The sequence below is a fragment of the Bos javanicus genome, chromosome 22, assembly GCF_032452875.1.
Source record: "Bos javanicus breed banteng chromosome 22, ARS-OSU_banteng_1.0, whole genome shotgun sequence".
In the NCBI taxonomy this organism is placed as follows: domain Eukaryota; kingdom Metazoa; phylum Chordata; class Mammalia; order Artiodactyla; family Bovidae; genus Bos; species Bos javanicus.
In genome coordinates, this window is record NC_083889.1 from 54954607 (window position 1) to 55240995 (window position 286389).

At 49.9% G+C, this 286389-nt stretch overlaps 2 protein-coding genes across 4 annotated transcripts; both read left to right on the forward strand.

Moving 5' to 3' along the window:
- The first annotated feature begins 1413 nt into the window (after nt 1–1413).
- On the forward strand, nt 1414–126618 carry SLC6A11 (solute carrier family 6 member 11). The gene is made up of 14 exons (XM_061397088.1): nt 1414–1717; nt 4599–4733; nt 4855–4995; nt 8312–8402; nt 28151–28283; nt 63446–63580; nt 94952–95055; nt 103272–103396; nt 113505–113617; nt 116321–116458; nt 118945–119047; nt 119770–119870; nt 120683–120853; nt 124214–126618. The coding sequence occupies exons 1-14, from the start codon at nt 1468–1470 to the stop codon at nt 124364–124366; spliced, it is 1893 nt and encodes a 630-aa protein (XP_061253072.1). The 5' UTR covers nt 1414–1467; the 3' UTR covers nt 124367–126618.
- A 50663-nt stretch (nt 126619–177281) lies between these two features.
- Nucleotides 177282–217132, forward strand: SLC6A1 (solute carrier family 6 member 1). 3 transcript variants are annotated; one of them, XM_061397089.1, is made up of 16 exons: nt 177282–177433; nt 200303–200365; nt 201079–201408; nt 202031–202162; nt 202688–202788; nt 203532–203641; nt 204077–204209; nt 205169–205303; nt 205746–205849; nt 206149–206273; nt 207139–207251; nt 207604–207735; nt 209210–209312; nt 211041–211141; nt 212008–212175; nt 214738–217132. In XM_061397089.1, exons 3-16 carry the CDS (start codon nt 201171–201173, stop codon nt 214840–214842), a joined length of 1800 nt encoding a protein of 599 aa, XP_061253073.1. In that variant the 5' UTR covers nt 177282–177433; nt 200303–200365; nt 201079–201170; the 3' UTR covers nt 214843–217132. The 3 variants fall into 3 exon arrangements, with proteins under 3 accessions (XP_061253073.1, XP_061253077.1, XP_061253076.1); XM_061397093.1 differs by lacking the exon at nt 177282–177433 and adding an exon at nt 190279–198552; XM_061397092.1 differs by lacking the exon at nt 177282–177433 and having other exon boundaries at nt 199551–200365.
- The last annotated feature ends 69257 nt before the right edge of the window (nt 217133–286389 follow it).

The window sequence follows — 286389 nt, forward strand, 5'->3', positions numbered from 1 at the left end:
TTTTCTGTGGGAGATAGAGGTGGGGAGAGACTCAAGCAGTTGTACACCATAATGAAGGAGAAGCTGAGGCCACGAGACAGGGAGGCTCTTCTCCAAAGCCCCAGAGAGAGCTCCAAGGGATGGATGGAGGGCTAAGTGGGTGGTGTTACAGACAGCTCACGTGGCTGGACTTCTTCAGGGCTGTGAAATCACAGAGCGAGGGTCTGACTATCTCTGTGGCCCCTTACAAACCTTACCTCCTTTTGCTTTTTTTCTTCCTTCCTCTGGCCTTTCCTTCTTCTCTCCACAAATACTTAGCGAGCACCTACTATGTGCAGGCTCTTGTATTAGGTTCTATGCTTTTTATAATAAACAAGGTAGGGTACATCACCCTCTCAGTTAAGTGGAAAGACAGATATTAAACAAGATGATACATAACCATATGTGACTACATAGTGTAGGATAATGTTCATAAAGCACTTCCAATACTTATAAGCATTTTCGTATTAACTCCACACACACATTTGTAACAAAAGCACTATTTGCAATATTGGTATTCCTATTTGCAAACCAGGAAACTGAGGCACAGAAATGTCAGATGACTTCTTCACACGACTAAAAAGACTAAGATAGATGGCGGTTCAAATTAGATTTGCCCATTTCCACAGGCAAATCTAACTGCCACACTGTCCTGAGTCACTGTGTTTAGAACGGTGGGCGCCAGGATGGACAAGATCTGGAGGCGTCACTAGCCTAGGGGAGCTCACAGTCTGAGCGCTGGGAAGAAAGTTCCTTTTCTTTCCCAGAAGTTCATTTTCTCCCTTCTTTCACATTGTGGTCCCTGCCAACATTACTAGCACCACCTGGGCGCACACGTTCCAACAAACGCAAAAGCTCCAGTCCTGCCCCACCCACTAGATCAGGGTCTGCAGTTTAACACGACACGCAGGCGCTCAGACTGCAGAAGCCTGTTCTACAGCCGCTCCTCTTATTAGAGGTGAGAAACTGAGACCCAGAAATTCGGAGATCACAGAGTGGTGAAACTTCAGGGCTTGGTGTCTAGAGCCCAGCCTAGGCCTGAATGCACGCTTCCACTCTTTTAAAGAGGCCAGTGGGTAGGACCCGGGGAGGGAGGGAGCGCGCGCAAGGTGCTCGGCGCGCGCAAGGTGCTCGGCGCGCGCAAGGTGCTCGGCGCGCGCAAGGTGCTCGGCGCGCGCAAGGTGCTCGGCGCGCGCAAGGTGCTCGGCGCGCGCAAGGTGCTCGCGGGCTCCCGGGCCCGGCCTAGCCGGGCTGAGGCGACGCGGGCGCCCGGCGGGGCCCGGCCGCCGCGTCCCCGTCCCCGTCCCCGCGCTGGCCCGGCCCGGCCCGGCCCCTCAGCTCCACCCCCTGCCTCCCCCTCCCGCCCGCTCGCGCCTCCTGAAAAGCCAGCCCGCCCGGGGCGGCGGCGCAGAGCCGGGCCCGGCGCACGAGGAGGCAGCCAGCGCGGCCATGACGGCGGAGAAGGCGCTGCCTCTGGGCAACGGGAAGGCTGCCGAGGAGGCGCGGGAGTCTGAGGTGCTGAGTGGCGGCGGCGGCGGCGGCGGGGGCGCGGTGTCCGCGCGCGACAAGCGCGACAAGGCGGTCCACGAGCGCGGCCACTGGAATAACAAGGTGGAGTTCGTGCTGAGCGTGGCGGGGGAGATCATCGGGCTGGGCAACGTGTGGCGCTTCCCTTACCTGTGCTACAAGAACGGCGGAGGTGAGGCGGCGCGCGCGCGGCCCTGAGGAGGACGGGGTGGGAGAAGCCGGCCCTGTGGGGGCGGGGAGCCGGGCCCCCTCCCGCGCCTGCGTGTGGCGGGACCCCGGTCTCGCGGGGACGCCGGCCGGCCGCCCGGCCCGGGGCCACCTGGCGCGAGCTCGGTGCGCATGCCCGCGCCCCCCGCTTCGCACCTGAGCGCGCCACCTGCTAGCACGCGGGCACTCGTCCGCCGGGTGTGTGTTCTGTCCCCGGGGGCGTGAGGTGTAGACCGAGGCCGGGAGCCCTTGGCGGGAGTTCGGGGGCAGGAGGCAGTCCCTTGGAGCCTCAGCTTTCCTGACTGGAAACGCGCGTGAAGGAAAGGGGACTTCGGTCATCCGAGCAGCTTCGGGGTTCTGAGGGCTTCCCGAAATGCCAGCCTCTGGACTCAACTTACCTCATCTCGTTTCACAGTCGTCTTTGTAGGCAGGGGTATATACCCCGTTTTTCAGGGCAGGAAACTGAGGGACAGAGAAGTCGCCCACTCCCCAAGGGGTAAAGGTGGGGTTCCGACACCAAAGGCCTGGTTTAAAAAGTGAGATTGGACGCACAACTGGGAGAACTTTTTTAGGTGAGGACCGTTGCCGTTTGGTTTCCCTTCCTTTCATTTGCCCCTAGGGCCCTTTCTAGGACTGTCTGGTGGGAAGATGGGCACCGAACAGCTTCTTGGGTCTCAGAACAGTTAGCAACAGTATTGACTTGCTCTTTAGAAGGTGCTTAGAGCTTGCCGGGGTCAGGGAAACGAAGGTGACCAGAGAGTCGTTTCTAGTGACAGCATGTCCGAGGCTGCGTGGTGGAGACGGAGCAGTTAAGTCCTCAGATCTCCCAGCTCCAAGAAGGGCGTGCCGGGGGTGGGCGGGGGGGCTCCAGACCTGAGGAGCCCCCACCTGTCATATCAACAAGACAGCTGGCAGGGCCATGGCAAGGGACCCTGTGAAACCTCGAGGGGCACAGTTTCTGCAGAGAAAAGCCCATGTCTGTGTTTTCCTCCTTCTCTTTGCTGGGTCCCTTCAGCGGATCCCCAGAGCCCAGCAAAGGTGGCTCAGAGGTTTGGCAGGGACCACACTGTCGGGCTTTACGGGGCAGGACTTCCTGTGCGGGCAGCTGCAGGGAGAGAGAAGGGGACTGCTTGGCCAGGGCCCTTTTCTTTGGAGACATTCATCCTGAAGGCACAGGCTGCTCCAAGCCTGCTCTGCACTGGTAATGAAGTGGCCGCCGGTGTCGGTGGCTTGGCACCGGGAGAGAGGGAGTGGCCTCAGAGACCCGGAACGTGCCCTGAGCCCTCAGCTGGGAACCTGCCTCTCCTCTTTGCACATTCAGCCTGTGTAAGCTGCTGTGTCTGCTTAGACGCCTGTGGAAACCCTTTAGGATCGTCCCAGGCAAGAGTTGTTTAAACCTCTCCCTTTTGTTTTTTTTAAGCAGGAAATTGTTATACCAAAACCAGAAACGCATTCTTAAAATCAGAACATTGTATAAGCTGCATTAATTACAAACTCTCAGATTTTTTTTAAAAAAGGTTGTAGTGAGTACAGTTTAAAAATGAGTCATTTTTTTTTTTTTACTCTAACTCGACAAGAATCTCCGCTGGGTGTACAGCTATCCTGGTTTAATTATCTTAAGGATTACTACCTTTGTGAGTAGAGAGGCCACAAGGCTTTCAGAAAGTGTCATTTTATTTTAAATTACAGCATGTTAGGGAAACTTCTGTGGCTTGTCTTAATCACTTAGATTCAGCAAACATACCCTTTTATCTTCTTTCAGGCACTTTTTGCTTTCTAATATAGTTGGGGTATCTGCTTATCAACTGTTTAACTTTCTTAAAAAAAAAATCTACACAGCTCTACTCTTAAGTTGCAACAATACTTTAGTATTTCTTTCCCAATGTGAAACTTTGTAAAAATAGAAAAGCTAAGACCCTTTCACAACCTGGCAAATATTGTCCTATTACCAGGATTGATCAAAATCATTGCTGTTAATCCTGGGTTAAAGGGACTTCATTTAGCAAAAAGCAATTTCAGTGAAAGCCTTCATTCGCAAGATCAGATGGCGGGGAATAGCTTGTGTTTTCAGGCTTTGTTATTAGACAGGAGAGAGAGAATGAGGGATTTGGGGAAATCCCTTTCTGCTTGTAATGGCTCATGTTCACCTCAGTTATTTAATTTGTTTCACAGAAAGGCCCAGGCGGTGGGTATTGTGTTTCAAAACAGGAGCACTAAAGCTTACGGTGGTCTTTTCTCCAGGCTGATTCAAAGCCAGCTCTCTGGCTGTATTCTTGCTATGAACTCCTCGTATCTCAGCTCCATACCTGGGGCTCACGTACAGGGACCTGTTACTGCTCATTGTATATCTCCTTGAGAATGCCTATCTTTATAAAGATTTTTTGCAGTTTACTTCCAAAGTAAAAAGAAGAGGCCCCCTCCCCTGGCCAGTTGAGGTTACTTTGTAATATAAAAGGAGGATGCAGCAGCATTCAGGGAGGGAATAGATTTGACTTGTGCTGGAGGGTCGAATGCGTAAATGAAAGAGTCAAGCATATTACACAGTTTCTTAAACTTTATCATCTTAACTGTACAACCATTCTGTGAGATAAGTGGTGCAGTTCTTACGTATTAAAGCCTTATTTTACAGGTGAAGAAGTTGAGGCTGGAAGATGTGACATGGACTTACTCAAGGGAGTAGGTGGCAGAGAGTCCAAACCCAGGCTCCCATCGTCTGACTCTGGTCCTCATAGCAGGAACTTGAACTCAAGCTCAGAGCATATGCTGTCTTGCCTCGAACAGGTTATTCAAGGGCTGAAGTGGCGGAGGCAACTTTAACTTCATTCCTTTCCTTTGCATCTTTGCAGGGGCATTCCTGATTCCCTATGTGGTGTTTTTTATATGCTGTGGGATTCCTGTTTTTTTCCTGGAAACAGCTCTGGGACAGTTTACGAGTGAAGGTGGCATTACATGTTGGAGGAAAGTGTGCCCTTTATTTGAAGGTACGTGCTGAGTTAATCAGAAAATAAAAGAATGCCTGGGTATTGTCAGGCTGTGAAGGGCAGCTTTTTTTTAACAAGTTGGAGAGGGACTCAGATCACTGCCTTTTCTTTGTTCTTTCAGGCATTGGTTATGCAACGCAGGTGATTGAGGCCCATCTAAACGTGTACTACATTATCATCCTGGCATGGGCCATTTTCTACCTGAGCAACTGCTTCGCCACTGAGCTCCCCTGGGCCACCTGTGGGCACGAGTGGAACACAGGTATGGCCTCCCTGGAGGCTGTCTCTGCTGGTCTTACTGGGCGAGCTGGGATTGGTGGTGTGTCACGTGTCTTGCTGTGAGTTCAGATTCCACTGAAGCTGGGGGTCATTTCTGTACCTGGTCTGCATACTCGCATGAACTGAGCACTAGCCCAGGGACTGGCACAAGGAGAAGAACTGTGGCTTTCTTACCTTGCTTTGCCAAATATAGAGGCTGCGTCCCTTGAGCACACAGTAAGGATGCAAGTATAAAGTGCTAAACTGAGATCCAGGGGTTCAGGCTGCGATTCCAGCCCTGTCTCTGAGTGTCAGATTTTCCTCTGTAAAATGAAGGGGTTAGACTAGATCAGGGGTTGCAGACAGGGCTATCAGCCAATTAGGCTTTAAATCAGTGACCAGCCCATTTCAAAAATGTATTTGTTGTATTTGTATTTTCAAAAGTTGAAAAATCAGAAGGCTGGGGATGAAAATCCAGATTCCCAGCTTCTCTTGAAAAGCTAAAAAGATCTGGCAACAGCAGAGCCACATTCCCACAATCATACTTGGCAGCAGTGGCTGCAGCTGAGAAACGGCTGTTGTCTGTGGGTGAAGCATCTGTCCTCAAGCTGGCCACAGTCCCCACCCAGCTCATATGGCTCATTTATTCTACCTGTCCACCCCAGGTAGACACTTGAATTCACCACCCGCCTCCTTCCTTCAATGGGTAACTTTTGAGATTACTTTGGATTCTAATATACTGTTTACTTATCAATTTGTCAACCTGTCAGGACTGAGTCTTACAATCTAGGGAAGACAAATACTTCTAAACCCCTATGTATGGAGACTGCTCTGTACAGACATCACTAATCGACTGTAGAACTCTTTCCTTTTGAATCTAGTTTTGGCCTTCGAGCTCTGCTCAGTACTGCTGTAGACAGTCACTGCCTTTACATACCTGCTCTAATCTATTCACCATCTATGTTGTAACCTTTGGTTAGGTTGTCCCTATAAGTGGCCAGTCATCCTGAAAGCTGAGATACAGTAGACAGGTCAGGATGTTGGTCACTGGCAGAAGGAACAGCAGTCATTAGACCAAGAAAATGCTGTGAACTAGTTTTTATCCCTGCAAAACTTTACCTTGTTTCCCAACCCAGCACATTTTTTGGGGGGGGGGTTGCAGGGAGTCTCATTTTCTCTCCCTGGTTCTTAACCTTTCTTTGCCCAGGAGCATAATCAAGATGTTTATCAAACTAAAATTCAAGGACATATTCTTGGAGGCCTGCAAGTTGTCCATGATAAATTAATTGTGCAAATTTATTTTGAGGGTACTCTAAAAATAGGTGCATGTTCTAATCATCTGTACATTCACCTTATAAATGAGGATGGTTGGGGATCTCAATGCCTGACTTTGTCCACCTTGACAATTTAAGATGCATTCTTGGTGAATAGGATGGATGATGGTGGCCAAGGGAAAAAGAGATTTAATTCATAAATGGTCGTTGATACTAAGTCCAGACAAAAATGCAAACTTAGGAACAAAGATTCTGCAAACGCATGACCAGAGAAAAATGGAGATAGAACTGAATCTCAAATAACACATGGAAAAATAAGCAAGTTTAGCTCCATAGACCTTGCCTCCTACCTGTCAGGTCCATTTTTCGGTTGGGAAGTCAATTTAATCTCACAAGATGGCATTATCGTGCATACCTGTTTTATGCTATCAATTTGAATTGTGTTGGTTCAGTAGGATAGTTGGTGTTTAACTTGTAAAATCTGGCTTTGTAGTTGTCTGAATACTTGAATCACAAAGGCTTTATAACTCATTGCTTATTTGTAAAGGATTAAATATTATTTTAGTAAAAATGCCTTGTCAACTTTGGTTGTCCGAGAAATTTTTTTACTCTAGAAAAAAAAGTTGAGAGATACTGTATTAGAGAATCTGATTAAAGCCAAGGGCTCCTTGCTCTAGAAAAAGGCACAAGGGCACATTCAGGTATTTTGCTTATAACTTTAGGTTCCCAGACTTCTCTTAGGACTGACTGTGGACCCCACAGACCATCTCCTTTCCTGGTATGGTTAGCACTTGTCCAGAGAAGTGGGAAGGGAGCAGACACTTGGGGGGCTTTTCCCCCAGTGGGCTGCAAAGCTTTCTTCCACTGGTTTGCACTCCCCTTTCTCTGAAGGCATGTCAACACTTGTAGTGTGTAAAGTATCATGTACAGGAGGGCTTCACGCTCCAGCGATTATAGACGTAGTTGGAGGGTTTGTGCATACATGAGCAGAGTGAAGGGCCAGCATGAAGCTAAATGCAGGCTTCAGGCTGGTCACTGTGCTGGGTGCAGGGGCTTTGAAGTGAGTGGGTGCACATGACGCTGTCCTCGGGGAGCTCACAGCAGGGTGACTAAGGCGGGTCTATGAACAGGGAGGTGCAGTAAAGAGACCTGGATCCCATGGTGGCAGATAGAACCAGGCAGTAACCATGGCAAAGGAGTGGAGCCTTGGCTGGACTGCTTTCTTCCCCTAACTGGCTGGTGAGTTGTGAGCAGGGAGAAGGTATGGGCAGGGGTCCCTTGACTACTTCTGACCCTTGATTCGTCCTCTTCAAAATAAAGGGAGTTGGAGAAGGAGGTTTCTTGGAGGACCTTTAAGTTCTAACTGCCTTAGAATTCAAGAGAGGGACATCACAGAAGGCTTTCTGGAGGAGAGGATAATAGGCTGATCTGGGCTCAAAGGACGGACACTCATGTTTTTACCTTGAGATTCAAATCCCCCTTGGTCATCAAGTCTCATGAAATGAGAAGAGATATTCAATAAATCCTTTCTTAGATTGAATGAGTGAGGGAATGATGAAGGAACCAGGGATTCTTTACACATTCGGATATTGTTTCATCCAATTGTCAGGTCTTTCTGAAGCAGCTGTGGCTTTAGCCTGAGTCTCACCTGCGTTACTGGCCCAGGGACACCATGGCTGATGCCCGTTTTTAACCCTCACGTTCCTGCCAGGGTGGAAAAGGTAGATGCCATGAACAAGCCTTAGGCAGGGAAGTGGAAAAGGTGAAAGATTCAGGAGGAAAGAATTGGACAGGGCGTACTAATGGGAAATAGAGGGAGGAGGTGCCCTACCCCCAAAACTTCTTTTCTGGTTGGAATCAAGCCAAGCCTCCCTGTTAAACTGTTTGTACATGATTGATTTTCCCCACAGCGCTCTGTGAGGCATATTTACCTGGAGCGGCTGGGTAAAAACCACCTGGTTGCACAATCCGCTCTGAATGTTGTCTAAGCGCCAGCCCTCGCAGAGGGTAATTTTCTTGTGTTTCTTGTCCTGTTTCCCGCTGCAGAGAACTGCGTGGAGTTCCAGAAATTGAATGCAACCAACCACAGCCATGTGTCCCTGCAGAACGCCACCTCTCCTGTCATGGAGTTTTGGGAGTAAGTGGAAACACCTTGTCTCCTTCAGCCTTTGGGTCTCTGCCCTGGTTGCTGCTACCCCACCCCTGAAAAAAGCCTGACCCTGCCTCCAGCCTCCAGCCTCGAACTTCCTGGCTTCTGTGGGCATTTCTTTAGAAGCCAGAATGGAGATCTTGAGAGGTTTTCCAAAGGGGCACAGCTGAGAAAAATGCTTTCTTGTTCTTTGTTGACATGTCAGCATGCCTGGTTACTTACTATGGCAAGAAGTGCTTGGTAAAATGATGGGCAGTTTAAAAATTCATTTTTAGCAAAAGAGAAGGTTTGGACTGTTTGCAGTAAACCAAGTCAAGAGTATATTTAGCCTGGAAAGCAGAAGTCTCCTGGGGGGACAGGCAGGCTTTCATTCAGTAGGGGCAAGGTCACGGGGAAAGGACGCAGATCAACTTCAACAGGGAGAGGTGGTAAAGAAACAAGCACTTACGGAAGAGTGCAGTCCCACAGTGTTGGCTGCAAGTGCTTCACAGGTTGTGAGCCCTCATGCCTGGGAGTGTTTGACCAACAGAAGGCTGTTGATGGTTTTGGGGACAGCGCCTGAATCCACTGACTTTATAGGCAGTAGTTGTGTGGGTGGGCATTTTCCCAGAGAAGGGCATTTGTCATCAGTGTTCCAAAGGGATGTGTAGCCCTTGGAGTTGCAGGGCTGCCATATATGGTTGTATAAGTTGTTCACTGCACGACCCTAGAGGGCATCATTTACACTGTGTATGTGCAGAATTGTGCAGTGCCCCAGGAATGGAAGAAAAGTTTCCTCTATGGGTTGAAGACTGGATAAAGGCTCACTGAGGCTTTTCAGTTTGAAAAGGTCTGACTTCATTGAAGAACCTCCCCTACCCTAGTGCTGATGAATAATAGTGTAGAGGAGCAGTGGTTTTATGAGTGATTTTTTTAAAAAATTTAGCCAGATACCATTCTTAGTGTGTGGCTTTTCTTCACTATTTATGTATAGTATACAGAAGTTTCAACTATATTGAATTCAAAGCTGCCAGTATTTTTCTTTCTGGTTTGCACAGTGAGTGTCTTATTTAAGATATAGTTCCCTACCTCAAAGTTGCAAAACAAACAAACAAAATATATATATATTTCTGGGTTTTCTTCCAAGAGTTTTAAAGTTTTTTTTCACATTCAGGAATATAATCTACCTGGAATATTATTTTGTATAAGATACGAAGTAGGAATCCAGTTTTATTTTTTATATAAATAACCAATTTCTCCAGCAGTATTTGCTGAATCATTCATTCTTTCCTTACTGATTTGTAATGCCATCTTCCATATAAAGTTTTTAAAAGCATAGATCTATTTGAGGGCACCGTGATCTCTTCATCTATTTTGCTGACTGTGTGTCAGTGCTATACCTAAAGTTTAATTTTAAGCCTTGAACCCACAACACAGGTCCCTCGCTTTGCTGTTTTCCAAAATTACTTTAGTCTTCCAGATGAACTTTAGAATAAGCTTGTCAAGTTAAAAAAAAAATAACGATAAAGAACAGAACAACTCTGTGGGGGCTTTGGCTGGGAGGATAACGGATTTATAGGTTAATCTGAGAAAACTGACACCGTGGTGATTGAGCCTCTCTGTTCATGAACATGGTATAGCCCTCAGTGTATTTAGGTCGTTTAAAATGCCTGATGAAGTAGTGCTCCCTAATGTGGTTGGCAAAGAAGCACCGCATGGTTGGAAATGCAAACTTTCCAGCCCTGTCCAGACCCACTGTTGTTGTTCAGTTTCTCAGTCATGTCTGATTCTTCACGACCCCATGGATCGTAGCATGCCCGGCTTCCCCCCTTCACTATCTCCCGGAGATTGCTCAGACTCATACCCATTGAGTCGGTGATGCTCTATTTGACTATGACCTACTGAGTCAGTCACATTGATCATCCGTGTGACACTGTGCCGGAGTGGAGGCTGCTTTGTGTGTGGGGGGGGTGGGAGGGGCGCCACCTGGCCTTTTCCAGCCCCAGTGGACTGTAGTTTCCTATAGGCATGTTTTGGACCTGCACATTTGAGGACAGCAAAAGATGGTCTCTGTGGTCCCTCAGAGAACAGAACCCAAAGTCCTACACTGGACGAGGTCTCTGTGTAACTTACGCTGTTTTGTACCATTCATTTCCTTTGTAATGTATATGGGAAACCTGGATTAAGTTCTTATTTGTGCAGCATGTTTGTCTGAATTCCCCAGGAGGCTGTCATGAAGCAGCGCCTTTTCTGGTTTTGCTCCCCACTGCTGGTATATGGAAGACCCTCAGTGAATATTTACCAAATGTAAAGGTACATGGGAGGAAGGCGAGCAGACAGTATTTTCTAGAAAATAGTACATGAGGAGAGTCAAAGTGGGCTCTGGCAAGTACTCATCTTATCCCTAAGCTCCTCAGAACAGCACTGACTGCTTCGAGGATCCCTTTGTAATATCCATGTGTGCATGCATACTTGATCGGTTCAATCATGTCCAGTTCTTTGCAACACTATGGACTGTAGCCCACCAGGCTCTCTGTTCATGGGATTCTCCAGGCAAGAATACTGGAGTGGGTTGCTGTGCCCTCCTCCAGGGAATCTTCCCGACCTAGGGATTAAACCTGAGTCTCTTGCATCTCCTGCATTGGCAGGCAAGTTCTTTAGCACTGAGCCACCTGGGAAGCCCATAATATCTATGTTACCCACTCATTTGGACACCAAGTGGTGGGAGGGGACAGTTAGTCTGTGTCCTCACAAGTAACTGGGCCTTTTTGCCTGCTACTCGGTCATTCAAGATGAAAGTCAACGGCAGAATGAGCCCATGGTTCCAGTTTTCTACTCTGATTGTATTTGTATCATCTATGTTGTGCATTTCTCCGGTGGCTCAGACGGTAAAGCATCTGCCTACAATGAGGGAGACCCGGGTTCGATCCCTGGGTCGGGAAGATCTTCTGAAGAAGGAAATGGCAACCCGCTCCAGTACTCTTGCCTGGAAAATCCTGTGGATGGAGGAGCCTGGTGGGCTACAGTCCATGGGGTCGCAAAGAGTTGGACACTTCTGAGTGACTAAACTTTCACTTTTCACACAGTGTTGAATTCTACATCCAATTCTGGTGTGACACTCCTTCCTTCCTTCATAAGATGTTTGTATCAGACAGCTCTAATTCATCTTTTCCCCAGAGGTGAACTTGGAACATAGACACTCTGTGAGATGTTTGTAGCATCCTGTGAAAAACTGTTTGGGGCCACATAAACTTGAGAAGGGCTGAAAGCTGTGCCCTCCAATAAGAATATCCATTACCTTTGATTAGCTCAAATTCCCAAACGTATTTTCCCGTGCAGTCGTTTGGAATCTTTCCCCTCATCCCCCTGCCCTCCCCAACCCCGGAATGCTAGCATTCCACTAAACACAGCCTGGCAAATGCCATGCTAGGAGGAAGTTCTTCCTTGAACTCAGCCAAAGATTGGCTTCTGGGGCTTTAGAGGAAATATGCCTGATTCCTTCCCTGTGTGACAACGCTTCAAGTATTGGATCAGGTGTCCTCGAAAGTGTGTCTTTCCTGGTTCTCTTTGCTGTTTCCTCGTGTGTCTGATTCCTGTCTACACTGTGCTCTTAGTGTCCTGTCCCTGCTGCCTCTAACCCCAGGGGTCTCATTCAGGGCCACACGGCTTGGTCAGAATAGACTACCTCAGCTGGGTGCTTCTTCATTCATTCAGCAAACACCTGAGCTCCTGGTGCATGTGAGAAGGAAACTGGCATAGCTGGGAGTGGTGGAAGTAGAAGATGCGGTCCTAGCCCTCTAGAAACGGAGGAGAGACAAGCCTGTGGATCTCATAAAATCAGTTATAAGCTGCTACTTCCCTGCCCATGGCTGGCCCTGCCTTTACCCTGACCTTGGGCTTCTGACATCTTGAAGGTTCATTTCCCCTTTCAGGGAATAATTAAAATGACTGTCTTAGCCACTGAGAACAGCTCAGGCTCTGGGTCAGTCCCGGGTTCTGGGTCGGGCAGGGGGCCTGTGGGGCAGGGGCGGCTTGTCTTCCTGATGTCAGATTTCAAAATCAAGCCACCCTGGTTTCCCTTAGTAACTCATTATGCGTCTGGCACCTGTGCATTTATCTCAATGTGTTTGCTATTCTGCATTTTAAGCCCGTGTGCCCTGTAGGGATTGAGTGCTATAAGAGTGTTACCAGCATTGTGGCATCAGATGGACTGTGTTCTTTTTCACTTTATTTTCTAGGCACTGTCATCTCTCTTGTCCATGGTTTTGCAAGCAAGTGCATGTTCGCCATGCGTACAATTGAAAGTGCTTTTGCATGGCATCCGTTCAGCTCACATTTGTTGTGAGCATATTGTGTGCTAAGCCTGCATTAAGCGCTAAGGGTAATTTCTTCTCTATCTTTATTCAGAAGGATGCAGTCTTGTCTTTTTGGTTTCTCTACTGGAGGAGGTTTTAAAAATTTGTGTATTTTTAAATCACGTGGCCACTTGATTTTCATTTGGACACAGAATTTGGGCTCAGAGTTGCTAAAGTGACATTCTTAATTCTTTCTGTGGTTCTAGGGTTGTCCCTGCCTCCCTCACAGCCTCATCTCCCCTTCTGCCCACTCCCCTTCTCTGGACTGGTGCCCTTGGTATGTCCTGGGCCTGCTCTAGGCTCAGTCTCAGGCTTTTGTAGAGAAGAGTCCCTTTGCTTAGAAGATTCCTCACCAGTTCCTCGAGTATCTGGCTTTTTCTTATCATCAAGTCTTAATTCAAATGTCATTCAGTAAGCTCTCCCAGCCCATCCAGCTGAGTCAGTACCCTAGTCCTTCTCTACCCCATCTATCTGTTTTATTGTCGACATAGTACTTATTTGAAATCCTTGTGCCTTTATTTACTAGTTTATTCTCTTTCTGTCTCTGTTAGACTGAAAGCCCCATGCCAGCAAGGACTGTCCTGTTTTGTTCCCTGTTGTCCTGCCAGCACATTCTAAGTGCTCAATAAATATTTATTAACATGCATGGGTGGAAGAGTGGATGAATGAGTGAATGAGTTTCTTAACCCTGTGGAGGTCAGTGTCGTCTTACTTCACTTTTGCCCTGTGCATTGAAGAGTGTACATTCCCAGGTTCAGAAACGTCATTCATCTCTTAGATCAGCTCCCCTTTATAGAAGTGGGTTCTCTGGTGAACACTTGATTTCCTTATTGCCAAAGTCACCTGTGCTTTCTTGTAGAAAAATGTAGGAAGTATGTCTGAGTAGAAGAAGGAAAAAACTGCATACAATGAGATTTTATTTTCCATGATGCTAAAGCAGGGAGGAGTTACTTGCCTAAGTCTGTTTTTCAGACTTGCTGGTATCCACCAGACCCTCCCTGGATAACCATCCCTGAAGCACGAACCAGGCCTCCCCCGACAGAGCAGAGAGCAGTGCTTCTTCACTCTCGTTGCTGCTGGCAATTGTCTGCCCCGGCTTGTCAACACCAGGGGTCCCTGCTTGCCCAGAGCCCCCGGGGCCCTAGAAGGACCAGTAAATAGATGAGGAGGTCTGAACACAATGCTGAGAGCAGAAGCTCAGGGTGGAGGCTCTGCTTATATATCCAGGTGCTGAAATGTTCCAGAGAAGTGTAGTGATAAGATGCGAGGATGCAGACAGAGACCTAGGCTTTAAAGCCAGACAGCAAGAATTTAAATACTGTTGCTTCCACTTACCAGCTTTGGGCTCACTGCTTGAATCTGTTTGCAGCTCATTTTCTTTGTCTGGAAAATGAGAGGAGGAGGGGGAGGAGGAGGAAGAACAGTTGGGCTTAGTAACTGCGGAAGAGCTGTGATCTATAAAATATTACTCATTCTTGAACATTAGAGTAAAGATACTTGTATATAAAATCTGCTATGAGGAGATTTGTTTTCACAAATAGTGGGTGTCTCACACTGAGTCATGGGAAGCAGGGATTTACTGAACTGCAAGAGTTGTGTCTGAGGTTCCTTTTACATTCTGATGCGTGCAGGAAGAGAAAGGAGGTCACGGTTAGTTACTAAGCACTTGCTGTGTACCCTGGCCCCAAGCATGGCCCTCCAGGCCCATCGCTTCATTTACTCCACCCGCCCATGGGAGAGATGGTTAGGCATCACTGGACAGATTCTCATCTCAGGGGATTCTGAGGCAGGAAGAGGTTAAGGGGCTCATCCAGAGTGCCTTTCTTGGAGAGCAAGAGCTGGAGCTGGGCTGAGAGCCGGCCTCTCTGATCCCTGCTGTGTCCCTCCACCCTTCCTTGCATGTTCCTCTTGCCCGTGACTGAAACGCCATCGGCTGCCTGTTTTATCTCGGGGCAGAATCCCACTGGCCTGTCCCTCCGCTCTGCAGTCCTGAGGCACTGGGTTCTCAAAGGGAGAGTTTTGCGGCAGATCGTAGTTGTTCAGTCACTAAGTCGTGTTTGAGCCTTGGCGACCCCATGGACTGCAGCACGCCAGGCCTCCCTGTCCTTCATTATCTCCTGGAGTTTCCTCAGACTCATGTCCATTGATTCAGTGATGCCATCCAACCATCTCATCCTCTGTTGCCGGCTTCTCCTGCCCTCAATCTTTCCCAGCATCAGGGTCTTTTCCAACGAGTTGGCTCTTCACATCAGGTGGCCAAAGTATTGGAGCTTCAGCATGAGCATCAGTCCTTCCAATGAAATCTTCAGGGTTGATTTCCTTTAGGATTGGCTGGTTTGATCTCCTTGCATTCCATGGGACTCTCAAGAGACTTCTCCAGCCCCACAGCTCTATGTAATTGATGGAGGGAGGGAGGGATGAATGAGGAGGGACTTAAGTCTCCAGCGCCCAGTACAACAAAAACACAGAAAACCAGTTGGCTTATGTCTTCTTGGATTTCAAGAGGCACCTTTAGGAAATGACTTGAACCTTGCTTTTAGCAGAACACTGGTTTCCAGCTGAGCCAGATGTTGTGTGTGAGGCGAGCAGGCTCTGATCTGCTGTGATGACAGATGGAGATTGAGGCTGGCCCCCCAGTGTGTATTGTGGCCCCGCAGCTGGTGGCACAAGGGGTTCATGAGTGGCTTTAATTCAGGCTCAGGCAGAGAGTCACACAGAAGGGCCTGCTCCCAAATTTTAGTGCATTATCTCAATTCCATATTCTGATAAAGCCAAGAGAAAGTGTTTGAAACTCTCCAGATTTTACATACACACACACACACACACACACACACACACACATACACTCTCAGCTCCATGCTTTCCCTGGAAGACCTGGAAGATTAGGAAGAAGCCCCAGAGCTGGAACCTGACTCTCCTGCTCACTCATGGGGACCCTGGCGTGCAATTCTGAACTTGAGCTTCCTCCCTGGAGAAACAGGTGTGCCCCGCCACCCTTCCAGGTGCAGGCGCAGTCAGCATACAGCGACGGAGGTGGGGCGGGGGCCAGTGGTCCATCAACAGTCGTAGCTCCTCTCACCCCTGTGTCTTACCCATCCTCAGCCTGTCCCCGCTTCCACCCCACAGCTCAGGTGGTTCAGGTGACATTTAAAGAATGGAGGCCTCCAGGTGGGATACTCTGGACCAGCGGGTGTGGGGGGAGGACGGGGGGGAAGACGCCCCATACACACACACTCCCATGCCGGATCTCTCATCCAGGACTTTTCCCATGTCATGTGTGTTTCCTGCCCACCGCCCCCTCTGAAGCAGACAGTGAGTCTCTGCCAACCTTAACACAGAATGTGATGTCAGACCCTCTCTGAGCCTTTGACCACTTGTAATACAGAGCTGCTATACTCGGGGAGGTGTGGAAGGCTTGGCAAGCACTTTGGAGCTATGCTGAGTCCTGCCAAGGGGGAGAAGGGCAGGAACCCCAGGGCGCTGGGACCCCAGCCTCGGGGCAGTGAGACCCTTTCCGTTGCATGGGATCCCTGCGTATAGATGCCTCTTCTTATTGCCTCCTGTGTTGCTGATCTTACCCTTCAGCCATGCGGGACTAGAATAGGTGTTGAGCTTGGGGTCAGGAGATGGGGGTGCAAGGCCAGGCTCTGCCACTCACTGCCTGTGGTCCGTGGCAAGGTCCACACCTTCCTGGAGCCTGAGTCTGCTCTGGGCAGTGGGTGTGACACAGGATAACCTGCACACTGTTATCTCTGCCAGAGCGTGTTCTGCACACTCTGGACGTATTGCTTTGGAAAGGCAGAAGCATGGTGGGGCACTGCCTTTAAATGACTTGGTGGTGTATTTACATACCGTAAACTGTGCCCCTTTTAGGTGTATAACTTGAGTAAACTTGCCAAACGTGAAGTTGTCACCACAAGACTGTTTTGGACTGTGTTCATCATCCTAACAAGATCTCTCATGCCCATTTATAGTTCATCTCAGCCCCACTGCCAGGCAACTGCTCACCTGCTGTCTGTTTCTTTAATTCATGTAGTCTGGATATCACATACTCAGTGGAGTCATACAATGTGAGGTCCTTGCTCAATGCCCTCTTTCACTTAGCAAAATGTTTCCAGGCTTCATTCATGTTCCAGCATGTGTCACCGCTTTATTCTTTTTTGTGGCTAATATTCCATTTAATTAATTAATTAATTTAGTTTCGTTTGTCTGACTGTGAGTTGATGGACATTTGGGTAGTTTTCAGTTTGGGGCTATTTTTGAATAACCTAGTTTACTTCAGTCACTCAGTCGTGTCTGGCTCTTTGCAACCCCATGGACTGCAGCACGCCAGGCTCCCCTGTCCACCACCAACTCCCAGAGGTTGCTCAAACTAATGTCCTTAGAGTCAGTGATGCCATCTGACCATCTCATCCTCTGTCATCCCCTTCTCCTCCTGCCTTCAGTCTTTCCCAGCATCAGGGTCTTTTCCAATGAGTCAGTTCTTCGCAACAGGTGGCCAGATTATTGGAGCTTCAGCTTCAGCATCAGTCCTTTCAATGAATATTCAGGACTGATTTCCTTTAGGATTGACTGTTTTGATCTCCTTGCGGTCCAAGGGACTCTCAACACCACAGTTCAAAAGCATCAATTCTTTGGCACTCAGCTCTCTTTATAGTCCAACTCTCACAGTCATTCATCACTGCTGGAAAAACCATAGCTTTGACTAGATGGACCTTTGTCAGCAAAGTACTATCTCTGCTTTTTAATATGCTGTCTAGGTTGGGCATGGTTTTCTTTCATGGCTGCAGTCACCATCTTCAGTGATTTTGGAGCCCAAGAAAATAAAGTTTGTTACTCTTTTCATTATTTCCCCAGCTATTTGCCATGAAGTGGTGGGACTGGATGCCATGATCTTAGGTTTTTGAATGTTGAGTTTTAAGCCAGCTTTTTCACTCTCCTCTTTCACTTTCATCAAGAGGCTCTTTAGTTCCTCTTCACCTTCTGCCATAAAGTGTGGTTTCATCTGCGTATCTGAGGTTATTGCTGTTTCTCCTGGCAATCTTGATTCCAGCTTGTGCTTCATCCAGCATGGCATTTTGCATGAGTACTCTGTATGTAAGTTAAATAAGCAGGGTGACAATATATAGCTTTGACATACTCCTTTCCCAATTTGGAACCAGTCTGTTGTTCCTTGTTTGGTTCTAACTGTTGCTTCTTGAACTGCATACAGATTTCTCAAGAGGCAGGAAAGGTGGTCTGGTATTTCTATTTCTTGAAGAATTTTCCACAGTATGTTGTGATCCTCACAGTCAAAGGCTTTGGTGTAATCAATAAAGCAGAAATTTATGTTTTTCTGGAGCTCTTGCTTTTTCAATGATCCAGTGGATGTTGGCAATTTGATCTCTGGTTCCTCTGCCTTTTCTAAAACCAGCTTGAACATCTGGAAGTTCATGGTTCAGGTACTATTAAAGCTTGGCTTGGAGAATTTTGAGCATTACTTTGCTGGAGTGTGAGATGAGTGCAATTGTTTGGTAGTTTGAACATTCTTTGGCATTGTCTTTCTTTGGGATTGGGATGGAAACTGATATTTTCCAGTCCTGTGGCCACTGCTGAGTTTTCTAATTTTGCTGGCATATTGAGTGCAGCACTTTAACAGCAACATCTTTTAGGATTTGAAATAGCTCAACTGGAATTCCATCACCTCCACTAGCTTTGTTCGTAGAGATGCTTCCTAAGGCCCACTTGCCTTCACATTCCAGGATGTCTGGCTCTAGGTGAGTGATCACACCATCATGATTATCTGGGTCATGAAGATCTTTTTTGTATAGTTCTTCTGTGTATTCTTGCCACCTCTTCTTAATATCTTCTGCTTCTGTTAGGTCCATACCGTTTCTGTCCTTTATTGTGCCCATCTTTGCATGAAATGTTCCCTTGGTATCTCTGATTTTCTTGAGGAGATCTCTAGTCTTCCGCATTCTGTTGTTTCCCTCTATTTCTTTGCACTGATTGCTGAGGAAGGCTCTCTCATCTCTCCTTGCTATTGGAACTCTGCATTCAGATGGGGTTTGAAGAACCTAGGGGTTTTGCAAAGGCTGAGTTTTATGTTCACCTTTTTAACAAACTGTCAGACTTTCCCAATGTGGCTGAACTATTTTACACTCCTGCCAGAAATATATGAGTTCCATTTGTCCGTATTCCTTTTTTTTTTTTCTTTTTTAGCAGATGCTCTTGATTTATTCAGATTGGCTAGGAATATACTTTTTATGGGTCTATCTTAAGGAGTTACTCCAAATATTATTTTTTATACTAATTAACAAGAAAGTGACGAGATAGAAAAAATTATACTCAAAGAATAGTACATTTTTAGAAGTCAAAGTTCAACAAAAATTCTTGGATATGTATGAGTGATATTATGATTTCAATATGTTGACAGAAAAGACTGTACATTTTTGGTGGGACGAGTACACATTTTGATTTCTCTGGTCCCAGTGTGATTGCTTGCCTTGGTGTAATTTTTTTTTAATTTATTCATTTTAATTGGAGGCTAATTACTTTAAAATATTGTGGTGGTTTTTGCCATACATCGACATGAATGAACCACGGTGTACCTGTGTCCCCCCCCCCGCCCCCGTCCTGAATCCCCCCTCCCACCTCCTCCCTATCCCATCCCTCTGGGTTGTCCCAGTACACTGACTTTGAGTGCCCTGTTTCATGCATCGAACTTGGACTGGTCATCTATTTCACATATGTTCTTGAAGATACTTATTATTGTCTATCTTTTTGATTAAGCCATTCTCGTTGGTGCACCCTTGTGGGCATGAAGTAGCATCTCATTTTGGTCTTAATTTGCACTTTAATGAAGAATAGTTCTAAGTAAGTTTGGGAAACAATGGGTTAGACAGAGCTATTGTTAGTTGCTCAGTCACATACAACTTTTTTTGACCCCATGGACTATACCCTGCCAAGCTCCTCTGTCCATGGAATTCTCCAGGCAAGAATACAGGACTGGGTAGCCATTCCCTTCTCCAGAGGATCTTCCTGACCCAGGGATTGAACACTGTCTCCTGCATTGCAGGCAAATTCCTTACCATCTGAGCCACCAGGGAAGCCCAGACAGACAGAGCTATAGAGATGCCTTTATTGCAGGACTTCTCAGAGCCTTTAATATTCTAATGAGCACTGGGACTCTCTAAAGAGGGCCATTCCTCATTGAGGTCCCTGTATGACCTCAGGGTACCATACAGGATTAGTGTTCTTTGGGAAGCGTTAGCCTAGGACAGAGGTCAGAAAACCATGGACCAAACCCATCTGCTGCCTGTTTTTGTAAATAAAGTTTTATTGGAAGACAGCCACAGCATTTGTTTACAAATTGTCTCTGGCTGCTTTCACACAGCAAGGGTAGAGTTGAATAGTTGGAACAGAGACCATGCACCTTGTGAAGCCTAAATCTGTACTGTCTGGCATTTGATATAGAAACAGTTTGTGCATCAGGCATTTCTAGGTCAGAGGTCAACATAGATGGTCACTGCATCTTCAGGGTTAAGGAGGTTCTCGGTTTGGTTCAGGTACAGACCAAGGAAGCACTTGGTAAGGTTTTGTATTATTTGAGCTGGTGCTTGAAGGACAGGCACAATTGTGAAGGCACGTAAGAACTAAGAGAGACATTCCTGGCAGAAAGAACTGTGGGATGGATCCTGGGCAATGGAGAAGTGTAGGATGTGTTCAGGACTGGAGGGGACTTCCACACGATCTGGGAGGATTTCTGCAGCCACAGAAGAAATTGGTGCGGGAACTCCACACGTTACAGACCAGCTTCATTGCCTTGTTGTCGACCCTGAGTGACACATTTCTGGTCCATCTTCCCAAGACAGGGCTGTGGGTCCGAGCTCTGTCTCTCAAGTTGAGCACTTGTGGCTTCAGCCTCTGCCTTTCTGGGCACATTGCTTCCCTAAGCCACGGTTTTCCCATCTGTAAACTGGGAATCGTGGTTGCACTGACCTCAGTGAGCAGGAAGGAAATGCCAACTGTCCCTGTCCTTGTCTTCACCTGTCTCCTCCCAGAGGGCAAGTCATCTGCCTTCCTCATCACCGCAGCCCCTGTTCTTAGGGCACTGAGCAGCCCGCAGGTAACACTCGGTCATTCTCCCGAGGGAATGCGTGATGCGGAGGCCTGAGTTTCCTGCCAGGAGGGTCCTTGCTCTGAGTCCCCAGCTCAGTTTGGTGCCTCCACCGAGGGCCCTGCAGGAGCAGACCCCTGACACGGGGAGAGTTGATGGCCCGCACTGGGCCAGGGAGGTGAGAGCAGGACCCCGAGGGGGCAGGGAAGACGCCTTTGTTTGGGTGATCAGCTGTTTTTTTGTTTGTTTGTTGCTTTGGGAGACTGGAGAGGAGGCCCGAGCAAGGCTATTTATAGCTCGGCCCCTCAGGGCCAGTATTTAGGGCGGTCTCCACATCCCCGGCAGCGCTCCCATCCATGACAGGTTAAAGAAAGGTGATGTGTATACCGGCTACATGCTGGACATTAGGATGAGGCCCCCCCCCACCAGCTGGGGGCCTATTCCCACACCGCCTGCCCCCGAGCTCTCTGCCGTGGTGGGAGAGGGACCTGCTCCACCTCTGCTTCCTCAGGTCAAACCGCTCTCGGGTCTGGAAGCTGGTGTTTGGAAGGGAAGTGCCGGGGGTGGGACTCCCCTCCAGACTCAGCCCCTCTGTGTGTAAGGGGCGGGGAGGGGGGCATGGAGAGGGCAATGAGGGTGTTGCAGGATCAGATCTAGATACTTCCTTGAGACCATGGAGGACAGAGGAGAAGCCTTGAGCAGAAGGCCTCCTCTTTCTGGGGCCAGCTTCTGCCAAGGCTGTGGGCATCATCATCTGAACCCTGTTTTGGGTCCCAATCTGGGTCAGTTGCTTGGCCTTTCTGGACCTCAGTTGCCCCACTTGTAGAATGGGTATAAGAATGTCCTCAGGGTGGTTATGTTGCCGTGAGGACTGAATGTGTGAGATATGAGGACTCTCGTGTGGCACCCGCCACAGTCACCTCTGCCACCAGCTCCTTCTTGTTCCTTCCTCCGAGAATCTCTTAACAAGGATGGTTTGCTTTTAAGCTCACCTGTTGGATTCCCCAACTCTTTCCCTCCTCTTCCCACAGAAATGATGTCTCCACCTGTGGACTTTGCTCCTGTTGCCCATCTCAGAGACTTCTACCCACTCTTTCCTCCCTTGTCCCCCATTCCATCCTGTATTTGAGACTTTTCCCTCCCTCCTGACTCTTTCCCAGTCGTGCCAACCTGAAAATAAAACAAATGTAAGACAGCCCTGGTACCCTGTGGCCAAGAACTACCAGCCTCCGACCCCATCAGAGCAGCTTCCCCAAAGAGCCGTCTCAGCAGGTCTCACCTCCCCACATGCACCGCTATCTGAAGCCTGCCCCACCAGGGCTGAGCAGCTCTCCTTGCTTCCCCTACCTCCCAGGCTCCGAACCCCACAGCGCTGTCCCTCTCACCAGGCTGTCGGAAAGCCCTTTCCTTCTGCCTGCAGACACCGCCTTCTCCAGGGATGCCCAGCCCTTCTCTGTCCTCTGAAAGGGCTCCTCCGTCGTCTTCTCTGCCTGTAAATGATGGGGCTCTGGGTGCCCCTCCTGCTCATTTCTCCACCTCTGCCCAGTTGACCTCATGCTCTCCCCGAACACTTGATGGCCAAGGGCTCAGGTCTGACCTCCTCCCTGCATCTCTGTTGTGAGCTTTTACAGCCAGAGACTCAGCTGCCTCCGGCCCTTGCAGCCTCCTGGGGGTTCCACGGGCATCTCAAAATCGCCTTAACTAAAAGACTGACTGACTCTCCACCTCCTCCTCTTCTACCCTACTTAATGGTTCACTCCTGCTCAGCTAACGACTCCCCCTGCCACCCCCGTGTATCCATTCAGGTACACACCTGGTGTCAGCCTGGACCTCCCACTTCCCTGCTACCTGCCACTCCCAGGGAGCCACCTGGTGTCCCTGCTGCTCCTCAGCCCGCCTTTTCCCCTCCAGGGTCATTTCCCTACCTTAGTCCAGCCCTTCCTTCTTTATTGTCCTAGTTAATGCAAAAGTTTCCACACTGGGCACCTTGCTCCATTCCACACCTACCGTCCAATCTTCCCACTGCAACCAAAGAGAGCTTTCCAAAACATGCACCTGACGGAGCCTTGCCCCTTTGTGAGGTTCTCCCAGGCTTCCATCACCCTCAGGAGGAGGCGCCTGCCCCTCAGCAAGGCTCACCTGCTCATCACTCCAGCCTTGTCCTCGCCCTTGCTTCTCACCCCGCTGCCTGCTGCACACTGAGCCCTTCTTTGGCCTCCGGGAGCCCTGGTTCCAGCCTCCCGGCTTTTGCCTTTGGTGGCCTTTCTGCCCCCAATGCCTCCCTCTTCTTTGTTAACTGTCCTCCTGCCCCCTGGGACCTCCCCACCCCACCCCCACATCCTGACACTGGCTGGACTTGCAGTGAGGGTCCCCTGCTGCTCCCTGTCCTCACCCTCTCCACACTCTGCTCTGTTCACCAGGCTGTCTTCCCCAGTGGACCGTGAGCCCCTGAAGGGCACCAAGTGTAGCACAGTACCCAACACTGAAGACACCTTCATAAGCGTCACTTGAATAAATTGATAAATTCATGAAGGACGCGTGCCGGGTACTGCTTTTCCCCAGCACATGAAGACACGTGAAGTAGCTTTGGGGTACATGCCTTTGATTTGTAAAGACAGGAAGGGTGATTTTCGTGTCATGGGGGAGTCTAAGGAGCAGGCACCACAGGTGAATGTCTGGGCCCTGGAGCCAGGATCCCTGGGTTCAGATCCCGACCCTGTCACTTGCTCTCAGTGACTTTGGGCAAGTTACCTGATCGCCTGGCACGCCAGTTTCCCCATCTTTGAAATGATGATAACAACTGTACCTTCATCAAGGATTGTTAGGAGGGTAAGATGAGTTCCTGCTTGAAAACCAAGAGAGACACAGACCTAGGGAGCAGACTTGTGGATATGGCGGTGGGGAGGAGGAGACGGTGGGACAAATGGAGAGATTAGCATTGAAACAGAGACATTACTGTGTGTAAACGTAGATGACGGTGGAAATTTGCTACATGATGCAGGAAGCTCAAATCCCACCTAGAGGGGTGGGATGGGGTGGGAGGTGGGTGGGAGCTTCAGGAGGGAGGGAACACGTGTATACCTATGGCTGATTCATGTTGATGTATGGCAGGAGCCAACGCAATATTGTAAGGCAATTATCCTCCGATTGAAAATAAATAAATGTTAAAAAAAAAGACTAAGAAAAAAATACAACAACAAAGAGAAAACCTATGGAGAGGGGTGATGTCCCTTCCCCAGGGTCACACAGCTGGTCGGGAGCAGAGCTCGGTTTCAAGCCCAGGCATTTCTGTATGTGATGAGGGCTGAAGAAGCAGAGACATTACACCTCCAAGTGCTGGGTTAGGGTTAGGAAATCTCCAGGCATAGTCTTAATGGCCTGAAAAAAAATGCCACATGAAGAACCTGCTTTCCTGCCTGTCTCACAGTAGGTGCACAGTATAACCCAGGTCAATGAATGCCTCCAAAGGGCCCCATGCAGTCTGCAGCATCTCCTGCTCCCCAAACGGTGTCGGGAGGTCTGTTCCCGGGTCCTTTTTGGCCAGGGTGTTGGCAGCAGACTCTTCTTTATTCAGACCGTTCTTCTGTCCCAGCACTTCATGGGGGAGGGTCATTAAGAAAGTTTTTTTTTTTCTTTCCCCAGGAAGAGCTGTGCCTTCTCCAAGTCTCCGGAGTTGAGTGTCCCAGCCCCCAGGCTCTCAAAGGCTGCCCTTGTGGGTTTGAAAACAACCCCACAGCCCTGCAGGCTGAGAACCTGGCCCCCCGAGCCTCCTTTCTTTAGAAACTCAAGGTCCAATGCTAGTTAGAGTCAGCGCTGGTAAAACCTAAAGAAAATAGTTTGAGGATGTTTTCAAATAGTGTCTGGTGGAACAAAAGAGCCATTCATCCTGCGTAGCTTTTAGTAATGTGCTTCCCATTCTGGAAACTAGATTGTTCAATTAAGCGAGAGGGCGCTGAAGCCGGCTGCATGACTCGAAAGTGTGCAGCCTCCAAAATGTGGCTGAGGGGGCCTGCGCCAGCTCGCTCCTGGCAGGTCTAACCCCTACTTTGTCCCCGGGTCCCCGCGCTGTTTCCAGTTTCAGATGCTCCGTTCAGAAAAACCACGACATCAGTCAGAGGGCGTGTGTGTGCGTGCGGCCCTGCTAGATCTGAGTCCTCGGCACCCCGGACATCTCCCTCTGCCTCGGCCACTTTCTCTTATGCTCCGGGTTGTCCTTTCCCATTCACCGGCTGATGGATGTTCTGGAAGCTTTCAGGGGCCGGGGATGGGGAGATCGTATGCAGTATGTCAGGTGGGAGTATGCATCCTCGGCTACGAGGCTCTCAGTCTGGAGACAAGGAAGTCGGTGAGCACCCTGAAGTTCCTGCAGAATTTTGGGGGTGAGCGGGCACAGCAGTGTATTGCTGTGTTCTGGGGAGACAGTGCATCCCTTCAGTAACTTCTCAGAGGACCCCAGCTCCCTCTTCAAATAGTGATAGTGGTAGTGAAAGTCGCCCAGTCATGTCCGACTCTTCGCGACCTCGTGGATTGTAGCCCGTCATTCTCCTCTGTCCATGGGATTCTCCAGGCAAGAATACTGGAGTGGGTTGCCATTTCCTTCTCCAGGGGATCTTCCCGACCCAGGGATCAAACCTGGGTCTCCTGCATTACAGGCGGATTCTTTACTGTCTAAGGCATTAGAGAAGCCCCCCTCCCTTCATGTTCTCTCTCTCTCAAAAAAAAAAAGCCTTGTTGTTTCTAAGTTATTCCTTCATTACCAGAAAATTCTACTTCTGCAGTGATACCCAAGCCTTGCCCTGCACTAGCAATCCTTGGGAAAATGTAGCAAAATGCAAGCTTCCTCAGAACCATTCCATAAGGATTCAGACCTGATGGGTCCAGGATGGGACCCAGGAATTTTTCCATTTTCAGCAGGCATCCCACAAGGATCATGCTCTGGATCTTGCTGCTCGGTTATAAGAATGTGCTCTGTTGCTCAGTTGTATCTGACTTTTTGTGACCCCATGGACCATAGCCCGCCAGGCTCCTCGGTCCATAGGATTTCCCAGGCAAGAATACTAGAGTGGGTTGCCATTTCTTTATCCAGGATGTTATAAGAATAGAAGTTTCACTTAATACAGCCCTTCACTTTAAAGTGAATTAAAGCCAAAGACTGCTAAGACATGAGAAACAAATAAAGTAACCTTTATAACAAAGCAGCTGTCTCCTTTCTTTCTCAAACAGGTGGTCCTTCTTTTTGCCCAACTCCTCCTAGTACAGGGCAAGAGCTGCACATGCATACTTCTTTGTCCTCAGGATAATTGTAGTGCCTGGCACCTAGTATGTGCTCAATAAATGTGTATTTAAGTAGATATTCCCCTTTCTGGCTATCAGTCTAGTGAGAGCTGGTTTTCTTCAGAGTAAATCCCCGACTGCACGCAGCCCAATTTTGTCTGGGGGCCTGCCTGATTTCTCCAGCAGGGTTTGGGGCTGGAGGGAGCCTGCAGACCAGGGCTAATTGTTGTCATTGAGTAATTAATGCAGAATCAGGCCCCGAGTGGATTCCCAGGGAGATAGACACTGAGGGAGGCTTTCATGCTTGGTGGGATGGGAGCTGCTTTTCTCAGAGGACGTTCCCAGAGTGCCCAGGCGACTGGCGTGGTCCGGTGGGGGTGGCTTGGCAGCTGAAATGGGGTTCGTGGAGCAAGTGTGGAGGGGGCTGGTGTTGATGCCATGGTTCTGGACAATATGGAGCGTGGAGAGTCTGACTCTGGAGAAACACAAGCCCCAGGATCTGCTGTGAAAGACAGGCCCGTGTCAGCTCTGAAGGATGGGTGGGTTCCAAGCGAGGCTGTGGCTGGATGCATCCTGTGGCCTGGGCCCCCTGGACACCCCTGCCCCTTGGCCCGCTGTTCCGGGCTCCCAGTGGTGCTTCCTCTGTATATCTGTCTGCCCTGCTTTTCCCTTCTGCTCTCTGGGCCCCCACGTTCCCTGAGTACTCCATGCTCTGTTTTCTGGCCATTGCTCGTGCTTGTCCCTGGACCTGAAGCTATCTCTACCCACTCCCTCTTCTGGCTAAACTCGATCATCCTTCAAATTCTAGCTCAAATGTCACTTCTTCCACAAAGCTTTCTCTGAGCCCCGTGGCAGTCAGGATAGTCTGGGTTGTGCTGCAGTAATGAAGATCTTAGTAGCCTGAAGAAATTGAGTTCTGGTTTTTTTGAATGAATGATTATTTAAATTCCACAGTGCTTTACAACTTAGAAAAGTTTCACACACACGACTTTATATATTCCCGTGTGTGTTAGTCGCTCAGTCATATCTGACTCTTTTGCAATCCCAGGGACTGTGTATCCCTCCAGGCTCCTCTGTCCTGAGTTTCCCAGGTAAGAGTCCTGGAGTGGGTAGCCAATCCCTTCTGCAAGGGATCTTCTCAACCCAGGGATCGAACCTGTGTCTCCTGCATTGCAGGAAGACTCTTTACCATCTGAGCCACCAAGGAAGTCCTGTAATAACCCTGTAATAATTTTTTTAAAGAAGCTCCTATCCTATATTTCCTCTTGCCCTACCTTCCTTCTCCCCACTGGTAACCACTAGTTTGTTCTCTGTATCTGTGAGTCTGCTGCTCTTTGGTTTTATTTACTAGTTTGCTGTATTTTTAGATTCCTCGTACAAGTAACATCATCCAGCACTTGTCTTTCAGCAGAATTTCTTGCTCACATAGTGGCTCTGACCTAGGGTGGCCGGAAGGCTCACGTATCCTTTCATGAACTTGAGCTTCTAGAGGGCCGCTTGGAAACATGCTTCTGTTAGGACAGCAACACTCGTGTGAAGGAACAGGGCAGACCACACCGCCTGGCTCTGAATGCCGCTGTCTGAAGGGCCTTGTGTGCCACTGGCCACAGCAGGTCCTCTGGCCAGAGCTGAGCTCAGCAGGAACATGTCGTCACCCCTCGCCCCTCAGGGAGGGACCTGGAGTGTTTATGGATGGTCCTGCCATCTCCCGGGATCCCTGAAGTAGGTTCAGTGCTTCCCCTGGATGTCCTCCACATAGCTCTTACTGTACTGTCCCATATGCCATCTCCGAACCCCCAGCCGGTCCCCTTCCCCCCTCAGGGTGAATCCAGGATGGCTGGGGCTGGGTCTCATTCCTTTCTGAGACCCCCACACCGGCCCTGGGATGACCCAGAGAAGACGCTTGGTGAACGGTGGGCGCATGGCTGAGTGACCTGCCCCTGCCGCTTCTACAGCACTAGCCCCTGCCCACGGTGGGGTCCATGTGGGCCATCTCCAGCCCCCATGACTCTGGGCCCTCCGTTCTGCAGGCGCCGGGTCCTGGCCATCTCGGATGGGATCGAGCACATTGGGGACCTTCGCTGGGAGCTGGCCTTGTGTCTGCTGGCGGCCTGGACCATCTGTTACTTCTGCATCTGGAAGGGCACCAAGTCCACGGGAAAGGTAAGAGATGGATCTTCAGCTCGCTGCAGGAGGGGAGGGGGCGAGTGGTCCTCGTACAAGCTCACAGGTGACCCAGAGAGCGCCAGGGGCATCACAGTACGAAGGCCAGCTCCTGAATTGGGAGCTAGGAGGAGCACTGTGCAGTGCTCTGGAGTCTAGAGTTGAAATCCCCTGTCCACCAGCTGTTTGCCACACACCTCGAGGTTGCTCACGTCCCCCTTCTGTGCCTTGGTTTGCTCACCTGTGAAATAGCAGAGCCTCATCCTGCTTTCTTCCTGGGTTGAGAGTCATATACAGAAAGGAAAGTTGAAGTGCTCTGGACACCAGGGAGTGCTGAACTACGACCATGGGGGATTCTGTGATGAGGACCTGGGCTCCAGGCGTGTGCTCGGCAGGCGGCACGGGCCGTCTCCACCGATGGACCTGGAGATCTCACCCGCCTGCGGTCCGTGAGGGCCAGGGCAGCCGCCTCCACCCGTCGGTGCTGTCTGTACCATGTGGCCTCCAGTGCCTCGTTGTTGTTTGTTTGTTTTCTAGTCGATCAGTCGTACCTGACCCTTTGCGACTCCATGGATGTAGCCCACCAGGCTCCTCTGTCCGTAGGATTTCCCAGGCAAGAATACTGGAGTAGGTTACTATTCCCTTTTCCAGGGCATCTTCCTGACCCAGGGATCAAACCCGCATCTCCTGCATTGCAGGTGGTTTCTTTACGGCTGAGCCACCCGGGACCATAGGAGAAGAAAGATGGGAGCAGACAGCAAGCTCTGAGCTGCCCTGGCCCGAAAGTCACAGTGGCTCTTCCACTCCCAACCCGCTGGCCAGAGCCTGAGACACGGCCTCACCAGCTGCCAGGGAGGCTTAGACGCGAGGGGAGCAGAGGGATGTCTGATGACTGCAGCCGTGTGTGCCACCAGGGTCACAGGTGCAGCTCATGGCCAAGTCCAGCCCACTCGTGTATGTTATTAAAAAAAAAAAAAGAAGAAGGGGAGGAGAAATCGTTACCAAGATGTAGAAACCAGGTAATTTCATTTGAAATATATGAAAACAGGATTCCATTGTCCCTTGGAAAGTTGGAAGACTGAGCACCACTGGGCTTGTGTATCTGCCTGGCAGCCTTGGGCTGAGCTGAGCAGCAGCCACCTGCTTCTATGGGTACTCGGTTGGCCACAGTCCACAGTCCTGTGGCTGAGTGTCAATGCCATGAACAGCATTAGTTGCTCACTCATGTCTGACTCTGTGTGAACCCATAGGTTATAGTCCACGAGGCTCTTCTGTCCATAGAATTCTCCAGGCAAGAATACTGGAGTAGGTAGTCATTCCCTTCTCCAGAGGATCTTCCCGACCCAGGGATCAAACCCAGGTGTCCCATACTGCAGGCAGATTCTTTACCGTCTGAGCCACCATTGGCTTCCTCATTTGTGGGAAAAAGGAAGATAGGGCTTTTTTTAAATGCCTGTGTCACCCTGACTGTGTCATAGTCCCTGACTGCCGGCTTCTGGTAGGCAGTTGCTCGTAAGCTTTACTCTTAAGTCATTGGTGGAGGCAATGCATGGAGACAAAACCTCTGAGGAAGTAAGAATGACTCTGGGATCTTTTGCAAAAGATGGTCCCCTCAGCTCCCAGGGTGGTAGGTGGGATGAAGAACCCACTGCTAAAATGTGGGAGGTGGGCAGACCTGAGTGAGAGGACTTAGAAGAAAACAGAAGAGACGTCAACAAGCCTCATGTTATGAGCTATCAGGAGGCTGAGAACATACTAGAAAGTAATCATGAATGTGCCTCAGGGACCAGAAAGTAGGACAGAGACTCTCGTGTCCCTTCAGACGAGATGATTTTGCCGATCTTTGCTTCCTCTGGTTTGTGTCTTAAAGACAATAAGATTTTTTTCTGTTTTTCCAAAATATAAAAATCATTGTATTATCAGTCTACTATTTTAGACTACATGCATCCTGCTCCCATGCACCACTCCCTTCCCCCCCACCCCCAGCCACTGCCTTTTTTGGCTAAAAAAGAGGAGACAGACTGCAGGAGGTGAGAACCAGGGTCTAAAACCAGGGTCCACATCCTAGGTCTGTCTCTCACTGACTGAGACCTGGGGTGAATCACTTACCTTCTCTGAGCCTGTTTCCTCTTTGGCCAAACAGGGATTGATAAGTGAGCTCGTCTCACGGGGTGGTTGCAAGACTGAAATGCATGGCTGCACATTTTAATGCTTAGCAGAATGGAGACCTGATCGTAGTGTGAGAAGCAGATGGTGATTTTTAAAAATCTTGTTGTCAAACTTATTCATCCAAGAAATAGTTTCCGAGTATCTGCTTGATACCTGGCATTATTCAATGGGTATCTAAGATGAAAAAAAACAGCCTCTACCCTCTGCAAATGACCTGTGTGACAGTGCTTCGTGAACCATCTGAAACAGGGAGGAGAGCTGTCATGCTTGGTGCTCTTGTTGCTTCTACTACGATGACCAGCTTTTCGGGTGTTTGTGCGGGGCCAGTGGGGCCTGGCTGGGTGGCGGTTGTTCAAGGCTGTGGGGAGGACAGTGCAGATGAGGTTTTGATGTGTGCACATGTGTGGGCTTGTGTGGCTTTGGGCTCTTGGGCCTGGGCATGGGCCATGGTGGGAGGAAGCTCAGTCCCAAGACAGGACCGCTTACCACTGGCGGAACCATCAAGCCTGTGTGTCGGAGAATCCTAAGGCAGGGACCCAGTATCAAGGAAGGACCAGCAGGCTACATGCTGAGAGACTTCAGAAGAGGTTTGGGGGAGGCAGGATGATGGTTACTGAGTGCTTCACAAGCCCATTCCATTCAGAGCTTGAAACAACTTTATTAGACAGAGGGGCCGGCATTATCTCCACTGTACAGACGAGGAAACTGAGGATTTGTGGGGTTATATAAGCCCACAAGGACACTCAAGTGGGGAAGGGAGAGGGGCTGGGATTGACCCTGCGCCTTGGTGACTGCATAGCCCAGGCCTCTGGATGAGTGTACCATCAATCCTATCACGTGTGACCTGAGGACAGTGACAGTTTCCTTACAGGTGGCTTATGAAGAGGCTGTTAAGAGCACATAGTAGGTGCTCCGTGACTGTTGGATGCAGCTAAATGGTTCTATTAAGGGAAATGTTGAAGTCACATGAGCAACTGTTAAGTCCTTTCCTTAAGACTGGGCTTCATGGGCTCTTCTCCATGTCCCATGCCCAAGACCAGGGTGAGTGTCCAGGATGAGATGTGGGTTTCAGGACCTGCAAAGCTCCTTGGAGACTATCTGGTCCATCCACACCCATATTTTATGGATGAGGAAACTGAGGTTCAGAGAGCAGAAGGGACTTGTTCACAGTCACATGGTGAGTAAGTGTCAGGTTAGGACCTGCTCTGGTGGCCCAGCTCCATTTTTGTTCAGTTGCTGAGTCGTGTCCGACTCTTTGTGACCCCATGGACTGCAGCATGCCAGGCTTCCCTGTCCATCACCATCTCCCACAGCTTACTCACACTCATGTCCATCAAGTCGGTGATGCCATCCAACCATCTCATCCTCTGTCACCCACTTCTCCTCCTGCCCTTTGTCTTTCCTTCCCAGCATGAGGGACTTCCCTGGCTGCTTATCAATGACAGGATTCTGGAGGTCACATCTGACAGTTTGAGACTAGGAGACCCAGATCAGCATGTGGGCTCTAGGGTCTGATGCTTTTATTTATTTATTTATTTTAGTGTTTATTATTCACCTCACCTTGGATGTGAGCCCAGTGTCCAAAGGCTTTTCAGATTTTATATAAAAGCAGTTAAAAATAAACGCAGGTCATTTGAATCTTCATGAGTGGGCAGAGGTTGCCCCTGCCACCTGCCTGCAGGACTCTGGCCAGAGTCATCCTCAGGGGTCAGTTCAAGGAAGCGGAAGGGACTCCATCTTCCTGCTATTGTCCAGGCCATGCCCGAGCTGGCATTTCCTCTTCACCCCAAGTTCCAGCCCTCTGTCCATACCTGGGCCTCAGGAGAAATTTCATCAAGTTGAGGAAAAGTTCCTGGCTTCATCCCATCTCCAAGGCAAAAACTGTAACCCCAACTTTAACTCAGTTGAGACCACAACCCTTGCTCAGGAGTGGATGCAGACACTGTAGGCTCAGCCTCTTGGCAGGTGCTTCTGTAAGTGTGGATTTGGGATCAGAGTTTCCCTGGTGGCCCAGATGGTAAAGAATCTGCCTGCAATGCAGGAGACCCGGGTTCAATCCCTGGATCAGGAAGATCCCCTGGTGGAGGGCATGGCAACCCACTCCAGTATTCTTCCCTGGAGAACCCCATGCACAGAGGAGCCTAGTGGGCTACAGTCCATGGGGTCACAAAGAGTCAGACACAGCTGATAGACTAACACTTTGTCTTTTCACTTCACAAATAAGTAGATCCCAGATGAGGCTGTGGCAAGGCTGCAGGTGGAGGTGTGACAGTGCTCTCCGTTGGTCTGCGGGGCGGTATGTGGGCCCCGAGGCTGTGTTGGCATCGGTGTCCCCCACCCCACGAAGGATAATCGCTGCATGTGACCTTCAGCTCCATCTTCTGTACCTTCCTCAGCACTTTCCATCCTTCTGACATCACAGACCCACATTCAGGGTCTCCCAGGGTCTGAGTGAGCAACCTGGACACTCAGAAGAGGCTGCTGTGGCTGGAGAGATGGTCTCCGAGTTCCAGCTTCAGTGCAGAGCCAGTGGTACACGACTGCTGCTTGGTAGACTTTTGTGGAAAGGGTGAATCCTGCCTGTGCGGGGGCTCCCTGCGAGGTGCCAGGATGCACCCGGGGGGATGGTGGACAGTCTTGCCCCCGCAGAGTGTGCAGTCCACACTGGGTGCAGGGGGCAGCGACAGAGGAGCAGTTAGGATTCTGTGTAGTAGTGCTCACATTAAGCAGTAGAGCTAGAGAATCAGGTCCTGTGAACAAGGGGATTCTAATGGCAGAGACCCAGCTCTGGAATGTCAGAATACAGCTTGTCTGAGCTGGGAGGGTTTAAGTCCAAACCCTACTGTACATATAAGGACGTGGAGACCCCAAGAGGTCGCGAAATTTGCCTGAGGCCATCCCGCTTGGAAGGAGCAGAGCTGGAATTCAGTTTTGGGTCTCTGCTTTCCCTAAGCCTGATCCTCGTCTGTTCTGATACCTCCAGCTGGGGGCTCATGTCCAGCTTCAAAGACAACATGTAGATCTGATTTCTGAGCGTGTGGCAAGAGCTTAGGAAGCCATTTATTTTCTTGTCCTGGTTTTAGTTCCACATGGTTATTCATCCCGTCTCTCTAGACGGTATTGAAAATTCCCAGAAGTCTGGATTAACAAAATAAATAAGAACACTTCTCAATTGTAAATTAGTAAATATAGGATTCTGAAACACTTGGTTTCTTTAGGAAAAAACTTCCAAGCTGTTAATAAGTTGTCATCTTCTGGATGATAAACATTTTCAGTCTGGATAATTGAAATCAAGTGGCTAAGACACGGAGACAGCTTTGTGATTTTCCTGTGTTCTTGATTTTTTGTTTTGCTTTTGGAGATTTTCTCTTTTTAGAGCAGTTTTATGTTCACAGCAGAGTGAAGCAGAAAGTACAGGGATTTCTCATCTACTCCCTGCCCCCACACTGTGTTACCTCCCCCATTATCAACAACCCCCACCAGAGTGGTACATTGGTTAAAACTGATGAGCCTACATAGACATATCATATCCTCCCAAAGTCTATAATTTATATTAGGTCTCACTTTTGGTGTTGTACAGTCTGTGAATTTGGGCAAATGTGTGATCCTGGTGGGCTACAGTCCATGGGGTCGTGAAATGTCGCACACGACTGAGCAACCAAGCACACACATAACGCTTAATGCCTAAATCACTCGTGGGCCAGACAGTAAAGAATCTACGCAGTGAAGGAGGCCCTGGTTTGATCCCTGGGTGGGGAAGATCCCCTGGAGAAGGGAATGGCTACCAACTCCAGTATTCTTGCCTGGAGAATTCCATGGACAGAGGAGCCTAGCAGGATACAGTCCGTGGGATTGCAAAGAGTTGTACACGACTGAGCGATTAACACTTTCACTTTCATAATGTATAATGACATGGATCCAATATTAAAGTCTCATATAAAGTAGTTCTACCACCCTAAAAATCTGTGCACTTCCTGTACATCTCCTCCCACTTTCCCCATCCCTGGCAACCACCAAAACCCAATCTTTTAGCTGTCTCCATACTTCTGACTTTTCCAGAATGCCATATCATTGGAATGATACTGTTTGTAGCTTTTTTTAAGATTGACTTCTTTCACTTAGCAAGGTACGTTTAAGTTTCCTCCATGTCTTTTTGTGTCTTGGTAGCTCATGTCTTTTTATCACTGACTAATAATGTCCCGTTGTCTGGATGTGTACCACATTCACCTGTGGATGGACGTCTTGGGTACTTCCACGTTTGACAACTAGGAATAAAGCTGCTATGAACATTTGTGTGTAAGCATTTGTATGGGCTTAGGTTTTCAACTCTTTGGATAAATACCAAGGAGCTTGACTGCTGGTTCTTATGGTAAGAGTATGTTTAATTTTATATGAAACTATGGGACTATCTTCCACAGTGGCTGTACCATCTTACATTCCCACCTTCAGTGTAAGAGAGTCCCTGTTGCTCTGCATCCTTGCCAGCATTTGGTATCATCAGTGTTTTGGATTTGAGCTGTCCTACATCCTGACTGGTATGTGGGGCCTCCCTGGTGGCTCTGTGGTAAAGAATCCACCTGCCAAGCAGGACACTCGGGTTTGATCCCTGATTCAGGAAGACTGCCTGGAAAAGGAAAAGGCAACCCACTCCAGTATTCTTGCCTGGGAAATCCCATGGACAGAGGAGCCTGGCGGGCTACAGTCCATGGGGTCACAAAGAGTCGGACACAACTCAGCAACTAGACAACAACAATAGCTATGTAGTGGTATCTCCTGATTATAGTAACTTGCATTTCCCTGATCACAGGTGGTGTGGAGCATCTTTCCATATGCTTATTTACTATCTGTATTTCTCTTTGGTGAGATGTCCATTGAGGTTTTTGACCCATTTCGTAATTGGTTGTTTTCTTATTGTTGAGCTTTAAGAGCTCTTTGTGCATTTTGGATAACAGTACTTTATCAGATGTGTCTTTTGCAAATATATTCTCCTTGTCTGTGGCTTGCTTTCACATACTTTTGACATTGTCTTTTGCGTAACAGAAATTTTTAATTTAATGGGGTCCAACCTGTCAACTAGCTCCTTCCCAGAGTGTGCTTTTGGTGTTATATTTTATCTAAAAGCCTTTGCCATATGTAAAGTCTAGGTTTTCCCAAGATGACTTTGTTATAGTTGTGTGTTTTGCATTTAGATCTCTGACCCATTTGAGTAAATTTTTGTAAACGGTGTAAGGTGTGTGTCTCGATTCATTTCTGCATATGAATGTCCATTTGTTGAAAAGGCTTTGCTTTTTACTCATTTTTTGTCAACCAGATTCATCTTGCCCATCCCTGCCAACAGGTCCTCTCTATGGTCTCATAGGCCTGAAGCCACTAACTCATTTGCACAACTTCTCCTCTAACATCTCATCTAAGTATTAACCAAGTTTACCTTATAATCACCCTAGAAAACAACCTGTCTTCTCCTTTTTTGTTGTTCATCCGTCCATTCACCCACCCACCTAGACATTTAACAATAGCTCCCCAGGTCCTCCAGAGAGAAAATTGCTCTTAGAACTTCCCATTTGCACAAACATATTGAAAGTGAAAGTCACTCAGGCTTGTCTGACTCTTTGCAGCCCCACGGACTATACAGTCCACGGAATTCTCCAGGCCAGAACACTGGAGTGGGTAGCCTTTCCCTTTTCCAGGGGATCGTCCCAACCCAGGGATCAAACCCAGGTCTCCCGCATTGCAGGAGGATTCTTTACCAACTGAGCTATCAGGGAAGCCCGTTGCTGACATGCGAAATGACACAACCGAAACCCTTTATGCTCTACAAAACAATAATTTAAAATGAATTCCAGGCGTTCTTGTCTTTATTCTGTGTTGTCGCACTACAGCATGGAAACATTAGAGTAGGGTGATCCTAGTACCGGCTCTGCATGCTTGCCGAAGACTGAAAAGACTCGTCTTTACTATGTGCCCTTCCCGTGTGGCTTTGCTAGGCCTTAGCCTGACCCACGGATCAGTCAGCATTGGCCTTTCACAGAATCTGACCCATGACCTGCTTTTGTAAATAAGGTTTTGTTGGAGCACAGCCACATCCATCTTTCTGCGTTGCCGTCAAATTCTTTTGTGCTGGTACAATGGCAGAGCTGAGTAACTGCAACAGAGTGTGTGGACCCACAAAGCCTCAAATGTGCACTATCTGGCCCTTCACAGAAAACGTTCCTGGATCTCTAATCTGTTAAACTAATTCATGAAAACTGTTTGCCACACAAAAAGAAACGAACATCAAAATTGTTGTCACCCGAAGCATGGACCATTTGAGATACTGAAAAGTTACAGTGATGATTTGGGATGGAGAGCTTTTCCAAAGGATCCTTAAAAATCTCACCCCAGCCTTTCCAGCTCCCAAATGTGCTGGGTTTTTGTATCTAAATGCTCACTAGCAGTGAGTGTTACTCATTGACTTTTATTAATCCACTAGGTGCCTTATTGCTCACCTGCTGTGTGCCAGGTATGAGACTGGGGGGCTCTTCAGACTGTGAAGCTGATTGTCAGATGAAGAATGAACAGTTATAGGAATATTGTGGGCAGAATGAAGGCAGGAGATCTCCTTGGGGTGAGGGGGGTAAAGGAAAGCATTACTGAGTGGGGCCCCCATCTGTGATGTCAAAGATGGGAAGGGAGTGTCCAGGTGAGTAGCACAGATGAAATTCTCAAGTGAGGGAAGGACCTGGTGAATTGGAGAGGTGACATAGAACTGGGGCCAGATGGAGTGGATGGTGGCATGTGATAGGGCAGGGCTCAGACCTTGCAGCTGTGCTGAGTGGTCGGGGGTTTTATTTTAAGGGTAGTGGAGAACCACTGGAAGATTTTAAGCAAGGGTGACATGATCTGACTTTCATCCTTAAAAACTGGCTCTGGCTACTCACTGTGAATGGGTGGCGGGGTGGGGTGCAGAACGGAGAGGTTAGGGAACCCAGTTAGTGGGTGTCCAGGGTGGAGGTGCAGTGCACAGAGAGAGGTGGTCCAATCAGAGACACCTTCCAGTGTGGCATCCTTGTTCTGCAGGACCTGATGGTGCACCGGAGTTTGAGATCTTTCTCTTTTTTGACCTTTTTAAAAAATGTATCTGTGGCTGAGCTGGGTCTTCATTGCTGCTCGTGGACTTTCTCTCGTTGTAGAGAGCATGGGCTACACTCTAGTTGCAGGGCGCAGGCTTCTCACTGTGGTGGCTTCTCTTGCTGTGGAACCCAGGCTCTAGAGCACATGGGCTTCAGCAGTTGCTGCACGTGGACTCAGTGGTTGTGGCTTATGGGCTTCGTTGTCCCACAGCATGTGGGATCTTCCTGGACCAGGGATCGAACTGGTGTCCCCTGCATTGCAAGGTGGATTCTTAACCACTGGACCACCAGGGAAGCCCTCTTTTTTGACTTTTGAATGGGGTGACTGGCCCAGCTCTTGCCTGGATGCTTTGCCTTCTGCAGGCAGCCCTCCCTGCCCACCAGATAGTCAGGTGCCCTCTCCTGCTGCCCTCACACCCCCCGGGCTGGCTCCTGTTCTCTGCTGTGTCTCCCTGAGCGTTCCTCCTTCTGTCCTCCTCTGGAGGATGATTTATGGATTTTTCCCCCTTGTTTCCTGGTCTCCAGGAGCAGTGGTTGGGAGGGGAGGGTGCTGCAAAAACAGTTCTGGGCCCCTCCCCACTCCTCCTGCTGCCACTTTAAAGGAAGCTGCAGGATTAGCTGGGATTTTAAGAAGAATCCTGCCTTTTCAGTGCTTTAGGCCACTGTTTTTATCCTTTTCAGAGCTCCAGGACACCAAGGCAGGAGAAAAGAAAACACACACACAGACAGACGCACTCACACAGAAACAGCTGCAAATAGCCTTCAATTGATTTTTTTTTTTCTTTTCCTTCCTTCATTCACCAACAAGTAGAGGAGTTGGAGGTGGTACAAGGACTCTTTTTTTTTTCCCATTTATTAATGTGTAGTTGACTTACAATATTAGTTTCAGGTGTACAACATAGTGGTTCAGTACTTTTATAGATTAAACTCCAGATGGAGTTATTTTGAAACATTGGCTCCACTTCCTATGCTGTACTCACATCCTTGTAACTTATTTATTTTATACCTAGTAGTTTGTACCTCTTAGTTCCCTTCACCTATCTTGCCCTTCTTCCCTCAGCCCTCTCCCCACTGGTAACCACCAATTTTCTATATCTGTGAGTCTGTTTCTGTTTGTTACATCTGTACAAAGACTCTTTTTTTTTTTTTTTAATTTCATGTATTTATTTAATTTGGCTCTGCTGGGTCTTGGTTGCTGTGTGTGGGCTTTCTCTCGTTGCAGTGAGCGGGTCTACCGTTTCATTGTGTCATGCCAACTTCTCATTGTAGTGGCTCCTCTTGTTGCACACAGAAGCTTGGTGGGCTACAGCCCCTGGGGTTGCAAAGAGTCAGACCTGACTTAGCGACTAAACAACAACAGAAATTCTTGTTGCAGAGCACGGGATCTGGGGTGTCTGGACCTCAGTAGTTGCAGTGCGTTGGCTCAGTAGTTGTGCTGCAGGGGGTTAGTTGCACCACAGCATGTGGGATCTTCCCAGACCAGGGATCAAACCATTATCCCCTGTGTTGCAAGGTGGACTCAACCACTGGCCCACCAGGGAAGCCCTGTACAACGACTCTTAAACAGCCTGCCTCCTCTGCATGATGCTAATGGTAAAGAAGATGCTTAAGTGGCACTTTGATCTGGGCCTTGTTCCAAGGCCCTTGCTACATTAACCACTGAGCATTCCCTGGTGACTCAGACGGTAAAGAATCTGCCTGCAATGTGGGAAACCTGGGTTTGGTCCCTGGGGAAGGAAATGGCAACCCACTCAAGTATTCTTGCCTGGAGAATTCCGTGGACAGAGGAGCCTGAAGGGCTACAGTCCATGGAGTCACAAAGAGTCAGACACGACTGAATGACCAACACACACAGATGAGAATGGTACGGTTGATATCCCCATTTTACAGATGAGAAGACAGAGGCTCACAGGGCTTAAGCTGCTTGTGCTAAGATCCTGGGGGAACAGATGCCTCCAGGATCCGGGAGGAGCAGGGTGGGGCCCCTTGGCAGGTAAGGGTGCCTGCTCCAGCCAGCTTACCCCTGACCTGCCAGATGGAGATGCAGGCTGGGGGGTGGGTATCAGTAGCTCCTCCTTGAATGTGTGCCTTTCCCCGCCCCCTCGACCCCACTACCACCAAGGCAGGCCGGAGCTGCCAGCAGGGGAGCCATCAGGAGCCCCACACAGAAAATTTATTCTTCAGGAGCACCCTGTAAAGTGGCTGATGGATTCAATGAGGCGTAAAGCAGCAGCAAAGGGGGCAGGGGGAGTGAAAGGGAAAGATGTGTGAAAGGGAAGAGAACAGGCCCAGGAAAGGAACTGGGCAGCGCTGTCTCTGGGCCCTCAAGTAGCCTTTGTTGCAGCCCGAAGTAAGCGGGGACAGCGTTGGTGGTGGGGCTCTCCCAGCGCCCGGCTGCTGTCTGCATTCAGAGAGGAAACTAGAGCGTTCATGAGATGCATGCAGAGAGCCCCGCGAGGAGATCTCCTGCCCTCCAGCCCCGGGGCCCGAGGACACCCGAAGCCGCTGCCGAGGGTCCTTTGTGCGGCGTTGGGAGCTCTCACACCACTGGTCTGGGGAGAGCCGTCGATTGTCACATGAAGTCAAAAGAGTTTAGCGTCTTGATTCAGCCCTTTCTTTGGCCTTGAATGACAGCGCTTCACCTTTAGCGGGAACCCTGGCAGCGAGGAGGGTTGGAAAGGAGGGAAGCTTTGCGACTGGGTAATACCGTCTTTATTGAAGCACAAAGGCCCCCCCAAAGTCCGAGTGGTTGTTGCTGGGAGGGGTCCTACAGGGCTGGCCGCCTCCTGAGAAAGCCCTCAGCACACAGAGCAGGGCCCGAGGGGACTGGGTGCTGTTAACCCTTCCAGAGCACCCTGGGGAGCCCAGCCCCGCCAGAGCCCATCCACGCACACCCGTGTTGCTGGGAAATGAGCTGCCCTCCTCAGTGGCAGAGGCGAGGAGTCCAGACAGCTTTGAGCTCCACGTGAGACCAGGCATGATGCCACAGATTCAACCAGAAATGGGCAGAGGTATTTGTGGTGTGCTACTTCAATCTTAGTGCCAGGCTGAGCACTGCAGGGGAAGTTATAAAAAATTGCTAGCTGGGACTTCCCTGGTGGTCCAGTGGTTAAGACTCTGTGCTTCCAGTGCTGGGGACACAGGTTTGATCCCTGCTTGGGGACCTAAGATCCCACATGCCACTTGGCATAGCGAAAAAAAAAAAAAGTAAAAAATGAGATAAATAAAAATAAAAGACTTACTCGCCATGTACCCTGCCTTCAAGAATTGGGCAAAGAAGCTGAAGACAGAGCTGGCAATGGAGAATGGAATGAGGCCACGTTTGGAGTCAGGAGTCCTGCCCCACCACGTGCCAGCAGTGTGGGTCAGTGCAGGCCACCACCAACCTTACTGGCCGTTCACGCTACTCCATTTCTCTTGGCCTCAGTTTTCCCTTCTTTCGAGTGTAGTGTAACAGGTGCAGTGACAGGTGGCGGGTACTGTGTTGGTGTCACTAGAACCTTTGAACCACAGCCTGCCTGGGAGGTGCAGGACATGGGGTCAATGTGTCCAGGAGGCTCTGGCCAGGTGACACGTGGGCTGGCTCTGGCAGGTGTGGTGGGAAAAGTGACGGGCAAAGACCCAAAGAGGCATTGGGGGAGCAGAGAGGGAAGGCATGAGCCTGTGCAGAGTGCAGGCTGGGCGGTTAAGCTGAGGCTGGCCTGTTGTGGTAGCAGCAGTCACTCCAGTGTACTTGTCTCCCTCCAGGGGGCCTGCTGCTCCCCCTGCTCTGCACCCCTGTGGCCACCTCTGTCAGTCAGCATTCAGCCAGAGCAGCAGAACCAGGAGATTCCGTACGAAGCCTTGGTGTTGTGAGGGTGGGCCGGGCAAGGCTGGTGTGCAGACGGCAGGCTGCAGCTCTCTGTAGGAGACCGTGGCAGTGACCACAGGCAGTAACCACAGTTTCTCATTAGAGAAACCTCAGTTCTGCTATTAAGGCCTTTCCATCGATTGCATCAGCTTACCCAGGTCAAGTAGAACAATCTCTCTTACTTAAAGTCAACTGATTTTGGACTTTAATACTATCTATAAGACACCTTTGGAAAACTAAGATCATGGCATTCAGTCCCATCACTTCATGGCACATAGATTGGGAAAGAGTAGAAGCTGTGACAGATTTTATTTTCTTGGGCTCCAGAATCACTGCCAATGGTGACTGCACCCATGAAATTAAAAGACGCTTGCTCCTTGGAAGGAAAGCTGTGACAAACCTAGACAGTATATTAAAAAACCAGAGAAATCACTTTGCCAATCAGGGTCCATATAGTCAAAGCTGTGGCTTTTCCAGGAGTCAGGTACAGATGTGAGAGTTGGACCATAAAGAAGGCTGAGCCCTGAAGAATTGGTGCTTTCCAAGTAAGACTTTTGAGAGTCCCTTGGACCGCAAGGAGATCAAACCACTCAATCCTAAAATGGAAATCAGTCCTGAATATTCATTGGAAGGACTGATGCTAATGATGAAGCACCAATACTTTGGCCATGTGATGTGGAGAGGCAACTCATTGGAAAAGACCCTGATGCTAGGAAAGATTAAAGGTAGGAGGAGAAAGGGGTGACAGAGAATGAGATGGTTGGATGGCATCACCAACTCAATGGACATGAGTTTGAGCAGACTCTGGGAAGGACAGGGAAGCCTGGCATGTTGCAGTCCATGGGGTCACAAAGAGTTGCATATGACTGAGAAACTGAACAACAGGCTCTTCCTTCCCTACCACCCTTCTTTCTCCTCCTCCTCCTCCAGGAAACCTTCTGGGGCCCCCCACCCCCATCCTTCTCAACCTCCTCTTCCCTTCACTGATGGCTCTCACCCACAGCAGCTTCCAACTGTCCTGTATTGGCCTCTCATTGTCTCGTGACTGCTGGGCTTGTGGGTCCAGAGACATTTCTTATCCCGTAGGGCAAATATTTACGAAACATTCCTGTGTACCATGTCCTGTACCCAGGACCACAGATATCAACTCTAAACAAGTTTAGAGGCTGGATGTGTAGGCAGAGAAGTAAACAGACAGTTACAAAATGTCCCTGTGCTGGAGATGAATGCAGCCCCAGGAGGCAGTGGGATCCACGCTGGCTGGGGAGGTGCAGATGGTTATTAATTACCCAAAGGCAGAGGAGAAAGGAGATTCTAGGTCAAAGGGCCCAGGTACAAAGGCCGAAAAGCTGGCTTACGTCGTTTCCCCCTCCCTATTTTCTTCTTTCCCTCCTCCTTCCTCCTTGTATATGTTGACAGAGCATCCATTGCACGATGGGCTGTTTAGTTGCTCAGTTGTGTCCGACTCTTTGTAACCCCATGGACAACTACAGTCCATGGGATTTCCCAGGCAAGAATATCGGAGTGGGTTGCCATTTCCTTCTCCAGGGGATCTTCCCAACCCAGGGATTAAACTCAGTTCCCCTGCACTGGCAGGCAGATTCATTACCACTGAGCCACCTGGGAAGCCCTGCATGACCAGGGCCCTTGTGCATTTTTCTGTGCCTAGGGTAACCCACATGGTAGATACTGTGAACCACCGCTTATTGATTCAGTCATCAAACAAATGTGTGTTTGCTCGTCACGTGGTAGGACCTGTTTGATTGAGGTAAAAGTTCTGAAGCCTTTCCTGGCAGTAACACAACCAAGCTCTCTCCCCTGACCTCCCCTGTGGGTTAGGAAACAGCAAAAGGAAAACCCGTCTTGGGGGAGAGGGGTGGAAAATGAAGCAGGGTGAATGGGAGTGTGCGTGGTCCGGGTGCAGCTGTAGGTGCGAGACCCTCTCTGGGGATGAGAAGCAGATGAAGGGCAATTGCAGGTGGGGAGGGGTGCAGGGAGATGGGCAGGGGGCCACAGAAGCTGAGGAATCACATGGCCCAGGTTCTAAATGCGGATCCTTCCCCTAGCTAAGCAAATGACTTTGACTTTACAGAGAGCCAAGCATGTGCCTGATGTTGGGCTCGGCACTTCTGTTCATTGTCTGATTTAACCCCCCAGCAGATGGACAGGGGAGTATCAGCAAGTCCACTTTAAAAGTGAAGTCCTGGAGGGCTAAGTGATGTGCTCGGATGGGTCACATGGCTAGCGGAGACAAGATTTGATCCTACACTTGATCTTAGCCAAAAGGCCGAGAAGCGATCAGAGACAAGATTTTGACCCAGGTCTACAGAGGGTTGCAAAGAGTCAGACACAACTGAGCAATAAAGCACGCACGCTACCTAGGTGGCTCCGCAGCCAGTGTTCTTCCCACTGGTGAATGCAGAGCCTTCGGTAAGTGAGCCTCCACCCGCCCGTCAGCCTGAGTGCGCACCACTCGCCCAGCGCTGTTGGTGGGGGACGGGAGGTGGGGCAGGGGTGGGGGAGAGCAGAGCCAGGTGGACAGAGCTTGCGTCACAGCCCTGCCTCCAGCGTGACCTCTGGTGTGTGCCTTTCTTTGCCTTGGAGCTGCTTCCTCGGCCTTCACCGCAGGGTCGTCGGTGCACACATCCCATTGGGTTGCTCTAGACCTTGAATGAGGCGATGCCTGTAAGTTACCTGCTTGTCACACAGTAAACACACGAATTGCAATTGTTTTTATTTTATGGCTGTGATTTTTATAAACCCATGCTCCAACTTCAAAGAGTTTTCAGTCCAGTGGAGCAGTAAGACTGGATTCATTCACTTGAAGATAACAACAGGATTTTGTAGTATAGATCACAGGGCCCCCAACCTCTAGGCCACGGAATGGTATGTCTTGTCAGATCATCGGCAAAATTAGAAGTAAAGTGCACAATGAATGTAATACACCTGAATCATCCCCAAACCATCCCCCATCCCCACCCTGGTCCATGGGAAAACCGTCTTCCATGAAACCAATCCCTGGTGCCAGAAAAGCTGGGGACCACTGGGTAGATGATGGCCCAGTCAACTGCTGGGATGGAGTTTCAATAAGGAAGTTGCTGTGGACCACAGCATTCTGGAAGGGCCTCCTGGGAGGAGAGGTGAGTGGCACATTGAAAGACAGCCATGTGGAGGGCAGGGCTGTGCCTTCCAGGGGTATGGAGAAGGGATATCAGGGGTGGCCGTGGAGGCTGGGAGGTGATAGGCTGGGCCAGGCTCCAGAGTTGGGCTAGACTAGGTCCTGTGGGCAGTGGGGAGCCATTGAGAGTCTTGTGCATACTTGTGTGTGCTCACTCACTCAGTCGTGTCCGACTCTTTGAAACCCTATGGACTGTGTAGCCCACCAGGCTCCTCTGCCCATGGGATTCTGTCCAGTATTCTCTAGGCAAGAATACTGGACTGGGTAGCCATTTTCCTACTCTAGGGGATCTTCCAGCCCAGGAATCGAACCCGTGTTTCCCACATCTCCTGCATTGCAGGCAGATTCTTTACTGCTGAGCAACTGGGGAAGCCCTTGTGAGTTCTTGAGCAGGGGTGTATTGGAGAGTAGAGGGGTCACCAATAGGCCCTTACATTGCTATCTGTGCTGGGCAGCATCTCTCTTCCTTCCTGATTGACAGCAACTCTCCCCCCAATGGATAATAAACAAGACCCGCCCCCCGCCACCTAGTGAGAACATAGCAGCAGATGGTAACTCACTCTGCAGAAGCCAGACAAGGCTGGTCCTGAATCACAACCAAGCTGTGTCACAGTTTGACTGGCCCAGTCCTCTGGTGGTTATCATATTAACACCAGGAAGCCGGTGCTGACTCCATGCCCGCCCTGGCACCACGGCCTTTATGAGCCCTGTTGATAGACCCAGCACCCCTGTTGATGATGAGGTTTGTGATACTGCCCCCTTACCACCTGGAAATGCAGGTCGTCAATAATCTACCAGCCCAGGTTAAGTCCAAGAAAACCTATAGAATACCCCCTTTATATTAAAGGACGAGCAGAAAGGAAGCAACATATACTAAAACAGCATGTGTTTTGACATGTTAACGCTCAGGTGCAAACATGCCAGACTCAACAGGGGCGGACACCACCCCGGTGTGATTGCATTCGACTATGAGATGGGAGAGCCGAGGTTCCACTGAATGTTGTCGATTCTTTTTCTCTGCAGTTTACGTCTTGAAATAAGAGCTGAGCAATACATTATGATAGAATCATGAATGCCACAACCACAAGTGTGGACTTAGGAAGAGGTGGCACTGGCCACTTGGGTCCCACCAGTGGCACTGCCAGTAGTGACATGGTTTTCTCAAGTGATGGATAACATTTGGTGAAGTCCGAATAAAGAGAGCACAGTCCACTTTCCATTCAAGTGGTAAATTGCATTTCTGGAACATTTAGTTTCTATTAAAATGAGGTGCAATATACTTTGAGGTTATATATAAAACAGAGTTAGATACTAGGCTTAATAATTATAAGCAGGACTTCTCTGGCAGGCCAGTGGTTAAGACTCCGAGTTTCCAATGCAGAGGCGTGCAGATTTGACCCCTAGTTGAGGGACTAAGATCCCACATGCTGTGTGGCATGGCCAAAAAATTATTATAAGCTACACACATGAGTGTCTGGTGGCACATTTGGAAATCCCGAGAAACAGGGCAGTACTGTTGTGGGGGACTGTGCCCATGCATGTAGGATTGCCAGCTTACCTTGGTCATTAAATGCTGACCCTCAGTCTTTATGGTCACCTAAAATAGCCCTTGGGCTTCCCCGATGGCTTGGCAGGTAAAGAATCCACCTCCAATGCAGGAGATGCAAGAGATTCAGTTTCTATCCCTGGGTGGGGAAGATCCCCTGGAGGAGGGCATGCAACCCACTCCACTATTCTTGCCTGGAGAATCCCATGGACAGAGGAGCCTGGAGGGCTACACTCCCTGGGGTCACCAAGAGTCAGACACGACTGAAGCAACTGAGCATGCCCGCAAAACAGCCTTGTATGTCTCATGGTGGCCCTGTAGAGGACAGTACTGCTTTGGTAGCAACTGCCAACTTGTATTAAATTCTTTAAGCTTCACAACCATCCTGTGAAGTCGATGTTTTCATTCCTACTTCCTGGATGTGCACACTGAGGCTTGAAGAAGTGCCGTTACCTGCTTAAAGGCCCCAGAGCTGGGACCAGAGCCATCTTTTGTTTTTCTGCCTCATCAGAGCATTTATTACTGAGTTCGTGTTTTGTGCGACCATGTGCCCTAGGATTACTTCAGCATGCATTTGTTAAACACCTGCTGGATTACAGGCACCCTGGTGAGTCCTAGAGACAGAGAGGCAAATATCTAAGATGTGGTCCCTGTGGATGACGTGGGCTGGTACAGAGAGTGGACGGGATGAGGGTTGTGGCTCAGGAGAGGAACAGAAAGCAGTTCAGAGTGGCCAGTGCACGGGCTTTGAAAGGGTTCAGAGAGAAACAGGCTGGAGTGGCAGGGAGGGGTGGCTTAGGAAGGGCTTGTAGGCAAGCCTCGTAATAAGATGAAAGCGGTGGAATGCCACAAAGGGCTTAACATAGAGGGGGTGTCACGGCCAGGACTGCTTTATAGAAAGACCACTGTGGTTGCAGCGTGGGGAGCGGGTGCACAGGGGCCAAGGTTGGATTCCACATAGTGGTCATTCGGGAGAAGGTGGTGGCAGCTTTGAGAGAAGAGGGGGGTTTGGGGAATATGCAAGCGTGAGAATCCATCCATCCGTTCCTGGTGCCTGAATGAAGAGGGCGTAGGGGGCTGGAGAGGCCCAGGCTGCTTCCTGGCTTGAGTGGCTGTGCTTGGTGGTGGCAGTGGTGGGTCAGGCTAGTGTCAGAGTGGGGAGAGCTGTGGCTGGAGTTGGGGGAGATGTGCCTCTCTTTGGGGACCCAATAGGTTTGTGATGCCTCTGAGGCTGCAAGTAGGAATGTTTGGTGGTGGACAGGAAGCCTGGAGTGCTGCAGAGAGAGGGATGTGGAGGGGAGTCATCAGCTTTCATGTTTAGATTTCTTTACCTGGGACCCAGAGCTGCTTCAAGAAGCCCCCAAACCCCTTGGAATTGTATAAAAATGATGGGGTCATGAGAATAAGCACATTTTGGTAGGGTGTGAGTCCATAGCTATCATCTGATTTTTTAAAGGGCCTGTGTCCCCCAAAAGATGAGAAACTTCTGACATGCCATATTTCACCTGATCTGAGTTGCGCCATTATGGTCACTCAGTTGTGTCCGACTCTTTGCAACCCCATGGACTGTAGCCCGCCAGGCTCTTCTGTCCACGGAATTCTCCAGCCCAGAATACTGGAGTGAGTTGCCATGCCGTTCTCCAGGGGATCTTCCCAACCCAGTGATCAAACTCGAGTTTCCCACCTCGCAGACAGATTCTTTACGGTCTGAGCCTCCAGGGAACCCCTGAGAATACTGGAGTGGGTAGCCACTGCCTTCTCCAGGGGATCTTCCTGACCCCAGGGATCAAATCCAGGTTTCCTACCCTGTAGGCAGATACTTTACCTAAGTCTGAGCCACCAGGGAAGCCCATCTTATATACCAGAAGGTACCTAATGTGTCCAGTTAAGAAGAATGAACATCAGAAGCAGAAACACTACTAGTTAATCTGCTCTACATTGTCTTGACATTGGTTACTCCCTGTGACATGTGAGATACCACACCAGACACCTGTTGCTTTGAGGGTTCTTTATCTCTCCTAAAGGAATCAGCAGGTTCTCCAGTCTGCAGGTGTGTTGTTTGAGGTGCCATAGTAATCAGTTTGCATGTGCTGCAGTAACAGTGTGACCCAGCTTCATCTGCTGGTGGGTATCTTCTCAGATCCATAAAGTACTTGGTTGTTTCTTTTCGAGAAAATGTGTGATTGTTTCTCTATAATGATTTATATTTGCTTTACAGTATCAACTTTCGCCCCCGTCTCTGAAACAGTGTGATCTTTCTAAAAAAGACATTGTAAACCTTCAAACACCAATTGATTTAAATTGATTTAAAATATTTTAACCCAGCGAGCCCGTAACTCAGCCGAAGTGGTGATAATAGGATCAGCTCTGACCCCAGTCCCTTCTACTCAGAGGGGTGGCATCCTGATTTCAGAGATAATAAGGTGCATAGTGCTGCTGCTGCTGCTGCTAAGTCACTTCAGTCGTGTCCGACTCTGTGCGACCCCATAGACGGCAGCCCACCAGGCTCCCCCGTCCCTGGGATTCTCTAGGCAAGAACACTGGAGTGGGTTGCCATTTCCTTCTCCAATGCATGAGAGTGAAAAGTGAAAGTGAAGTCGCTCAGTCGTGTCCGACTCTTTGCAACCCCATGGACTGCACCCCACCAGGCTCCTCCGTCCATGGGATTTTCCAAGCAAGAGTACTGGAGTGGGGTGCCATTGCCTTCTCTGTGAATAGTGCTAAATGCATGCATCTTAGAGCTGATGGAATTAGAGCTCTGGGAACAGGTGGGATACCTAGGGAAAGAATTCAAGAGAAGGATGAAGGGTAAGGTCCATATAGTCAAAGCATAGTTTTTTCAGTAGTCATGTATGAATGTGAGAGTTGGACCTTAAAGAAGGCTGAGCATTGAAGAATTGATGTTTTCCAATTGTGGTGCTGGAGAAGACTCTTGAGAGTCCCTTGGACTGCAAGGAGGTCCAACCAGTCCATCCTAAAGGGAATCAACCCTGAATATTCATTAGAAGGACTGATGCTGAAGCTGAAGCTCCAATACTTTGGCCACCTGATGCGAAGAGCCAACTCACCGGAAAAGATACTGATGCTGGGAAAGATTGAAGGCAGGAGGAGAAGGGGGTGACAGAGGATGAGATGGGTTGGATGGCATCAGTGAATTAAAGGACATGAGTTTGAGCAAACTCCGGGAGATAGTGAAGGACAGGGAAGCCTGGCATGCTGCAGTCCATGGGTCGCAAAGAGTTATACACACTTAGCAACTGAATAACAGCAAAGGATGTGGGACTTTGGGAGCTGAGAGATGAGGGAAATAGAGAAGGGCTAGAAGAGGGGCCTGGAGGGGAGCAGGAGAGGGAGGGCTTCCTGAAGCTGGCCACGCCTGCAGAGGGCTGTGAAGGGCTGCAGGGCAGTGGACCCCAGCTATGTATCTCTCTCCCTTTCAAAGGCTTTATTCATTTGAATTCAGAAACTGGACTCAAAGAGGATGCAGTGAGGTCATCATGTAGGTGACACTGTTATCCAAGAAAGAGATACAGAGGGAGGAACAGATTGGGGGAGAAAGTGACGGTTTTGATTTTGAGCATGTGAGATTGTAGATAGGAAATCCAAGTGGATGTACAGAAAAGGGAGTTGAAAATATGGGTCTTAAACTCAAGAGATACCACTGGGCTGATGAGAGACACTGAAGACCATCAGTGCATCAGTGGCTCCGAAAACCATGTGTGTGTGCTCAGTCACTTCAGTCGTGTCCGGCTCTTTGCGACTCTGTGGACTGTAGCCCACCAGGCTCCTCTATGAGGATTCTCAGGCAAGAATACTGGAGGGGTTGCCATGCCCTCCTCCAGGGCATCTTCCGGACCCAGGGATCGAACCCATGTCTCCTGCATCGCAGGCGGATTCTTTACCACTGAGCTACCAGGGAAGCCCTCCATAGGAGTAGGTAAGAAAAGCCATGGGAGCGTGTAGAGAAAGAACAGACATGAGAGGAGGCTGGTCTTGCAGGAAGCAGCTTAGAAATCTGCAGACCCAGCAGGCAGCTGCCAGAACAACTAGAGGGCAGGGCTAGTTCCCCATCTACCTTTGCATCCACTGTGCCCACTGCAGTGTCTGGCACATAACAGATGCTGCTGATCAAAATTGGCTGACTGGTTGATTAGCTGATAGAAAGAATGTGTGAGAAAATGAACCTGTAAATGACTTTTAAAAAATCACGAGGAAAGGAAGCAGGAAAGCGAAACTTTCTAATGGGGATAAGTGTTTAAGCTGGGAACTGGAAGAAAGACAAAGGCTAAGAAGCTATTAGACTTGACTTAATGGGGGCCTCTGGTGTCCTTGGGGGTGGCCCCTGGGTGGAGAGGTGGGAGATAAGGCACCTGAGGCAAGAACAGGAGGTAATGTAGATTGTTCTTTTAACAAATGAAGTTGTTTTGGGAAGAGCATGTTATGGCTACTGCAGGTGGTCTGGGAGGGACCTGTGTTGCTCTGGACGCTTGAGGAAGGGCCCAGGAGAGCCCCCAGTAAGTGGCCTGTGGGATAGACAGGAGGCAGTCTGTCTCAGTGAACAGGTGATGTTTAAAGGATGCAGGCAGCATCTTGCCTTTCTGGCTAAGATACAGCCCCCAAGCATGGATGCTCTTCTCTCTCCTCCATCACCAAGAGCATGTTGGAGATTGGAGGAAGAGGACACAGAGTGGTTTTTCTGGCCCACCAGCCTCCTTGCACCTGTAGAGCCCTGCCCGGCATTTAAGGGTGTGTTTTCATGGTGCCCTTGGTCGCCATGGCGACAGCAGCCTTCCAGTCCAAGGGAGATGGATGGTGTTTAAATCATTATTAGCCAAGGTACCAATGTGTTTTCCAGGCAGTAAATAATAGCTCCTAATGCTGGTGGAAGCTTGGCTGGGCACTGCATGGAATATTTATGTCATTTGGACTATTCTGGGGATTTGTTTTCATTTTTGTGGTCTTCACGGTGGAGCTATGTAAAAATCAATAGCATTGACTCTCCCACTAATCTTAATTCACCGTGAAATAGGCTTAACACCAGACTCCCCTTCCAATGATTTTTCTTTTTTAGATGTCCTGTGGACAAGGACTTGAATTGGGCTCAGCCGTCTTCATGCGTGTCATTGTTCTTCAAGTCTCTTGCTTGCTCCAGGCCCAGCTTCCCTGTCCCTGTGCAGATCTTGGTTCTTTCTTAGAGGTGCAGTTCTTCTTAGGCTGAAGCTCCCTGGGTGCTCACTCTTCTTGCTGTAAGGAATTTACTCACAGAGCACACTGTAGGTCCAGAGTCCTTGGAGCAACAGGACAGCCCATTCCCCTTTCAAAGCCCAGCTCCAGGAGGACCTCCCTAGGAACACCACTGCTACCTGAGTTGCCTCCACGTGTCCCTAAGCTCCCATTGCCATCCACCGAATGGTCTGTGGTCACGTCTGTCACTGTCTGGGGCTGGCTCATTCACCAGCATAATCTCCGAGGCCAGCCCAGCAGCTGGCACCCAGGGGGGCTTACAAAACAGCTGGTGAATTGAACTGGACAGAAAGCCCTTCACACTCAGATGGAGAGGCTCGGGCAAGAACAGAGCCTGTTTGCACCAAAAGCCCATTGTAGACTCATGGGAGTATGTCCTGTTCTGTTCCGTTCATTCCTGCTGGGTTATTGGGGTTTGAGTGTGCTCATTCACCAACTGTTTACAGCCTTCATGGGCCTCTGCAAGAAGCAGTCAGAACCGCAGAGATACGGCTCAGTACAGGAAAGGCAGGCGCAGGAGAGGGCAGAATGAGGAAAGAGCTCAGTAGAGAGAGGAGGCTCTGAGAGGTGTTGACTAAGGGCCACTGTGCCCGCTGTGGTGGAGATGCTAGTTCCCGAGGGAGGTGGGAACTCAGCCATGTTCCATGGACTTCAGAACCTGCTTTATTATTGTTCCCACTTCACAGAGGAGAATATCAAGCCCTTGAAATACATAGAGCTTGCCCCAGATCAGTCACAGACGTAGACAGAGCCAGAAGTTAGTTTTTGTACTTAGTTTTCCCAGAAAAGTGAAAATGTTGGTGGCTCAGTTGTATCCAATTCTTTCCAACCCCATGGACTCTAACCCGCCAGGCTCCTCTGTCCATGGGATTCTCCAGGTAAGAATACTGGAGTAGGTAGCCATTCCCTTCTCCAGAGGATCTTCCCAACCCAGGGATCAGACCTGGAACTCCCGCATTGCAGTGGCGTCTTTACCATCTGAGCCACCAGGGAATTCACCATGTGGGGGGATGCCCTGATCCCGTACCTGTGTGCCATGTCAGCCAGTGTGCTGCAGACTGGGGAAGGCGCCTTGCCTTCCTGCCTGGGTGGCTTCATGCTGAGTCCTGGAAGACACAGTCACTGAACTGGCCTTGAAGGCTGGCAAGGTTTTGATGAGTTCAGAAGGGGAACAGGACCTTCCAGGTAAAGGGAATGACAGAAGGAGAGGCTTACATGTGGGAAAGTGCAGGGTTTGTTCAAGAAGCACAGGGAGACCTGGTGTGAGATGAGGCTACACTTGAACTCCCTTTGGGTCTAGGTAGTGGCTGAGTGTCAGGCTTTGGAGCTGGGTGGATCTGAACTTGAATCCTACCTTTTTCTAGCTGGGCAACGGTGGGCCAAATACTCAAATCTGGGTGCCTCCATTTCCACCTCTGTAATGATGACACTAGTTTCCATCTTTGAGAATAAGTAATGCGTGTAGTTGTCATTCAGTTGCTCAGTTGTGTCCAACTCTTTGCGACACCATGAACTGCAACACTCTAGGCTTCCCTACCCTTCATTGTCTCCCAAAGTTTGCTTCTATTCATGTCCATTGAGTCAGTGATGCTATCTAACTATCTCATCCTCCGCAACCCCCTTCTCCTTTTGCCTTCAGTCTTTCCCAGCCTAAGGGTCTTTTCCAGTGAGCTGGCTCATCGCATCAGGTGGCCAATGTATTGGAGCTTCAGCATCAGTCCATTGAACATTCAGGACTGATTTTCTTTAGGATGGACTGGTTTGATCTTGCAGTCCAAGAGACTCTCAAGAGTCTTCTCCAGCACCACAGTTCAAAAGCATCAGTTCTTCAGCATTCAGCCTTCTCTCTGGTCCAGCTCTCAGACCCATACATGACTACTAGAAAAACCGAAGCTTTGACTATATAGACCTTCACTGGCAAAGTGATGTCTCTGTGTTTTAATATGCTGTCTATGTTTTTCATAACTTTCTTTCCAAGGAGCGAGCATCTTTTAATTTTATGGCTGTAGTCATCATCTGTGGTGATTTTAAAGTCCAAAAAAATAAAATCTGTCACTGCTTCCACTTTTTCCCCCATCTATTTGCCATGAAGTGATGGGACTGGATGCCATAATCTTAGTTTTCTAAATGTTGTGTTTTAATCGAGCTTTTCCCCTCTCTTCTTTCACCGTCATCAAGAGGTTCTTTAGTTCCTCTTCACTTCCTGCCATTAGAATGTAGAGCCAACAGTAATTATTTTTCCCATCATTGTATCTTTACTCGGTGTCTCCTGATCTTCTCTTTGTCCCCACCCAGCACTTTCCCTCTTGAGCCCTCTGCTTTCAACCAGGATGTCCCTGACTACACAATAATAAAGCCGTGGGATCTCAAGGTCAGAACGGGCCATGGGTGAAGGTGATCTTTTTGGTCCCAACCATCAGCCAGAAGTAAGAGTAACACTATTCACTGGTCTCCTAAGGTGTTAGGTTTTTTGCCCACAATATCCCAACCCTGAAGATGACATTAGATGTTGAGCGAATCCTTCTGTCTTGACCTCACCAGGGCTGGGAATGGCATTTTAGGGTCAGTATCTGAGAAGTCTCTGCAAGTTTCTTACCATAGGCTGCACCCAAGCAGCTTGGCTGCAGAGAACAGCATGTTCCCTTATGGAAATATTGCTACCCTGCTAAAGGACTGTCGGGCTTCCCTGGTGGCTCAGTGGTAAAGAATCTGACTGCAATGCAGGAGACTCTCGTTCAATCCCTGGGTTGGGAAGATCCCCTGAAGAGGAAAATGGCAACCCACTCCAGTATTCTTGCCTGGGAAATTGCATGGGCAGAGGAGCCTGGTGGGCTGTAGTCCATGGCATCGCAAAGAGTTGGACAGGACTGAGGGACTAAAGCACCACCACCAAAAGACTGTTACCTCCTTGAATAGTGAATACCTTCATTCTTTTCTTTTTAAAACATTATTTCCTGTACCTATTTAGGATGTGGTTACTCGAAGCAGAGGGAATGTTGTATTTCTTCATTTACTATTTCTGATAGACTGTTCTAAGAACATCTCTGAAACTGGTGAAGAGGAGAGGTGTGTCTCCGGTGACCTCCCTTTTCCGATGCTCATCCTCCTGGCATCTCGTTCCTGGAGATCGATAGCATCTTAGTGGCGCTTCTGCCAGACTGTTTGGCACCTGCTATAGCATTCTCTCATGGGAATTCAGGTAGGACTCTCTCAGAATCCCAATCTGGGGTAAGTCTGTTGGTGTTCAAAGCAGTGGTTCTCTTAGCATTGAATGTTCAATACTGTGCTTTCCAACCATATGGGATGTGCAGATATACCCCAGACACAGAGGCAAGCATGGCTGGAAGGAAACGGGGACAGGGGCTAGGCTACCACAGTGTTTCCCAGTCTGGGGTAGCTGCTAATGAGTTGCTGCCCAAAGTCAGGCAAGATGGACCCTTGAGGTTGAAGGACAGACAGAGGAGCACAAAGAAGTTGAAAGCAGGATGGTATTGTGTGGCCAGGTTTGAGGCAGAGAGCCCGGCACATGTGGTGGAGAAGGCAGACTTCTCATCACTGACTGACAGCTCTGTTCTGTTTAGTTCAGTCGCTCAGCCATGTCCGACTCTTTGCAACCCCATGACTGCAGCACTCCAGGCTTCCCTGTTCATCACCAATTCCCGGTGCTTGCTCAAACTCATGTCCATCAAGTCCGTGATGCCATCCAATCATCTCATCCTCTGTCGTCCCCTTCTCCTCCTGCCTTCAGTCTTTCCCAGTATCAGGGTCTTTTCCAATGAGTCAGTTCTTCGCAACAGGTGGCCAAAGTACTGGAGCTTCAGCATCAGTCCTTCCAATGAATATTCAGGACTGATTTCCTTTAGGATTGACTGGTTGGATCTCCCTGCAGTCCAAGGGATTATCAAGAGTCTTTTCCAACACCACAGTTCAAAAACATCAATTCTTCAGTGCTCAGCTTTTTTAATAGTCCAACTCTCACATCCATACATGACTACTGGAAAAAATCATAGCTTTGACTAGATAGACCTTTGTTGGCAAAGTAATGTCTCTGCTTTTTATTATGCTGTCTATGCTGGTCATGGCTTTTCTTCCAAGGAGCAAGCGTCTTTTAATTTCATGGCTGCAGTCACCATCTGCAGTGATTTTGGAGCCCAAGAAAATAAAGTTTGTCAGTGTTTCTATTGTTTCCACATCTATTTGCCATGAAGTGATGGGACCAGATGCCATGATCTTCGTTTTTTTAATGTTGAGTTTTAAGCCAGCTTTTTCAGTCTCCTCTTTCACTTTCATCAAGAGGCTCTTTAGTTCCTCTTAGCTTTCTACCATAAGGGTGGTGTCATCTGCATATCTGAGGTTATTGCTGTTTCTCCTGGCAGTCTTGATTCCAGCTTGTGCTTCATCCAGCCTGGCATTTTGCATGATGTACTCTGCATATAAGTTAAATAATCAGGGTGACAATATACAGCCTTGACATACTCCTTTCCCAATTTGGAACCAGTCTGTTGTTCCAGGTCTGGTTCTAACTGTTGCTTCTTGACCTGCATGCAGATTTCTCAGGAGGCAGGTCAGGTGGTCTGGTATTCCCATCTCTTGAAGAATTTTCCACAGTATGTTGTGATCCACACAGTCAAAGGCTTTGCCGTAATCATTAAAGCAGAAGTAGATGTTTTTCGGGAACTCTTGCTTTTTCGATGATCCAATGGATGTTGGCAATTTGATCTCTGGTTCCTCTGCCATTTCTAAATCCAGCTTGAACATCTGAAAGTTCTCAGTTCATGTACTGTTGAAGCCTAGCTTGGAAAATTTTGAGCATTATTTTGCTAGCATGTGAGATGAGTGCAATTGTGTAGTAATTTGAACATTCTTTGGCATTGCCTTTCTTTGGGACGGAATGAAAACTGATCTTTTCCAGTCCTGTGGTCACTGCTGAATTTTCCAAGTTTGCTAGCATATTGAGTACAGAATCTTAACAGCATCTTTCAGGATTTGAAATAGCTCAGCTGGAATTCCATCACATCCACTAGCTTTGTTCATTGTGATGCTTCCTAAGGCCCACTTGGCTTCAGACTCCAGGATTTCTGGCTCTATGTGAGTGATCACACCATTGTGGTTATCTGAATCATTAAGATCTTTTTTTTAATAGTTCTTCTGTGTATTCTTGCCACCTTTTCTTAATGTCTTCTGCTTCTGTTAGGTCCATACCATTTCTGTTCTTTATTGGGCCCACCTTTGCATGAAATGTTCCCTTGGTATCTCTAATTTTCTTGAAGCAATCTCTAGTCTTTCCCATTCTATTGTTTTCCTCTATTTCTTTGCATTGATCACTGAGGAAGGCTTTCTTATCTCTTCTCACTCTGTGACTGGGAACAAAGCAGTTCTCTCTCAAGCGTCTGTTTTTTCTTCATCTGCAAAATGAGGATAGAACTTATTCAAGTGGTATGCAGATCAGTTAGAGATCTTCTGCGACATATCTCAGGCACCGGGTTGGAGCTCAGTCAACTTCAGTGTCTCCCAAGCTGCAGGTAACTAGCTCGAGGAAGGTTCAGCCCAAGTCAGAATCAGGACCCCGGAGAGCTCCCAGGAGTCCTCCTGGTCCTTTGAAAAGGCTTGTGTTCTAGAAAACACTGTAGTTGCTAGGATAGACCTCAGCAATCGTCTGTCTTTCTCAGGGATGTGGGAAGGGCTCTTTCTCCTGGTGGTCTGCAGGGTGATTTTAGTGATGCATGAACCTGGATTAAAGAACATCACATCATGCCCATGTGTCTTAAGGCAAAAGGTGCAGTAAGCTTTTTAGCTATTTTAGTAACTCTGACACTTGCTAGTCTTGCTTTTGAACTGAGAACACAGTGCAGACTCAGAGCCTTTGGCTAGAATTTAATCACATTTTATCTTCATTGCATTTATTTTTGCTTTTACCTTCTGTTTGTGGTAAGAAATAAAGATTTTCAGTTTATGGTGAAAAAAATCACAGTTTTCGTATTATATACTATTTATTTAATGCAAGAGAGCATAAAGATGACACATGTATATAGCAAAAAAAAAAAAAAAATTGGGGAAGATGGTAAGAGTGATTGCACTTTAGATTAGTTTACCCTTGCCTCATTGTCTATGGTTAAATGCCAGTCCAGAGAGGGCGTGTAACTTGCCTACGCTGCCCTGCAAATTGTGTCTTCTGACCCTGTGGTCTTGGGTCCCTGCCTCTACACCACCCTTCCAGCTCAGTGCCTTTTGATTGATGCTTCTAGCTGACTCCATTGAAGGGACAGCCCTTCTGAACTTTCATGGCATTCTCAGTGATGACACAGTTCCCTCCCCGTCATGAAATAAATAGCAGTGTCCTGGAAGTAGGGAGAAAACACCCCACCATTCCAGTATTGGAATGCAAATGAGCAATTAGAGTCAATTAAAACAGGATACAGTATAATTACCACCAATTGTGCTAACCTTTATATTCAGTAGGACTTGACCTGCTGAAAAGAAATTAAACAATAGTTAAAAAAAAAAAAAAAAAAAACCTCTTTGTTAACCCAAGGGTGTGCTTTGGTCAGGAGTCTCCTTTCAGAGGCCCGAGTGGTCTGACAGCTGAGACCACCCCTTCCCCCACGCCCACCTCTCCAGGTCCACACCACTACTGACAGCGGCCAGGAACCGGCCGGCCGAAACAGTACCTTGTCAGTGACCTTATTTTTGTCCGTAACCAGATCCCGTATCATTTAGCATAATGCCTGAGCCCTGCTTGGCTTTTCCAGACGGATCCTAGGGCCTCGGACACAGTGAAACTAAACTCTGCACCTGAACGTCTTAGCCCTCCATCACTGAACTGGTCCATCTTTTAAAGCCATATCTACTGTGGTTTCGTTATTCTTGTGTGTGTGTGTGTGCACACGCGCGTGCTTAGTTGCTCAGTCAGTCGTCTGTGACTCTTTGCGACCCTGTGGACTGTAGCCTGCCAGGTTCCTCTGTCCATGGGATTCTCCAGGCAAGAGCAGTGGAGTGGGGTGCCGTGCCTTCCTCCGGGGCATCTTCCAGACCCAGGAATTGAACCCCCATCTACTGTGTCTCCTGCGTTGCAGCCAGATTCTTTACCTGCTCAGCCATCAGGGAAGCCATGAATGCTCCTTAAAATCCAATGCAACTTTCTGAACCCCATTTTATATGGATCTGGCATTTCCAGTAGACAAAGCACAGGAGCTGTTCTGAAGACCTACATTGAAACTCAGGGTTCAGGTATCAGCCTGCTGATTTGTCTCTCTCACAGATGTTTTTTGAGCTCGTTTTGTGAAACATAGGCTGGCCTGGGCACTGTGGATACAGCAGGGAAAGGAAAAGATGAAACTCCCCTTTTTTTGTGGAACTTGCATTTTAGAAATCTTAAACTGACACGACAGTAAGATAAACAGCTGACAGAGAAGAACTCTAGTGCTGGGAGGATGCAGGCGTGAGTGGGGGTGGATGTGGGTTGGGTGGGGGTTGGGGAGGACAGGGCGCACGGCGTGGTTTCTAGTGAATCAGGCAGCCCCTGACGTGAGACCAAGGAACTTCAAACCCACCGCTGGGGCCACCCTGCCTAACGTGGACAGTAATGGGACCAGGATATCACAGCTGGAAGGCAGGGCCCCTGCCTTTGAGGGGCCCTCAGAGCTGTGGGGAGTCGGGCATACCCAGGACTGACGCCGTGGGTGGCCCAGGAGCTGGGGGTGGATGTTCGGACAAAGGGAGGCATGAAAAGGCAGGGAGGCCTGCAGGAGGCCTGGCCTGCGCCCCAGCAGCGAGGGGCCTGGCACAGCTGAGAGCAAAGTGGCTGTGGGGGGAGGCGGTGGAGACTGGTTGAGCCGCACGGCAAGTGGGGGCTGTGCCAGGACTGGAGCGCGGGGTCCCTGACTCAGAGCCCAGCTCTCGGCTCTGTATCCCACAGCCTGGGTTGTGTGCCTGGGGGTTGGACTCAGGGGAGCAGGAAGACACATGCCAGAGTCTTCTTTGTAAACCTCGGGCCACGGAATGGGGCTGTCACATGGCTGAGAAGAAGGGTGATGGAGGGCCCCGATGACAGGGATGAAGACGGGGCTGTAGTTTCAGAATACAGTTGGAGGTCAGGTTGGCAGGACCTGATGCTACTCCTGGGATGTGGAGGAAGCAGAGGGAAGTGACAAGGCTGACTCCAGCCTGAGCACCAGGGGACAACCTGGAGGGGCCTACACGTCCCGGGGGACCAGATCTGTGCTTGCATCCACATCATCAGCTGGTTCCATACCTTCCCCACCCGACTGGCCTCTCCCGTTCTCCCGAACCTCAGAGACCCAGCTTCAGCCTCACTGACTTGGCCAGGAGAAGGCCAGAGCCCTTCCTGAGACCCTCCAACCTGTCTCTCTAGCCTCTGGCCCTGGTTTTGTGCTGCTGCGGTGGGCTCGTGACCCCAGGTTCTTCATCCATGTGCGCACATCCAGCAGTTGTTTCCTTGAGCACAAGACCTGGTCTCAGCACTCTGGGGGCCAGAACTAAGGATCCGCAGTGGAAGACAAAGGCATGAGTGAAAAGTGGGCTAGAGCAAGGGGAGCAGATAGCAGTCTTGTCCCAGCCGGGAGCGGTGCTGCCTAGAGTCCCTTGCAGAGGGTTTGGGGCTGCATCCGGGCTTAGCTGCGGAGGAAGGTGGTCCATTAGTGATATCTGGCATGGACCCGGGAAAGGTGTGGCCGCGTGTGAGCCATTGACAGGCGTGCTCTCGATGACATGATCTGTATTGTTTGGACAGCCTGTAGCTACTCTTGGGAGAAATTGAAGGTGATGTTCACGTATCTGGGGTGGCTGAGGGGAGAGACAGACTGGGACGGCCTTTTAGGAGAGCTGGGTCAGCACTGCATCTCACCTTCATAGCACTCTCCACTTGCGTCCATTACGTAATGGTGCCCCTGAACCACCTTTTGTACCCTGACTCTGGGCTCTCAAACATTGGCTTACAAAAGGGATTGTTCTCGCCAGTGCCTGCCAGCCAGCGGTTTCCTTCTGGCAGCCTGACTCGTTGTCCACACCGTGGTCTTTGGGCACTGTACCTGAATGTTTTATTTCCCTTATGGTTTTACAAAATGAATGTTGAAAAGGAGGGTGTGGGTACCAGTGGAGGGAGTAGAGTTCTCCTAAATGTCGTGTGGAAGCAGAGCATCCATTTAGGACTCTGAACATTGGAATTGCTTCAGAGTAATGATCAGCCACTTCATAAATCGTGCCCCTGTGCTGACTGTCTGCTCTGTGTACTTCCAGGACACTGCAGACGTGTGTGCGGCCGGGTTATATGTGACACCTAATGACACACCATTGGCCCAGTCCACTCACTACAGACCAGGCAGAGAATAAGCAGAATGTCAAGTCACACCAAGATGGTCCCACAGATTGAAGGACAAATGTCTATGATTTTCCTTTGTTCATACGTTTCACATAGTAACACTTTTTCCCCCCTGATTTAGTGAGCATTGAGAGTTAAACTCCAGAAATATCATTAATCAGGTCCTAGGCATTCTGGATAATTAATCTTCCACCATATAGCAGAAGCAGAAGTGCAAACTATACAATGAAAGCAATAGAGTTTAGCCTTCCCAGCTTCATAGACATAAGCTAGTTGACTAGGGGGCCTTCATTTTGAAGGCAGGAGATTCAAGCTTTAACCTGAAATGCTGAAGATCTACGATAGGTAGATTGTGCTAAGGGAGGTGGAGATTCTATAGCACTCTTAGCTCTCACTCTTAGCAACACTTTTTGCTGATTGGTCTCCAATTTATTATTAATATTACTATTATGTATGTAGTGTGTATACAGCCCTATGACTAGCCCACCAGACTCCTCTGTCCGTGGGATTTTTCAGGCAAGAATACTGTAGGGGGTTGCCATTCCCTTCTCCAGGGTATCTTTCTGACCCAGGGATCAAACCTGTGTCTCCTGTGTGTCTCCTGCATTGGAAGGCCGATTCTTTACCCCTAGTGCAACCTGGAGTGTTTTATTATACTACTAATAATGACTGCCGGTCTCTCGTTATATATTTAACTTGCGTTTACCTTCTCTGGATTACATTTGTGATGGCAAGAGATTGTTCACATTGATTACATGGCGTGTGGATTGAACACGGATGCCAGAATCTGCGGGGCAGGACTGTGGGTGGCCTGAGGGTGGCGTGGTCACCGCAGGCTGGGGACAGTGTCTGGAAGAGGTTATCCAGCCTTCCAGGTTGTCTCAGTGGCGGGACCCATGAACACCACCCCCGGGTGGTTCTTATTTTTTTATTTTTGAGGACTGAGTTAAAATTACCAATCAAATGACTCGACTTCTCTGAGAGTCACATCTCTAAAAATGGGGGAAATAACACTGAATTTGCATTGCTGTCATGAGAGTCACATACACAGCCCAATGGTTGATCACATGACCTTGAAGTCATGACCTTTACCACAGGCCTCCTTCTAAATCCACATCAGCTATTCCTAGCTGGGCCATCCTGAGTTAGCATCTAGGATGCTAGATATCTTCTTCATATCTAGTAAGAGGATAATCATACCTATCTGAAGAATGAATGACTGGCGTGTGGAAGTGGTGAATAAACATAGCCATTTCTGCCGTCATGTGTAAAGTGTCCAGCATGCAGTAGGATTTTACTTCTTCCTTCTTCCTTTTCTCCAAGTTTCCTGTGTCCTGAAACTCCTCTTCATCCTTTATGGGTCAACAGCTGGATCACCTCCCAGAAGAAGCCCTCCCTGCCTGTCCCTGAGGTTAGCTACTCGCTTCTCTGTGCTCCACCATCCTCTGTGTTCCCCCAGTTACACAGTGGATGCTGTATCTACCTACGTACACGTCTGTATTTTCTTTTTTTTACCAGTGGGGAAGCCTCTTGAACAGAAACCCGCATTCTGTGACCACCCCCCACTTAATCCAGAAGTCTAGCTCAGTGCTCCGTTCATAGGAGTGTTGGGGGTGGGTGTGAGTGAGTAGAGGGATGAGTAAGTAAATATTGTAAATAAATGAGTAGCGTGAAGGCCTGAGCCACTGGTAGAAGAAACCCTGCCTTGCAAAGGGGTGAGAGGCTCCAGAGTGATGGAGGGATTAAGATCATACGTAGGTCCTTTACCTGAGGAATCGGAGCCTCTGGGCCATCCAAAAGCTGGTGTGCGTGATCTGTGAACGGAGAGGGGGAGTCTGTCCACAGTTGTCAGGAGAGTCCCTGAAGTGTCTGCGGCCCCCAGAGGTTAACAAGTTGCTGCTCTAAATAGAGGAGCCAAGTGATTGGAGGAGAGGATGTGCAGGAGGACGAACGTGACCAGGAGCGGGCACTGAGTCCTGAGGGCACCCTGGGCAGACAGGAACTCCTGTGATCCATCACGCTGTGGCCATTTCCTTCGAAGCTGCTCCTGCTCAAGGACGCTTGGGGAAGATTCTGTCTGTTTCCCTGCCTCGATTCTTGCACAGAATCCTTGGGCTGCAGGGGCCAATCAGGTTCATCAGTTTCCTCCTTCCAGGTGGACCATGCCAGAGTGATTCCAGGAAAAAAGCGCCCTCACAGCTCCCCAGCCTCCTCTCCCCTTCCCATGCCCTTCTGTTTTATTCTATCTTCTTCTGTCCTGTCTTTGGCTAAGAAAACTTGATTTTCTGTTAAGAGCAGTGATTTTCGAAAACGTGTGTCTTGACCCGTTGGTAAATTGAGATGTGAATTTAAAGGATCATGACCAGTTTTTTTTTCAAATGGAACCATCTGATAGGAAGTCTTAGAGTGCATCACACATGTGAGATGAGCATGAGTCTGCAAAACTTCCTGTCTTGGCTCTTCGTGTGTATGGGTTGTGGTATTGTATGTATGTATTTCTTCGGTGCCAGTCAGAAGAAGATTGGAGAGGACCACTGATCCAGCACCACCCATGGGCTCTCAGGAGATGCTCACTGCAAGATCTGGCCTTGAGGGGAGAACACATGTGTTAGAGCTCTTGCTGCTGCACTGGGCAGCCCTTTGCTGCCAGGGAGAAGTTGGGTGGGGGGGGCTGCTGCATTGCCTATCATCATCACCCCTTCTTGACCCTTGCCCTCCTCTCCTGGCAGGTGGTGTATGTCACCGCGACGTTCCCCTATGTCATGCTGCTGATCCTTCTGATCCGAGGGGTCACGTTGCCTGGGGCCTCCGAAGGCATCAAGTTCTACCTGTACCCCGACCTCTCCCGGCTCTCCGACCCACAGGTAAGAGTTGCTGGCTCCGTTCACAGCCACCTGCCACCTCCACGGAGGCTTCTCCATGGACGCTCAGTGGCCCTATCGAGTAGTTGGAAGGTCTATGGCCTCCTTCTCAGAATAATGCTTCTCAATGCATAAAACAGGGAATCAGATATATTGAAATTTTTCAATCACCAAAACATGAGAAAAGACAGATTTTGTGACACAGTCAAGTAGCAAGCGACAGCACAGCACAGTGTAGCAAGATCCAGCATATGATGAATAATTTCCATGATTTCAAAGCAGTGATGAGTATAAATGGTATTTGGAGATATCTATCCCGTGATATGAAAATATCTGGCGTTTCTACTGCTAACAGGGCTTCCCTAGTGCCTCAGACAGTAGAGAATCTGCCTATAATGCAGGAGACCCAGGTTCATTCCCTAGGTCAGGAAATTCTCCTGTTGAAGGGCATGATAACCCACTCCAGTATTCTTGCCTGGAGGATTCCATGGACAGAGGAGCCTGGCAGGCTATAGTCTTTGGGGTTGCAGAGAGTTGGACACAGCTGAGCGACTAAGCACACGTATGCAGACTGCTGCTTGGACGGTGGTCTAGTGCCTGCATTCATAATGGAAGGAATTGCTCAGTTAGAGGCCAGTAAAAATAAAAATACACTTTTCCCCCCCACCTGAGAACACAGATCTCTGCAGCCGTGGTTCTCTGAGAGAAACTGGGTCTTGGTGATTTTCTTTGCAGGGGGTTTGCTCACAGAAAGAAAATAACCGGTGACCCGTGAGCAAACCCCCCACAAAGAAAATTGCCAAGACCCAGTTTCTCTTAAAAACTGGCCAAGCTGTTAGTTGTCTTTGGAAAGGCATCAGCCATTCTGAATCCTGGGTGGAACTGTTTATGCTGAAGCATCTCCAGGTGGGCAGGGGTGGTGTGTGTGCCTGAGGGTGTTAGATAAGAGATGAAGACAGCATCTTAGGGGATGCTGTCCCCTAACAACCCCCACCACTTGTTAGAAAGCCCTGGGGAGCTTTAAAAAATCCCAATTCCCAGAGCACAACCCAGAGCAATGAAAGCAAACTCTCTGGGCCGGGGGGGGGGGGGTCCCAGGTCTCAGTGTTATTTGAGGGCCCCCTGGCAGCTCCAACATGTGAAATAACATACTCACAGATATCCCAGTGGGTGAGGAGGCGCTCGTTTTTCTGTGAAAACAAACACAGATTACAGAGTAGAGTGTAGAATCTGTGTTCAGCTGATTACAAAGCTTGCAAGAGATGTGTCGAATAAAGAATATAGTCATGACTGAAAGTAGAGAGTTACTTTATTTGGTGGGAATGTTTAGGACTCCAAGCCTGGGAAGACCAGCATCTCAGTAGCTTTGACAAAACTGCTCCAAGGAGACAGGAGGAGAAGTCAAGCTATCTACAAGTTTGCAACAAAGGGAGCAGGTGGTCTGAACAGCAAAGATCACATATCAAGTTAAAGAATTTAGCATTCTATATATGGGAAGATGCAAGCCTCTGGGCTCACTGAATTCATTCCTTTCCTCTGCACCTCAGCTGTTTGGGGACAATCCTGTCCCCTTCTTCACCTTGCTTCTTGCATTCCCCCAGCGCCTCAGCAGTCACCTTGAGGGGTGGCAGCATCTGCTGGGTTGCAGTTTGGGGAGCCCTCATTCACATTTGGAGGCCAGAAATCTCTGATGGCTGTGACATTTCTTGTTTGTTAATATGGCAGGAGATATTTTCATTTCACAGATGTCACGTTTATGGTCTCGGCTGAGGCTGCCCCCTGTTAGGAAGGTAGGGGTGGGAATGTTTGAGGAGGCCTGGTTTGTGCAGCTCAGGTATAGCTCATTACAGTGGATTAAAGCGGATGGTGGCACGGGCCTGTGTGTTCATTTCTGTCTCAGTTTGCCACACCGTGAGGGCCCCGAGGCTCAGACCCCACTAGGCTGCTGACAGCAGCCACCTGAGTTGCAGGCAGAATCCCTAGGAAGAAGGAAATGAGCTCCTGACAGCTGGCCTCTCCAACTCCAACCTCTGATGCCAAGGGCTCAGTTGAAGAAGCAGTTTTGGAAAACAGATTTCCAAAATCACCGGTCTGTGTATTTTTGTTATGTCCACGAATTCTGCCTTCACCCAGGACAGCCATCCTGTTCTGTCCTCTGCTCACTGGCTTCCTTCTCCTGGTCCTCAGGGTCAGCTGGTCCCAAGCATCTCCCAGAGCTTCCAAACCTGGCTGATCCCCGAGACACCTTGGCACACATTGGGATGCATTGTTGCGGGGCTGAGATGGCACATGGGTGTCTATATTATTAACAGGCTTCAGTGACCACCCTGATGATCAGAAAAGTTTGTGAAAACCCGACTGTGATACCTACAGTCTTAGTGTTGTTCAGTTGCTAAGTCGTGTCTGACTCTCTGTGACCCCACAGGCTGCAGCATGCCAGGCTTCCCTGACCTCCACTATCTCCCAGAGTTTACTCAAACTCATGTCCTCTGAGTTGGTGATGCCATCCAGCCATCTCAGCCTCTGCTGCCCCTTCTCCTCCCGCCCTCAGTCTCTCCCGGCCTTGGAGCCCTGCACATGGACACACGTGCACACACAGACACACGCATGCCCACAGGCGAAGAACAAAGGCGAGGCCAGGCGGTTCCCTGTTCAGACCATCTACCCTAATCATCCCAGTTACCTACCAGCTCTTCCTTTAATAAAGCGTCTGGGTCCCCAGCCAGCACTCACCTGCAAGGCTGTTCTGTGGAGCGTGACCACTTAGAGTGATGGAGCTGGGAGTCAGGGCTTGGGTTCTTCCTCTGGTCCTGAGTGACCTTGGACAAGTTCCTTCTCCTTTCTCCCTCTGGGCCTCAGTTCCCCACAGATGACATGAAAGGGTGAATTCACTCAATGGTTTTCAAAACAGACTTGGAGAGCCCTGAGTTTTCTATGAGTGTGGGTTGGCAAACTATGACCTTCTGGTCAAATTCAGCCCTCCGCCCATTTATATAAATAAGGTCTTACTGGAGCATTGGCCATGGTACTGTTATTTTTTTACGTATCGTCTGTGGCTCTCCAAAGGCACGAGTCAAAGATAGAATTGAGTAGTGGAGGCAGAAACCATGTGACTCCCTTTATCAAGGGTCCCAAGACCTCCCACCCTTAACATCCTGCATTCGGTGGAAAGGGGTTAGCAAGATGTAGAAGCTCCTGTTACACAGTAGCTCAATAAATGTTTGCTGAATGAATGTAAGAGCCAGAGCTATTTTGGCTTTTAAAGAAATGTTTTGTTGCTTTAGCAAGAAGTCTAAAAACCTCCAGCTCACCAGATCTGTGAGCTGTAGTAATTGTTGTTTCTCCATCAGTATGGGCCAAGACATGGATATGTTTGCTGTTTGCTGTGTTGTTGTTCAGTCACTAAGTCGCATCCGACTCTTTGTGACCCTGTGGACTGCAGCATGCCAGGTTTCTCTGTCCTGTACTCTCCCTAGAGTTTGCTCAAAGTCATGTCCATCAAGTTGGTGATGCCATCCAACCATCTCAATCCTCTTGTCGTCCCCTTCTCCTCCCACCTTCAGTCTTTCCCAGCATCAGAGTCTTTTCCAATGAGTCAGCTCTTCGCATCAGGTGGCCAAAGTATTGGAGCTTCAGCATCAGTCCTTCCAACAAATCTTCAGGGTTGATTTCCTTTAGGATGGACAGGTTTGATCTCCTTGCTGTCCGAGGGACTCTGGAGAGTCTTCTCCCACACCGCCATGTGTGTAGCTCCACCAAAAAGCAATAGTCATCGCTGATTGTCTGCTGCATAGATAAGGATAGTGACCCCACAGGGAAAGGCAAACAGCACTCCATGTAGCTAGTGTTTTTGAAAGCTGGGTGTGTTGCAGGAAGGGCTCGGCATGGCTGGAAACGGTGATGGGAGCAGCCCTGAACCAGCTCTCTATCTGCCTTGGGGGCTGAAAGGTGGGCAGTGGAGCATACAGGCACGCTGAGTGAATGTGAAGGTTTTGACAGTCCCTCCACCTTTGGAGACGGATGCACCACACAAAGCTTGTCTCCTTGTGCCGAGAGAGGGCAGCCCATGAGCAGGCAGCAGAGTCACAGTGTCCTAGCTAGAGCATCCACTTGGCAGGCAGAGAGACTCAGGTCAGAGAGGCTGGGACACTAGCCTGTGGCCACACAGCAACTGAGCAACCCAAAGAGGACTTAGAGCCCAGAGTCCCTGGGTTCTGGGCAGGTCAACTCCTAAATGAAAGGAGGTAAGTATACCGTACCACCCAGTTACAACTGGGTACATGTTACAGACCATGAAGAAGCCAAGGGCACTATTTTTTTTTTTCATTTCTTAAAACTATTTTAATATCCTCCCCTCCCACCCCAACCCCTCAAATTGGGAAAGGCCAAAACAGTCTGTTGCTGCTGCTGCTGCTGCTAAGTCGCTTCAGTCGTGTCCGACTCTGTTCAACCCCATGGACTGCAGCCTACCAGGCTCCCCCATCCCTGGGATTCTCCAGGCAAGAACACTGGAGTGGATTGCCATTTCCTTCTCCAGTGAATGAAAGTGAAAAGTGAAAGTAAGTTCGCTCAGTCGTGTCCGACTCTAAGCGACCCCATGGACTGTAGCCTACCAGGCTCCTCCGTCCATGGGATTTCCCAGGCAAGAGTAATGGAGTGGGTTGCCATTGCTTTCTCCGCAAAACAGTCTGGATGGGTTTAATTACCAGTTGATACATATTTTTTGTCATTGTTTAAAGTAAATTGACACTGTGGCAATAAGGGATTATCCTTGGAAAAAGTGAAACCCGTGTTGACAAAGTACATCATGGAAGAACTCCGCTTAGTGATTTCACTGGCTACTTACAAGTCTAGAAAAGGTCACCATTCTGCCTGTTCCCTGGGACTTATCCATGCTGTGGAAAGAGGCCTTGCCCACAGGCCTTGCTCACACTGAACCAAGCCCTGAACCCAATATGAGCACATGTGTCAGACACTCAGTGTATAGAATGAGCAAGACCCCCTTCCCTGCAGGGGTCCCACCGTCTGGTGCAAGAGAGCAGAGTCTCCCCTCCTCACCCGAGTTCCTCTCCCTGTGAAAAGAGGGATGTGGGATCAGGCAAGATCACAGCCTCCTCCTTCCTTTCCGTCTGTTGAGGAGAATGGGGCAGCTTGTTACTGATAACCGTCCTTGTGCCAAAGCCAGGGACCGATCAGCCTTGTCTACATCCATCCCAGGGGATGGGGAGTGGCTGCACTCTTGCCATCACTTTCCTGCTCTTGCCCCCAGAGGCTCGCTGGGTGGGGGCTTGGGGGATGCTGATGGCTGAGGCTGCAGGCGTTGGACAGAACCCTCAAGTCGCCTGGTCTCTTCTGCAGCCTGCTGCAGCCAGCCCTGTCCGGGGGCTCCAGTGATAACTGGGGGGCTGCACCTCACTGTCAGGGCGTCACTTTTCTGCAGACATGTTTGGCGTTCCCTAAAGTCTGGGGCCTGTGGTGGGAGGGGCCGTGCCTGTGAGGGTCAACAGGGGAGGGGAGGCAGTGACGCACAGAAGGGGGGTCCCCAGGGTGTCTTCCTGCCCCATGGGGATGCTCTTCTGCCAGCATCCCAGCCAGGGTGACGAGGAGTTCAGATGCAGCCTCTACAGGGTCCGGGATCTCCGTTAATTCCAGATCCGGCCCAGCCCCCCTTCCTTCCCACTTACAAGGGGCTCAGACATGCCTATTTGCTGTGTCATTTACGTTTGCAAAGGGACACAGGGAGCCTGACTGATGCAGAGCTCTGGACACCAGCTCTCGGGGCCTTTAACAAGGGACAGTTCCCTTTGAGGGGCCCTCCTGCCGCTCTGAGCTTGAGCAGGGATTCTCCATGAAAACTGATTGTGGGGCTGGGCGGGGGTGGGGGGGGGGGGGCGGTGTTCACAGCAGTCCCCTTCTCCTCTCTCCTAAGCTAGTGAGGCAGCAGAGAGAACTCCAGAAATGGAAAACAGGTGAAGAGCTGAGTGCTGGGAGCCGGGAGAATGCCTTCGTCATGGGACACTGTGGTGTCGAGAGAGCCACGGATGTGGTCTCCAGGTCTGCAGGGCTGTCGTGTCCCTGAGGGCTTCCCGCCCGCCTGGTTTCAAACCGCCGCTCCCTCCCACCCCCCCGCACATCCCACCCACCTTTCCGGCTCTGACTCCTCTGTGGCACTTGCCAACATTCAGACTTTATTCATTGTGTATCACTGTCCGCCACGCACGACAGTGTAGGGTCCGTGAGGGCGGGGATTGACCTTTTACAGTCACTGTTAGATCTCCAGTGCCTGCAGCACCATACACGCTCAGTAAATCTATTTTGAATGAATGAACGAGGAAAGGAAGGACAGTTCCCACCAGAGTCTGTGTGACTTTGCATTATGGTGACATAGCACGTGCCGTGGTTGGGGGTTCAGAGAGAGGGATTTTTAGTGCAGTGGGAAGGAAATTTGAGACTCTCCTACCATTGAGTTCCTGGGCAGCCTTCCGCCCATCCCTCTCTGAGCTCAGGGCTGTCACCTGTCCACCCAGGTATGAACATGTGCTGCACATGGCAGCCGTGAAGCCAGCACGCCTGGGAGGCAAACACACCTTCAGTTTCAGTGTGGGTCCCTGGCCAGGGCCTGGCACATAGTAGGGCATCGGGCACTCGGCAGTGTTCCTCCTTCTGTGTCCATGCCACTGGCTCTGGCCAGGATGACCCCAGGCCCCACAGCCCAAGGGGGAGGCCTTGAACTCAGAACCGAGCGCCTCTAATCGCAGGTCCAGTAATTAAGTTTCTTGTCAAGCACTTGAAGCGACACAGCAGCTCGCCGCCTTTGTCCCCTGGCAATTTGCATTCCGTGGTCTGTTATAACTTTCTAAACATCTATTTGTCTTCTCTGTCAGCCCTGTGTTCTCTCTCAAGTGTGAAGTGCTTCCACTCCATTTTTCCCCCCCTCAAATTTTTATTTTCTGCCTTTTCAGTCTTTGGGGGAGTGGAGGGGCTCTTGCAGGAAATCACATTTTCCCTGCCCCAGATTTCTGCCACTCTCGTTCTTCTTTGTGTTTCGAGTGTGTGTTTTCAGGGCAGGAACAGAAAGGCCTGTCACAGATCCAAGTCCCGGGGTCTGCTTTCCCAAGTCAGGGACAACCACCCCAAGACAACCTCCTCTCGGAGGGAACTGGAGCCTGCAGCTAAGGGGACTGGGTTGGACGATGCCCAGAGAAAGCCCTCAGAACGCCAAGTCTTCCCCTCTCTCCACCTCACTGGGGGACAAGTCAAGGAAAACAAGACCCTGGTTTAAAACCCTATCTGATGTATATGGAATCTGGAAAGATGGTACCAACGATCTAAGGTGCAGGGCAGCAAAGGAGAAACAGACATAAAGAACAGGCTTTTGGACACGATGGGAGAAGGAGAGGGTGGGATGATTTGAGAGAATGGCACTGAAACATCCATTACCCCATGTACAATCAATAGCCAGTGGGAGTTTGATGTGTGATGCAGGGAACCCAAAGCTGGTGCGCTGTGACAACCTGAGGGATGGGGTGGGGGGGCAGTGGGAGGCGGGGTTTGGGAGGGAGGGGTCACATGTATGCCTATGACTGATTCATGTTGATGTACAGCAAAAGCCATCACAATGTTGTAAGGTAATTATCCTACAATTAAAGTAAATAATTTTTTTTTAAACCTACCTGATGAATCAGTCCTGAATATTCCTTGGAAGGACTGATGCTGAAGCTGAAACTCCAATACTTTGGCCACTTGATGCCAAGAACTTACTCATTGGAAAAGACCCTGATGCTGGGAAAGATTGAAGGCAGGAGGAGAAGGGGATGACAGAGGATGAGATGGTTGGATGGCATCACCGATGTGATGGACATGAGTTTGAGTAGGCTCCGGGAGTTGGTGATGGACAGGGAAGCCTGACGTGCTGCAGTCCATGGGATCGCAAAGAGTCTGACACGACTGAGCGACTGAACTGAACTGAACTGATGAACCTGAGGGATGGGACCATGGAATTGCTGCCACCTGGTGGCAGTATACTCTGATTCCAGGTTCAGACCCAAGGCAAAATGGGTCTCTTAGCTGTTGGACGTTCAAACCAGTATTTACAGAACTGATAGTGACTTAGAGACATTGGATATATTTTGGAAAAGATTGCAAACCTCACTGACATGGGTGCTTGCAAACCTCACTCCTTGGGACTGAAAATCCCCCAAAGTTTTCCTTTCACTTCATTTGATCCTGGGTTAGGGTCATGGTTCCACCACGCAGGTGTGTTTTCCACTCAGAACCAAGCATGGGGAGGCAGAATCAGATCACATGTTGTTCTTATCTTCAAGGGGCTGGTTGACAGTCTCCTCGGAAAGAGACACAGTAAAGTCAGTGATGACAGTGGTGGCGGGCTGTGCGGGGGTTGGGAGGCACCTGGCACAGGTGTGCTCCTTCCAGTCATCAGGCAGACACCTCAGGAACTCGAGGGGTGTTATCAACCTAACCACCATGTGCCTGCCAAGTCACCTCAGCCGCCTCCAGCTCTGTGCAACCCTATGGATGGTGACTGCAGCCATGAAATGAAAAGACGCTTGCTCCTTGGAAGGAAAGCTATGACCAACCTAGACAGCATATTAAAAAGCAGAGGCATTACTTTGTTGACAAAGGTCCCTCTAGTCATGGACTAGATCCATGGTTTTTCCAGTAGTCATGTATGGATGTGAGAGTTGGACCATAAACAAAGCTGAGCGCCGAAGAATTGATGCTTTTGAACTGTGGTGTTGGAGAAGACTCTTGAGAGTCCCTTGGACTGCAAGGAGAGCCAACCAGCCCATCCTAAAGGAGATCAGTCCTGGGTGTTCATTGGAAGGACTGATGCTGAAGCTCCGATACTTTGGCCACCTTATGGAAGAACTGACTCGTTGGAAAAGATCCTGATGCAGGCAAAGATTGAAGGCGGGAGAAGAGGACGACAGAGGATGAGATGGTTGGATGGTATCACTGACTCAATGGACATGAGTTTGCACAAGCTCCTGGAGTTGGTGAAGGACAGGGAAGCCTGGCGTCCTAGAGTCCATGGGGTTGCAAAGAGTTGGACATGACTGAGCAACTGAACAACAACAACAGATGGTCTGTAGCTGCCAGGCTCCTCTGTCCATGGGATTTCCCAGGCAAGGACACTGGAATGGGTTTGTCATTTCCTTCTCCAGGGGATCTTCCAGATCCAGGGATCGAGCCTGCATCTCTTGCATCTCCTGCATAAACAGGAAGATTCTTCACCCCTGAGCCACCAGGGAAGCCCCATGTCCGGTAGTTTTTGACTGAATATTGTGGATAATATGTTGTCAACATTCTGGATTTGTTATCTTCCTGTGAAGAGGAGTTGGTTTTTATTTTAATAGATAATTCAGTTACTGGCTGATCACCTTAAACTTGTATAAGTTCAGATTTGTTTTTTAGTGTGAGTCGGTGGAAATCCCAAGCTGTTTGTCAAGCTCCTCTAACTTAATAGGACTGAGTAGGGCTTAATGGGATTCTCAACTCCATCTCCCCTGTAGATCTTTCCAGGGCTTGGCTTTAGGCTTTTTAAGGATGGCTCTAGAGTAGTGATTACTCTAGAGTGATGGGTCTCAACTAGGGAAGTTTTGCCTCCCAGGAGACACTTGGAAATGTCTGCATTTTTGAAGGTTGCAACTTGATTGTGGGGACGGACGGTTACTGGCATCTAGTGAGTAGAGGCCGGGGATGCTGTTAAATGTTCTACAAGGCACAGGACAGTCTCTGCAACCAAGAATTGTGGGTCGCCAATGTCCATAGTGCCACAGTACAGAAACCCTGCTTTAGGACATGGTTCTTTCCCTAAGGGAAGGTCTTGCTTTGTCTCAGCCAGGTACCAAGGATGAGTGAATGCTTGGTGTTGGCCAGACCTGTCCACTCCGGCAGGGCGGGAGCCCAACCCTCTGACTCTGCTCTCTCTCTGGCCGTGTCTGGCCTCAAGTGTGCTACTGCACTGTCAGCCTCGAGCAGTGCTCCCTGGGGAGCCTTCGTGGTCTCACCCTGGATGTTTTCAGCCCAGCCACAGCCTCTCAGGAACCTCCACATGGACATACGGGGCCCCTGCTCTGCCCAGCTCCCCCTTCCCTGTGCCGGACACTGTAGCATCCAGTTACATCAGCTGCCCTACCCTCTGGCCCTGCCTGTTCAGCGTGACGGGACTCTGTGCTCTGTTTGGGCTCCAGTTCTTGTCCCCAGGCAGAGGGCTCAGCATACCCCTTTTGGCATCGCCCCATCTCTCAGGGATAATAGTCTTGCCCTGAGTGTTATCTACTGCCTGAAAATGGTTCTGTTTTTGTCTGTTCTGATAGCTGCTTATGGCAGGAGGGCCATTCCTCTCCAGTCACTCAGTCAGGACCAGAAGCAGAAGTCTGACTCTCCTGCTTATAAGTCCTAGCAGCTTTTCCTTACACTAGAATTAGAATTCAGACTACTCAACCATGACCGAGGCTAAGGAACCCCTCTATGGCCTGATCCCATCTCCAACATGGCCCTGGACATCCAAGGCTCTTTCCAGAGCATCACAGACCCTGTCTGTCTGGACCACTGTCCCATCAGATATTCCCGTGGCTGGCTCCCTCTCACCCTATAGTCTCTGCTCCACAGTTATATCTGATCAGCTGGGCTCAAACATCCCCACTAAACCTCATGACTTTAACCAAGCCTCTGTATTATTTTATGCATAGGGCAGATGGCAATTGAAGCAATCTCGTGTTCATTTGTTGAAGCTGCACTGTTAACCTCCCTGCACTAGATTGTCAGCTCCATGTAAGCTGAGGATGTTTGTCTTATCCACTGCAACTCCCTGGCACCTGTCAGAGAAATTGGCACGTGTTAGGCTCCCAGTCAATACAGGATGAGTAGGTAGGTGGTTGAATGAGTGGATGGATAGGTAGATGAGTAGGTGAATTGATAGATAGGGGGATGGATGAGTGAGTGAGTGGATGGATGGATGGATGGATGGATGGATGGATCGGTAGATGGGTGAATGCCTGAGTGGGTGGATGGATGGATGCTTGGGTTGGTGAATGGGTAGATAGAGGGATGGACGGATGAGTGGATAGGAGGATGGGTAGGTGGGTGAACGGGTAGATGAGCGTATGGTGTACAGTGATTTAGATAAAGGACTGCAAACGGAGGAGACCAAAATTATTTCCAGTTGGATGTCCCAGAGAAGATTTTATGAAACCATAAAATCTTTTATTTGATCCTTGAAGTATGGGGAAGGGAAGACTATTTGGAGATAAAGCAAAACCCAGAAAGTCTGCATATACGGAGGAAAAGGTAAGTAGTTCATTGTGGCCACGGGATAGATTTTGTGACAGGGAATCACAAGAAATAAGGTTCAGACAGCAGACTGAGGCCCCTTCATTGGGAACACCAGATGTCAAGCCCAGAGAGCTGAAGATTTTACCCAGTGGTCTACAGGGAGCCGTTGAGTGTTTCAGTACAAAGGGTTGACAGTCATGAACAGAGCTGTAACTTCAGAAGATTATGCAGATGAGAGGCTCAGCAGAACTCGGTGACAGAGAGCTTTAGAGTCACAAGGAACTGCATTTGATTGCCTGACCCGCCTTCATCTGCTGTGTGGCCTGGAGCGTCTCTCAGGCTCAGTTCCTCTCTTGTAAGCTTCTTGCGGGCAGAGTCCAATCTTTTACTCGCCTTCTTCCCCCTCATAGATGTGATAAGGGTAGATGAATCAGCACAAGCAAACTTCTCTGGGTACACAGAAGGAGCGAGCAGATAGAGTGAGTTTGGAGATAGGGCAGAAGTGGAGACATGTATCCAGTGACCTTGCCATGGGGGTGGGAGAGCGGCTTTGCTGTGTCAGAGGGGATGTGCGAAGGTCCCTCCTGCTGTGATGTCACAGATTCATGGGCAGTTGTGTGAGTGTGTCTGGCTACCTGCAGCAGCCCACGAGACAGGTATCAGCAAGCATTCAGGATGCACCTCCTGTGTGCAAGGCCTGCCTGTAGGGTAGGAGTATGAGAGATGAATGAATCAGGCAGTGGTTTTGCCCTTGAGATGCCACTGGGAGGGGCCACAGCTGGGGCTGGCGAGAGCAACGGAGGATGAGGCCTCGGCCATAGCAGCACAGGACGGGAACAGCTGTGAGCCCATCTCCTGGGGTCCTTAGGCCACTTTTTTAGAATTCCAGTCTTACGTTTGTTCATCTGGCAGGTATTACTGACACCTATGCCAGGCTTTATGCTGGGTCTTTGCTTTTAAAATGAATTAGCAGAAATGTACAAAGTATCTACTCTTGCCAGACCTTTGCTGGGCTCTAGGGCAGTGGGTGGAGTGGGTAGATGAATGATATATTCTGGGACAGGAGTTTCGTCATTGCTGGAGGGTCTTTGGCCCCCCCTCCAAAGTTAGGTATAAAAATGTGTGCATTAAGCATGTTCTTTTTCAATTAATAAACTTTTTTAAAGCAGGTTTTACAGAATAATTAAGCAGAAACTACAGAGTTCCCATACATCTCCTCTCCCTTGGCCACACTTTTCCCTACTATTAACATCCTATATATATGTGGTGGGCTTCCCAAGTGGCTCATTGGCAAAGAATCCACCTGCAATGCAGGAGACGCAGATTCGATCCCTGGGTTGGGAAGATCCCCCGGAGGAAGGCATGGCAGCCCACTCCAGTATTCTTGCCAGGAGAACCCCATGGACAGAGGAACCTGGCGGGCTACAGGCCATGAGGTCCCCAAAGAGTTGAGACTAAACAACAACAAATGTGTGTAGCCTCTGATTCAGTCCTTGAAAGGTGAGATGGTACATTTGTACAATTGATGAAGCAGTGCTGATACCGTATGATTAGCTCAATAAGCCCGTATTTGACATTCAGGCTCACTCTTTGTGTTGTGCAGGCAGCAGGTTTTAAAAGATGTCATGTATCTGCATTACAGCATCATTGAGGATAGTTTCACTACCTTAAAATTGCTCCACCTGTTCATCCTTCCCCCTTCCTCCCCAAACCCCAGGCAACCTCTGATCCTTTTCCTCTCTCCACAGTTTTGCCTTTTCCAGAATGCTATACATTATGTAGCCTTTTCAGACTGGCTTCTTTCACTTAGTAATATGAATTTAACTTTCCTGTATGTCTTTATGTGTCCTTAAGCTCTTATCTTTTTTATCTCTGACTAATATTCTGTTGTGTGGATAATGCGTAATTTGTTTATTCTTTCACCTATTGGTGGGCATCTTGGGTGCTTCCAATTTTGATCACTGTGAATAAAGCCACAATGAATACCTATGGGCAGGTATTTCATTAGAATCTGTTTCTCTAAAAGAGTCCATTGACTTGCATAGAGATGCGCTGATCTTAAGCTTTCAACCAAAGCTGCGGGTACAGGGTGAGGGTCCCATCAGACTACTTGGATTCCATGGCTCATCTGCTTACTAGCTAGCTGTATGACCACAGGCACATTACTTGGCTTATCTGTGCCTTGATTTTGTCTTCTGTGAAAAGGGTTGTTATGAGGATTAAATGAGATAATACTCATGCATTGTATGCATAGCACTGTGTCCAGCACATGGTAAATGCTCAATAAACGTTGGCTATAATTTTCTGTAAGAGACAAATATGCATTTAATTTTATTTTCTTGATCAAAGCTTCAGGCATTTTTGTGACGCTGCACAGTATGAACCGATTTAACCCATCCTGTTCGCACAGAGTATGCTTTTAAAAGTCTTTAGAGAACAGATACGGCAAGAAGATGAGATACAGATATTAACGTAAGCTATTATGCTAGCTGTCATGGCAGGTGGTGGTGTTGTCGTTCAGCCGCTCAGTCATGTCCAACTCTTTGCAACCCCATGAACTGCAGCATGCCAGGCTTCCCTGTCCTTCACCATCTCCCAGAGTTTGCTCAAACTCACGTCCATTGAATCAGTGATGCCATGCAACCATCTTGTCCTTTCTCATCCCCTTCACCTCCTGCCTTCAATCTTCCCCAGCATCAGGGTCTTTTCTAATGATTCAGCTCTTCACATCAGGTGCCCAAAGTATTTGCAGCTTCAGCTTCGGCATGATATGTGTAGGCAGAACGAACTGACATTTCAAGACAACTGTCTACAACCTTACTGCTCAAAGTGTGGTCCCCAGACCGGCAGTAGCATCAGTCTCATATGGGAGCTTGTTAGAAATGTGGACCCTCAGGCCCCACTGCCAGCCTGCCCCATCAGAGTCTGAGTCTCAGCGGTATCTTCTGCTGGTTTTACAGCGTGAGAGTCTGAGGAGCACTGGTCTAAGAGCATTCCACGTTCAGCATTCTGAGACCTGTCAGACACATCAGTGAGGGGTGTGGTCGGGGAGGCAGAGGTGCTGGGGCCAAACAGGTGAGCAAGGACTTCCTGGGTGTTGGGGTCACCTCCCTGCTCCCACTCATGCTCCAGGGCAGAGGGTGGGAGAGACCTGCACCCGTCTCTCTCAGGGTGATCTGGGAATGGAACGGATCCCTTCAGGGAATGCCCACCCTCTAGATCTATACCATCCAGCACAGTGACCACAAGCCACATCTAACCATTTAAATTTAAAGTAATTGAAATTAAGTGCAAGTCAATATTCAGTTCCTTGGTTTCACATATCAGACTTCAGGTGCTCAATAGCCACCTGGGCCTGGGCCCTCCCTTATTGGACAGAGCAGATACAGAATGTTTCTACCATTGCAGAACATTCTATTGGACATTCATGTTCTACAGGGAAAGAGGCCCAAAAAGCAGAAGAGTCTGTGGAAACTCAAGCTCAGATTGCACCAGGGGCCGAATGAGCCCTGGCTCTCTGAAGGCCTGCTGTCAGCATTGTGGGTTTCTTTCCTCTACCCCTTAGAGTGTGTTAGAAAGTGTTAGCCACTCAGTCGCGTCCGACTCTTTGTGACCCCATGGACTATAGCCCACCAGGCTACTCTGTCCATGGAATTCTCCAGGCAAGAATACTGGAGTGGATTGCCATTTCCTTCTCCAGGAGATCTTCCCAACTCAGGGATTGAACCTGGGTGTCGCACATTGCAGGCAGACTCTTTACCAACTGAGCCACCAGAGAAGACCTCTACCCCTTAGAGGGACCTGGTTATTTCAAGAAGAGTTCAAAGACTGCACGTTGAAGACCAGAACTGCAGCCACCGCTGCCTTGGGCAGAGAGGACTGCAGTGGAGGTCCACCCAGTGACATGTCACGGAAGCTGTAGTAGCTGCATTTGCCATGGCCCCAGGATGGGAAGAGAGAATCTCCCCTCCAGTGCATTGGGAAGACAGAAAATGCAGGAGCCCAGTCAGTCAGAGTGGCTCTTAACTAGCTTTGTCCTCTTTCTCAACAGGAAAATACCATGGGACACAAATTTCTCTCCAGCTTCCACTCTCTCCCTATCCTTGTTATTGTTTTCCACCCCTTTTAAAATTCTGCTTTATTACCATTTAAAGTTGATATTTACTTGAATTTTACAAGGTGTTTACTGATTCCTTTGCTTCCTATTTTCACTCCTTTCTAATGGATTAAATTTCCTTCTTATTGGAGTACATCCTTTAGTAGTTCTTTCAGCAAAGGCTTGTGAAAACCAGGCTCTCTTAGTTCATGAAAAGGATGGTAATTTTAAAGTGTCAGTTTAGACTTGGATGCCCACTTTGCAGGAGCAGTGTGTGATCACACCCATACCTGTTACTTCTAGATCGAGTCCTGACCTGAGGCACAGAGTTTTCTGATACGTCATTCACTACAGGGCAACTCCATTCTGGCTCCTACATTTTACAGTACAACCACTCAGCATCTGGTCATGCCCAGGGCTTGAAATCTTTTTAAAAAATATTTTGTTTTACTGAGGTACAGTCGTTGTACAGTATTATGTAATTTATAGGTGTACAACATAGTGATTTGTGATATAGTGATTTTTAAAGTTTATACTCCATTTATACTTATTACAAAATACTCGCCATATTCCCTGCATATCCTTGTAGCTTATTTTATACATAGGAATTTGTACCTCTTAATCTTCTACCCCTGTGTTTCCTCCCTTCCGTCTCCCCACTGGTAACCATTAGCTTGTTCTCTATGTCTGTGAGTCTGGTTCTTTTTTGGTTATATTCACTAGTTTGTTGTATATTTTAGATTCCACATATAAGTGATATCACATTGTGTTTGTCTTCCTCTGTTTTAGTTATTTCACTAGCATAATATCCTCCAAGTCCATCCATGTTGCTACAAATGGGATTATCTCATTCTTTTATATGACTGAGTAGTATTCCATTGTATAAATGTACCACATCTTCTTTATCCATTCATCTGTTGATGGGCACTTATACTGCTTCCATAGCTCAGCAATTGTAAATAATACTGCTATGAATATATGTATTTTTTCAAATTAGTAGTTTGGTGTTTTTTTTCAGATATATACTCGGGAGTGAAATTGCTGGGTCATATGGTGGTTCTGTATCTAGTTGGTTGGGAAACCTCCCCCAACACTGTTTTCCCACAGTGACTGCACCTGTGGATATGTATACTCTATACCAACAGTATACAAGGGTTCCCTATGCTCTGTATCCTCGCCAACACTTGTTATTTGTGTTCCTTTTGGTGACAGCCATTCCGACAGGTGTGAGGTGGTCGCTCACTGTGGCTTGATCTGCATTTCCCTGATGATTGATGGTGCTGAGCCTCTTTTCATGTGCCTGTTGGTCACCTGTATGTCCTCTTTAGAAACACGTCTATTCTGCCCATTTTTTAATTGGGTTGTTTGTTTTATTTATGTTTTTTTTTATGTTGAGTTGTATGAACTGTTTATATATGTTGGGTGTTAAAACATTATTGGTCATATAATTTGCAAACATCTCCTCCCATTCAGTAGATGGTTTTTTCATTTTGTTGATGATTTCTTTTGCTGTGCATAAGTTTTCAAGTTTAATTAGGTCCCATTTGTTCATTTTTGCTTTTATTTCCTTTACTTTAGGAGACAGAGCCAAAAAAAACAAAAATTTTGCTGTGATTTATGTCAAACAGTGTTCTACCTAATTTTCCTCAAGGAATTTTATGATTTCCAATCTCACTTTTGTATCCTTAATCCATTTTGAGTCTATTTTTGTATATGGTGTTAGAGAATATACTAATTTCATTCTTTTACATTTAGCTGTCCAGTTTTCCCACGGCCAGTTATTGGAAAGTCTGTCTATTCTCCTTTGGGTTTTCTTTCTGGGCCTGAGATTTTAACTGTATCATTGCTGCTGCTGCTGCTGCTGCTGCTGCTGCTGCTGCTAAGTCGCCTCAGTCGTGTCCAACTCTGTGTGACCCCAGAGACGGCAGCCCACAGGGCTCCCCCATCCCTGGGATTCTCCAGGCAAGAACACTGGAGTGGGTTGCCATTTCCTTCTCCAATGTGTGAAAGAGAAAAGTGAAAGTGAAGTCGCTCAGTCGTGTCCAACTCCTAGTGATCCCATGCACTGCAGCCTACCAGGCTCCTCCACCCATGGGATTTTCCAGGCAAGAGTACTGGAGTGGGTTGCCACTATCATTGGGAAGGAATTTAAAAACCCCAGCCACTCAGATATCTGTCTACTTGGATATCCCCATGGGTTACTGAGTCTATTCCTTCTCCTCATCTTTCAGCTTTGATCTCTCTCATTTCTGGCATCTGGGGGAATTCTCTATCTTCCTTTTCAGCCTGGTTATGAACTTTCAGTGTGTATTATATTTCATAAGGATTTGTTTCCTGTAGCTCTCATAAAAAACAAATTTGACCCTTGGCATTTGCTACTCTTCATCTGCTGGCCTTGAACACGACACACCAAAAGTTCAGGCGGGAAACTAAAATTAAAGAAAGTCGCCTTGAGTCATTCATGCTTAATTCAACGGTTCAGTTTTATTCATAAAGTCATACATTTGTGAGGATGATTTCATATTTCATATGATCCATGATTATGTTTTCTGACAGTAAATTTGTTTCCAGCACATGAAGTAAAATCAGATTCACCAAGGTATTTGGCAGAAGTGCCCCATGGGGTCCATTTCTTTGCTGTCTTAACAAGTTTGAGAGTCAGTTTCTAGATTCACCTTCTTCTTTGGTGGACAAGTCTGGGTTTGAGTCGCAGAGCAAGGAGATGACTTACCCCCAGCCATAGCTGGGAGAGACCTGGATGAGGAAATAGAACCTCCAGTTGAAACATCTATTACCCTTCCACCCTTGAGCCTGTTTCCTCAACTATGAAATCAAGAGGTTAGACCAGACGTGGAATGAGGTCCTCACTCACTAGCTTCACGAAGACCTTGAGCGCATCACTGAACCTCTCTGGGCTTCTGTCCTTACAAGCTTGACCCTGTCCACCTCAGCTGATCAGTGAGAGTATCAAGGGGGCTGACTTGGACGATGGCGCCCTGAGGAACACAGGGCTGCCGAGAGGTGTACGTCATTCCTGTCTTGAAGATGCTGGGTCTGCCTCCCCAGACTCCTCCTTGTTGAGGAAGGTGCGTGCTTTGCAAAGGCAACGTAGTCTGATGATTCCTGACCCAGCACAGATAGGGGCAGGGAGAGCAAGGCTTTCTTCTGTCTGTGAGCAGCACGATGATGAGGCTTTGATGCATCTGAGTTTGCTGGGGATTGTGACTTTTGATGCTGAAAACTCACTGGTGTGTGAACCTCATGTTCCGCCTCCCTTCCTTCTCATGTGTAAGCAAGTGCTGAAAAGACCCACAGGGCAAGCGCTGGTCCTGCGGGACATTCACAAAGAGGGCGGACGCTGCTCCCGCTCCGTGCTTAGTGCTTAGAGATGTCTCACATGGTTCAGCTCCTTCCTCTGTGCCTTTGCCTCCCTCTCCTGCCCACCGGAGGCAGTGTTGCCTAGTGGGAAACTCCCAGGCTCAGGATCAGAGATCCAGCTCCATCACTGACCTGGAAGGGCTATTGTCCTTCCTTACTGAAGGACAATATTGTCCTTTCCTACTGAGTTCCCTCAGTCATGAAATGAGGGCATTGAGTAAAATCACTGATTTTCACACCTTTTCATGTTCAGTGACCCTTGACTTTTCTTTCTCCTTTTATGACCCGTTCTCCTGGTTTATTTCATGCTGACAGGAAGTTCCTATTAGTGGTTGTTTGTGTGTGATTAACAAAAGGTGTCAGAGCCTAGAAATTACTCTTTAAAATATCCTCTGTGAAAGTAAAACTGAGATGAGAGATGATTTATCTGTGGGCATGTGATTGTGTTTATGTTATAAATCACCCACGTGTCTTCAAGGTTAGAGATGGTAGCACATTAACAGTTCTCAAGGCCAGCACAGGGAACTCTGTTCAATATTATGTTGACAGCCTGGATGGGAGGGGAGTTTGGGGGAGAATGGATACAGGTATATGTATGGCTGAGTCCCTTTGCTGTCCACCTGCAACAAAGTTAAGTTATGATATTAATTGGCTATACTCCAATACAAAATAAAAAGTTAAAAATAAATCCATCATTTGAAAAAAAAGAATTTTCAAGGCCATGTGAATAAGTGGGGAGGGAGAGTTGGATGAATGTCATTCTAAGCAAGAGTAGTTAACATCCCTAGAGAGATAAGCTAAAATACACCATCCAAGACTACCCATGCCAAACGCGGGCCACAGCTGATCCAACCATACCTCCCCCATTGGGGCTGCCATGCTGCCCAGCACACAGGATGTGCTCACTAAATACCTGCTGTAGAAGGCCTTCATCTTCTTAGTGCTGTGCTGCTGCCTGGGACAGGGGCTACCATGTCATTGTTTATGCCTCGAAATAGGTGACAGCGTAGAGAAGACACAAAAGGAGGCAATAAGTAAAGATCCTCTAAGCAAGATAGATGAGGACAACAAATTACAGACACGGGCTTCTGAGCGCATGCCTCAGAGACAGTGTCAAGTGTATCTGGGAGATCGTGCAGCGAGCGATGGTGGGGAGTTCACCCTTGTGCCGTCTCAGTCACCACTCCTACTCCTCTCTTGAACCCTGGAAACCTGTTGTGCCTCAGCCAGAAAGGAATCATGGCTGACAGTGAGGTTTAAGCCCTGCTCAGATAAATCCAACCCCTTCATCCTCTGTCACCCTTTTTTCCTCCTGCCCTCAGTCTTTCCCAGCATCAGAGTCTTTTCCAACGAGTTGGCTGTTTGCATCAGGTGGCCAAAGTATTGGAGCTTCAGCTTCACCGTTTCATGGACACGAACTTGGGCAAATTCCGGGAGATGGTGAGGGACAGGAAAGCCTGGTGTCCTGCAATCCATGGGGTCACAAAGAGTCAGACACGACTTGGCGACTGAACAACAACAACAGATAAACCCATGAATCACGATGGAAGTGTTTTTAATCTTTGAGGTGAGGTCAAGGAGACTTGTAACTCCCAGGAAGCTGCTAGGTTTTTTGTTCGGGGACTGAACGCTGGCTTTAGCTCTTGAATGTCACCTGGGCAGACAGGGATTTCCTTAGTTCAGCCACAGTACCTTGCTCATGAGGTGTTGGTCACAGAGCACACGTTTTCTCGCAGACGCGGTCCTCCTGGAAGCTATGGACCCATCTCCGCAGTGAACCTGCCAGTCCCCGCTGCGGGGCTGAGAGCATCCCGTCCAGCGTCCTGTTTCTGCCTGCACAGGGAACACCCCACTTCACCCACCACCTAGATTCGGCCTCGACATTTTGCCGTGTTGGCTCCATCCAGTACCTTCCCAAGATTTGTATCCATCGATCCATTTTATTTCCTTGTATACATTTCAAAGTAAGGGTTTCCCTGGTGGCTCAGACGGTAAAGAATCTGCCTGCTGTGTGGGAGACACAGATTCGATCCCTGGGTCGGGAAGATGCCCTGGAGAAGCGAATGAGGACCCACTCCAGGATTCTTGCCTGGAGAATCCTACAGACAGAAGAGCCTGGTGGGCTACAGTCCAAGGGGCCACAAAGAGCCGGACAGGACTGAGCGACTAACACTTTCACTTTCTTTCATTTCAAATTAAGTCGCAGACATCGGCACCCTTGCCCCCCTAAACACTTCAACATCCATATCTTGATTTATTTTTAGCCTGGTCATCCTGGGTTTTGTTGCTCAAGCAGATGCCAGGGGATGTCAGTGAGGGGGGTCTGAGGAGTGAGGACAGTCCTGTGTCAGGTGGCTCTGCCCAGAGCTGAGGCCACTGTCGTGCAGTATCAGTGGGGAGAGAGTGTTGTGGCCACCTCTCTCGTCTCCCGTGAGTCCACATGTGACCTTACCCATCCCTTCAGTTTTCCCGTCCTCCATGACCTTGACCTTGTGTGGTCAGGAAGACAGCCTCCGCGCTCGTGGGTGAGGGGGTGGCTGGCCATACACTGCCAGTCATCCACTCACCCAGTCTTCAGACCTGCTTCTGCATTCTTCCTGGGTGCCCTGGGTTTGCCCTGTTAGTCAGCTTCCCAAGAATCTGGTGTTGTTTAAAGCTGTCACCTCTCCATTCATATGAGCAGGGGAGAGGCGGTGTGGAGCAGATGGCCATGTGACCACAAAGGTTGACTGGGACACAGGGTGGGGTAGGGGCTAAAAGGAGAGTGCGTGAGTGGACAAGGCAGGCCCCCGGATGTCAAGGGCCACATCCGCTGGGATGTGGACGTGGGAGGAGCAGAGACCGGGTAGCAGGCTGGTCGCCCTGCCTGCTCCCTCTTGGCTGACATGGTGAGAGTCTTCAGGGAGATTGAAGGGAGGGGCTTTGGGGTCAACAGATCTGGGTTGTGATCATCCCCCCTACCTGCTGGCTGATCCAGGCCCACTGCTGTAGCCTCTCTGGGTCTTTGTAACTGTCGTTTAGTCACCAAATTGTGTCAGACGCTTTGCGACCCCGTGGACCATAGCCCAAGCCCACCAGGCTTCTCTGTGCATGGGATTCTCCAGGCAAGCATACTGGAGTGGGTTGCCATTTTCTTCTCCAGGGAATCTTTTGGACCCAGGGATAGAACCCGTCTCCTGCTTGACAGGCAGATTCTTTACCGCTGAGCCGCCAGGGAAGCCCTTCCTGGGCTTTAGGTGGAGATAAAAACAGCACCTGGCTCAGAGTGTGGTGAGGACCCAGTGAGATGAGCAGTCAGCTTAGTAAGCCCCCAGCACAGAAGGAGTCTGCCCGGGCTCAGGGGCCTGGCTGTCTGCAGTGGAGATGATGAAGAGAACCGACCACCTTGCTTCTTCGGGAGCAAGGGTGTCTGTATCCCCAGGCAGTGTTCACACAGGGAGGCACGAAGGTTCACACGTGTCCTCGGTGGGTTTCTTTTTTGTTCTCACTCCAGTGCTGCCTGGACGCCATGGCCCCAGGGAAATAGAGGGGCGCCCTGAGGTCTGCAGTCCCTGGGGTGTGTCTGTGGGTCTGGGAGAGGAAGGTGTGGCTGAGAAGGGGGCTGTTGGGGCAGTTCTGAGGCTTTGCCAGAGGGCTGGGTGTCCTGCCCTGGGATGGGGGCCTCTCACACCAGGGGGTGGGTAGGAGCCGGGCCTCTGCACCACCCCCTGACTGGGCCAGGAAGAGCTGACTTTCCTCTGCTTTCCCTCCCGGGACACACACCTGCTTAGCCCCCAGACCCTTCGAAGATACTTCTCAAGCCTGAAGTCATGAGCCATCTGTGGCCACTCAGCCCTTTCCTCTGGATGGGTGTTTACTGGGAGCCAGAGGCCAGCACACACTCTCCACATACCCACTTATGTCAGAGCAGCTTGGAGCTGTTCTCGTCCCCATTTTACCCACAAATAAACTGAGGCTCAAGGGGTGACCTCCTTGAAGTCACCAGCAGAGCTGGCATTCAGCCAGATCTGCCTGAATCTGTGTGACCAGGGACGGTGTTTGCCTGACTTCCTTTTCCCATGTACACATGCTAGATTGCAAGCCAGTGAGCAGGGGATCAGCGTTCTTAATTATCTCTGTATTAGCCATGCCTGGCAGATACATGATGCTCAGAAAATGTTGTTAATGGGAACTGACCCAGTGACCATCAAGTTTCTCACAAGCAGAAAACCTCAGAGACCTTCTACCCTAACTTCCAATGCAGTCCAAGAATTCCCTCCCTGACTCTGCTGGATTGATTACCTCTAGCAACAGGGAGCTCATCCCCAACCCTAAACCTGTGATTGATGAGCAATGTCTGCCTTGAACAGGAATAGGGGTGGGATTTGCATGCCATATATCTTTATCGTCTCCTTACATTCCAGTTTCCTTATTTTGAAGATTGGAAAACTGAGGCCAGGAGGAAAGAAAGAGCCTTAGGGAAAACACATAGGAACTTTCAGGATAACCTGGAGTCAGACCCTCCTATTCCTGACCCTCCTAGTCCAGCATGTTCTCCACTTGGCCTGGCAGCTAAGACTCAGCATAAGCCTTGAATTCTCCATTCCTGTGTACTGGAGACTCTAAACAGCAGTGGCATTCGGTACCTATTTGTTGAGTGCTTAACCCTGTGCAAAAACAAGAGGCCTGGGAATACACCAGTGAAAAAACAAAACTTCCTGCTCTGCTGGTGCTTCTGTTCTGGTGTGGGGGAGACAAACCAAAAAAAAAAAACAAAAAACACAACAAATATGATGATGTCATTAAGTGTATTGACTGCTCTGTCTCTGGGCAGATGCCTCCACCAATCGAGGCTGCTTGCTCTTTTGTTTTCCTCCCAAAGAAGTCCCTTCTCTAGACTAGAGTATATGCGCCGCTGGTTGGCTCTCCCAGGGCCTGGAGCCTCCTCCTGAGCTCTTTCTTTTCCTGCCTCTCTGCCTCTGAACCAGCTCCATGGTTCTTAGTAGAGCAGTGGTTAAGGCAGGAGATGACAAGGCTTCATGTGCATCTCAGCACTTGCTCGGATGACACAGGAGAATGTGCCAGTTCGGAGCGCAGTTTGGCCCAGAAGACCCTGGCCTTGTGTACCCAGTGAAGGCAGTTGGGTTCTGCAGCTCCCGCACGGATGCCAGCTCAGGCTCCCCCACCTCCATGATTCTCCCAGCGGGGAGGTAGGACCACTACCATGGGGTCATTTAGAAATACACGGAGGTATAATTCTGGTTCCTCTCTGATGGGACAGCTCTGATGTTTAGAGAGTGGGACCCAGAGATGCTGAACCTCCTACAATGAACAGGACCATCCTACGTGATGAGTGTCCTGTCCAGAGTAGCACTCTCTTAGAGGAGCACTTTGTGGGGAGAGAAGACTTAGCCCTAAAATGTAGCCCCCAAGGCCGGGTGGACAGTCCTGGGAACAGTTCAGAGCTGAGAACATGATGTCTTCAGGTCTTGCCCAACCTGCCCGCTGCTCTAAACCTCCTCTGTTTAGTCCTATAGTAAAGTGGGGCTCAGAGCTTCCCAGGTGGCTCAGTGGTAACGAATCCGCCTGCCAATGCAGGAGACGCAGGATACTCGGTTCAAAAGATCCCCTGAAGAAGGAAATGGCAACCCACTCCAGTATTCTTGCCTGGAGAATCCCATGGACAGAAGAGCCTGGCGAGCTATAGTCCATGGGGTCGCAGAGAGTTAGACACAACTTAGCGACTAAACAACGAAATTGGGGCTCAGTTGCCTTATGCAGTGGGTTAAGGGGTAGACGTGCACAGCCCCGGGGTTTTACCATATAAAGCACAGAAGTCACTGCCATCGGCCCCGTGCCAGCAACTGCTTGTCCACTCCCTCCACACTCTGTGACCAGGATGCGGCTGTCCAGCCTCTGGTTAAAGGCCCGGCCTAGTGACCCCGCTGCCTGCTCTGCACAAAGGGGCCGCCAGGGTCAGGCGACACACCAGGGCTCCCCTCACCACCCACGGCGCCACCTTCAACCCAGTGACACTGCACTGGCAGGGCCTCTGGCTGGGCTCGAGTCGGCCAGCAGGGCTGGCTGCCCGAGGACAGGCTGGCACTGGAGCCAGAGGCCACAGAGCGTGTTTCCAGTGGGGCTCCCAGGCCAAGAGCCTCTGCCCCTTCCCACCACTGTTCCCGCTGGACCTGCCCAGCTGCCCAGCACATTAGCATTTAAATACATCCAGAGCCGTCTTCCCCAGAGCCCTCTGGAGCCCTCTTCCCGCATTGAATCCACGGGGGAGGGGCCACTCCAGTCTTCCCCAGTCCTGGACTCCCTTCCCTCCGAATGGCCGTACTGTATTCACCGCATCTGTATGTGGCATTAGCCGAGCAGAGGAGACAGGGCGCCTAGCAACCCGGAGGGGGCTGCAAAAGAGGTGGGAAGGAAGTGATCTTCATGTAATTATTCACTCCTACAAAGGCCGTTGTCAGGTACACACTGGAAACACAGCTGTTGTATTATTCTCCTAACCTACTTTTAATCGTTTGAGAATATTTACCCATATAAACAGCCCAGAGAAAGAGCTTAATTTCAGCCCTTTTCTGCCGGGCTGTATGTTTTCACCTCAGTGGAAGGCTTTATTTACAGAAGTTGTGTTGTGTGTGTATATTCATGTGTCTGTGTGTGGCTGTGCGTCTGAAAAGGAAATGTTAAAGAAAGAAAAGGCTGTGGGTTATCATGGGCCCAAGAGGGCCACCGAGCTCTGTCCTGGAGGCGTGGACGGCCAAACGCCACGTGTGCCATTGGGTCTGGTGGTTTGAACACATTCTTGGCTGGGTGCTGGGCGGGCTGGTGTGGAGGGAAAGCCCTGGGAGCCTGTTTTCATAGCACGGTATTGGAAAAGTGTTAACCGCCAAGAAGAGGCAGAGTAAGGGAGTTGTATGGTGCTTTTGAACTGTGGTGTTGGAGAAGACTCTTGAGAGTCCCTTGGACTGCAAGGAGATCCAACCAGTCCATCCTAAAGGAAATCAGTCCTGAATATTCATTGGAAGGACTGATGCTGAAGCTGAAGCTCCAATACTTTGGCCACCTGATGCGAAGAACCAACTCATTGGAAAAGACCCTGATGCTGGGAAAGATTGAAGGCTGGAGGAGAAGGGGGCGACAGAGGACAAGATGGTTGGATGGCATCACCGACATGATGGATGTGAGTTTGAGTGAGCTCCGGGAGTTGGTGATGGACAGGGAGGCCTGGCGTGCTGGAGTCCATGGGGTCACAAAGAGTCGGACACGACTGGGCGACTGAACTGGCTGACTGACTTGGTGCCCCCCTGTGTACTTTGCATGCATTGTGTCTCTCTTTTGTGGACAAGGAAGTTGGGGCTCAGAAAAGTGAAGCAACATGCAGATAAGAGGCAGCCTGGGTCTACCTGACCCCGGAGCCCAGGCCCTATCCACGAAGCCCCAGGGAGATGGGGAGCCAGGCACCTGGGAAGAGCCATCTCGTGTAACGTGGTCTTTGCACGAAGCTTCAGTGCCGTCTCCCACAGCAGGCTGGGCTACAGAGGTTTGTTTGTCTCTTTGGTGTGTACATCTCTCCAAGGCTAAATAGACAAGGAATGCCCCCTTCCTGGGAGTTAGTTTTTTCTCATGCATAAAAGGGGGATAATCATTGCACCAGACTGCAGCAGTGAGTCTCATGCCTATGAAGTGTGTAGAACTCCCCACCCCCTCCCCAGCATATCATCAGTGCTTCTGGAGGTGAAGCTGATGCCTGATTCCTGGCTCCTCTCGCTGGTACTTCCCTGGCAGGTTGGGTCACCGCTGGGTTTGTCAGAGACCTTGGAGCATCAGTGTGACAAGTGCCACCTCCTCCAGGGCACAGGGAAGGATGGACCAGGCCCACCTGCTGGCACCAGCTTTGATCCCAGACAGAAGTGCTGCCCTTATGCTCGGCCGGGTGGCTGTTCATAGACATGAAAGCGGATTACTGGGAGAGCTTCTGTCTGCAGCCTGCACTGCCTTAGACACGGCAGCAAGTCACGTCTGCAGCTCCCATTCCCTTCCAGCTGCCTGAGCAGCAGGTGCCGTGCCCCTCATGGAGCAGAGCCCTGGCCCCTGCTGCCCTGTGCTCCATGCCCCACCTCACACCATCCTTCATGCTCCCCTCTCCACTGGATGATGTATTCCGGAGTATCTGCCCGCCTTTGTTGTCTTTCTCTCCTGCTCTTAAGAGAAGGGAGGGCTGGAGCTCCTGGGACTTCACCTGGCACATAGTGGACGCCCCGTCTTAGGTACTGTGGGGAGAAAAGGGAAGAGAGGCTCTTCTCTCCAGATTCGTGAGGACTGGTGGATCCTGAGAAGGGATGAACATTGACTAAGCAACCTGCTCTCGGAGCTCACGGCTGGGTTTCTGTCTGCGCTCTCCGAGAGCCAGGCTCTGTGCTGAGTATTTGTTCCACACACATCTTACTGAGGGGCTTCCCTGAGGGCTCAGCGGGTAAAGAATCCTCCTATAATGCAGGAGACATGGATCGATCCCTGATTTGGGAAGATCCCCTGGAGGAGGAAATGGCAACCCACTCCAGTGTTCTTGCCTGGAGAATCCCATGGACAGAGGAGCCTGGTGGGCTACAGTCCATGGGGTCACAAAGAATCAAACATGACTCAACTAAGCACGACGCATCTCACTGAATCATCTGTGCTTGAGAGAAAAAGGGAGGGACTCACCACACACGCACCGTGACCCTCTGTCCGTCTCCCCAGTCGGGAGGTCGCTTCTCTCCAAGAGGTGAGAGAAAGACGTGAAGCGCTCCCCCTAAACTTGTAGGAGATTAGACACTCTGTTGAGACATGTAAAGGTCAAGGTGGGCAGGCATGTTCCCCCCACACACAGCGGTCTCTAACCTGGCTGTGATGACGCCCTCCCTGGGGCAAGGGGCCAGGTCACAGGACACGGACGATGCCTTGAACACCGTAGAGTGCAGTCCATGGGGACAAGGCAGCAGGAAGTAAACACCCAGCTTGACAGCGTACCTCCTGATCTTCGTAGAGGAGACTGTGTCCTCACCCGTCCACCCTTCCTTGCTTCTCCCAGCTGGGCCCCGCTGGCCCAGTGGGGAGGGAAGGTTATACCCCAGTCTGTTGTTCTCGGCACCTGCTATGTGCCAGGGCTCCCTGGAATCAGTTGCTCTGAACTGGTTGCCCCAGAGCTAGGGGGCGGGACCACCTCTCTTCCAAAGGGTCCCTGCCCCCTAGATTCCCATGCAAATTTGTTCTCCAGACCTCTGAATGAAGACCGCCCCCAGCTACAAGGCCAGAACGCCCCCCATTCACTGCCACAGATCATGGGGACTGATCCCTTCTCAGCAGCTGACCCAGCTTCCTTAGGGTTTGTTTGTTCAGTGGAGACTATTTCCCCTTCAGATTGTGTCAAGAACTCGGAAGCCCTTTGAGCTGAGCTGTTCCCTTTGTTGCATCCTGGGAGATGCTGGTCAGTCAGTGGGGCTCAGTGGCCTGGTCTTCCTTTCATGGAGGAGATGTTGCCTTTGTCCTGTTGACCTCACAGTCACAGAGCTGTGTGAACCCCTGCCGAAAGTCCAGGCCTGCCCAGCACACCAGAACGCCCCGGCTTCTCCCTTTAAAATGTGGAGCCAGGACACCTTGGGTTCAAACCTGACCCTGTCCCTCCTTAGCTGTTTGACCATTTATGGGTCCATTTCCTCTTCTCTAGAAATGGAGACAACAATACTCCCTAGTGAGATGGTTATGCAAGTTATGAGATGGTCCCCTGAGAGCCTCGCATACACAGTAGGTTTTCAACAAATGATCACTCAGGATTCCCACTTCCTAAGGCATCCCCAAACTGGTCGAAGGTTCATGAATGTCCTGTTGGCCTGTTCTGTTAGGCTCACTTTGCCCCTTGTGTCAGACCATCTCAGTGGCTTTACAATATTGTGTTGGTTTTGGCCATACATTAATATGAATCAGCCATAGGCATACATGCATCCCCTTCCTCTTGAACTTCCCTCCCTCCTCCCACCCCACCCCACCCCTTTAGGTTGTCACAGAGCACCAGGCTTGAGCTCCCTGCATCTTACAGCAAATTCCCACTGGCTGGCTGTTTTACGTATGGTAATGTGTATGTTTCAGCGCTGCTCTCTCAATTGGTCCCACCCTCTCCTTCCCCCACTGGGTCCACAAGTTTGTTCTCTATATCTGTGTCTCCGTTGCCATCTCCTGCAAATAGGTTCATAAGTACCGTCTTTCCAGATTCCATGTACATGTGTTAATATACAATATTTGTTTTCCTCTTTCTGATTTTATAATGAGGCTCTAGATTCATCCACCTTATTAGCACTAACTCAAGTGTGTTCCTTTTTGTGGCAGAGTAATACTCCATTGTATGTACCACACTGTATGTATGTACCACGGCTTCTTTATCCATTCATCTGTTGATGAACATCTAGGCCTCTTCCGTGTCCTAGATATTGGAAATAGGGAAGCACGGGGTCTTAACTCCTAGACCACCAGGGCTTGATCGAGTGCTGAGCATCCTCACACCATGCTCCTGGGATCTGACTTTGTTTCCTGGTTCAGCAGCAAACGTGTCTTTTTCTTCTCTATAACATTTACTGGCCTTCCCGAGGAGAAAAGGGAATCCACTGAGGTGGCAAGTGGGGACACTGAGGCAGAGGAGGACTTTAAAATATACCCATTTCTCTCTCAAATCTTTTTTTTTTAACACTTTTCCCCTACCCTGGGTTGTTTCTTTCAACATTTAAGTATCCTAAAGTTTCTACCATTTGGAAAAAATCCTCCCTGAATGTATTTACTCTCATGGCTATCCCATCTCCCAACTCCCCTTTCTTGAAAAACGATTTTAAAAATTCTTCTTCCCATTTCCCCCTCATCGTGTCTCAGTCAACTATGATCTGCTGGCATCCTCCCCTACACCGCCCAGCTCACACACACACTTTATGAAATGGCTTTCCCTAAGCTCCTCATTTAGCTCCAAAAGCACTAAACCCAAAAGCTCTGTGTTAGAGAGGGAAAAAATGTATGTACTTTTTAGGTCAAGAGACAGCATTGTGAACTTTGCTCATAATAAATATTTGTTGAATGATTTACCAAGCAAGCAAATCCAGGGTAAAGTAATGTGGGCTGTGTAGTCAAATCCCCAGAAAAGAGGAAATAGTGATAATTTGCCTGGCAAAGGAAGTGTTCTAGAGGGTTCTTCAAATCTGTAAAGTGATGCCACATGGGAGAGGGAGATATGGCCTCAGTGGCCCCAGAGTTGGGAACTCAGAAGGTAGATTTCCTCTCATTTTAAGAAATGTGCTAATGGTCAGAATTCTCTGAAGAGGAAAGGGGCTGTGTCAAAAGGTAGTGAGCTCCCTGTCACTGGCAGTAATCAAGCAGAGACTGTTCTGTCAGAAGTTCCAGAAGAGAGTCCTGTGTTGGGTGGGTGGTTACAGCAGAAGACTTGGGGAATTCCGGGACTGGTTAGGCGTGCTTCTCTAGAGGCAGGTTTCCTTGGATTCGTTTCTGCCACTCTCAGCTGTGTGGTCTTGAGCAAGTAACTCAACTTCTCTGTTCCTCAGTTTCCTCAGTTGTAGGAGGGGGATAATAATAGCGCCTCCTGCATGGCGTTGGTGTGAATATTCAAGTGTAGTAACGCATACAGGGTTCACAGCAGCGCCTGGCACGTCGGACATGCTTAGCAGATGTTTGCTAGTATTTGAATTGGTACAAAACCTTATTCTCTAATGACACTGCATTCTCAAGCACCAGTCTCATCAGCTGCATTTGGGTTTGAGCTGTGGCGTTTCCTGATGACTTCTAAAGTGGAGCTCAAAGAGAGCCTGAAGGAGTGTTAGACAAATTACCGTAATTCCTCTTGCATGTGTCACGCCATCCCCTGGCAGTTCTCTCTGAGGGACACTTGGAGACTGAGGAAGGAGTTTCCACGTGTACCACACAGGAAGCCCCCAAGTAACAGCTCTCTGGAAATGTGATCAAGAGGTGGTGCCTACCCCCTTTCTTGTCCTTTTACTGTCCTCTGGCTGAGTGCATGGGGCAGAGTAGGAGAAGCCTCCAGACCTGTAGGAAAACTAGGGGCTTCTTTGTAACTGGGCCCCCTGATGAATGTCCCCCACCCCCGCTAGACACTGTAAACCTCTGTGAGTTCAAAGACACCCAAGAGAGCTTTTCTCATGATGGTCTCGGCCATCAGAAGAAAAATGACTCTTGGCTTCAGTAGTCCTGAGAGGGAAGTTTATTCCCCACTTTGCTGGTGGCGAGACTAAGCCTCAGAGAGGTTAAGAAACTGTTCCAAGCCCACACAGCTGGAGCAGGGTCCTGACACCCAAATTCTTGCTGCTTGGTGAACTACTGTCCAAAACCTCCAGAAATTTCTGGATTTAATTAAGGACATTTATATTTAATCATCCTGAGAATAGAACTTCTAAAAACCACATTCCTGAGATGAGGACATTTGATTGTCCCTTTTTGGAGTCTTTTGTGGGGGTTGGGCGTGGGCAGGGGATTTCAGAGAAAGGGGCCACCCCGCCTCCCTACCCCCTGGCCATGCATCTGACTTCTCTCTCTGCCAACTTCTTTGTGCCCTCCTACAGGTCTGGGTAGATGCTGGGACGCAAATCTTCTTCTCCTATGCCATCTGCCTGGGTTGTCTGACCGCTCTGGGAAGTTATAACAATTATAACAACAACTGCTACAGGTGAGCATGTCCCCAGCCCTGACCGCCCACTCTCCACAGAACCCGGGAGCCCTCCACGCTGCCTGGCTAGTTCCTTGTCATCTCTCCCCACCCTTGCAAGGCTGGGTGAGGGAAACAGGCTTGTCAGAGGAGGAGAGTCAGGTGCCAGCCATCCAGGTGGGGCAGGGGAGGACCCTGGGTGATCTGACAGCCTCTCCCAGCCCAGGGTCTAAGAGTGGTCCATCAGAGGAGCTCAGAGAATAACAAACATGATCAGAGCAAGTTCCAGGCTTCGGAGGGAGTCCATGCCAAGAACTGTATTCAGGCCTCCATCCCACCCTCTCCAGCAGAGCTTTATCCCAGGGCAGATAAGGGATTGGCCCAAGGTCACACTAAGGTCACACAGCTAGTTGAACCCAGGTCTTCCAAAACTGAGGGCCTTATTCTGCCTGCTGGTCAGGAATTTCTTTCCTGCTTCCTTTCGCTTGACTGTAGGGTCCTGTCCAGTCTGACCTGGAGTGGCCAGTGCCCTGCTGCCTTTTTCTTAATGGACCTTCCTCCCCACCCCCAGCCTCCTGCCACTGCTGCACCCAGTGTGGAGAGGGGACCCATGCTGGGGGTGAGCCTGGGGCTGTGTGACCCTGGCTACCTAGTCCTCATGCCTGCAGCCTGCATTCTGCCCTGAGGCCGAGACCACGAAGTCCAAGGACTTGCCCAAGGTCAGCCAAAAGTGTCTGGCAGAAGTGAACTTGGCACGTTGGTCTCTAACCATAGGCCAGTGGCTTGTTTGCTGAGGTCTCTACACCTCTGATTCCATGCCCATGACAGACACAGATGGTGAATATGCAGGGCTGGGCAGATGGCACATCTCTGCCCCCAAGATCAAGAGCTCCTCATTGTAATGTGGAAACTCATAGACTCATGGCAATGATGCTGTCCCTCAACACAGATTCACTGGAAAAGGAAGGGTTTTTCAGCAAATGTTTCTGAGCTAAGATAAGTATTTTGGTAGAAATAGTTAGGACGGAGCCTAATACTTTGCTCCACATATACACCATAGTAAGTGCAGGAAAACTAAAGAGTTAAATACTTTTTTTAAAAAGGATACCCTCCTAAAATGAGGAGTAAAATACTGTTTTCATAATGAAAATATATGGAAACACCCAAAATGATTAGGTCAGGAAGGGAAATGACACATTGATTCACAGAAATATCTAGAACTTTGAAATTTCTAGAAAGACACAACAAACTATTAAAGAGCCATCTCTGAAGAGAAGCATTGAGATGGAATGATGGGCTTTTTCTACCTGTACGTTCCCATACAATTTAAATGTTTTGTCTTGTCTTTACTCTTGAGTACATATAGATTTTATAATCTTTAAAAAGTCACATTAATACAAATGTTATCTATATACATTCTGCATAACATCTCCAAACAAAATATGAAAATCATCTACAAAATTAAAGGACATAATAACATGGAATTCAGTTCAGTTGCTCAGTCGTGTCCGGCTCTTTGCAACCCCATGGACTGCAGCACGCCAGGCTTCCCTGTCCATCACCAGCTCCCAGAGCTTGCTCAAACTCATGCTCCATCAAGTCATCACTTGATGGCATCAAGTGATGCCTTTCAACCATCTCGTCTTCTGTCATCCCCTTCTCCTCCTGCCTTCAATCTTTGCCAGCATCAGGATCTTTTCCAATGAGTCAGTTCTTTGCATCAGGCCAGAGTACTGGAGCTTCAGCTTCAGCATCTATCCTTCCAATGACTATTCAGGACTGATTTCCTTTAGGATGGACTGGTTTGATCTGCTTTCAGTCCAAGGGACTCTCAAGAGTCTTCTCCAACACCACAGTGCAAAAGCCTCGATTCTTCAGCGCTCAGCTTTCTTTATAGTCCAACTCCCACACCCATACACGACGACTGGAAAAACCATAGCTTTGACTGTGTTTGCCTTTGTTGGCAAAGTGCTGTCTCTGCTTTTTAATATGCCGTCTAGGTTTGTTGTAGCTTTTCTTCCAAGGAGCAAGAGTCTTTTCATTTCATGGCTGCAGTTACTACTGCAGTGATTTTGGAGCCCAAGAAAATAAAGTCTGTCACTGTTTCCATTGTTTCCCCATCTATTTGTTGTGAAGTTATGGGACTGGATATGCCATGATCTTAGTTTTCTGAATGTTGAGTTTTAAGCCATTTTTTTTCACACTTCTCTTTCCCTTTCATCAAGAGGCTTTTTACTTCCTCTTTGCTTTCTGTCTTAAGGCTGGTGTCATCTGTACATCTGAGGTTATTGATATTTCTCCTGGCAGTCTTGATGCCAGCTTGTGCTTCTTCCAGCCTGGCATTTCACATAATGTACTCTGCATATAAGTTATAAATAAGCAAGGTGACAATATACAGCCTTGACGTACTCCTTTCCCTATTTGGAACCAGTCTGTTGTTCCATGTCTGGTTCTAACTGTTGCTTCCTGACCTGTATACAGGTTTCTCAGGAGGCAGGTCAGGCAGTCTGATATTCTCACCTCTTTAAGAATTTTCCATAGTTTGTTTTGATCCACACAGTCAAAGGCTTTGGTGTAGTCAATGAAGCAGAAGTAGATGTTTTTCTGGAATCCTCTTGCTTTTTCTATGATCCAGTGGATGTTGGCAATTTGATCTCTGGTTCCTTTGCCTTTTCTAAATCCAGCTTGAACATCTGGAAGTTCTTGGTTCACATACTGTTGGAGCCTTGCTTGGAGAATTTTGAGCATTGCTTTGCTATCATGTGAGATGAGTGCAGTTGTGAGGTAGTTTGAACATTCTTTGGCATTGGTTTTCTTTGCGATTGGAATGAAAACTGACCTTTTCCAGTCCTGTGGCCACTGCTGAGTTTTCCAAGTTTGCTGGCATTTTGAGTGCAGCACTTTAACAGCATCTTTTAGGATTTGACATAGTACAGCTGGAATTCCATCACCTCTACTAGCTTTGTTTGTAGTGATGCTTTCTAAGGCCCACTTGACTTTGCACTCCAGAATGTCTGGCTCTAGGTGAGTGATCACACCATTGTGGTTATCTGGGTCGTGAAGATCTTTTTTGTATAGTACTGTGTATTGTTTCCATCTCTTCTTAATATCTTCTGCTTCTCTTAGGTCCATACCGTTTCTGTCCTTTATTGAGTCCATCTTTGCATGAAATATTCCCTTGGGATCTCTGATTTTCTTGAAGAGATCTCTAGTCTTTCCCATCCTATTGTCTTCCTCTATTTCTTTGTGTTGATCACTTAGGAAGGCTTTCTTATCTCTTATTGCTATTCTTTGGAACTCTGAATTCAAATGGGTATATCTTTCTTTTTCTCCTCAGCCTTTTGCTTCTCTTCTTCTCTCAGCTATTTGTCAGGCCTCCTTACACAACCATTTTGCCTTTTTTGCATTTCTTTCTCTTAGGGATCGTTTTGATCACCATCTCCTGTACAACATTACTAACCTCTGTCCATAGTTTTTCAGGCACTCTGTCTTTCAGATCTAATCCCTTGAATCTATTTATTACTTCCAGTGTATAATCGTAAGGAATTTAGGTCATAGCTGCATGGTTTAGTAGTTTTCCCTACTTTCTTCAATTTAAATCAATTAACATGTAATGTGATACTCAAAAGAGTTAGTATCCGTACTAATGTAAAAAGTAGAAACAGATCTAAATGAAAAATCCTAAGACACCAAGAAAAAGATCAGTAACACGCTCTTAAAATAATCAGCTCGTTTTCCTCCACCAGCAAATGAGCTGTGATCTGAAAATGAACCCTCGATGTAGGTGAGGGTTCAGTGAGAGGAGCCATGTCAACGTGCGGTGGTGGGATAGGACCTTGGATGTGATAGCCATATCATTCGGTTGTTGTTAGGCTCAAGTGGGCGCCTCATTTCTGAGGACTTTGGTCAGTGATGAGGTCCCTCTCATGTTATCTCCATTTTCGAGGGAAGGGAAATTGAAGCTCATGGATATGGTCCTCACCTCCACCCGCCAGCTAGGTGTGGTGGACCTGGACTCTGGCTACGGTCTGTTAACCTCCATCCCAGCACTCCACCACATCTTCTCTGAAAGCTGACTTTGTGATGGCTTTACTCACCCACTTATTAAGCCAACCATGAGCTCTATGTGTCACTAAGTGTGAGACCCCCAATCGCTACCTTGAGAGGTACACCTCCAATCTATAAAGATTGCAACTTGGCAAAACCAAGGCAAAGAAAGGGGGCAGATCCCACATGCTGGAGGAAAGGCCGCAGGGGAAGCCAGTGAGCTCTCTTAAGAGTCCCTGGGCTGTTGGGCAGAGAGGTCACTGGGGACCACTGGACAGAGGGATGCTAGAGAGGTGGGAGGTCAGACCAGGTTGCGAGGTAGACTCTCTCATCCTTCAGGGTGTTCACAGGAGGCGGGTCTGGGACGTGAGAGGTACAGCACTGTCAGCAGTGAGACAGAGAGAACCAGGGTAAGAAGAGAAAGGCATGGGCACAGGGAGAGCACCAGCAGGCCTCTGGTCCAGGTTGAGGGTGACCCCCTTGGGATGCTGGAGAGAGATGCTGTCCGCATCCGTCTGTCAGCACATCAGCCGCCAGCCTGCCTCTGTTGTGTGCCGGGCAGGGTGGAGATCCCTAGGTCACCTCCTGCTTGACCTTCAGCTCCATGAGGATGCAGTGTGAGTCATCTTGTTCATCACCGTCCCTCCAGCCTAGAAGAGCACTGGCCGAAGTGTAAGGAAGCGAGGAAAGAGCCATGCCATTATGCAGATGGGGACACTGAGGCTCGATGCAACGTGGCTTTGAACCTGCGCCCTTCTGGCTCCTGCACCCTTATTCCTCACTCCCAGGCCTGGCCAGTTCTTCCCCAACTACTAAAATCAGCAAGGATTTGGCCAAGACTGCCATGTCATCAGGTTGTGTCTTGGGACAGTGGCAGCTTTCTTCCCCGCCGAGCACGTGGGTGAAATATGCTGACCGCCCCAGACCCCTGCAGCTCCCCCATCCAACAGATAGGATTTTTTCCCCTTCCCATCAGCAGAAGAAAGCAAATCCCCTAAGTGACATTGCGAAAGTCTGAGGGCTCCTTTTATTTCCATTTCCAAATTGTTCCATGAACGGATCTTCCTGACTCAGAGGGAGTAAATTAATACCCTCTTCCGACAGCATAATAGCTTCTGGAGGTCTTCAAAGCCCAGCTCAGCTCCTGCCAACTTCAAAGTGCATGTTATGTAGCTTTTCACCTAGAAGGTGCCCTGTGGGGAAGGAATTAGAGGGCTGCAAATGGAGCAAACCAGATGGGGAAAATCCTCACTTCAGAACACAGGCCGCTAGGCTCTCTGCTTGTAGGTGGGGGTGCTCTGAGGAAGGGGTGCAAGGGCACAGAGATGGAAGGGACCTTGGATCTGCTCAGAGCCTGTACCCTTCTGTGGTCAGGAAGTCACTTGGAGGGTGGGCTCTGAGGGAAGGTGGGGACCTTGCAATAAGGGACATTTGTTTCCAACAACCACATGAATACCCAAAGGTTGTTTTCCTTTGGAAGTCCGAATTCTTAGAAGTCTGAATTCTTAGGGAGCACTGTTTCTGCGTAGCTCCTAGGAAAAAAGTGGGCTTTGATGTCTGAGACAACTGGATTCACATCCCAGCTTCAGTGTTGTTGTTCAGTCTCTAAGTCGTGTCCAACTCTTTGTGACCCCAGGGACTGCAGTATCTCCCGCGTTTGCTCAGATTCATGTCCACTGAGTCAGTGATGCCATCCAACTATCTCATCCCCATCTTCTCCTTTTGCTTTCAGTCTTTCCCAGCATCAGGGTCTTTTCCAGTTTCCCCAGCAGATGACAGAGAGCTTGAGTGTGTGTCTGTCCTCCCTGGGCCTCAGGATTCAGTAACAGTGCTCAGCAGTTCTGGTCTGAAAACACAGAAGAATCCCAGCATGGAGAGGCTGTGGAGAAAACCCTTTCCTCACCAGTGCTGCCTTGTTTTGCACCATTTCCAGCAGCCAGAAACAGGCATGCAGGACAGATTTATCTCAGCCTTAGGAATAACTTGGCTTTCCTGGGTTGAGCTGAGTTTCCCTCAGAGTGGAGGTGATCGTGCATACTAAGTTACTATGGTCACGTCCAATTCTTTGCGACCCTATGGACTGTTGCCCACCAGGCTCCTCTGTCCATGGGATTCTCCAGGCAAGAATACTAGAGTGGGTTACCATGCCCTTATCCAGGGGATCGCAATCCAGTAATCAAACCTGTGTCTCTTATGTCTCCTGCATTGGCAGCTGGGTTCTTTACCACTAGCGCCATGTGAGAAGCCCAAAAGGTGATCAGGCCTGCAGATAAAGTCTCCAGGCTTTGTAGCCCAGTCTCTGTCCACAGTGCCTGAAGAGTTCTATAGAAAAGACCTGTATCAGTCAGCCACTGCTGCAAGAATGCTGTGTAACAAGCATCCCCAGAACTCAGTAGCTAACCATGAAAACCACAGCATTTGCTTTTATTGCTCGTAAGTCTGTTGGGGACTCTGTCTTTCAGGCTGTAGGTTGGACAGGTTTGGCTCCAGGGTCCAGGCAAGGCTCAAGGCCATGCCATGTGTACATTCTGGGGTCCAGGCTGCAGAGATAGGAGCTACCCTGGGAAAGTGCTTCTCGTGGCAAATCACAGAAGGGCTGAGGACAAGACCAATTGCACAAGTGCATCTCAGCCCTCTGTTTATGTCACATCTGTTGCTATCTCATTGGTCAAAGCAAGTCACGTGGGTAAGCCCTCAGTCAATGGGGCCGGGAAATACACTCCACCCCAGGGAGGAAGGCGTGGAAGTGACTGCTTGCTTGAAAATGACTTAATTGATCACAAGGCCCAAGAGATCCTCTTATCCAAGCCATCTTGTCGTCTAGCCAGTGAGAGCAGGCCCAGAGAGAAGATATTGCTGGGAGAATTGGAACCCCAGTCTAATGCTCTTCCCACCATGCCCTTGATTCCCAGGGTCAATGCAAGGCAACTGGGGGTCACAGTCACCAACATCAGTGTAACCTTTGATTGCATTACAAAAAGTATGGTGTCAGGAGAAGAGGAGGTGAGAGTCCTGCTCTGTTCTTGAGTCTAGTGCTCAGTCCTGGATGTGACACTCTTGAAGAGGGACAAGCTGGACTGAATTTCAGATCACAAACAGGATCACTGGTAAGGGAACTGGGGGGTTTAACTGAGCGAGCTAAAACCTCAAGGAGGTATAGGGCCTCTATCTTCAGGTCTTTAGGCTGTTGGGGAGGTTAGAACTAACACTTCCCAGAGAAGGTGGATTTGGGTCGAACAGAGCATGAGGAAGTTCTTACACTGTGAGCGGCAGGAGCCATCCGAGAAGTGAACTGCCATGGAGCAGGTGGGTGGTCCTGCTGGCTAGGGTCATGGTGGGGATGCTCCGGGCTGGTGCTGCTCCAAGGAGGAGACTGGACAGACCACCCAGGCCCCTCCCTTTAAAGTGAAGTGTCACGGGTGTTGTAAGCCTGACTCCCATGTGCATGCTCTGTGGTGGCCGAGGTCCCGAGAGTCTGATCCCCTGACCCACCTGCATGATGGTACACAGCCCCAGGTTGGAAGGGCTGGGAGGTACGGGCTCTGTCTTCTTCCTCTGGGAGGAGCCCCGTCGTTTGTAGTCTGGAATCCCCTGCGTCACGGCTTTATGCTGGTGCTTCTTGGCTGTGAACCCTGGCCAAGAGCAGGGGGCAGTCACTGCCCTGGTGAAGCAGCCCCCCACCCCCTGCCCACCTCCATGAGGAGTCTGGCCTGGGAGGGTCTGCTCCTTGCAGCATGAGAGTGGAGGCTTGTGTAAGGTCTGCGAGATGCTGGGCTGGGAAGGGTGTCTCTCCTGAGGCCTCTGTGCTGGCTGGGAAGCAGCCCTTTCTTTCAGAGGTTGATATCTTCATGCTTTGAGCTCCCAGAAAATCAATCCTCTCTTGCTTCCCTTGGTTTTCTCTCCTGCCAGGAGTTTGGAGAAGCGTTGGTGTGTCTCCAAGTCTTTCCATCCTGGTGTGCGTTTTCCCACTTGCCAGCCTCCCTTCTTTCCCACCCCCTGTCTGTGCTTCCGGTCTGCGACTGACCTCACCTTCTAGAAAAATGCAGGAGAAGCTATGTGACCATGGGCCAGCCACCTCCCCTCTCTGAACCCCGAGGGCTTCCTTGGCACTCAGACAGAACGTTCCAGTGCTGCCCCGGTTCCCCCCACCGGGTTTTGACCCGAGCCCCTCTCCCTGCTTCCCCCACCAGGGACTGCATCATGCTCTGTTGCTTGAACAGCGGCACCAGCTTCGTGGCCGGGTTTGCCATCTTCTCAGTCCTGGGCTTCATGGCATACGAGCAGGGGGTGCCCATCGCCGAGGTGGCAGAGTCAGGTGAGTTTGCCGAAGTGGAACCATGGCCTTCCTCCTCAGCTCGCTCTTCTCCTGGGCTCAGGTCTCAGGAGGGGGCCCCTGTCCATCCGCAGACCAGGCTCCCGTGGGGGAAGCTGCCAGCCCAGAGCACCGTCACTGTCACCTCAAGAACCACAGGAGCCTCCACTGGCCTTCCTGCCCCCACTGTTGTCCCTTCTGTTTTGTGCGTCACTCTCCTGCAGAGTGATTGTTTTTTGAAATGCAAACCTGACCGTGTCCTCCCCTGGCGAACAGTCTGTTTTGGCTTCTCATAGGGCTGATCTCTCGCCATGGCCCCCAAGGCCTGCACTGCCCAGCTCCTGGGGTCTCACCACCCACCTCGCTCCCTACCACACTGTGGTCTCCTTGCACATCTGTGGTTGCCCCCTCCCTTCCACCCCAGGGCTTTTGCACATACTGTTCTCCCTCTGCTGGAAGGACCCCTTTCCCTTTCTTCATTCTATGGGTAGACTCACCATGAGTGTGACATTCTTCATGTTTAAATGACACGTGTTTGTATCCAACACACCACAGATAGGGTAGTTGCTGCTGAAGTGATTGTGCAAAATGGTGAAGAACTCTCCCCTTGATTCACATGGTTTTGAATCCTGGGACAATTCATTGCATAGTATTATAAAGTACAAAAATAGTTTATATCCACATGACAGAGTTAGACGCTAACCTCCATACATCTAAATAGGTTTCTCAGCTATAGGAATATCTGGTGAGACAGTCAGGAGCATCACAGGAGGTCCAGCCTCCCTGGCTTGTGTCTGTTCAAGGCTGCTCATGCCCCCCATTTGTTATGACAAACCCTGCCGCCTGCAGGGCTGCATTGCCTCCGTTGAGAACTCTAGTCCGTGGCATGGCTGCTTTTGCCTGACATGCACAGATAGGAAGTACACCTCTGACCCACCAAGCTGGGCAGGGTGGTGGGTGTGGACCCTGAATCAGGAAGCTGGTTGCCGAGCTCTGCTTCATGGCCCCTGGGGCTCCACCTTCTGCATGGTATCTGTCAGAGAGAGAGAGACAGTCCCTGCTGAAATCAGGGGACCAGAGCTGGACCAGAGGATATTAATATGACCGAAGCTGTCCATCATGGATTGCACACTCTGGGCAGGAACTGCCTCATATGATCCTCGACTCAGCCCCCAGGGTGGCACTTCTCCTACCCCTATTTTACCAGTGAGGAAGCTGAGGCTCAGAGAGGTGTGGTCGCCCACCTAAGGTCACATACCCTGCAGGGAACAGAGCTGTTGGATTTGATCCAGGCCATGCTCTGAGTGCTCCGTCCTGCAGCCCACGGTAGGCAGGCACCTGGCACTTCACACAACATCCATGGTCCTTCATGGCAGTAAAGCGCAGAGCAGCTCTGCGAAGAGGGAGTGGTGCCTCCTCCGTGGGCCCTGTGCCTTCTCTGAGAATCTGCTTCTTCCTCTGTAAAACCAGCAGACTGACTCCCAGCTCAGGTGCGGAGTGACACAGCATGTCTGCGGCACTGCTGCTGCTCTTTTCACCATCTTTTCCGTTTGATAGATGCATTTTAAAGCTGAAGCTCAGAGTGGAGGTGGAAAGGAAAAGAGCCAACTAAAACAAACTTTTTTTTTTTTTTCAAATTGTAAGCATACTTACTGTAGGAAAATGTTTAAATGTTGACAAAGGAAAAAGTCTCCAGTCTGACTCAGACTGCACTTTGAGGTTCTCTTGCCAGGATTTTCCATACATATACAGGTATATCTATGCTGATGAAAACTAGATCGTATTTGGTTTTATTTTTCCATTCACAATAAAGTATGAGAGTTTTCTTCCTCAGTAAGTAGAGATCTCAGCATCCCAGGTGGCTCATTGGTAAAGAATCTGCCTACAGTGCAGGAGATGTGGGCTCAATCCCTGGGTCAGGAAGATTCCCTGGAGGAGAAAATGGCAAGCCACTCCAGTATTCTTGCTGGGATAATCCCATGGACAGAGAAGCCTGCTGGGCTACAGTCCATGGGGTCGCAAGAGTCAGACATGACTGAGCACAGATAGAGAGCTTAATCGTGACTTTCCATGGCCAAGTGAGGTTCCACGGAATGGATGTGCCATCATTGATTTACTCTGTCTCACCTATCAGGCCCCAGGCTGGTTGTTCATACTACTTCATGAAGTATCTACAGCACATCTACAAGGCAGGCTATACGAAGGCTGTGCGGAATGTGCCCTGCATGACTACAGGGGGCGCCATTCATGTAGACAGCAGTCCTGGGGCCCATTAGAGATGAGGACGCTACTCTGTGGCTCCGAGCCTGAAGTGGTTCCTCTAAGGTCGCGCAGAACATAGGTGGTACAGCCTGGCTTGGCTGTCATCTCTTCTGCTTCACCCTCCGTGTCACTTCAGGTGCTAAGGAGGTAAGCCTGCTCTGTGTTTAAGGGTGTGAATCAGACCAAGATTCCCTTTAGGAGTTCCTGCCTTTTGCAGAAATTGCATATTGCAAGTATGTAGCCCTCTCACCTTGCTCAGCAGGATCTTACAGGGAAAATTGTAACTTTAAATACCTAATTAGAAGGATTTGAAGTAAACACTTTAAGTTTTTATCAGAAGAAGCTGGGGGAAAGAAAGGAATACAAAGTAAGTAGAGAATGTTAGAAGCCTTAGTCACTTTGTTGTATCCAACTCTTTGCTACCCTGTGGACTGTAGCTCACCAAGCTCCTCTGTCCATGGAATTCCCCAGCCAAGAATACTGGAATCAGTACCCATTCCCTTCTCCAGGGGATCTTCCCAACCCAGGGATTATACCTGGGTCTCCTGCATTGCAGGTAGATTCTTTACTGCCTGAGCCACCAGGGAAGCCCAGAGTAAGTAGAAGCAAAGAACTAATTAAGGTAAGACATTCAAGCAACAGAGAAAATTTTCAAAGTGAAAATTTTGTATTATAAAAAATAGCAAAATTTATAATTGACAGGACAAATGAAAGGAAAAATGAGAGAAAATACAGATTACTGATATCAGGAATGAAACAGAAGACATGGCTACAGGTCCTGCAGACCTTAAAAATGAGAATAAGGAAATACCATGAACAACTTCAAACTAATGTACTTGATAATGTAAATTAAATGGGCAACTTCCTAAAAAATACTACATAATTTAATTAAGCTAACTCAAGAAGAAACAGAAAAACTAAATGGCTTTGTATTTCCAAAAGAAATTGAATTCATTGTCAAAAATCTTTCTACCAAGAAGACTCCAGGCCTGCTGTTTCACTGGTAAATTCTACTTAATGTTTAAATAGAAATAATGTCAGTCTTCTTGTTCAGTTGCTCAGTCGTGTCCAACTGTTTGTGACCCCATGGACTGCAGCACACCAGGCTCCCCTGTCCTTTACCATCTCCTGGAGTTTGCTCAAACTCATGTCCATTGAGTCAGTGATACCATCCAACCATCATCCTCTGTTGCCTCCCTTCTCCTCTTGCCCTCAATCTCTCCCAGCATCAGAGTCTTTTCCAATAAGTTGGCTCTTCGCATCAAGTGGCCAAAGTATTGGAGCCTCAGCATCAACATCAGTCCTTCCAATGAATATTCAGGGTTGATTCCTTTAGGATTGACTGGTTTGATCTCCTTGCAGTCCAAGGGACTCTCAATAGTCTTCTCAAGTACCACAGTTCAAAAGCATCAGTTCTTCAGTGGTCAGCTTTCTTCATGGTCCAACTCTCACATCCATACATGACTACTGGAAAAACTATAGCTTTGACTAGACAGATCTTATCAGTCTTACACAAAGTCTTTTAAAAATTAGAGGAAGTAAGAGTATCTGAGGACAGTGACAACTGTATAGCTTCTTATTATCCCAATTTTTTCCCACAAACAACAAGATAAAACAGGAAGGGAAAAGTATATTCTACACAAAGCTGTGCCTCCTGGATAATTTGAAGACACAAAATGTTGAAGCTGCAGATAACTGTGACAGAAAGAAAAATCACCAATCCCAGCACACAGTATCTCTGCCAAAGGCAAGCTGAGAAAAACTGTGGGACAGATGGAAGACAGAGGCTAGTGAAAGGATCTGGGAGTGATTTGGAGCAGTCACCAGAAAGGTTGAATCTACTCTCAATCTGAAAGTCCTGGAAAGGATCCTGACAGATCCTTTAGCAGGGACTACAGGGTTCAAAGTAGGTGTGATTTCAAGGAGTAAGGACCATTTAAAGGCATAGGCACATTTTAAAGGAGCCATTTGAAACATAAACCTTGCAGAGAAAAAAAGAGGTGGGGGGCAAAAAGAAAGAAAAGCATCATTTTATAGGGAGATGGTGAAGGGAGCCCAAGAAAAAGAGGTAAAATGTAAAGACCTGCAAAACAAAAGAGAACCCGGGACCTTCCTGGTGGTCCAGTGGCTAGGACTCCACGCTCCCAGTGCCGTGGGCCAAATTTCAAAGAAATAGATAAAATCCTCAAGGCTTCCAGGCAAGAAGAGATCAAATAACTTATAATAGCAAAAGTATTAAACTAGCACCATACTTTTTGAAACCAGCATACAAAGCAAGGCAACTATGGGATAGAATTTTTTTTTAATTCATGTTAAGAAGTAAGAACCAGGATTTAATATCCAGCCATGTCTTCATGTATGTTATGGCTGTATATGTTATATATAGTATGTTAAAGCTATATAGAAAAGCCATTTTTAATATGCAAGAACTTAGAGACTTCTGATGTTCTGACATTCTTCTATCAGTGCATGAATGTCATCCAACCCAATAATGACTGGTAAAATTCCAGAAAAAGACTTATGTTGAGCTCTTAAAATATATAAAATATGTATTAATATGTATGTCTATGTATAAGATCAAAACAAAGGTAGGGAAGAAGATAGAGAACTAGTGTAGAAATACGCTGCATACTGTTTCAAAGTAGAGATCATTCAACCAAAAAATAGAAAGAGGAGGCAAGAGAAGATAGAAAAAACTCCCTGATGTATGATGAATGAGTGGTGGTAGATACTGGTGGGTGTGGGGGACCTGAAAAGACAGATATTAAAGATTTAAATAAGAGACCAAGGGCCTAAGAGCATTAAAAAGGGTACAAGTATGAAGTTAGCCACTAGAATAAAAACATTGTTGTTGTTCAGTTGCTAAATGAGTCTGACTCTTTGCTACCCCATGGACTGTAGCATGCCAGGCTCCTCTGTCCATGGGCTTCTCCAGGCACGAATCCTAGAGTGAGTTGTCATTTCCTTCTCCAGAGGATCTTCCCAGACCAAGGACCAAACCTGCATCTCCTGCATTGGCATTTTTTTTTTTACCACTGAGCTACCAGAATAGTAACATAAGCCTTCCTAAATAATAATTAAAAAAAAAAAAACAGAATACACAACTCATATACATATGAAATATACATAATTATATATTGTCAGTCAAGACCAAATTTATCAATCTTGTCAGTAGAGGGTTACTGTCTATTGAAAGAAAAAGATTTTCAATTTGACTCATAAAGTAAGACCTATGCATAGGCATACCGTGTTTTATTGTGCTTCACTTGTTTTATTTTTGAATTTTTTACAAACTCATGGTTTGTGGCAACTCTGCATCAAGCCACATCTACCAGCACAATTTTTCCAACAGCATGTGCTCACTTCATGTCTCTGTGTCACATTTTGGTAATTCTCACAGTATTTCAAACTTTTAAATTATTATTAAAACTAGTGGATGACGAGTTGCTTTTTATGAGTGAGTAAAGAAAGTGGTTTCTTGAGATCGAATATACTACTGCTAAAGATGTTGTGAAGCTTGTCGAAATGACAGCAAAAGTGCTGAAGAAAACTCTTGAGAGTCCCTTGGACAGCATGGAGATCAAACCAGTCAGCCCTAAGGAAAATTAACCCTGAATATTCATTGGAAGGACTGACACTGAAGCTCCAATACTTTGGCCACCTGATGTGAGGAGCTGACTCACTGGAAAAGACCCCAATGCTAGGAAAGATTGGGAGCAGAAGGAGAAGAGGGTGTCAGAGGATGAGACGGCTGGATGGCATCATGATGCAATGGACATGAACTTGAGCAAACTTTGGGAAATGATGAGGGACAAGGAAGCCTGGCATGCCACAGCCCACGGGGTCACACAGAGTCAGACATGACTGAGCAACTGAACAACAGTAAGCATAGTTGCTAAAGCAGCAGCAGAATTTAAGAGGGTTGACTCCAACTTTGAAAGAAGTTCTCCTCTGGGTAAAAATGCTATCCAACAGCCCTGCCTGCTACAGAGAAATCACTCGTGCAAAGAAGAGTTAATCGATGGCAGCAAACTTCATTCTTGTCTTATTTTAAGAAATTGCCACAGCCACCCCAACCTTCAGCAACCACCACCCTGATCAGTCAGCAGCCGTCAACATCGCAGCAAGACCTTCCCCGAGCAAAAAGACTACGACTCACTGAAGACTCAGATGATGGTTAGCATTCTTCAGCAATAAACTATTTTTTAATTAATGTATATACCTTTTCTTGGACCTACTGGTATTGTTCACTTAGTAGACTATAGTGTGAACATAACTCTTATGTTTGCTGGGAAACCAAAAAATTCATGTGACTCCGTTTGCCATGGTAGTCTGGAGCTAAACCTACAACATCTCTGAGGTATGCTTATCTATTCTGTGTGCAAGAGACACACCTAGAACAAAGTGACTCACAAAGGCTATAAATAAAGACAGAGTAGCAGTCAAGCCCACAAGCATTAAGGATAACAAAGGATAATACTTTTTTAATGTTAAAAACCATGATTCACAGTGAAGATATAGCACATACACAAATGTATGCGCCAAATAACACAGCAATAATCTTTATGAAGCAAAAAACTGCAGACAATGCAAGGGGACATAGAAATAAACTAACAACAAGAACTTTACTAAACACAGGTATCAATAAAAGTGCAGAAATGGAAATAATTACCTTCCTTGTTCAGAAAAATAAAAACAGCAACAAAATGAACTAAGAGACAGTTCAAGGAAGGAAATAATAAAAAGCAGAAAGTAATGAAGTAAGAGTACTGGGTTTTTAAAAAATAATAAAATTCTAGGTTTTTCAAAATAAAAATAGGCACATCACCAGAGGATCAAGGGGCAGCGGGGAAATGAGGTTGGTGGGTAGAGAACATACAAATAGCAAAATAAGAAATTACAAAAGGGAAATAACCATTGGAGCAGAAGACATTTTTTAAAATCATAAGAGATTACTTTGCAATCCTCTTTGCATATAAATTTGAAAACCTAGATGAAATGAATATTTTCCTAGGGAAATGGAGATTGCTAAAACTGACCCCATTTGACTTAGAAAGCTTAAACAGGCCAATCTCCATAGAAGAAACAAAGTTACTGAAGAGCAGCCTCACAAGAAAACATCAGGCCCTGAAGGCTTCTCAGAGGAATTCTACCAAACCTTTGAGACCAGATAAGATAGGCCCAGTGCTCTATAAATGATTCCAGATGCTTGAAAACCGAGGAAACTTTCCTAATTCATTACCTGAAACACACAGTACAAAAAACCTAAACCAGACAGACAATGCCAAGAAAGAAAACTACAGATTAATATCACTCATGCATATTGATGCCAAAATACCAAATAAAGTATTAGCAAACTCAAATCTAAAATATTAGAATCCAGAATCACATTAAGAAGGTAATATACCATGTCCAAGTAAGATTTATTCCAGGAATAATGGAAGGTTGATTTAATGTTAAGAAAGCCATTAATATCACACACCATATTAATAGTCCAAACAAAGTAAATCATAAAATTATCTCCATAGATGTGGGAAAAGTCTTTGAAAAGTTCAACATTCATTCATTATAAAAAATAATCAAGTAAATGGAAATTAAAGGATATTTTTAAAAATAGGTCTGTGCATAAAAATTTAAAAATTAGGAAAAAAAAGTTTAAAAATTAAAGACAACGATTGCCTACAGTGGTGAGTGGAAAAGGGATAGAAAAAGGTGAGGAATTAAGTAAGGAGAAGGAAGAACACCTTCTCTGAGTATTTATCTTTAGTAGCTCTTACTGAGAGCCACAGTATTGTTTCACAGAGCACTCAAGACAAATAGTTACTTTTTTGTGGATGGAACCAAATGTAATACAAATAGTAATGAATGAATTTAACTGTATTACAAATGCATAATGCAATCATTCTGAAAAGAATGGGAAAGGAGCTAACAAAAGTGAATTTCAGGAAGCAGTATGTTGACTGAACATTGTAAAGCTAAAAACATATCCTACTGAAATTCCTACACAGTATAATAAGGCAAAAAAAAGTAAAAATATTAAGATTATAAAGGAAGGAGGAAAACTGTCTTCATTCATAAACAACATGATTAACCACATAGAAAATCCTAAGAAATCTACAAAAAAAAATTACTAAGTGAATTTAGTAAGGTCATGGGATAGAAAGACAATCAAAAATCTTTGGTATTTTTTTATACCAACAACAAACAATTGGGAAATTTTTATATTCTACTTTTCACAAAATTTAATTTAAAAATGAAAAGGTAAGCAACAGACTTGGAGAAGATAATCATAATACTTTTGTTTCATAAAGGGTTTGTATCCCAAATATATTAAGAATTCTCACAACTCAATAAAAAGGAGCTAACCCAGCTGAAAATGGGCAAGAACACAGGAGGCACTTCACAAAAGATGTTGATATGTAGCGAATTCCTTGATAGTCCAGTGATCAGGCTCCTTGCTTTCACTGCTGAGGACCTGGGTTCAATCCTCGGTTGAGGAACTGAGATCCTGCAAGTCACAACATGGGCAAAAAATAAATAAATAAATAAATTTTAAAATAATAAAAAGAAGATTTATGAATGGACAATAAAGATATGTGAAGATACTTCACATTGTTAGTCATCAGGGAAATACAAATTAAAAATACATACATAATGATACAACACTTCATACCCACTATAATGACTAAATTTAAAAGACTGACAACATCAAGTGTTGACAAGGATGTGGAGCCCCTGAAACTCTCTATTGTTGCTGGTAGGAGTGTAAAATGACAGAGTCACTTTGGAAATCCGTTTGGCATTTCCTAGAAAATTAAACATATGATTCCCATAAGACCTGGTAATTCCCCTCCTAGGTAGGATGAACAAAGCTAATCTAAGGTGAAAAAAAAAAAAAAAGATCAGTAGTTGCTGAGTACAGAGACAGGGAATTAGGGTGGAGAGACTGCAGAGAGGGGCCAGGGGACGGAGGAAGTGCTCTCTGCTCCAGTGGCGGTTATCTGGGTGTCTCCACGTTTCAAAACTCATTGAATCATACACTTAAAATGAACACTTATGATAGGTAAATTAGACTTTAATAAGGCTGTTTTTTAAGGTAGAAGATAATGAGGATAAATGTTTCTTGAACATTTACCTTTTTAAGTGCTTTCCATATTTTTGCATCATCACACTGAACTCCGCCAACTGCCTTCTTAGGTAGGAATCCATTGTTCCCATTTTCTAGCTGAGGAGACAAGGGTGAAGCTCCCAGTAAAGAATGGGAATTTGAACCCTTGGCCACTGTGCTGCAGGGCTAGAGCATCGGACTCCCATGCTGAGGCTGTGCTGTCAAGGAGCAGTCAGGAGAAGTGAGTGTGGACCTGGGAGATGCTCAAAGGAGAAGGTGGCCTGGGTGGACCAGCATTTGTCCAAGCCCTGACTTCTGACTACTTGCATAGGAGCCACTGGTCCTTCTGTCACCCTAGACTGGCTGAATTAATATCTCTAGGCGGGCCTGACAACCTGCATTTTAATAAGAATGCCTCCCGCCACCACCTCTCTTCACCTACCCTGGTAAGAATAGAGACACGTCTGTGCAGAGGATGGTCTGGGTGTCAGACTAACCTGGGCTTGAGTCTTGACCCTTCCAGATCCTTACTTCCTTCTCTCTGCCTCAGCTTGCTCATCTGTACAATGGGTATCCTCCTAGAACCAGGAGCATGGGGTGGCTGTGAGCTGTACATGATTCAAGGAAGAATTCAGCACAGCACCGGGCACAAAAGAAACACTTAGTCCATTTTAGATGAACATAGCAATTGAATGAGGCACTGAACTCCACTCAGCCCCCTTCTGTCTGCTTCCTCTCCAGGCCCTGGCCTGGCCTTTATCGCCTACCCCAAGGCCGTCACCATGATGCCCCTCTCCCCACTCTGGGCCACCTTGTTCTTCATGATGCTCATCTTCCTGGGCCTGGACAGCCAGGTAAGCCGGGAGCCCAGGCGGCAGCGGCAGCGGGGGCAGGTGCTGCTCCCAGGAACAGATCTGGGGCCTGCACACCACGTCCTGGTTCTGGTCAGTCAGGACCAACCAGATCATAAAAGACTTGGGAACACGGAAAAGCGTCTGCTTCCTTCCTTGATCTCCACATCAGGGCTCCCATGACATGCCCTAGGTGGCCACCTGGGTGGGTCCTAGGTACCACCACCAGCTCCCGCTCCCCCCACATCCGCACCCTGTCCCCACCCGCCTCTGTTCTCCTGCCTCTCCCAGACCCACCCCCACTTGGCAGCCACCTTCCTCCGTGAAGGATGTGGAGTTAGAACTAACAATTTATCTGTTTGCATTTTCTTTTCTCTTAACGAAAATGTATGCACTTACATCTTTTCGCCCCCGCCCACCCTCCCACCCTCCTTCAATCCCCTCTTTGGTTTCCCTGCTGGAATCCTGTGGCCTCTTCATCTCCAGAAGTCAACCCTTGGCCCTGGTGCTGTACTGTGGCTGGCCTTCCTAAGAGCCCCAGAGAAGGTCTTCCAGCCAAAGCCAGGCGCTGAGGCTCTCAGACAGGGGTCTCTTGGCAAGGTGCTCCCCGCCCCCCTACCTGTGACCTTGTGCAAGTCACTCAGCATCCAGGCCCCGTGGCTGGCGTGGCTGTCAATCCAGCCACGTCCTATTTCTTCCCCTGGATGGTTTCTCAGAAACTGCTAAGCCGAGCTGCAGAAGCAACCGGGTGTTTTTGCTGATAACCGTCCCTCCATTGTCACCGGCAGAGGCCTCAGGAGGGATCAGCAGCTTGTGTGACAGTGACAGGCCTGTCTCCTCAGAGGGGTGTGGGGGCCGGGCCTGGGCTCTGCGAGCCCCTGGGCTGAGCCAGACCAGCACTAGGGCTGAGATACTCTGTTTGCAAAGAGGGCCTGGGGCCCTAGGGCGGGGAGTGGCTGCTCAGACCACCCCCAAGTGTGCCTGGGCTGTGTCCTCAGTTTTTAATTATGATAGCCATATGGGCTGGGGGCAGGGGGGCTTCTGTTATCCCCATTTTACAGAGGAAGAAACTGAGGCTCAGAAAGGCCAAGTGACTTGACGGGATATGCTCCCAGGTCTCCGCACCTCGTAGCCCATCTGCTCCGATGCCTCTTCAGTTTAAGTGCTGGATCAACAGCGTCCCCTGAGTCCCCTTCCTTCCCTGTAGACCCTAGAGAAAGGACAAGCGCAGCTAGTCTTCCCCTAGAGACAGGACAGCCTGGAGGCCAGGAGCCTGGGCGTTGGAGTCTAGACTGAGTTTAAGTCCCAACTCTTGCCAGCTATGTTACTCTGGACTGTGCTGCAGTCCCTTTGCACAATGAGGATGGAAACACCTTCCCTGGGGAGATAGACATGGACCAGAAAAGACGTGGAGCCAAGCAGTGGCTCCAGGGACGGGGGGTGCCCCCAAATAATGACCTCCCAGTGCCCCACAGTGGTGACAGCCCAGCCTCTGGAACAAGATTGCCTGGTTCAAATTCAGGCTCTAAATGGTTAGCCCTTTGTGACCTCAGGGCAAGTTACTTACACTGCTATGCTTCTGTGTCTTCTTTACAAAAGAGGGACAATAGTAGAACTTAATACATAGAGATTAAAGAAATTAACATCTGTTAACTACCTAGAACTGAGCCTGGCACACAACAAGCACCGTGTGTTCACCACATGATGAACACGGTTGTTATAATTCATTTATCAAACATTTTCTGAGCGTCTGCTCGGTGCCACTTGAAGTAGATATCAGTGACATGGCCCCTGCCTTCCAGGGTCTCACCTTTTTGTAAGGAGACAGATCTAAGCAAGCATGGACCCTACAGATGAGGGGTATGGACTGGGCCTGGAATAGGGGCTGGGTTTGTTCTGCCCAAGTCTAGGGCAAGAAGAAGCAGTCAGGAAAAGGCTCATGCAGGAGACCTGCCCACAGCGCTGGGAGAACTCGGGTAGGGGGTGAGGGATATGCTGGGCTATTTGGTCTGGGTGTTGAGGGTTGAGTAGGAGTGTGACTGATCTCATTCCTGGCCCTGTCTCAGCAAGGTGGGACACAGATGCATAGTGGCTCAAGCTCTGCCATCTAAACTTGCCCAAACACAAGAGCTGGGTATTAGCTCGCCTGATTGCCCTCCCCCCAGCAGAAGGCCACCCGCTCTCCAGAAGCAAAGGGCAGGGGCACTGTCACAGGCCTGGAGGATGAAGTAAGTCAGGCCCCCACAGACTGATCAGAGCCCTCAGCTCTCAAGACAGTTACCCAAACTGCCATCTTGCTTCCCAGGCCAAGACTGGATCTCATTTATTTCGTCCACCCCAGAACAAGGCCCAGCGCATGGGCACATGACTGGCAGCATAAGGGAGAAGGAATTCTAGCTTTAGAGTCAGGAGACCTCATCTCAAGGCCTGACTCTCCTGCTTCCTAGCTGAGAGACTTTGGGCTGGTCACCTTCCCTCTCTGAGCCTCAGGGTCCTCTTGTGTTGAATGGGCCTGCTGGCATTCTGTAAGTGCGGGGGATACTGTTGTTATTCTTGGATCCTCCGTCAGGGTGAGGAAGTGTGGCAATGAAGGCGGGGCCCGGCGGGGAGGGAAGCCCAGGCTTTAGGGCTGCTGTGTCTGCCTGGAGCCAGGGCCTCTAATGGTCTTTCTCTGGGGCTTCACACCGTCATTTCTGCCCCATCCAGTTCGTGTGCGTGGAGAGCCTGGTGACCGCTGTGGTAGACATGTACCCCAAGGTCTTCCGGAGGGGCTATCGGCGGGAGCTGCTCATCCTGGCCCTGTCGGTCACCTCCTACTTTCTGGGCCTTGTGATGCTAACGGAGGTGAGTGATAGCCACACAGGTAAGTGACGTGGACAGGGTAACACGAGGGGTAAGTGCCTGGGCTTTGGTGGCGCTAGTGGTAAAGAACCCGCCTGCCAGTGCAGGAGACATAAGAGACGCGAGTTTGATTCCTGGGTCGGGAAGATCCCCTGGAGGCGGGCATGGCAACCCACTCCAGTATTCTTGCTTGGAGAACCCCATGGACAGAGGAGCCTGGTGGACTACAGTCCATGAGGCTGTGAAGAGTCGGACACAACTGAAGGGACTTAGCATGGACACGTTTGGGTTAGGCGGATCTGACATCACATCTCAGCTCTGACCTTGACTGGCTGGGTGACCCTGCCTCCAGGTCCGGCACTTCTCAGCGACTCTGTGTTCTCGTGTTCGTAATGAGTCATCGTGAGACTCCATGGAAGTTCTCATTCAGCACTTGTATAAGTGCTCGGCTCCAGGTCTCCACCACCAGAAGGAATAAAACTCACAGTGAGGAAGGCTGGGTTTACCTGGTCATTATGAGCAGCCATGGCAACCCACTCCAGTGTTCTTGCCTGGAGAATCCCCATGGACAGAGGAGCCTGGCGGGCTACAGTCCATGGGGTCGCAAAGAGTCGGACACGACTGAGCAACTGAGCCCATGAGCATCCAGATGCCCAGGCTACCCCTTTTAGTAAAACTTCTGGGTGAAGGAGGCACTGTCTGCCGGAGAACCCTCAGCTAGTGACTTTCACTGGCCTCAAGTTCAGAACAGACTTCATCACTGGGGAACCGGGATGCCTTCAGGCGCTGTGTGGTCTAGCTCCAACCCTCCGCATGGCCCCTCTTGTCTGCCAGGCCTGTGGGCAAGGAGGGGCTCAACACACCCCCAAATTCAGACAGTCTCACAAAGCCATGATTCTCTTCCCTCCTGCAGCATCCTGTCTAATAAATACTTTCTTCAGTACCTTGGGGAGGCGAAATTAGGTATCTTTTTACCCACACTCACAAAATTAATTAATTTTAAAAACCAAGCCGCTCTCCCCCTCCAAATAACCAAAAAAACTATTGCCAGGAGACACAAAGGGGTTTTGTAAGGAACATGGAAAAAGTGAGGGAATTCAGAATCTGTCAAAGCAGCTGATGTGGTACTGAGATCGGTCTGCTGACCTTTGTCATTCTCTGCCTCTCAACTCAAAAAAGCCACCTCCTCCTGGAAGCCTCCTCTGCTTTCCTTCCTACCCAGGACTTCATTCTAAGCTAGATCCAGTCTCCATCTGGACATTACAGTGACCTGTCTGTTCACCTGCCCGACCAGGCCCCAAGGTCCTCAAGAACAGGAGCCGGCCTTGATCTATTCTGTGCCCTTGGGGCCTGGCCCAGGGTGTATAATTCCTGCTCCTATTCATTGTCACATTAATGGGAGTGATAATCAGCATTTGAGCAAATGAAGGGTACCACACTTCCCCCCTGCCTCTCTCCACACAACCAGTGAGCAGGGCCTCATTAAGTGCTGATTAATTACACAAAGTAGAGTCTTTTGTCACGCACAAATTGGGGGGTTACCTGATGCCTTCAAGAGGCTGGTGGGGCTACAGGAAAAGCAGGCATTCGTGGGCATCCTCAGCTTGCAGCAGGCCCGTCAGTGGAGGGCTCTCCTGGACACCGGCTGGCCGGCCCTGGTACCCTGGCTCACAGAGCCCTCTCCCAGGCCCATCAGGGAGCCAGCGCTGCCTGCCCTGGACCAGGAATCAGCAGACACTCAGGCCCCACACACCCACCTCCGCCCTCTGCAGAGGCGTGTCTGTGAGTGACCACACAGGGAATTTAAACCTGCCAAATGGGCCACGGCAGACTCAGTAATTACTGGCAGGATCTTCTCCCTCATTTAAATGCATTTAAAGCTCTGCTCTAGGGGAAAAATAGTCTGCAAATACCTGCTCTTCCACGGAGGTGAAGCGGTGGGTGGCGAAGGTCACAGGGTCTGCGGCCGGACGCCTGGGCTCGGCCTCAGGCCCATGGCTGGGTGACCTGTAGTGACCGGCAGTGCGTGTTCTCACCACCCCGGGGCTCCACTTCCCTGCATGCGCACTGAGGACACCAGTAGCACCGGCCTTATGACCGCACGAGGCAGGACCTACGAAAGCTGCTGTGTGGACGCGTAGGAGAGGGCACGGCTAGAGGCAGGGAGGCCTGTGGGGAGGCCATCACAGCCCCCCGGAGGGAGGTGCTGAGCCCGCCTGACCTCCAGTCTCCAGTTTTCTGGGTTGTGTCTAGCATTCAGGGAGCAGAGACAAGACAAACCTCTGAGATCCCAGCAACCCCTGAGGGTGTCTAAGGGTGGGGGGTGCGGCATTCAGAATGCTGGAGAGACCAGTCTGCCCTGGTGGACGTGACTCCAGGGTGGGAGGTGACCGCAGGGTGGGGCGCCCTCACCGAAGCCAGCTGGCTAACCCTGCTCTCCCATATGTCTGTCTGTCCCTCTTCCCTGCATCTGTCCTCCCACCCCGCAGGGCGGTATGTACATCTTCCAGCTCTTTGACTCCTACGCCGCCAGTGGAATGTGCCTGCTCTTTGTGGCCATCTTCGAGTGCATCTGCATCGGCTGGGTGTACGGTGAGTGGAGGCCAAGCCCGCCACGCCCCAGCACCCGGAACCCGGGTGGGCTGGGCTTCCCTGTGGCCCGTCCCCATCTCCATCAGCCTCTTCCCCTCAGGGATGTCTTGGGTTCTCCCACCTGTTGGAAGACCCTCCTGCTTCTATACCCTTTTGCAGCACAGGGAGGGGTTCCAGGCTCAGGCACTGTAACCTTGGGTCCATCCTTCTGCCCCTGAGGCTCAGTTTTCCCACCTGTATAATGGAGTAGTCATCACTGTGGCTCCCGGTAGGAGGGAGTGTAGACAAACCAGCCAGCCCAGTGACCGGCCCTCAGCACCTGCCTTTGGGTCTTCCTGTTCCCCAGACTGAGTGAGTGGATGAGGGTTGCTGGGCTTGTGAATAGACACCCACCAGCCCTTCTGTCTGAGCCCCGACCCCCACCCCACCCATGCAGGTCAGCCAGCCTGACCGCGCTCAGAGCGACCACCTTCCACCTTTTCCCCAGAAACTCCTGACTGAGTCAGGAGGGGTCTCTTCAGAGCCCCTTCCACCACAGTTTATCCTAACGCCGCACATCGCTAACACCCTGGTAGTTTCTAAGCGGTAAGTAGGGTCCCTGCCGCAATTTGTCTCCTGCCAGGGAACGCAGATACTTATCGCCTCTCTTCTGAGGCTTGTACAGAAATTCTCTGGGGTGTCCCGTAATAAAGCAGGGTGCCCGTCTGCTTTATTCTGGACAGGAAGCAACCGCTTCTATGATAACATCGAGGACATGATTGGCTACCGGCCGTTGTCACTCATTAAATGGTGCTGGAAGGTCGTGACCCCCGGGATCTGTGCGGTAAGGGTGCTGCCAGGAGCCACCTGCAGCCCACCACACCCCTCCTTCTCCATCCCCAACCCACTTCTCCACCCCAGAGCCCAGGCCTGACCGAGGCCAAAACTAGGAGGTGATGTCCCTGCGGGGGACCCTCTGTGCGCTCAGAAAGTCCAAGGCAACTGACACCTTTCCAAGCCCGTGTTTTTTGGGGGTACAGTTTCTGGGCTGGGCCAGGGGGCCTCACTAAGACCCCAGTCGTGCCACCAGCTTGCTGTGTGACAGTGAGCAAGTCACCTCTCTTCTTGGGGCCTCTGATTCTGAACCCGCAGGCCTGGGCAGATGGCACCCACCTCTGTGGGGGCTGAGGCATGAAGACATCTGGCTCTGCTGTTAACAATGAAGCAACAGCTTGAGGGTAATGAGAGGCTCACGCTCTGCCCCTCAGACCAAACTGCGGAGAGGCCTTGGTGAAAGGATGTTTAATTAAAGAAACAAAACCGCTGCTCTTCACCCAGTCCTTGGCACTGGAAGGATCTCAGAGCATCTTCACCAACCATCTTAGTTCTGAAAGTCAGCTTTGAAACCAGCCCTGAGAAGTAGCTAGAAAAAAAATTAAAATTTCTGAGTGTTCAGAGGCTGGGGATCAGGCTCCTGGCGGGGGGGGTCAAGGAGGGTCTCCTGGGACCTGTGCTGCCTGTTCCCTGTGCTTCTCGATGTGGACAGGCAGGGTGCCACCTCTCCGAGGCCACCGCACAGGGTCGACCATCTCCCCTGCCGGCTGCCCGCACCCAGGCTGAGGGCCGCCCCAGGGACCTCTCCCCATCTCTCCGCAGGGCATCTTCATTTTCTTCCTGGTCAAATACAAGCCCCTCAAGTACAACAACGTGTACACCTACCCCGCCTGGGGCTACGGCATCGGCTGGCTCATGGCCCTGTCCTCCATGCTCTGCATCCCGGTCTGGGTCTGCATCAAGGTGTGGAAGACAGAGGGGACGCTGCCAGAGGTGAGCGGCCCCGGGAGGAGGGGTCAGTGAGGGCGGGGCGGCGGAGGAGTGTGACACAGGGCGGGACTGGCTATGCGGGGGAGGGCTGTGCTGGTGAGTGTGAGTGTGGCCCCGGGAGCCTCTGGGTCCCCACTTCCTTATCTGGGCCACGGGCGTGATGAGAACGTGCCCTGCACGTATCTCCTGGGGAAGCCCGGCCAGCTCCTCCATGACAGGGGTTGATCAGTACTGCTGTGCTGAGGCCTGGAGATTGAGCTGCTTTCCCTGAGTTTAGCCTCGGTTTTCCCATCTGCAAAGTGGGTCAGCAGCAGTGCCTCACTTACAGAGGTGGTTTGAGGACTCAGTGAGTGCACAGAGGGACAGCACTTGAGCCAGGACTTGGGAGAGAGAGGGGCCAAGTGTCAGCTCTTGGTATTCTGTTGATCCCGTTCATTAAGGACCCCGTTTCCAGGGCGCAGGGAGAGGGTCTGACATCTGGGGGCATCTATCCTGTGCCGTCATCGTGCAGAGCTCTCTCTGTTCTGCATCTTCTCTATCCTCAGAGAAATTCAGGCACTTGCCTAAGATCAGACTGCCAAGAATTAGCAAACCAACCATTTTCAACAATTTTATTGACATATGTTTTCTGTATCATAAAATTCACCCATTTCTGGTATGATTCAATGGCGTATTTTTTGTAGCAGTGTTCTGTGTCGTGCCATCATCACCATAAATCCATTTGCAAACATTTTTATTTATTTACATATATTTTTAGGTATTCATAAGATTCCCAGTGTCTGTTTCCAGTAAGCCCTGTCCCAAGCCCCAGACACCCAGAAATCTCTCTGTATGTGCATCTTTGGGGCACTTCCTGCCAATGGAATCGTGCTGCCCATGGTCTCCTGGTTGTATAGTGAATTTGGACCCTGGCTGTCATAGCCTGGACCGCCTCTCCCTCTTCACTCTCCTTTCCCACCTGCTGGGGGTCAGGAGGTCTGAGTCAGCTTCATGCCCCTTCTGCAAACTGTGTGCTCCGTGCCAGACGCTGCTCTAAGCCGTCAACAGTCAGTAGGCTGCCAAATCCTCACAGCTGTCCTGTGAGGTGGAGGTGCTTCCTGTCCCCACGTCACAGGTGAGGAAGCTGAGCACAGAGAGGGGAAGCAAGTTGCCCCAGGGCACACAGCCTTGGAGTGGTGGAGCAGGTGCCCTGAGGCTGTGCCTTCGTGCCCCATACCCCTTGCCTGGTTCCAGCCCCAGTGCAGCACCCCGGGGTTCGGGGCTGAGCTGTGTCTCACAGATGTGCGGCCTGTGTGGCGATGCCCCCCAAGGCGAGTGCCAGCCCAGAGTCAGCTCCAGCCAGCCTTCCTGTCCACCCAGAGAAGAGCCAGCACCCAGCCAGGGGGAGCAAGCCAAGAGGGAAGGTCCCTTTCTCCAGCCTGCTCCTGCCCCCAGAGCAAGGCCAGGTCCTCCACTCCTGCAGGAAATGTAGGGCAAGGGCAGTTGTTGATTCTGACTTGGGACCAGGCGTGTGCAGAGGAGAGCTGCCCTGGAGCCCAAATACCTTGGCCCTGGCTGACCCCTGCCAGCGAGTTCACATCCCTCCATTTCCAGAGGGGCTTCCCAGGTGGCGCTAGTGGTAAAGAACCTGCCTGCCAGTGCAGGAAATGTAAGTGATGCAGGTTCTATTCCTGGGTCGGGAAGATCCCCTGGAAAGGGAAATGGCAACCCATTCCAGTTTTCTTGCCTGGGAGAATCCTATGGACAGAGGAGCTTGGCGGGCTACAAGTCCATAGGGTGTCAAGAGTCAGACATGACTGAAGACACTTAGCACACATGCATGCATTTCCAGAAGTTTCTGCCAGCTGATGAGAAGGATCTGGAAGGAAAGATGGGGGTCAGAGAGTTGCTATGAGGGTGGGTAGTCTATGCTAAGAGCCATGCACAGGTCAACAAATCTGAGGACACCTCAGGAGAATGACACTCGAGGCAGGTGCCACTGTGAACCTCTTTGACAGATGAGAGACTGAGATGCAGGGGGTTAAGTTCTTGCCTCAGTGAAGCGGTGGAACTGGGAGTCCAGCCCGGCTGGACCTGGCTCCAAAGCCTATGCTCCCAGCTCCTGTCCTGTGTCAAGATCCTAGCGCCTTGCCTGGCACCTAGGAGATGCTCCGCATGATGGTATTATGGAGGGAAGAGGGGCATCCTGCCGGTTAATCCCTCTTGGGCAGAATAAGCCCAGCCTATTAGGCATGGCAGAATCTGAACATGAAAACAGACCCTTGATCGTAAGAAACCAGCACCCCAAAGTCCTTCCAGCCTTCCTGGGGAAAGGCCCCAGGAACGACCTCCCAAATCCTGGCCTGATGTCTTCTGGAGGTGCACATGAGGCTGAGGTTGGGGGGGAGGGTGCCAGGCAGGATCAAGAGGCAGGAGCACGTGTCAGGGGTAGAGTGGATGATGGCCACCCTGTCTGCCCAGCACACTGCCGGCCACTCTGCGGGGTTGGGGCCTTAGCGAGAACGTTTCCATCTTCAGACACACACCTCCTGTTCCCTCGACGGGGATGATGGACATGATGACGGCCTTCTATGGGAAACATACCCATTTATGCAGCTGCTAAGTCGCTTCAGTTGTGTCCGACTCTGTGTGACCCCATAGACAGCAGCCCATGAGGCTGCCCCTGGGATTCTCCAGGCAAGAACACTGGAGTGGGTTGCCATTTCCTTCGCCAATGCATGAAAGTGAAAAGTGAAAGTGAAGTCGCTCAGTCGTGTCGGATTCTTAGCGACCCCATGGACTGCGGCCCACCAGGCTCCTCCATCCATGGTATTTTCCAGGCAAGAGTGCTGGAGTGGGGTGCCATTGCCTTCTCTGCCATTTATATAGAGACCACTGTATAAACGGCCCTGGAGGTGCTGTAGCTCACCCTCACAGCAGAGTCCCCAGGAGGAACAGCTGGCCCATCTCACAGGTGGGACAGCGCGGCTCAGTGATGTTAGGTGACTGGCCCCACACGCAGCGAGGCCAAGCAGGGACTCAGACCCCAGCCTCAGTCTGCCCAGGAAGGAAGGATGAGGCCTGGGTACAGCTCCTGCGTCCTGGTCACCTGCAGCGGGCCAGGTACAGGGCAGTCAACTCCGCTCATCATCTCCTTCGTCACCCAGCGCTGGTACCCTGTGGTCCCCATGTCCCGGGGTGGGGGTGGGAAATAGATCTCCAGGTCGACGCATCGCCCAGGGCAGAACTCCAAGCCTGGCCTGCCGTTTCCATGCCCCCCTGCCCCCCAAGGTGTCCGCCGTGCAGTTGGGAGGCGCTGAGGCAGGGCCCCCCAGGGACTCCAACAGCCTTCTCAGACAGCTCTTTTCCTCTCCAACCGTGTAGAGATTCCGCAAGTTGATGATCCCCAGCGCCGACCTGAAAATGCGGGGCATGCTTGGGGCAGGCCCACGGACGGTGGCGGTTAATGACTGTGACGCCAAACTCAAGGGCGATGGGACCGTTGCGGCAATTACAGAGAAGGAGACGCACTTCTGAGCGCCCCTGCCACCTCGATGTCCCTCCTCCTGCTCCTCGCCCCCTGCCGTCCACCGCCGTGTGTACAAATGAACACCTGAACCGCGTACTTCACCTAATGGTAGAGGCTTGCTCGTTTCTGTTTTGTTTTTGTTTTCTTTTTTTGCACAGGATTTATTAACAAGTTAATTTTAAGGTGGCCGTGCCCACTCTGGTTTCAAGTCATGCCCCTTCCTCGTCCCATCCCCCCAACTGCTGTGAGAGTAACGATGCGAAGAGATAACCCTATACAGGGACTTCTCATGAGAGGAGGGTGTAACCAGCATTCCCTGGGGTTAGGAAGAAGTCGTACCACAGGACCGGAATTTTTTATCCTCGGGCTGTGGGGTGAGCGGGTAGGAGCGACGTCTGCCTCCTCCGTCAGCCTCTGAACCGACCTGTCCGTGCCCTGCATCAGGCCAGTCTGTCTGTCTCCAAGCCGCCTGAAGCCCCTCCCTTACCCATCCTCCCCGGCTTCCCGAGGTGGTGGGTTTGCAGACAGCGAAGCTGTGTCAGAGAAGAAAACGTCCCGGCCTACTCAGGACTCCTGGGCAGCAGGCCCCCCTCTGCCCTGGTCCCACCGAGTGACCTGGGCTCTTCCCAGCCCTCCTGGGTCTTCCCCGTGGGGACAGCTGGGTCAGGTGAGCTCTGGGGGTTTCTGCCTGGCCTGGCCGCACCTCTCCAGGGATCCTTTGCATGCCTCCTGGGCGTGCAGACCTGCTGTTGATCTTGGATTCTTCTGAAGACTTTCCACTCGTCACTCCCTTCTTTAAAGCAAGTTTATCCTGGAAACCATGGGGCTTGTGAGAGGTTCCCTCCCGTGGAGACCAGCCTGGTCCTTGGCCCCGCAGACGGCAGGGCTCCCCCCGGGCCATCTGCTCGCGCTCTCGGCTCTGCCGCTCCGTCCTCCTCAGCAGGCTGGCTGGAGGCGCCTGGCTGATGGTTCCTGTGCTCCGTTCTGCTTGTGGCTGTCTGTCCTACCACTGCCCCTGCGGGGTCTGCACCATGTGACCCCCCACCAGCCTCCTGGGTCAGAGCTGTGGTTGGGCCTGGAGTCAGGTTTCGTCCTTCGGCCCCTTCTTCATCCCCCGACCTTGTCTCCTCCCTCTGGGCGTCCCCCTGCCCTCTTCCCTTGCCTGCATTCCTGTGACTGCCCCCGTCCCTGCCCACCATTCCTGCCACCAGCAGAGTCCTGGGATTTTTCACAAGGCTTCTCCTCTACCTTTTCCCCAGGAGCCGGCCCGCCTGCCTTTCTGGCCAAGGGCTGAGGAGCCTCAGAGCTCACTGGTGTGGAGCCCTGGGCTCCCATCCCCTCCCTCTCTCAAACAGCTCCAGGGTCTGGGGCAGCAGCTGGCACTGCTCCGGGCCTCCCTGGTTGGTCCCTCTCTTAATGGGCTTTGATGTCGAGCCTCTGCCTTGGATCCTGAGTTACCTGGGGACAGGCAAGGTGCATCCTTTACCCTTCTACGTTCTGTGCCCAGTCTTATGCGGTGGCAAGGCAAGCCTTCTCCAAATAGAGGATTTAGTTTCCTGGAATAAACCTGCGTGTCTGATTCACCCCAACGCCCAGCTGCTCGGCCCCCAGCGGTCCCTGTCTGAAGCCCGCGTTTGCTAAGAGAGAGGCCAAGCGCCGCCACCACCCAGGCAGGTCGGGGTGTCTGGTTCCAGGGCCCCCCCTTTTGCACACACAGCCCGGCATCTCCTCGACCTGTCTGCTCCGGTGGACCCCGGAAATGGATGCAGGAAGATCGGGGCCCTGGCTGAGCCCCTGCCTGTGTCTGCCCTCCTCGGCTCTTCTCACAACAGGCTGGGGCGGGGTCTCCCCACTTCTGCTGCTACCGATTCCCCACCCACCGTGGTCACCGATGCACTGCCCCTCTGCCTCGCTGGGGACGCGCTGCTCGTGTGGCACTCAACACTTCACTCACTTAACGGGACTCGTGGGCCAGGGCGGAGGGAGGGCTTTTGTTCTTCGCTTTTTATAATTTCCTACTAGTATCTGGGTAACTTGGGGCGGGGGGCAGGGAGGGAAACGTGGGGGCAGGCGAAACGTCATCACGGTGACTCTTTTTGATATTCATTAGAAACAATACATCCTTTCTGAGATATTTACAGTATTATTAAAAACTGAAAAAGGTTGTACTGTTTTGCATAATGAACGTTTTTATGGGGTATTCAAAGGGTACACGATTGTCTGCTTACTCATTTTTAAAAATTAAAAGAAATGAACCAACTCTCTGTGGCTCTTCCTGGCGGAGTGGTTGTAACTCATCGGGTGATTCTCCCGGTTCTCTGACTTCTGTGACATTCCTGCAAAACCGTCTGGGTTCCATATTTGGGGGTGGTTGTTTCAACAGAGGGGGTTATCAGTTAGAAACACCCAGGGCTGTTTCAGAAGCCCACACTGCCTTTCATGTGATCACCGTACAATGAATGGCTACTGTCTGCTAAGTGCTTTACAAGAGTTGTCTTTCTAATCCAGCCACAACCCCACTTTGTTTATTCCTGCCCCCAGGTTGGCTGAGAGCTGCAAATTTTGGAAAATGGGGTTGGGTTTGGTGTTCGGTGGGTTCTATCGAGCACTCCACATGTTCCCTGCGTGGACCCAGGACTAGGGGTACTGAGACAAGTGGAAGAGCCCTTTGTCTGAGTGCTGCTGCCCTTCCTAGTCACGTGGAACGGTGTCTGTGCCGCTCCAGACTGTGGGCGTGTAGAGGGAGAAGCTCTTTGCCTTGGCCGGTCTTCTCCAGCCAGTTGAGCTCCGCAGTGTGGCCCTGGGCAAGGCTGCCCACTTGTCTGGGCCTTGGCTTGGCCGTCAGTAGAGTGGTGAAGAAAATATGACCCAGAGAGGAAACATAACTGGCTCAGGGTTCCCCCAGAAGTCCTCTACCCTCCTGTCTCGTACTCAGTTCCTGGCACCCTCTCAGGCTGTGAAAACTCAAGCGAGCTCTTGGCCTGGGCACCTCCTGACCCCGTAGAGAGCCGAGTCAGACTCTGTTGCCAACTCCTGGCCTTCTCTCTCTCACTTTAGAATAAGGTCCACTTCATGAAGGCGACTGGCTGGAGCCACACAGGCGCCGCCCTCCGCGTCAGGCTAGGTGGACTGTCAGAGCCACCCCGCACGAGAGACTGCAGGGCAGTGTGCCAGGGACGAGCACTCAGGGAGTGCCAGGGGCAGGAGCAGGACAGTTTATTGAGCACCCACTATGTTCCAGGGGTCACGCTGGCATTACCTTGTCTGAGCCCCACAACAAACCTAACAGGTAAGATTTATTCATCTCGTTGCTTAATACAAGGAACTAATGTTCAGAAACTGTAAATAATTTGCTCCCCCCCCAAAAATGACACCAGGGCCTTCCCTGGTGGTCCAGTGGTTAAGACTCTGAGCGTCCAAGTCAGGGAATGAGGGTTCAATTCCTGATCTGGGAACTAAGATCCCACATGCTGCACAACTTACAAAAAAAAAAAAAAGACACCAGATACGCCTCGTGGAAAGTGGAGGAGCCGAGTAGGATCGCCGTTTGCCAGGTCTGCACGGGGCCCACACGCCCAAGCACTTAACCAGGGGCTGGGGACTGGAGTTGCATGGTGAAGGATGGAAAGAACTTGCTGGCAGGGAAGCCCATTTGAGATGGGGAACAGCCTGAGCAAAGGCAGCGGCAGGAAGACATCTTTGGGGAAACATGGTGAAGAGCAGAGTCCCTCCCCCACCAGCACTGGTTGGCTCTTAAACCCACTCAGCTCCTGTGCAGTGGCCCCTCCCGTGTCTCGGAGTGAGGGGTTTGGGTAACGCCGGCATCAGTGCAGGTCCTCACACAGAGCATGTGCTTCCAGGAGCGGGGGCTTCTGCGAGCAAGTGCTCAGCTAGCCTGAGAAGGGGGCGCTTGGGACAGGCAGTGAGCAGGCAGTGAAGACCTCCTGGTGCTGGACACCATGCTGGCCCTCCCGTAGGTATTGCCTTCCCTCAATCCCCTTGTAGGTTGGCACGGTGGTCACGTTCCACCAACGAGCACACAGGCTCTGGGAAGTCAGGTTGGTTGCCTGGGTCTTAGCACTGGATGCCGGCTGAGCAACAGCCCCGGGGTGCCTGGCTGCAAGGCCCACGCGCTTCCCACGCTCCCCCTTTGGAGAGCGCTGAGTGCCTCACTGGCACTGACGGGTCACTCAGGCCCATCAAGGATGAGTGATGGCGGGAGGCCCATCGGGGCAAGTCCAAGGGTCTTCAGGAGCCTTGAAACCCCTTTGCTGGTACTTGGCACCTCTGGAAGTCTCCAGAGTTTCCCAGGAATGATATCCTGCCACTGGGTTCACTGAGATGGACAAGAGGGATGTTTGAAGGGACCATTGGGATCCCTGGGCACCTAAGAGTGAGGTTGGGGGTCTTTAGGGATGCAGCAGAGCTATGTGAAGCCATGAGTGAGTGATGGAGCCCTTTGGGAGTTCGAAGGGGTTCAGAGTACTGGAGGGGACCCGTACTCCTGTGTATAGGGGATTACTGGGGGAAGTGGAGGAGCACTGAAGAGCAAGTCAGAGTTACTGAGGTCATCAGGAGCTACGGGCTTCCCAGGTGGCACTAGTGGTACAGAACCTGCTTGCCAATGCAGGAGACGTAAGAGACATGGGTTCGATCCCTGGGTCAGTAAGATCCCCTGGAGGAGGACATGGCAACCCACTCCAGTATTCTTGCCTGGAGAATGCCATGGGCAGAGGAGCCTGGCCGGCTACAGTCCATGGGGTCACAAAGAGTCGGACATGACTGAAGCGACTTAGCACGCATGCATCAGGAGCTATAAAAATATCTTGGTCATTTACTGGGGGGCTTTGGAGCCATCTAGCATTCTAGGGGGACTCTTGGGGTCGCAGTGTGGAAAGCGTGCTTTTGAAGAGCACCCTGCAGGGTGCAGCCTTGAAGAAGGGGAGGAGGGATGCTCGGAAGTGCTTTCAGGAGTTGGGTGGGGAAACTGAGCCTGATGTGAATGTGAACAAAGGTGGGCCTGCCCGCCTGGCAGTGATGGGGAAGCCAGCCAGACTGCAGACCACTTAAGGTGGCGGGCAAGGCGGGTCTGGGCAAAGGACTCAGCAGGCAACTTTGACCTTGAGAGAGTGCACCAAGCTTGGCTCTCCCAGAGAAACCACCACCCCCCACCGCCCCCACCAGTGTGTCAAATCAGTTCTAGACAACACTCGATTTTTCTTGTTGTCCCGTGGATTTTCTCTGCCTTCCTTTTGAGTATCTTCCCCAAGTGAGCCGTTTCTAGAATGGAAAGTCTCTCTTAGCCTGGTCTGGACAGAAGCTTGGGCCCCATTTAGCCGGGTGACTAAGGAGAAGCCTGAAAGAGGGTCTGGGCGTTATCTGTGGGTGACTGTGAGGGGAAGCAGGTATTTTCCATCAGCCTCAGAACTACCCTGCGACTGCGGTTCATACCCACTTTACAGATGTGAAAACTCAAAGTCCAAACTCAAGAGAAATGAGTGGAGGAGCTTGGCTGACATCACACAGACTGAGCTGGAATTCAAAGCCAGGTTTACAAAACCCAGAGCCCCTGTTTCTTCTATATATCAGGCAACTGTTGGGTGACCCAGGGCTCCAACGCAGGAGAATGAGCTAGGGGGCTTCCCCCACCGCTCCATCACTGCCCTCCCACCCAGAGTCCTGGGCTCAGATGGGCTCTGGTGGCAGAATCAGCCACCAGGTGGTGCTGTTGCTAAACCCAAGCCCCCTCCCTGTGGTCCAGGCCGTGACCAGTGAGGTCAGGACCGGAGCAGAGACTAGAATCGAGACAATCCTGAGGCTCCACCCTGGGTGCCCAGATGAGGGACAAAGAGGCTGCCCATGACAGAACAGTCACCCTTCTTATCCCAGCCCATTCAGAGCTCCTGTTTGCAGCCGGACACACCTGCCTTCAATTCTCAACAGCCCTGGGTGTGTGGCCTTAGGCAAATGACCTCACCTTTCTGACTTCAGTTTCCTCATCTGTGCAACTGGACAGATGGACAGAATCAGCCCCTCTGGCAGGGATGTTGAGAGTGTGTGTCTGGCACATGAAAAGAATGTGCTTCTTGTTATGTGTAGCTCTGCTCAGCATGCTGGTATCAGGAGACCTGGATCCTGGCTCTGAACTCACGCCATGCCTCGGACAGTCATTTAGCCTCCCTGGGCCTCAGTCTCTTCATCTGTGAAATGGAACTAATAACAGGAACTTGCTCTTTTGGTTATTCTAGAGATTAAATGAGATAGTGGCTATATGGTGTTTGTTTTATAGAGCTTCAGACAAGCAGGAAAGGTATTAAAGATATAATAGGGGTTGTGGTGAGGTGAATATGCAAATGATGATAAAATCTGAGGAGTGCAAGGCAGCTTCTCAGGCGCTGATGTGGCACGTGAGACAGACTGGGTTTGCTCTGACCATGTACCAGCAATTACACAGGCCCCAACACCAGTTACCTGCCCTGGTACCTGTCCCACCTCCCCGCGGTCCCCACCTTGCTCCATCTGCCCCGGGGTCCTGCCCCAAACCCATTTGGACACGAAGACATAGCACAGAAATGAGAAGGCCAAATCCTGAAATGTAGATGATGATTATCTCTGGGTGATAAAGTTTGGGCTGATTTTAATTTTCTTCTTTCTATACCGTCTAATTTTTCCTTTAACAAAGAACATCTATTGCTTTTATCTTCCAAAAAATAAAATCAATAAAGCTATTTTTAAAAATCCTCCCCTCACCACTGGGACGTTGGTTACAAATGCAGGCCCACAGGGAATGGAAAATGATTCCCATGTGGTTGGAAGAAATGATGACAGGAAGAAGGGGGGGGTTTGCCACTGCACACGGTCCTCAACCTCAGCTCCAGCCTCTGCTGGGGCCTCTGGGCACCCTGTGAGCTGAACCTCAGGAAGGGGGAGAAGCAAAGGGGGCAGGACCCCTCCTCCAGGCCACATAATCCTCCAAACATTTATGGACATGCCGGCGGCTTCATGCCTGTCGCAGGGAACTTGTCACAGCAAACTTGTCATAGCTCTTAGAAGGGAGAAGGAAACACACGAGCAAGGAAGCCACGCTTTGTTGAGGACTGCCTGTGTGCTAAGTGCTGCCGCCCTCGTATCTCAACGGACCTGCCCTCCCCACACACATACCCACTGAGGGAGCTGAGGTTATCAGCCCAATTTACAGATGAAGAAACTAAGGTCTTTGCTTAGATTTTTTTACTGCTTTCTGAATAGCTGCTCTTGGGTGCCCATAGGGACATTTCAGACTCAGATTTCCCAGGTGAATTCATCTCCTCCAACACCCACACCCACCAGTCCATTCCTCCCTATCTCAACAAATGACACCGCCCTCTAACCACTTCCTTCACTCAGCAAATATTGATTGAGGACCCACAGTGACTTTGCCCTCATGATGCTTACATTCTAATGGGAGGACCAGACAGTGATTTTTTTAAATTGAAGTCTAGGTGATTTATGTTTCAAGTGTACGGCAAAATGATTCGGTTATGTGTGTGTGTGTGTGTGTGTGCTTTTTCAGATTCTTTTCCATTGTAGGTTATTACAAGATGACAATAAATATTTTGAAGAGTAAAAATAGATAGTATATAAGATGATAAATGATAGGGCTAGAAATAAAATAGGGAGGAAGTATCAGGAGGGCCCGGGAGTGTGGAGTGGTGTTGGAATTTTAAATAAGATGATCAGGGCAAGGGAAAGTAGAAAGGAGAAGGGAGTCTGGCATGTCTGGAGCCTGTCTGGAGCCTGTCTGGGGAAGAGTGTTCTGGGGCTGAGGAGACAGCATGTGCAAAGGCCCTGGGATGAGTGCTTATCTGCACTGTTTCCAGAGTGAGGAGGCAGCCAGCATGGCTGAAGCGTGGGGAGCAAGGGGACCGTGTAGAAAGGAAGTGAGAGGTGGCGGGCAGGTCACCAGCTGGGAGGCTGGGGCAGATGTGAGCCAACTGGGCAGAAGAGGGACATAACCTGACTTCTGTTTCAGTAAGACCATCTGGCTGCTGTCGGGGGGATTGGGTGGGAGTGGGGAGATCAGTGAGGAGTGTCATGTAGGCAAGAGGTAAGGAGACAGAGAAGGGTGGATGTGATCAGATTGTGGCCATATATTGAAGGTAGGATTTCCTGGGATTGTGAGGGGAGTCAGGGATGCCTGGGGTGTGGAGCCAGTGGGTCAAGTGAGACTCTCTCCTCACTCCCCACATTCCACCAGTCAGCTGGTCTCCTCAGAACTTGCTCCTGGAAACCTCTCAGATCCACTCACTTCCTCCGCTCCAGCCACTTCCCTGGACCATCTGCCCTCCCCTGGCCGCTGCTGTGGCCTCTTGCCTGGTCCGCACCCCGCCTCTCTGCTGTGTCCCCCCGTTGAGATCCTGCCCATCAGCCCTGTTAGAGCCCCTGACTGACTGCTGGCTGTCAGGGAGGTTTCCTTCTGCCTGGGAGTTACTCCCCAAAATGGGAAATCAGGGGGCATCAGTCCTGACAGAGAGAGGGAATGATGCTGGGCCACCAAAACCCCAAAAGTTCTCCAGCCAGCCATACCCGACCACCAGGCCGGTTCCACAACCAAGCATCACTCAGAGGGGCAGCCCCAGATTGGCAGGGAAAGGTTCCTGGTGGCTGTGGCGCTGGCTGGGCCCTTGGAGAAACCCAGAGCTTACTGATTTCAAGAGGCTCTGGCATCTCACAGACACGGGTTTGAGCGCTGGCTCTACCACTTCCCAGTCGGAACCCACCCCAGACTTTGCCAGGGCTACCAGGACTACTCGGAGACTGACCACGGGCTGTTTGAGGACCCCCATGGGCCGTTTAACTTTCGGTGCGAAAGAAGGGATCCCAAAGTGCAGGTCTTGGAGGTGCAGGACCTGGACCGTGAGGAGAGGCGCCTGGGCAACAGCGCCAACTGAGGCGGGCGGGGCCGGTGGGCAAGTGGGCGGGGCCGGCGGGCAGGTGGGCGGGGCCGGCGGGCAGGTGGGCGGGCCTCAGAGGCGTTTCTCTTTCAGTGGCTCCTCAACTTCCCAGGTGGCTCTGCCTTATAGAATCAGCCTGCGATGTGGGAGATGCGGGTTCGATCCCTAGGTCGGGAAGATCCTCTGGAGTAGGAAATGGCAACCCACTCCAGTATTCTTGCCTGGAGAATTCCATGGACAGAAGAGACTGAAGGGCTGCAGTCCATGGGGTCACAAAGAGTTGGACACGAGGGAGCATGCACACTGGCTTGCTCTACCACGTACATCATCTGGATGACCTTGAGCAAGTCTCTCTATCTCTCTGAGCCTCACTTTGCCTCATCTGCAGACTGGAACCAGTTATCCCCAGGCTTTGACATATTTTCAAGGCCTGAGAGTCCCATCAGGGTGTTGGCTTAACTTAGGATAAGGTCTCCTAGGGTCAGAAGGTCCCCTATAAAAGGAAGAGCCTCAAGGTCTGTCGTCGGATAGACTGGATTTCCATCCCAGCTCAGCCACTTACCAGCCGGGTGACCCACGATGAAACCCCCCCACCTCACTGAGCCTCCACCACCCACCCCGCCTCTTGTAAAATAGAGCCCTGTCCCTGCACGCTAAGTCGTTTCAGTCCTGTCTGACTCTTTTCGACCCCATGGACTGTAGCCCGCCAGCCTCCTCTGTCCATGGGATTCTCCAGGCAAGAATACTGGAGTGGGTTGCCATGCCCTCCTCTAGAGGATCTTCCAGACCCTGGGATCGAACTCGTGTCTCTTATGTTTTCTGCATTGATAGGCGGTTTCTTTACCACTAGCACCACCTGTGAAGCCCAAAATGGAGCCCACTGGTCACCAAAAAAGCAGCCCTCTGTGCACCCAGTACATAGTAGGGGCCCAGCCAAAGTGCTGGAGAGTTTGGACTTCACCCCGGAGGCAGCTGGACCCACTGCCTGAACGCCCCCCTTCCTGGGCGGGGGCAGCTGCAGCCCCCGATGGGGTGTTTTTTATCTCCAAGCCGCAGTGGGCTCCGCAGAGCTCGGCAAAGTCCCTGCGCGCGGACAAAGAGCTGTTGTTCCCGCAGATCTAAAATTGCCTCCCTCTTGATTGCCGCTATACAAACCCAGGCGGCTGCTCGCTTCCCCCATCCAGTTGGGTCTATTTCAAGAACACGCTGATTAGCGCTGATTGCGCCTTGATGATGGCGAGCGCATCGCCCAGCCCCCTCCCCAGGCTCCCCGGGGCGTCCGTGCTCCCGCTCCGGGGACCGTGGCCCTGCCACCCACCAGCACCCAGAGACCCTGTGCCCGCGACGGGATGCAGCACAGCCGGGCTAGGCTCCTCATTCTGCCTCCACCGCCGGTGGCACATGGGGAGGTCACGTCCCCCACCCCCCGCCTCCCCACGCCGGCCTCTATTTCCTCCGCTGCAAAATTCTGTGCTCAAGGAGGCAAGGAACAAAATAGTGCCTAGGGAAGGGTGGTTTTCACAGTGGGCTTCCAGATACTGTGGTCATGATTGGTCATGAGCCGAAGCAGCATAGTTTTAGCCTTCCCTCTCTCTTTCTTGCACACATACAAACTCACAGAGATTTCTCTGCTCCTACCAGTACTTGGTGCAGTACTGGCAGGATACTGGGATGAACTTTAATAATCATTGTTTCCCTTTACTGAGCACATTGCCATGTACCTGGGACACCTTACCTTGAGCAAACACCACGGTCATCTTTGGCACCTATTTCGTGTCTGCTTGCTGGTGAGGCTCCTGAGGCTCCCAGAGGTGATATCGCTTACCCACCACAGCCCGGCCAGGGCATGGTGAAGTCTGGATTTGAACCAAGGTCATTGCAAGGGCAAAGTCTATGCTTCCCAGCACGCCAGAGCCTGCTCAGGGCTCTTGGCCAGAGTTAAGGGAAACCATGAATTAGAATAATAGAGCAGAGGTCTAATGCTGGTTATTTCTACTATACTAGTCCTGTGTGTGATCATGGAAAAGTTTTTTGTTTTTTTTTCCCCCCGCTCCATAAATCTGTTTCTTCCTCCTTAAAATTGGGAGTCGGCTCAAGGTATCCCAGGTTCTAGCCATTGCCCATGATGGATGGACTGATTCCTGGAATAATCTGAAAGTCCCTTTGAAAAATGTAGATTCTGCATCCCAGCCTTAGAGATCTGAAATCAATAGGCCTGGATGGGCCCAGGAGTCAGTGTTTTAAGACATTCTCCAGATGTGGGTCAGTGGTTCTGTCTGACAACAGTCAATTCTGCCCGGAGACCCCAGACCCCCGCCCCAGCCCCATCTATCCACACGACCTATCTGCTCTACTCTCAAATGGGCCTCCAGTCCACCTGGGCTCTCCACACGTCACACTCCCCGCCGCCAGCCCAAGCCCCCATGCAGAGTGGAGTGCAAGAAGCTTGTGAGTATTCACTGGGAAGGAGGTCATGGAGGGGATGTCTGCTTTGGCTCTGAACCCTAGATCCTTCTCCCTACCTCAGAGAGCCTGTGGGCCTCTAGGACAAAGGAGCTCTGCCTGCCCTCCTGGGATACAGGGAGTGAGGAGGCAGTAGAGACCTGGCCCTGGCTCCCAGGATGCCAGGCAGCCTAAGCGAAGGCCTGTTGGCAGCAACAAGGCTTCAGAGCTCTGGCAAAAGGGACTGGAGTTCCCCTCGATGCCTGCCCTGGCCCCTGGGTCCTGGGCAGCCCTGGGAGTGGATCACTGCTGACTCTTTTGTTGATGGCCCTTTCCTGCCCCCAGAAGTTTCTAAGGAGAACGCACATCAGTTCACCCCTCCCCTCTCTGCTATCCTAAGGCCCCTTCTCTCCAGCATCCCTCAGCTCCTCCCCTACCCGCCTTTCTCTTCTCTTCAGCATCTCTGCTCCCTGCCCACTCCCCGTCTTTTTACACCCATCTTTGTCTGAAGACCTCATCCCTAATTATCTCCCTCTCTACAGATCCCCACCTAATGACCCCGCTCCCATCTCTTCACAAGGCAAGGGACCTCTGTCCATCCTGCCCAGGGTCCCGGGCTGGGTGGCAAGGATCAGACCAGGCCAGACCAGGATGGACCCCTATGTCACCATCCTGAGGAGGGAGATGCAAGCCCTAAGTCCTCCCCTGATGTCCTGAGCACGTGCCTGACACACAGTGGTTCTCAGGAACTGCAATAAGGGGCTCAAGACCAACCTTGGCCCCAGACTTGATCTCTGGGCAGGGAAATGAACGTGTGAGCCACTCAGTTTCTACATGAGCCCTCAGAGGGGAGCAGAGGGTCTGGAGGGTTAAGATTTTCCAAGGCACCTTCACACCCATTATCTTTGTAACCCTTCCCATCCCTCAGCCAGGTTGGGTGAGTCACCTCAGTGCTCTACATAAAGACACTCATCTCAGGAAGGTGAAGCCATGAGCCCCTGGTCTCCAGCAGGTCAAGTCCATAGCAGCTATATGGCCCCTAGAGACCTGGGCCCTAGGCCCCAGCTCTGGGGACCCTCACGGGGATGGTTCCGGGTCTCCAGGGCCCATGCTTGAGACGTGGGAGATAGGCAGAATGTTTGCCCAGATTCTGGGATTCTACAAACCCCTCCAAGCCTCCCACCCCCTGTTGCTAGGCAACAGCTGCTCAAGGCTGAAGGTAAAGGCAGAGGTTGAGTCGAGGGAGGCCAAGCAGCTGGCTCCATCCTTCACAAAGGGGCTGGTGGAAGGCGTTCCCAGGCCAGGCCTAGCGAGAACCTGAGCCTCAGAGGTGTGCAGGGACTTACCCAAGGCCACTGGGGCTGAGGGTTAACTCATTCTAGCACCAAAACATCAGAGCTGGCAGGACCCTTAGAAATTGGCTCTAAGAAGACGTGTGCTACAACCCACAGTTCCTGAGCTAGGGCAGACATTGCTAGTGGATGACTGACCTCCTTCCCACCGAGCCCAGCCTGAGCTCAGAATTCTCAACACGGTGGTCAGGCAGTTCTAATACCGGACCAGAGTCGGCATGAAAGATAATCCTGTTTATTCTCTCTTATCTGTTGTGACCTCATTTACAGATGGATAAACTGAGGCCCAGAGAAATGTGGCAGAATGAAGTATGCATGGGACCTAGGACTCAGAGGCTCAGGTCTTAGCCATGTGCTGTCCTCTTGCTGGGTGACGGTGAGCAAGCCCCTCCACCTCTCTGGACCTCAAGCTGTCTGCTGTAGAATGGGTTTGATGACAGCAAGCCTGTGAAAAGAAAGCCAGGGATTGGGTGCAAGCACTCCCCATGCACCAAGCCCAGAGGAGGTCTCTGAGGACATTTTACCCCTCTCCCCTTCCTTGTTTGCCTCCCCCCAGGCACACCTCCACCTTCCAGCTCTGCTGGCCACTCCCTTCCTGGGGCAGATGTTGGGCCGGCCAGTGAGGTTAAGTGTGAGGCTGAGGGGGGGACCTGAGCTGAGCACGTGGGGCTTGGTGAAACTGGAGAGGGAAGGAGACGAGGGAGCTGGGGGATGGGTATCAGCTGGGGAGGGGTGACCACTGCTGATCCTCTTGAGCAGCTGGCTGGCTGCTCAGGGGGAGTCAACAGCCTCCCTCCGTCGACTTCTTTTTCTTGCCCGACTCCAGACTCAGACCCCACCCCGCTCTGCCTCTTAGTGGCTGTTGGGGATAAGCTGGCTTGGGCTCCCCCTTCACACTCACACGCCAACTCATTAGAAAAGACCCTGATGCTGGGAAAGATTGAAGGCAGGAGGAGAAGGGGAAGACAGAGGACAAGATGGTTGGATGGCATCACTGACTCAATGGACATATGAGTTTGAGCAAGCTCCAGGAGTTGGTGAAGGACAGGGAAGCCTGGTGTGCTGCAGTCCATGGGGTTGCAAAGAGCGGACACGACTGAACAACAACAACATGCGGAAGAGAAGGGAGAGAGTCGACCTGCCCGGGGCTGCGGTACGTGGGTCCAGCTTGTCCACCCTTTGCTGGGCACAGGCCCTCTGCCGGGGCAGGAAGGACATCGTGACATAGTCTGCCCTGCAGACCAGGTGCTGAGCGTTGAGAGAGGCGTTAGCAGCCAGTCAGGTTGGAGGGACCTTCCTGGGAAGATCTTCTAAACTGGAGGGTGGACTTGAAATGAGAAGTTCTAGGGGAAATGTGCCCGCATGTGCACCTGTACACACATACACACACACATACAGACATCACACACACCACACACCACATCACACACCACACACCACATCACACACACACCACACACCCCACACACCACATCACACACACATCACACACACCACATCACACACACATCACACACACCACATCACACACACATCACACACACCACACACCACATAACATACACATCACACACCATATCACACACACACATCACACACACATCATACACACCACACACCACATCACACACATCACACACCACATCACACGCCACACACCACATGACACACACACCACACACATCACAAACACACATCACACACCACATCATACATCATACACACATACCACATCACACACACATTACACACCACATCACACACCACACACCACATCACACACACACATCACACACACATCACACACACCACACACCACATCACACACACATCACATACCACACACCATATCACACACACCACATCACACACACACATCACACACACATCACACACCACACACCACATCATACACACACTCACACACCACATCACATCACACAGACCACATCACACACACACACATCACAGACACACACCACATCACACATACACACACCACACCACACGCACACACAGCACAGCACAAACCACACAGACACACACACACACACCAGCTCCCACACACATGCACACACACACAAACACCCTGCACCACACATGCTGACTTTTCCTGCGAGCTGTTTGGCTTTTCTCCCCCTAAGATGTTTCCATCATCTTCTTGGTCTTCTCATCTCAGATACGATCATTCTGACCCGGCTAAGGAACACAGGGGCCCCCACATGGGCCAGCGCCACCAGGGCCTCCAGTGGAGCTGAGGCTGGCCACGCAGGCCCTGTGGATGAGAGGTGGCTGAGAGCAGTGAGCAAACACAGGGAGCAGGCAGTGGGCCCCCGTGGTCAGCCCTGCTGGGACTCAGGGCTTGGTCCACCAGCAGGGACGGGCTGAAGGCCTTACTGGGGGTGGGGGCTCCCCTGACCCCAGCCTGGTGGGCCTCTCTGCCCAGCCTCTTGCTCCGGCAGCACTGGCTCTCATGCTCCTGGTTTGGACGGAGGACTTTGTCACAGCCTCGGTGTGTCTGTCTGGATGGGCTTGGAGACTTTCCCCAAATCGTCCTTGCCCAGATTTCTCTTTACATTTTGTTAAAGTCATCTTTTCACTATGACTCTGTCAGTCCCTTTCATCTTCCATTTTCAAAAGATCTAGTAGTGGCAGGGAGCCAGGACCAGGAGGGAGGGCCTTCAGTTAGAGGCACGGGTTGGAGATCATTTATTAATTGTTCATTAACTCACTAAATAAAACCTCGTTGAGCACCTACTATGAGCCAGCCACCATGCTAGATGCATATTCTTGCTGTGTGGAGGATATACCTTAATGTATCCATCTGGGAGTAAATGGAACAATGACAGTGCTGCTTGCTAGGAAGGGGTCAGCGGCCTGAGATAGTGAGTCTGAAGCCTGGGGGTGGGCTGCTCCTGACAGTGGTCAGGAAAGACTGCTCTGAAGGAGACACCAGCAGGAGAAGGCGCCAGCCAGGCAGAGTGGAGACAGCAACGCGGTCAGGAAAGGAAAGAGCAGATGCAAATCCCCGGGTGTGTGGACTACACAGAGAAGGCCGGAGCCACTGGACGGTGGTGAGTGAGGTGAGGCGGCGGGGTGTGGGCTGCACAAGGGAACAGGGGCAGCGGCTGGGAGGCAGGGCTATCAGGGAATAGCCGGAATCAGGTACCAGTTGGTTTCCGCTTTGGGCAAGTGGAGGCCAGTGCTGTGACTTGTTGAGGGCCTACTGTGCGCCACACCTGGCTGCCTCACCATAAGTGCCCCCCCAGCCAGGAGACAGAGTCCACAGGCCAGATGGGGCCCCGGGGGGTGCTGTTCAGGGCAGCAGCTGCAAAAACAGCCCCTCCTTGCTGCCTTCACCTGACCCATGGCCGCTCCCCAGGCAGAGATGCTCATCTGAGGCCCGCCTGCTGGGGTCGAAACAAGAGCTTTCAAGAGATCTGGCGCTCAGACAACAAATTCCCTCACGTCCCAGCAGTTCGGCCATTTGGTTCCTGGACTCCTGATCCAGCTGAAGCAAACCGGGTGAAGGCAGCCTGAAACCCGGCCTGCAGTTACTAGGACTCCCCCTAGAACTCACCTTCCACGTTCTGACCAGTGTGGGGCTCCCAACCCCACCAGAAACTTAAAAACTCTGGCTTCCCATGGCCCATCCCTGACTTGCTAGTTCAGGATTTTCTAGGGAATCCTGTATTTTTAACAGATTTCTTCGTGATTGGGAAAACACCACTCTGGAGTAGAGACCTGGCAAGTCTCAGGACAGAGGGGATAGCTGGGGAGCCCTGGAAACTGGAAAGCCAGCGATCTGCTCTAACAGACATACTGTGTGATCCTGGGAAAGTTGCTGAACCTCTCTGCGCCTTGCTTTCCTCATCTGTAATGGGAAAATGGGATATAACTCTGGTCTCTGCATCCATTGCAGATTCTATGTGAGTTGCATCAAGTTCCCAGCACACAGGGCTGCTTAATCAAGGGCAGGAGTTTTCACGAAGGATGTCCTTCTTGTGGATATTCAGAGAGAAACCACCGGTTTGTAACGGCTGCCCAATGGATTCCCAGGGCCCATGGAGCCAGCCCCTTGTTCCTGCTCAGATGGGCGTGTTGAAATCTCTCAGGCAGGTCTCCTTGGCGCCAAGGGTACCAGGCACGTGCTTTCCACAAGAGAGGCAAAGAGAGAAGGATCAACCCAGTGTCCCCCGCTTCCCTGTGGGTGGGGGCAAGCCCACGCACCCAGTCCCGATGGGCAGGGGAGGAGGAGCCCGAGCAAGGCTTAGAGAGACGAAACGAGCCCCAAAGTGGGTCAGCGCTGCCCTGGACGCTAACCCACTTCCACTCCCTCCTGCCCGCAGGCCTGCCGGCCATGGGGCTGTCATCTTGCATTCGCTCCTCTCCTGCCACAGACTTTGACCCCGATTTCTACCTCTTACCGCTGTAGGGAGAGGCAGGTTTGCACAACTCGAGCACAGCCCATGGTGGGGGGTGGGGGGTTGCCGGGAGAGCCTTTGGTTTATGCTGGGTGTTCTGGAAGGCTTTTCCACCCTTGTGTCCCAACTTTATTTGGAGTGGGGATTATGGGGGAGGGGCAGTATGGTGGTCAAAATGATACATTTGTATCAAATGTATACAAAATGATACATCAAAATTTGATACAAATGATACAGCCAGAGGTGGGCTGCAAACCTGACTCCCTCCTTTCTGGGCCCTCTGTGGTCTTGGGCAGTTGACTTCATTTCTTCCGAGTCTGTTTCCTCCCCCCATAAAATGGGCTGTTGCAAAGGTTCAGTGAAATAGTATCTGTAAACTTCCTTGGGGCAGGGGCAGGCCTGCTGAGAAGTCTGCTCCATAAACAGCAGCTGTGATTCTCATCCTAGTCTAGTGTACCAGAAGCTGGGGGGCTCGGCTCTGGAGCTGGCTGGACCTAGGCTGGACTCCAGGCTCTGGCCCTCGGAGCAGTGAGATCTGCTTGATTCCTTTCATGCTGTTTCTTTATCTGTAAAATGGAGACCTTCCCAGAGGCAGCAATGTTGTAACAGCCTTGTGCAGAGTAGACTTTCAGCCGGTGATAAATATTAATAACGATGATCAGGAATGGCGTGTGATTCTATAGACGGCACGTTTATGCAGCACTTACCTGCATGCACGGCACTGGGGGTCTAGGATGGAAGAAAACATTTGGCTGTGGGCCCCGAGACAGAGCTTGCAGACAAGCGGATGAGCACCCCAGTGCAGGTTATTACCCTGCTCCATCCTCTGTGACCCCCAGAAGGGAGACCTGGAGCAGCCCTATCTCTCCGCTCTCCACAGAGAAGCCCAGGGGAGGGTGATGGACCCTTAGTCAGCTGGCCAGGCGGCAGGATGGGTGCCCCAGGACACCATGCTGTCTCCCCCACTGCCCCGGCACTCCTTTAAAAGCCGGGGCCCCTTCCCCAGGGACAGAGGGGAGCTGAGGGGAAATGGCCTTGAGTGGTGCATTCAGAAGCAGTCAACAGTCCCTGGTGGCTTGGAGGGCTTCCCGGCTGTCAATGACCCAGCAACTCCCCTGCCACAGCTACTGGGAATCAAGCTGTGGAGGCCACCAGATCTGGGTAGCTATTTCTCAACAGCTCTGTGCCTGCACCTCCAGGGTGCAAGACAAGGTTCTGTGGAGACCCAGGCCCAGGGTGGTGGCCAGAGACAGAGGAAGGGGCTGGATGAGGTCCCTGGGAAGGCCTGCAGGGATTAAAAAAGATACCCACCCCAGGCTTCTTGAGTCCCATTTCCCCCAGCATCCCAGTGCTGGGAACTTGATTTGCCCCAGAGTCCTCCGAATGAAGTGATCTGAGCCAGTGGAGGGCCACATGATGCTGAGGTAGCCTGCATGTGTGTGCTAAGTGGCTTCAGTCCTGTCCGACTCTTGCAACTCCAAGGACTGTAGCCCACCAGGCCTCTCTGTCCCCGGGACTCTCCAGGCAAGAGTACTAGAGTGGGTTGTCATGCTCTTCTCCAGTGGATCTTTCCGACCCAGGGATCAAATCCCATGTCTCATGTCTCCTGCATTGAGAGGCAGGTTCTTAACCACTAAATGCCACCTGGCAAGTCCAATGCTGAAGTAGAAATATCCCACATATTCTCCTGATGTGCCCAGCAACTTGGAATTTGGAGTATCACAAAAAGATGTAAAGAGTAATTAGAGGCTCAGACTTTGGGGCCAAATTTGTATCCAACTTTCCCCACTTAACTATCTGGACCTCAGTTTTCTCATCTGTAAAATGGAAACAATAACAGTACTTGCAGAATGGTCGGGAAGTTTAACAGAGTTCACAGATGGAAAGCGACGAGAACAGAACTTGGCACCTAGCAAAGCTTAGTGAGTGTTATCTGATCTGTTGAGTGAGAGCACTCATGCCAAGGGTGGGGAATCAAGGACATACTTAAAGGACATCCAGTGAATGGCAAGTGCATTCTGATGCCTGGAATGATTCCAACTCACTTGCTCTCCATTTCCTGCCCCCTCATGACCCCCCATCCCATTCCCCCCACCCCATCTGGTCCCGCTTCCACTGGCTCCTGATCTCAGCACAGCTGTCTGTGCAGGCTTCTTTTCTCTTTGCTTAAAGATATGTCAGCGTCTTAGCCTAAATAAGGGGGATGGCTAGGAAGTTCACAGGGCTTCCAGGGAACTCCCGTGGGAGGGCACAGTTCTGATGGCACTGTGCCTCAGGAGGCGCTGGCAGATTTGACTCCCATTTTCTGCTGAAGGCCCCCCTCCCTCGTTCCTGTCCCTTCAGTGGCACTCATCAGATTTTTGCCCTCGACTCCCTAAAGTGTAAGTCAGTGTTTCTGGAGGCCTTATCCTCACCCTCCCCAAAGTGCACCCACTACTCAAAAGCAGAACCTTGGGGAAGGCAGCTAAGGTCACGCGAGCTCCCCTCCCAGCCTCTCAGAGACAAAAATAAAGTGTGTAACTGTCAGAAGCATTATGGAACTGTCAACGGTATATGCAGTCACTCTTGTGAATTATTAATAAGACATGGGCCTAACTAATCGGTAACAGCATAAAAAATGACAGAAATGTGTATCAAGAGATAAAGAGTTTAAAAAATAAAAGATATGAGCTGTGGGGATAGTTGTCCACAAGTTTCCGGAACCAGGAGCCAAGGGTTAGGTGAAACCATGAGCCCTAGTGCAGAGTGCTTCAGGACCATGGAAAGCGACACGGATTGGGGAAAGGGGGACTTCTGGTCACCATGGCTCCTCTGATCCTAGACCAGCCGTCACAGCTGTCTTGACCTCCACTCCAGTGGCCTCCTGCTCCAACTGTGTTGTTGTTGTTCAGTTGCCAAGTCACGGCCAACTCTTTGTGACTCCGTGGACCCCAGCATGCCAAGCCAACAGCATACCCTTGCCTAACCAAAGTCAGAGCTGGTGACCCCCCCGACTCTGGCTTCATCTCCCTAGACTCTGGCTCACTGTTGAAACCATTGAGTCCGATGCTGCCATAATGCAAGAGACACTGTGGGTGCACCCTGATGATAATTGACTTTCTCTAAGCAATTCGAGGTAACTAATCAGCACCGTGATGTTGGCAGCTGTGACTGCTAATGGAGTCAGATGCTGTCAAACTGAAGGTAATAACTGTCTCCTTTATTAAAAAAAAATTACTTAATTAGCATAATTAGGGCATAAATGGGCCAATATTCTTAACCCACCATGGGAGATGAATATGAATTATGGTGCCTTCGGGGTCTCTGGTAGACTTATCAACACCAGCCAAGGGTTGTGGTCATCAGTTCAGAAAGTAGAGGAGAAAAGGGCAGGTAGATATGTGTTTAGGAGTGATGCTGTGTAACTGTTCCCAGGAGATGTTTTATGTAAAATGCACCCCTGTTTTCAAGGCAGTGGTGTTCATCCTGGCATTTTTCCAATCCATCCTTTCATGTGTATTTACTGAGCACCTGCTGGGAAGGCAGCCAGGATTCATTCTTGGCAAAAAAAAAAATTTAAAAATGAAGTTCATAGAATGTACTCCCCACCCCCCAGACCCCTCATCTCCCTTCCCACTCCCAAGGAGCTTTGCTCTCTGCATCATCTGGGTGAGATGAGAGCTTGTTCTAAGTTATACACGTTTGGTAAGGGTCCCCAAGGGGCTCTGGGAGTTGAAAGAAATCAGCTCTCGTGTCTCTCAAAGTCATCTGCCAAATCAATAGTTACCTGAGTTGTGTGCCATCTGAAGATGGGAGGGTGGAGACGCATCTGAAATGCTCCTGGCCACACCGACCCTGATACAGCACTTCCTAAGTGCTGGGTGTTGACCAAGACTATACACATATTTGTCTAGTCAAAGCTATGGTTTTTCCAGTAGTCATGTATGGATGTGAGAGTTGGATCATAAAGAAAGCTGAGCGTTGAAGAATTGATGCTTTTGAACTGTGGTGTTGGAGAAGACTCTTGAGAGTCCCTTGGACTGCAAGGAGATCAAACCAGTCAATTCTAAAGGAAATCAGTCCTGAATATTCATTGCAAGGACTGAAGCTGAAGCTGAAGCTGAAGCTCCAATACTTTGGCCACCCACCTGATGTGAAGAACTGACTCATTGGGAAAGACCCTGATGCTGAGAAAGATTGAAGGCAGAAGCAGGGGATAACAGGATGAGATGGTTGGATGGCATCGCCAACTCGATGGATATGAGTTTGTGCAAGCCCTGGGGATTGGTGATGGACAGGGACGCCTACCGTGCTGCAGTCCATGGGGTCTCAAAGAGTCAGACACAACTGAGAGACGGAACTGAACTGATGCACACATTTATTTCAGTTATTTACCATTATCTCAGTGAGGTAGGTACCATTATTACCCCGTTTTATAGAGGAAGAAAGGTTCAAAATGATTAAATAACTTGCCCAAAGTCACCCTGGTAGTGAATTCCAGAATCAGGATTTGAACACAGCCTAAATCCTTAGTTCAGGTACTTAAATCTCGATATAAACAGGAGAGCTATGCTCTGAAGTCAAACATCCATAATAAAGGTCAGGGCAGGGTGCAGAAGGGCAGGGACATATACTGAGCACCTCATATGTGAAAGACACTGAGCTGAGTGTGGAGGCCACCAAAGGAGCCAAGATTATAGGCTCCTGTATATTATAGGGTCCCTATAACCGGGGTGCTTGTAGGCTGCAGCTAAGAGTGACTGACACGTACAGCTCTGAACCCTTGAACATTCACTTCATATACTGTGGGTGTGAATCCTGGCTTCTCCACTCACCAGGCAGGTGCCCTTGGGTAGAGGTCTGAGTTTGGGTTCCTCTGAGAGCTAAGGCTGAAATGAGGATTCAGGTTTAAATAGTTCATTTGAGAAGTGAATCCAGGAAACCTTGATAGTGGAATAAGAAAGTGTATTAGTTAACAATCACCATAACAAATTACCTCAAAACTTAGCAGTGTCAAACAACAAATGTCTATTATCTAATGGTTTCTGAGGGTCAGAAATCTGGAAGTCATTTAGCTCAGGGCTGCTTATGCAGTTTTGGTCAAACTGTCAGCCAGAGCTGATGATTTGAAGAATTGACTGAGGCTGCAGCCACGAAATTAAAAGACACTTCCTCCTTGGAAGAGTGACAAATCTGAACAGCATATTAGAAGCAGAGACATCACTTTGCTGACAAAGGTCTGTATAGTCGAAACTATGGTTTTTCCAGGAGTCACGCATGGCTGTGAGAGTTGGACCATAAAGAAGGCTGAGTGCCGAAGAACGGATGCTTTCAAATTGTGTTGGAGAAGACTCCTGGGAGTCCCTTGGACTGCAAGAAGATCAAACCAGTCCATCCTCAAGGAAATCAACCCTGAATATTCATTGGAAGGACTGATGCTGAAATTCCAATACTTTGGTCACCTGATGCAAAGAGCCGACTCACTGGAAAAGACCCTGATGCTGGGAAAGATTGAGGGCAGGAGGAGAAGGGGGTGACAGAGGATGAGATTGTTAGATAGCAAAATCAACTCAAAGGACATAAGTTTGAGCAAACGCCTGGAGATGGTGAAGGACAGGGAAGCCTGGCATACTGTAGTCCATGGGCTCTTAAAGAGTAAGCCAAGCCATGACTTAGTGACTGAATAACAACAAGCAAGGCTAAAGGATTCACTGCTAAGCCCTCTCATAGTTCTGGGCAGCTCTGGGATCCTCGCAGGCTGCTGGCTGAGGGCTTCAACACCTCACATTGTTGGCTTCTCCATAGTGCTTTCCATGATATGGAAGCAGGTTCTTCCCAGAGTGAGTGATGGGGGAGAGAGAGTGAGCCAGTGATCTCCAGACAGGAGCCATACACGTCATCACTTTTGTCATATTTTATTGGTCACACAAACCAACTCTGATATAGTGTGGGAGGGGCTGCAAGAGTTTGAATACCAGGAGGTGGGGGTCATGGGGGTCATCTTAGAGGTTGGCTGAGACAGAAAGTGAAACAGAGGAAGCAAAGGACTCCAGCAGAGGGTGTGGTAGCAAGCCAGATCCCACTGTTGGCAACTGGAGCTTAACCCCACAGAAGGACCCTGGAAGACAGTGCAGAACATGCCTCAGCATCATCCCAACCTCAAGGTGAGGACACAGGGGTGTTTGTCCTTCCAGCCCCTGCCTGTCGTTGATTGAGGGATGTTTCCACGGGCATCAGCTCCAGCATTTTCAGCTTTCCCTGTGCACAGAGCAAGCATAATGGGTGGTGCCCTAGTGGAATCTACTGCAGTGGTGACTGCCTCTTACCCTAAGACTCCTGGTCCACAAGTGAGGATGATAACAACATTATACGATAGAGTAACTGTGCAGTGGTTAAGCCTGCCTAATAGTGTTCAGTAAAGCCTGTGATGTGGCTACCGTGGTACTTCTGAGCAGCAGTCCCTAACCTTTTTGGCACCAGGGACTGGTTTCATGAAGACAGTTTTTCTACGGACCAGCAGGGTTGGGGGATGGTGAGTGGTTTGGGGATGATTCAAGCACATTGCACTTATTGTGCACTTTATATCTACTATTATGACATCAGATCCACGTGAGATCATCAGGTGTTAGATCCCAGAGGCTGGGCACCCCTGATTCTGAGGGATGGCCGTGAGGATGAGATGAGATGATGTCGACATTGCCCTCGTTAAATCTCCGTTTCCTGACTCCCATTGCTGTGCCCTTTCCAGCTCACCACATCGCACACTCCAGACAATAACACTTCATGTCTCTGTGTTCTGACACTTAGAGGAGCCCAGAGACAGGCTGGGAGTGGAAATAGGCTATTTTAAAAGCTGTTGCCTTCCTAAACATCCAAGAGACACTCGGGCGGCCCAGGGAGCCCAATGGCATACCAGCACCTCGGACAGCTCTCAGAGGCACTGCTTGCCTAGCCAGCTTGTTCTTAGCAATGCCTCTACAGTAGTCAGATGTCTTGAGACCCTCCTGTAGGGCAGGAAAGTGTTTTGTCCGAGGCTCTATAGCTAGAAAGGCAGAGCCAGGACTCGAAGCCCAAGTATAACTGCCTTAGATAAAGCACCTTACCGCTCTGTGACTCAGTTTCTTCATTGGTAACAAGGGAACAAGGTTGGCTCCGTGGGCATGTGACATGGTTTAATTTTCTCCTGTCACTGTCTTGAAATTCTCAATAATCATTTAGCAGGGGGGATCAGCATTTTCATTTTGCACTGAGCCCTGCACCTCACACTCAGCTAGTCCTGCGTGGGAGTGACAATCACAGCCCCTCCCTCTACTGGACAATGTGCTTTCCCCTCCAGCCCTACTCTCCAGCCTTCTTCCCCTGCCCTATGGCCCAGGACGCTGGCTTTTAAGAACTAGCCCTCAGTCTCCCTTGTCCCCTGTTGAACAGTTGGGTTCAGCGGATGGGAGACCGCAGGGCAGGAGGAGGGTGGGTGCTTGGGTCCAAGGACATGCTACCCATCCCCCACTGGGGTGTTTGTCCTGTCTCCTCCCTGCAGTTTGGCTGATTCCCTCCATCGAAACCACAGCTCCTGGTAGGCAGCCCTCTCCTGAGCTTCAGCCACTCTCTCTGTGGTCCTTTTTAGGCCCACAGCTGCTGAACTTAGGTGCTTCATCATCCCTTGTTGGTTTCCCTGCCTCTTCTGTTAAACTCTCCTGACTTTCTCCATACTGTGTGCACCTCCTCTTTCCCATCAGGACCTGCCTGATAACAGTCTCCCATGGAGCTATCAGGAAAGCTTAGAAAAATCCCACGCGTAACAAACACATACAGCATGGTGCAGATACGCAGTATGTACTGAGTGAAAATCCACTGTGCTTATTGGTTATCTGGCTCCAGAGGCTTAAAGCTCTTAGCCAGTATTCTACCCAGTCACAGCCCCGCCCCCAGTACACACACACACACACGCACACACGCACACACACATGCACAAGCCACTCTACAAAAATAGTTCATTTGATGGAGTGTAGACAACCAGAAAGAGCTGTGTCTACAGGTTTCTGGCTTCAGGAGTGAAGCTTAGAATGTAAATAGCTCCCAAGGACATCTTGTTTCTAGCCCATGGGCTGTAGGCTGCTCTGTGATTCCCATCTTGGGTCGTTCTCTCTCTCTCAAAGGAAAACTCAAAAGGCACTTTTAAGAAGACCACAGAGACAACTGTGGTGGTGGAAAGGCTTGGCTGCGTTGGGAGAGGAGGGACATGGAGGCGCCCTAGGCAGACCTTCCAGGAATCCACTTGCCTCAGGTTGGATTCCCCAGAATCAGACCTTGAGACAAGCATTCAAATGGAAGCAACGTATTAGCTGGTGACCCCAGAAAGCCCTTGTTGGGGAAGCTGGGGAGGGAGGGAGTAAAGAAAAGGCTCACTGCTGAGCAGGTTCCTGCCATGGGCCGCTGAGGCTTAGGGCTCACGTCAAGCCATGCTGGAGGGGCAGGAATCTGGACTACATCCTCCCACTCCCGCCCACTGTCCGTCTTTGGCCAGGGCTGCTTCCAGGAGTGTGCCCGGCCTGACCTGCATGGCCAAGAGAAAGCAATTGGGTGGAGAGGGGCAGAGCCCACAGCAGGAACTACCAGCACCTCTTCCACTTGAAATGCACCCTCAGTCAGAGGAACAGGGCAGAGCCTCCTGTGACAGGAGTCCTGGGTTTGCATGGCCAGCATCTGTGCAGGGGTCTGTCCCTTAACATATGCTGTGTGGGGTCCTCTCACAGCGCTGTGAGGTGAGCTTGTGAGGACAGTCTCCGGCACTTGACAGACAAGGAAACTGAGGCATAGAAATCACATGGCTTTTGTAAGGTCAGACAGCTAGTAAATGAACAAAATAAATGAAAACCCCTGCCCTGGTGTCCTTTAAATTCTGAAAAACAGATAGACAAGCAAATATGTAGGCATTTAAAAGGCAACAAATGCTGTGGAAAACTTAAGGAGATAGGTGTGCGTGTGTGTGTGTGTGTGTGTATATATATATAAAATATGTGTGTGTAAAATAGAGAAGATTGGGAATGCTGGGGGAGGGCTAAAAATAGAATAGAGTGATCAGAGAAAGATTCTAAAGATGGTAGCATTTAAGGGCTCACCGGAGGTGAGGGCAGGAGGGTCCCATGTGAGGGAACCATGTCCCAGGCGAAGGGAGTGGTGAACAGACTGCTGAGGCAAGAGCTGACCCGTGTGTGGAGCGCAGAAGCACCCAGGAGGTCTGTGTGGCTGAGACCAAGGGTGGGCTTCCCAGGAGTGGGGACCACCAGCCCAGATCCTGCCTCAAAGGCCACTGCAGGGGCTTTGATTGCTATTCTGAGGGTAGTGGCTTCTGAACAGAGGAGGGGTCTGGTCATTTAACAGAATCCCCCTGGCTACCAGGTTGAGAAGAGAATTTAGTAATGCATGAGTGAGTGAGTGAGACTCCTTGTACCTCTTCACAGTTTAACCACTTACTTTATGGAGGGACAAGAGGCAGGAGAGGGTGGGGAGCTGGTGGAAGCCACGCTGCACACAGAGTCTGGAATCCAGGCCCCACAGACAGACAGCTGGGCCCGGCGGGAGGCTGGCGGTCTTTGCTGTGATCCAGCTGCCCCGCCAGCCCTGTGTTCCCACCACCAGCGCAGCCTCAGGGGGCCGGTGTGATCATAGACATGAAAGCCAGCCCCACGCAGGGATGATGATCATAAGCCTTGTGACAACTGTTTCCCCTCAGAACACCACTTTCAGGAGGCACCAGGCCATCGGGGCGGCCCTTCTCATCTTCCTCCAACTCCCTGGGCTGCCTGCCAGTCCCCCAAGCAGCAGGCTGAGGCCGTGGCACTCCTACCGAACAGAAGAAACAGTCACAGTTGCTCAAATACTAACCTTCTGCTGAGGGCAGGCCTGCTCTGAAGGGAGGAACCCATAGTTGCAAATGAGGCTGGTCAGAGTGTGGTCATCCCAGATGCCTGACCGCAGCAGATGTGCCTAGGGCTACAATGTTGAATGAGACAAGGTCCCTTCCCTCAAGGAGCGCTCAGCCAGGCTTCCAGCATGCCTGCGTGCTTGGTAAGTCACTTCAGTCATGTCCGACTCTTTGTGACCTCATGGACTCTAGCCTGCCAGGCCTCTCTGTCCATGGGATTCTCCAGGCAAGACTGGAGTGGGTTGCCATGCCCTCCTCCAGGAGATCTTCCTGACCCAGGGATTAAAACTGGGTCTTCTGAAGTGCCGGCAGGTTCTTCACTATCTGAGCCACCAGGGAAACCCTGAGGCAATTGTGTTTTTTTAAAAAAAATATGTTCCCATAACATTTTAAAACATAATTTTGTTTATTTATGTCTGTGCTGGGTCGTCACTGCTGCACAGGCTTTTCTCTCGTTGTGATGAGCAGGGGCTACTCTCTGGCTGCGGTGCACAGGCTTCTCAGTGCGGTGGCTCCTCTTGTTGTAGAGCAAGGGTTTCAGTAGCTGTGGCGCATGGGCTCGTTTGTTGTGGTTCCCAGACTCTAGAGCACAGACTCAGTAGTTGGGACACACGGGCTTAGTAACTCCACGGCATGTAGGATCTTCCTACACCCGGGATCGAACCCATGTCTCCTACATTGGCCGGAGGATTCTTTACTACCAAGCCACCAGGGAAGCCCCAAATGTTTTTGTTTTGTTTTGTTTTTAAAGGAACTTTTGTTCTTTTTTAAAAAAAATTTATTAGAGTATACTTCATTTACAGTGTCGTGTTAACTTCAAGTGTATAGCAAATGGATTCAGTTATACATGTATTCATTCTTTTTCAAATTCTGTACGCATATAGGTTACTTTCATCGGTGTTTTTATAGTTTTCAGAGTATAGGTCTTTTGACTCCTCAGGTAGGCTTATTCCTAGGTATTTTATTCTTTTTGATGCAATGGTGAATAGAATTGTTTCCTTAATTTCACCTCTGAGGCAGTCTTTTCGGAGGTGAGTGGAAACCTAGACAGGGTTAATTGGAGAATGTAGAGTGGGCTTCGAAGTATGATTAGGAGTTGTCTTGAACCAAGAAGAGAGGCCTGGGCATTCCAAATAGAGGGAACAGCTCAAGCAAAGGCCCAGGGGTACAAAAGGTCATGGAGTGGTCAAGGAATTGCCAAAAGGCCGAGGCAGAAGGAGCAACCAGAATGTGTTTGCATCTCTTCCTTTCTCTTCTCCCCACATAGTCTCTCAAAATCCTCTTTACTGCTCAAACAATTCTGCTCTGCCCTCAATTTGCATTTCTCACCCCAATCCGCCCCAAAAGTATACAAATATTCATCCAAACAAAACACCTGTCTTCCCAGGGAGGAAATGAGCTTCTGAGAGCATGCGATTTTCCGCACATTGTTGCCCAAGAGATGAGACAGTGTTTCAACACTCACCGTCTATTCTAACTGGGGGGTGCTGAATGATCTGGCCTGGGTGGGACTGGATTAGGAATCAAGGAAAAGTGGTGGATGGAAAGGAATGAGGGTGGAGTTGATTAAAGAGGCCGAGAACCCAGGCTGAACTGCTGACATGCTGCTGGGGGCAAGGGGTGGCCTGGGCTCCAGGAGGCTCAGCCAGCAGCCACCCCAGGCTTGCTGTGAGGATGAGCACAGAGTCGGCATTCAGAGCTGTCAGAAGCGATTAATCCATCAACAGAACAGCACACTGGAAACCTGGCTCTGACTCAATGGCTCATTAATACCCGGACTCTGATCAGCCCGCAGATGCTAATTCAAGTCGCCCCAGACAAAGGGCAGCCTCCAGAGAGAGCTCCGCATTAGCCTCCGCAGCTTCCTCTGTAGGACACATTCGGGGCCTGGGGGAGATGAGCCTGGTGTGGGCTCTGGGCCACCCACCATCCTCCCACGTGAGGACAGGCTCATGCTCAACAGCTCTGCAGGGCCAGTGCCCAGGGGCACCTAGAGTATCAGGCCCAGCCCCTGCCAGGCCCAACCCCTGCCATTTGGCGCACAGGGAGAGGCACTGAGGCTCAGGGAGGTCCCGGGGCTTGCCCAAGGTCACAGAGTAAGAAAGGAACAGAGCTTGGACATGACTGCAGGCCGGAGTTCTTCCCACCCTGCCCTTCTGTCTCCCAGTCCCTAGGGCAGCCCTGTGTCCCTGTCTCTGAGCCCCACAAACAGTGGGGGAAAACAGAGCTTGGCCACGGCCTCAGCCTGATAACAGGCACATGGACGGGGCATTTGGGGAGGGCATCAACCTCCCACTCACCTCCACACTCCAGCCCCCAGCCCTGGGCCTGATACAGAGACGGGTCTTGAGAAAATACACAACAATTCCTGACTGAGTAAACACTAATTCTCCAGGATAATGTGGCTCAGCTGGTAAAGAACCTACCTGCCATTGCAGGAGACAGAGACACAGGTTCAATCCCTAGGTGGGAAAGATCCCCTGGAGAAGAGAAAGGTGCCCCAATCCAGTATTCTTGCCTAGAAAACCCCAAGGATAGAGAAGCCTGGCAGGCTGCCATCTATGGAGTTGCAAAGAGTCAGATACAACTAAGTGCACACACACACACCACACACAAACTCTAATTCAAGCTCAGTGGGAATGGTGTTTTAATCAGGTACAAACTGCTCTGGAAGTTCAGAGGGAAAACAGATCTTGGAAAGCTTCCTGGAGGAAGGAGCATCAGATATGAGCCTTTAAGCAAAGACAGGCCCTGCCTGGGGCTGTTCTGAGCATCTTCTCATTTCATCCTTACCACAACAACCCAACAATGATTATAGCCATGATTATATCCACTTTACAGATGAGGAACCTGGTCAGGGTAAGTCCTTACCCAGAGTTCCAAATCCAGGAAGCAGCGGAGTTGAGACGTGAATCCAGGTCTTTCTGTCACCAAAACGCATGTCCTTGTTAGCTTCTGAAGGCCCAGCTCCGTTAGCCCTGCCGAGGGAAACCAGCCTTCCCCAAGATGTGCCCACTTGTCCCTGGGACTGCCTGTCATTCCATCCCAAGATCCTGCGTGCCCCTCCTGCCGTGGATTCCGGTCAGCTGTGCCTATGAGCTCAGGGGCTCACTGTGGCATCACCCACACCCAGCACCAGCATTTGCAGGCTGGGAGCCACCCACAGATATCTGCTGAGGGGACTTTAATCCACTGACCCTGAGATCTCAGAGGGCCCCTGTGAGGGCTCCACAAGTGGACTCCAGCTCAGGAAGAGGCTGATTCCATGCCAGGGGAAGGCTGTGTTGGGCTGTTTATCATTATTGTTCAGATTTGACCAGCCTCCTTCCTTCCTGGATTCAAAGCAATGCCCGTCCCCAGGGAGGTGTGGAGCAGAGAAGGAGACACGGCAACACAAGGCCCAACGCCAAGTTTCCTGACTCTTGACTTCCCAGAAAGTGCTCCTTGACCCTCGGAAACTTGCCTCGCTCGAGCTCTGCATCCTTTGACAACAGATAATCCCCTAATAAGGAAATAATTCAACCACAGCTCTGTTGGCTTCCCAGATAGAGCAGTGGTAAAGAATCCACCTACCAGTGCAGGAGATGCAAGAGACTCAGGTGCAATCCCTGGGTCAGAAAGATCCCCTGGAGGAAGAAATGGCAACCCACCCCAGTATTCTTGCCTGGAGAATCCCATGGACAGAGGAGCCTGGCGGGCTACAGTCCCTGGGGTCGCAAGGAGTCAGACACGACTGAGCGACTGAGTGCTCACGCACACACAGCTCCATCACCGACCTAGGCGTCTGTTCCCACCTCATCCTGTCTCCGCCGCTCTCCCTGTTCCTGACCAGAGGCTGGATGCACTGCTTGTCAGACTAACCTGGTGTGTGCTGGGGAGAGCGTGTGAGCACAGGGGAGTGGGGTGTGTGTGTGTGTGTACCCTGCAGGACCTCTGAGCGTCTGTGTACATAAGAAAAGATGCTCCCTGCTGTGTTTCTCCTTTGCTCTCACACTGTGACCACACTCACAATACTTCTGACTCCAGATGTGTGGGTTTTGCACACCTCAAGCAATTCTGCAACCCCAGCTGGGAGTCCTACAATTGAACTCAGTGCTGACGCTGTCTACCTGGAGTCGGAGTCAGAGTCAGATCCCACACGTTATGGCCTCAGTCCCATGAGACTGCCCCGACTTCAGACACCAGTCACATGCCCTGAATGCACCTGTACTTCTCACCAACCGGATAGAAGTCAGGGTCCCCGTGACCCCTACCTTGGGTTTGATCGTTTGCTAGAATGGCCCATAGAACTCAGGGAAACATATACTTTAGTTACTGCTTTATTATATAACAAAGGATATGGGTGAACAGCTAGATGAAGAGGTACGTACAGAAAGGTCCAGAAGAGTCTGAAGTTTCCCAGATGGCAATAGTGGTAAAGAATCTGTCTGTTAGTGCAGGAGATGTAAGAGACACAGGTTCGATCCCTGGGTTGGGAAGATCCCCTGGAGAAGGGCATGGAGAACTATTCCAGTGTTCTTGCCTATAGAATCCCATGGTCAGAGGAACCTGGCGGGCTACAGTCCATGGGGTTGCAAGAGTCAGACATGACCTAGCAACTCAACCCCCACCACCACCATCATACAGTCCCAATTAACTCAATCTCCAGTCCCTCTTCTTTTCCTAGAGGGTAAGGGGTGGGGCTGAAAGTTCCAAGCTTCTGATCATGGCTTGGTCTTTCTGGGGACCAGCACCTATCCTAAAGCCATCTAGGAGCCCACCAAGTGTCATATAATTAGGAGAAAAAAACACTCCTGTCATTTAGGAAGTTTCAAGGGTTTCAGGAGCTCTGTGCCAGGAACTGGGGGCAGAGATCAATCAATCAATAAGTGTGTATATATATATATATATAATCTCATGGTATGTTTGTGAGACGTGTTTGTGTGTGTGTATGTTATCTCTCTTAGCCGAGGCTATGCCATGCTGCAGTAACAAGTGGTCCCCAGGCCACAGTAGCTCACAACAATGAGGATTTACTTCTCAGCGTCTGAGTTACTTCAAGGGTCGCCTCTGGCTCTGCGCCCTGCCAGCTGCTCCCTGGGCCAAGAGTAAATGGGCAGCATCTACCCGGAGTGCCGCCTGTCCCCGTGGCAGAGGGAAAGGAGAGCATGGAGGAACTGGGAGCTGGCTCTGGGGGCTCCCAGCCAGAGGGACACGCAGCTCTTCCCCTCCAGTTTCAGGGGCTGGAGCTGGTCACGTGATTGGGCCTGTTCTCATGGAAAGTGGCCCCTCCCTCAGGGAGAGCCAGGAAGCACCCTTGAACGGAAGCCAGCCTACCCTACTCAGATGCAGGGCTGTGAGAAGCTGTGTATGTCAGTTGTTGTCTCTAGCTGCTCAGTTGTGCCAAGTCTTCATGACCCCATGTACGGCATACACCAGGCTTGCCTGTCCTTCACCATCTCCCAGAGTTTGCTCAAACTCATGTTCATTGAGTCAGTGATGCCATCCAACCGTCTCATCCTCTGTCGTCCCCCTTCTCCTGCCCTCAATCTTTCCCAGCATCAGGGTCTTTTCCAACGAGTCACCTCTTTGCATCAGGTGGCCAAAGTATTGGAGCTTTAGCTTCAGCATCATTCCTTCCAATGAATATTCAGGGTTGATTCCTTTAGGATGGACTGGTTTGATCTCCTGGCAGTCTGAGGGACTCTCGAGAGTCTTCCCCAACACCACAGTTGGAAAGCATCAGTTCTTTGATGCTCAGCCTTCTTTAGGGTCCAACTCTCTTGTCCATACGTGACTACTGTGTGTCTCAGTGGCTCTTGGTGACTGTGAGGAAGTACAGCCGCACAAATCTATCTGTTGGGGTACCTTGTGCTTCTGGGTGTGCACAGGTGTCAGTCGGTGTTTCTGGATGTTAAAAAAAAAGTGTGTAAATGGTGTGCACAAGAGCCTGTGCTTAATGGACAAATGGGAGTGTGTGTGTGTGTGTGATGGGAAGAATGTGAGTCTGGGGAGGGTGTGAGCATGTGTGTGCAAGTTTATGTGTGTGTATACGAGTAAGTAAATGTGTGCACACACATGCACGCATGTATGTACCTGTGTGCCACAAGCCCACGCCCCGGCACTGCATCCATCTGCACGTACAGCAAACGCCCCCCACACTCACACCCCAACATACGCTCCCGTCCCCGGAGAAGAAGCCGTCACAGATGGGAGGCGAGATGCTCAATTTCCCAGCTGATGATTTAGCAGGTTCATTCACCCCTCATTTGTGGCCATCTGTCGCCTTCCACGCAGCCGCTGGGCCGTTTCCACCTGGCCCGAGCACCAAGGCTGCACAGCGATGGCGGCAGGACCGGCCGGCAACTCCAGAGACTGAGGTGCCTCCCGGACCCAGGACTAACTCTCAGAGCTGCCCCAGGGGGATGGAAGCCCAGTAGACAGACGCAGTCCTGAGCCACCGCCAAAGACAAGGATCTTCCAGAAGGGATTTGGGGGTCTCCAAAATGCCTTGTGCAGGCTTAGTCACTCAGTCATGTCTGACTCTTTGTATCCCCATGGACTGTAGCCCCCCAGGCGCCTCTGTCCATGGGATTCTCCAGGCAAGAATACTGGAGTGGGTTGCCATTTGCTACTCCAGGGGATCTTGCCAATCCAGAGATCAAACACACGTCTCCTGACTTGGCAGGTGGATTCTTTACCACTAGCGCCACCTGGGAAGCCCCCCAAATGCCTTAGGCTGCCCCAGACCTCCAGGAACACTCTCCCACTCCCAACTCACCTCTCCCCGCCCCTCCACATAGGAACCTTTGTTGGGGCAGAACAAGCCAGCCCCTGATAGTCACCTCCGCCAGGTTCTTGTCCTGGCTCTGTGCTCAGCACTTGACCTGCACCATCTCATTTAGACCCAAGACAGAGATGCTGCTCCTCGCCCTGTTCAGCCGATGAGGAAACCGAGCCGCTGAGAGGTGCACACGCTCACACACCCCACTGGGAGCAAGACCGAGTCTCTCGCTAAGGTCTCCCTGTTCACAGGGCCAGGGCTGCTCCAGGTCACCTCTTCCAGGAAGCCGCCTGAGGAGCAGCCTGGAAGGGCCAGGCCTGGGCTACCGTAGGACCGCAGCCCTGAATGTGGATGCTGGTGAGGCGGTGGAGCAGAGGACACAGGTCACCCCGTCTTCTTCTCTGGTGACCACGCTCCCCCTTTCCAGGAGGGAAGACGACCCCACCAACTTGGTCCTGATTTCTGATTCCAATACATCCTTGAAATGAGCCTCTCATGCCCAGGGCAGCCTTTGTCATGCCCCCGCTCAACCGCCGTCCTGGCCTGGGATGGAGTCCAGCCTCCCTAAGAGCTGAAGCTGGCCCTGGCCTTGAGCCTTGCCCACCTGTCTGGCCTCTCAGCCCCACGTCCCCTCTGTTCTTTTTATTTCTCAAATACATGTCTTTATTTGGCTGGATCTTAGTTGTGGTCCTTGGGATCCTTGGTTGCGGCAGATGGGATCTTGTTCCCGGACCAGGGGTTGAACCCGGGCCCTCTGCACTGGGCGCCCGGAGCCTTAGCCACTGGACCGCCAGGGAATCCCTGCTCTCTGCTCTAGCACTGAGTTCCTCCCCCACACTCCTTCACCTCTGATGCTTCCTCCTCCAGTGTCCTTCACACTTTCCCAGCTCACTCCTGCCCACCCCGCCCTCCTCCAGGAAGTCTCCCCTGCCTCCTAAGGGCTGCCTTCCCTGCCGCGCCCTGTCCCTTCGTGGGGCTGCTCACCCCGCACGGGGCTCGCATCTCCCCAACTAAACTGTAAGTTCCTGGGGGGACATGCTGCTTCCTCAGTCACTCGCTTAACAAATACTATTGATCTCTTCCTGCCCCAGGCCAGGGACAATTCTAGAGGCCAGAGTGGATGAAAACAAGGAGGACAAGAGGGAGACCAACTAGGCTCGCGTAGCAGCTTTCAGATAGGTGGTGACGGAAGGCTTCTCAGAGGTGGTGACAAGCATGCTGAGACCCAATAATGAGAAGAAACCCCAATGCAAAGGTCTGAGACTCAGGGACTCCTGGCTGGGCGAACAGCAGCCGCAAAGGTCCCAAGGCAGGAGTGGGTCTGGCATGTTTGGGTTATGCCCGTGTCGCTGGAATGTGGACATTTGGGGGCGGACAGGGTTCAGAGAGGTAGCAAAGAGTTTCCTGAGCATTTCCTGAACATTTTTTACTTTGAATACCCTAGACTGCCTCCTCCAGGGAACCTTCTCTGACTGCACATTCCTTATGCCTCTGAGCCCTTCCAGCTCTACCCACAGTGATCCAAATCACTTCTCAGCCTCCTTAAGAGAGTTATCATTCAGTCACTCAGTTATGTCCAACTCTCTGCAACCCCATGGACTCCCACATGCCAGGCTTCCCTGTACTTCACTATCTCCCGGAGTTTGCTCAGACTCATGTCCACTGAATCCGTGATGCCATCCAACCATCTCAATCATCTGTCGCTCCCTTCTACTCCTGCCATCAGTCTTTCCCAGCATCAGGGTCTTTTCCAATGAGTCAGCTCTTCACATCAGGTGGCCAAAGAATTGGAGTTTCAGCTTCAGCATCAGTCCTTGCAATGATTATTCAGAGTTGATTTCCTTCAGAATTGACTGGTTTGATCTTGCTGTCCAAGGGACTCTCAAGAGTCTTCTCCAACACCACAGTTCAAAAGCATCAATTCTTTGGCACTCAACCTTCTTTATGGTCCAGCTCTCACATCCAAACATGACTACTGGAAAAACCATAGCTTTGACTATATGGACTTTGTCGGCAAAGTGATGTCTCTGCTTTTTAATACACTGTCTAGGTTTGTCATAGCTTTTCTTCCAAGGAGCAAGTGTCTTTTAATTTCATGGCTGCAGTCACTGTCTGCAGTGATTTTGGAGCCCAAGAAAATAGTCTGTCACTGTTTCTGTTTTTTCCCCATCTATTTGCCATGAAGTGATGGGAAGATGAATGAGTCTCCAAACCCCTACCTTGTCTTGTCTAAATGATGTAAAAACATTTTATTAATACAAGTGGGCCCTCCCCTGTTCCTGGGCCCCCTGGCCAGGAGGGCACCTGTGGGATGTGGACAGGGTCCCCATCAGGACAATCGTCCTCCGTGTCTGCTCCAGTTCCATTTAGCAGGTCACTAGGGGAGGCAGGAAGGACTGGCTGGGCTGTCAGGCTTGGTTATTTATGGAATTCAATTTCCCCGGCTCCCTGCCACTCCCAGGAGCTTCACAGGGAGGCCACAGAGAAGGATTTTGTTTGGGCCTACAAGCGGGATTCAACTGTCAAGTGAACCAAACACCCTCTGGAAGGACACATGGACACTTCAGGGCAGTGTCTGGGGACACGGAGAGGCAGAACAAAGCACTCTAGCCTGGGTGTTGGAAAATCTGGATTCTAGGCTGGTTCTGCGCCAGTGTTAGGCAAGCCCTTCTCTGGGCCCCCCTTTCCACCTTAGTAAGAGGTGAGAGATTGATCTAGGTCATGTGTTGATGTATGTTTTTGTAAAAGTCCACGTGTTAGGCTTTGTGGGTCGCAGGGTCTCTGTCAGAACTACTCAACTCTGCCTTGCAGTGCAGGAACAGCCGTAGATGGCATGTAAACGAGCGGGCAGGGCTGTGTTCCAACACAACGCCACTTATGGAAAACAGGTGGCAGGCTGACCTTGGCCCACGGGCTGTAGATCGCTGACTCCGATCTAGGTGACTGGAGTGTCCGTCAGGACACCTTAGGAGAAAGAGTGTCTGTGTGTGCTTAGTTGTGTCTGACTCTTTGCAACCCTGCAGACTGTAGCCCAGCAGGCTCCTCTGTCTATGGAATTTTCTAGGCAAGAATACGGGGGTGGGTTGCCATTTCCTGCTCCAGGGGATCTTCCCCACCCAGGGATGGAACCCGTGTCTTTTTTTTAATTAATTTATTTTGATTGGAGGCTAGTTACGTTACAGTATTGTGGTGGTTTTTGCTTACATTGACATGAATCAGCCATGGGTGCCCATGTGTCCCACCGTCCTGAACCCCTTCCCACCTCCCTCCCCACCCCATCCCTCTGGGTCGTCCCAGAGCACGAGTTTTGAGTGCTCTGCTTCATGCATCAAACTTGCACTGGTCATTTACTTCACATATGGTAATATACATGTTTCACTGCTACTCTCTCATATCATCCCGCCCTCGCCTTCTTCCACAGAGTCCAAAAGTCTGTTCTTTACACCTGTGTCTCTTTTGCTGTCTTGCGTGTAGGGTCATCATTACCATCTTTCTAAATTCAGCATATACGCGTTAATATACTGTATTGCTGTTTCTTTTTCTGGCTTACTTCACTCTGTATAATAGGCTCCAGTTTCATCCACCTCATTAGAACTGATTCAAATGTGTTCTTTTTTATAGCTGAGTAATATTCCATTGTGTATATGTACCACAACTTGCTTATCCATTCGTCTGCTGATGGGCATGTAAGTTGCTTCCATGTCCTGGCTATTGTAAACAGTGCTGCAATGAACATTGCGGTACACGTGTCTCTTTCAATTCTGGTTTCCTCAGTGTGTATGCCTAACAGTGGGATTGCTGGGTCGTATGTTAGTTCTATTTCTAGTTTTTTAAGGAGTCTCCAGACTTTTCTCCACAGTGGCTATACTAGTTTGCATTCCTACCAACAGTGTAAGAGGGTTCCCTTTACTTCACATCCTCTCCAGCGCTTATTGTTTGTAGACTTTTTGATGGCAGCCATTCTGACCTGCGTGAGATGGTACCTCATTGTGGTTTTGATTTGCATTTCTCTGATAATGAGTGGTGTTGAGCATCTTTTCATGTGTTTGTTAGCCATCTGTATGTCTTCTTTGGAGAAATGTCTGTTTAGTTCTTTGGCCCACTTTTTGATTGGGTCATTGATTTGTCTGTGAACCCGTGTCTTTTGCATCTCCTGCATTGGCAGGTGGATTCTTTACCACTAGTACCACCTGGGAAGCCCCCAGGACGCTTTAGGTTGTAAGCGAAAGAATCCCAGTGCAGACTAGCTTACACTAAACATTGTTTAGGGGAGGAAGGCTTTTGGGGTCACATAAGGAAAAAAAGTTCCAAGGGGACTTCAGGCATGGCTGGATCCTGAAGCTCAGATGATGTCATTAGGATTCATTATGACTGAGTTTCACTCTCACTATTCCTTGACTACATTTGCTTCTAGTTTGGCCTTGATTTTAGGCAGGCACCCTTCATCAGCAAAAGTCTGGGATTCATTCATTCTGGGCCAGCTTTCATTATGCGCTCCTTCCTGAACTAATCACCCCTATGGGAATGATGAATTTATCCTGGTTGGCCAGGCCTGGGGCATGTGCCCATCTCTAGAGCCAACAGTGAGTCCAGCTCCACGATATGACATGCATCATGGTATATGGACTGGCCCCAGGAGTGGCCCTCCTAGTGGACAGTTGGGAGTTCTTTGTGCAGGGCTGGTTGTTAGGGTTTCTCTTCATGGCACCTTCGTTCCTTCCTGGATAATTGCACCCCTCTCCTGAATGCCTCTCAGTTCCCACACCTCTCCCTCCATCCAACTCACAGCACGTACCATCACCAGATTAATCTTCCCAAGGCTTCCCAGTCACTCTGCTGCTCAAGAACCTTCTTTGGCTCCCATTGTCCTCAGGACAAGATCCTTGTGCCTCAGTCTGGTTCTCAAGGCCCCCCGTGATCCCACCTTAGCTGTTCTTCTCACCCTTGTCTTCTCCCCTCTTCCATGCTGGAATAAAAGTCCAAGACTTGAGTTAGTGCCACTGGTCACTAGTTGTAAAACCTTGAAAGTGAAACAATATTGAAGAAGAACAAAGTTGATGGACAGGCACTACTTGACTTTAAGACTTGCTATAAAGTTAGAGTAATCAAGACAGTGTGCTCAATGATGAAAGAACAGACAAATAGATCAATGGAACACAATGGAGAGCCTAGAAATAGATCCAGATAAATACAATCAACTGATCCTTGATAAATGATCAAAGGCATTGAAATGGAGCAATGATAGTCTCTTCAGCAAATGGTTCTGCAACAACTATATGTCCACACGCAGAAAAATGAATCCAGATACAGACCTGACACCCTTCAGAAAAATTAACTTACAGTGGATCATAGATCCTAAATATACCTACATATAAAATGCAAAATGAGAAAACTCCTAGAATATAATATAGGATAAAGTTTATACAACTTTGGGTATGGTGATGACTTTTTGTTGTTGTTGTTCAATCGCTCAGTCACGTCTGACTCTTTGTGACCCCATGGACTGCAGCACGCCAGGCTTCTCTGTCTTTCACCATCTCCCAGAGCTTGCTCAAACTCATGCTCATTGAGTTGGTGATGCCATCCAACCACCTCGTCTTCTGTCATCCCCTTCTCCTCCTGCCTTCAATCTTTCCCAGCATCAGGGTCTTTTCTAATGAGAAGGCTCTTGACATCAGGTGCCCAAAGTATTGGAGCTTAAGCTTCAGTATCAGTCCTTCCAATGAATATTCAAGGTTGATTTCCTTTGGGTATGGTGATGACTTTTTAAACAACACCAAAGGAACAATCCATGAAGGAAATACTTGATTGGACTGGACTCCATTAAAATTAAAAACTTCTGCTCTGCAGAAGATGATATCAAAAGAATGAGAAGGCAAGTCATAGACTGGGAAAAATATTTGCAAAAGACATATCCAAAATGTGCAAAGAACTCTTAAAATTCAGCAATAAGAAAACAAACAACACAATTTAAAAATCATAAGATCTTAACAGACATCTCACTGAAGAAGATATGCAGGTAGCACATAAGCATATGAAAAGATGCCCCACGTTATATGTCATCAGGGAAATGCAAATTGAAATGATAACGAGCTACCTATTAGAATGGCTAAAATCTGGAATACTGACAGCATCAAATGCTGGTGGGGATTTAGAGCACAGGGAGCTCTCATTTATTGCTGGTGGGAATGCAAAATGGTGCAGTCACTGTGGAAGACATTTTGCTGCTGCTGCTGCTGCTAAGTCACCTCAGTCGTGTCCGACTCTGTGAGACGCCACAGACAGAAGCCCACCAGGCTGCCCTGTCCCTGGCATTCTCCAGGCAAGAACACTGGACTGGGTTGCCATTTCCTTCTCCAAGGCATGAAGGGAAAAGTGAAAGTGAAGTCGCTCAGTCGTGTCCGACTCCTGGTGACCCCATGGATTGCAGCCTACCAGTCGCCCCCATCCATGGGATTTTTCCAGGCAAGAGTACCGGAGTGGGGTGCTATTGCCTTCTCCAGACATTTTGCTGGCTTCTTCCAAAGCTAAACATATTCTGGCAATGCTATGCAACAGTACCACTCATTGTTATTTACCCGAAGGAGTTGAAACTTACGTCCACAAAAAAACTCGCGCATAGATATTTATAGCAGCCTTATTCATAACTGCCAAAACTTGGAAGCAGCCAAGATGTCCATTCAGTAGGTGAATGGAAACATAAATTGAGGTACATCCAGACAATGGAAAGCTTTTCAGCACTGAAAGGAAATGAGCTATCAAGCCGTGAAAAGACATATTAAATGCATATTATTACTAAGTGAAAGAAGACAATCTGAAAAGGCTACGTATTGCATAGTTCCGACTATATGACATTGCAGAAAAGGCAAAACTATGGAGGTGGTGAAAAGGTCAGTGGTTGCTCGGGAATGATGGGTGGGGAATGGAGATGAATAGGTAGAGCACTGAGGATGTTTAGGGCAGTGGATACTATTGGGTTGGCCAAAAGTTTGTTGGATATAACAGAAAACCTGAATGAACTTTCTGGCCAACCCAGTGTAATATATGTTTGCACAAACCCACAGAATTTACAGAGCCAAGACTGAACCGTAAGGTAAATTGTGGGCTTAGGGTGCTAACCTTGTGTCGGTGCAAGTTCATCAGTTGTAACGAGTGAACCTGTTTGCAGGGGGTGTTGATACTGAGGGAAGCTTTGCTTTCGTGGGGGCAGGAGGTGTGGGGGAAACCTCTGTCCCTTCCTCTTCATTTTGCAGGAGCCAAAACATCTCTCTTTTTTTAAAAAGTGTGTATTTATCTGTGGCCATGCTGGGGCCTCATGGCAGTGTGTAGGGCTGTCAGTGGGTGGCTTCTCCTGCTGCAGAGCACGAGCTCTAGGCATGTGAGCTCACTAGCTGCAGCTCCCAGGGGCTCTAGAGCACAGACTCAGTAGCTGTGGCACACGAGCTTAGTTGCCTCGCCGCACGTAGAATATTCCCAGACCCGGGATCCGACTCGTGTCCCCTGCACTGGCAGGTGGATTCTTAACCACGAGACCACCAAGGAAGTCCCCCAAAACTTCTCTTCTAAAAAAAGTTTGTTGTTGTTTTTTTTTAAAATAAGCAAGTGACAGAATGACAACTAGAGTACAAGGCTATTTTTATAATGTAAACGATGCACACCAAAAACATATTTACTAGGTGTTTATAGATATATCGGAGAAGGCAATGGCACCCCTCTCCAGTACTCTTGCCTGGAAAATCCCATGGACGGAGGAGCCTGGTAGGCTGCAGTCCATGGGGTCGCGAAGAGTCGGACATGACTGAGCGACTTCACTTTCACTTTTCACTTTCATGCATTGGAGAAGGAAATGGCAACCCACTCCAGTGTTCTTGCCTGGAGAATCCCAGGGACAGGGGAGCCTGGTAGGCTGCCGTCTATGGGGTCGCACAGAGTTGGACACGACTGACGTGGCGTAGCATAGCATAGCATAGCATATAGATATATGCAAATGGAAAGAAAGAAAGCTCGGAAAGGACACACAGCAAACTCTTCCTGTCTGCTAAGGGGAGGAGGTTGTAAGTGAGGATTGCTTTTGGAAGATCAAAAGGAACATCTGTCTTTAATATTGTGATAGTTTACAAGGAGTAAATACCAGAAATACTCGGGTAATTAAGGGTAATTTTTAAAGAGGAAAAACGAAGGAAAACAAAATAAGGAAAGAAGACAAGGAAGGAGAGAAAAGGCAGATAAAAAGAGAAGACAGACGGTCAGAGAGAAAGGGATGGGGTGGACGGCAGAGGGAGCAGAAGGGGCAGGACTCCCCAAGCCCGTCTTCTCCCACCTGCCAAGATGCCCCCAGCCCGTGCCAGCTGGGGCAGGCAAGCTGCAGCCCAGGGCCTTGCAGTGTTGTCTCCCATTAAGATGTCAGCTCTCTGCTGGCTCCCGCCCACCCCTGGCCCCGGCCTCCAGTGGAAGCTTTCTTTATTCCCCTTATCAGTGAGAACCAGTGAGGACCACATCCCTGGACCCACGCCTGGCCCACTGATTGCAAATTGTTTCTGAAGGAGCATTTTGCAATGGGCTTTCCCTCTCCAGGGACTATTCTAGGAATGTCAACAGCTTCTGTTCGGAATAAAAATGCTGAATCCATCGCTCTCATAAATAACGATAGTGTGATTAGCTGCCATTCTGATGGCAGATAATGGAAGCAGAGCAGGCGTTTGCTGCTTCTGGATTTCCGAAGATAGAGACAGATGGATGGGTGCCAGTGCCTTCATGGGGCATCCACTCCATGCCAGGGTTTGAGTGCCATGAACTCCTCCGGCCCTCTCAACAGACTCTCCTGGGTCATCGCGGCTGCGCCTTGTAACAGAGGAAGAAACTGTGGCCTGGGGATGTCACTGAGCCGGGGTTGATTGTCAGATGCCCACAGGTGAGACTGACACTCAGCTCCGTCCTGAGAGTGACTGACTCTCATGCTCGCCAACAGGCAGGGTTTTCACTTCCAGGAGTGTTCAGGGGAGAAAAAGCCAGGATTTTCAGAACTCTGAGCCCTACTCACGCCCGGTCTGTCCCAGGGACCAGCAGGCAGGTCCTTAAGAATCTGCCACTTGAGTGAGACAAGAGCCCGTAGTCTTCGTGTGTCTATTTGTCTCTTCGGGCTTCCCAGATGGCGCTAGTGGGAAAGAATCCACCTGTAATGCAGGAGATGTGTGTTCGATCCCTGGGTCCCCGGAAAGATCCCGTGGAGGACGGCATGGCAACCCACTCCAATGTTCTTGCCTAGAGAATTCCACGGGCAGAGGAGCCTGGCAGGCTACAGTCCATGGAGCCACAAAGAGTCGGACACGACTGAGCAACTGAGCATGCATACGCTTCTCTCTTCAACAGATATTTAGCGAGCACTTCCTGTGTGCCAAGCACTGGGCTGTGTACCCATCCCTGACCTCGCAGAGCTTACAGTCGAGCTGGAGAGAGAGAGGATGAAACCAGTAGTTAAGCAACCCAGTGTGTGCATGTCTATGATGGGGAAATATGCAGGGTGGATCCAACCAGGGAACTCAACCGGGCCAGGAGGGCAGGACACATGCTGCTGGCATCCGAGCAGAAACGAGCATGGTACAGGTGAGTCCATGAGAGAAGAGGGTGAGGGAACAGTGTTCTTGGCAGAGGGAACAGCCATGGGTAAAGGCCTAGAGGTGGGAACCTCTTGATGAGTGCTGAAGGTAGTCTCACAAGGCTGGATGTCCACAAGGAGCGTGGAAGGAACCCAGAGGCCCCAGTTCTCTGCCCTGGGAGCAGATATTAACGAGGTCTCAGTGGGTATTGAGCCGATATTGTGTGCAAGGCTCCTGGAGGGCAATCCCCACTCCCACCGAAGGGAGAGTGGTGAGTACCTGAAAGGAGGCAGGAACAAGATCTCTGTGGGAATTGGAGCAGAAGGAATCCTACGCAGTTGGGTGAAAGTCAGACAAGATTCTTGGAGGTGGTGGCATTTGAGACTGCCTTCAACCCTCAAGTAGAGTCTCCTGAGTCAGGTGGCGAAGAGCTTGCAAATGGTATCTGAATAATTGGAGCATTCCCCACACACCAGAACAGGAGCTAGCTTTCTCCCACCAATATTGTCAGGTAGAAGCTATAGCTATTGTTAATTTTTTTTAATATTTCTTTCTTTATTTGGCTGCACCAGGTCTTGGCTTTCCCAGGTGGTGCTGGTGGTAAAGAGCCCATCTGCCAATGCAGGTAGACGTAAGAGATGTGGTTCGATCCCTGAATCAGGAGGATCCGCTGGAGGAGAGAATGGCAACCCACTCCAGTATTCTTGCCTGGAGAATCCCATGGACAGAGGAGCCTGGTGGGCTACAGTCCTCGGGGCCATACAGAGTTGGACACGACTGAGCAACTCAGCACGCCCATACCAGCTCTTAGTTCCCACACCAGGGATGGAACCCAGGCCCCCTGCACTGGGAGTGTGGAGTCTAACTCACCGAACCAACGGGGAAGTCCCTATAACTATTGTTATTATTCCCATTCTATAGATGAGGAAACTGAAGCCCAGGATCGTGAGGTCATTTTCCAAGGTCTGTCTAGCTCTGCAGACTGCACATAACCCACAGACTGGACACTGTGAAGAAATGTTATCGGGCTGTGTCCTTGGGACAGGCTCTGTCTACACCAAGCACAGCCTGCTCTTTACCTTTGAGGGATGTCTGTTTGGAAGCAGCAGTCTGTCAGAGTGTTTCTGTGTTGAGTTCAGCATGGTGAGACATGAACAAATATTTCAACGTTCAGCGAAGAGGACCTCCCCCAGCATGATTCAAGGGCAGGGTAACAAAATGATCTTCAGTTCAGTTGCTCAGTCGTGTCTGACTCTGTGACCCCATGGACTGCAGCACACCAGGCTTCCCTGTCCATCACCAACTCCTGGAGCTTGCTCAAACTCCTATCCATCAAGTTGGTGATGCCATCCAGTCATCTCATCCTCTGTCGTCCCCTTCTCCTCCTGCTTTCAACCTTTCCCAGCATCAGGGTCTTTTCCAATAAGTCAGTTCTTCGAATCAGGTGGCTGAAGTGTTGCAGCTTTAGCATCAGTCTTTCCAATGAATATTCAGGATTGATTTCTTTTAAGATTGACGGGTATGATCTTCTTGCAGTCCAAGGGACTCTCAAGAGTCTTTTCCAACACCACAATTCAAAAGCATCAGTTCTTCAGTGCTCAGTCTTCTTTATGGTCCAACTCTCTCATCCATACACGACTACTGGAAAAACCATAGCGTTTACTAGACGGACCTTTGTCGGTAAAGTAATGTCTCTGCTTTTTAATATGCTGTCTAGACATGCCACTGCTTTTCTTCCAAGGAGCAAGCATCTTTTAATTTCATGGCTGCAGTCACCATCCACAGTGATACTGGAGCTGAAGAAAATAAATTCTGTCACTGTTTCCATTTTTTTCCCTATCTATTTTCCATGAAGTGATGGGACTGGATGCTGTGATCTTAGTTTTTTTGAATGTTGAGTTTTAAGCCAGCTTTTTCACTCTCCTCCTTCACTTTTATCAAGAGGCTCTTTGGTTCCTTTAGGACCATAACAAAATCATCTTACCTCCCATTATCTCCCGCGAGGTTTATTGTGGTTTATCAAGTGGTTACATGCATTAATGTGCTGGCTCTTTTGCTAATGGAGGAATTCCTTGCATGGAGGGGGGTGTGGTTAAGGTAATAGCACCATTTCTGAAAACAAAACACAAAGCCTTGTTTCTCTACGGGAGATGTTTTCTTAGGTCAAAGAGAGGCTTCTCAGTCTTACTAGAGCTTCAGAGAAGCTGGTGGAGGGAATTCTGTTGTCCAGGGAGACAGAGTCTGTTCTGAGCAGCTGAAGGCATCAGGGCGGAGGCCCGGGTGAGGCATGGGGAACAGACTCAGGCATGGCCTTTCCTCCTGAGCCCCTCACTCCTTGCAGTGGCAGATTGCTACTGTTGTTTGGTCACTCATGGACTGCAGCCCACCAAGATCCTCCATCCATGGGATTTCCCAGGCAAGAATACTGGAGTGGGTAGCCATTTCCTTCTCCAGGGAATCATCCTGACCCAAGGATCAAAATTGCATCATCTCCTGCATTGGCAGGTGGATTCTTTACCCCTGAGTCACCAGGGAAGCCCACGGAATGGCAGAAGGGAGGTACCATCTCTTTAATTTACAGGTGAGGAAACTGGGGCTCAGAGAGGGAAAGGGACTTGACAAAGCACACACAGAGGGCTGGTGATAGATTTGAGTATCCTGACCCCCCAAAATCAGGTCCCTACCCACAGCATCACCCGTGGCCTGACAAGGGGTTGACTGGGGTGGCAGGAAAGCCCTGGCGGCAAGACTGATGAACTCAATGGCACAGCGTGCTAGCTTTGGAGGCTTGACTGGGGACTCCAGCTCTGTTCTTCTCTGTGACTTTGGGCCACTGACTCTCTGGGCCTGTTCCCCCAGTTGCCAGTGATGAGCCCGGAACAGTGCTCCAGAACACAGCTAGTGGTCATCACCTTCCTGGCTCTGGTACCAAGTAGCCAAATGCTCACAGGCAAGGTACTTCTCTCTGGACCTCAATTTTGTTGTTGTTGTTTAGTCGCTAAGTCATGTCCAGCTCTTTGCGACCCCATGGACTGCAGCACGCCAGGCTTCCCTGTCCTCCACCATCTCCTGAAGTTTGCTCAAACTCATGCCCATTGAGCCAGTGATGCCATCCAACCACTGCATCCTCTGTTGTTCCTTTCTCCTCCTCCCTTCAGTCTTTCCCGGCATCAGGGTCTTTTCCAATGAATTGCCTCTTTGCATCAGGTGGCCAAAGTATTGGAGCTTCAGCTTCAGCATCAGTCCCTGAATATTCAGGGTTGATTTCCTTTAGGGTTGATCTCCATGCAGTCCAAGGGACTCTCAAGAGTCTTCTCCAGCACACAATTCAAAAGCATCGGTTTTGGTGCTCAGCATCCTTTATGGTTCAACTCTCACATCTGTACATGACTACTGGAAAAAGCACAGCTTTGACCATACAAACCTCAATTTACCCATTTCTAAAATAAAATGATTTGACTAGGTAGTATCTCAAGGCCATCTCCAGTCTGATGCCTTGTAAGTCTATGACTCAGAGAACCACCCCGAGTCAAGGGAAGGGAGGGGACTACGCAACAATATTAACAATAATCGTCTTAGCCGTGTGTTGAATGCCCTCTGTTAGGCGCTGGTTCTCCCTTCGTGCCGGGTCTACAGTATCACAACAGCCACCTCCTGGCCTCCTGGCTTCCAGTCCTCTCCTCTTTAATCCACCATGCATACCTGGCCTGTCTCAGCCATCTTCAACCCTACTTTACTCTCTGCTTTAGCACATTCAATGGCTCCCCAGAGCCACCCCGACTCCAAGGTGAGGTCCAATTCCTCCATATGGTGGTGAAGCCTTCCATGCTCAGGCCCTGCCCTCTCTAATGGAATCGCATACCAGCTGTGTTGTCTCTTTGTCCAGTCCTCCCCGTGTCTCGTCTCAGAGGTGCTCAATGAACATTTTTGTTGACTGAATGAACACATGGGTGAAATATTTCTCTAAATTAAGGCTACGCAAACTTTAGTCATTTGCAGACCAGCCACAAGAGTTTTGCAAAAATCTGTGCATTGTGTCTATTTTTGCTTACTTAAGTATTTTCCTTTTTTAGATTAAATAAATGTATCTGAAAAGGAAACCGTACATCATACTGTAACTAGAGGATCAGTATTACTTGCCAGAAATAGGTCTCCACTAAAATAGACACAGGACAGATGAGCACTGTGTTCAGTTCTAACTAGACATTGCTGTCTACCAGGGCTGCAGGCCTAGGGCGTCTCTCTCCCTCAGTTAACATGGGATGGCTCAGAACTTCGAGAGGCGGTGGAGACAAAGGAGCACCATCTTGAGGCTTGCCCATGGACAGCGATCACAGGGATGCTACAGGGGATGAAGACGGAAGAGCTCTTCCACGCCGAGTTATTTCACCTCACTGAAAATTATCCTAACTACCGCCAGTGCTTGCTGCCCACATTTTGGGAACTCTACTAACAGAACCCATGCCTCTAAGCCCACAAGGGATGCATGTGAATTCTCTGGAAGACTTCAACTGGGCCTTTAGGAAGGACATGGAGATGGTGCCTTGGCCATTTCAACTTTATAGTATGGGGTCCTTTATCTGAAGCCACCCCTGCACAGCAGACAGACAGTCCTCAGAACTCCACTGAGATAAGAGTTTGTTGGCTGAAGCCATCTGCCTGGAGGAATAATGAGTTCCCCATCACTGGAGAGGTGCAGACAGATGCTAGACAGTTATGGGCAGGTGGGGTGGGGAGGGGAGGTGGGGAGCAGGGGGTGTGATGGAGATAATTCAAGCATCAGATGGCCAGTCTATGAAACTGACCTGACAGCTAGACAGGCTTTCCTTTCGTAAGTAGGCAAAACACATTTAGAGCAATGAAAATAGAGGTGAGTTAACTTGTGAACAGAAATACAGAAGCAAAGAGAGATGATTGTGAGGAAGAGAGACTTGAGGGAAGAAGGGGGAGTGGAAATGCTTATTATAATTTGCTTCTCTTGGTAATGTTTCCTGTTTTTCAATCCAGCACTGGATTCTTTGGGACTATTTTGGTTTTAAGTAACATAAACTGAACTCAAACCTGTGTAAATGACAAAAAAAAAAAAAAAAAGGAACTTAATGAGATTTAAATAATAAAACTGCCTTCGGGCATGGCTGAGTCCAGGGACTCAGACAATATTCATCAGTCCTGTTCCTTCCCCATCACTCAGCTCTGCCTTCCTCTGTGTTGGCTCCACTTTCAGACATGACCTGCTCAGTTCAGTTCAGTTCAGTAAACTGCTCAGTCGTGTCCAACTCTGTGACCCCACAGACCGCAGGACACCAAGCTTCCCTGTCCGTCACCAACTCCCAGAGCTTGCTCAAACTCATGTCCATCGAGTCAGTGATGCCATCCAACCATCTCATCCTCTGTCGTCCCCGTCTTCTCCCGCCTTCAATCTTTCCCAGCATCAGAGTCTTTTCCAGTGATTCAGTTCTTCACATCAGGTGGCCAAAGTATTGGAGTTTCAGCTTCAGCATCAGTCCTTCCAATGAAGATTCAAAACTGATTTCCTTTAGGATGGACTGGTTAGAGTTCCTTGCAGTCCCAAGGGACTCTCAGGAGTCTTCTCCAACACCACAGTTTAAAAGCATGAATTCTTCAGCTCTCATGACCTGCTAAGGAATGACAGAGCTGGCTGCCAGCAGCTCCAGGCTTAGGAACTGTGGTTGTTGCTGTTGTTTAGTCACTCAGTCATGTCCGACTCTTTGCAACCCCATGAACTGTAGCCCTCCAGGCTCCTCTGTCTATGGAATTCTCCAGGCAAGAACACTGGAGCGGGTTGCCATTTCCTAATTCAGGGAATCTTCCCAACCCAGGGATTGAATCTGCATCTCCTGCATTGGCAGGCGGGCTATTTACCACTGAGCCACCAGGGAAGCCCCCACCATGTCCAAGCTCTTTCCAAATCCTAGGTCGACAGCCTCTCGTGCCCACCTGGCAGCTCAGAGGTGCTCAGGAGGGGCTCGACAAAGGCTTCTCCTGAGGTCCTAGCAGTGGGCTGGGGCTGGCTTATGGGTGGGCATGGCCCCTTGGCCAGGGGAACGTGGCCCATGGGCCTGGGCAGCTGCTCTGGGTGGGCCCCCTGTGAGTGATCAGCCACACACATTTCTTAAGCTCAGTCTGCCGGAAGGTTGCTTTCCCAGGCCTGGAAGAAATCAGTGTTTGAAGAAGACTGCCGGAGGCCAAGACCTCAGACAGCTCTCCAGTCAGATACTATGAGGAAGCCCACGCCACCCGCCACTGGGTGGACGCGCTCATGTGCTTTGAGCATTTGGGGGAGCCCTCAACTGGTTTTAAGCTGTGCCTGCAAGCTGCACAGACCCTTAGACACCACTCAGCACCAGGGCCCTTGCCAGGCCCCGGTCACCCCCAGACGGGCCCTCTTTCCTGCCGTGGCAGTCGGTTTCCTCCTCCCAGGGCCGGTTTGTGGGGCAAGAGCCCTGCCTCTCAGCTCTCCTCTGGCCTCGAGGCCCTTCGAGGAGATCCACAGATTCTGTGGTGGAGATCAAACTTCTGTCTGACAGTCCTTTTAGCCAAAGTCCCAGGAAGAATTCTCATCAACTCAGGATCCGTCACACATTCCTCCCAGCGAGGTCGGGGTGATGTGCAATGGCTGTGCCCACGTCACATGCCATCTCTGAAAGGAGAAAACCCCATTCAATCCGATGAATGCAAACGGAGGAGAAGTCCCCAAATCAAAACCAAGGTGCTGTTATCCAAACTGAAATGAATGTCAGGCAAGGAAAAAACAGCTTCTGTTTTTGCTACCTTCATCAGTTCAGTTCAGTCGCTCAGTCATGTCCGACTCTTTGGGACCCCATGAACCGCAGCACGCCAGGCCTCCCTGTCCATCACCAACTCCCAGAGTTTACCCAAACTTATGTCCATTGAGTTGGTGATGCCATCCAACCATCTCATCCTCTGTCATCCCCTTGTCCTCCCGCCCTCAATCTTTCCCAGTATTAGGGTCTTTTCAAATGAATCAGCTCTTTGCATCAGGTGGCCAAAGTATTAGAGTTTCAGCTTCAACGTCAGTCCTTCCAATGAACACCCAGGATTGATCACCTTTAGGATGGACTGGTTGGAGCTCCTTGCAGTCCAAGGGACTCTCAAGAGTCTTCTCCAACACCACAGTTCAAAAGCATCAATTCTTCTGTGCTCAGCTTTCTTTATAGTCCAACTTTCACACCCATACATGACTATTGGAAAAACCATAGCCTTAACTAGACGGACCTTTGTTGGCAAAGTAATGTCTCTGCTTTTTAACATGCTGTCTAGGATGGTCATAACTTTCCTTCCCAGGAGTAAGCATCTTTTAATTTCATGGCTGCAATCACCATCTGCAGTGATTTTGGAGCCCAATAGTTTAGTTACCCTCATGCTGCTGTTTCTGCTGCTAAGTTGCTTCAGTAGTATCCGACTCTGTGCGACCCCAGAGACGGCAGCCCACCAGGCTCCTCTGTCCCTGGGATTCTCCAGGCAAGAACACTGGAGTGGGCTGCCATTTCCTTCTCCAATGCATGAAAGTGAAAAGTGAAAGTGAAGTTGCTCAGTCGTGTCCAACTCTTAGCGACCCCATGGACTGCAGTCTACCAGGCTCCTCCACCCATGGGATTTTCCAGGCAAGAGTACTGGAGTGGGGTGCCATTGACTCATAACCTTGCTCAAATCTGTACCCCGAGTTTCCATCCAGACAGCATCTGTCCATCCTTTGGCCATTGGTTCAAATGGCATTTCCTTGAGGAAACCTTTCCCAACCATCCCAAGCTGGACTGGGATGGATCCGCCTGGGCTTGTGTGGTTATTTGACAGAAGCCTGTCTCCCACCCTCCACCAGGACCTAGGGGTCTGTGACCCGTCTTGTTCCCCATACTGTCTCCAGGACTCAGGACAGTGCCTGGCAAGTAGGAGGAGTTCAATAAACACTGAAGTACAGGTGGAGGTCATGGCATGGGAGCTGGGACCAGTGATGGGGGAGGATGGACCAGTCAAGGAAGTTATCAGGATTCCATGCTTGTGGGTGAGAATGTGGGAAAGAGGCAGGAGCAGTTAGGGTCACCTTTAGGAGACCCCACAATGGATGATAGGCTTGCGTGCGTGCTGTTGCTAAGTCGTGTCCAACTCTTTGTGACCCCATGGACTGTAGCCTGCCAGGCTCCTCTGTCCATGGGATTCTCCAGGCAAGATTACTGGAGTGGGGTCGCTATGCCCTCCTCCAGGGGATCTGCCTCACCCAGGGATGGAACCTGCATCTTCTGCAGCTCCAGCATTGCAGGCGGATTCTTTGCCACTGAGCCACCTGGGGAGCCCATGGCTGATGGGGGTGGGGGTTAATGTGGGGTGGGGGATGGCAAGTCTATTGGCAAATGCCAGCCCTGGGGCCAGAGAGAGGAGGCAAGGAGTAGGCTAGAGAGAGGAGATCCTTTCTGTGAGTCCTTGGGGAACCTGGAGGGAAGGACAGTCGCAGCCCCAATACCAGGAGTCTTTATGAAAGGGGTCAGGGGTCAAGGGGAAGGGAGGGAGGCCTCAGGCACGGGGTGAGCATTGACTGGGAAAGAGGTGTCTCTGTGGAGGACCTCTCAAACCCCAAGACCCGGAAGGAGGGTGGGTATCTGGGGGCTGGGGGTGGGGCGCGCTCAGCTCCCATCCCCGGGTGTTGCTCCAGGCTGTGTTTCCATTCTTAATCATCTGTGTATCCATCTGTCCATCCACACACTGAGCCAGTTGTGTCTCTACCACCACCATCACCCTACCTCCCGGCAGCAGACAGGGAGTCCTCCCCAAGCCGCACCTCCCTGCCACGTGCACGCATCCAGCCTGGGACCCAGAGCCTGGGCGCTCCAGCTCAAAAACTTCCCGGTGTTAGCAGGCATGGAGGCGTGTGCAGGCATGGAGGCAGGGCGGGGCAGGGGGGGCTGCCCCTGGGAGGAGAGCAGAGAGGGGGCAGGGACGCACCCTCCATCCACCCCGCAAGGGGGCCTGGCGACCTACGGGGAGAGAAGAAGGTGATAGAGAAGAGAGACAGAAGCAGATCGGCAGGGCTGGAAGGAGAAAAGCCCCGAGGGAAATCCTTGTGGCAAAGGACTGGGACCCAGAGACCCAGACAGCCGGGCCGAACCAGGCAAGACACCACCAGACTGAAGGGGAAGGAAGAAGGAGCGTGAGGCGGGCGGGGGGAGAGGGGAGCGGGCGAGGCGGATGGGGCGGGGCAGAGAAGAGAGAAGAAAAGGAGAGGACGCGGGCCGTGGGGGTGGAAACAGGGGAGATGGGGAGAGAGGAACGGAAGCGGGAAAAGGGAGAGGGGAGACGAGGAGGGGAAGGAAGGGGGCGGGATGAAGGGGCCGGAGGGCGGGGCGGCGCGGCCGGCGAGGCGGCGCCCCTCCCCGGGCTGGGCGGGCTCCCGCGCCCCGGCCCCGCCCCCAGCGCTCCCCGCCCCTCTCCTCGCCGAGTCCCCGCGCCCGCCCTCGGAAGACCTAGCGTGCGGCGAGGTTGCGGGCGAGAAGCGCGGAGCGGAGGAACGGAGGAACCCGGGAGCGCAGCGCGGCCCGAGCCCGGAGCGGCCCCGCGCCCGGAGCGCACCGGAGCGGCCGAGCTGCCCGCGCAGCGCCCGCCGCGGGCAGCGCAGCCCCGGCCGCAGGTAGGAGAGGGGCGGCCGGCGTCGGGGCGCCGAGTCCGGGACAGCCGGACGGCGAGGCCGGGCGCCCAGAGCTACTGCTGCGGGCCGGGCGGGATGGGGTCGGGCTCGCCGAGTTTCCACACCCCCGCGCCTCGCCCGGCCTCGGGCCCACAGGAAGGAGCCCGAGGCGCCGCTCCGAGTCGACGCGCACCCGGGCTATCCCTCTGGGATGCGCGAGGGGGCCGGGGGAGCACCCACGAGGGTCACCAAAATCTCCGGCTTTTTTCCAAGAGGTCGCGGGCCCCTTGGCCCCCCACCCCACCCCCAGCTGACTCTGAATTCTGCTGGAGCCGTCGAAGCGCCCGGTTCACCCCCCAGGGGACGGCGGGAGACCCGGGAAAGAATGATAGCGTTTGGCGAGCCGTGCGCCACTTCTCCTTGTGGGGTCAGCTGCGCCGAGGTCGAGCTGGGCCCCTCTTCTGTTCCCTGCGGGCTCCGGGGACCAGGCGACTGGGGAATGGGACACTTCCTTTCTGTCTTCGGCAGCTTAAGCTCTCAAGAAACGTTGGCTAGAAAGCACACCGCAGCTTGGGCTTGAGCTGAGCGCACATAAGTCCGAGCCGCGCTCTCCGAGCAGTGTAGGATTGGGGGAAGGGGGGCGTCCCTGAGGTTTGAAGACTGTGTCTGTCTTCTTGCCTTACATTCTGACATTTATTTTCTGGACACTGGAAAAAGAGGAGACCCTGCCACCCCCTGGGACAATGATCAGCAGGTCTCCATAGGTGGGTCCTCTTGTACCCCCATGTCCCCATGGCTGGCATCTACAGATGCTGTGCTCTAGCTTAGCTTGCTTTTCGGCTAAGGAACCCAGATCCGGCAGCCCCACACGGAGGCTCTGAGCTGATCTCCTCTCCAAACAGACGTGAATCCCCGGGGAGAAAATTAGGGTTTTAAAAGCCCAGTTATAATGCCCAGTGTCTGCCTGATATGGGGCTGGAGCTCTCTGTCCTGTCCCAGGAAGCTCAGCCTTCTCTTCATGAAGAACTGGGGAGGGGGCACTGAATAAAATGGCTCCTGAGCTTTGGTGACACCCCCAAATCAGAGACTCTGTCAGGCTAAGTGAGCCGACTCGGGTCAATCCTGATGGGTGTTCGGTGAGAGAGGGGGGTGTTGGGTGTTGGATATGGCCTAGATTCTCTCATTGGGAACTTTGGAGGAAATGCATTAATAAGATAGCGTGAAATGCAGTACCCCAACTCCGAAATTCCAGAACAAAGGATGTCAGTGGGAACCGCAGGCATGTGTCCTCTGCCTCTTGGCTGTCTCAGTGAAGAGTTGACCCAGCCCCTGCCCTTGTCCTGGCAGAGCAGCCCCAGACTCCCCACCCCAAAGGCAGAGGAGGCTGCAGGTCCCTGGACAAGTGAGAGGGACCTTTTCCCAGGGCAATGGGGCAAAATGGCTGAGCCTCCCTTGAGCCTCAGGAAGAAACTGTTAGGCAGGCTGCAAACAAAGAAACCGCTCTCTACCCAGCCAAGCACTGGCTCAATGGCCAGTCCTTAGAGGACGAACCGTGAGTCCCCGGCAGCGGGAGGAAACCCAGCTTGTCTGGCAGGGCATCTGTAGCGTGGCGCGAGCCTTGAGAATTACAGGAGAGAGGCGGCAGCTGCAGGGGGGAAACAGGAACCGTCTCTGCTGACACTCTGCCTGTTCAGTCCTGGCTGGAGGCTCGGTGAGAAGCAGGGCCCCCTAGGATCTCAGGATGGGGCTGGCAGGGGGCTTCTAGAGGCCAAGGAGGAGGAAATGCAGAGGGTCAAGACAAGGAAGGAGCAGGTCCCTCAAAGCTGAAAGAAGCACAGTTGCTCCGTCTGTCCCTGGTTCTCACGTGCATGGCAACCTGGAGCTCCAATGCTGTGACTCCAATGCAGTCGCCCAGGACGTTGTAGGCGCTCAGTAAGGATCTTAGAATAAAGCCAGCACGGATGGAAGGTGAGGACAGTGTGAGCGTGGGCCTCCCTGTATCACTGAGCAGGAAGGCCATGAAATACAGCCTCTGAGACCACAGCCAGGAACGAACCCGGGAAGAATGGGCTTTGAGCAGGGCTGCGGCCTCTTTCCACAGGTGACCTTGGGTAAGTTCTCGTCTATTTGGGGAGGTGGGGACGGAGTATTGAAAGCTGCCGGGTCCCCAGCTTGTGATTCCTGCAGTGACCTTGTGCAGCAGGTACTGTTCTAACCCCCCAGTTCAGAGGTGAGGAACCTGCGGGACAGAAAGGGAACGTGACTTGCCCAAGGTCACACAGCCAGGAGGAGGCAGGGCAGAGGTTTGAATCCCACTCTTCTTCTCACCTCCAGGCCAATGCTTTGTCCTGTTGATAGGTCTCTGGGCCTTGCTTTCACCTCCACAAAGCAAGGTGGTGGGGCGATGGTCAGGATGACTGACAGTGAGGCCCCTCCGGGCCACCATCCAAGCAGTGGCTGCTCCCCTGCCTTTCCAGCATATGCTGAGAGCAGCTTTCAGTAAAGCACAGCATCAGGCGGCTTCTTGCCTGCACATAAAGACGCTGTTCCCGCACTTGGCTATGAGCTCAGTAGCTGAGATGTCCCAAGTCACTTGGAATTTAGAAATGTCTTTTTGTCCCTTGCGGTGTGTGGATCACAAGCCAAGCATCAACCCCAGTTGATCAATCCTTGCGCCTGCTGCCTCCAGCCCCCCAGCATCCCAAAGTCTACCCTCTTTGTCTTGAGAGCGGGAGGGTGGTACCCAAGCCCCTCCGTGTCACCTGGCCTGAAGCCGGCCTAGCACTTCTTCCCTTTGATCACCTGAGCCCTCTAGAAGCCCAGCCAGGGCTCCAACACCAAACCCAGCCAGAGGCTCTTAATCACCTGAGCCCCAGGTGGGGACAGAGAAGTGTGTGCTGCCCTTTGCCTGTGTCAGGACTGCCCCTTCATTCAGCCAGGCCAAGCTGCTTGAACGGCGGGCAGAGCATGCCTGCTATGATGAAAGCAACTGCAAAGAGCCCCTGCAAGTCCCCCCCGGCCCCCAGCAAGAACATCAGATGCTCAGCTGCTGCTCTGTGGCATCCCCGGCGCCAGCTCCCCAAGTGACCCCGGACCGGGGTGGGCTGGGGGGGTGCACTTGGTGCCACCCATTCTCTGGAAGGTGGTGGGAAAGGGCATGGTACTTGAGGAAATGCTGGGAAGCCCCATGTGGACCCCAAGATAGGGCTTCCCGGGAAATGTGCCTTTGTGAGCCTTACGAACATCCAACATCTTTACTCTGAGCTCACCTGAGGGCCTCCAGAGCAGAGGTAGAGATGGAATGAGCGGGGAGCCGGCTAATAGCGGAGACAGGGTTGCCTGGCACGGACCGTAGGTGTGAATGCAAGCTGTGATATTTCAGCACAGACTTGGATTCAGTCATAAACAGGAGAAAAAAAGAAACTCCACGAAATGTGGTTCCAGTGATAATCTCATCAATAAAGTCACGGCTAAGAGTTAGTGATATGCCAGGGGGCTGTGCTGTGTGCCTTCCTGATAGAACTGTGTCTCGTTTCCACAAAACCTCGTGAGCTCCATAGTGGAATGGTCCCTGGACCGATGAGGAAACTGAGACGGAGAGAGGTGAAGGCACCAGCTGCAAGACCACTGGGCTAGGAGCTGGCCCGGGAGCCCAGGTGCAGCCACATGGTACTGACGCCCCTGCCACGGAGAAGGCCCTGACCCTGACTGCGTGGCCAGGACCATGACACCCTGTTTAAGGAGCTGCCCATTAGGAAGCACCTTGCAGTTCATCCCATCAATTGAGCTTTGCCCCAGCTCAGGAAGCTGGTAGTGTGATCGCTGCTCTTTGCTAGCTGGGGAGGTTGAGGTACAGAGAGATGAATTTGTACCCAAGGTCCCTTGGCTGCTAAGTGGCAGAACTGGGGTTCATGCCCAGGTGCCCCCGTAATATACAGCATATTTTTGAACTGTGCTTTAGATTCACTTAAAGCTGGTGTTGATATCGTGCACCCAGCCACATTGCCCTGACTCTCAGGTGCTCCCCCCAACCCCAACTTGTCACCACCTTCTTGCTGCTCTGGAAGTCCCCGGGAGCAGCTGAGGAAGCCATCAGCTCTGTTTACCGTGATCTGACATGACACCAAAGTGGCATGCGATTTGATGCGAGCTGCCTGCAGCGAATGGCCTTCTATTTTTACCTTTCTTACAAATTGGAAATTACAAGGAGGCCAGGTCTTGCGGAGCGATTGGCTGAAGCCCTGTGCAGGCAGGGGGTTGTGCAGCTAGGTGGAACCGGCCACATTAGGGTGCCAGGGGCCCTCCTGGCTGCAGAAGGGGGTCCCCAGCTTCTGGGGCCTGATGGCATCGTGGCAGGCAGGCCGGGCTGGAGGGTGCACGAGTTAGTGGCTGCTTCGGACAGTGATCTGCAGCTCTGCCCACCTGTCAGCTGCATGGTGTCTGCAAGATCGGTGTCGCCTGCCAGCTCTGGAGACAACTGCGTTCTGGCCAGAGGGACATTCAAGGTCAGAGATGCCCCGAAAGACACTGACAGCAGGTTGCTTTCATGGCCTTATTGTTTGGTGAGGAGGTTCTGTGCAGGGAGAAGGCAGCGGCCACAAGGAGGGTGAACAGTGACATTTGGTGTCAGTATTGCGGTCTTCTGGAACTTAGTCCTGAGAGCAGTTCATCAGTCAGTCATCAGAACACTTCACAGTGTACAAAAAGAAAAAAAAAAACTCTCTTGTAGTTGTTCTTTCTCTTGCTCCTGTCTGAACTATTCCAGGGGAAGAAAATATGGTCCCTGACAGAGTCCTCTGTCCAACAAAAAGAGTCATTTTCTGTAAGTGACGTCTCAGAAAGCCCTTATCGGAATGACCTTGACTCAAATGCAGCCTCTTTGCACACATGTGAAATACGCACACACTTAATGCTTACACAGACGTGCATGATGTGCTTTCTGTTGAAGTTTGCACTGGCTGGGAGCTCCAGGTGAAAGTAATATTATTATCGTTTCCATTGGTATCTATCTCCACTTTTTGGATGGGGAAACAGGGGCTCAGCAAGCCCTGCACAGCCTCAGCCTGACCTCTGGTTTCCCAGTTGAGGGGAGTCACCTTTCCTAAGCCCAAATCCCAGTTCATCAGGGAGCCCCTTGGAAGGAACCTTTGTGGGAGGCAGGTCACAGCACTGGCGTCGAGCCTGCCAGACAGCGTGGAAAGGCACGGTTGAGGTTTTGGAGGAAAGGGCCGCAGATCCTGTTCTTGCCTGCCCTGAGCTCTGGCCCGCCGCTGACATGTCGTCCATTGTATCCAGTTGGGGTCTGAAGTGGACTTGTTTGGCTGGGGCGCCTGAGCAGTGGCAGTGCCTGGGGACAAGAAGGATGCTTGCTCTCAGGTGCACGAGCACACTAGTGCTCATCTACACGGATTTGAGCTCCAGGGGCCCCGTGAGATCATCTGGAAGGATCTGAGGGCCTTGGTAGCCTGGAAAGTTGTGGGCAGGTGTTTGCATGTGAGCCTCAGGGTGGTTTGGGACCTGCCGTGTGGCTCAGAGTTATGCCCGACCAAGAGGGAAGGGAAGGGGTGGGTAGGGGATGGAAACCACTTGCCCTGGACACTACCCACTTCCTTCTTCCCTCGGACTGCTGCCCACGCTGAAGGTTGTGGAATAGGATGAGGTCTGGGGGAGGCCGGGGGAACTTGAGGGTTTGACATGTCCCCTGGCCGCGTGGCCAGCCCAACCCTGACCAGTGAGGCTGGAGCACCTCCCAGGCATCGACTGTGGCCCGCCCGAGGTGGTGAGAACAGTGCCAGGGGACCACGGTGCCGTCCCCATCGGCCGGAGGACGACCCCAAGGTCGATGGAGGTGGGGTTGCTACTCCCTAGTTATACTGCAGAGTTCAAGCCCAGGTCTTGCTGGTGCCAGCCCACTGTGCCTTCCCATGCCATCTGCTGCCTCTGGGGAGCACCCAGGTGGGATCGTCGTCGGGGGAGCCAGCACAAAAGTGACCGCGGCCAGAGGCAGCCGCTTCCCACGTGCTGTGTGCTCCCCATCCTGCGTCCGGCCCTCGTGGCCACCTGAGCCTCATGCCTCTTAGCGCTCCTGTTGGCTGTCTCCAGAGCTTGTGGTCAGGGACCCACCTATGGTTTTTGTACGTGGGCTTGGGGGTGGGGAAGAAGTAGTCTTCCTGAAGGAATCTGAATGCACTTACTGTATTGCACGGACACTCTTTTAACAGATTGGCTCTGCACCGTGTCACCAATTCATCAGATGCATCGGACCCCCAGTTCTGAGCTCTGCCTTTTGATGCAGGCACCAAGCCCAGTATTTTATAAACCATGTTCTGGGGTCTTCAGTAGGTGACCGAGCCCAGGGCACTCTCCTGGTTGCCCAGGTTGTTCCATCCTGCTGACGGAGACCCGAGGCCTGGGCTTGTAGACCCCAGGAAGTGGTGGGGAGCGCCACCTCCCATGTGGGCTGCCTGGGAACCTGAGGAATGGTGGGCTGGGTCCTTACCCAATCAGGTCCTTCCCCTTTCTCTGTCCATAAAGCCAAGGGCTTTGGACTGGACGCGTCGATCGGCCGCTCCGTGCGCCCGGTGCCAGCTCTCCGAGCGGGGAAAGGCAGGCTGCATGCCCCACTTCCTCCTCCATTTCCCCCATGACAGCCTCCCCGAGACTAATGACGGAATATAAGGGCCCTTTCTCCAAACGGCAGAGAGTGCCAGTAATGACAGAGCAGATGCAGCACTGTTAATTATGCCGCGGGCATTAAATGGAAACGCCAGCCCCAGAGGAGTTAAATAGCGCCGCTGGGCTGGCAGCGGCTGTGCCCGAAAGCAGTGCCATCAGCCTGTGCCAAGGCAGAGCCGCCGCCTCCCCAGCCCTGGAGCCAGCCGGGAGTCACAAAGCCCCCCTCCCCAGCATGGGGTCCGCAGCAGCTCCTTGGAGCTGAGACGTTGGTGGCTGCTCTGGGAGATTTTCTTTAGAGACCTTTGGGGAGGAGGGTGGTCAGAGGCCGATGTGGGCCAATAACGGGACCAAATAAAGCTTTGAGCACGTACTGTGTGCTAGGCCCTACTGTGGGTCATGCAGATAAGCCAAGAGCAGAAACACCGTCTTCTGAGGTCTGCAGTGCCCCACGTAGTTGGGGACGCAGAGCAAGTACTTAGTTCTTGCTTTTGCTTGTTTCTGTGACTGCTTGAGGGGGAGCCAGAGGCTGCACAGGTGGGGGCCGGAGCTGGCCCGTCGTGGGCTGAATGGGGTAGAAGGGCAAGGCAGGGGGACTGGCTTGCTTCCTGGGCACCGCCAGCCTAGCCTTTCCAGGAGCTGAGCTTCTTTCTTGCTGGTGCTCATGGGCTCCTTTGCCTCGGTTTGTACATCCGCAAATTGGGTTTGAGGTTTCTTCCCACGTGACTCAGTGGTGAAGAACCCACCTGCCAATTCAGGAGACGTGGGTTCAATCCCTGGCTTGGGAAAGTCCTCTGGAGGAGGGCATGGCAACCCACTCCAATAATCTTGCCTGGAAAACCCCATGGATAGAGGAGCCTGGTGAGCTACAGTCCATGGAGTCCCAGAAGAGTTGGACATGACTTAGAGACTAAACAGCAACACATCGGGCACAGTGAGGGCTGTGATGACTGCAGGCAAGCCTGTCTCTGCATGAACCCTAGCCCTGACTGTGGCAGGTCAAGAGATTGCAGAAATGTCTGAAAAGTGGCATTGCAGAGGCAGTAGGAGAGGGTCTGATCACCAAAGGCCGCTTCTGATTCTTCCTGTGGATTGAAAGTGTCACTCGAACCTTCAGACCTCCCCAGTCACTCTGGTTCCCTGCCTCCTGCTTCTTGGACCTTGAAATCAGTCTCTGAGGTTATTCTAGGCCAGGGAAAGTCATAAAAGCCACCAATTTCAGATACCTCTGTTATAGGTGGGTAAACTGAGGCCTAAAGCGGCGGGGTCCGAGGCCCACAGGTGCTAGGACCCGGAGCTCCTAACCCCTAACCCAGTGCTCCTTCCCCTGCCCCAAGCCCAGCGCCGCTGTTGAAAAATTATTAAATAGAGTTGGTGGAAGGACTCTGGTTGCCATGACAACGGAGCCTGTGTCCTCGGGAGATAATGGCGTTGCACAAGGCAGAATGATGTGTGTTGAATGCTGATTCGGGAGCCGCTCGAGCGAGTGATGGAGTGAGTGGAGGGGACCGTGTCTAGGGCTCGAGCTTCCCCAGAAAAGAGGCTGGGGGTGGGGGGTGGGGATAGCTGCAGGGAAACTGGCTTTGTCTGGAAGCATCCTTGAGGCAGCCTTGCAGGAGGGGGTAATTTCCTTCATTTGTGGAGGTGCAGAGGGGTGAAATGACTTCACCAGGTCACACACCTGTGCATGAGATGGAGCTGGGCTTCAAAACTCCGGTGCCTGCAGGGAGTCTGGGCTACGGAAGCCCTGGGAGGGGTACAGCCAAGGGGAGGGCAGTGGGTGAGCTGGGGACACTGTACTCGGAGTACCCAGACCTCTCTAGAGACTGTTGAGGAGACTCTGAAACACGGAGCTTCTGATGGGCTGGGAGCAACAATTCTAGCCCAAGAGGAATGGGAAACAGTAAGTCCAAAGCCCCCCTCACGCTTCCTAGCTGCGTGACCCTGAGCAAGTCACCTTACCTCTCTGAGCCTCAGTGTCCTCACCTGCAAAATGGGGATATGAACAGATCAACCTCACACGATTGTTATGAGACCAAATAGGGTGGGTAGGCAGAGCACCAGGCCCCACTGCTGAGCATCAGCCAAAGGGAAGAGGCTAGACAGGTATGTTCCCAACCATGTATGGGCTTGTAAGATACGGTGTAGAAAGAGTACATGTAGATGGTAGGAAGAGTGAAATTGGCCAAAATGAGTAGAAGAGCAGTAAATAACGGGGATCTTCATTGCAGGCTTAGTGAATGTCACCAGGACAAACCCACAGCTTCCATCATTAAAAACACGCATAAGTACTCTCTGTTTGGAGGGCATGATCGGTGTATACCTTGCTGTAAACGTACCAAGCCCGAAAACCTCGGCACACACCAGGCTGGGGGAGTCGTGTCTGTTGTGTGCCGCTCTCCAGGTGAGCCCGTGGAAAATAAACACTCTCACCCACGCTCTTCATCTCTCCATCCCGAACAGCTGGGGCAGTATACTCCCTTCCCTACTTGGGGGTCAGGGAGCATGGGGTTAACGCCCCGAGGAACCCCAAAGTACATCATTTGCATGCTGGCAAAGAGGGGAGGCGAGCTGGCAGACAGCCCCACTCCATTTAGGAAGCAGAAAGAGGGTGCTGGCCTTGGGGTTTGGCTGTTTCAAAAGCACGGCGGAGAGCTAGGATCCTAATGACTTAGAGGCAAGCGACCATTTTGTTTGTTCCAGCTAACCTGTCTGAGCACGTCCACCCCCAGAGAAGCAACCTGGTCCTGGATTCCCCGGAGAGGGTGGGTCGTCTGCTCGCTGCTGCTCCTAAGGCTGGATGCCGGGGTGTGTGCAAAGCAGTGAGCCCAAGCCCCCAACCCCCCCACCCCCAGACTGACTGTTCCACCCTCGGTAGGCGGGAGAGGGTTGGGAGATCATTCCGTGGACGGATGAAGACAGTTGACATTTAAGGAGGTTTGAGCAGATGTGCTAATTGCAGGGATAGGTCCCCATGTCCACTTGGGGACCATGTTTAGTGAGCAGTTTGCTCTGAGAATTTGGTGTGGTTGGCATTGACAGTGGCTTCACCGTGCCGTTTTATCAACTGCCTGTGGGTTAAGATAACTGTGGGTCCTGCCTGGGACTTCTTTCCCATATCTTGAAAGAACAAGAATAGTAGCCCTAATCAGTTGATACATTATAATTTCTGCCAGGTAACAAGTATTTAGTACGTACCAGGCTCTGTGTGAACCACTTTTCGTAGTCTCCCCAGGTAATCCTCATACTGGCTGTAAAAGTAGACATTGTCACCTCCGTATTTGAGAGGTTTCGCTTTCATGCAGCTTCTGAACTCAGACTGAAAACCAGGTTTTGTCACCCTCAGGGCCAGTGCCCTTAAACACTGCCCTATTCCATCCTGGCTCTTGACAAATAAACTTCTGAATACCCTTGACCTCCTGAGTGGAAGTTACTCATGAATTTCTTCATTGTTCCTGGGACTTAAGACCATTTTCTCAATAAAAATCTCATTTCCCCAAATGGATGGTTTCTTCTCCCTACATGGGATTTTTTTTTCTAACAGAAATGGGGTTTGGGTATTCATATGAGGAAGATTTCTTTAGAAAGCTTGGTGAATGAATCAAGAATAGATGCCTTGGCTAAAGTGAACACTCGTTGGGAGTCTTTCAAAAACAAAATTGGCTTTCTCTTGTAGGAAATACTTGAGACCCAGGAATCTGACCCTTAATCAACTGAAAATACACAGCCTTCTCATTCTTGAAAAATATCCTAAAGCAGTGTCTCTCCAGATTTTTTAAAATCCATCTGAGCTGTATTAAAAGAACAATAGGATTTGTTGTTTCCCAAATATAAACTCGTAATGCTGACCTCGCTTTTTTAACCAGCCTCCCCCAAATTCTTCATATTTCTTAGGAAAGGGGCAACAATGACCCCTCCTCTGACCACTTTGAGAAGGAGCTGTCTGGCATGACTAGACTGTGCCCTATATATTAGAATTGCAAACTCGAAGGCCATGGAGGTCTGGGTGGGTCAAAGAACTGAGTTAAGAGGTCAGGAGCAAGGTGACCGTTGTGGGGGGCCTTGTCATAAACGGGTACATACGCACCTTCTCCCCGTCCCCAAAGTGCTCAGCCAGACACACGTGTGGGCCCGTTTTGGCCCACGGGCAGGCGATCTGAGATCCCTGGTAGTTCTTACGATGACTTTGTGTGATCTTAATCTAGTTTGTCTTCGGGACTTCGGCACGTGCATCTCTAGAGCGGGGCTGAGAAAGCCTGCAGAGGTGTCCAGAGGAGGAAGCAGGGTCACAGGTTGTGGACACTTGGTAAGGGAACCACGGAGCTGCCCACTGTCACCAAAGTCCCGTCCTGTGGCACGGGGTCAGCATTCCACGCCAGCTGTGCATCTGCGGGGGACTAAAAACCGTTTAGTTCCACCAGTCCCCACAGTACTGTGCTTTGCTTCTTCCCGAGTCTGAGTTCTTAAAGGGCCCTCATCCTTACGCCCTTCAGAGTCCTTCAAGCACGTCTTGAACAGGAGGGAAGGCTCCTTTAACCCTTGGTTTTCTCAGCATGCCTTCCAAGGCAAAGAGAGTGTGAAAAGAATGCCAGGCGGGTGTCTTGTCACTCTCTATTTCCTGATCCGAATTCATCCTTTCTGGCCAGGGGAGCAGGGGGTGCTTTTCAGAGGTGTCCCCTGGAGCAGAGCCTCCAGCATTCCCCACACCGGGTGGAGGAAGTGGGGTGGGAGGCGTAGGGCGGTGGGGCGATGAGAGACCCGGTGGTTCTCAGGGGTGCCTAGAGCCCACCCTGGCTCAGCCAGTTAGGACAGCTGGAGGAAGCTGTTGGCGGGGGGAAGCCCCGCGACCTGGTTGCAGTCTCAGCTTTTCAGCCACTTGCCTCCTTGGATTCTGCCTGGGTCTCTGAAACTTTGGCTTCCTCCCTCCTCTCCCTCTTCAGTGTCTTGGGCTTTGCGGGTGGCGCTAGTGGTAAAGAATCTGCCTGCCCGCCTGCTGATGGCAGGAGATGGAAGAGACTGCGAGTTCAGTCCCTGGGCAGGAAGATCCCCTGCAGAAGGAAATGGCAACCCACTCCAGTATTCTTGCCTGGAAAATCCCATAGACAGAGGAGCCTGGTGGGCTGCACTTCACGGGGCCTGCAAAGGGTCAGACACGAGTGAGCGGCTGGACATGCACACACGGGCCCCTTCCCTCCCTGGTGTCCCAGGCAGGTCCCAGGAGGTCACCAGAGCAGGGCAAAGAGGAAACCAGCAGCGCCCCGGGTCTCCCTTCCTTCCTTCCTTCCTTCCTTCCCTCTCCTCCCTTCTCTTCCTTCTGGCGCCTTCTCCCTGTCCTTCTGCTGCTCTTCTCCAGTCTCTCTCTCTCTCCTTCTAAACCTCATCTTTGGTGTCTGAGGCTTTCCTTACAGGAAGCAATCAAGAACCTGCAAGGCTCACTGAGTGAGCGCATCTCTTCTGATCCTGTGACCTCACAGTGGACCCTGACCCTGCCGGGGCGGGAACACAGACCCTTCAGAAATCAGCAGAAACTCCCAGCTGGGCCGGTCCCTTGCTTTCTGGAGAGCCCGTTGTTCAAGCTCACCAGCACACCCCTGCTTTGGCAACGGGAGGGGCGCCACCTTCTCCGCAGCCGGTGTTTCTCGAGGACTTGTGATAGCAATGTCCGCACGGTGGGACTCGGGAGAGCGTGTGTGTGTGTGTGTGTGTGTCGGGCACTTTGTGAGCTGCCGTGGCAGGGAGCAGAGCAACATGAAGACCCAGGTCCCATTGGTGCAGAGAGGACCAGTGGAGCTGGAGAGACAGGGTAGAAGGATCAGTTAACTCGTCAGGACAGAAGGCAGGTTGTGTAGAGGGACTGGGCCTGCCCCATCGCCCCCACCCCCAGTCCCAGCTCAGGCACTGTCCCTCCGCCCCATCACATACTCAGCAGATGGGTTCTTGCCATGTCACCATCAGATCAAATCTCCCTTCTTTCAAAGGTCCCCAAGTCCCCCCCGCTCAGTGCTTGCCGTGGGGTTGCTGTTCAGTCACTCAGTCGTGTCCAACTCTGCCACCCCATGGGCTGCGGGCTTCCCTGTCCTCCACTATCTCCTGGAGTTTGCTCAGACTCATGTCCATTGAGTTGGTGATGCCATCCAACTGTCTCATCCTTGTCTCCTTACTGTGGGATGGGGGGGTTGGGGGAGAGGTTAAAAGCATGGGAATTGAGCAGATGGCTCCAGATCGTGGACTTGGGCAAGTCCTATCGCCGTCAGTCTCTGTCTCTGCGAGAATTAAAGACGAGCATCCGTGAGATGCATGAAGCTTGCTCAGTCGTGTCCGCCTCTTTGCGACCCCATGGATGATACAGTCCATGGAATTCTCCAGGCCAGAATACTGGAGTGGGTAGCCTTTCCCTTCTCCAGGCAACTTCCCAACCTGGGGATCGAACCCAGGTCTCCCACCTTGCAGGCAGATTCTTTACCAGCTGAGCCACAAGGGAAGCCCAAGAATACTGGAGTGGGTAACCTATGCTGTCTCCAGTGGATCTTCCTGACCCAGGAATTGAACTGGGGTCTTCTGCATTGCAAGCAGATCCTTTACCAACTGAGCTCTCAGGGAAGCCCACTGAACTAAACCACCAGATAAACCTTTGGCATGATCGCTATTCTTGCTCCAGGATGTGGCGCACCCCCTTCTCCTGCTTCAGAGCCCTTGACCGTAGCTGCCACATCCCCAGCCAGGCTCCCTAAGGGACCCCAGATTCTTGCCAGCCAGACCAGGTCCCTCATTGTCTGTAAGCACATTTTGCCTTGTCCCCATCCGCTCCGCCTGGGGTGGACTAGAAGTGTTAGGCTTGGGGAGAGGAGCAAAGGTTCCAGTCCGGCTTCTCTCGCTGTGATTATAGAAAGAATGTCCCAGCCAGCCCTGATGCCGTCGTCTCCTGGTTTCTTGCCTGAATCCAGCCCCCGGCCGCAGCGGGGCGCCATCCCCCCCTTCTTTGGGCTGTGGGAGAACTTCCCCGAGTGGATGTCGCTTATCTGCACACCCACCTGTCACCAGCGCTCGGTGGTGGCAGGACCCAGACTCCAGCTGGCGTCTGGATCGCTCTGCACCCAGCATGGGACCCGGCTCCCTGGAGGTGCACCGTCGATCCTGGTTGGATTGGATTGAAAATTGCCTCGACAAAGCGAGGTGCACAGTCAGACATTGCAGACAATTAGGGACTCGAACAGATGTTAGCAGACTGTGGACCATGTGAGCGAGGCAGGCGGGCTGAGATGAGAAGCAGGATGAAGTCAGAAGGGTGCTCTGGGCCAGAGCCTGAGTCCTCTCCTCGTGCAAGGAAGGAGACCAAAGCACAGAGTGGTAAAGGGCCTGGCTCGATATCACACAGCCCGTAGCGTGCAGAGTGAGGATTCAGACCCGGGTCTGCAGACTCCAGAGCCTCAAGCTGACTTCGCGTCCTCCTCTCCCGGCCCCTAGAAAGGCCTGCTTTTCTGCGAGCACAGGCTGTGTCTGCAGGCAGAGGAGAGCTGGGGACTCCTACGGGGATTGCCACCGCTGGGCCAGCTGCCTCCCAGGGGGCTCTCTTTAGAGCCCAGCTCGGGGGCCTGCTGACAGCTGCTCAGCTGGGATCCCACATGACCCCTTGTTGGCTCCCAGGACACCATCAGGGTTTGCCCGGTCTGACCATGGGGACCAGTTAGCCTTCACGGAGCCAGACTTGGGGAGGTAGAGTCCTCAGCCACTCTGGGCTTCTTGTCCTTGGGGGTTTGCTCTGGAGGGAATTACATTCTCTCCCACCCTAAAGGTGGGCCTTGCGGGGGGAGTTCTGCAGGCATCCACCTAGAGAGAGCGGAGTGGGCTGGTTAAGGATATGGACACAGGAGACCAGCTGCCTGGGTTCCAGCCCTGGCCCGCCTAGTTCCTAGCTGGGAGACCTTTGGCAAGTCCCTTTCTCTCTCTCTGCCTTGGTTTACCCATCAGTAAAATGGGGGGGGGGGGGGACAGTGGCAAGTTATTGAGCTGGCTAGCATCTTACGGGAAAACTTGGACAAACTTTTTGACCAACCCAGTGCTCTCCATAAAGCGTTTAGAGCACGCCCTGATGTGTTAAGTCCCCAGCTCACTTTCTTCTCGTACTTCAAGCTCTTCTTTCTCCTTCCTTTGTTAATGAAAAGTTGGGGACTGTTCCTGTGTGTATTCACAGACAGAAGAGCAGCATGACTTATTTCACCTTTGCGTGGATGGCATCACCGACTCAACGAGCATGCATTTGAGCAAGCTCCAGGAGTTGGTGACGGACAGGGAAGCCGGGCATGCTGCAGTCCACGGGGTCACAAGGAGTGAGACACGACTGAGCATCTGAACTAACTGATGGATTTAAGAAGCCTGCAGCAGTGAAAGCTGATCTTTTTCTCGCTCTGGTTGCTGGGGTGGGATGTCCTCTAACCTCATAATTTCTGATTTGAGAGGCACCCTAGAAAACCAGACTTCCAGGCTCTCTGAGGCTGCAGGCAGGAGGGCTTGCACCTCAGTTTTCTTCCCTGTAGCACACTGAGAGGCCAGGCAAACACTTCTTCATGCCAATACCTCTCTTCCTCCCGAGAGCCCACAGGCAGGCTCGGAAGGTCAAGGGCCACGTCCATGCGCTTCAGAGCATTTCACACAGACCAGTGTCCAGGAGGCACCTGCCAAGTGAGCAGAGGGCCTGGGTTAAACCCTCTGTGACCTTGGGCAGGTTATTTGACCTCTCTGAGCCTCAGAACCATCATCTGCAAAATGGAACTAATAATCATTTTAGCGTCACTGTATTACGGTTTGCTAGGCCAGGCCCAGGACTGGAAAATCTCAACCCAGTGGTCATCATGTATAAAGTAGTTACCATTGGCCCCATTTCCTGACGAAGAAACAGACAGTTTGAGGAATTACGTGGCTTACTTGAGAGTCAGCCTGGGATGTTGTGGAGGAGCGGCATTAAATACTGTGGAGAAGCACGCCTGGAACTGCAGATGGCCGCTCGGGGTTGTCGAGGCAGCCGAGGGGTTTGCACCAAGATGCGGACCTCCCTTGCTTCATCTCTGAAGTGAGAGTGTGCAGGGGGCTGAGACCTGGGGGCTGTGGGAGTCTGTAAGGCCATATGACTCCTGTGCTGTGTGACCTTGGACCAGCCCCCAGCCCTCTCTGGGCCTTTGTCTTCATCTGTAGACTGCTGCTGTAGATCAAGTCTGGATCAGGAAGGAGGCTGGCTGCCTTGGTCCCAGCCCCAAGCCCCGCTTGGACTGAGTCCAAGGATGAGGGCCTAATATCTGGACTGGCAGGCATCCGTTTTGCCAGGCAAAAGGCTGACTTCTCACCCCCAGACTGGGCTCTGGTCTCTGGGGCCAAAGTCCTGAGGCTTGGGAGACCCTCTCCAGCTTTTCCATCACAGAAGCTTCTCCAGGGAGCCTTCCCTGACTTGCAGGGTGATTCATAGCAAGGGCTGCCCACAGCACCTGCCTTTGACTGCACAGTCCAGCCTCCCTCTACCCTTTCTGCACTGAGCATCAGCTATTAATTGGGCCACTTTTATATGATGGTTATCGATTACAAAGCAAGCACTTGCGTGGCTATTCATCTCTCTGAATGGCAATCTAAGCTGCTCTGTATCGAGTACTTCCTGTGCGCCAGGCCCTCTGCTTCCCTTAGAGTCATCATATCACTTCAGAGTCGACACAGTGATCCTGTGAAATACAGGGGTCCAGGTTTGCAATAAGGAAACTGAGGCTCAAGCAAGGTAAACATCTAGCTCCTGGTCACCCAGGGATTTGACTCAAACTCCGTGAGATAATCAGGGTCACCCATAACCTACACACTTGGAAGCTGCCGTGGGCACCTGAATCCCGGGGACACTTGTTAAAATGCAGCTTCTGGGATTCCCTGGTGGTCCAGTGGTTAAGAATTCACCTTGGAATGCAAGGGACATGAGTTCAATCCCTGGTCTGGGAGGATCCCACGTGTCTCAGAGCAACCAAGCCTGTTCACTGCAGCTAGAGAAGACCCAAGTGCAGCATGGTTCAGTTCAGTTCAGTCGCTCGGTCCTGTCTGACTCTTTGCGACCCCATGGATTGCCGCATGCCAGGCTTACCTGTCAATCACCAACTCCCGGAGCTTGCTCAAACTCACGTCCATCGCGTCAGCACAGCCAGAAGTAAATAAATAAATAATTTTTTTTTTCTTTAATGCAGCTTCTGATTCCATGGGTCTGGAGCAGAGTCCAGGACCCTGCATTTCTAACAGTCTGCCCTCGGAGAAGCACACTTTGAGTAGCAAGTCTCTGAGTAGCTGAGCCATTTGAGTTGAGATGCCTCTACAGTAACTACCCCAGGGTGGCAAGCCTCAGTTTACCCATCTGTCAAATGGATGACATAGGCCTCGGCTTCTTGAGGTGAGGTGAGGACTGGCAGACCTAAGACCTGTGAGATAAGTGCCTGGCACGAAAGAGGTGTTCAGTAGATGCCGCTCTTCTCCCTTCACTGGAACTGTTATGGGTCTGGGTGCACAACAGATGCCCAATAAAGCCTTATGCAATGGACCGAGCCTAGCGTTTCTTCTTAAAAAGCAGAGAATAAACCATTATGTTTCCCGTTGGCATGCAGCCAAACCCAGTGTTAATTTTTTTCTTGAACCGCAGAGTTTCAGAAAGGAAGAAAAGCGAGTAGAGCAGCGAATGCGGTCTGGAGCAAGCCTCTGTAATTTCTGTAATCACAGAACGGGAAGCAAAACAAAGCAGGGGTGCAAGCGCTCGCAGCATCATGGGAGGAAGTGGCCCCTCCCTGGCCCGTTGCTCCCCCTCCGTGCCCCTGCAGAGTGCCCCCCCTCTCCGGCTCCCAGTGAGTTCTGGGCCCAGCCCCGGCCCTAGACAATGGCAGCCTGAGACTCCGTCTTGGCCTTTCTGCCTCTGCCTAGGTCCCCACCCCACGCAGCCGCTCTGCCCATCCCTCTGATGCAGCAGCGGGACAGAGGGGGATTGTCCCAGGCAGCTGCCATGCCCTCCCCTCCCCCCAGCCTGCCATCTGGCCCTGGCGTTGGACTGCTTACCACCAAGCCTCCAGCAAGGCCCGGGGGCCACGCCTCCAAAGTGGATCCCCCACCACTCCTCACCAGCTCTGGCCTCGCCTTGCAGCCAGGGTTCAAGTCACCATTATCCCTTGCCTAGACTCTCAGCTCTTAAGGAGCCTTCCCACATCCACCCTTGCTGCTCTGCAGCCTCTCCTGGGCAGCCAGAGAGGACTCCTAAATGTAAGTCAGGCCAGCCCTGCTGCTGTGTCCTCCACTTTCTCCCTTCCCCTTTATAATGGAATCTGAGTTTCTTAACCATGGTCGCTGAGACCTTGCATGATCTTGCCCCTGCCTGCCTCTAACTAGAACTGTCCCATCCTTCCCTGGACTCCCGCCCCCCTGGCCTCCATGCTGGCTCTCAATCATGCCAAACTTGCACCTGCCTCGGGACCTTTGCACTTACTCTTTCCTCTGCTTGAAATGCTGGATCCAGGACAATCACATTTCTGGCTCCTGATTCAAACTGGAAAAAAAAATTTTTTTTTGTTCAGGCTAAATAATAAAACAAGCCCCAGGGCCAGTTGTGACCCAGTTTGCCTGATCTAGAGCTTCCAAATGCAACATGTTGTCTTTTCCTTACAAAGCATGCTTCCTGCTTGGTTTGGCCTCATTTTTATCAATGGCTTTAAGACCTTGTCATAGAGCATGTCAAGGAAGCATGGAACATCATGGGAACATCTTGAGCATTTCTGTCTCGAATCTCTTTCTCTAACACCATCCCTCACAGAGCCTCCCGGAGGGAGTCCTCTAATGTAATATGAACTGGATCCCACTGTCACCCCATCCCACCCCTGAAGTCGGTCCCCCTAAGTTCCCTAGCCTGAGTTTTGAGGCCGTTCACAAGCTGACCTTCCTAGCTTCAAACCTCCCAACCTTTGTTTATGGATTTCCCTCTACTGCGGATACCATTCCCCTCTTTTTGAGCCTAACGACCACATATACAGCCTTCAAAGCCCAGTTCAAATATCCCTTCACCTGGGACACCTTCGCTGGCTGAATTAAGTCATTCCTTTTAGGCCTGTCTGCTTCATATACTCTTGCTGCACTGACACAGAGTATTAGGAAGAGCTGTAGCAGAGCTGTTTCTCTTTAGACGCCGTGACCTTGTGAAGGTCATGGATCTTGTCTTATTAATCCTTGCCATCCGAGTGTCCAACCCAGCTCCATGCACACATTAGGCCCTCAGTAAATACTTACACAAGAGAATCTTATCTGCTGGTACCTGTCAGTTCACTGATTAACACTCTGGTGGCCGTGTGTAGTTCAGAATGCAAAACGCTTGGAACAACAGTTCTCCAGTTCCATCACCAGTTCTTGGCACGTGCTCAGTAAATGCTTGAATGAATGGATGAAGGCGTGCAGGAGTAGGTGATGAATACAGAGGACTCATTGCTTGTGGTCTCACATTAACTGTACCCTTTTGAATGCTGCTTTGCTGGAGTCCAGTTAATGACAGAGCTGAAGGAATACGTAGCTGGATTCTTGGTCCGTAGAACATTGCCACCTGGTGAGGAAAAACTGGGAGACACATGTCTTGGCAACATGCCTCAGATCCAGAAACGGTGAGGCCTGTCCTTCCACCGGCTCCACCAGCAGATAAAAGAGGAGGAGGGAAGAGACCTGCGGAGCCATCCTCCAGAAACCCTGGAGCTGCAGAGCACGGGCGCTCCTTTCAGGAAAGATGAGGTGACAGCAGCGGGAAGGTTGCTTCTGCTTCAGAGAGCGTTCATCTTGTTGAAACACGGGTTCCCTTACAGTAAACAGGCACGTGCCTGTGCTTTCCGCGTGCTGTTCTTTGCAATGGGGAGGTGACAGGTGAACCAGCTGGGTCAGGAATTAAAGTTCCCCGAGCAGCAGGGCATGAATACTGAGGGGGTTTCCTGGAACAGCTCTGGGTTATTAGCGCAGGGTCCCAGGCTTTCTCATGAGTGTGTGTGCTCAGTTGTCTTGCGACCCCGTGGACTGTAGCCCGCCGGGCTCCTCTGTCCATGGGATTTCCAAAGGCAAGAATACTGGAGTGATCGCCACTCCCTTCTCCAGGGGATCTTCCCAACCCCGGGATTGAACCCATGTCTTCCTGCATCGCAGGCTGATCCTTTACCACTGGGCCACCTGGGAGTCCTTTTTTCACCAGTGGGGACCTTTTATCGTTTTCTTCCCATCTGTAAGATGTTCTGGATTCTTTTTTTTTTTCTTACCAGATTTTATTTACTACAGAATAAGATTTATTTTTATTAACCAAACATTCAAAGCTACCATTGCTGGCTTCTGATTGGCCCAAGGTGATCAGCTAGACCACTCTGAGCTGGTATAAAAACAGCCCAAAGCAAAGGGCTTGACATTTTTATTAACTAGTATTCCCCACGGCAACTAAAGGTTGATGTCTATCCAGCTTCTGAAAATGCTTCAAGTTGCTCCAGGGCCTGAATAATAAGCTCTCAATAAATGTTAGCTGCTATTCTTATTACTGCTATTATTGTTATATCATGATCATCATCTTTGTGGCCTTCTGGGAAGCAGAGAACACGAGATTAAGAACCACGATCTGTACACGGATGGGAGCAATCACAATGCTAATGGCCGAGATTCCCTTTACCCTCACTGTGAGCTGGGCGCACTTTCCCATGCTTTGCAGGCACGTCTCATTTGATCTTCCCCACAACCCTGGCAGAGAAGATTTTCCCCTTGGTTTACCAAAGAGGACAAAAGAGGTGACATAGTTTGCCTAAGGTACGTATTGCAGGGATCCCTATGGTCTGTCTGAGTTAGCCCCAGGCTGGTCCTTGCAAGGAGGGCCTTCTCAGTGTGACTCTGCAAAAAAAAAAAAGCATCAGTTGTATTAATTCCTGCTTTATTATGTGCTTGATCGTGGAAGACTCCACATTTGGTGATGTGGCTTCTCACAGGAAAGTTACAGACATTGGGCTGAATCTCAGTACTCTCCCCAGTTCTGGAAGTTGCATGGACGTCTTCCTCATGAAGAGGTCTTTGGAGCAGCTGCTATCTTTGATCCTCCCAGGCTTGGCATGAGAAGGTCTTCAATATACTCGTGGAGGAGACGACGGACTAAACCTGGAGAACCGGAGCGTGCCTCGCCCAGCCCTGAATGGTTCTCTCGGAGGATGTACACACCCACCCACTCTGTTCATCACGTCCTGCCATCTTTCCGTCTGTCTCCCCAGATGGAGTCAGACGATCCTGTGGCCCAGTGCACGCATCAGTGCCCAAAGCCTGGTAGATTTTGGAGTTTGGTTGGAGTTGAGTCTCTGATAACCAACAAGTAAACACAGAGTGGAGGCCTGAAGCTGGTGTTCCCATGGGACACAGAGGGTGTGTGCAGAAATTTCAGGATTAGAGCAGAAGCCAAGGTAAGCGAAGCAGGGGATTTATTCTACAACCGTGAAAGTGTTAGCTGCTCAGCCTCCTGTCTGACTCTGCCACCCCCATGGACTATAGCCCGCCAGACTTTTCCATCCACGGTATTCTCCAGGCAAGAATACTGCAGTGGGTTGCCATTCCCTTCTCCAGATCTTCTCGACCCAGGGATTGAACCCGGGTCTCCTGTATTACAGGCAGATTCTGTACCATCTGAGCCACCAGGGAAGCCCCATTACAACCGTGGAGATGCTTTATAAACTCTTAAGAGCAGTAGCCCATCTTAAGGACCCTGAAACTGCAGAATAGAATGCCTTAAAGACCATTTGTCTTTTGATCTCTGATTTCCTCCCGGCTCAGCAAACCATCTCTCTCTGCTGCTCCGAGGACAAGGTGGGCAAAGATGGCTGCCTCAGAATTCCCAAGTGGAGGGGGAGACTGCCTTTTTCCTCCAATTGCCAGGGAGGGAGCCTTGATTGATTGGTAGGATCAGGTGACTAGCCCTGGTGCAAAATGGTTGGATCGTTTTTGAACAAATATGGAGGCTGGTACCTACAAGGTCAAATTGTGGAGACGGTTAAGGGCATCGTTGTCTTTTAACAGTTAATGGTTGACGCTTCCTCCCCCAAAGAGGGTTGGCTTCAGCCTCTCCCCACTTGCCTGAGGCTTCTCTGTCCCCTGGACTTGCTGGTAGACCCCAGAAGCAGCTGCCTCCGGCCAGTCCTGATGTTTAGGGGGCAGTCACCCCGGCCTGAGACTAAAGCTTCCCGTGACATTGCTGTGCTCAGGCCGGGGTCTTAGACGGGCACCGGAAACTGGCCTTGAGAACGAGAAGCAGGGCTGGCGGTCAAGTGTGGCTTACTGGAAGGTGGTCTGGCGCTCCGTGACCTCTGGGAAGAGACACTGGTGTTTGGTAACTGGGGATGGCATGTGAGGGTGGGAGGGGGGCCCTCGTGGGCTGTGGGGGAGGCAGCGAGCTGAGGGGAGGGGCCGCTGGGATAGGGCCAGGCCCACACTGCACGTTGCTTTGGCCCCGCTCCTGCACCCGGAGCCCACTGACCAGCGCCCGTGTGCTCCTTCTGCTCTGAGGGTTCCATAAGTTTATTCTGGTGTTTTATTTTTTCAAACGTGGAACGTTATAGAAACCTAGGAAGGCATGAAGAAGAAACCAGAGCTCAGAAACTACACAATGTGAATATCTTAGGGTATATCCTTCTGGTATTTTAGTTTTGTTTTTTTTTTTCTTTAATGAACAGTTTGGCGGGGCCGGGGGGGCGGGGGGCGTGGCAAACATAGGGTCACACTAAATGAACTATCTGGAAACCTACTTTCCTCGCTCTGCCATGTTCTTAACGTGACCTGTGATGACATCTCTACACATGTGGATGGAGGACACAGAAAAATAGCCGCTTCGTTTGGTTCCCTAAGGGACCCAGAGGAGCTGGGGCCCCTCTATGGGTTTCTCTTTTCCCTCTGATAAAATTATGGAACGTCTTCCTCGCCTCGCCTGTGTGCCCACCCCCCACCGTGGTCCCAGGGGCAGCAAGCCCGCTCCTGCATGTTCCCAGCACCCAGGCGGCCAGCACCTGGTTGCATGTACCCGCTGCGGTCACCCGGCTGGGTGGCTCCCTGGTGCCCGTCCACAGCTCAGATGCTGGCAGGCTGCCTGCACCCCCACTGCCTGCACCCAGGGCTGCCCGCAGCCTGTCTGCCAGCTCACCACCCTGTCTATCCCCTTTGCAGGCTCCCACCCCACGATTGCAGAGGGAACCGCCGTGGAGCTGACCCAGCACAGAAAACCATCAGGTAACGTCAACAACCAGACTCCAAACAATCATCAGTGGAGTTCCTTTCTGAACCATTTGGGTGAAAAGCACCTTCATAGCCATTAAAAGTTCCTTTTAGCCATAATTCTATAAGCCAGAGAAGATTAATGCCCCCCCCCCCATTTTATAGGTGGGGAAACTGAGGCCAGAGCAGTCAAGAGTGGTTTGGAATTTTGGTTGCTTTGGGCTACTCTCCGAGCTGGCTTCACAGGTGGTGGTAGTGGTAAAGAACCCACCTGCTGATGTAGGAGACATAAGAGATGCAGGTTCAATCCCTGGCTCAGGAAGATCCCCTGGAGAAGTAAATGGCAAGCCACTCTAGTATTCTTGCCTGGAGAATCCCCATGGACAGAGGAGCCTGGTGGGCTACCGTCCATGGGGGTCACAAAGAGTGGGGCATGACTGAAGCAACTTAGCGTGGACAGTATTCTCTGAGCAGGACACATACATGGCAGAGGGCATGTGTCACAGATGGCCAGCGTTGCTGCAGGCCCAGGAGACGTCAGGCCATACCCTTGCTTGCTGACCTTGGAAACAAAAGGCACCTTCCTCCTGGAGCAGGAGCTGGTTGAAGGAAGAGGGGAGAGCCCTCTACAGCCCTGGGCTTGTGGGTTATTTCCTTCTGTTATATTGGGGACGCTCTAGGATCTTGATACCTTCAGTGCCTATCGCCCCAACTCTCTGCTCTCCTAGGGTGACCTTGAGCTGCAAAACTGCTGTCCACGTGGACCGGGGCTGACATTGCACGTCCGTCTGCCAGGACCCCTGCGTCCAAACTCCGAGACATGGCGACCGACGGCAGCAAGGTGGCCGATGGGCAGATCTCCACGGAGGTCAGCGAGGTCCCCGTGGCCAATGACAAGCCCAAAACCCTGGTGGTCAAGGTGCAGAAAAAGGCGGCAGACCTTCCGGACCGGGACACGTGGAAGGGCCGCTTCGACTTCCTCATGTCCTGCGTGGGCTACGCCATCGGCCTGGGCAACGTCTGGAGGTTCCCTTACCTCTGCGGGAAAAACGGCGGTGGTAGGTGCTGGCCTGGCAACCTCCTGGTGGGGGCAAACCCCGTGGAGGCGTGTTATGGGGTGACCTGGGCGAAATGGGTCCCCTAAAGACTCCGAGGGCTTCCTAGGTGGCGCTAGTGGTAAAGAATCCGGCTGCCAATGCAGAAGACATAGTTTCGATCCCTGGGTCGGGAAGATCCCCTGGAGGAGGAAATGGCAAGCCACTCCAGGATTCTTGCCTGGAGAATCCCATGGACAGAGGACCCTGGAGGGGGCTACAGTCCAAGGGGTCGCAAAGAGTGGGACACAACTGAGCGACTAAACGACCACCAAGACTCCACAGGAAGGGCCAGGCCCCACGTCCTGTTCCTTACCCTTTTCCTAAGAATTCCAAAGGGCGGTAGTCCTCTGTCAGTGATACCAGAGTTCACCTCTACATTTTGCAAAGTGCAGGGCCTGGGTTTGGAGCACAGGACGTGCTCAGGCCCTGCTTTGGCTTTGGGAGCCACTGTGGTGGCAGAATATAAGGCAGTCGTGGCAGGGACCCCAGGACACCACCACCCCCAACTCCATGATGCTCCCTCTGACCGACTGGGTTTCTTGAAGCTCTGAGGCCATGAGCACCTCTCTTCTCAACCCCACAGGGGCCTTCCTGATCCCCTACTTCCTGACACTCATCTTCGCGGGGGTCCCCCTCTTCCTGTTGGAGTGCTCCCTGGGCCAGTACACATCCATTGGGGGCCTGGGGGTGTGGAAGCTGGCCCCCATGTTCAAGGGTAAGTGTGCAGAGTGGGGCTGCAGGGTGTGGTTATGCTCCTGTTCCCCACGTCCGGGCCCCAGATGGAGGGAGCTGTCGGATCAAGTCTGGACAGAGAGGAGTCTTTGCTGGAGGCAGGTGACCACCAGCGATGATGGTCAGGAGAAGCCCCAAGCCAACGGCCCCAGCCCACGTCCACCCACCCTGTCCTATGAGCTCGTTGCCCCAGCAGGGGCTGGGTATGACTTCGTTCACTTCCTCGCTCGGTGCCTGACAGACACTCGGGTGGACGTGTGGAGGGTCATCCTTGCCTGGCTGACCTCAGCCCCTCTCCCCTCACCTGCCTCCAGCCTGGGCTGGGCCCCAGCGGCAAGTCCCGGCTCCCTCGGCCGCCACGTGGGTGTGACCTCAGCCGAGTCCCTGCCTCACTCCGAGGTCTAGTGAGATTGAAGATGTCGAGGAAAGTGATGGCAGTGGCAGGAGCTGGGACGGTTCCCTTTAGCCCTTCACTAGCTGAGTGTCGCGCTGGCTCGTCTGCTCCCAGGTGTGGGTCTTGCCGCTGCAGTGCTGTCCTTCTGGCTGAACATCTACTACATCGTCATCATCTCCTGGGCCATCTACTACCTGTACAACTCCTTCACCACGGTCAGTGGCCCCTTGGCCTGCCCCCGACCCTGAAGAAACCAGACCCAGACCGGCCCCCCCATCCACTTACCACCATTCTGCCAACAGGGCCATTCCTCTGTGTTGGGGGCATGGTTTGTCTTCAGCTGCCCTTGTCTCTCCAAAAGTCATAGCATCGTTAGCCCATCTTATAGGGCCCCGGACACCCTGGGTTCAAATCCTGACCCCTAGCGTATACCAGCTGTGCAGCTTCAGGAAAGAGACTGAACCTCTCTGAGCCACAGTGCACTTGTTTACAAAATGGGGCTTAAAGTAAAACCTACCTCACGTGGTTGTACGAGGCTTAAGGAACACATGTGTGTAAAGTGTTTAGAACTGTACCCAGCAAAGAAGCACAGTAAGTGTTTGCTGTTAACTTCGATGTGCAGGGCTCAGATGGGCGAGGTCACTTACCCAGGGTCACGTTGCTGGGAGGTAGCCCCAGGGTGGACATGGAAGACCCTATGGGATAGCTTGGAGAGCTGGTTTTCAAGTGTAAAGCTCTGATGCTTCAGAGCTGTGTGATCTTGAGCAGGTTGCTGCCCCTCTCAGATCTCTAAAATGGGGTGCACGGCATGACCAGCACCCGGCAGCTTCTGGGAAGGGGAGGTGGCATGCTGGTGTGAGGAGGCTCGGGGACCGTGGGGGTGCACGGGATGTCCTGGGGCCGCTGCTGTTAGCTCCTGGGGCTCATGGGGCTTGTCTGTGCGGCTCTGTCTTTGCAGACGCTGCCGTGGAAACAGTGTGGCAACTCCTGGAACACAGACCGCTGCTTCTCCAACTACAGTACCATCAACACCACCAACATGACCAGCGCCGTGGTGGAGTTCTGGGAGTGAGTGCGGGGCTGTCCACGAGGTTGGGGGGGTGTGTCACTCGGGAAGAACAACACTGAGAGCAACCGTGAGCTGTTCGCTGCAAGCAGGAAATTGACGTGATCAGACATCAGAAGGCTCCCCGGGGCTGGAGTGGGGACAGAGCACGAGAGGGGATGGGGTCTTGCTGGAAGGCCACTGCAGACACCCAGGTGAGCCATCCTAGTGGCTGAATGAAGGCTCTGGCAGGACCCTGGAGCACACAGCACTGTGTGCCCATTAGTTTAACTGGCATGCAGTCTCTGCCCAGCTCGTGGAGCCCAGTGATCAGAGTTGTCAGCAGCATCACGGAGAAAGCTATCACCCGTGTCCACGCCCTGGGTGGGTGGACCCCCAGGCCACTCCAGCTCCCGCCAGCCCCACGTGACTTAGTCTTCCCTCCTGTGTTCCACCAGGCGCAACATGCATCAGATGACAGACGGGCTGGATAAGCCAGGTCAGATCCGCTGGCCCCTGGCTATCACCCTGGCCATCGCCTGGATCCTGGTGTATTTCTGTATCTGGAAGGGTGTTGGCTGGACTGGAAAGGTAAGGGGTCTGCACAGTGGGGCCCTGTGGGGGATGGGTTTTCAGAGGGGATCTCTGCATAGGGTGACGAGTCAGCTCCGGGGAACCTCATCCAGCTCTGAGTTAAGCCAGGTGCCTTCATGGCTCTGTGCCACCTTGGTTTCCTCTCCTGTAGAATGGGAATAATAACATTACCTACCTTCTGGGAAGTTGTCAGGATTCAAGGAGACAGTGCGTGTCATGCTCTTAGCACAGTGCCAGGGTCTCGAGATTCCCCTGGGCTGGGCAGAGCCATCGCAAAACAGAGGGTAGGTGTGGCTCCTGGACCATCGGGTGGTGGGACCTCCTGAGGGACTGTTTTGTACAATTAGAAATCACAGTGTTAGGAGACAACCGAACAGCATTCAGTAAACAACACAAGAAATAAAGTGGTGTGTACTATGTGTTTTTTAACTTTAAACATGTTAATTGAAAAGGCAGGTATAGAATTTAGCCTCATTTGTAGGAAAATGGAATCATATATGCAAAGCCTCAAAAGAAGACATTAAAATATTAACATCGATGCACTTAGGTATTTGTTGGGCACTTATTGAGTGTCTACTGTATACCACGGACATTCTAGGCACTGGGAAAGCAGAGATGTGAACACAAGCCCTGTGCCTCATGTAACTTGTATTCTATGGCCTGTTGAAAGGAACTTTAATTGGGTGTGTGTGTTCATGTGTAATTTTAAAATTTCCTCGTCAAACATGTATTACTTGAATACTTTAAATGAAAATTTAAAAACTGGAGGGGTAGGGAAAGGGAAGACATGGGTGCCGACCTATTTGATTCGGATACCAAGGAAGGGCTTCAGAAAAGTGGCCATTCAGATCGGAACCAAGCCCAGAGCCACAGCAGGTATGGATGTAGGTAAAGTGGGGAGGGGGAGAGTCTGGGTGTGCTGGAGGGGTGTGACCCTTCGCCCCCTTTCCTCCCAGGTGGTCTACTTCTCTGCCACCTATCCCTACATCATGCTGATCATCCTGTTCTTCCGTGGAGTGACGCTGCCCGGAGCCAAGGAGGGCATCCTCTTTTACATCACGCCCAACTTCCGCAAGCTGTCGGACTCTGAGGTGAGCGATTCTCCTGGCCTCACCTCCTGGCCTTCCTGGAGGGCCTGCACTGAGTTAAGAGCACACACCTGAGTCCCGAGTCCCCATACCAGCTTTAGGGTAAGTTACCGCACATCTCCAGGAAAAGACCCTGATGCTGGGAAAGACTGAAGGCGACAGGAGAAGGGGGCGGCAGCGGGTGAGATGGTTAGATAGCATCACCGACCCAATGGACGTGAATTTGAGCCAACTCTGGGAGATAGTGGAGGACAGAGGAGCCTGGCGTGCTGTAGTCCACTTTGAGGTCGCAAAGAGTCGGACGTGACTTAGCGACTGAACAATAACATCGCATGTCTCCGACTGTCTTTTGTAAACTCGGGTGCTGCCTGGTAGAGGCGATTAGCGTAAAAGGTCTTGGGGTGCTATGGCTGTGATTCTGTTTTTTAAATCATTCTGCCTGCAGGTGTGGCTGGATGCGGCCACCCAGATCTTCTTCTCCTACGGACTGGGCCTGGGATCCCTGATCGCTCTCGGGAGCTACAACTCTTTCCACAACAACGTCTACAGGTGAACCCCATGGCCACGCCCTCCATGCCACGCCCATCCGTGGCCACACCCTCTGGTCCCCAGCCACGCCCCCATTCACAGCCACACCCCCTTCGTGGCCACGCCCCTCCCCTGACCCTCCACCCATTTCTGAGCCAGCACCTTCTGGCCACCTAGTTCTGCCCCTGGCCTGGTGGTTGGGAATGGGCACACCAGTAGCGATGTTCCCAGCTACCCTCGTCCACCGGGTCACTCCATAACCACTGCCCCCCCCCTCCACCAGCCCCACCCTTCCTGACCCCACCCCGCCCTCTCTGCAGGGACTCCATCATCGTTTGCTGCATCAACTCTTGCACTAGCATGTTCGCTGGATTCGTGATCTTCTCCATCGTGGGCTTCATGGCCCACGTCACCAAGAGGTCCATTGCTGACGTGGCGGCCTCAGGTCAGCCCCTGCACCGGCGAGGGTTGCAGGGAGGGAATAACTGCACAGGCTTTGCCGTCTTCCTTGCCATCACCACCACGGCCGCCCCCCTGGGCTCACTGGCATCGAGTGTCCCTACCCCGCAGCCCTCCATGCTGCGGTGCAAGGACAGGAACCCCCTGGGCATACAGCAGAGGCTCAGAGAGGCGCTGTGACTTGTCCATTCCCTTTGTGGAGAGCTGGGCAGGTCATGTGGAAAGAGCTTTATTCACTGAAGTCCTCATCTCCCCTGCCCATGGGAGGAGCTTCCTAACTGCTCCCTTTCCAGAGCCAGACCCCAGGGAGGTTACAGTGTCCTTGTTCCAAGGTTTTCCCTGATCTCCTGAATAGTGGCCCCACCCCACCCCACCGCCAGACCCTCAGACACAAACTCCTCTAAACTCCTTGAGCCTTATACCCTGTGCTCCCATCACAGCAAAGGGTTCTAGTGTCCAGTACCCAGGCCAGACCCCAGCAGCATCCTGGTACTTTCCTCATCTTCCCTCACAAACCAGCCAAAACCAGGAGCTGCCCACTCTGCCTTCTGAGTGTCTATGCAGCTGGCCCCCTCTCTGCACCTGGAACTCCCCACACCGCTGGCCAGGCCCTGCCATCGCTCATCTCATCTCACTGGTCCCCTTGCCTCCAAACCCAACCCAGTAACCCCCTGCCTCCCTCCCAGCCCCATCCCATGCTGTTTCTTTGTCTGGAAAGGGAGGCTGACAACACTCGCTGAAAAGATGATTCTAAACAAGAGATGAGCTGAAGCTTAGGCGGCAGGTATGCTGGGGCAGCTGCAGGCACTCAAGGCCTCGTGTTTTCTCCTCTTCTGCCTCTCCCTGCACAGGCCCCGGCCTGGCATTCCTGGCATACCCGGAGGCCGTCACCCAGCTGCCCATCTCTCCCCTCTGGGCCATCCTCTTCTTCTCCATGCTGCTCATGCTGGGCATTGACAGCCAGGTGAGGATGCTGTCCCTGGCACCTTGAGGAGCCTCTCCCAGGTCCAGGGACAAGCCAGGAGAGCAGCCCACTGTCTTAGATCCCCAGGAACATGGCCACAAGTTTCAGACCCCCTAGAATATTCCAGCATGTGAGATGTTAGGGACAGGTCAGCCACCTTGCCCAGTGTCCAGATGGGGAAACTGATGCCCAGAGGGAAGGCCCTCTTCTGAGGTCACGGAGGGAGGTGGCGGGAGAGTCAGGCCTGGATCCCAGGCTCTCCTGGCCCTGCCGGGCCCGAGGGTCAGGCTTTGGTTGGGGTTGGGGGCTGGGGGCTGGCGCTGCCCCAGTGGCTGACCTCCGACCCCCGCAGTTCTGTACAGTGGAGGGCTTCATCACCGCACTGGTGGACGAGTACCCCAGGCTGCTCCGCAACCGCCGGGAGCTGTTCATCGCCGCCGTCTGCCTCGTCTCCTACCTGATCGGCCTGTCCAACATCACCCAGGTGGGCGCGTGGCACGCCTCTGCCGCTGCTGCTGCCTGGGGCCCCCGGCAGGCCTGCTGTGCCACCTCTCGTGTGTCCTCTGAGCACCATCTCTGTGCCAGGCCCCAAGCCATGACTCAGACAGGGTTCCTGCCTTCAAGGGGCTCCCAGGCTGGTGGGAGATGCAGACGCTGAGGGGGAAATGAGAGCACAGCCTCCCCAACCTGACGTGGGGCCCCAGCGACTGCTTCCTGGAGGAGGAAAAGCAGGGCTGAGCCTGAAAGACTCCCGGAGTTAACCCGGGAGTCAGGGTGGAGCTGGGCCTTGGAGGTTGATGCTGTCCTTCCTTTCACTTCCACCTTTCTGTTTGTATCCGGAGAGTGAGCAGGCCTCTCTGCATTCAGAGGCTTCCAAGGGACTTCCCTGATGGTCCGCTGACTAGGACTCCGAGCTCCCAGTGCAGGGGCCCGGGGGTCCATCCCTGGTCAGGGAACTGGATCCTGAGTGCTACAACTGAGGGCCCCACGTGCCTCAGTTTAACTAAGACCTAGCACAGCCAAAGACATAAATAAGACTGTTTTTTTTAAGGAAAGAGCTTCCTGGTCTAGTTGGAAGACAGACACACAATTGAGGAATTACACAATAAACACAAATGAGCCTAAAGCTGTGAACCCAGCCCTGTGGGTCTGATTTATGATCCACAAAGCCATCCCTGGATCCAGATGCCGTTCGGCCCCAGGTTTATTGTTCTTCTGTTACTCCATTCTTCATCGTTGCTCACCAGCTGCTGTGGGTCTGGCGTGACCCTGCAGATTCTGCAGTTAACGTGGCAGAACAAGAAAGGAGAGTGGGCAGAGAATGAGCAGCGGGGAGGGAGGGACGCCGCCTGGGACAGAGTAGTCAGGGAGTGACAGCTGAGCGGAAACTCACTGGTGAGGGAGAGCCAGCCAGGGGAGAGGTCTCGCCAGGGGAGGACGGCACAGCAGGTGCAGAGGCCTCGGGGTGGGAATGGACTTGGCAAATGTAGGGGACAGAAGGAAGGCCAGTGTGGAGGTGACGGAGTCGAGGGGTAGGTAGTGGGTGCAGAGCCAGATTGCGCAGGATGTTCCAAATACGTTTCGGATTTTATTTTATCTGTCTTTTTATGTGTTACATTACGGTCTTATTTAAGTTATGGAAGAGCTTATGGGGGGGACATGACTCGTTTGACATTGTGAACATGTGGCTCGGGTGACTAGCTCCTCTTTCTGCCCTCCAGCCTTCCCAGAAATGGGGTGTTTCCATCCGCCCCTAAGACATTTTATTCCTGGTCCCCAGAGTCCACATCTACATCCTTGCAGGGCCCCAAGGCCCCCTGCCCTTCCTCTAATCTACTGCCAGGCCTTCTTGCTGCAGGGTAGCCTAACCCCAACCTGCACAGCCTGTATTGACTCTGAATTGAATGCACTGCACCCCAGGGTAAGTGGACTCTTTCTCCCCTCTTCTCCTCTTGCAGGGGGGCATTTATGTCTTCAAACTCTTCGATTACTACTCCGCCAGCGGCATGAGCCTGCTGTTCCTAGTGTTCTTTGAATGTGTCTCCATTTCCTGGTTTTATGGTAAGCACCAACCCCTCCTCCTTCATTCGTTCGTTCATCCGTTCCGTCATCCTTTCTCCACTCATCATTCAGCAAATACAGTTTGAACACCAGGCCTTTTCCATACATTAATTTATTTGGTCCTTACAGCAATTCAGTGAAGTTAGCATAGGACGTCCCATGATTAGAAGATAACCCTAGCCGAAACTCCAATACTTTGGCCACATGATGTGAAGAGCTGACTCATTGGAAAAGACCCTGATGCTGGGAAAAATTGAAGGCAGGAGAAGGGGATGACAGAGGATGAAATGGTTGGATGGCATCACCGACTCAATGGACATGAGTTTGGGTAAACTCTGGGAGAGTCGGACATGACTGAGCGACTGAACTGAACTGAACTGAACTCTGAGTTAAACTCCCTTAAAATGGGAGCCAACATTTCTTCATAAATTTTGGGATCAAAGATTTATTTGAAATTTTATCTAGAAGAATACCAAAAATACAAAAAAAGTTCTAAGTTAAATGTTTTTTAAAAACTAAGCTATAATTAAAAGTGAGCACTGTTTTAGAACAGTAGTCATGCATGGTTATGAGAGCTGGACCATAAAGAAGGCTGAGCACCTTTCAAGTTGCTTTTCAAGCTGCCGTACTGGAGAAGACTCTTGAGAGTGCCTTCACTGCAAAGAGATCAAACCAGTCAATCCTAAAGGAAATCAACCCTGAGTATTCATTGGAAGGATTGACGCTGAAGTTGAAGCTCCAATACCTTGGCCACCTGATGCGAAGAGCCAACTACTCATTGGAAAAGACCTTGATGTTGGGAAAGATCGAGGGCAGGAGGAGAAGAGGGTGGCAGAGTATTAGATGGTTAGATAGCATCACCAACTCAATGGATGTGAATTTGAACAAACTCCGGGAGATAGTGAAGGACAGAGGAGCCTGGCGTGCTACAGTCTGGGGATGCAAAGAGTCAGACGTGACTTAGTGACTGAACAACAGCAATAATCATAGAACAAAGAATGCAGGACATGGTGACTTTTGTTTGTTGATTCTGTGGCCTGAGTTTCTAGACTCAACTGCCTGACAGTGAAAAAGCTGTCCTTTCGGACACTTTGGTTGTCACAGCAAGCTGGTGGTTTTGGAAGAAGTGTTCTCCGGGGTCCCTCGGGGTCCCTGTGGTCCTGCCCCCTCACCCTCCTCATCATTCTCCCTTCTTGCTCTCCACCTGGTCTGACCCTCCCAGGTCCTCATTCTCAACGACTTTGCTTTTAGTCTGAGGGGCACCCAGTGTCACTGTTGTGAACTTCAGGACCTCTGCAGGCTCTTTCTGCACAACTGGCGGTTCCTCCATGCAGTCTTAGCAGCAGCCGCTCATGCACTAGATCAGCAGGGAAAAGCTCCTTTGCCCAGCAAAGCTTCAGAGGCGTTGCTGGGAGAGATGTTGAGTGGGAGGGACCTGACGCTGGTGGGGCTGCTTCCTGTAGGTATATCGTTGTGGTGGTAGATGGTCTCACCTTCAGGTGACTGCCCCACTTGCTGGGGGGCAGGGGCGGGGGAGGCTTTGGTTATTGAGCACTTAGCTAACGAGGACTCCCTACTCTGGAGCATTCGCCCTGTGTTACGGAAGAGGAAACTGAGGCTCAGAGAGGTTAGGTGACTTGGCCGTGGTCGCAGTGTGAGGAAGCAGCAGGTCGGGGCCTTGAGCCCACTGCTCTCTCATCCCTCCTGCTCTCGTCCCAACTGTCACAGGTGTCAACCGGTTCTACGACAACATCCAAGAGATGGTCGGCTCCAGGCCCTGCATCTGGTGGAAGCTCTGCTGGTCCTTCTTCACCCCCATCATTGTGGCGGTAAGGGCAGGGCCAGACCGGACGCTGGGGTGACTCGGGGCAGAGAGAAACTTCCGGAGCCAAAGGCAGGTGGAAGAGCCCCAGACCTCTGTTCCCTAGGAATACTGCTCTCTCCCATCTGTGCTGAGCACTTCCTCTGCTCCCTGGAGTCTTCACGAACCTCAGGACAGTAGCTGTCTTTGCCTCAGTTCACTGCTGCGGGGCCCGGGGCTCACCAGCCAGCCTCACCCAGTGGGCAGGTGCTGTCCTCAAACCATGTTGGCCTGATTCTGAAGCCAAACCATCCACGTGGGGAGGCCCCACATTTTCAGCGCCCTTCATTCCCTCCTGCAAGGGGAAGCTAAGTCAGGAACTGGCCTGGGAGGGACCACCCAGGTCCTTGCAGTGGGGCTGGGCCGCTGCGTGTGTTGTGTCCTGCACAAGGGCACCCAGCCAACGGCAGGCTGGGGGCGACCTCCCACCCTTGTTCTGTTTGACAGACTGGTTACCTGGACAAAGGGATGCCTTTTGCAATTGGTCCTCCCGGAGGAACCACCTTTTGCTCTTGGTTCTTCCAGAGAGGGCACCTTTTTCTTATTGGCTCTCCCAGAAGGGAGGCCCTTTTCTATTGGCTGTCACAGAGAAGGCACCTTTTATTATTGGCCCTCTCAGAGATGGTGGCTTCTTCTGTTCTACACAGAGTTACCTTATGTCCTAGCAGTGGCCCTGGGTGCAGGATTCCCAAGATGCTGGGCCCTTGTGAGGGCCCTTGTGAGCTCCAGGGCAGGGGTGGAGCGCAGTGGCCCTACCATCTACAGGGCCTAAGGAAGGGCCTTGGCAGTCCAGTCTGGGTGACCGCCTGCCCCTCCCTGTCTCCCCCTCCCCAGGGTGTGTTCATCTTCAGTGCTGTGCAGATGACGCCTCTCACCATGGGGAGCTACGTCTTCCCCAAGTGGGGCCAGGGCGTGGGCTGGCTCATGGCCCTGTCTTCAATGGTCCTCATCCCTGGATACATGGCCTACATGTTCCTCACCTTAAAGGGCTCCCTGAAGCAGGTAAGCCCGTTCCTTGCCCTTCCTGTCGCTGGGCGCCTTCTCCACTGTGCTGAGCACCACCCCTGCCCTTGTGAGCACAGTCTAGCTGGGGAGAGGACAGGTCGATGGCCAATGACAGTAGAGTGTCAGAGGTCATGACTGGGATGAACCAGGGAGACCGGCTAGCCCCGCCCGCATTGAGGAGCATTAGAGAGGCTTTCTGAAAGAGGGGACAACAAAGAAAAGGCCTAAGGACAAACCACACTTACAAGTAGAAGCAGGAAGGAAAGATACAAACGAACTTCTTTACAAAACACAGATCTACAGACACACAAAACAAACTTACGGTTACCAAAGGGAAAGGAAATAGGGGAGGAATAAATTAGGAAGCTGGGGTTAACATACATACAGTAATATACATAAAGCAGGCAAGCAGAGACCTGCTGTATAGCACAGGGAATACTCAGTAGTTTGTAATAACCTATAAGAGAAACAAATCTGAAAAGAATAGATACATAAAATAAACGTTAGAAGCAGAGAATGTCCCTGGAAGAGGATAGGAAGCATGTGCAAAGGCCCAGGGGTATAAACTGATCAGTGAAGCTGGCAGGTAGAGTGGGGAGGCATGCAGGGAGGTGATGAGAGATGAGGCTGGGAACATAAGAAGGTTGGACCAGATGATGAAGGGCTTGGAAAACCAGGATAAGAACTTTGGACTCTATCCTGAGGGTTGTGCGGAGCCATTGAGGAGCAGGTGAAGGGTGGAATCAGATGTGTTAAGAGCTTAACTCTGCTGCTGCTGCTAAGTCGCTTCAGTCGTGTCCAACTCTGTGCGACCCCAGAGACGGCAGCCCACCAGGCTCCCCGTCCCTGGGATTCTCCAGGCAAGAACACTGGAGTGGGTTGCCATTTCCTTCTCCAATGCATGAAAGTGAAAGTGAAGTCGCTCAGTCATGTCCGACTCTTAGCGATCCCATGGGCTGAGGAGCCTGGTAGGCTGCAGTCCATGGGATTTTCCATGCAAGGGTACTGGAGTGGGTTGCCGTTGCCTTCTCCGAGCTTAACTCTAGACCTCATGAAAGGCATGCTACCCGCAGCGGGGACCCCCTAGCACATGCTGGGTCCACAGCAGCTCTTTGTTAAATTATATTGAAACTTTGAGTGAACAAGGCTGTGCTGGAGGTCCAGGGGCTGAGGCGTTGATGGATAAGTGTGGGCTGGGGGATTCACTGAGGACGGACGCAGGGCCACAGCTGGGGAGGACCTGGATCCATGCTTCTTAGCCTCAGTTCCCACCAGGAGGTACCTGCCAGACCCACTCAGAGCTGGCAGGAGGGGCTGCAGGTCTGCAGCACAGGGAAGACTCGGCAGGAAGCCTCTTTCCACCCCTTGCAGTCAGGTATTAGCAGAGCAGGGCCCTTACGGCCTTCTCTTCCAACTCCACGTCCAAGGCTTTTATTTCCCACGATTCTCTACTGTCTCAAAAGGTAGTCAGGTATCGGAGTGGCAGAGAGTACAGCCCGTACAAAGGCCCCTCGGTGGGAAACGGGAAGGCTCGTCTGAGGACAGATGCTGATGGGGTCGGATGGGGGCAGGGCGTGCAGAGAAGGTGGATGCGGGTTACCCCGTCAGCAGACATGCACTGAGCACTTGCTATGTGCCAGACACCACTGTTAGTGCCCGGGACTCAGCCCTGAGCCCAAGTCCCATCCTCACTGGTGCCCTTGGTGGCTCAGCAGTAAAGAATCCACCTTCAATGCAGGAGACGTGGGTCCAGTCCCTGGGTCGGGAAAATCCTCTGGAGGAGGACATGGCTGCCCACTCCGGACTTCTTGCCTGGAGAATCCCATGGACAGAGGAGTCTGGCTTTGCAAGTCCATGTGGTTGCAGAGTCAGACACAACTTAGGAACTACACCACCACCACCATGGGCAATGCATTCTAAGAAAAGACCCACAAATAGAGTCACGCTTGATGGGGATGAGCAGTATGGAGAAAGGGGGTTTAGAGGCTGCTGGGCAAGGGCTCCCTGGGGAAATAACAGTGAGCCGAGACCTCAGGAGACAGAGGTCAAGCTGTGTCACCGTCTGAAAGGAAGGATGTACCAGTCAGCGGGGACAGCAGGGGCCCTTGCCTGGTGCCTGTGAGGAGGCTTGCCTGGCTAGAGTGGAGGAAGCCAGGGCGTGAAGGAGAACAGTGAGGTCTGCAGTGAAGGGGCCGGGTCCTGTGGGGCCTTGCAGGACTTTGGTGAAATGGGAGCCACTGTTGGGTCCAGAGGGACGTGATCTGACTTCTCTTTTCACTAATCCCTCCGACTGAGCTGTCTAGAATAGAATGAAAAGGGTGCGGGGGTAAAAACGGAAGTAGAGGGGAAATAGAGGGGGTCGGGCAGCGGCGGGGGAGTTGCTACAATGACCCACGTGGAAAGAGGTGGGCGTGGTCCGGGGAGCCTCAGCAGAGGCGCAGGAGGGGGCTGGGAGCCCCAGCCTTGCAGGCCAGCAGACGGGAGGGACCTGGAAAGTGGGTGGGCCAACGAGAAGCCAGCCTCCCGCCATCCTAGCGCGAATCCCTCTGCCGCCCACAGCGGATCCAGGTTATGATCCAGCCGAGTGAAGACATTGTGCGCCCAGAGAACGGTCCGGAGCAGTCCCAGGCCAGCGGCTCAGCCAGCAAGGAGGCCTACATCTAGGGTCGCCCACCCACGCTCTCACCCCCCGCCCCGGCTGCGCGTGACCACCACTTGAAGTCTGAAGATACCGTCTATCTCAACCTACCTCGAGTGGCGAGTCCAGACACCATCACCAGGCAAAGAGAGGGAGGTGGGGACAGTCACACCCCCGGGGGTGAGGGGCTCCCGCCGTGGGAGGAGTAGATGCTCGCGGGCTGGTGACCTTTATAACCCGGCCTCCCCGCTCCCCCGTCAGCATCGGCCACACGGCCGCTGTAATAGATCTTTTTTACTACCCCGCAGGCCAGGGAGACGCGGCGAGGCCGTGCGCTCCTGGCTTTTAGTTTTAATTCCCGACTGTTCTCTTACTGCCGAAACCCATGACTGTTATCTCCGGCTTGGCAGGAGTTGGGTTCTGCCGGGAATGCTGCTCTGTGCGCGTGAGAAGGGTATTTTCTGTATAATGGGCATTTCCAGGGAGAGCTCACCTTTAATAAGAGCAGGGAGCCAGCACTTGGCGTGTTGTTTTTCTCCTTCCCGAGGCAGCTTGATACCCCCCGCCCACCCCCGCAGGTCCGTCAGTATTCCCAGAGCTGCCTTCTCAAGCAGTCAATCCAGTAACCTGTTCCCCTTCCACCCAACTGAACGGGCATCTCTGCACTAAATTTCCTACTTTCCCACTCACCCCCAACCCACCCCCTTCCACACTCTTCGCCAGGCCATTCTGAGGGTGCCTGGCCCAACAAACCCCTTGCTCCTTGGAAAACTGCTTCAAAGCACAATTGATTTTTTTAACCACCATTGGTGGTGGAGGGGCTCTGATCCTGCCGGGGAAGTTCCCTAACCAGGAGCCCTTTTCTTAGGCCAGCCTGCTTTGCAGAGCACAGAACTGTCCATGGGAAATGAAGGTGAGGCCCTGTGCTTGACTGCAAAGTGGATCCAGTGGTCTGAACTGTCTCCTTCTTGAACCGTCTTACCCCTTTACAGCCACCCCAGTCACGCCTGCGGCCCTCTCCCCTCCTCTGAAATTCCCCAGTGGGCATCTCCTCGCTGCCACTAAAATCCACCAGCCCAGTAACCAAGGGGCTGGTGTTAATCCAGACCCCCTCCCCAAGTGCTTCCGAGATTAAAACCGCTTCATCGGGAGGTAGTGTGTGTTCTTTTCCAGAACTGGGCTCCACAGTGGTGATGGTGGAGGTGGTGGCAGCAGACCCAGTGAAGACAGTTTCTTGCAAGCTCCAGCAACTCAACAGTTTCTCATCTGCTGGGAACATGGGTTCCCATGTAGCAAGTTGTACGTCGTGCCCTGTTCTCCTTAGCTAGTTAAACTCACGAGCTGTGTTTTACAACTAATCCTTAATAACTATGGTAATTAACTGTGACTGTGGGTTTTTTAAAATCTGTCATCCTCATCCAGAAGTGACCAGCATACCAGTTCTTGCAATAAGCTATTACCCTCAGAATATTAAGCACATTCTTGTAGAAAAAAAGTTCGTGTATGCATAGAAATGCTCACATACGTACATTCATCCTCACGTGTGGTACCTAGGGTCTCATTTGATATTGTGTAGGAAATCCACAAGCTTTTCCTGAAGTCATCTGTAAAATAGTCTCATCACTAAGGCGTCCCAGATGCCACCTGGTGAATCCAGGATCAAAATGCATATGTATTGTTGAATTATAGGGTTTAGAACAAAAGGAACCCTTCTCTGTGTCTCATGGTCCCACCCCCTCAGCCTTGGCGTGAATTCCTTTAAAATAAGGGCAGGAAGACTTCTAACTTTCTCTTTGTTCTTCATTCTGAAACTAAGAACAAGTCTTTCAAAGACAAATGCAGCGTATTTAATAATGTTTGTAAGCAAATCTAAGTGAGATGTTTGGCAAGAAATCCCTTAACTGATTTCCATCCAAACCTACGTATATAGCACAATATTACATGTCGTACAGTTACTGTGAGAGCTGTGAATACGTGTAACTTTTTTTAGTGTTTACCCCGGGGAGGGAAAGATACTGTATTATCATATATGCTTTTTTTTTTGCAATAAGGGTTTATTCTCAGAACACCAAGTAAATCTATCTCTATATTAAAAAAATATATGTAATATATACATATTCAAACTATATACAGAGCCTGTTTTAAAAAAAATGACAGTATTTAGTAAAATGATCTGTTCTATGGACCAAATGTAAAATATTTATAAATGAAGATGCATTTTAAATGTCTATAAATGGTGTTATAACTAGAGCACGGGCGTTATGTACGTTTCTAAGAATATAGAGGAAAAAATAATAAAGGTTCTATGATATACAACGTTAGACCTTCAATTCTTGGGGATGGGGACACAATAACCTCTTTCATCGGAACAATGATAGACACACACAAAAAACATTAAAATATTTTTCCCCAACAGAGAGAGATTTGGGCTCAAAATCGAGGGGCATGGAGCTGGACTTCCCCCAGACTCTTGGAATGCTTCTAAGCCACATAAGGGAGGTGCTTTCACTGTTATAAAACTATAAGGTGGTCAACTAAATCAAGGTCTGAAGCTAGGATAAAAGGAGCACACTTAGTTAGCAGCACTCATTCTCTTGTGACTCATTCCTCAAAATATTTCATTTTAAAATTGTATTGAAAATTTGAATTCTACAGAGAAGTGTTAGGATGATCCAACGATCACCCAGATTCACCAGCTTTTGTCCTGCTGCTACTTTTAAGTCTGTCTGTCCGTCAGGGTTCGTCTGGGAAGCAGAAGCGCTCCGAGTGGTAGGGGATAAGGGATTTATTATAGGAACAAGCCTTTTACAGTTGTGGGAGAACTAAGGGAGTAAGGATCTAGGAGAGTTGGGAGCTCAGAGGATAGTCGCTAGCGAGATGGGATAGTCACTAATGAGAAGAGGCAGCAGCAGCAGCAGGAGCGGGCCTAGTACATTAATGCTCAGCCTTTCTCGTGGAGAAAGTTGGCTGCCAGCCACACTGAGAAACACTGTGTAGAAGAACCCAAGAACGCAAATTCAGGGGCGTTTTATAAGCCAACTGGCCTGTTCTCTTCAAAAATGTCAAGGTCATAGAAGGCAAAATGGAGGAATTTTTCAGATTAAGGAAACATGACTACTGAACGCAATGCCTCGTCCCGAATTAGACACTGGGCCAGAGGAAAAAAAATTTTATCCTTTTGTTATAAAGGGCATTAGTGGGACACTAGGTGAAATTTTCATAATTAAAAATTTTAATACGGTTAGATAATAATATTGTGTCAATCTTAATTTCCTGATTTTGATTTGCTTTGTGGATACATACAAGAATATCCTTGCTTTTAGGAAACATGCTGAAATACTCAGGAGTGAAGGAATACTTTGTCTACGATTTACTCTCCAATGATTGAGGAAAAAGAATAACTTACACGTATGTGGTATGTGCATATGTGTGTTGTGTGTGTGTCGAGTGGGAAAGAGGTGAGGAAACAGGCACACGTGGAGAAAGACCCCCTGAGAAGTCTGGGGGAAGGTTGTACAGAAATTATACTAGTTTTGCAACTTCTAAGTGAAGTTATTTAAACAATCGAGGAAGACCTGGGTGTCACCTTCATTTGATGAGAGCTGTATGCAGCTGTGGGGATGGGAGTTCCTGCAGTGGGGAGGGGTGGAGAGATGCACACAGACTTTGGTTTGTACCAGGACCACTCCTCACTCTCACGCTCCTACCCCCCGTCACTGTCCCTTTTCTTCTGGAAAGCCCCTCCTTCAAGTCTCAGCCCAGAAGTCACCTCCTTGGTTGCTAACAGGCTCACACGTCCAGGCTGCATGTGTGTGTGACAGCCCTTGCTGTCAGAGCTGCCGAGCGAAGTCGGCCCCTTTCTGCTCACTCAGGCTCTCCCACTGTAGCTGGAAGGGAGTGGCTGTGTCTCATGGGTCTTTAGGCAGCCAGGACTGGCACAAAACTTATCACAGGCCGGTGCTTGAAAGAGTTGCGCGTTTAATTTCAGCATTTCATGATACACCCTAGCTATTAATAACCAAATCCTGCTTAACCCCTGGGGCTTCCCAGGCGGTGGTAGAGGTAAAGAGCCTGCCTACTGATGCAGGAGACATAAGAGATGTGAGTTTGATCCCCTGGAGGAGGGCATGGCAGCCCACTCCACTGTTCTTGCCTGGAGAATCCCATGGACAGAGGAGCCTGGTGGGCTACAGTGCATGGGGTCACGCAGGGTCGGACACGACTGAAGCAATTGAGCGTGCACACGTGCCTAACCTCTCTCAGTACCCACAAACCTGTAAGGTGGTGGTACCAACCTGACCATTTCGCTTGGGTTCCCTAAAAAGTTTCTCCTGCCTGGTGCTGTTCAAGTTAATAAAACAAGGGTGAGTTTGGTTCAGAATTAGGAGAATGCTGATTGCTTCCAGCAAAGAATGGAGAGATGTGAAGGTGCTCTAGAGCACACGCTTGCTTGTGCAGACAGGCCATGGGCGCGGTTGCCTTATAGTGATCTTGGCTCGCTTCTGCACACGGCTGGCAAAGCCAGCTGAGGCGTTGGCCCCGTGGCATTTTGAAGCAGGAATTTGGTTCTAAAGTTGTGTGGTTCTAAGAATGCAGAGCCCCGGGTGTGAAGCCACATGGTACAGAGCCTCCGGGCGCGGCATCCTCTGAGCCAATGAAGCTAGACTGCACACACAGGAAAACTAAAGGTTAGATTTGATTTTATTACCCAGATTCTACTTGCATTTCCTGGCGGTTGTTAACGGGCTTTGCTGGTGACGCATCCCTGCTCCATATCCTGCCCCTCACTGTCGAGGGGCGCTGAGGGGCGCTAGACCGCCTTCTGTGACTGCTCCTTGTGGGTGTGGGGTGTCGTCAGAGCCCCTGGAGGGGCGGAATGCTCCCCGGCCGCCTTTATGTATATCTGGTTGTCCCCCGGGCCTAGGCCCTGATTGTTCGCCTCCCTGAGCCACCCCCGTTTGTCTAACCTTTTGGAGACAACACCAGACAGTGTAAAGTTCCAAAAGGCCCGAATATTAGCAGGAGAATAGTGGTCACCCGTTAAGTGTTTGCTGTGAACGCAGGTCTCTGGGTCCTCGGCCTGTGGGTCCGGACAAGAGGGCCCTGGCATCCAGGCCCTGCTGGGGCTGAATCTCCCCGGTCATGCTTTGGTGGTGGTTTTACGGAAGAGAAGCTTCAGGTAAGAGAGAGGTTCCCACAGGTAGTAAAGGGGTCGCTGCCCCAGCTTGTCCCTGCGGAGGTGAGAGCTTGGGGTTCTCTTCCCTTGAGTGCGAGGCATGCATGGAGGTGTCCCTGTGACTTCTGGTCAGGTGGATGGTTAGGGTCGCCCAGGGGGGCCCATCCCCTTAGGGGTGAGCTGGACTTGGCAGCCACGGGTTTGCCAGGATTTTAGATGCACTTATCCCTAGGATAAATCCCTCAGGTTTGAATGGGCCTTATCTGTGGGCCTCTGGTGGGTTTTGTGTTAGGGTTATTACTTTTCATGACGAAAGTCACCACATCCTCAGCTAATCAATTCAGCCCCTGTGGAGCAGTGGTAAAGAAAGAATCCGCCCACAGTGCAGGATTAGGTTCCATCTCTGGGTCAGGAAGATCCCCTGGAGGGTGAACCCACTCCAGTGGGTTTGTTCCAGTGGGACGGAAAGTTCATCCTTTTCACCTTTTCCCCTCTCTCATAAAACTGCTCTCATCTGTGAACCATTACTCTTTGGGGTTTGGGAGAGGCTGACGTCTTAGATTTGGGGCTACATACTTACCATGTAAGTATGTACTTACTGGAGGCAACCCACACCAGTATCCTTGCCTGGAAAATCCCATAACCAGAGGAGCCTGGCAGGCTGCAGTCCGTGGGGTCGCAAGGAGCTGGACACGTCTGAGCGACGTAGCACACACACACACAGACAACAAACCAGTGATGTGGGGTTTGCCTCACACAGTGAGCTCCTTGCTGACCCTCCTTCGTGGCTTAATGAGCCACAGTTTGGGGAAAGAAGTATTGCCCGTGTTCACTCACTAGACACCCCAGATCTCTGTTGAAGCCTGCTTTGGGGCTTTGTCTAGTTCTTCCTTTGTGTCACTGGGGAGGAATTGGATGGATCTGGCCTTCGAGGTGTGAGGGGTGGTTGCCAGGCTTCTGGCTCCAGGGCGTCCCTTTGGCAGTTGCGTCCACCTTGCCGTTTCGTTTTATTAATTCTGCGTCTCCCTGGTGGTGACTCCCTCAATGGATCGCTGCCACCTGATTTTTGGAAGCTGTACTAGTTCTGAGAGCTTCAATAGGCGTAAGCGAGGTTTTACTGTTTATATTCTGCAGTAAGCGTACCTCTTTCCTTACAAATAGCCGTGTGTGTGTGTGTGTGTGTGTGTGTGTACAGGATGGTATATACATACTGGAAATCTGTAGAGATTTAAGACCTTCCCTTCCCCAAGCTTCTGAGGCTCAGATGAGAGCTGTCAGCATGGCCTTTTGAGCACAATCCCTGGGGTAGGCTTCTTGCTTCTGTGACTTCGGTCTGGGCGGTCACTGCATACCCCACCTACCTTTTCACCTTTTCCCCTCTCTCATAAAACTGCTCCCATCTGTGAACCATTACTCTTTGGGGTTTGGGAGAGGCTGACTTCTTAGATTTGGGGTTGCATACTTACCATGTAAGTGTACCCCCAAAATTTGAATTGTATACTTTAAATGAGTAAATTTTATGGTATGTGATTTATATCTCAATCAGGAAAAAAAAAAAAAGCATCAATCCAATTAACCCCATGATGCTAGCTTTAAAAGTCAAGATTCCCAATATCTCTCAATAAGGTGTGAAACCACTCTAAGGCTGAGATTTATCCTGCTTGGAAGTCCCTTGGACAGCAAGGAGATCAGAGCAGTCAGTCATAAAGTTTAGCATAGTTTGTCTATGGTTTCTGTACAGACATGCTCCAGGGGCCCCGTTTCTGTGGGGAGCAGGGTGGCAGGATTCAGGGTGTGTCAGGGTTTTGAGGTAGCCTCTGGGTTGTCTAAAAATATAGCCTGAACTTGACTTGACCTTCTGGGGGATAGCCATTCTGTTTCCTTAGAACTAACTAAGCCTGAACTTGGTGTGGGGTCTATTTAGTGACTGACTGACCAGATGTTAACTTTTAACTAAAGTCTCCTTTTCCAGGGTTGTGGTAACTTGTACAGTCCACAGGTGAAGTGGCCACCCCTTGGTGGTTTGATCTGATTGTTTAGAGAAATAAGCAATCAGCTGAGCAAGGGGTCCCAGGTTTTGAGTTAATGTTTGAGGGGGCAATCCCCCTTCTCTCATGAAAGTAAAGGTTCTAGTGTTAGTCAGACAGTCGTGTCCGACTCTTCACAAGCCCATGGATCCCCAGGCAAGAATACTGGAGTGGGTTGCCATTCCCTTCTCCAGGGGACCTTACCAACCCAGGGATCAAACCCAGGTCTCCCACACTGCAGGCAAATTCTTTACTGTCTGAACCACCGGGGAAGCCCCCAGAGGTCAAAGGGTTTAGTTAATCTGAGAGGGACAGAGCCAAACTCAAACATAATTGCTTTAACAATTCTTAAAAGGCCGCTTTGTATCCTAAATTCCATTCGGAAGGGTCATTATCCTTTCCTTTCAACTTTTCACATAGAGGCCTAGCTATTAGACCATAGTAGGGATCCAGATGTGGGCTTCCCTCGTGGCTCAGACGGTAAAGCGTCTGCCTGCAGTGCGGGAGACCCGGGTTCAATCCCTGGGTGGGGAGGATCCCCTGGAGAAGGAAATGGCAACCCACTCCAGTACTCTTGCCTGGAAAATGCCATGGACTGAGGAGCCTGGTGGGCTACAGTCCATGGGGTCGCAAAGAGTCAGACACGACTGAGCGATTTCACTCACTCACTCACTCAGGGATCCAGATGCTACAAAACCCAGCCATCCCCAGGAAAGCCTTGAGCTGTATTCCACTCTTAAGAGGGGGTGAGGCTGTAAATGGTTTCTTGCCTTTCCTTAGACGGCTTCTCTGACCTTCTGTGAGAATGAAGCCTGGGTAAATCACCCTCGTTTGTGACATTTGAGCCATTTTTCCTGGACACCTTATATCCTTTATTGGCTAGGTATTTCAGAATGGTTGTAGTATTTCCTCAAAGTATATCTTTTAGGTCTTTAGCTTAAGTTTCCCCAAAGATGGTAGGGGGCTTTTGGAACCCTTGGGGCAGGACTCTCCAGCAGTATTGTTTTTTTGTTGTGTGTTTGGGTCCTGCCACTCAAACGCAAGAATTCCTTGTTCTCCTCGGCAGGGAGAAGGCAGAGTTCTTACTGGTGGGACACAGCTATGCCGCTCAAGGATTCAGATCTGAGTGCTGAGCACAGCATCTCTGCACACGGCCTGCCATCCTGTCTTGAATTGTGGTGTCATGGGCAGAATTGTTGGGTGCAGAGTTCCTGCCACCCCAGGAACTCTGGTCTGAAGAACTGGATGTAAAACCTCTGCCTGTGGCACCTGTGAGAGAATGAAACCAGACCAAGGGCAAAGGAAAACTATAAAAGAGAACAGACATTTTTATCACCCACATTCCATTTATATTCCCTAAGAATTGTTTATGGGTTTTGCTGGTGACAACAGGCCTGATTACTTCCACGTGATGGATGAAAAAATAATGCTTAGAAAAATGAAGAGATTTTCCGTAAAAAAATTTTATTGGATAAATGAATAAGCAAATAAAGTAGAAGGTCAGAGTGTTCTGTGACCCCAGAGGGGTGCACCAGGGGTGGATGGGAGATGGACTCCAGCTGGGGAAGCACATTCTCCTGGTCAGGGCTCTCCAACAGTAGAACAAGCTTTCTTGGTAGTGAGTGAGCTCCCCATCCCTAGGGGGTATGCAAGCAGAGAATGCCACTTTGACAGAGTTGGGTGCACACCCAGGTGGGATGGGGGGTTGATTCTCCTGGCAGCAGATGGTTTCTAAGCAGGTCCAGTGGGAAGAAGGGACTTGGGATACCAGAGACCTGAAAATAAGCACTTACTTTCTTTCCTCTTCCCTCCAACCCTCACTTCAAGAATAATACTCCCCCAATGGCTTGCTGTTCACTTCCTGGCAAATAGGTGGGAGACAAATGGAAACAGTGACAGACTGTTTTCTTGGGCTCCAAGATCACTGTGGGTGGTGACTGAAGCCATGAAATTAAGAGACGCTTGTTCCTTGGAAGAAGAGCTATGACAAACCTAGACAGCATATTAAAAAGCTGAGACATCACTTTGCCAACAAAGGTCCATATAGATACAAAGCTATGGTTTTTCCAGTAGTCCTGTATGGATGTGAGAGTTGGACCCTAAAGAAGGCTGACTGCCAAAGAATTGATGCTTTTGAACTGTGGTGCTGGAGGAGACACTTGAGAGTCCCTTGGACAGCAAGGAGATCAACCCATTCAATCCTACAAAATCAACCCTGAATGTTCTTTGAAAGGACTGATGCTGAAGCTGAAGCTCCAATAATCTGACCATCTGATACGAAGAGCTGACTCATTGGAAAGGCCCTGATGGTGGGAAAGATTGAGGGCAGGGGGAGAAGGGGGAGACAGAGGATGAGATGGTTGGATGGCATCATTGACTCAATGGACATGAGTCTGAGAAAACTCCAAGAGATAGTGAAGGACAGGGAAGCCTGGAGGGCTTCAGTCCATGGGATGGCAAAGAGCTGGACACGACTGAGCCAATGAACAAGAAATACTTCTACAGCACTAACGACGAACTTAATGTCCTGAAATCAGGGGTGCTCATTCCCTGGATTGGGTTTGGGAAAGTGAGGTGGACTGAATCGGGAGATAGGGGCTGACATATACACACCATTGATACCATCTATGAACTAGATAACCAGCGAGAACCCACTGCAGAGCACAGGGAACCCGGCTCACTGCCCTGTGGTGATGTAAATGGAAAGGAAATCCGAGAAGGAAGGGATAAGTGTAAACAGAGAGCTGATTCATCTGGCTGTTCACCATAAAGACCATAAAGCACACACGCCATAAAGCAACTATCCTCCAATCTTTTTTCTTTACCTTTCCATTTCTGTGATGAGGAACCTGAGACCTGGGGAAGATGAGTAACCTGCCCAAAGCCAGATGTAATGCCAATATTTACTGAGCACTTTCTACGTGCCAGGCATAGTTCTGAGCTGGCGGGGGCAGGCTTCTAAACTTAGACCTGCCTCTTTGAAGTTGGCACAAGCACGCCAGGGCTGGAACTGTGAACAAGGAATGTCAGCCTGCCATTTCAATAAACAGAGGGTGCTGCCGCCATCAGACCTTGAGCCACTGCAGCCCCCTGATGTTGCACCCTGAGATTCGGGGTTGAGAAAACAGGATGCTGGGTCTAGGTAGTTAAGGCGCACATCAAATCCCAGTAAGCCCAGAGGTGCATTCTCCCACGCATGCACGCGTGCGAGCTCAGTCGCTTCAGTCGTGTCCGACTCTGTGCAACCCTATGGACTGTAGCCCGGCAGGCTCCTCTGTCCATGGGATTCTCCAGGTGAGAATACTGGAGTGGGTTGCCATATTCTTCTCCAGGGGATCTTTCCGATCCAGGAATCGAACCTTTATGTCTCTTAGGTCTCCTGCATTGGCAGGCATAGAAAAACACTGAATCCATTAACTTGAGATGTCTGGTTTTCTTTAATTAGCACTAATCTTTTGATATTTAACTACCTGCTTTTCAACTTCTGTATAGCCTGACTTCTCACTTGGCTCTTTGAAATAGTCCCTGAGAGGTGTCTGAGAGACTGTATGTATCTTGGGTTTAAGTCCTCAGGAATGTTGCAAATGAAACAGAATTCTCAACTTTCAGGTTGTGTGTTTTTTTTAAGTCAACAGAACCTAGGGGTGGGAGGTCCCTGATGGGTGCTCAGCACCAGCTCATCTAGGCCAAGTCTCCCTGCTTCCCCTAGACGTACCCCCTTCTTTCTGGGCCCCCAAGGCCCCCCAGGACCCAAGGGGGTCACAACCAGGAGCCCGTGAGGCAAGACGCCGACAGGAGGCGCCTGGCTCTCGTCCCTATGGGACGCTCCTGGCCTCAGAGGATGCTCGGCCTTCACACAGCCTGTTTTTCTGTCTACCAAGGTGGCGTCTGGAGATAGGGAGCCAACAGCCATCTCCCTGGCTCTTCCTCAGAACCGAACCCTGATCCTACTCAGGTGTCAGCAGGCAGCCTCAGCATACAGAAGTGGGGCTCTGCCCCAGCTCCAGATGGGAAATGTTGATTGGTCTGTGTCAATCATGTGATTCTATTCTCCTGGGAAGTGATTGGGAGACTCATGGGCGGGAAAGCAGTTATGGCCAGTGAGGGGTGAGGAGCCAGGCAGTGGGAGGGGTGGGGGGAGTTTTTTGGTACTTGAAAATAGACACAGAGGGGAAAAAAAGGATGTGTGAATGGGTGGGAGATGGATGGATTGATGGAGACATGATAAAACAAGTGTTCAGTTCAGTCGCTCAGTCGTGTCCAGCTCTTTGCCACCCCGTGGACTGCAGCACACCAGGCTTCCCTGTCCATCACCAACTCCCGGAACTTGCTCAAACTCATGTCCATTGCGTTGGTGATGCCATCCAACTATCTCATCCTCTGTCATCCCCTTCTCCTCCTGCCTTCAATCTTTCCCATCATCAGAGTCTTATCCAGTGAGTCAGCTCTTCGCATCAGGTGGCCAAAGTATTGGAGTTTCAGCTTTAGCATCAGTCCTTCCAATGAATATCCAAGACAAATTTCCTTTAGAATTGATGAGTTTGATCTCCTTGCTGTCCAAGGACTCTCAAGAGTCTTCTCGAACACGACAGTTCAAAAAGCATCAATTTTTCAGCGCTCAGGTTTCTTTTATAGTCCAACTCTCACATCCATATATGACCACTGGAAAAACCATAGCTTTGACTAGATGGACCTTTGTCAGCAAAGTCATGCCTCTGCTTTTTAATATGCTGTCTAGGTCGGCCATAGCTTTTCTTCCAAGGAGCTTTTCTTCCAAGAATTTCTTCCATGAAATTCTTCTAATTTCATGGCTGCAGTCACCATCTGCAGTGATTTTGGAGCCCCCCAAAATAAAGTCAGTCACTGTTTCCATTGTTTCCCCATCCATTTGCCATGAAGTGATGGGACCGGATGCAATGATCTTCGTTTTTTGAATGTTGAGTTTTAAGCCAGTTTTTTTACTTTCCTCTTTCTCTTTCATCAAGAGGCTCTTTAATTCCTCTTCACTTTCTGCTATAAGGATGGTGTCATCTGCATATCTGAGGTTATTGATATTTCTCCCAGCAATCTGGATTCCAGCTTGTGCTTCTTCCAGCCTGGTATTTTGCATGATGTACTCTGCATATAAGTTAAATAAGCAGGGTGACAATATACAGCCTTGACGTACTCCTTTCCCAATTTGGAACCAGTCTGTTGTTCCATGTCTGGTTCTAACTGCTGTTTCTTGACCGGCATACAAATTTCTCAGGAGATAGGTAAGTTGGTCTGGTGTTCCCATCTCCTGAGGAATTTCCCACAGTTTGTTGTGATCCATGCAGTCAAAGGCTTTAGCATAGTCAATGAAGCAGAAGTAGCTGCTTTTCTGGAACTCTCTTGCTTTTTCTATGATCCAGCGGATGTTGGCAATTTGATCTCTGGTTCCTCAGCCTTTTCTAAATCCAGCTTGAACACCAGGCAGTTCTCGGTTCACGCACTGTCGCTCCTGGCTTGGAGAATTTTGAGCATGACTTTGCCTGTGTGCATCAAGCCTAGTGTGCCAGCTAGTGGAGGGGCCGTGATGCCAGAACAAGTGTAATAAAACGTTAATGATAGAGTCATGATGGTATAAAGGTGCTCACTGTACTGTTCTTTCAACTTTTCTGTATGTTTGAAATTTTTCATAGTAATGTTTGAAAAAAAATGAAGCCTAAGTATCAGCTAAAACTGAATGTTACGCATACTCTATGACCCAACCAGTTTTATCCTAGGTAGAGTAGAAATGCTTGCTCGTGGACACCAAGTGTTTACAGAATAACTTTTATAGACATGCTATTTGTAACAGCCCAAGTCCGAAACGATCAAATGTCTAGTCACAAGGGCACTTGCAGGCTCCCACCCTCTCTCTCACCTTCATGTCCCCACCCCTGCTGCTGCTGCTGCTAACTCACTTCAGTCGTGTTCGACTCTATCCGACCCCATAGACGGCAGCCACCAGGCTCCCCGTCCCTGGGATTCTCCAGGCAAGAACACTGGGGTGAGTTGCCGTTTCCTTCTCCAATGCATTAAAGTGAAAAGTGAAAGTGAAGTCGTTCAGTCGTGTCTGACGCTTCGCAACCCCATGAACTGCAGCCCACCAGGCTCCTCCGTCCATGGGATTTTCCAGGCAAGAGTACTGGAGCGGGGTGCCATCTCCTTCTCCGCCCCCCAGCCCTGAGACTCTTCTAAACTTCTGCTTTTGTACCTGCTGCTTGCTCTGCCTGGGGCCCCCTCCCCCTCGTGTCCAACTGGCTAACTCTAACTCCCCTTTCAAGTGTTGGCTTTGGTGGCCTTCTAGGCAGACTGCCTGGAGTGTTAGCACCTCTTTTTGGAATCTATGTCTCATCAAACTGGAAGAGAGGCAGTAAACCCTTACATGTGCCCAGGCCTCTGAGAAGGAAACCCTCACTGATTTCTTCAAGGCAAGGTGTTCTCAGCCGCACCTGACAGATTCAGAAACCGAGGAACAGACAGCACATGGACCTGCACAGGGCTCTTTCCTTTAGCAGACAGGCCCTGGAGCATGCCTGCGCAATTTGACAGAATAGCAACCAAAGATAGTGATGCTTTCTGAGGTCGATTTGACATTTATCAGGATGAGCTCTAGCAGGCTGATATGCATTAACTCATCTTATCTTCACAACAACCCTATGAAGTGGACATTGTCCCCAATTTACAGGTAAGGGACCAGAGTGAAGAGAGATGAGACACTTGCTCTGTCAGCTACCAAACACCCAACAGTAAATACCAAGATACTCATCTTTTCACCTAGTAACTAAGAACGCAACTGGAGGGACTCTTCCTCACCCATTAAATCTACAAAACTTAAAAAAAAATCGTAAATGGCAGTACCAGTAAGGATGCAGGGAAATAAACACATTTGTAGATGCAGCGCAGATACCCAAACTGATTTTTAAAAACTGTCTGGACATGATTTGCTAACATAGCCAGAATACTTATTCCTTTTGACTCAGCAATTCCATTTCTAGGAATCTCTTAGAAAATACTCAGAAATTCTGGACAGAGTTTGTTTTAAAGTTTTCCCACTACATTATTATGTATAATAACAACAAAAGAAAAGACTTCACCTCTAAGTCCAGCAGTCGGGTGGGTGTGACAAGTGACGGCATGCCCAGTCACGAAACGTGACCCAGCCATTACAAGCAACATGGTAAAAGAAAGGTCAATGTCGTTTTTCTGTAAGTGTCCAAAATTGAATGATGAGTAAAAATAGACAGGATGCAAAATTACATGTACATGGTGTCATTCGAATTGGATTGGACTGGGTTGGGTTGTTTTGAACTGTATTTTCTTCCTGGAAGAAAATCTCCCTAAAGGTCCCCAGTGTACACAGCAATACTGGCTAAATTTGTTTAGCAGGGCAGTGGAGGACATACATTGATCTCATTCTTCCTCATAACAACCCCTGAGGTGGCCACGTTTATGATTCCCATTCTGCAGATGGGACCACTGAGGCAGAAGAAATTAATTTTCTCATCAAGGTCAAGACTGCCCAACTCCAGAGCCCACAGCCTCTACCTTCTTTTCTATACACAGTCTCTCTCAGTGTGGTGTTATGGGTAGACGGTTAAAACTTTTTGTATGGTTTTAAAAACTTCTTTTCTGAGCTATTTACAATGGACATCTATCACTTCTATAATCAAGTGGGGGAAAGCAATAAAACCATTTGTTTATGCAAAGTGTCCGGAAAGTTCCAGAAGGCAGCTGTCTCCTGAGGTCCCAGCTGGACTGGCATCTTCTAACTGCAGTTAAGAAGTGTGGGTGATCCCAGAGCCCACACACCCCGGAGAGGGCTCTCACCGTCTTGAGACGGAATTGCTGTGAATGGTAGGCATCAGAAGTGCAGGGAGAATGTGGTGCAGGAGGAGGTGGTGTGGGCCACGCCGGGGAGCAGGCCATCATCCGTGCTCCTTCTGCTCCCTCTCGCCCCTCATGCCCGCCAGCCTGCCTTCTCAGTCTCAGGTTGTCCACTCAGATGAGATGAAGGGGAGGAAGGACCTTCCTGACTCACGTTTGTCCCTTCTCTTGAGCCAGCTTCCCTGGGGCCCGGCAGCAGGGCTGGAGGTTGAGTCTATGCTGGGTGACGGCGGTGGTGGCTATAACCACTGCGTCCAATAATTACAGAACATGACTGTCCCTGGAGGAGCACCAACCAGAGCACGACTTCAGGGCTCAGCCTCTGTACTCCCTGTCTGTGTGCCCAAGGGCAGTGGGATCTACCTCTCTGGGCCTCAGTTTCCTCATCTGTAAAATAGGCACAATAGTGAAGGCCAGTCTCACAAGGCTCTTGTGAGATTTAAATTAGTAAATATGTGTAAAGTGTAAGGACAGTGCCTGGTCCATGCCCTGCACTCGATGAATGTTTACCGTTATTAAACACTTTACGTTTATAGAAGTCAACCCATTGGTCCATCGCAACATCTCACCTGGTAGTCACTTTCATTAGCTCATCTGGCAGAAGGAAATACAGAGCCACAGAGACGCTGGGTAACTTCCCAAGGTCACACAGCTTTCCTAGTAAGGAGAGGAGCAGGATTCACGCTGAGGCCCTAGGGCTTCGTAGGCTGTGTGATTGGTTCTGTTTTTTCTGCTGCTCAGTGTGGACATAGATGCGGAAATGTAGGCATGCATTGTTCTTTGTAGCGTTTTTTTTTTTTTTTAAGAGGATGGATATCAAGGAAGTGCTATCAAAGATGGGCTTCCCCCGTGGCTCAGGCGGTAAAGAATCTGCCTCCAATGCCAGAGACCCAGGTTCAGTCCCTGGGTGGGGAAGATCCCCTAGAGAAGGGAACGGCTACCCACTCCAGTATTCTTGCCTGGAGAATTGCATGGACAGAGGAGCCTGGTGGGCTATACAGTCCATGGGGTCACACAGAGTCGGACACGACTGAACGACTAACACACACTTTAAAGTTGAAAGGGTGGGGACTCAGCGAGGTGTGTTCAAGCCCCAGAGAGGCTGCTTTCTCCATGTGTACCTTGGGGCAAGTCACTTGGCTTCACTGTGCCTCCATTTCCTCGTCGGTGAGATAGGATCCCTGCCTATTGGGTGATTGATGTGCAGGGTGATGTGCAGGGTGATGTGAAGGGGTGGGGAGGGGATGGCCACTGGGAGAAGGACTGTCCCCTGTGGGTCCTGGACCCTTCCCTGGATGGGGATCCTCCTCCCCCTCTGCTCCCTGCTCCTTGCAGAGGCTCAGTCCTTCAAACCCCTGGACCCACAACCACCACCTAATATGAGCAAAGTGACGAAGCGTGAGCTCCGCAGCCCCCATCAGATCCCAGCCGGGGTCCAGCCAGCTGGGCTTAGAGGAGGGCAGGCGGGCCTGCTAAGCACAATGGGGGCTGTGAGGCAGTGAGTGAGAGTCACCACCACCCCAGCCCCGGCCAGCCATTGCAGTCCTGTCACCCCCACCGACACCGGGCAGCCTGAGACCCCGTCGGCAGGCTCCTGCCTGCCTCCTTCCTCCAGCCCTGCTCCCAGGGGTCTATCCGGGATGCAAATCTGAGCCCAACAGCCCGTGGTGGCTCAGATGGTAGAGCATCTGTCTGCAATGTGGGAGACCTGGGTTCGATCCCTGGGTCGGGAAGATTCCCTGGAGGAGGGCATGGCAGCCCACCCCAGTATTCTTGCCTGGAGAGTTCCGTGGACAGAGGAATCTGGCGGGCTACAGTCTGTGGGGCCACAAAGAGTCAGACACGACTGCAGGACGAACACACGTGGCTCTCCGCCCTGCTCCCACCGTATGAAACTCAGACTCTGCCATGACCACGAAGCCCCTGTCCCCCGGGTTATCTGGCCACTTCCCTCCCCCACGTTACCTGCTCGGTGCTGACCACACTGAACGTCGCTTTGCTGTGCTCTCCTGTCCACTCTTAACCATGCAGTTCTCTCCAAGCCCCTCTTCCCCCTCACCACACCCAAACTGTGGCACTTACACATTCCTTCCTTGGGGAGACCCTCCCCGGCACTCCCCTGACTGCAAGCTGAGTCAGCAACTCCTGCTAAGGGTTTCCACAGCTTCCTAAGCTTCCTCCTTGGAGCATTCATTACACTCTGTTGTAATTGCTTAAAAATATGTCTCATCATTTGGACTTAGGGAACTCTTTGAGGATAGGGACCAAGTCAGGGTTGCTTATTATTAAAACACCAGTGCCTCGGACTGAGAAGGTGCTAAGGTCAGATGGACTGGTGAATGAGTGGGTGGACGGACGGATGGATGGATGGATGGTCTGTAGATGGGTGGGTAGAGGGGTTGCTGAGTGGGTGAATGAGTGGAAGGATGGATGGGTAGGTGGATGAATGGACAAGTACCTGAGTGGCAAGAGGGCATGATATACTTGTGGATGAATAAAAAGAGTGTGACAGGTTAATCATAAATAGTGGAGGAGTATGTGAGTGGATGCGTAGATGAATCCATTCTGCTCCTTCCTCAATGATCAGAGGGAGAAAAACACTAGTCTTAAATTTCAAGGTTTGGAGGGCCACTGCACCTGTTCCCCAACCTTTAATGGTGACAGTAACATATTCTTCGTATATTATTTATTTGGCTGTGCCGGGTCTTAGTTGCAGCATGTGGGATCTTATTCCCTGACCTGGGCCCCCTGCATTGAGAGCTCAGAGTCTTAGCCACTGGACTACCAGGGAAATCCCAACAATAACGTATTCTTAAATCAGATTTCTTTATTTCTTTCTTTCTTCTGGTAACTGAGGTGAAATTCTCCAAGCCAGGCTTCAACAGTACGTGAACCATGAACTTCCAGATGATCAAGCTGGATTTAGAAAAGGCAGAGGAACCAGAGATCAAATTGCCAACATCTGCTGGATCATAGAAAAAGCAAGAGAGTTCCAGAAAAACATCTACTTGTGCTGTATTGACTACACCAAAGCCTGTGACTGTGTGGATCACAACAAACTGTGGAAAATTCTGAAAGAGATGGGAATACCAGACCACCTGACCTGCCTCCTGAGAAATCTGTATGCAGGTCAAGAAACAGAAGTTAGAACTGGACATGGAACAACAGACTGGTTCCAAATTGGGAAAGGAGTACATCAAGGCTGTATACTGTCACCCTGCTTATTTAACTTATATGCAGAGTACATCATGAGAAACGCTGGGCTGGAAGAAGCACGAGCTGGAATCAAGATTGCAGGAAGAAATACCAATAATCTCAGATACACAGATGACACCACCCTTATGGCAGAAAGTGAAAATGAACTAAAGAGCCTCTTGATGAAAGTGAAAGAGGAAAGCCAAAAAACTGGCTTAAAACTCAACATTCAGAAAACTAAGATCATGGCATATGGTCCCATCACTTCATGGCAAATAGATGGGGAAACAGTGAGAAACTTTATTTTGGGGGGCTCCAAAATCATTGAAGATGGTGACTGCAGCCATGAAATTAAAAGACACTTGCTCCTTGGAAGAACAACTATGACCAACCTAGACAGCATATTAAAAAGTAGAGACATTACTTTGCCAACAAAGGTCCGTCTAGTCAAAGCTATGGTTTTCCCAGTAGTCATGTATGGATATGAGAGGTGGACTATAAAGAAAGCTGAGCACTGAAGAATTGATGCTTTTGAACTGTGGTGTTGGAGAAGACTCTTGAGAGTCCCTTGGACTGCAAGGAGATCCAACCAGTCCATCCTAAAGGAGATCAGTCCTGGGTGTTCATTGGAAGGACTGATGCTGAAGCTGAAACTCCAATACTTTGGCCACCTGATACAAAGAACTGACTCTTTGGAAAAGACCCTGATGCTGGGAAAGATTGAAGGAGAAAGGGACGACAGAGGATGAGAAGGTTGGATGGGATCACCGATGCGATGGACATGAGTTTGAGCAAGCTCCAGGAGTTGGTGACGGACAGGGAAACCTGGCATGCTGCAGTCCATGGGGTTGCAAAGAGTCAAATATGACTGAGCAACCAAACTGAACTGAGATGAAATTACCATAAAGTTTGCCATTTTTAAAATGAATAAGTCAGTGATGTTTAGTCCATTCACAATATTATACAACCACCACCTCTATCTGACTTCAAACTATGTCATCACTCCACAATAAAACCCCATTAAATGGTTTCTCCTCATCCTCCCCTCTCCCAAGCCCTGCTAACCACTAACCTACTTTCTGTCTCTATGGAAGGACCTTCTCTGGACATTTCATATAAATGGGAATCATTCCAAATCTGAGCCTTTGTGTCTGCTTCTTAAATCAGAATTCTTATGGGCGATAAAACCTAGTTTCTGAAACCAGCAAGGAATCTGTAAAGCAGGGATATGCAAAACCCTGCTGGGCCGCTCCTGCTTGGAAGGAAGAAGCTCATGGAAGCAGCTTGGCCGAGAAGCAGGCAGGAGGGGCTCTGGAGGAGTAGGCTGTAAAGTGATCTGGAAAACTGCTGACTGCTCAGGGTGCCCAGGCACTGGGCTCAGGGTGGCTGTAAGAACTTGGGAAGTGGGAATCAGCATGACCTTTCATGAATGGCAGAAGAGGAATAAAGATTCCCCTCACCTCCTGACTTTGCAGAGGTCACAGAGACTCTTTCTTCATTTCAATAAACACCAATAAATGCCGGTAACCAAGTAGCGCTTGCTGTGTTTTCCCTTTTCCTGACCACCCTGCAGAGGTTCTATCAGAAGACCTATTTTACAAACGGGCTCCCTTGCTGGCTCAGATGGTAAAGAATCTACCTGCAATGCAGGAGACATGAGTTCAACCCCTGGGTCAGGAAGATGCCCTGCAGGAGGACATGGCAACCCACTCCAGTATTCTTGCCTGGAGAATCCCCAAGGACAGAGGAACCTGGCGGGCTAAAGTCCATGGGGTCGCAGAGAGTTGGACGTGACTGAGTGACTAAGCACAGCACATTTTGCGGATGCTGAAGCAGAGGCTCAGAGAGGTGAAGGGACTCACCCAATACCACACAGCAGAGAAGTGGCAGGGCTTGAGCCGGACACAGGTGTGTCCGTTGCCAACCCATGCACCTTCCCCTACAACATGCTGCCCCTTCTTCTCTTCCCCTCCTCCTCCTCCTTGTTGGGGCAGATTCAAACCCTGGAGGACTTGGGCCCCAGTACCCCACCGGCTGCTGCTGCTGCTGCTGCTGCTAAGTCGCTTCAGTCGTGTCCGACTCTGTGCGACCCCATAGACGGCAGCCCACCAGGCTCCCCCATCCCTGGGATTCTCCAGGCAAGAGCCCTGGAGTGGGTTGCCATTTCCTTCTCCAGTGCATGAACTCCAGACATCATCTGCCTCTAAAGGCAGCGGCCAAAGGCCTCTTCATGGCACGAGGCTGCCACCTGGTGTCTCTATTGGGTATAGCACTCAAGGAAAAACTATAGGCAGGAGTCTGAGAATTCATTCCCCGCCCAGGCTTGAGCACCTCACAGCTCAGAAAGGAATCTGCAGGGGACGGTGCCCATTTTATTTGGGCTCTTCCCTGGAGGAGGCAATGGCACCCCACTCCAGTACTCTTGCCTGGAAAATCCCATGGATGGAGAAGCCTGGTAGGCTGCAGTCCATGGGGTCGCTAAGAGTCGGACACGACTGAGCGACTTCACTTTTCACTTTTCACTTTCATGCATTGGAGAAGGAAATGGCGACCCACTCCGGTGTTCTTGCCTGGAGAATCCCGGGGACGGGGGAGCCTGGTGGGCTGCCGTCTGTGGGGTTGCACAGAGTCGGACACAACTGAAGTGACTTAGCAGTAGCAGCCTGTCATCAGGGTGCACTGATCACAGCCCTCCAGCACTCACCGTAGTCCTACCGGAACCACTTCCTATGTACGCAGTAGGGGCTCAAGAAATACGTGTGACAAAAGCTAAAAGGGCGATTCCTCTTACATGAGGGCTTCCCTCGTGGCTCAGCTGGTAAATAATCCACCTGCCATGCGGGAGACCTGGGTTCGATCCCTGGTTTGGGAAGATCCCTTGGAGAAGGGAAAGACTACCTACTCCAGTATTCTGGCCTGGAGAATTCCATGGGCTATACAGTCCATGGGGTCACAAAAAGTTGGACACGACTGAGTGACTTTCACATAAATTAATTAATTTATTCCTGGAGAAAGAAATGGCAACTCAATCCAGTAATCTTGCCTGGAGAATTCCATGGACAGAGGAGCCTGGCAGGCTTCAGTCCATGGGATTGCAAAGAGTCAAGCAAGACTGAGAAACTATCACTCTGACATGAAGTCCCTGGAGTAGCCAAGTCATAGAGGCAGAAAGTGAAACGGTGAGGGCCAGGGCCTGGCAGTGGGGGAAGATTCTGGAAAGGCTTGTTGGTGATGGTTAAACAGCAGTGTGGACATCCTTAATGCCACTGAACTGCACACTTCAAAACGTTTTTACAACGGCAGCTTTTGAGTTCTGTATGTTTCACCATAAAGAAAAAAGAAGTATATGTGAGTGAATCAACTACACGAGGAGCAAAGGAATAAATTAACGCAGAACCACAAAAACAGTAATGTTTACCGAACACTTTGTGTCAAAATACAAAGTGTGTTTCAACACAGAAGTATTTTTCTTTAGCCGTACAGTGCGCCCAGCCCTGCAGAAGGCTCTTGGAATACAGCAGGGAGCAAAGTCTTCACGCTGATAGAGCTGACATTTTGTGGGGAAGACAGTGAACAAGGAATATTAAAGTGTCAGACGGTGGAATGTGCTATAAAGAAAAAAATAAGGTAAAGTGAAAGTACCAAAAAGAAAAAAAGGCTTGGAGGGAGAGGAGGAGCTGTTTCAGACAGGCATGGTCTAGGGAGGGCTCTCTGAGGGGTGGTCTGTGGGTGTTACCAGCTCCACACTCACTGCATCCCGGAGATAGCTGCTCAATTTACAGATGAGGGTGTGAAACTAGGGCTTACACAGCTGGAAAGTGGCGCAGTTCAGTTCAGTTGCTCAGTCGTGTCCGACTCCCTGCGACCCCAAGGACCACAGCACGCCAGGCCTCCCTGTCCGTCACCAACTCTCGGAGTTTACTCAAACTCATATCCATCAAGTCGGTGATGCCTCCCAACCGTCTCATCCTCTGTCATCCCCTTTTCCTCCTGCCCTCAATCTTTCCCAGCATCAGGGGGCTTTTCAAATATGATGCAGCTGGGAATTAAATCCGGGTCTGTTGGAGCCCAGCTCTTAACGCTGCTGTGAATACATGCGGAGATAATGGGGTCCCTGGGCTTATGCCCTGTAGGCACACACTTCAACTCTTTAAGTCCCAGAGCTTGCCGGGCTCCTTCCCGGCCCATCAGGGAGCAAGAGACACAGAGGGATTCACGTGTCCAGCAGGTGGCGCTGCTGCCTGGCTCAGAAGCCCCAACAGAACCCAGAACCCTGCGTGGGGAAGATCCCTCTCTGCCAGACTGGGAAGGGAGACCTTCCCAGGACCAGCCTAGTTGGGCCAGGTTAGTGTGACCAGCCTAAAGTCGCTGTAACCCTCCAGATGCTCAAGACAAAGATGGGAATCCCCACACAGTGTTACTGTTGCCTAACGTTTGGGACGGGCTTCTCTGGTGGCTCAGAGGTAAAGAACCTGCCTCCTAATGCAAGAGACGTGGGTTCGCTCCCTGGGTCAGGAAGATCCCCTGGAGGAGGAAATGGCAACCCACTCCTGTATTCTTGCCTGGGAAATCCCATGGACGGAGGAACCTGGCGGGCTACAGTCCACGGGGTTGCAAAGAGAGCCGGACACGACTGAGCAACTCAACAGCAATGTGTGAGACAGGTCGGGTTTAGAACATGAGCTGTGGGTCTTGTAACTGGACCATCTTGGCCAGGCGGTGAGTCTCTGCTTCCTCCACTGAAGATGGAATCAAAAGCGCCCTCCTCACAGACTGCTGGGAGGATGTGAGGCGCTCATGTTTTCATTCATTCAAGTGAATTTCTTGAGGACCTCTATGCTCCGGGCCTTGGGGATTCCGCAGGGATCAGAGACAACCAAAACCCTTGCTCTGGGGAGACCCCATTCCGGTGGGGAGAAAGAGAGTAAACAAGAAAAAATAAGGTACGTGTTAAACCAGGAGAAGGTGATAAAGAACAGTAGTAATGAAGCGGAGAAGGCAGGTGGGGATTAAATGTCTAGTCCAGGAACACCTTGCTGAGAAAGTGAGGTTTGAGCAAAGGAGGTGAGATGGCAAATCGTGGGGATACGCAGAGGAACAGCATTCCAGGCAGAAGGAATAGCGAGAGCAGGGGTCTGGGGTAGGTGCGTGCTTGGCGCTGAAGGAAAAGTAAGGAAGCCAGTAGGGTTGGGAGGAGGGGATGAGGAGGGGCAGACAGGGAAGGGCTTTCTAGGTCCTGCTGGTCAGAACTGGACTTTCCCTCTGAATGGGATGGGAGGTCAAGAAGGGTTTGGCATAAAGTGGCAAAACTCGTGTGCAGTGACAGAGTCCTTCTAGCTATTTGATAAGGAAAGAGCCTGTACACAGTAGATGCTCACTAAACGGCGGGGTGGGGGTGGGGGGTTGGGGGGGAGGTTTATACCAGCCAGGTGGGTAAGAAATAACCCTGCATTTCATCAGCTTAAGGCAACAAAGATTTACTTCATGCTCATACTACATGTCCAACCAAGGGCTGGCCCAGGTGGGTGGGGGCTCTTCGCTTAGGGATCCAGCTGGCTGATGGGCCACTATTTATAACACTGGTGTTTCAGCACAGGACTTCTGAGCCAGAGGAAGTGAGTGCTGAAAAGCTGAGCAGCAGCCACTAATAGGCTCGTGCTATTACAGAAGCTGAGACGTTCCACAGGCTTCTGTCTGCAAGCCTGAGCTCCAGAAAGGCTGATGGTGTATTCCTAGTCTGATTCCAAAGTCCCGAGAACCAGGTGAGCCAATGGTGTGAGCCCCAGTCCTAGGGCAGGAGGATAAGGTTGAGGCTCCAGCAATCAAGCTGAGGGATAAATGCCCCCTCTTTGTCCTGCTTTTTGTTCCATTCAAGCCCTTCCCAGGTTAGGTGACACCCACCTGCACTGGGGAGACGGTCTTTACTCAGTCTACCAACACAAATGTGGGTCTCTTCTGGAAACATCCTCACGGTCATACACGGTCCAGTCAAGTTAATGCATAAAATTAGGCTTCACAGGAATGGTCCAGATGTTGAGAACAGGGGAAATGAGGTTAGCAGTGGACACCACACTGCCATCGTGACTCCTGTAATGAGCCTCTGTTACCAACTTCAAAACTTTTTTTTCAATTATAAGGCTATAAAAACTCCTCTCTCAGTTGGAGGGCTCAGTAACTACCTCCACTTCCCAGGGAGAGTGTGTATGCTGAAATCAGGTGGCAACATCAGTTCAGTTGCTCAGCTGTGTCCAACTCCCTGTGACCCCTTGAACTTAGCCCGCCAGGCTCCTCTGTCCATGGGATTCTCCAGGCAAGAATACAGGAGTGGGTTGCCATTTCCTCCTCCAGGGGATCTTTCTGGACCAGAGATGGAACCCACATCTCCCGCATTGGCAGGTGGATTCCTTACTGCTGAGCCACTAGGGAGGCCTGCTGAGATGGGATTCGGTGGTTTTCCCATCCACCCAGCTCCCCACAACAGGACCCCAGGCATCACTGCGTTCTCTTCTGGACACGCCCTTCCCCTGGCCAATCAGTGCATCCTGTTTATTTCACCTCCTAAACGCTTCTCAAGTGTATCCTTAACTGCCAGCCGCAGACCACTGCCTGGCAATGATCCCTACCACCTCACACCACAGAGCAGCATCTGAACCCACCCAGGACCACAGAACACACCACAGAACAGCCGCAGTCATTTGCCGGTTTTCCTGGCCCAGCCTTGCTGGTACGGTCTGTCCAGATGGCCACTCTGACCACGTCACATCCCTGCTCTCGCCTCAGGGGCTCCAGAGGGTACCATACTAACACCTGAGCACCTTCCCTGGTATTCAGGCCCTTCCAGATCCAGACTTTTCTTACTCTCCAGCCTCTGCTCACGCCATTTTCAGCTACATCTTCCACACTCCAGGCCCGCTGGTCATCTGGCTCTTCCCTCTGCTTTTCCACGCCTCTGTGCTTTTGCACACACTGTTACCTCTACCTGAAATCCCCCTCCTCCTCCTTCAGTGGAAGAACCCCAGCTCATGCTTCAAGACCCAGTTCAAATGTCACCTTCTCCGTGAAGCCTTTCAATGCCACCCTGACGGAGGGATGGAGCTGTGTTGCCCCCTCAGCACCGCCCACTCCCAGCAACCGGCATGCATGCCACATTGTCATTTATTTCCAGCCTCCAGCCCCTCAGCGGAAAATGCCTTTCTCACTAAAAGCCAATACCCACACCCACGTGTACACAGGATGTGAAAGTTTCCCGAACACTGTTTTCCCTTGCTAACTGCTATGCACACTAATATTTTCTATTATAGCCTATTCTCTTCAATTTTTAAAATATGCCAGTGAATCCATTAAATTCATTTAGCTACAATGTGAGAAACACTGCCTGGAACCTCCTGCTGGGCTGCAGGGAATACATCCTTAATTCTTTCCTCATCTCCCAGAGCTTAAGACGTTAATAGATGTCTTCAAATGAATAAGAAGACAAATGAGGGAATGGTTATTTACATGTGAGTGGATGAATGGATAATTGATTATGCAAATACACTGGTGAGTGAATAAGTGAATGGATGAAGTGTCTGATCGTGTTGTGGGGATCATCAGTTTAAGCAGTGGCGTGTCCCCACACGACGAGGCCGAGTTTTTGCAGGTATGGTTCCAGGGAGCATAGTAAGAATGCAGATGCCCAGTACCCTCTCGGACGTATTGAAGCAGACTTTCTGGGGGTAGGCACAAGTGTCTGCATTTCTGAAAGCCACCCATTTGATTTTCAGGCATGCTAAAGTTTAAAGATATTGCTCGAGCTGCTGTTGGAGGGAGCATGGTAGAAGAAGCAGAACACAAGCAACAAAGATTGTGAATCCTGAATCTCCCTGAATCCTTCCCTGACCACTTCAGAAGATCAGGGTTGGGTAGGGACTTCCCATGAGCCTGCTCCTCCGCTATGCCCAGGCCCAGCGGTTATGGGGCGACAGAGCCCCATCCCACACTGCTGACATATGAGCAGGAGGCAGTGGTTGCCATGGCAGCACGCTCAGAGATGCCCAGCCACCTCCAGTTTCAGCACCTGGAAAGGGTCAGGTCTTCGGGATGTGGAGTGGGGGGGAAATCGCTGCCCCAGTACCCTCGTAAGCAACAAAGCCTCAGCACGGCGCCTCTCACCAAGCCCTTTCACAAGCGTTACCGTGGAGGCTACTTACAGGGAAGCTGGGGAGTGTGTCCCCAGTTTACAGATCAGAAAACGGGCTGGAGTCACTTGCCAAGCCAGTCTGTGGCAGGACTGGTATTTGAAAACAGCTCTCCGGATTTCAAAGCCTGTGCCATCTAATGGTTGCCCAGCTTGGGGAACTGATCAGGAAGGGCTCAGAAACTCCAGAATCTCCCTGGGGGATTGGGGTTGGGGGTTGGGGGGCAGGTGCACTGAGTTGGCACGTGCAAGTCTGCAGCAGATACACTTGGCATTCATCTAGGAAAGCTCACACTTGCACAAACCAACAAGTAGAAAAGCTTCCAGAATATACCCATACCTGCATGCATGTAACACGTATACACACTCAGAGAAAACACAACAGAAGCAGGTTCACAGCAAACACGGAAGTGGGCACACACCTGTATACACATTGTTGTTGCTCAGTTGCTTAGTTATGTCCAACTCTTTGCAACTCCACAGACTGCAGCACATCGGGCTTCCTTGTCCTTCACTATCTCCTGGAGTCTGCCCATGTCCATTGAGTCCAATGGACAAACTCCTATCCACTGAATCGATGATGTCATCCAACCATCTTGTCCTCTGTCGCCCCCGTCTCCTCCTGCCATCAATCTTTCCTAGCATCAGGGTCTTTTCCAATAAGTTATCTCTTCACATCAAGTGGCCAAAGTATTGGAACTTCAGTTTTAGCATTGAAGCTTTTGAACTCTGGTGGTACGGAAGACTCTTGGACAGTGAGGAGATCAAACCAGTCCATCCTAAAGGAAATCAGTCCTGAATATTCATAGAAAGGACTGATGCTGAAGCTTCAATACTTTGGCCACCTGATGTGAAGAGCTGACTCGTTGGAAAAGACCTTGATGCTGGGAAAGATTGAGAGCAGGAGTAGAAGGGGACGACAGAGGATGAGATGGTTGGATGGCATCACTGACTCAATGAACATGAATCTGAGCAAACTCCAGGAGATAGTGCAGGACAGAGGAGACCAGCGTGCTGTAGTCCATGGAGTTGTGAAGATTTGGACACGACTTAGTGACCAAATAACAACTGTCCCATAGACGGTTTAATATTAGCCGTGCTGGCCTGGCGATCACCCCAGCCATCACCCTGCCGCCAGGTGCCAGCTCCCCTGAGTCAGCACATGGAGGAGTGGGGCCTGGGGCTGGGCTGGACCGCCTCATTGTGCTCCTGGTGCCTTGCATCTCAGAAATGCGTGCGCCACAGGAAACAAGGTTGGAGAAAGAGTCAGGAGTTACTCTTGGAAATGAACATGAGAGATTCTCCTAATCAGCAGACATGTATTCTGTAGTTGGATTCAGTTCTCATCGACACCTAGTCAAAAAGTTTTTTTTTTCTCCATTTGGGCCTAAGTTTGATACTGCAGCATATGCCCGAATCTGCAACATATATCACTCCAAGTACACTGTATATCCTTCTTCTTTTTGTGATGGAAAACATACAAACTTGAGTTGATTGGAATTCCTGTATCCATAGGACCCATATGCAAAGCCATGCTAAGCGGCAAATACCTGCATGAAGTCCTGTTTTACACATCTTAGTATAGTTGATGTACAATGTTGTATTAATGTCTGCTGTATAGCAAAGCGATTTAGTTATACATATATATGTACGTACATTCTTTTCAAAAATTCTTTTCCATTATGGTTTATTGACAGGAGACTGAAAGTAGCTCCCCATGCTGCACAGGAGGACCTTGCTGTTCACTCAGTCTAGCAGCCTGTGCCTGCTAACCTCAGCTTGCCGCCTCCTTGGCAATCACAAGACCGCTCTCTGTGTCTGTGAGTCTGTTTCATAGACACGTCCCTTTCTGTCGTATTTTAGATTCCACATATAAGTGATGTCACGTGGTATTTGTCTTTCTCTTTCTGACTTGCTTCACTTAGTGCAGTAATCTGTAGGCCCATCCTGTTGCTGCAAACGGCCTGCCTTCATTCTTTCTGTGGCTGAACAGTGCTCCATTGTGCGCATGCGCCGCGTCTCTGTCCATTCATCTGCTGATGGGTACGCAGGTTGTTTCCCTGTCTGACTATTGTGAATAATGCTGCTATGAACATAGGGATGCATTTTTCTTTTTGAAATAGAGGATTGAAGAGGCTGTCACAGTTTACAGCACCCCCCAAAAAAAGAGTAGAAAACTCATTTGCAATAATATCAGGGAATTAATAAAATATATATGAATTTTCTAGCTTTTGTGATGTTTCTGTTATTTGTCCATTTTTAAACCTCTGAAAACATATGTACCTGTATACCTAATTTTGTATTGATAATTTTGAAATCTTTGTCTTAAAGTTGTTCAGTTGCTCAGGCGTGTACAATTCTGCAACCCCATGGACTGCAGCACGCCAGGCTTCCCTGTCCGTCACCATCTCCTGGAGTGTGCTCAAACGCATGTCCATTGAGTTGGCGATGCCCTCCAACCATCTCACCCTCTGTCGTCCCCTTCTCCTCCTGCCTTCAATCTTTCCCAGCATCAGGGTCTTCTCTAATGAGTCAGCTGCATTTCAGACTCTCTTGTTGACTATGAAGTGGGTCCCCCAGATTGTATAAAGTTCGCCCACCGCCACCACTGAGACAAAATGTGAACACACCCCTAACACACACTAGTGCACCGGATGTATGCAAGTGTGCACATGTGTGCAGATCTGGGTGTCCACACACCTGCATGTTCGGAGGCACTCTGCAAGGTTTGGGAGGGGAACAGGAAGGGCAGCTCTGCTTTTAGGGGGCAATGGCCCCACCTTTCAGAAACCACAGTCTCAGAGACACCCTCGCAGCGGGCTCGTCTCTGATAAACACGGCTGCTCTGGCTTACGATGCTGCTGACTTCCCCCCTCCCGTCTTCCAGACTTCGGAAAGCCCGGGCAGCCTTGCCTCCTCCTGTCCGATCTCGTCAGCTAACCCAGTCAGGGTGTGAGTCGAGGGTGAATGACTCTCCCCAGCAGCATGTTCAAAAGCACTGATCATGCCAAAGGAACAGGCTCTGGATAGTGGGGTTTCGTCCTGGCAAAGGATGGAAGGCGGGATATTTGGGGAACTGCTGGCCCCGCATCACGTCACAAGGCAGGTGTATCCTGTTCTCCCCAGTTTTCCAGCTGCACATACTTTCACTTCCCCCACGCTTCTCTCTGCTTCTCTTTCTGACTGCATGTCTGCCTGGGCTCTGCCCCAGGGCCTGGCAGACTTTTCCTTTTCCTGCAGACTGTCAATCTTTTAGGCTTGATGGCCACATACAGTTCCTGTTGCAAATATTCAATGCTGTCCTTGAATGAAAGCAGCCATGCGTGCATGCGTGCAAAGTCATACGTCACTTCAGTCGTGTCTGACCCTGTGCGACCCTACAGGCTGTAGCCCGCCACGTCCTCTGTCCGTGGGATTTCCCAGGTAAGAATACTGGAGTGGGTTGCCATTCCCTTCTCCAGGGTATCTTCCCAACCCAGGGATCCCCAACCCAGGGATTGAACCCACATCTCTTATGTCTCCAGCATCGGTAGGTGGGTTCTTTACCACTAGCGCCACCTGGGAAGCCCGGAACACAGCCGTAAACAGTACTCAAATGAATGAGCCTGGCTGTGTTCCAATAAAACTTTATTTACAAGAGCAATCCATGGGCCAGAGTCAGCCCACTGGTTGGAGTTTGCTGGGTCCGTGGTCTAGACTCCAAGTTCCTTAAAGGCAAAGGCCTGGTTATATTTCAGCCATCCATCTCTAAGTCTCCCTCCAAGCTTGGCTGAGACGGAGGGAAATCTCAGCAGATGATAGCTGGCTCTGACTCGCTCTCTCCATCTGCCCTTTCAATTTCTTTCCCTCTATCTCCCTCGAACCACTGCAGTGTCACCAGGTCTCAGCTTTTCAGAATCCCAGGGCAATCAGGCAAGGAAAAGAACCTCTCGCTCTGGCAATCAGCTAATTGAAGTCACTCTTACAGGGCACTCAGCCAGAGAAGGAAGCCTTGCAGTTAATTCATCCTGTCTCTCAAGGCTTAACCCAACCTGGGAGAAGCATTAAATAGAGGGGCCAAGGAAGCATCAGGGAGAGGCCACGCTGCTGCTGTAGCTGTGCTTCTGCTCAGGCATCCACAGCCCTGAGCCAGGTTTTCCTCTTCTGCCATTCATCCACACACTACTGCGATATTTCCTGAGCCCCAGGATGCACTAGGCCCAGAGGGCGCAGCAAATGGTCTAACTGGAGAGACAGAAACTAACACTGGCACCGTCGCTGGCACATGGAAAATAGCCCGCAAATTGTTACTGTGCAAATGACCAGTTGAACAAGTGTTGGGGATAAGGCTTGATTCTTCCAGCAGCAAACAGGCACATTGTCCCAAGGATAAGCACTCTGGGATGGAGGCCTTTGGAGGAGAAACTGTGACCTCTTGGCAGAGGGAAGCCCAACCGGTTGGCAGGACTGCTGTCGCCAAAATGAAAGGTGTGAACAAAGACTCCGATTTAAAAATGGGCAGAGGATCTGAACACACAGTCTTCCAAAGAAGACTTATCGATGGCCAACAGGTACGGGAAAGATGCTCACCATCGCTCATCATCAGGAAAATGCAAATCAAAGCCAGGACGGAGTGGCTATCACCCAAAAGACAAGAAACTGCAAGTGTTGGTGAGGAAGGGCGTAGAGAAAAGGGAAGCCTCGGGAGCTACTGGCGGGGGTGTGATTTGATGCAACGTCCTTGGAAAACAGGGTGGAGGCCCTCAAACAATAAAAACTACCCAGGAATACAGCAACTCCACATTTGGGTATTTATCTGAAGGAAGCAGAAACATTGATTGGAAAAGATCCCTGCGCCCCCATGTTCCTTGCAGCATTACTGACAATAGCCAAGAGTTAGAAACAGTCTGAGTGTCCATCAGTGAATGAATGGATAAATAAAATGTGATACTGATATGTGAGAGATATATATATAATATATTATATACATATACACATTACTGACATCTCTCTCTCTCACTCTCTCACACACACAGAATGGAATATTACTCAGCCGTAAGAAGAAGGAAATCTTGGACTTCCCTGGTGGTCCTGTGGATAGGAGTCCACCTGCCAATGCAGGGGACGCAGGTTCAATCCCTGGTCCAGGAAGACCCTACTTGCCTGGGGACAACTCAGCCCGTGTGCTTAGCGCCTGTGCGCCACAGCCAGAGAAACCACCCCTCCGAGAAGCCCACGTACTGCGTCTAAGAGTCGCCTATGCTTGCCACAACTAGAGGACGCCCACACGATAGCAAGGAAGACCCAGAGCAGCCAAAGTATAAATAAATACATTTTAAAAAGAAAGAAGTCCTGCCATGTACCACTACATGTATGGACCTCGAGGGCACTGTGCTAAGTGAAATAATCCAGAGAAAGACAAATACTGTGTGATCTCACTTATATGTGGAGTCTAAACACACAAAACTGAGCTTGTGGATACAGAGAAGAAATCAATGGTTTCCAGAGGTGGGGGTGTTGAGAGGTGTGAGACATGAGCAAAGGGCATCAAAAGGTACAAATCTCCATTGTGTACACTAAGAAAGTCATGGGATGTAAGGTATGGTGACGCATAGTTAGTAACCCTGTGTTGCATATTTGACAGTTGCTAGGAGAGTAAGTGTTAGAAGCTCTCATCACAAGAAAAGAATTGTAACTGGCGATGAAAGTTCACTAGACTTACTGCAGTGATCATTTCACAATACATACAAATATTGAATCATTATGTTATATGCCTGAAACGGAGGCGGGAGGTGGATGGGCCCCGCAGGCCGAAGCACTTGGAGATTTCATTCCCTGTATCGATCCCTCAGATCGATACTCTGAGACAAGAATAGCAAGACAGTCAGAGGAGGAGGCTGGGCCCTGCCTGGACAGAAGATAGGAGACCACATACATTTCGTTCTCGGAGTCAGGAGAAAGAGACTACACTCTCATTCCCCAGCTACACCTGCACAGAAAGGCCCCGAGGAGGTCAAAAGGGGAGTGATGCTAAGTCTACCTACCCACAGGTCCCTTTGGTGGAATCCGTCTTGGCTGAGAGGCATGCAGGCACATGTGGGAGGATCCTGAGATGAACCAAACATGGGCTCAGAGCCAGGCAAGGCCAGATAATTGGCCAAAGGAAACCTGGAGAAAATGCTTCATATAAGTGACTCAGAGTACCTCCATGAGGGTGCGACTCTCTGAGTTCACTCATGTGTCCAGCCGCACGTATTCTTTTTCCTGCTAATAAACACCTGACTTGTTTCACTCCTTTCTGTCTTTGTGGGATTTTTCCTGCAAAGCTGAGGGGCCAGGGCCTTTATACTGACCTCTATAGTTTGTTTTTGCTTGTACACGGGCTGAGTCATGTCCAACTCTTTGCGTCCCCATGGACTGTAGCCCGCCAGGCTTCTCTGTCCATGGGATTCTCCAGGCAAGAATCCTGGAGTGGGATGCTCTGCCCTCCTCCAGGGGATCTTCCCAACACAGGGATCTAACCCGCGTCTCTTGTGTTTCCTGCACTGGCAAGTGGGTTCTTTACCACTATCGCCACCTGGGAAGCCCCACCAATCTAGTGACTAGGATTTGATGCTGTCACTGCTGAGACCCAGCCTCAGTCTCTGGGCTGGGAACCAAACCCCTGCTTCAAGCTGCTACAGGCGAGGCCACCAGAGTTCAAAGCGAATATAGTGTTATGCGTCAGTAATATTGCCGATGGGGGTGGGGGAGGAAGGAAGAAAGGCCGGTATTGAAAAATGCACAGACTTGTCCGCAGGGAGCCAGGAAGAGCCCTGCCCAAGGGTCTGCCCCAGAGCCAGAGTCTGTGACAAGTGTCTGGGGCAGGAGTGACCTTAGAGATGGGGACATGGATAGAGCCAGTGGGGGCGCTGTCAGGAGCTTGCCACCATGATGTCAAGTCTAAAGCACTTCAGAGACGACGATGGGATAGGAACCTGTGTTCGTGTCGAAGCTGCAGTTCCAGAGTAGTTTTCAGTTGCTTTAGTCTGGAATGCACGGTCCAGCCGGCATCCTCTCCAAGAAGGCCTCGCTGGCTCCAGCAGCCACGTGGACAAAAGCTTTATCTTTGGTGTTGATCAACACCGGAGATTTTGCTAATTCACATAATGACTTAAAAATCAGTGGTCTTTCAGAGGTGAAATCAGTGGCTTGTCAGCCAGCTTAATGGTTGCTAGCAACAGGCACTTGTTGATGAATTTGCTGTTATTGAGTGTATGTAGCTTGGCTAAAACGTTTTAGAGACACTCCCTCCCCTAGCAGGAAGAGGGGTGAGACTCCATGAGCTCTCCAGATGGCTCTGTATCCGGCCACTGATGTAGGGAGATTCTGGTTGCCTGATGGGGACTCTTAATAGTTGCAGAATGTGGCTCTGGAATATTCTTACCTCTGTCTAAGATTTATGGATTTTTTTCTTTTTAATTTTTGGCCACACCCCATAACAATGTGGGACCTTGATTCCCCAATCAGGCATCCAGCCCGTGCCCCCTGTAGTGGAAGGTGTACCAACCACCAGAAAGTCCCTAAGACTTCGTGAATTAATATCATGTTGCATGAACTCTTTGGGGCCTGCTTGCTCATAATTGTTGCTTAATAAATGTCACTGTAGGGGCGGAATTCTGTCCACAACTTCAGTTCCCTGTAGCCTGGTAGCCGGACTATGGGAAAGCTGCAAGCCCTCACACAATCCCTCTAAAATGAACACGGCTTCTGCATCTCACACTGACTTACGTTTCTTTGCAGTAATGACCCTAGGAGCCAGTGAGCCGGCAGCCAGGTCTTCTAACTCCCAGGCCGTTGTTCTGTCCCCACCAGTCAGGAGCAGCCGAAAGGCAGGTCTGCCACCTCCTTGAAGGTATCTTCCCTCTGGCCCCAAGACCGGGCTGCTGGCCAGAAGCTCTGCCTTTAGCAAATGAGATGGCCAGGGGTGAGCAGTGATGGATAGAAAATGCCTTCAGTTCAGTTTAGTTGCTCAGTCGTGTCCAACTCTTTGAGACCCCATGGACTGTAGCACGTGAGTCCTCCCTATCCATCACCAATTCCTGGAGTTTACTCAAACTCATGTCCATTGAGTAGATGATGCCATCCAACCATCTCATCCTGTCACCACCTTGTCCTCCTGCCCTCAATCTTTCCCAGCATCAGGGTCTTTTCAAATGAGTCAGTTTTTTGCATCAGGTGGCCAGAGTACTGAAGTTTCAGCTTCAGCATCAGTCCTTCCAGTGAGTATTCAGGACTGATTTCCTTTAGGATTGACTGGTTTGATCTGCTTGCAGAACAAGGGACTCTCAAGAGTCTTCTCCAAAACCACAGTTCAAAAGCATCAATTCTTCGGCGCTCAGCTTTCTTTATGGTCCAACTCTCACATCCATACATGACTACTGGAAAAACCAAAGCCTTGACTAGACGGACCTTTGTTGGCAAAGTAATGTCTCTGCTTTTTAATAAGCTGTCTAGGTTGGTCATAACTTTCCTTCCAAGGAGTAAGTGTCTTTTAATTTCATGGTGGCAGTGATTAATTTCAACATCTTCAGTGATTTTGGAGCCCAGAAAAATAAAATCAGCCACTGTTTCCACTGTTTCCCCATCTATTTGCCATGAAGTGATGGGACCAGATGCCATGATCTTAGTTTTCTGAATGTTGAGCTTTAGGCCAACTTTTTCACTTTGCTCTTTCACTTTCATCAAGAGGCTCTTCAGTTCCTCTTCACTTTCTGCCATAACGGTGATGTCATCTGCATATCTGAGGTTATTGATATTTCTCTCCCGGCAGTCTTGATTCCAGCTTGTCCTTCATCCAGCCTGGAGTTTCTCCTGATGTACTCTGCATATAAGTTAAATAAACAGGGTGAAAATTTACAGCCTTGACGTACTCCTTTTCCTATTTGGAACCAGTCTGTTGTTCAGTGTCCAGTTCTAACTGTTGCTTCCTGACCTGCATACAGATTTCTCAAGAGGCAAGTCAGGTGGTCTGGTATTCCCATCTCTTTCAGAATTTTCCACAGTTTATTGTGATCCACACAATCAAAGGCTTTGGCATAGTCAATAAAGCAGAAATAGATGTTTTTCTGGAACTCTCTTGCTTTTTCGATGATCCAGCAGATGTTGGCAATTTGATCTCTGGTTCCTCTGCCTTTTTTAAATCCAGCTTGAACATCTGGAAGTTCACGGTTCATGTACTGTTGAAGCCTGGGTTAGAGAATTTTGAGCATTACTTTACTAGTGTGTGAAAGAAAGAAAGTGAAGTTACTCAGTCGTGTCCGACTCTTTGCGACCCCATGGACTGTAGCCTACCAGGCTCCTCCCTCCATGGGATTCTCCAGGCAAGAGTACTGGAGTGGGTTGCCATCTCCTTCTATAGGGGATCTTCCCGACCCAGGGATCGAACCCGGGTTTCCCACATTCCAGGCAGACACTTTAACCTCTGAGCCACGTGTGAGATGAATGCAATTGTGTGGCAGTTTGAGCATTCTTTGGCATTGCCTTTCTTTGGGATTGGAATGAAAACTGACCTTTTCCAGTCCTGTGGCCACTGCTGAGTTTTCCAAATTTGCTGACAAATTGCATGCAGCACTTTCACAGCATTATCTTTTAGGATTTGAAATAGCTCAACTGGAATTCCATCACATCCACTAGCTTTGTTTGTAGTGATGCTTCCTAAGGCCCGCTTGACTTCACATTCCAGAATGTCTGGCCCTAGGTGAATGATCACACCATCATGATTATCTGGGTTGTGAAGATCTTTTTGGTACAGTTCTTGCATATTCTTGCCACCTTTTCTTAATATCTTCTGCTTCTGTTAGGTCCCTACCATTTCTGTCCTTTATCGAGCCCATCTTTGGCATGAAATGTCCCCTTGGTATCTCTAATTTTCTTGAAGAGATCTGTAGTCTTTCCCATTCTATTGTTTTCCTCTATTTCTTTGCATTGATCACTGAAGAAGGCTTTCTTATATCTCCTTGCTATTTTTTGGAACTCTGCATTCAAATGGGTATATCTTTTTTTTTCTCCTTTGCTTTTTGCTTCTCTTTTCTCAGCTATTTGTAAGGCCTCCTCAGAAAGCCATTTTGCTTTTTTGCTTTTTTTTTTTCTTGGGGATGGTCTTGCTCCCTGTCTCCTGTACAATGTCATGAACCTCCATCCATAGTTCATCAGGCACTCTTGTCTATCAGATCTAGTCCCTTAAATCCATTTCTTACTTCCACTGTATAATCATAAGGGATTTGATTTAGGTCATACCTGAATGGTCTAGTGGCCTTCGCCACTTTCTTCAATTTAAGTCTGAATTTGGTAATACAGAGTTCATGATCTGAGCCACAGTCAGCTCCTGGTCTTGTTTTTGCTGACTGTATAGAGCCTCTCCATCTTTGGCTGCAAAGAATATAATCAATCTGATTTCAGTGTTGACCATCTGGTGATGTCCATGTGTAGAGTCTTCTCTTGTGTTGTTGGAAGAGGATGTTTGCTATGACCAGTGCGTTCTCTTGGCAAAACTTCATTAGCCTTTGCCCTGCTTCATCCTGTACTCCAAGGCCTGTTACTCCAGGTGTTTCTTGACTTCCTACTTTTGCATTCCAGTCCCCTATAATGAAAAGGACATCTTTTTTGGGTGTTAGTTCTAAAAGGTTTTATAGGTCTTCATAGAACCGTTCAACTTCAGCTTCTTCAGCATTACTGGTTGAAGCATAGACTTGGATTACTGTGATATTGAATGGTTTGCCTTGGAAATGAACAGAGATCATTCTGTTATTTTTGAGATTGCATCCAAGGACTTCATTTTGGACTCTTTTGTTGACTATGATGGCTACTCCATTTCTTCTAAGGGATTCCTGCCCACAGTAGTAGATATAGTGGTCATCTGAGTTAAATTCACCCATTCCAGTCCATTTGAGTTCGCTGATTCCTAGAATGTCGACGTTCACTCTTGCCATCTCCTGTTTGACCACTTCCAATTTGCCTTGATTCATGGACCTCACATTCCAGGTTCCTATGCAAAATTGCTCTTTACAGCACTGGACCTTGCTTCTATCACCAGTCACATCCACAGCTGGGTATTGTTTTTGCTTTGGCTCCATCCCTTCATTCTTTCTGGAGTTATTTCTCCACTGATCCCCAGTAGCATATTGGGCACCTACCTACCTGGGGAGTTCATCTTTCAGTGTCCTATCTTTTTGCCTTTTCATACTGTGCATGGGGTTCTCAAGGCAAGAATACTGAAGTGGTTTGCCATTCCCTTCTCCAGTGGACCACATTCTGTCAGACCTCTCCACCATGACCCGCCCGTCTTGGGTGGCCCCACGGGCATGGCTTAGTCTCATTGAGTTAGACAAGGCTGTGGTCCGTGTGATCAGATTGGCTAGTTGTCTGTAATTGTGGTTTCAGTGTGTCTGCCCTCTGATGCCCTCTCGCAACACCTACCATCTTACTTGGGTTTCCCTTACCTTGGATGTGGGGTATCTCTTCACGGCTGCTCCAGCAAAGCGCAGCCCCCACCCCTGACCTCGGGCGTGGGGTATCTCCTCTCGGTCGCCACCCCTGACCTCAGGCATGGGGTATCTCCTCTTGGTCACTCCAGCGCTGCACAGCCTTGGGCTCCCTGAATTCTAAGAGAGATATATGTGTTGGAGATCCGTCTTCTTTGCATATCTGCAGTCACCAAGGGCCTTCCAGTGCTACCCTCCACGACCCAAACCCCAGGCACAAGGGTCCTCTGGAGCTTGTCTGGGCATCTCCTGCCCTCCAAGGCAACAGAGGATGAGATGGGTGCATGGCACCATCAACTTAATGGACATGACTTTGAGCAAATTCTGGGAGAGAGTGAAGGACAGGGAAGACTGGCATGCTGTAGTCCATGACTGGCACAGAGTCAGGCACGATTGAGTGACTGAACAACAAAAGTCTTTGAGGGTCGAGGAAATAGGAAGTCCAGAGAGGAGGAGGAGGGAACAAATCTGTTTCTCACCAACACTCCCCATGCCCACCTGGAACTTCCTGCCAGTCCAGTGGTTAGGACTCCAAGCTTTTGCTGCCTAGGGCATGGGTTCAGTCCCTGGTTGGGGAACTAAGATCCCACAACCCACAAGGCATGGCAAAAAAAAAAAAGCAGATCCATAGATCTGCTGGTGGAGAGGGCGCTCCTGCTGGACACTCTTTAGAAGTGCAGTTTAGAGTGACTGTCCGGAGGAGCTGAGGCTTTAGAAAGATGGGCTTTTCCAGAAAACTCTGCCACTCCTGAGACTGGGAGCGGTGTAGGGTGGAGCGGGGGGTAGGGACGGTGGGGTGTGGGCAGCAGAAATGCCTGGGGCCTGGGCTGTAAATTTGTTATTAAAAACTCCTTGTGTTGTTAATTCATTTACTCATGTCCCTCTCTCCCATCTAGACAATAAACTCCATCGGCCAAGATGATCAGTCCTGTCAACTACTTCACGGCCACAGCACACGGTACACACTCACTAAATACTTGCTGAATGAATGAATGATGGACGGGAAGCAGATGAAGAGGGTACAGTTGCTATCCCCTGGCGGCTCTGCCCTGGTGAGAGTCTCCCTGCTGAGTTTCCTCCACTGCGAGGTGACAAGACCTCATGGGGCTGCCATGGGGGAAGGAGACCTGAAGCCCTTGGGAGTTGGAAGGGGCTGAGCAGAAAGCAATAATGACCACGATGTCCAAAGACATTCTGGGGCATCTCAGACCTGCCTTAGAGATTTGGAGGAGCAGGAACAAGCACTTGGTGGGCATGTGCTCTATGTCAAGCGCTCGGTGGACCTTGTCAAGGGCACACGTCCCGCCGCACTGCCTGCAGCCATGGAGGAGGCCTGGCTGTGCTCCTGTTAGTGGACTCACTGGTCAGAAGGTGACACCAGGCCCGTCTTCATCTGTGACAACAAGAATAGAAGACACCCTGACTCTGCACAAGAAGGGCGCCCCGTAACAAAGGTAAGGACTATGGTTATCTCCATTTGAAAGATCAAAACGTAGGATCAGAGCTTGAAGGCACTTGCCTAAGAGGACGTGGTTTAAAATGTATGTCGTTCAGTCGCTAAGTCCTGTCCTACTCTGCGACCCCATGGACTGCAGCATGATAGGCTCTTCTGTCCTTTACCATCTCCCGGAGTTTGCTCAGACTCGTGTCCATTGAGTTGCTGATGCCATCCAACCTTCTCATCCTCTGCCATCCCCTTCTCCTCCTGCCTTCAATTTTTCCCAGCATCAGGGTGTTTTTCAATGAGTCGGCTCTTTGCGACAGGTGGCCAAAGCATTGGAGCTTCAGCATCAGTCCTCCCAGTGAATATTCAGGGTTGATTTCCTTTAGGATTGACTGGTTTGATCTCTTTGCAGTTCAGGGGACTCTCAAGAGTCTTCTCCAACAACACAGTTGAAAAGCATACTTTAAATGTATGGGACAGAATCAGTCCAGGTCCATCTGAGATCAAAGCCCTGCCTCTCCCTGGAGCAGCCCCCTGAGCCCTATTTCTGGTCAGCCAGAGGAAGGCAGGGGAGCCAGGAATCCTGATTGCCTCCTGGCACCGAAGGCTGTGCCTTCCTCTCCGTGTACAGAAAGCAGAAGAGCAGGACGCCGGCTGAGCCTGCCGAGCAGTAAACAAACACCAGCCTTCCCTTAATGGCCTGGAGCCATCTGTGCTTCAGAGCCAAACTTCCACTCCCATGACAACCCCAACACAAAGGCAGACCAGGAAGCTCCCCCCTTGGGGAGGCTGAGTCTGGGCCAGAGGGTGGTGGGGGGCTGGGCCCCTGTGTCGCCTCACCCTCAGGGGCCCCTTGCACAGACGGCGCATTTTAATCCAGAGGAGGAAAGTGAGGCTCAGAGAGGGGGTGGCCCTGCTCAGTGTCCACCCACAGTCTGAACCCCGAGTCCACAGTCTTTCTAGTTGCCTCATTGCCCCTCTTATAAAGGGTCTCCCGCTGGCGTAGCGGGAGAGAATCCAATTGCTGCTGTAACTGTAACTGATGAAACTTCCATCGTACCGCTGTGCTTGGCCGCCCACTCGGGTCTTGTCCACGTCCTACTGTTCCCTAACATTTGTTCAGTTTCGACCCGTTTTTTCACGCCCGTTTCCTTGTTGGTACTACTCACTCTCTCTTCGAGGTGGGTGTCTAGTCACGTGTACTGGGAGCTCAGCCGCTCATTTGTGTCCGACTCTTTGCCACCCCTTGAACTACAGCCCGCCAGGCTCCTCCATCCCTGGGATTTTGCAGGCAAGAATACTGGAGTGGGTTGCCATTTCCTTCTCCCGGGGTCTAACCATAGTCCCATTTTACAAAGGAGGAAACTGAGGCCCCAAGAGCTTAGGAGAGTTTTCCAAGGTTACTCGGCTAAGAAGTGATGGAGACAGGATTTGAACCCAGACTGAAAACCAGGCCCATTCTTTTAACCACTGCGCTTCATCCGGGCTGTTAAAAACAAACAAACAAAAGAATTCAGTGGAGTTAATTTAAAGATCTCATTGGCCTTATTCAATTATTCATGGATCAGACAGCATCCCAACTAGCAAATGGAAAAGAGTTCCCAGGAGCTGTACAAAATGAAAGACATTTATAGGCAGAAGAGGATGGGGCAAGGAGGTGAGACTTGCAAAAAGCTGTTCGTTAGTGGCAAGGTCGCCTTTCCTTAAGGGGACAGCAGGCTTTGATTAGACAGAATATGTCACTCATGCTAACCAGGTAATTCTGGACTGACTGGTTTAAAGCCATTCCTAGGGAGGCTGAAGCTGTGACTCAGTTATATTTAAGTCTTGTTTGGTAACAGGGAACTTGGCACATTTTGGGTGTGTTGTCTTATCTATTTTTTCTTTATAATTTTTTTTTTTTGGACCATTTGTTTTAAAGTCTTTATTGGTTTTGGTACAACATTGCTTCTGTTGTATGTGTTGAATTTTTGGCCACGAGGCATGTGGGATGTTAGTTCCCTGACCAGGGACTGAATCTGCATTCTCGGAATTAGAAGCACAGTCTTAACCACTGAACCAACAGGGAAGCCCCTGCTGTCTCTTTTTAACAGGGCTCCGTGTTAAGGGCTTTGTGATCATTACTTCACTTAATCCTGTTGATGAGCTTGCAGTATAGGGGACTTATTTAATCCCAATTTACCACTACAGCTATAGACACGTGCCAAGAGGAAGAACTTGCCCAAGTCATGTGGCGAGCTGCATGTCTGCCAGGAAAGCCCCAGAAACACATTCCCTGATTCTCGTGGAGAATAACCATGTCCCTCCACCACGGTGCAGGCTTGCTTGCTTGTCCTGGAGCTGGACAGAGGGGAATTGTGGACAGATGTGTGTAAGCTGCCAGGTTTGCCTCGGATCTGGGATGGGGGTGTGGGAAGGCTTTCGTAACTTGGCAGGTCGGTTAGTTGGTGCAGCCTGGAGTCTTCTCCGCCATCGGCTGTAGAAAGGGGAACGGAAATCAGCCCGACCCATCTCCTCGCCCCCATTGCCTTCTCACTGAGTCCTTGAACCTTCCCTGTAGGAAGGACTCTCCCCAACTTGCAAAGGAAGAAGCAGAGGCTCAGAGTGGGGAGATGATTCATCTAAGGTCACGTAGCTCACTGAACAGGGATCCCAACCCAGGACGGTCCAGAAGTTGTGTTCCTCCCTCTGCTCCAGACACCCCAAATATTGAGGCCCCATTCAGGAGGGTCTCCGAAGTACCTGAGAAGTTAAAGAAAACATCAGCTACCTATGTGAGGCCTTTCTCTTCCATTTCTCTCGCGGCTTGACCCTTGCTAGGCACGGTGCCATGCTGGGGCTCAACACCAAGGCTGTCTTTGCCCAATTCTGTGCCCTCCAGACAGCATGAGCCTTTGCCCTTTTTCTGCTCTCCCTTTCTAGATGGGAAGCTGCGGAGCTCAAGGCAGAGAGACAAGGCCAGGTGCCAGAGGCTTGAAAGGCTTACAGCGTTTGCCAAGGAAATTGTTAGACTTCAGAGGGAGAAAGTTATTTTTCACACACTCCAGACCAGTTCCCAGTCCCTCGCCACTATACGCCTCAAAGATGTGTCTCTCTGGGAAACAAAAGATTAATGTTTTTGCATTTGTTCAAGAGAGATGGTGAGATATGAAGATGTATACAAAAGAGCCTTGACTGGCCAGAGAAGCAGATGACAGCTTGGTTTGGGTCTTCGTTGTGCCTTGACAAAGCTGTGCCACCTTGGGCTAGTCCCCTTCCTTCTCTGGGCCTCTGTACAAAATAAGAACGTTGAAATACATGATCTCTAAGTTCCCCTCTGCTCATCCCTGACTTCCTGTTAATTGAAATTTAGCATGACCTATGTATGTCTTGCTCAGAGTAAGTTGTGTCTTGTCCATCAACTGGAGTTAAGGTAAATGTATTGAGGTCCAGTCATATAATGGAATATTATTCAGCTACAAAAAAGGACGGCTGCCAGTAAATGCAACACCATGGATGCGTCTCCAAAACACTGTATTGAGTAAAAGAAACCAGACACAAAGAACTGAAGACTGTAAGAGTCCATCGTAGGAAGTCAAAAACAGACAAAACTTAACTGGTGAGAAAAGTCAGAGAGTGGTTGCTTTATGCGTGTGGAGGGGTGCTGATTATTGACTGCAAAGGTGCATGGGGAAGTTTTTGGGGAGTGGAGGTGGTATACACCTCAATCTGGGGGAGTTACAGCAGTATAAACAGGTGAAAATTCATCAAGCTGTACCCCTAAGATATATGCATTTTTCTGTACCTTAATAACCCAGTAAAACACTGTTATAATATATAATTATATAAACCCTAATCCACAAATGTTATGTGTGTATGTATACATTTATAATCATATGTGTGTGTGTATTGCTTCTAGAACTGTTCACAGTAAAAACCACTAGATGTATCCAAATACCAAGTTTTCACAAAGCAGTTAACAAACTATATACCCCCGAGTGTGCTCATATGCTCCAAGAGGAAGAAAAGCCGTCTGATCGTTTTTGATAAGAACCGTTTCTCGGTGTGACCACGCTTTGGGGGAAAGTCAGAGTCACCGTGTCTAAGAAATGAGGAGGAGAAAGCTTCAGTTTGGAGGAAGTCTGCTCAGGGTTCAGGGGAGCCCACTGTGGTGGGAAACGGGCAGGAGACTTCTTTTCCAGATGTGGCCAAGTCAGTACCAAGCTCCGCCCTTCTCCGCAGGACCCGAAGCCTTTAGGGGAAAGCGATGTGTCTGGTCCAGGCCCCACCCAGCCGCACGCATCCGCCCATCACCGCCAGGCTGAGCCCAACCCTGGGTCACAGTGGCTGTCTCGGTGGCATCATCGTATGAGTCAGCTCTGGCTGCCGTGACAAAGGGCCACGGACCAGAGGGCTTAGTCGACAGAAATGTAAATGTCTCCTCTCAGCTCTGCTGTGATCTTGGAAGTCCAAGGCCACGGTGCGGGCGGGGTGGTTTCTTCCGAGGCCTCTCTCCTTCCTCGTACACGACTGTCTTCTCCGTGTATGTTTGCGTGTCCATCCACGTTGCCTCTTCCTGTTAGGACACCTGAAGTATGAGTTTAGGGTCCATCTTATTTTAATTGAATTATCTCTTCTTATTTATCTTTGTGCTGAGTCCTCGTTGCCACGTAGGCTTTTTTTCTAGGGGGCTTCTCTTCCTTGCGGCCCAGCTTCTCTTGTGGAACGTGGGCTCCAGTAGTTGCGGAGCACGGGCTCAGTTGTTCCACGTGGCACGTGGGATCTTCCAGGACCGGGGATCGAACCTGTGTCTCCTGCATTGGCAGGTGAATTCTTTACCACGGAGCCACCAGGGAAGCCCTGAATTATCTCTTCAAAAGCCCTGTCTCCAAACACAGTACCATTCTGAGATACTGGGGTTAGGACTCCAGCATATGGGTTTTGGAGTTTGTTTTTTTTTTTTTTTTTTTGGCTGCACTGTGTCTTCATTGCTCTATGGGAGCTCTTCATTGCAGTCTGCGGGATCCTTAGTGGTGGCGTGAAGGTTCTTAGTTGCTGCATGTGGGATGCAGTTCCCTGACCAGGGATCGAACCCAGGCCCCCTGCATTGGGAGCGTGGAGCTTTAACCACTGGACCGCCAGGGAAATGCCCAGCATATGGGTTTTGAGGGGGCACTACTCAGCCCATAACACCCATCAGGGACACTTCCTGTCCAGTTGCGAAGGAAGCTTTCTAAAGCACAAGTGCGATTGTGTGGCTCCCCACTCAGAAGTATCCCATGTTACCCCACTGCTGATCCTCAGGATACATCTCACATTTCTTCCCCGACTCAAGGCCCCACCGCAGTCTGGCCCTGCCTCCTGCCTCTCCTCAACTCTCACCACTCTCCCTTGCTCTCTGCTCCCAACACTGCCTCCCTGCTGCTCTGCTCCTGCCCCGGGGCCTTTGCACAAGCGGTCCTTTTGTCTGATGTGCCTGGGGCAAAGTTGCTTCTTGAGGAACTCATCTCTGATTCTCACTCTTGCCGGCAGCGCTAGTGATAAAGAACCTGCCTGCCAATGCAGGGGATGTCAGAGATGTGGGTTCAGTCCCTGGGCCATGAAGGTCCCCTGGAGGAGGGCATGGCAACCCACTCCAGTATTCTTGCCTGGAGAATCCCATGGACAGAGGAGTCTGGAGGGCTACAGTCCATGGCGTCGCAGAGCGTCAGACATGACAAAAACAAGAAGGCTTTATCTACTCCTCCTCTCTCCTCTAAACCTTTTTATAGTTCCTGGTGTTGATCCTGGTACCTCCAGGAGCCTTTGTGTTTCAGAGCCTCAAACAGAACTTTCCAGGCCTATGGAAGGCCCTCACCTGTACAGGACTTCAAATAGAGAGGGAGGGGTCTGTGGAGGGGGACTGGGGCAGAGGCAGAGACCTGACTGGGGAAGAAGGGGCTTGAAGGGTAGAAGGTTTCTCAGGGCTGTTGATTTTGCAAAGCAAGAAGACAGGGAGTATCTCTGGGGTTGCAGGGTACCTGGGAAGGCTGGAGAAATAGCCCTGAGAACTTGAGGCAGGCAGGTCTCCACAAATGGTAGGGAGGGAAACTTTTGGAGTCAACAGGGGCTGGTCTTTGGAGCACAGAGAAGCAGGCCAAATGACTGCCATGGGGAGCAGAAGGATAAATGACCGCAGTAGCCTCTCAGCAGTCTGGGGAACAAGTCCCACCCCTGTTTTCCCGTTGTCACAGAAAGCCCCCATTGTTGATTCTTATTTCAGCCCCTAACTGAGTAGCCCATAGAACCGTGCCTGAGATGGAAGTGCTTGCCAACCTGGTGAGTGGGGGCAGAGGGACAACCTTACATGATTGAGGCAAATGAGATAATGTGACTTTGTGTGTGTCCGTATGGGACCTGGTCTCCAGAAGAGTCTGACTTTAAAGTGAGCCTGTGTTCCATTTCACACAGACCCCGAGTTAAATCCAACCTTGTCACTTCAGCCAGAAGCCATCAAAGTGACTCTTTCAGATCTTATAGCTTTTTAGCCTGAGGGACAGATGCCACCAAGGTTCCAGCTCACAGCTCCTGGGCAGGTTCCAGAACTGGATCCAGATGGGCCAGACCGTGCTCTCTTCCTGAATTTTTCTCCTTTACTTTCTGGTTGAGGATTGTGCTTTTATTTCTCAGTGGTGGGACTGCTAGAGAGTATACAAGATGCTCAGTGAAATGTGAATTTCAGGTAAACAGATAACTTGCACTGGAAGTTCTGTGCCCTGGAGAAGGAAGTGGAAACCACTGCAGTATTCTAGCCTGGGAAATCCCATGGATAGAGGAGCCTGGTGGGCTACAGTCTATGGGGTTGCAAAGAGTCAGACATGACCAAGCGACTAAGCAAGGTACAGCACATATTATGGAGCAAATTGGTGCCTGCCTGTGAGGGTCAGTTTTACATGTCAGTTTGGCTAGACCACAGATATTTGGTTGAACATTATTCTTGATGTTTCTAAGAAGGTGTTTTTGGGGGGATGAGATCAACATTTAAATTGAATTTTGAGTAAAGCAGATTGCCCTCCATAATGGGGGTGGGCCTCATCTAATCAGCTGAAGGCCTTGCTAGAATAAAGACTGACTTCCACCAAGCAAGAAGGAATTCTGCTAGCTGGGCCTCTAGCCTGCAGGCCTACACTGCAGATTTTGAAATTATCAAGCCTGCACAATTTTGTGAGCCAATTCCTTAAAATAAACCTCTCTACATACATATGTACACATCCTGTTTGTTCTCTTTCCCTGGAGACCCCTAATAAACCACCGTGTACTTTTTAGCTGGTCCCAGGTTGCGCTGCTCATATTCCAGTTAATTCTGCTCATCCTCTTAGGTCTCTGCTTAGATGGCACTTTCTACAGGAAGCCTTCCCTGACCACCACCAGCCCCACTCCCAAGCTGTGTGAGGGGCCGCCTCTGTGCTCCCAAAGAAACCTGTAGGCTCTTCGTTGTACTGCTCATCAAACTGAGCATTAATTTTCCCGTTCCAGAGATTTGCAGACTGGGTATTAATGATTTGTGTCCCCAGGTAGATTATGAGCAGAAGCTGTGTTTTACTAATAGGGCCTGGTTCACAGTTGCTAAATGACGAATGAATGACACGAATATGCGTGAATGCTTACATGAGTTCCTGTTCCTGCTGAACAACTGTCACAAAGCAAAATTCAACTGGGTAAAATGTAAAGATCTCACTTGCTTCATTTAACAATATTCATAAATTGGGCAGAATCCCATGTAGCAAATAAAAAGGAGCTCCTAGATGCTGTATAAAATGAAAGATGTCATAGGCAGAAAGGGGCGGGGCAAGGAAGCTGTACTAACAACAAGTGGACTGGTTCTGGCAAGGTCATCTTCCTAAAGAGGATGGCAGGGGTATGTCAGGCAGATGACCCGACTAGCGCTGACCAGGTAATTCCCGATGGACTGGTTGAAGTTTTCATTCCTGGGAAAGGCGAAACTGTGATAAAGTTAGGTATTAAGTCTCAGTTTGGTTACGTGGTATTTAGTGTAAGTGACTCCATTTGGAGCCTCTTGTCTCTCTCGCTTTTATTTTTAACAATTGCCCACTTTTGGTGAAGCTCTCAGTCTAGCTGAGAGATGTGATCAAACTTTAAGGTATTAGCCCTACTTCCAGCTACCTCCTCTCTGGAGTTCTTCCAGTTTTTACTGACCCTCCATGTGGTATTTACATGTCATGACATCTTTACTGAATCTCTGTGATATTCACAGGTCACAGCTTCAGGTTTGCTTATTTTAAGTTGGCCATCCTCTTCATTCCTTTTCTGACATTCTAGTCTTCGAGAGATCATTTGCTTGGTGATTGGCAGTTGCCAACATGAATTGAAAGCTTTCAAGAGAATACAGTACACCAGGGGAACCACTTCGATTACTATCAGCAGGATAGTTCTCAGTGTCTGGAGTGCACTTCAGAGCTGTGTTCCCCAAGACCCAGACCAATCAGAACCTAATGAGTCAAAGAAAGAAGTCAATTTCCTAAGCCAAGTGCCCAGTTCAGTGATCTTAGGTAGCTGAGTCTCAGTTTCTCCAGAAGTATTAATCCAGTTGCAGCAAGCGGTATTGGTCATTGCCCAAGCACCTCCTTGCTCAGCCAGAAGATAATCAAGGAAGGCCTGTGAGCAAGAAAAACTGTGGCCAGAGAATTTAAGAATTTTGGTACGGCAGCAATTGCTTTAGCAGTGGATTCTACAAAATCTTCAAACGTTAAGAACTTCTGACCATAGTTTTGCATTTACTCTTAGCAAGGTGAGGCGTGATCTACCAAAGGGAGATAATTTTGAGTCATGAATTGTTGCTGGTCTTGTTCAGTCACTAAGTCTTTGCGACCTCGTGAACTGCAGCATGCCAGGCTTCCCTGTCCTTCACCATCTCCCAGAGTTTGCTCGAACTCACATCCATTGAGTTGGTGATGCCATCCAACCATCTCATCCTCTGTCGTCCCCTTCTCCTCCTGCCCTCAATCTTTCCCAGCATCAGGGTCTTTTCTAATGAGTCAGCTCTTTGAATCAAGCGGCCAAAGTATTAAAGCTTCAGCTTTAGCATCAGCCCTTCCAGTGAATATTCAGGATTGATTTCCTTTAGGATTCAGTGGTTTGATTTCCTTGCTGTCCAAGGGACTCTCAAGAGTCTTCTCCAGCACCACAGTGCAAAAGCTTCAATTCTTTGGTGCTCAGACTTCTTTATGGTCCAACTCACATCCATACATGACTATAGGGAAACCATAGCTTTGACTATATGGACCTTTTTCAGCAAAGTGATGTCTCTGCTTTTCCCATTTGAGTCTGTGGCTCAGGACTAGAAAGGTGACAGCCATAGAGGTCAGTAAAATTTAAGAGTTGGTAGAAGACACAGGAGGTTTTCTTTTGCTTAGCTTTGCCTTGGGTTCCTTTCCTTATATACAGCCTGGATGCAAGGCTCTCTGGGTTTGGATGTGTCAATCAGAGGTAAGGAAACGGACTTGCAAGGTCAGAGAGTCTGACCCAATAGACAGGGGGCTGAGGAGTTTTTTGTTTGTTTATTTTAAATGTTTATTTTTACTTATGTATTTTATTTGTCTGTACTGAGTCTTATTTGCGGCACTCCAGATCTTTGATCTTCACTGTGGCATGTGGAAATTTTAATTGCAGCATGTGGGGTCTACTTCCCTGACCAGAGATCAAACCCAAGATCCCTATATTGGAAGGGGGGCATCTTAGTCCGTAGACCATCAGGGAAGTCCCTGTTTATTTGATTTTTTTTTTTTTTTAAGAAACTGAGGAGTCCAAAATCAGGAAGAAGTTTATGAAACAAGCAGAAAGAACTACATGATCACCAGCATCAAAGCAAATCCAGCAGTCTGTTTATCCTCCTTTGCATTGGCCTGAGTTATGTGAACAGTAACCTTTCCAGGCCAGAGCAGGGGGAAAATGGGCAAAATAATTATAAAGAGCTTCTTGGTGTAAGAATTAGGAAAAGAATGATCAGAAAGGGAAGGAGGAATGGAAAAAAACCATGCTGATCCTCTCGATCTGATGCCTTGGGAGGAAGCAGTCTGCCTCCAGGTTGACCACTCCCAGGTCAATTTGATTGTGAGGTCTCTGGTGTTCGCGTATGACCTGATGTCAGGTGGGGTCTTCTTCAGTTGTGAAATATGTCCCAAAGCTTCAACACCTTGTCATTTGGCCCTGGTGTCAGTGGTCAGGGATTCTTGTTATGGTCCTCCACATGAATCTCACTTTCCCAACAGCATCAGAGTAGAACAATGGTAAGTGCAGGTGAACAGCAGAAGACCTCGTCGTTGTTGCTGTTCAGCTGCTAAGTCGTGTCCGACTCAGCCTTCTTTACGGTCCAGCTCTCACATCCATACATGACTACTGGAAAAACAATGTCTCTGCTTTTTGATACACCATATAGGTTTGTTACAACTTTCCTTCCAAGGGCAAGAGTCACTGTCCACAGTGATTTTGGAGCCCAAGAAAATAAAATCTGTCCTTATATTCACTTTTTTCTTGTCTATTTGCTATGAAGTGATGGGACCGGATGCAATGATCTTCGTTTTCTGAATGTTGAGTTTTAAGCCAACTTTTTCACTCTGGCCTTTTACCTTCATCAAGAGGCTCTTTAGTTCCTCCTTAGCTTTCTGCCACCAAAATGGCTTCATCTGAATATCTGAAGTTGTTGATATTTCTCCCAGCAATCTTGATTCCAGCTTGAAATTCATCCAGCCCGATATTTCCCGTGATGTACTCTGGATATAAGTTAAATAAGCAGGGTGACAATATACAGCCTTGACGTACTCCTTTCCCAATTTTGAACCAATCCGTTGTTCCACGTCCGGTTCTAACTGTTGCTTCTTGACTTGCATACAGGCTTCTCAGGAGGTAAGGTGGTCTGGTAGTCCCATCTCTTTAAGAATATTCAACAGTTTGTTGTGATCCACACAGACAAAATCTTTAGCATAGTCAATGAAGCAGAAGTAGATTTTTTTTGGAATTCCTTGCTTGGCCATAGTTACAGATCTGATTAGGGTTCGTTATAATGCAAATGACAAAGAAATTTGGTTATTTCTAAGACAAAAAATGTTTTAAAATAATGGCTAGAATTATGACTGATAACATTATACCCAGGACACATCAGAATTTTAGGAATTCCGTATAATTTCTGAAATACTTATAACTTATACCTTTATGTTATTATTGTTTAATTGACATGGACAGTAGCCTTCCAGACTCCTCTGTCCATGGGATTTCCCAAGCAAGAATACTGGAATGGGTAGCCATTCCCATCTCCAGGGCATCTTCCTGACCCAGGGATTGAATTCATGTCTCCTGCATTGGTAGGCAGATTCTTCACCACTAAGCCATCTGGGAAGCCCTATATCTTTGTGAGTACAACATAAAGAAGGCTTGATATTAGTTCTTATATGACAAGTCTACTCATGTAATTTAATATGTCAAGTAAGCCTGATTGGCTTGTTGTTGTTCAGTCACTCGGTTGTGTCGACTCTTTGCAACCCTCTGGACCTGTAGTACACCAGGCCTCCCTGTCCATCACCAACTCCCAGGGCTTACTCAAATTCATGTCCATTGAGTCAGTGATGCCATCCAACCATCTCATCCTCTGTCGTCCCCTTCTCCTCCTGCATTCAATCTTTCCCAGTATCAGGGTCTTTTCCGATGAGTCAGTTCTTTGCATCAGGTGGCCAAAGTATTAGAGCTTCAGCATCAGTCCTTCCAATGAATATTCAGGATTGATTTCCTTTAAGATTGACTGGTTTAATCTCCTTACAGTCCAAGGGACTCTCAAGAGTCTTCTCCAACAAGGGACTCTCAAGAGTCTTCTCCAACACCGCAGTTCAAAAGCATCAGTTCTTCAGTGTTCAACCTTCTTTATGGTCCAGTTCTCACATCCATACATGACTGCTGGAAAACCCATAGCTTTGACTATATGTACCTTTGTTGGCAAAGTAATGTCTCTGCTCTTTAATATACTGTCTAGGTTTATCATGGCTTTTCTTCCAAGAAGCAAGCATCTTTTAATTTCATGGCTGCAGTCACCATCTGCAGTGATTTTGGAGCCCAAGAAGGTAATTAGTTTAACATCTTCCTTTTTCTAAGGAGAGAGGACATGTCTTCTGAGATGTTCCAGGGATCCTCTCAAAAAGTCCCACAGTTACTTCTAAGTCAAAAAGACTTCATTTATAATTTGGTTTGGTGGAGTTTGTTTTTAAAAAAAAAGAAAAGTCTTCGATACTTGATTAAATAAAGACCACAGGTTATAATGAAGCAACACTTAGATATCTGTTTAACCAAAGTGACAATAAAAGATTTCAAAGGCAAAAAAAAAGATTACACAGTCTTAAGCAAAACTTAGCTCTTTTACTATTGAGAAAACTCATTTTTCTTAAATACGCAAAGGCCTGATTAAGACAACACGAAACATAGGAAACTGTTTTGTAAGACATAAAATCTTTACATTCTAGGCACGTTACTCAAAAGGTGAAGAAAAACCTTTCTTATCAAGAGCTGACCAATAGTCCAGAAAAAAAAAAAAAACACTTTGAGAAAGCTGAATTCTGATTTTGTACCAGTATACTTTTGATTTTAAAAACTCCCTTTTTAACTTTAATTCATTCTAGTCTGAGCTTGACCATGCATAAAATTCCTTTCCTACAAATTATTTTGCACAAAACCTCCAAGGTCATTTTTTCATATCCTTTCAGACTTCATCCTGTGTATTTTTTCTCTCTCACCCTGGATCAATCGTTTTGCTTTTTAACCTAATTTTCATAAACACTTGTTTTCTTTCACTCTTATTATTTCTAAGTAGTTTTAGTTACATGTATTGATCAGAATTCTTAGCTCTTAGAACCTTCAATTTCTAGTGACGACTAAGAAATAAGCAAGTATAGACTGTCTGTTTCATTGCTGCTGCTGCTAAGTCGCTTCAGTCGTGTCCGACCCTGTGAGACCCCATAGACGGCAGCCCACCAGGCTCTCCCATCCCTGGGATTCTCCAGGCAAGAGTGCTGGAGTGGGGTGCCATTGCCTTCTCCGGTCTCTTCCACTAGTATCTTTAAATTGGCAAATTTATGAATAATGCATGAATAAACTCTAAAAGCATATGCTTCCTCACAGTACAATTTTTTAAATGTGGAAGAAGACATGTTTACTGGTAGACTCAAATAGCTTTAGTTTCTCTGAGAAGAAGTTAAAAGTGAGTAAAACTGTATTCAGTAATTAAGAGTTTGGAAGTGATCTAGATATTCAATGAGTTTGCATCATTTAAAGTATCAAAACCTTAAAATTTCAAATTACAAAAGATATTTGGCAAACTGCTAGATATGCTTTTACACATAGTTATTTCTGAAAGTTCACCTACAAACTCTTATTTCATTTACATCTATCTACATCACTTGTTCTTAACAATTATATTTTGACTATCTGTGAAAGCTTCTTAAGATGTTGAACAAAGTCAGCCATCATCCCAAGCTATTTTTCTTGCCAACAGATTCTTTAATAGAGATAACATGAGCTTATTTGACTTTAGTAAGCCTAAGTAAAATAAAAGCTTTACATTTAATACTGATAATTCTAAAGACAGGCCTGTTTTAATCAAATAAAAAAATTTAAGCTAGTTTTTATTTACTAAATATTTAGCCTAAATATTTTATTTACTAAATATTTCAGTGTTAGGTTGGAAAACGTTTGGGTTAATTTCTATATTTTTGAGAATCTAGATGCATTTATTTTCCTTCAAGTCAGTTAAATAAAGCTCTTTTACAAGTTCATCTTAGCTGCTGCTGCTGCTACTAAGTCGCTTCAGTCGTGTCTGACTCTGTGCAACCCCATAGACAGCAGCCCACCAGGCTCTCCCGTCCCTGGGATTCTCCAGGCAAGAACACTGGAGTGGGTTGCCATTTCCTTCTCCAATGCATGAAAGTGAAAAGTGAAAAGTGAAAGTGAAGTCGCTCAGTCGTGTCTGACTCTTCGCGACCCCATGGACTGCAGCCCACCAGGCCCTCCGTCCATGGGATTTTCCAGGCAAGAGTACTGGAGTGGGGTGCCATTGCCTTCTCCGGTTAATCTTAGCAAAACCACTTAAAGGTAGAAAAATATCACACATCTACAACATATATTCATAGACATAAATCAACATTTAGATAAATGCAAACACAGATCTTCCAGCTTTAACATTTTTAGCCATGAAATGGATATGATAATGTAAAATCCATTAGCTTATAAAAGAATAGTTGAATTCAAACTTTTTTTGGGGGGCAGTTGAAATAAGTGTACCTGCTGGGATGGTTAAAGTTTTTTCTATTAATATTTTTGAAGAAGATACTTTGTATTCATCCTTGGCAAGTAATCTTTATGAAAGTTGAGGGCTGGATTTTTAGCAAAGGAGCGTCTATGGCAGTTTGTTTTTTAAAAAAGCTTCCTTCTCCCTTGTTTTCAGTCTTAGGAATTGGAGATAGTAAAGATACGTGGACTTTGAATTGTTTCTAGAGCAGCACTTCAAATTTTGCAGAAATTCGAAAGCCAAGAACAGTTGTTTTTAATTCCTCAAAGAATGAGTTATAGCCTAAATGAGACCCAGGGGCTGATCTGCCCTTCCAGGTACTTAATACATTATCTTCAATTTGCTTCTTTATATGAGGGAGAAGATTTCCAACTAAGATGGAAATTGAATGAGTACTGTGGTCTGGATGTAGGAGTGTTCGTCTTTAGAATGTTTTAGGAAATCTTTCCTCAAGGGCTTCAGAAGGTTCTGCTTTCCCTCTAGATAGATACACTTAGCTTTTAAAAACATTCTTATCAGGTTCTGAATACTAGCTTCCAATCTGACCAACATTTGACAATTAAGCCACATTAAAAATCCTTTCAAAAAGAAATCCTTTCAAATATCTTGTCAGGTTTCAGCTGAGACAAGCAAAAAGTATTTCTGATGGTACTGAACAAACCCCTGGACACAGGAGGCATCCCCAAGAAAGGTGCAAAAGATAGCATCCTTCCTAGGGCCACTCCTGAAGAGAGCCAAAGGAAAGAAGGACTTAGACGGTTCCCCTGAGAGCTGGCTGTGGACCCTGGCCACAAATGGAGTTCAACCCATATTTCTTTCCAGCCATATTTTGAGGCCCCCTCTTCCAGCCTGGCAGTCACCAAGTCAAGCTGTCAGGACAGATAAGACAGGAGGGTGGCAGCTGTCCCTGGGAGAGAAAGGATCGATAACCACTGGGTCTGGATGTGGAAAGGGACAGTGTGAAATGATATTTTCTTCTCTCCACCAAGCACTAGGCAGAGATTTGGGGAAGCTGATTTTGGTAAGAATTCTCACCCTTCACTGGCTTCTCCCAGTTCTCCCTAGATTGCATCAGCAGGCTCCAGTATCTACCAGAATTTAGCATAGCCTTCCCTTAATTTTAATGTTAGCTTCCCTTGGCTGTTTAAGGGAGTAACACAGCAGTTTACCAGAAAATCCTTTAGAGATCCATTAACCCTCAGAGGGGTCCATTTGGGAGTCCTTCAATGGGGACTTCCCTGGTGGCTTGTCAGTAAAGAATCTGCCTGCAGTGCAGGAGATGCAAGTTCAGTCTGTGGGTTGGGAAGATCCCCTGGAGAAGGAAGTGGCTACCCACTCCAATATTCTTGCTTGGGAAATCTCATGGACAGAGCCACCTGGGGGGCTACAGTCCACGGGGTTGCAATGAGTTGGACATGTAGTGACTAAGCCACCACCACCCCCTTCAAGGGTAGATGTGAAGACATTCAAGTTGATGCGGAAGGATTTGCATAAAACCTTTGAGGAAAATCTTTCTTTCCAGTGTCCCAGTTGATTACAAATGAGACATTGCCCCACTGGGGGCAGTATCTTCATGACGGAGCCCTAGCACACACAGTGCAACGGACGAAGCCCAGGTGTCATTTTAGGCTTCTGGCCTTGGAGCAATTGCAGCTTGATGGACCTTTGTTTACAATCCCTTCAGAGTACTCTGCTACAGCCATAAGTCCAGTCAGATCAGTGGCCTCCCATTCTATTTTCTGCTTTTTATCGAACCACTAATCTCAAGAGATAATCCATTTACAAACAGGGCAGCCAGAGTGGGTTGGGTGACATCGTTTATCGTACAGAACCCGAACACCATAGGAAGAGAGGTTCCAAATGGGCTTTAAAGGCTGGTACAGATTCATCTCGGTTTTGTTTGCGTGTTTGAATAACAGACCCATCAGTGCAAGCACAAAGACAAGAAATAGCTTCTAAAAGATCGGTTGTTATTTTGCAAGCCTTTTCTGGTCCATAAGGAGACCATGTTGAAAACTGAGCATCTCAGATATCATCCTTGGGTTCTGAGCTTCTGCCTCCTGCTTCCGTTTTTGAGCTTCCCAGGTGGTGCTAGTGGTAAAGAACACACCTGCCAACCCAGGAGATACAAGAGACGTGGGTGCGATCCCTGGGTCGGGAAGATCCCCTGGAGGAGGGCATGGCAACCCACTCCAGTATTCTTGCCTGGAGAATCCCATGGACAGAGGAGCCTTGCGGGCCACAGTCCCTGAGGTTGCAAAGAGTCGGACACGACTGAAGTGACTTAGCAGCCACAGCAGCAGGTCCTACCAGCACTCGCACAAGATGCCGAAGACCTGGCAGCCTGGGGTCACGGGCCTCGATAAGGACTCTAAATTTTTCAGAAAGCTTTTGGGGATCTTCCCTGGGTTTAGAAAATTCTTTAATCCAGGTTAGGGCCTGGAGAAGGTCACTCGCAGCCACTGCATCCCACTGAGAGGATCACCACTCAGGGGGTCTTATTTTATTTTTCTATCGTTTTAATATAAGACTGAAACAGACCGCTACAGCGACACACAGTTTACACAGTTTATACAGAGAATTGCGTGATTTTGCTGTTAGAAGACCCTTGTTGAAGCATTTGAACTTTACCTCTTAAAAAAATGAATGTGGTCCATCAACAACAGATGACTGTGTGTCTGTATTCAGTTCCGTCGCTCAGTCGTGTCCGACTCTTTGTGACCCCACGGACTGCAGCACACCAGGCCACCCTGTCCATCACTAGCTCCTGGACCTTGTTCAAACTCATGTCTATTGAGTTGGTGATGCCACCCAACATCTCATCCTCGGTCACCCCTTTCTCCTCCTGCCTTCAGTCTTTCCCAGCGTCAGGGTCTGTATACATATATGTTTATATGTATGTGTGTCTGTGTGCAGTCACATCCAACTCTTTGCAACCCCATGGTCTGTAGCCCGCCAGGCTTCTCTGTCCATGGAATTCTCCAGGCAAGAAGACGAGTGGGTTGACATTTCCTACTCCAGAGGATCTTTCCAACCTAGGGATCAAACCCGTGTCTCTTCCGTCTTCTGCATTGGCAGGTGGATTCTTCACCACTGTGTCACCTGGAAAATATGTATACACACACACACACACATATAGTAATAGACTACTGCTGCTGCTGCTGCTGCTGCTAAGTCGCTTCAGTCATGTCCGACTCTGTGCACAGCCCATCAGGCTCCACCATCCCTGGGATTCTCCAGGCAAGAACACTGGAGTGGGTTGCCATTTCCTTCTCCAATGCATGAAAGTGAAAAGTGAAAGTGAAGTCGCTCAGTCGTGTCCCATTCTTAGCGACCCCATGGACTGCAAGCCTACCAGGCTCCTCCGTCCATGGGATTTTCCAGGCAAGAGTACTGGAGTGGGGTGCCATACTACTCAACCATTAAAATCAATGAAATTCTGCCATTTGAAATCACATGGATGGACCTAGAGAGTATAATGCTTAATGAAATCAGGCAGACAGAGAAAGACAAATATTGTCTGTTGTCACATTTATGTGGAATCTAAAAGATAAAATGAATGAATATAACAAAACAAATTCACAGATATAGAGAATAAGCTCGTGGCTACCAATGGGGAGTGGGGAGTGGTGAAGGCCAAAATAGGGGTAGGAAATTAAGAGGCATAAAATCCTATGTATAAAATAAATAAGCTGGGGGATTCCCCAGTGGTCCAGTGGCTAGGACTCTGCACTCTCACTGCCCAGGGCCTGGGTTCAATCCTTGGTTGGGGAATTAAGATCCTACAAACCAAGTAGCACAGCCAAGAGTAAATAAATATAATTAAACAAGCTAAAAGGATATATTGTACAGCACAGGGAATATAGCCAATAATTTATAATAACTTGAAATATAATATATAAAAATATTGAATCACTATGATATATACCTGAAACAAATACCATATTTAAACCAGCTATATTTCCATTTTTTAAATGAAATGGAGGTTTCAAGTATTTTTTTTTCAGCACACAATCCTCCCCAACAACCTTCTAGATACTTATTTTCTACCTTTTCTGAAAAAAAGATAATTCTCATTTACCAGAACCCCAGACATCACTGAAGAATTCGAAGCTCCTGAGCTCAGAAGTGAGCAAACACACACAGATAAGTATTATTCGTAGTCAAAGGCTGGGTTTAAATGTTTGAAGCACAGTCAACACCCACTAGGAGGAGGGCATGGCAACCCACTCCAGTATTCTTGCCTGGAGAGTCCCCATGGACAGAGGATTCTGGCGGGCTACATACAGTCCATGGGGTCGCAAAGAGCTGGACCCGACTGAATGACTAAGCACAGCACAAACGCCCACTAAGAAATACCAACTAGATTATCATTGCTTTTGTGAGGTAATGACTCATCAACTCAAACCACCTAAGTCTGAAATGTTCTGTATTTATTGTCTATTGGTATAAAGCCTTCATTCTTAACTCTTCTTATGCCATCACATTCTTAACTCTTTTATAAATTAAACAATACACTTTTAGCATCCCACAGTAATCACTTTCAAAAGTTATAATATACATCTGCATGCTACACAAACATGCATTTCTCTCTACAAGCATTTTGTCACATATCACCACCCTCAAACAGTATAAAATTTTAAAAAATGGAACATCACAAAACTGTTGCATATTCCTTTCCCCCACTTGTTAGCAGGTGGCACTTTCTTAAAAAGAGAAAGCAGTGAAAAACCAGAAATTTTGCAACCAGTGTTTGACTTCAACTTTTTACTTTCTGGTCATCTTCAAGTACCACCCTCTCCTGGTACTGTTCTGGATCTTGTCTCTGAGCTTGAATATGCTGAGGAACAACCCGTTCCCCTGGGTTCCCCTGAGAAGTGGTAAGCAGGGCTCTTGCACAGGCTGGAGCACAAGAGAGGGTGAGATAGGTGGTACCATGTGTCTGAGAATGGGTGTTGCTGCTCTATTGCTGCCAAATATTCTAATATTCCTCCAGTTCCCAAGCCAGTGCAGAACCTTGGTCCTAAATGCTCATTTCCCTGCCAGAACCCGAGGTTGCACCATGTGGATCTGTGAACTCAGACTTCATGCCTTTGGGACGTGGTCCTGCTGAGCTGGTGAACCTCTAATAATGATGGGAATATGGAGGATACTTAGGATATGGGGGAGGAGAATCTTGACGGTCACTAAGGAACAATTTGTAAACTGCACAGGCAAGAGAGGTAGCTTCTAGGATAGCAATCACCTCATTGATGCCACAGGAATCTGGACAGTACAACTCATAAAAATCAGAGAAAGAGTTAAAGCTGTGATTTCCCCGAGGCTCTCTCACCTTCTTCCGGCCAAGTTCCATGTAATCTAAGTCATACCCCGAGATACGGGAACCTCTTAGTTCCTCTTGGGGACAGGCTTCAGAAGACTCATAGTTTTTCCCGCTTGGCGTAGTTTTTCCAATTTGCACTCGGTATCTAAACTGGTCTCACTTTCCCGCTGCGCCCTGTGACCACCCCACCCTCTGTTCTGACGCTGTATGAATGTGGGGAAATAAGTATCACGTCCAGCTGTGCCTCCAGCACGTCTGCGCGGGGGACTGGAGCCGACCCCCAGGAAGTGGTAGAACCATCCTAGTGGCGGGTAAGAGCTTTACATCCCACAGCAGCATTCTGTCCAGGTCGCTCCGGCCCCAGGCAGGGTCGCAATCAGCAAGGCTGGCTGAGACGGGAGGTTGAGGAGAGGGCAGTGTCCGATCATTTGTGGCCACCAGTCCCGGTACGCTTCGTGACAATGGCGAATAAAGGCAGGCGGAGGAGGGTGGTACGAGTTACGTCATGTCCGTGGCCTGTTATTTTATGTGCATCTTATACCTTTTAATTTTTCATTAGCCTTTGTCAATGACTCTTAATGAAGCTATTTTGGAGCTTTGAAGCCCTTTGCAGGCTTGTGCGTGACAACTAAATCAGGAAACCTATTGTTTGTTTGATTCGGGAGCCCTTGCTTTCAAGTGCATTTCTCAAGTGACCTTGTCTTAAATCATTAATAGCCATTATACTTCTAGGTCATCTTAGCCTGGGACCACAGTTCTTAAACGTAAACAAGCAAGGATGCTGCAAGTGTGCTCAGTTCGTGGGGACTTCAGGATCCCATTTCTTCAGCAAAGCCTTGGGTCTCTTGGGGCAAGTTAATATTATACTTAAGAGGCATGTGCCACTGGGTTGAGCATTTGCGTGGTTTTGCAGTGTACCTCATTACACGGAAATTTGCTTTAGGCTGATGCGGGACCTAGTGTCACTGTAAGCCATTCTGTGACCAGCGTGCTCTAACACAGGAGTCTTGGAGTTAGGTGGTGAGTGCCCTAACAGCTTTGAGGTGCTCAGTCCGTGCCCACCAGTGCTGCAGCTTTCGGCTTCTGAGAGTCCCACCAGAAATAGCCTTTCCTTCCTGTTAACACACCGGCAATCACCAAAGAGTTGTTACTGCGGACTGGCCAAGAGGAGGCCTTGCGTGCACCACTAGCAATTCCGGTGTGGACCTGGGGACTGGCGAAAGGACTGAACCAGCACGTCCCCAAAGAATGTGGGCTGTGGACTGGGACCCCAGTCAAACGGGGCACTGTGGGCTGAACTACCAACCCAACGTGGAATCCAGGGACTGAGCCAAGAGCTCAGAATCTGGGACTGTCTGCTAACTCAAGCTGACCTGCCCCGGGCTGGAAAGCCAGGTACGTTAGTGGCTTCGTGCAAAGAGATCAGAGCTCTGAACTGAGGAGAACTTACCCCCAGCCCTTGGAAATGGCAAGAAAGGCAGAGAACTAAAGGGGTTTGTGCCTACCAATACCTGTGTTTCTTGCTGTCCCCAGAGTTGTCAGAAGTTTCCTCCTGATCCCATTGCTGCCACAAAATCTGTTAAAAAATGAAATTTGCCTGAGTAAGCTTTAAAGATCTTAAGAGTTTATTCAGTGATTCATGAATCAAACAACATCCTATCCATCAGAGGGAAAGGGGCTCTGAGATGCTATGCAAATGGAAAGCTTTTTATAGGAGGAAGGGGCAGGACAAGGACGTTATACCAGCATAGGACAGTTGTGTACACAAGGTCACCTTCCTTCAAGGGAAAGTAGGCTTCTTCTTTTTTTTAAATTTCTTTTTATTTCTTTGGACTTGTGTGTTTCTAGTTTGTTCCTTCATTTGTACAGCATTTCTCTACCTTTTCTTTTTGTTTTTAACTTATTGTGTTTGAGGTCTCCTTTTCCCAGGCTTCAAGGTTGAATTCTTTCCTCCTCTTGGTTTCTGCCTTCCTAAGGTTTGTGTAAGCTTTGTGTAGGGTGAGATTTGCGCTGAATTTTGTTTTTTTTTTTTTTCCCTCTGATGGGCAGGGCTGAGTGAGGGCGTAATCCTGTCTGCTGACGATAAGGTTTGCACTTTTGTCTTGTTTTCTGTTTGGATGAGGCATCCTGCACAGGACGCTACTGCAGTTGGGTGATGCTGGGTCCTGTATAGAAGTGGTTGCCTTTGTGAGAATTCTCTCTATTTGATACTCCTTAGGGTTAGGAGTTCTTTGGTAGTCTAGAGTCTTGGAGTCAGCGCTCCCAATCCAAAGGCTCAGGGCTTGAGCTTGGGCCAGTAACAGAGATTCCACAGATGGTTTATGATGGCATTAAATGTTATTAATACAAATACCCAGAAACGAGAAGCCAAAGGTGAACACCAGACAAATGGCAGTGACAAAATCAGGCAAATAATAATGAAAATAATGGAGTACACACATATACATATACTGCCATAAGCAAATCAAAACAACCCAACAAAAATAAAGTACAGTAGATTGACCCAGTGGACAAAGGACACCAAAAATGATATATACCAGGTAAGAAAAAACTAACTAAAGCACAAACTAGAAAACAAAACTAAAGCAAGGTGCTAACTGGGGAATAAAGCAATGAAAACAAAGCTAACAAATACGGTGAGAAAAAGAAAGGAAAGGAAGAATAGAAATGCAAAGTTAAATAGAGGTAGATAAAGAAGACATACATGTTAAAGATTAACTGCAAGGGAGAAAGAACAGTAGGAAGAGCAAACAAAGGAATAAATGTAGAAAAGATAATAATAGATTAAAAAATTTTTTAATTAAAATTAAAAAAAGAGAAAAGGTAGAGGAAAAAGAAAAAGGAAAATTCCACAGAACTGCAAAAGGCCAACGTAGAGGCAGAGATTTAAAACCTCAAAAGCTTAATTAGAGTTCATAGTGCTAATAAAATCAACGAAAGTACGGTAACACATCTTGGAAAATAGAGAACAAAGTTATGTGTGGTTCCACTATATGTTGTAAATATCTTTAAAATATTTATTTATTTGGCTGTACCAGGTTTATTAGCTGTTTATTATTTATTAGTTGTGTTACACAGACTATCCAGCTGCGGTGTGAGGGCTCAGCAGCTGCGGTACATGGGCTTAGTTGCTCCACAGCATGTGGGATCTTAGTTCCCTGACCAGGGATGGAACCTGAGTCCCTTGCATTGCAATGCAGATTCTTAACCATTGGACCACCAGGGAAGTCCCTCCAATTTTTTTTTAAGTAGATAGATTAAGATTTCCAGTTGGAGTTTCAATACCAAACTCTCAAAATATAACAGAATGAACAGAAAAGTAGAAGAATATCGTAGACTTGGAAAGCACTATGAACCAATTCAACAAAATTAAGATTTATACAATTTTCACACAACAGCAGGATACAAATTCCATTTCATTGATTTCTAATATAAATCCACAGTGAAAAGAGAACAGACTCTGTATGATTTCTGTATCTTTAGACTGTGAGATTTTTGCACCTTGTTTTATGTCCCAATGTCTCAGGCTTCCTTGGTGGCTCAGCTGGTAAAGAATCCGCCTGCAATGCAGGAGGCCTGAACTTGATCTCTGGGTTGGGAAGATCCCCTGGAGAAGGGAAATGCTACCCACTCCAGTATTCTGGCCTGGAGAATTCCATGGACTGTATAGTCCATGGGGTCACAAAGAGTCCGACATGACTGAGTGACTTTCACTTCACTTATGTCCCAATGTCTCCTGGTTTATAGTCCATGGGAACTAGTGAACGTGTGAAAGTGTTATTCACTCAGTCGTGTCCAACTCTTTATGACCCCATGGACTAAAGCCTGCTAGGATCCTCTGTCCATAGAATTCTCCAGGCTAGAATATTGGAGTGGGTAGCCATCCCCTTCTCCAAGGAATCTTCCCAACCCAGGGATCGTACCTGAATCTCCTGCATTACAGGCAGATTCTTTGCCTTCTGACCCACCTGGGAAGTAGAGTAGGCTTCTATCAGGCAGGTTCACCAGTGCTAACTAGGTCATTCCTGACTGGGTTAAGATTCTATTCCTGGATGTGACTGAGACTGTAATTGTTATACATTAAGTCTCAGTTTGGTGACGTGGAGTGTTATACAAGTGACTCCACTTGGGGCCTGTTGTCTCTTTTTTAAACACAAATTATCTTAAACTCAGTGGCCAAAATCAATACCAGTTGATTATCTGACTGTTCTAGAGGTTTGATTCCAATGCCAGTCTCCCTGGACTGATACTGGTGTGTCTTCTGGATGATATAGGGGAATTCATCCCCATACTTTCCCCACATTCATCTCCTTACCTTCCCCCTTTCCCCTTTTCTCCACGTGCCTCCTTCCTGGAGGAAGAAGGCCCTCTTCCTTCATCCTCAAGGTCAGCAATGTTGTATCTCTGTGCTATGATTCTTAGGTTCTTTAAAGAACTTGTGTGATTAGGTTGGACCCACCCGGTGGCTCAGAGGTAAAGAATCCACTTGCAAATGCAGGAAACGCGGACTCCCTCCCTGGGTCTGGAAGATCCCCTGGAGAAGGGCATGGCAGCCCACTCCAGTATTCTTGCCCAGAGAATCCCATGGACTGAGGAGCCTGGCGGGCCACAGTTCATAGGGTCGCAAAGAGTCAGACACGACTGGAACAGCTGAGTATGCACGCACCCAGATAATCTTAAAAAATCTCTTTATCTCAAAATCTTTAACTAAATCGCATCTGCAGAAGTTCCTTTGCCTCTAACCTATTCTCGGGGACCGGGGGTTGGGATGTGGATGCTGTGCGGTGGGCACTGCTCTTTCTGCCACAATGCTTCACTGTTACTTAACAGAACTGCCCAGAATCCCCTTCAAGGTCTGCACCTCCACTAACAAGCGACAGGCCCCAGTTTAATACGCCCATCTGGCAGGTGAAAGGAGTGAGGCCCTGGGAGATGGGGGGCATTTATTACATGCCTACTGCATGCCATGCCCTGTGCTAAGAGCCTCACACGGCTTGTGTTGTTTGATTCTCCAAGCAACCAGAGAAAAGCAAAAGTGTCAGTTGCTTGTCATGTCTGACTCTTTGTGACTTCATGGATGGTGGCCGCCAGGCTCCTCTGTCCATGGGATTCTCCAGGCAAGAATACTGGAGTAGGTTGCAGAGAGGGAAGTGTTATTGTTGTACATTCAATAGGGCTGAAGGACTCTGTGAGTATAAGGGACAAGAAACCGGACATAAACTGTCTTTAGCCAAAGATGGTGATTAGAAACCCCAAGGCTGATCTTCAGGCCCAGCTAGATCCAGGCATTCAAAGGATGCTATCGAGAACCTCTCTCTCTTCATCTCCTTTGGCTTCGTTCTCAACCACCTTCTCCTTTCATGGAGGCAAAATCATCAGGAGCAGCTCTGAGCAGAAACCATCCCTGGGGAAAGAGACCTTCTGGTTCTCAACTTCCAACAGAAGCCCTGGCATTGAGTCTGACTGAGCCCTTAGGGGTCTGGCATCCATATCCGAACACCCAACACCCCAAGGAACATATCCAGGGACATATCTTGGGAATACGCTCACAGGCTAGGTCTGAAATACATGCCCAACCTGGAGGCTAGAGGCCAAGGTCAGCCTTACCCAGCACAGGGCCTGGGTGTGCAGGGGCGTTTCCTCAGGGACAGCAGCTGTGTGGTGCGTGTGTGTAAAGGAGGTAAAAGCCCAGTGCCAGGGGAAATGCTCATTGTCATTGTACACGTTTGACAGGAGTAGAAACTGAGGCACAGAGTGGTTCAATAAAATACCCTACATCACATCACTGGTAAGTGGCCATGCCAGGACTCAAACCCAGAACTCCCACCATGAATGGCAGTTCCAGAAATCAAGGGAGGGCCTCTCCATGCGTGGGTCTCTCTTCCACTCTCTCTGAACCCCCAGATTCCATCAAAAGACAAGTTTCATTGTAAGCTACCCCAAGGTCAGGCTGGGCTATTGCTCTCTGTGCCCCGACATGTAAGTCCCAGAGGTCCCTCCTTGTCTGCAGAAGCGCCTCTAAGGTGGAAGAAAGAGGTGCTCAGGCATCTGACCGCTGGCCCTTTTCAAGTCCTCGACTGTGATGGCCGATCCCACGGGGGCTCCATACCATCTTAGCAGAATGCCAAACAAAAGACACAGCTTACTGGCAAAGGAGCCAACTTGGCGAAACCATCTTTCCAAGGAAAGGGCAGCTGGACGAGGAGACAAAGAGGATGTTTATAAAAGAGATAAGTCTCCTGGGAGATGTAAGAAACAGCTGAGAGGAAATCAATCAAACCGTGGGGCAGTTCCTGGAACTGAGGCCAGAAGTGGACAGGACCAAGGCCCCTTCCCAGAGGGTAAGGAAGTTCGTTAGGCCAGACGAGCCGAATGAGCTCGACCCTCAGCGCCCATGGAGAATCTAGGAAAGCTGCCCCCAACCCCAGGGATGCAAGACTGAAAATACATCCCTGCAGAGGAGACAAGGGGCAAAGAGTGCACATTTATCAAGGGCTTTCTGTGTGCTGAGCCCTTCACTGATGCGGCTCTTGGTCTTCCTCATCACCCTTCTGAGCAAGCACACCAATGTACCCAGTTTTTACAGAGAGGGATTCTGAGGCTTAGAGAGGTAAAGCAACTTGATCAAGAGCACACAGCCATCAAATAGCAGAGCTGGGTTCAAACCCAGGTCTGTCTGACCCTGAAGTCAGTGTTCTTCCCTCCCATGACGTACATTATTAGAGGGGACGTGGACATCCCGGGAACATTTCTAACTCGCTGTTTCTGGAAAGCCCCTTGAGAAGCAGAGGCCCGGGTAGGTGGGCGTGAAGATCTTGCAGGTATGTGGAAGGAAGGCAGAATGGTGTGGGAAAGTGGTGAGACCAGATGGTAGGCAGCCACTGCCCCATGTCCCTAAAGGGCCTTCCACCTTGACTCCAGCTAATCTCCTTGGAAACCCCAAACCTTCCCACGTCCGGGAATAAAAGGAAGGCCTTTAGGACACAACTGCCCTGCCAACTTCCGGCTGTTGTGTTTTTTTTTTTTTAACTTATTCTATTGAAGTATAGTTGATTTATAACAGGTTAATTTCTGCTGTACAGCAAAGTGATTCATATATATTTATATTCTTTTCTATTATGGTTTATCATGGGATATTGGCTGTATTTAACAATTCCCTGTGCTATACAGTTAGACCTTCAGTTGTTCGTTGTTGTTGCTTAGTCACTCAGTCGTGTCCAACTCTTTGTGACTCCATGGACGACAGCACGCCAGGCTTCCCTGTCCTTCATTATCTCCTGGAGTTTGCTCAAACTCACATCCATTGAGTCTGATGCCATCCAACCATCTCATCCTCTGTCACCCACTTCTCCTCCTGTCCTCAATCTTTCCCAGCATCAGGGTCTTTTTCAATGAGTCAGCTCTTCGCATCAGGTGGCCAGAGTATTGGAGCATGGGAGTATCTAGGGTTGATTCCCTTTAGGATTGACTGGTTTTATCTCGTTGCTGTCCAAGGGGCTCTCAAGAGTCTTCTCCAACATCACAGCTCAAAAACATCCATCCTATATACCACATCCTCTGTATAATGGTTTGCACTGCTAAGCGTTTCTTTATACTGCTCATTCTTAGGTGCATAGGTATTGGTTCTCACTCTGCCCTGATCGCTAAATCATGTTGAATCCGCAGCAGGCAGGGCACACGTATTTATGGTACTAGGCAGCCTTTCTCATGCAGCTAAGGAATAATTACTGCTTCCTCATTGCCGATTGTGTGAATTCACAAAAGCCCAGAGTGACCAGTGTTTCCCTCCTACAATAGTTGCTCTTGGGGTCCCACACCAGGATGTCTCCCCCACCAGGCCAGCCTGACCACCCTCCAGCATGCTGGCTGCTAAGAGCTCACAGCCAACCCTCCTTCTGCAGAGAATCACCATCTGTTAAACAGAGCCTCACTAGGCGGTCATGTCCTCCTAAGAGCACCCTACAGCCAGTGCTGACCTGGGGGTGCATCCAGAGTGGGTAACAGCTTTGTGATGTGATCAACCCCTCAGCCCCCAGCGAATCAGGGGGACATGGCCTGTTGGTACTCCCCGCTTGGCTTCCCCCTTCCGTGTCCTGTTTCCTTCACCCCTTATAGGTTTTTCCTGAGTCCTTCCGCAGTAAATCGCCCAGTGGCCTAAGATACCATCACCCTATTTACGGGACAGGAAACCGAGGCTTAAGCAGGATGGTGCCTCCACCCCAGCTTAGTCTGTCCCCGAAGTTCAAGCCCTTTCTGTTCCTTCATCCTGCCTGGACAGCGGACAGATGGGGAGCAGAAACCCCAGGCCCCGCAGGGATGGGGGCCTTTTTCTCCTCCAGCTGCAGCGGCCCCTGTCGCCCTCCCCCGCACTGAGTCATCGCCTGCCTGCGCAGAGCGGCAAGGAATCAGGAGCGGGGCTCGGCAGGCAGCAGGCACTGGAGATGAGATTTCTCAGAAGCCGCAGTCCATCACGGCTCAGGGAGGCAGGGGCTGAGAGGGAGCCTCTCCCCAGGTCCTGGTCACCCCAGGACTGGAGGCAGGGAGACCCAGAGGCTGCTGTGGCTCCAGGTGAGCCTCTCCCTGGGGACAAACCCTCCAAAGTGTCTCAGAGAGGAGGGGCTGATGGCAAAGCCCAGATGCGAGGAGCTGGGCTGAGTCAGCCGCCAAAGCTGCGCGGCAAGGGAATAGGAGGCAGACAGTGTTCCCCGGAACACACAGCAGAGGCCAAGCCCACACCTCTGCCTGCCCCCAGGACCCGGAACATCAGAGCCCTGCGTTCCTGCCTCTTCCAATTCGGCTCCAGAAACACCCTTCTTCCAGTCCCTACTGCTGCTTCAGTTAAATGAATTTGAAGCACCTTTTTCATTTCTTTTAATTGAAGTCAAATTTACATACACCGAAATACTGAAGTCTTGGGTGTCCCAGGAAGTGAATTTGGATAAATGTGTGCACCTGTGTCATGAACACAGCTCTCTACATATGGAATGTTCCCGTCACTCCGGGAGGGTTTGTGTGTGAGTGTGTGTGTGTGTGTTCCTTTTCAGGTTAACCCCCATAGGCAATCACTGTTCTGATTTCTATCGCTGGGAATTAGATGTACCCGCTTTTGACCGTCATATAAATGGAATCACACAGTCTGTACTTTGGGGCTCTGGCCTCTTTCACTCAACACCCTGTCTGTGAAATGTGTCCACGCTAGGCAGGCAGCAGTCATGACTCCTGCCTGTCACTGAGTGTGTTCCTTTGTGTGAATACACCGCAATTATTCCTCCATTGTCCTCTTGAGGGACGTTTCTGCTGTTTCTATTCCTGGCTATTGAATAAGACTGCTGTGAACTCTTGAGTAAGTCTGTGGACATCTGTTTCCATTTCTCGTGGGTTAATAACCAGGGGTGGAATTGGTGGGTCAGGGAATGGGTGTTGCTAACTTGACAAGAAAGTAGCAAGCTGTTCTCTGAAGTGGGCATGTCCTTCTACCCGCCCACCTGCGGTGCTTGACATTTTGAGCTGCTTTATAGCCGCAGAGACATTTGACTTTTCAGGGCTTTTAACTTTAGAAGTGGTGTTTCTCTGATAACTTACGAAGTCAAGCACTCTGCACACACCCATTGGCCATTCTTGTATATTATTCTGTGAAGCCACCATTCAAGTCTTTTGCCTATTTAAAAAAATACTGGTTATTTGAATTTTGTTAAAATTTTTCCGTTTATAAACAGAAATATCCTGCCTATCACTCTTTCTCAGAGAGGAATAATTAGAAATGAACTCATTTGTGCTGTTGAGACACACATAGATTGTTCCAAGTCCCTTATTCTGCAGCAAAGTTCCCTTATTCCATACTGGTGCTCCCTTGCTAGAGGGTATCCAGCTATTGAGAGACGGAACCTCTCAGGAGATTCTCTGGCATTGAGGGTGGAGGTCATGATGCATCCTTGGTTGGTACTATTACATCTTTAATCTGTAGAGAATACTGGATTTTCTATTTGTAGAAAATTGTATTTGTAGAAAATACATTTTCTATGTACTTCTTTCTAGCTCATTAGCTGAATACATTAATAGTAGGTTAATCAAATTTATAAAAAGTGAATGAGTCATATTCTGTTGTTGTTGTTCGGTCGCTCAGCCATATCTGACTCTTTGCAACCCCATGGACTGCAGCACGCCAGGCTTCCCTGTCCCCCACTGTCTCCTGGAGTTTGCTCAAACTCATGTCCATTGAGTTGGTGATGCTGTCCAACCACCTTATCCTCTGTCACCCACTTCTCCTGCCCTTAATCTTTCCCACCATCAGGGTCTTTTCCAATGAGTTGGCTCTTCGGATCAGGTGGCCAAAGTACAGGAGCTTCAGCTGCAGCATCAGTCCTTCCAATAAAGCATACAATCTATCTTCTCAGTATATTCAGGTTGTACAGTTATCCCCGCTGTTTAATTACAGAATGTTTTCATCATCCGAGAGGAAACCTTCCCCAATCCCCCTCTGCCCAGAGCTCCTGGCAACTATTCGTCTACTTTTGAACTCTGAATTTGCATATTTTGAAATATGTGTGTGTGTGTATATATATACATATACATTCAGGATGTGCCATTTTCTATCTGGCCTCTTCTACTTGGCGTAACCTTTTCAAGGTTCATCCATGCTGAGCCTGTGGATGCCCTTTTCTGTGGATAGGCCACATTTTGGTTGTTGACTCATCAGTTGGTGAACATTTGGGTTGTTTCTACTCTTTGGCTTTTTAAAGTAATGCTGTTATGAACATTTGTGTACAGGATTTTGTGTGAACGTACGTTTCCCAGTTCTCTTGGGCATCTACCCTAGGAGTGAAGTCTTTGGGTCATAGGGTAATTCCGTGTTTATCTTTTGGAGGAACTGCCAGTCTGTTCTCTTTGGCAGCTGCACCATTTCCATCCCCAGCAGAAATGTATAAGAGCTACAGGCCCCCTACATCCTGCCAACACTTGTTATTGCTGGGTTTTCCTCTTTTATTACAGTCATCATAATGCGTGTGGAATGGTATCTCATTGAGGTTCTGATTTTCATTCCCCAAATGTTCAGCATTGTTTCATGTGCTAATTTGCCACTTACGTATTTTTTCTTCAGAGAAATGTCTATTCCATCCATCCATTTTTAAACTTGGTTGTCTGTCTTTTATTGTTGAGCTCCAAGAGTTTTATGTATATTGAACGTAAGTCACTTTGTGTGATTTGTAAATACTTTATCCCTTTCTGTGGATTGTCTTCTTACTTCTTGATGGTGTCCTTGGAAGCACAAGTGTTTAATGTTGATAAAGTCCACTTTATTTTGTCTTTTGTTGCTTGTGTTGTTTTTGTATTCTACCTAAGAAACTATGCTCTAATCAAGGCCACTAAAATGAACACCTATTTTTCCTCTATGAGTTTTCTAGTTTTAGCTCTTACACTTGGGTCTGTGATTCATTTTGCATGTGGATATCCAGTTCTCCTAGTACCTTTTGTTGAAAAGACTATTCTTTTCCCGTTGAATTGCCTTGGCACTCTGTCAGAAATCAATTGATCATGAAGGCAGATGTTTATTTTTGGACTTTCAGTTCTGGTCTCAGTGTATGTCTATCCTTATACCAGCACCACAGTCTTTATTACTTGACAGATTTGAAGCAAGTTTTGAAATTAGGAAGTATGATTCTTCCCAACTTCACTATTCTTTTCCAAAAGAAAAGACTTGACTCTTCTGGGTCTCTTCCATTTGCATTTGAATTTTAGGATCAGCTTGTCAGTTTCTGCCCCAAAAAGGGGCTTTAATTTTGAGAGGGAATGCAATGAATCTATAGATAAATTTGGGCAGAAGTGCCATTTTAACAGTAGCAAATGTCCCAATCCATGAACACAAATGTCTTTCCATTTATACAGGTCTTTAGTTGCTTTCAAAGATGCTTTGTAGTTTTCAGTGTAAAAGCCTTTCACCTCTTTTGTTAAATTTTTTCCTAAGTATTTTAGTCTTTCAGTTGTAAATGGAATTGCTTTCTTAATCTCACTTTGGGGCCATTCACTGCTAGTCCATAGAAACACAGTTGACTTTTATGTACTGATTTTGTGTCCTGCCATCTTCCTAAACTTAATTATTGACTCTAATAATTGCTTCCTTCCTTCTTTCCTTCCTTCCTCTTTTCTTCTGCTTACTTTTGGTTCCATTGGCTCTTCTTTTTCTACTTTCTTAAGGTATAAAGTTAGGTTGTTGATTTGAGATCTTTCTCCCTTTTTTTGGTAGGTATTTACAGCTATGATGAGTTCTGATTTTATTCCACTGTGGTCAGAGGGTATGCCTTACATGATTTTCAATCTTTTAAAATGTATAATGGCTTGTTTTAAGGCCTACTGTGATCTAACTGGGTGCTAAGTTTTGAGATTTCAAAGAAAAATAGGTTTAAAAGAGATGGTAAGATATATTATGAAAACCATAATCAAAACAGATCTTGAGTGGCTCTACTAACATGAGAGAAAAATAGACTTTAGAAAAAAACTATTAGTAGAGACAAAGATACCTGGGTCGGGAAGATCTCCTG

Excerpts from the sequence above, each read along its gene's own strand:
- SLC6A11 (XM_061397088.1), top strand. The coding sequence starts at position 1,468 with ATGACGGCGGAGAAGGCGCTGCCTCTGGGCAACGGGAAGGCTGCCGAG. Across the intron at positions 103,397-113,504 it reads CGCCGAGGTGGCAGAGTCAG|GCCCTGGCCTGGCCTTTATC; the intron begins GTGAGTTTGCCG and ends CTTCCTCTCCAG. Across the intron at positions 120,854-124,213 it reads CAGAGGGGACGCTGCCAGAG|AGATTCCGCAAGTTGATGAT; the intron begins GTGAGCGGCCCC and ends CCAACCGTGTAG.
- SLC6A1 (XM_061397089.1), top strand. The coding sequence starts at position 201,171 with ATGGCGACCGACGGCAGCAAGGTGGCCGATGGGCAGATCTCCACGGAG. Across the intron at positions 202,163-202,687 it reads GCTGGCCCCCATGTTCAAGG|GTGTGGGTCTTGCCGCTGCA; the intron begins GTAAGTGTGCAG and ends GTCTGCTCCCAG. Across the intron at positions 205,304-205,745 it reads GCAAGCTGTCGGACTCTGAG|GTGTGGCTGGATGCGGCCAC; the intron begins GTGAGCGATTCT and ends TTCTGCCTGCAG.